The sequence below is a fragment of the Phycodurus eques genome, chromosome 11 (assembly GCF_024500275.1).
Source record: "Phycodurus eques isolate BA_2022a chromosome 11, UOR_Pequ_1.1, whole genome shotgun sequence".
NCBI classification, from domain to species: domain Eukaryota; kingdom Metazoa; phylum Chordata; class Actinopteri; order Syngnathiformes; family Syngnathidae; genus Phycodurus; species Phycodurus eques.
In genome coordinates this window covers 10386555-10652154 of record NC_084535.1, presented here as the reverse complement: position 1 = coordinate 10652154, position 265600 = coordinate 10386555, and the positions used below count along the sequence as shown (strand labels likewise).

General features: G+C 40.4%; 12 protein-coding genes and 1 long non-coding RNA gene across 17 annotated transcripts; 7 read left to right on the top strand and 6 right to left on the bottom strand.

The window, feature by feature from the left end:
- Positions 1–26770: 26770 nt before the first annotated feature.
- rps24 (ribosomal protein S24) lies at positions 26771–31567 on the bottom strand. Its single transcript, XM_061690831.1, has 6 exons — positions 31543–31567; positions 30687–30790; positions 30054–30119; positions 29757–29966; positions 28488–28601; positions 26771–26853 (listed from the first exon to the last, which is right to left on the bottom strand). Exons 1-6 carry the CDS (start codon positions 31565–31567, stop codon positions 26851–26853), a joined length of 522 nt encoding a protein of 173 aa, XP_061546815.1. The 3' UTR covers positions 26771–26850.
- A 668-nt stretch (positions 31568–32235) lies between these two features.
- On the bottom strand, positions 32236–39996 carry eif4ebp2 (eukaryotic translation initiation factor 4E binding protein 2). The gene is made up of 3 exons (XM_061690698.1): positions 39678–39996; positions 35714–35893; positions 32236–34272 (listed from the first exon to the last, which is right to left on the bottom strand). The coding sequence occupies exons 1-3, from the start codon at positions 39808–39810 to the stop codon at positions 34241–34243; spliced, it is 345 nt and encodes a 114-aa protein (XP_061546682.1). The 5' UTR covers positions 39811–39996; the 3' UTR covers positions 32236–34240.
- A 772-nt stretch (positions 39997–40768) lies between these two features.
- Positions 40769–46095, top strand: ppa1b (inorganic pyrophosphatase 1b). Its single transcript, XM_061690696.1, has 11 exons — positions 40769–40986; positions 41579–41643; positions 42731–42784; positions 43503–43622; positions 43691–43777; positions 43858–43984; positions 44066–44193; positions 45184–45269; positions 45358–45433; positions 45507–45546; positions 45636–46095. Exons 1-11 carry the CDS (start codon positions 40926–40928, stop codon positions 45665–45667), a joined length of 876 nt encoding a protein of 291 aa, XP_061546680.1. The 5' UTR covers positions 40769–40925; the 3' UTR covers positions 45668–46095.
- Positions 46096–46673: 578 nt separating this feature from the next.
- sar1ab (secretion associated, Ras related GTPase 1Ab) lies at positions 46674–53849 on the top strand. The gene is made up of 7 exons (XM_061690697.1): positions 46674–46779; positions 47691–47761; positions 47953–48072; positions 51733–51798; positions 51887–51990; positions 52081–52212; positions 52927–53849. Exons 2-7 carry the CDS (start codon positions 47704–47706, stop codon positions 53041–53043), a joined length of 597 nt encoding a protein of 198 aa, XP_061546681.1. The 5' UTR covers positions 46674–46779; positions 47691–47703; the 3' UTR covers positions 53044–53849.
- LOC133410014 (uncharacterized) lies at positions 52098–55931 on the bottom strand. The gene is made up of 3 exons (XR_009769481.1): positions 55778–55931; positions 55020–55120; positions 52098–52204 (listed from the first exon to the last, which is right to left on the bottom strand). It is a non-coding gene; the product is annotated as an uncharacterized LOC133410014 (long non-coding RNA).
- tysnd1 (trypsin like peroxisomal matrix peptidase 1) lies at positions 55576–62795 on the top strand. Of its 2 annotated transcripts, XM_061690694.1 has the most exons (4): positions 55576–56779; positions 58716–58846; positions 59324–59509; positions 61127–62795. In XM_061690694.1, the coding sequence occupies exons 1-4, from the start codon at positions 55737–55739 to the stop codon at positions 61327–61329; spliced, it is 1563 nt and encodes a 520-aa protein (XP_061546678.1). In that variant the 5' UTR covers positions 55576–55736; the 3' UTR covers positions 61330–62795. The 2 variants fall into 2 exon arrangements, with proteins under 2 accessions (XP_061546678.1, XP_061546679.1); XM_061690695.1 differs by lacking the exon at positions 59324–59509.
- A 933-nt stretch (positions 62796–63728) lies between these two features.
- Positions 63729–101486, bottom strand: spock2 (SPARC (osteonectin), cwcv and kazal like domains proteoglycan 2). The gene is made up of 10 exons (XM_061690019.1): positions 101111–101486; positions 80452–80497; positions 74669–74783; positions 74455–74560; positions 72612–72723; positions 72402–72536; positions 70210–70428; positions 68863–68925; positions 66778–66909; positions 63729–64579 (listed from the first exon to the last, which is right to left on the bottom strand). Exons 1-10 carry the CDS (start codon positions 101309–101311, stop codon positions 64434–64436), a joined length of 1275 nt encoding a protein of 424 aa, XP_061546003.1. The 5' UTR covers positions 101312–101486; the 3' UTR covers positions 63729–64433.
- Positions 101487–113956: 12470 nt separating this feature from the next.
- LOC133409796 (DNA damage-inducible transcript 4 protein-like) lies at positions 113957–116016 on the top strand. The gene is made up of 2 exons (XM_061690273.1): positions 113957–114252; positions 115288–116016. Exons 1-2 carry the CDS (start codon positions 114102–114104, stop codon positions 115785–115787), a joined length of 651 nt encoding a protein of 216 aa, XP_061546257.1. The 5' UTR covers positions 113957–114101; the 3' UTR covers positions 115788–116016.
- Positions 116017–117158: 1142 nt separating this feature from the next.
- Positions 117159–123469, bottom strand: dnajb12a (DnaJ heat shock protein family (Hsp40) member B12a). The gene is made up of 9 exons (XM_061689830.1): positions 123307–123469; positions 122984–123161; positions 122225–122370; positions 121970–122140; positions 121796–121875; positions 120545–120654; positions 120284–120456; positions 120062–120204; positions 117159–117784 (listed from the first exon to the last, which is right to left on the bottom strand). The coding sequence occupies exons 1-8, from the start codon at positions 123437–123439 to the stop codon at positions 120083–120085; spliced, it is 1113 nt and encodes a 370-aa protein (XP_061545814.1). The 5' UTR covers positions 123440–123469; the 3' UTR covers positions 117159–117784; positions 120062–120082.
- Positions 123470–123547: 78 nt separating this feature from the next.
- Positions 123548–126916, top strand: trmt2b (tRNA methyltransferase 2 homolog B). Its single transcript, XM_061689829.1, has 2 exons — positions 123548–124544; positions 125261–126916. The coding sequence occupies exons 1-2, from the start codon at positions 123726–123728 to the stop codon at positions 125861–125863; spliced, it is 1422 nt and encodes a 473-aa protein (XP_061545813.1). The 5' UTR covers positions 123548–123725; the 3' UTR covers positions 125864–126916.
- A 2876-nt stretch (positions 126917–129792) lies between these two features.
- LOC133409593 (inactive phospholipase D5-like) lies at positions 129793–161514 on the bottom strand. 4 transcript variants are annotated; one of them, XM_061689826.1, is made up of 10 exons: positions 161131–161514; positions 141455–141591; positions 136259–136445; positions 134874–134982; positions 133971–134098; positions 133101–133298; positions 132208–132344; positions 131949–132114; positions 131777–131867; positions 129793–131468 (listed from the first exon to the last, which is right to left on the bottom strand). In XM_061689826.1, the coding sequence occupies exons 1-10, from the start codon at positions 161293–161295 to the stop codon at positions 131062–131064; spliced, it is 1725 nt and encodes a 574-aa protein (XP_061545810.1). In that variant the 5' UTR covers positions 161296–161514; the 3' UTR covers positions 129793–131061. The 4 variants fall into 4 exon arrangements, with proteins under 4 accessions (XP_061545810.1, XP_061545811.1, XP_061545812.1 ...); XM_061689827.1 differs by lacking the exon at positions 161131–161514 and adding an exon at positions 155200–155406; XM_061689828.1 differs by lacking the exon at positions 161131–161514 and adding an exon at positions 146806–146855.
- A 7212-nt stretch (positions 161515–168726) lies between these two features.
- On the top strand, positions 168727–171238 carry LOC133409851 (SLC35A4 upstream open reading frame protein-like). Its single transcript, XM_061690380.1, has 3 exons — positions 168727–168796; positions 169232–169330; positions 170386–171238. The coding sequence occupies exons 1-3, from the start codon at positions 168782–168784 to the stop codon at positions 170578–170580; spliced, it is 309 nt and encodes a 102-aa protein (XP_061546364.1). The 5' UTR covers positions 168727–168781; the 3' UTR covers positions 170581–171238.
- A 791-nt stretch (positions 171239–172029) lies between these two features.
- Positions 172030–227528, top strand: srbd1 (S1 RNA binding domain 1). The gene is made up of 21 exons (XM_061690087.1): positions 172030–172104; positions 172352–172420; positions 173313–173568; positions 173635–173847; positions 174089–174255; positions 176483–176600; positions 176676–176814; positions 177025–177121; positions 177188–177371; positions 186581–186684; positions 186779–186886; positions 186959–187116; positions 187980–188070; positions 188178–188285; positions 206339–206430; positions 210904–210986; positions 219362–219468; positions 219837–220001; positions 220993–221136; positions 225922–226106; positions 227131–227528. The coding sequence occupies exons 2-21, from the start codon at positions 172356–172358 to the stop codon at positions 227421–227423; spliced, it is 2877 nt and encodes a 958-aa protein (XP_061546071.1). The 5' UTR covers positions 172030–172104; positions 172352–172355; the 3' UTR covers positions 227424–227528.
- Positions 227529–265600: the final 38072 nt, after the last annotated feature.

The window sequence follows — 265600 nt, the reverse complement described above, 5'->3', positions numbered from 1 at the left end:
AGCCTATCCCAGTTAACTTTCGGCGAAAGGCGATCACAGGCCAGCATTTATAGTTCATGTAATTCGCTAGTTTCAAGGCAAATTTAGCTTCATTTTGATCAATCAGACTCAATTCACTGGAAATATACTTTTATTTTCATCTGTTCAAAACATTACATTCATAATTCTAGTTTGTCGATAATTGATTCATTAAAACAAACGGACGGCGATCGGCTATCCTCTTCTCTGCGTTGTGTCGATTGTCTCTTAATACAAAAAGAATGGCGGCTGCGTGGTCTAATGTGGAAGAACATGTTTTGTACGACAGTTCTGGCGGCAAATGTAAATGCTTGTAATAAACATGGAGTTATAATACATGTTTTTATTGGTTGTTTGACTGCCATACTTTAAGAGTACATGCAGGAGAACATCAATGTTGTAACTCAAAGTCATGGAAAAGTGGAGCTATGGGACTTTCATTGGATAGGGACAAGATGTAGCCTCCAGTAAACCCCCCCTGAAACGCATCTTTTTAAGGTTGTCTGCATATTTTCCACAAGATGCCACCAAAACACCCTGCTCCTCCTAAGGAGCCATGTTAGTGGAGATGTTGCTAGTGTTGACTTGACAACGAACAGTAGGATGATGGAAGATTCCAGTCGAGCGCCGAGGTGGGGTAGAAAGTGGCAAAATGTCTTCACGTGAAATCGTTCCGTGGCGCAAAAATGGTTGGGGAGTCTGGGACCGTTATACTGTTCAGGGTGTACCCCGCCTCCTGCCCGATGACAGCTGGGATAGGCTCCAGCACGCCCGCGACCCTAGTGAGGAGAAGCGGCTCAGAAAATGGATGGATGGATGGATGGATAGACTTCGACTCAACTTTCATCAAAACAGCATCAACTTCCAAAAAATCTTTTGTCGTTCAACACCTAGTCAATGCCAACCATGTCTTTCTTGTATTAAGGAGTTCAGGGTCTCTTGGTATGACACACATACACTTGAGTGTGCACACAATTAAGACAACGGCTCCCCTGCACCAGCTTGCGTGGTGTGAGTGAAAGCCACACCAGAAACACCCATAAACTGACACTTTGTAACGCATTCTGTAAAAGGCCGTTGTTCCGTCACCTCTGTTTTTGTTAGCATCCCACGGGAGCTCAAGCTTCTTCTTCCTTTCACTTTTGTATCGCCCTTGTCATGACATAAAAAGGTACATGATAAATAGGAGCTGTGCCACGGTCATATCTGTTATGTTTTTTTTGTTTGGTTTTTATTCATTTCTCAAACTATTCCAGCACAAGGATGGGGGATTCTCTGTCAGAGTGGACACAATATACACATGGATGATTGATATTTTTTCAGCTAAAAGGATCTGTGTGGCGCTGAATACAGAACATTATATTATGATGCTCCTCGTGTCTGTTTGCCGATACGACCTTGCCTGTCAGAGACTCCTAAGTGGCATAATTGCTGGTACAACCTTCAGGAGGTTGCGCATGCTTGTCCCCCATTAGATTGAAGCGGCTCTGGACAGTTCGCATTAATGGTAGGCTACATTCCTTCCTTTCTGATGCCGCCATTTCTCTTCTTTATGAGATGTGTCACATTCATTCCCCCTTGCTTGCCTGCAGCAAGTGAAGTCCTGTGAAACTAGCCATCAATGTTTACCTCTCAGGACGTAGGACAGATGGGTTTTCGTTTACTACAAGTCGACAAGGTTATGATTTTAGCGCTGCTTGTTAGTTTGCATGATTATGCAACCACGACTCCATATCCAGAGGGGTAAGACATGGACCAAGGAGGACGTTTTCCACAGATCCAGAGGGATGTGATGGATTTGCCAGCACATCTTTCATTTTCTATCCAAACTAGTGAGAATAATAATCTTGCAAACAACTCTGGCCACCCAGTTCATCATCCGCTACAAACTCATCCTACTAATCATTCAATATTTCCATGCTCAGTGACCTCTTTACCCCATTGACAGGTGACATCCTTAACCAATGGTCTGGTCAGGATGGGTATTGAGTCACAGGTATCGAGTCACAGTCACGGTCACGGTCAAACTGTGATCCTGCAGTGTTGCTGCCTCCACCATTTGGAACGCTCTCTTTTCTGAAATATACAACAATGGTATTTAGTGCAGTTTTGTTGTTCCTTCTGCTTTTGTATAGTGTTTCATGAAAAGTACAATATAAATCACAATCATTATCGGGAATGAATAATGCATGAATCTTAATGACAGAATGAAGGGAACTGCTAGAAGTAGGTGTAATATTTAGCGTTTCACACAGAGACACCCCAAAATTTTGTTGAACCCCCCCCCCCAAAAAAAAAATGTAAAAAGTGGGGAAGAGTTTTTAACTCATACGGGGTGTACACATGAATATAAAACAATCAAATATAAAAGAGAAAGAATGGCGGTAACTGAGCATGTCTTCTCGCTCGTAACTTTTTAATGTCGTATGTGGGCACCATCCTAAATCCCACTGTATAAGTGTAATGGCCTGATAGATTCATAACAGTGACTTGGATCAACCACAAGACAAATGCAAATTACGGTGGATGGCATCACTGCTGTGGTACCTATCAAGAAAAGGTAGAGGCAACACAAAGGCACGATGGCTCACTGACCGGTCTAATAGTTGCTGCAGTAATCCGTCCCACTTCTGTGAACAGGCCTCCATCTGTCACTGGAAAGCTGCAGCGTTCCCTCCAGGTGGGAGTGTACTGTAGCAGGGCAAAGGATGCCCTCCTCTGCAGTCCCCAAAGCGTTCGAACCCATGCCAGGTAGCAGGATCGCACACCGACCTAATGTATTCACTCTAATTAAACTGTGCCAAGCACCACAAGTGCCCAGCCTCTAAAGTAGAAAGACCAACTGTTTGTATCAGAGGACGGCAACACTGTATTCCGACCCCCCGGTACCATCTGGATCACCTGGAACTGAGGGGAACCACAGAGTGGCTGAATTTTTCTTCTTAATTAGATGGTAGGCGCTGGCTGGAAATGAGGGGGAAGAGCTGAAGGATCACATTCAGTAAAGCATTTCAACATCCTGAATCCCTAGATAGCAATCACATCTGTTACCACCATTTCCACCTTGTGAATTTAAATTTTTAAAGGAAAAAATTTGCTTTTACAAGCCGGGAAGGGAAAGGATACCCCACCACCACCAATAAATGATCCAATTAAGCCATGATTCAGTCAAACAGGTTTAGGATGTTTGGCTTTCGATGGCCATCTGAGCCATGGTAGGAATATATTCTGACATAAAACGAAGCCAATGTTTAACGCGTTATCTTCTTCTTGTTGATTTTGTCGTCAAGGAGGATGCGTTTCCAGGCAGCAGCTAAAACAATAAATGTGACTGCACCAGTGAGTGATTGAGAATGTTTGCTGATAGCAGTTGCACAAAAGTCCTTATATTTAAGTGTTAAGGAAGTTTAGAATTGTGACTGTTTGCGTCGGTATCCATTTGGGTAATTATATAGTATCTCCCATTTTGTTTCTCACTGAAACTAAATAATCACACAATGTTTCTAAATGAGCTTTTTTGCCAGTGCAATATTCAATATTTGTTGTTACATTAAGTCTACTTGTATATAGATGTCTACTTTGGATTTCCTAGGGAAATTACTACTTAAAAAACGATTTAATTGAATTTACTATAATATAAATACATATTTATTTTATTTCTGAAACTATATTATTGTAGTTATTATTATTTTGCAAGTATGTACCAGCATTTCTGAGCTTAGAAAAATTGCTAAAAATGTAACTTTTCAGAGAGAATTACTTTCATAGTTCACATGGTCATTCATAATTTGTTTTTGTTTTTTTTACTATATTTTAATTACAATGTGCCGGGAAACGAGTGGTTAGCACATCTGCCTCACAGTTCTGGGGACCGGTGTTCAAATCACGGCCCCCCCCCCGCATGTGTGGAGTTTGCATGTTCACCCCGTGCCTGCGTGGGTTTTCTACGGGCACTCCGGTTTCCTCCCACATCCCAAAAACATGCGTGGTAGGTTGATTGATGACTCTAAATTGTCCGTAGGTGTGAATGTGAGTGCGAATGGTCGTTTGTTTATATGTGCCATGCGATTGGCTGACTGACTGACTGGCAGTTCAGGGTGTACCCCGCCTCTCGCCCGAAGATAGCTGGGATAGGCTCCAGCGCGCCAGTGACCCTTGTGAGGATAAGCGGTAAAGAAAATGGATGGATAATTACAATGTTTTCATAATCAAAGATTTTTGTTTTTCTTCACGTTTTACAGCTCATTATTTCCTACTCATTATTCTGCACTTGCCATATACACACTGCTCTGACTTGGATATCCCGTTGACGTGCCTGCAAGCACTGTCTTGCCACATTATCGAGGCTGACCCACAAGCTCTTCCCTGCCAATTTGCATAAATCACAGTCTACATCTGACAGTTACTAGGCAGCCGTGGCAAGAGATGCCCTGAGCCTGTGCAGAAACAAGGCCACCAACTCAGAAAAAAGGGAAGCTCGCATGCCAGAGTGACAAATGTGAGCGGCTCTCTGCTTTGGCTCCTCATGTGGTAAGAGAGTGCGTGCGTGTGTGTGTGTGTGTGCGTACGTGTGCATATCAGACATGCAAACACCAAATGCATGAAAATGGTGACAAGGAAAAAAAAAAAAAAAAAAACCTTTGTAGGGAGGGTCTGGGGGGATCCCTCGGGCCCCCGCAGCTAATTGTTTTTATTTTAACATAAATTAAGCAATCTGGAAGACTCTGAAGAGTACAATAAGGTTAAATAAACACATTTTCTTCACGCAGGAAAACATTTATTTACACCGCTCAAGTACATGTTGATGTACAAATTGAACATTAAAATTAAATTTGCCTCATTTTTTTGGCTTTTTTTGTTCTGGCCTCCAACTTGAGCCACACCCATCTCCACCTGCATCTGGTGCCTGCTTCAAGCTGTGCCACATGAATAGCATCCTCCTCTTTAAGCACTCTCTCTGGAAAATAATTGACTACAATCATTGTCTGTTTCAAATAATTTTTCACTATACCAACTTCAAAGTCTAATCCCAACTGCATCCTCCAGGAAAACATTAAGTACAGTATTTTTCTGTTTTTATTGGCCATTTCTGAATTATGAAGTTCGTTCATTCTGTGTTGTGACATAATCCCTAACATCGCTCAGTCGCTTAATACATTTAACATTAACATCCGTAAACTAATTATATAATTGTAGCCGCGTTTCCTAATTAATGCAAGATGTACTAGCGGATCGGCTCTTGTTGCCGATGTTACGTGTGCTTCGCGGTTCCGCTGGGACCACAACCAGGGCCACGACCCACAGCACCTCAATGCGAAAATACAAAAGACCAGTGCAACAAATACAACGATCTGATGAGCAAGAATGTTGCTTCAACGTAAGAGTAGCAATCGAGGATGTCCGCTCCAGAGGTGGGTAGATTAGCCAAACATTGTACTCAAGTAAGAGTACTGTTACTGGTACTACTAATGTGACTCAAGTAAAAGTAAAAAGTAGTCCACCAAAAAAATACTTGCGTAAGAGTAAAAAGTAGGCAGTTAAATAATTACTCAGGTACTGAGTAAATAGCATAAACAATTTGAAAAAAATAATAATAAACAACAAAAACATTTTCAACTTACTGCACGGTGTTTTCTCAAGTTATAAGTGAGCTGAAATATCCACGTTTGGGCAGACAGTGCCAGACAAATACTACGATACATGAAAGCTGTTGTTTTTGTTCATCTAAATGTAGTAAACAAGAGTAGCGCGCCGTTGCCTTCATGGTATTGACGACCCTCCCAAAATGGTGGCCATTTAGGCAAGACGATCAGCCGGACTGGCTTATCTAGTGTTGATACCTATGCCCAGGAAGCCCAATACAAGACGTTGTGTGAGGTCATGTGACTTTCTTGTGTCGTTTGATTGGTGAACTAGACTTAAACGTCACTATCGCTAAATTAGATTGGGGCAAACAGCGCCCAATACGGAAGTCGGAGTCGTAGTCTTGCGCACGAAATAGTTGATAAATAATACAATAAAAAACAATAATTGAGAAATAAAAGTAGCGAGAGACATTTAGATCATTGTAACGGAGTAAAAGTACCGTTACTTCTTAGCAGCAGAAGCGGCAGAAGTGTTTTTTCTGGTCTCGTCAACTCCTGTGACTTTTCCAAAGCAGGTCCCGACCGCCTATGACGACAGCGACGGCGACCCAAGGGAAAAACTCATCGGAGCTATACAATTCACGTAAATGGCTTATTTTGAGTTCAAAATGACAAATTTCACCGAAAGGCAACTGATTTGCATGTATGGCATATGTATGTATATATTAGGGGTTGAGTCGCAGTTTAGGGACGAAAGATTTTTTGCAGTCGACTATGTGATGAAAGTCAAGGTGAAGCCAATTAATTGATGACGTCATTGATATTTTTTTCAGCACGATAGTACAGTGCTCCCCAACCTTTTTTGAGCCACGGACCGATTTCGCATAAAGAAATATCGTGACGGACTGGCATAGAAATAAAGAAAAACAAATCATTAAAAATACAAGTCACCATTAAGCCGAATGGAGTTGTTGGAATTAAATAGGAGTCCTCCGCATGTTTCTCTTCGTCAAGCCGGCGGGTCTCATTTTGTGTTCCATAGCATAGTGTGTCATAAGAGGATTAATTATTTCCCTATAGTCAGTCAAGGAAAAGTAGTCAATTAACCATCCCTATTAGTATTGGTATTTACATTTCTGCAAACAAGCAGCAAAAATAACAGAAGGTCAATCTAGAAACAAAGGAATTGCTAACTTCCTTAGCATGAGCTAACCAAAACACTTACCTATGGTCAGAACCAGTGCATATGGACGTAATGACATGGCTGTAGATGAAATTAGCTTCTTCTGTAGGCTGACTGGTCTGGACTTAATTTTCATTCACCTTGACTTAAGAAATAATGAAGAGAAAAAAATTTAAATTAATAAGGGAAATTCTAAACCTACACAATGTCTGTCTTCTTCTTCTTCCCCTTTTCCTTTCGGCTTGTCCCTTTAGGGGTCGCCATCCTTTTCCATGTAAGCCTATCTCCTGCATCCTCCTCTCGAACACCAACTGCCCTCATGTCTTCCCTCACAACATCCATCAACCTTCTCTTTGGTCTTCCTCGAGCTCTCTTGCCTGGGAGCTCCATCATCATCGTTCTACCAATATACTCACTAGTTCTCCTCTGGACGTGTCCAAACCATCGAAGTCTGCTCTCTCTAACTATGTCATCAAAACATCGAACCTTGGCTGTCCCTCTTATGAGCTCATTTCTAATTTTATCCAACCTGGTCACTCCGAGAGCGAACCTCAACATCTTCATTTCCGCCACCTCCAACGCTGCTTCCTGTTGTCTCTTCAGTGCCACTGTCTCTAATCCGTACATCATGGCTGGCCTCACCACTGTTTTATAAACTTTTCCCTTCATCCTAGCAGAGACCATATAAGACACTTCAGACCTTCATTGACCCGTTCTAACCTTGATCTTCCCTTCCTGACCACACTCACCATTGCTCTGGACGGTTGACCCCAAGTATTTAAAGTCCTCCACCCTTGCTATCTCTTCTCCTTGTAGCCCCACTCTTCCCCCACCACCCCTCTTATTCATGTACATATATTCTGTTTTACTTCGACTAATCTTCATTCCACTGCTTTCCAGTGCATGCCTCCATCTTTCTAACTGTTCCTCCACCTGCTCCCTGCTTTCACTGCAGATCACAATGTCATCTGCAAACATCATGGTCCAAGGGGATTCCAGTCTAACCTCATCTGTCAGCCTATCCATCACCACTGCAAACAGGAAGGGGCTCAGGGCTGATCCCTGATGCAGTCCCACCTCCACCATAAATTCGTCTGTCACACCGACAGCACACCTCAACGCTGTTCTGCTGCCTTCGTACATGTCCTGTATTATTCTAACATACTTCTCTCCCACTCCAGACTTCCGCATGCAGTACCACAGTTCCTCTATGGGTACTCTGTCATAGGCTTTCTCTAGATCTACAAAGACACAATGTAGCTCCTTCTGACCTTCTCTGTACTTTTCCATCAACATCCTCAAGGCAAATAATGCATCTGTGGTACTCTTTCTAGGCATGAAACCATACTGTTGCTCGCAAATACTCACTTCTGTCCTGAGTCTATCCTCCACTACTCTTTCCCATAACTTCATTGTGTGGCTCATCAACTTTATTCCTCTATAGTACCCACAGGTCTGCACATCACCCTTGTTCTTAAAAATAGGCACCAGCACACTTTTCCTCCATTCCTCAGGCATCTTGTCATGTGCTAGAATTCTATTGAACAAACTGGTTAAAAACACCACAGCCACCTCTCCTAGATGATTCCATACCTCCACAGGAATGTCATCAGGACCGACTGCCTTTCCATTTTTCGTCCTCTTTAATGCCTTTCTAACTTCCCCCTTACTAATCATTGCCACTTCCTGGTCCACCACACTTGCCTCTTCTACTCTCCCTTCTCTCTCATTAACTCCTTCAAGTATTCTTTCCATCTAGCTAGCACACTGCTGGCACCAGTCAACATATGTTCATCTCTATCCTTAATCACCCTAACCTGCTGCACATCCTTCCCATCTCTATCCCTCTGTCTGGCCAACCTGCATAGATCCTTTTGTCCTTCTTTAGTGTCCAACCTGACATACATGTCATCATATGCCTCTTGTTTGGCCTTTGCCACCTCTACCTTTGCCCTGTGTCGCATCTCAATGTATTCCTTTCGCCTCTCCTCGGTCCTCTCAGTGTCCCACTTCTTCTTAGCTAACCTTTTTCCTTGTATGATTTCTTGTACTGTGAGGTTCCACCACCAAGTCTCCTTCTCTCCTTTCCTGCCAGAAGATACACCAAGTACTCTCCTGCCTTCCTCTCTGATCACCTTGGCTGCAGTAATCCAGCCTTCTGGAAGCTCCTCCCGTCCACCGAGAGCCTGTCTCACCTCTTCCCGAAAAGCTGCACAACACTCGTCCTGTCTCACCTTCCACCACATGGTTCTCTGCTCAGCCTTTGTCTTCCTCCCCCACCACCAGAGTCATCTTACACACCACCATCCTATGCTGTCTAGCCACACTCTCCCCTACAACAACCTTACAGTCGGTAATCACCTTCAGATTACATCGTCTGCACAAGATGTAATCCACCTGCGTGCTTCTACCTCCCCTCTTCCTGCCTCTTCTGGAAAAAAGTGTTCACTACAGCCATTTGCATCCTTTTTGCAAAGTCTACCACCATCTATCCCTCCAAGTTCCTTTCCTGGATGCCGTACTTACCCATCACTTCTTCATCACCCCTATTTCCTTCACCAACATATCCATTACAATCTGCACCAATCACAACTCTCTCTGTCTGGGATGCTCAGAACTACTTCGTCTAGCTCCTTCCAGAATTTCTCTTTCACCTCTAGGTCACATCCTACCTGTGGGGCATAGCCGCTAATCACATTATACATAACACCCCAATTTCAAGTTTCAGCCTCATCACTCGATCTGATACTTTTTTCACCTCCAAAACATTCTTAGCCAACTCTTCTTTTAAAATAACACCGACTCCATTTCTCTTCCCATCTACACCATGGTAAAATAATTTAAACCCTGCCCCTAAACTTCAAGCCTTACTGCCTTTCCACCTCGTCTCCTGGACACACACATTCAAAGTCCCCACATTCAATTCTAGGCTCTGTGCTTTCCTCTTCTCTTTCTGCTAAAGAACCCGCTTTCCACCTCTTCTTCTTCTTCTTCGACTTTGACTTCGACTCACAGTAGCTGAATTTCCAACGGCATCCTGCAGGTTGACGGCGCCGGTGGCGGATGTTGTTAACCTGGGCCACGACCGATCCGGTATGGAATTCTTTGGATGAACACTCATATTTGTTTGGTAAAGTTTTAAGCCGGATGCCCTTCCTGACGCAACCCTCTGCATTTATCCAGGCTTGGGACCGGCCTACGGTTTGCGTTGGCTTGTGCCCCCCATAGGGCTGCATTAAACCTACACAATGTCTGTCATTTCTCTAACTACAGAGAGGGGGCTAATATGTGGTGACAGAAAAATGACATTAAATGACTGGAGATGTGGAATAGGGAGTCATCAACTCATTATGACATCATCAATGTTGAATATCATCAAAATTGGGTAAACCCTGAACCAACCATAAAAGCAAATTTGGGTTGATCATAAACAGGATGTTGCACACAAACAAATAAACCCACATCAATGAACATGGATATGCTGCATCGGACTGTGCAAAATGTAAACTGTGCTGTTTAAATTGCAGACAGAGTAGTCATTTGACATAATAGTAAATTGTATGGTGTCTTTGTTTACTATTAAATCTACAAAGCCACATTCATATGCATGTATATGCATGCATGCGAATCAACCAGCTCGTGATTTATTTATTATTTTGCTAGCCCCTGCTCTCACTCATGCTGTTTTGTGGACAGAAGGTGCCTGAGCTCTTGTGTCACGCTGCGATAATAAAATTTACCCACCACTGACATTGCAGCTGTATGTACATCACCCTGTGGACCACCATTCTCACTGCAACACCTCAGCCCCTGGGTTACGTAACGGTAACATGCATAACGGTAGCATGTGGAAAGAGTGAGAAGCGGGGGATTAGGGGTAACACCTACAGTCCACCGTTGTAAATCTTTGCGCTCAGGATGAATGATTTTCTTCATTTTGATGCTATTGTTTTGGTGGCACCAGACACCCACAAATGTGTACACACAGCTGTGATATAGAGGAGGTGCACATAGTCCAACATTCCAACGGCAAGCAAAAGATTAGTCATCGCCTTGAAATGGCAGCTCACTCAGGATTCAGGTGGAAACTTTCAGTTGTGGTCTGCCAAAATTTTTCAAACAACAAAATGTTTGCCGTTTTTTGCAGGCCTCATGCATCGGTAGGTTTGTGAAAAACACCGTCTTGGCACAATATTAGAAAGGACGCCTGAGGGCGGTTCTTTGAAGCTAAACGCCACAGCCAGGCGGCCCCGTCAATGGCGTGCTACACTCGCTAACTCCATGATGATGATGCTGATGCTGGTCTTCAGCCAGGCTGCAGGGAACGCAAAGCAGCTCTTTCCCGCTTCCATTTCCAGTCAGAAGTGATGTTAAATCTTAATATCGTGGTCGCGGGCTTCAACAGCAGGGCCAACGAAAATCTAACGATCATTTGCTTAACAGAGCGTGGAACATTTGGCATGCAGCAACTCAAGTAGCTCATAATGCACTCATTTCAAATTAATATAACCAAAGTCACAGGCTAGCTGGTGTAACCCTTTAGAGTTAAGTTATATCACTGGTGTTGTGTTTAAAAAAAAACAAAATAAAAAATTAACCAAGCACCAATCACTTGAGTACATACCAGGAAAACTACAAGAGGTAGTCAAGTTTACGGTGGATTTTTAGTAGGATGGAGGATAATTTTCAGAAGGATGTGACTACTGAGCTTGGAGTGTTACAGACTGTCATCAGCAGGTGGCAACAGAGATACAGAGAGACTGGAAGAGTCACAGAAAGGCATAGAGAAACATATTTCATTTTCGGATTAAGCGATGAAAAATTCTCCTATATTAAATTAGTTGAAAAACCGACAATTTACCAAAAATAAATAAATAAAATTGAAACCCAGTGTTACCGTTCGCGTCTAAGCACTGAAAAATGTTTGTATTAAATATCGTTGGATGCGCAGATACACAACTTATTTACATTCAAAACAGCAATGGTGGAACACTACAGGGATACTTTTGATAACATTGATGACGTTGTGGATCCCATTGTTATTGTTGTTGGTTATTTGTCTGTGAAACTTTTAGAGGATATGAAAAATCACTTCCGTTGTCTAAATGTACCCATAGTTCATGTAATCATTATAAAACAGTTATTTTTCCCGAACATCTTACCTCAACACTGCCACTTATTTCTAGGATGAATTGTAAGGCATATTGATTTGTTAAAAAATAGACTGACTACCTGACACTTAATTGTGGCAAGTTGGGGCAGCGGCGTCTGCGACACCACACAGCAGAGAAACGACAAGGAGAGGCAGCAGGGGCACATGATAGAAATCACTCCAAAATGCATTATGCAGATTACGGGACCATAAATAAACATATTAAGTTCAGGACTAAATTGATACTCTGTTTTCAATATAAATACATTCATCAATCCATCCCTTTTCTGTACTGCTTATCCTGTTCAGGGTCGCAGGGAGCTAGAGCCTATCTCAGCTGACTTTGGGCGAGAGGACTGGTCAATGACAAGGCGCATATAAGTACAGAAAACCACGCACACTGACATTTACATATTACTGAGTGGGACTCGAACCCCTGCGATTGGCTGGCGACTAGTTCAGGGTGTACACCGCCTCTTGGCCGAAGATGGCTAGGATAGGCTCCAGCACGCCCGCGACCCTTGTGAGGATAAAGCGGTACAGAAGATGGATGGAACAGAACCCAGGCTGTATGCACAAAAGCCAGGCAAATTAACCATTCAACTGTCAGTGATTTTTGAGGTCATTCAAACTTTTTTTCAAACAATGCGGAATTTGCAAATTTTTCAAACAATGCGGAATTTGCAAAGAAGAAGCACAGTGGTACCTTGACTGATGAGTTTAATTTGTTCTCTGACGATACTTGTAAGTGAAATTACTCATCAGTCAAATCAACTTTCCCAATTGAAATGAATGGCAACGACATTTAATCATTCCAGCACCCCCCAACAGGCATGGAATCACACACATGCTACAGATGCCATTAGTTATTACCTTGGTGTTTTATTTCATGACACTGACGGAAGTTCTTCAATTAATTGCGCCTCGTTATGGACGATAATTGGAGTTGTATGAAGACGAACAGTGCTCCGTTGAGGCACGTATCGCTCACAAATACTTCAAAATGTGTAATTTTTTTTCAACTGTTATTACTGCTGTGTATTTGCAGCTATCACTCAACTAATTAAAGAATGTTTCCCTGGCAACTTTCCTGGACTGTTTTCTTCCTGATATCCATATTTCATAAGCACTTCTCACCATTACCGCCCGCCTCCTCATCCTCCCCCTCGCCAAGCTCTTTTTCGTGCCAGTGCAGTTGAGTGCACAACAGGGAGCAGCTTATATTCTCTGCTCTTCTTAATTATTAAAGCCATCCTCAACACGTAGTGGCCTAATCCATCCACACAACTTGAGACAGTGAGTGAAAAGTCTGAGGAATGGTTTGTTTGTACTTATCCACTTTCACCAGACGTAGCGGACAACAACTCGAGTGAGGTATTTATTTGTACAATTCAGTTTTATATTACTCATTGTATATTAAAATACATCATTAAATTACATTAATTTACCTTTCTGGTCATTCCACGTGTCAAAAGTACAAGGCAACAAAATGCAGATTGCATATAAACAGAAGTGAAAAATCAAGAAATAAAACTAAAAAGGATACAGTATACAGTACAGTATGTACAGCATGTAAGGCATGAGATGGTACGTAAATATATGTTAACATTACTGTCTATTTGACAATTAAGTGTTCTGTGAACGTGTTCTGTACTGCACTCAAATTTGTTATACATGATACAATTACCAATATAAAGACATGGTGTTCTTTAGTTTTTTTTTTGTTGTTGTTTTGTTTTTTTAATTGAACAATTCTTTTAAACAAAGTGGCTTCAAGCTGTTTATTCCCATTCCTAGTGGGACTTTACTCTCAAAGTAAACATAAAACAAAGATAATTACAAATCATGCATTTAAAACAACCACATACCGTAGTGAAGTCAGTTTAGCGTGATGCTAAGAAACGATGCAAAACGCTATACACGGGCTAAGTACAATAATTTTGAGTGGTATTTTCATTATGAAAAAAGAGGTGCAACGATGAATCGATCAATCAACAACTAATCGATTATCATGTTAATCAATAATGATTCTTGATAAATCGATTATTTGGTTAGAGACCATGTTAAACTTAAAATTGTCCAAATCCTCGTAATTTCATCTTCTCAACAGTAAATATTGATAATTATATTCATCATAATAATAAAATAGATGAAAAATATAAAAATATCTGTTTAATCAAAATAAGACATTTGCGAACATCTTCTTTAACTTTGGAAAACAATTATTAAAATGTCCGCCTATTTTCTGACGTTACAGACCAAACTGGTAACTGAATCATAATCAATTTATGTTTCTGCACTTTCAATTTGCAATAATGTCCTGTTTTTAAATAACATGATGGAAATTAAAAATAATAATAATGCGATTCATTGATTAATTATCAATAGATTAATAGATTATTAAAATAATCATGAGTTGCAACCTTAAAAAATACATTACAATAAATATTCTTTTTGAAGGGGAGGCTGGAACAGAAGTGGAAGTGTTTTGAGTTATGAGCATGATCACGGAACGAATTGAATTCGTATCTCAAGGCCCCACTGAATTTAAGACGGTGGTCTTACATTATATGATAAGTTGGAATTGGCGAGATTTAGATTTTCTAAATAATTGTACATTGTTATTTTATAGTTGCCTGAAATAGAGCCAACCCCAAATGTCAAAATGCAAGCATTGACTTCATTGGTGGCACTAGGACCCATCCATCCATCTTCTATACCGCATATGCTGGACTGGTCTCCAGTCACTCACGGGGAACATACGGAGACAGGCAAACATTCACACCCACATTTACACCGTCACTGAGTGACGCTGAACCCACGCTGCCCGCACGGCAGTCAGGCGATTGAACCACTTCACTGCTTAGTGACCTCCTGATGCTTCAAATAATTCTAATTCTGATTTTTAACAAGAAACAAACATCCATCCATCCATCCATTTTCAACACCGCTTATCCTGGTTAGGGTCGCGGGGCGCTGGAGCCTATCCCAGCTGACTTCAGGCGAAAGGCGGACTACACCCTATGTAGTACATATTACATTTAATATTTACTACATGGCACAAATGTGGAAAAAATTCTGACTCTTTTTCACATTTGCATTTAAATATCTTACTATTACATGTGCCGAAGATGCAATACTATTTAAAAATCATAGTAACATGTATGCTGTTTACAAATGCCCTGATGCAAATTTACTGAACATGTCAAAATCATTAAGTCAGTAGTGCAGGCACTTGAAGGGGTGGGGGTAACTCTGCCTGATGGGGTCCTCAGCATGGCCTCTGACTTTGGTAAGGTCAGAGCCTATTGATTTTGTACAGCGCTCAATGAGACAGCAGGCAGCGCGGTGCAAATATGCCACTCCAGAGCCAGGCTTCGGCTTTGTTCCGCTGCATATTCATTACATGGAGGTGGAGGTGAAAAAGCAGGATTTCTATATGACTGGCTTTCCATCGAGCATTGTCGCCCTCATACAAGCACTCACCTTGAATAAAGGAGCAGCTCAGGGCATCCATTGCGGCATCACAGTGACGCACACGCGGGGTGCTCCGGCCTTGGTGTGATCTGCAAGTGGGAGGGAAAGTAGAGTAGGGAGTCTTTAATGTGCATCTACTATACAACATATCCTTTTAATCAGAATCCCTCCACCCACCCGGCGGCAGTTTGGGATGAGAGTGACAGCGAGCCAGCACAAAGCTAATTCCGCCCTAGTCATATCTGATCGTCTCTTAGCTGGCAAACGAGCGGCAGTAATGACGCTCGCCCGATGGCCCGTTGCACATTTGCGGGACTAATGTTTGATTGAAATCAATCTGTGTTAAAATGCTGGTTGGGGTTTAGTGAGGGGATTTGGCTCTGGAGATACTAGTTTTGTCCACCGGATGTTTAAATGGAAGGACATCTCTTTGGGACTCTAAACGAGAGTCTGCTTGTCATCTGATGTCCAAAAAATAATATTTTGGTTTGATGTCCCACATAACAATATTTAACATCATGCGTTCTATTTCCTCACATAGTGGCTAGGGGGCGTTAATTTACATGAGCTGCAGAAAATACAAGGTATTTATAGTATTAGGTGTATGGGCATAATTTTACAAATGCATTTTACAATAACATTATATACAAGCATATTTTTTAATCAATCATCAGATATTGGCTGGGGGAGTATATTTACTCAACTGCAAAAAAGTACTATGCATTTCTTAGCGGTATTTATTTGAATCAAACATCAAATATTACCTTGGGGGGGCCTTTATTTATTCAACTGTAGAAAGTACAACAGATTTATTAGGGTAAGGCCTTTATTGTATAGAAGCATTTTATAATAATGATATTGAATAACAGCATTTTTTTAATATATCAATCATTATGTAGTGACCATAAGTGTTTTTATTTTATTTATTTTTTTACTCAACTGCAGAAAGTAGCAGGTATTTAATAGGGGGAAGGCCTATATTGTACTATGTATTTAATACGTTTAATCATTATTTCGAGAAATACTGATACTTAATGTCACTGATGGTATAGTGGTACACTTGCCTGACTTTGGTGCAGGCAGTGTGTTATTATTTATTCAGTTTTGTATTACAACCTCAGTCACCCACTGAAGGGTAGACTGTCTCATTATTCCAGATCCTTTGTCATTAAACTTCACTGTTAACGTCAGCTTTACAGATGCCATGTCTGCTCTACAAGTGGTGAGTGTTGTGATAAAGATGTCTACTGTGTCACATGGTCACATCAGCTGTCATAGTCGAGGTAATTAGAGCAGCCCATCTACTGGATGGGGATGAATTATGGTCAACAACAGCCCTTATTTATTTGGGGAAACTGAATGCATCTGAGTTTAAGACAAAACACCAAGGGGGTCACTAGGTTTTATGGATAGGGGGTGTTTAAGCCCTCAGGGGATGCACAGAATTTGATCGAATGTAGCGCACGAGCACATTTTACAAACAGCTAACAAAGACTGAGAAATTGCTTTTGTACAGTTTTGTATTTATTTTAAAACAGTACAATACTGGTTCAAAGTTTCCATTAGATTCGTTATTTCAGTGTGTTTTTAATACAGTACACAAACACAAAATTAGTACTATTATCCACTGATGACAACTATGCAGTGAATGAGCTCAACTCCTGTTTCTTGGTATGAATACATCCATAAGGTTCATTCTAACCTCTGTCATCTCTATGTAAACAGCCAGGAACTTCACAATACAGGGCTGACTAAAAGCAGTGTGAGGAAACGAACGAAGGCTGGACAAAGTTTTTCAAGAAAGTTAAGTCTTCATCACTGCTGTTACTGTGAGTAACAATTAGTTAGCTGTGGCCCCCAGCTATCAGCAGATAGTCCCGTGGTACTACTGACTAGCTTGTTAATTTCAGTGGACCCCCACATACTTGCGTCACCCACGGTTTCACGTATCTATGGCTTTTTTTCTTGATTTATTTATTTTTTTGGTCTAAATTTTGTCCGGTTCAAAAATTTGGGTTAACAAAAAAAAAAAAAATAAATAAAAAAAAAAAAGTTTTGTAAACAATCACATCATTTAGGGGGGCTTAAGAACATTTTAGGGGGTCTGAAGCCATCCTAAAATAGGCCTAACGACACCACTACTAAACGCCATTAAAATACTCATATTTTAAATCGTCTTACAATATTCTCATTAACAAATTACACGAGAAAAAGACCAAATCATGCTGACATTATTCTCTGGTGTTGCTTTTTAACATTTATCTGCATATAGCGGTGGAGGAAGAGTCAATCTGACGTGAAAGGCATGTAAAATTGAGTATTTATGCAATATTATAATACTGCTTGATTGAAGAAAAGCTTGAAACATAAAACATTTCTTGATTTCTAGATTACAACATTAGCTAGTAATGAGATAATCACTCAAACCATCTACAGTGCAGTATTACATTTTCACTATCTAAGTGTGAGATTGGCCAGTAAATGATGAGTTCCACACTAAAACAGGAAGCATCGGTTATTCACACTAATTTGGCTTTCATCCTGCTATATGGACTTAACATGAAAGCGTCTAACACCAACATAAATTATACATCTCACCAGCGCCGGACGATATTTTTCGGATTCTAAGCGGAAATATGAGCAAATCTTCCTTTTCATTCACACCAGTCGTGTTTAATGAATCACTGGGAGATTGCTCTCTCTGCTGCCATTAATCACAGCTTCTCTGCTGCTGATTGAAGAGGCTAATATGAACAGGAATACCAATGAGCGCAGGGGGGGGAGAATGTGCACACTCACTCAAAAATGGCAGAATAACTCAAGTGTCGGATTTGCGGCGAGCAAGCCAAACCTGATCTCGTCCCGTCTTTTTTTCACGACGAATAAAGTTAATCACAATTTGGTCGGCATGGTCTGTGATAGGCAGAGACTCCATCAAACTGCCGTGCTCCCACACAAGGGGCAATTTGGTGTCAGGCTGCAATTGAAATAGAATGTAAATGAGTCATGATGATACTTTTGGAAGTGGCATCATGCAAAGTCAAATCCAAAATAAGAATTTACTCGGCTGATTGAAGAAACATGGGTAGGACTCTTCACTGAAGGGGGCATTTTGTTCATGAAATTGAATCGGTTCAAGAGTCTTTGTGGCTTGGCAATATCCTTTTTTTTTTTTTTTTCTTAAAGAGAACATTAGAAAATGAAACTGTGCTCATTGAAAACCTAATTTATTCCAGTTCCTAATAGTTTGGAATGCAGTCTCATTCCAATATTAGGCGTACAAAAGATATGATTGGGAAACCTGAAGCTTCCGGAGCGAAAGCATTAACAACCTTGTCTGTATGTTCATAGAATATAATATTTTTAACCTGGTAGCACAGTAAACATGCTTTGTCCTCCTTTCCAAACATGCATTTTAGGTTCACTGAAGACACTGAAGTTGCCCATAGGTGTGAATGTGACTGGTTTGTTTATCTCCATGTGCCTGGTGAGTGGTTGATGACCAGTCCAGGGTACCACCTCTCACCCAAAGTCATTTGGTGACCCTAATATGAAGGATAGAAAACAGATGGCTGGGAGGAAAAAAGTCAGAACATTTGTTTTAATTATATTATTTTGATGCACAATGTATCCAAACTTCTGTCCATGTTTATTATCGTGTGTCTTTAGTTTGCAGTGGTGTAAAATTGCTGAATTAGGTAACCAAAATATGATAAACAATCAAAATTGAGTATCATTGCCTTTGTACACACAACTTCTGATACATCTCAGGTATGCTAGTGTACCTAATCAGTTGTCCACTGACTCATTTTTGGTTGTACAGGATGCTACCATTAGCTTAGCAGTGTGGGGGAAACACCATACTTCTCTGAAATAACATCTATGAACACATTCTTTCATTTCATGTGAAAATACAAACGTGAATAGGCAGCACTTACGTTTTAGCATCGTTAGCCGACAGGTGCCTAATGCGTCACATAGCGTCGAAACTTGATGACATACCATGGAGTGATACGTTGTACTTTTTAAAAATAAAATAAAAAAACAATGAATATTTTTTTTTTTCCCCGTCAGTGAATCGAACGCCGTTGCGGCGGGCCTCGTCAGATTCTTTAGCTTAAAAACTCCCTAAACAGAATCCCTTTCATTCTTTTTGGCAGTCGCTCTAAACAACTGACGTACTGTAATACCACTTTTTGTCCACCATATGGTGCTCTACGATCCCTGGCGCTATTTTTCTCGGCGCTGCTTTGTTTTCGGAAAAGGAGAAAGTGTTTATCTTACATAATTTTTTTTATATTTTTGAAATTTGGATTGGTGCTGTATATGTATAATATTTATTTCAAAGATTAAATAAATTAGTAATCTATTATTTGTTGATTAAAGTTGCATCTTTTTTTGTAAGTACGTCAGTAAATTTTATTTATATAGCACTTTTCACAGAGAGGACATTAAATAGTATATTTTTAATCAATCATCAAATATTGGCTGAAGGAATTTATTTACTCAACTGCAGAGAGTACCAGGGCATTTATTAGGGGGCAAGGGCTTTAGTGTACAGTTGCGTTTTATATATATATATATATATATATATATATATATATATATATATATATATATATATATATATATATATATATATACATGTGTGTGCGTGTGTGCGCGCGTGTGTGTGTGCGTGTGTTAGTGTGTGTGTGTGTGTGTGTGTGCGTGTAGCACTTTTCACAGAAAGTTACTCACAAAGTGCTTCACATTGTTAAAGTACAGTTATACATTTATAAAATGTAGAATCACCACATTTAAAAATTAAATCGAGTATTACTGGAATCCCTGCCTCAACATATCTTTTCTAAACTGCTTCTTAAAAATGTCCACTAAAGCGCAAAAGGAAGTACATTCTACAATTTGGTTTAATTTAAAAATGTAAATTAAACATTTGTATGCTTTATACTGATTAAAACAAATGTTAACTCATTTACTGTGATCAAATGATTAAATTATTGTATCTGTGCGCACTGTCTATCTATTTAAAGGTTCCATATTTTGCTATTTAGACCTTCATAGAGTGACTCTCTAACATGGACTTAATTTAAAAGTATCAATTTCATTTAAAAAAAAAAACACCTCGGTGTTGTCATACGAGTGTCCAGCTACTTCTGTTTGACCCAGTTTTGTACCTGCTTTGTCCATGTTTGGCTAAGACCCCCCCCCCCCCCCTTTCCTGTGATTGTTTGCCTCCATGTAAAAGATCCACTTGTGAGAGCACACGCATTTTTCATGTTGACAGCACTGGCTCGGGAGCCGAGAGGTAGGCGGAGATCTTCGCTAGTTACGTAGATAAGCTCGAGAAATTCGAATGACCTGATTTCAGGCCTCTCGGCAGAAATATATCTGGATCTCAGAAATACGTGGAAGATTTCAATTCATATTTCACATGTTTACTGAGGCACTATAGAGACAAAATTACATCCCAAATACTACAAAAAGTTGGTTTGGCAAAATACGGCAACTTTTTACTGTGGCTTAGCACACGCAGCATTACATCATACTGTCACTGACATATGCTGTCCTTTTTCATTTCAGAGTCACAACCCCCCTTTCTCTATAACCTCCCCTTCACAATGTTTTCCTCCATGCTAACACTAATTCATTTCTGGGGAAAGCTGTTTTAGTGCAATCCATGATAAAAACCATGACGTGCGTGCAGCATTTCTGCATGTGAGCCGTCTAGGTTTGTCCACTTTAAGAAATGGCTCAAAAATGTCATGTAAACAAAGCAACATCAGGCCTCCTGATGCAAAAAAACTGAGAATTAGGATTCATGAAACACAGTTTGCCCTGTTGGAAGCATTTGATGCTGTATATGGGCACCTAGCAACCAGCAGATGGGAGTGAACGTCATGCAGACTCTGCCAAAGCTGATGGGACATGACAGGACTGCAAAAGATTTCTTTTTTTTTTTAGATATATACAGCAGTGATGATGATTCCCCCGCTGAGGCCAACACAGGAGAGACGGGCATCTCGTTAAGATGCATAGGATCCTTAAGCTCCAGCTCCTTGTAAAAACTCTTGGTGCGCCCACTTTAAATGCAGTAAGTAGCTGTCAAAGAAAAGCAGACAAAAAAGAAATGCAAAATAGCTGGAGCCTATCCCAGCTGACTTTGGGCAAGAGGCGGGGTACACCTTGAAGTGGTCGCCAGTCAGTTGCAGGGTATACAGTATATAGAGAAGATGGCGCCAAAGCAATACTGTTACATGAAACACGTTTTTGGCCAGTGCAAAAATTCCTCTAACATATGATAGATACAGTAACTTGTCATTGAGTCTTGGAACACGTCATGCATGTCCGTTTGACCGCTGGCATTTTGTGTTTTTCTTGAAAATGATGGCAGAGTTCAATTTTTTGAAATCCAACTTTAGGGACATTCACATTTAGATCTACCACTGTAAATACAAATCCTAGCACAGTCAGCCTTTGTCTAAAGGTCTTTTTTGAAATACATCTGCAAGGACGCGCTGGCAAAAGCGGAAGCGGTGAGTCATTGGTTGCCAGGTCACTTATCCACAATAACACAACTCATGTGTGCACAGAGAGACGGGCCAATAAAAGTGCACTTGTTGTGGGGGTGTAAACACTTGTCCCGAGCAAAGAATGCTTTTGTCAACTCAAAACAGGAAGGAACATATTTAATGTAGGCCCTGAAGCAAGTCATGGAGCTTTATCAGGGCTTTATTTGGCACAGAGGAGGCTCTCTTGGGACACTCCTGATGCTGACACTGCAGCTACTGCATAGAACGGCGTAAAATTGCCTGTAAACTCAGGCAGCAAAGGCGGCGTGCACTTCATTTTCTTATATTCCTTATATTACGCAAAATTGGCTTTTTAATTTATTGTATACAAATAGTTGCGTCTCTGGAGTGCCAGTCCACCCATCAACTGTGAAATTAAACAACCAAGTTAATCATTTCATTTGCCTATTTCTAAAACTGTGTCTGCAAGCGTGGCGTTCGCCATTTGTTTTGTAACATTGGGGCTAGTTTACTTATTAGCCACCCCCACAGCAAGTGTTTCTGCCCATGACTTACAAGCTCGGTTGGGTGAAGATCCAGAGCCACTTACTTACAGTATATACAGTAACTTCGAAACACTCACATCCGCTACAGATGTGACGCCCCTGCTGTCATGTCAAAGCCAAAAGGTAAGTAGAGCTGCATTGAGTTTTGTTGTTGTTGTTGTTGAGTCATGTGCCCATTTGCCACTTACACACAATGTAGTGTATAACCTGCGATCTCCATGAAGAAAAAAAATTATTCTGTCTTTACAGCAGGTAGCTTTCATTCCACACTCTGGGCTTTGCTTCCATAAGCTCCTGCCCGTTCAATCCCCTCGTGCCACTAGCGGTCGTCATGGTAACAAAAGCCTTACTCATCATTGGTTCCCCAGTAAAGGGTGCATCGCTTATTTTCATGAGACAGGACCGCCCCCCAAAACAGGCTAAGGTCTGGGTGACTGTTTATTAAAAACATACAGCTTCGACACAATTAAATAGAATGTAAAGAATTAAACAGTTTTTGCCACACCTTTTGCTTCAATTCAATGGACATTGTGCTGCTCCTTCTGGTGTGTGTGTCTTGTCCAGCAGGGAGCAGAATAGAAAAACATTCAGACACACGAAGAAGACAGTCACCCCTGCTCAGTAAACGGACTATAAGTCGTAATTCACAGAAGATAAAGTTTGAGAGTAAACTTCAACTGGGAGTGGCAACAAACATTAAAGCCTCTGTCTTGAAGAATTGTTAACTAGCTGTCAAACGTCTGTTTGTTATGAAGTGAGTTAAGTTCACTCCCATTAGACAGTGCTTGTATCTCAATTTTTTGCTCGCAAATCCAAGCAAAAAAATCAGCTGAACGACAGCTTGTGTCTTAAGAAACTGCTAAGTCCGGTCACTCGTATTTTAAGGGAGCACTTTATCTCACCTTTAAGATGTGACTCAAGACACAAGACAGATGTTGCCGTATCAGTCCCTCATTGGCATAACTGGTATGTCATGGATTGGTGAGATATACTTATATTTGTGTTTGTTGATATACCCATGCACAACATACACACAGTGAAGTGTATGAAGCAATGCCTCCATGAGTAAAAATGCTTTTATTGTCTTTATGGACGCACAATATTATTCCTGTCTCTGGCATCTGCTCCGGCCTGTTTAAAATACCTAGCTCCACCCCTCGTTGTCATAGTAACAAAAGCTGGATTCACCATTGGCCCAGCAGTATATTATATAGGGTGGGATAAGGGAGGACTGATTTCAGCAAGACAAGAAATAAGATGTGAGAAGTCTTCTATGATTCTTGATCCTTTGGCTATTTAGATGACAGCATGTCAGACATGTTATCAAGGCACTTGGGAGGTGTTTTAAATTGTTAAAAAATATGCATCATAAGTCTCCTTTTAAATGGATCACCCAACACTCCTAATTGTCTTTGTCCCTTTACACATACGTATTACATCAGTCACCCACTCGTTCTCTTTCAATGAAAACACAGGAGAGCAGACTCATTCCACTCGCCCACCCTGACAAACGAGGAAGAGGAGATAAGAATGATGAGTAAGAGACATGGTAAAACTAAAAAGAGAGCCAAAGACAGGGAAAGGCAAGGGACTCCTGGGACGAACTGCAAGGGCTGCGGCGAGAGGAGCTTAATTTCCCAGCACCATCTGTTACCAGTGCCTGGCTTTTGAAAGCTCCACTTGTGACAAACCTCCCACAACCGCACACCAGTGGGGCCCCACTCACCCCCCACTTCAGCTGAGATGAATGAATCCACCTGCCTCTTTTTTAGGTCATTATAAATTCTGTTTAGGAACAAATGGCAGGTAAATTGTGTTTTTTTTCCTTCCCTCTAATATATCCACTCTTTGCTTCATAATCAATGGGGGATGTTGATAGTGTAACCTTACCTTATGTGGTGCTGGCCTGCAAAATTATCTTTGATAAACAGTCTTTGTTTAATCTCAGCCGTCTGGCATCGATTGAAGACAAGCCCAGAGGGAGTAGCGGGTGTATATTTATACTGTACATACATGGGGCCTCCTTTCTACTGGGGGGAGTTGGGGACCCCCAACACTGAAGAGTCTCCAAGGAAGCGCCTTTCCTCATTTTCCAGCACATATGGGATTCCAAAACAGAACGTGTGGCCTACATTTAGGACCTGAGGAGAAGCATGATGTGTGTCAAAATAGCAGGGGCGAAATTTTGAATGTAGTCAAACGACTTTGGAAGGACACGCTTTGGACAAAAGTGTTGGGACACCCATGTGATGGTGTTAAGATGGAAAGTAAAGGCCACTTTGAGGTATCTCCCAATACTTTTGATCATGTTATAGAGAAAGATATATATATATATATATATATATATATATATATATATATATATATATATACACACACTGTGTGGGAAATCATTGCGATTTTCTGCTTAAGTTGTAAGTTTGCTCACTTTCTCTTGTTTTGATGGTTCGTTTATGCACAACTTGGCCAGAATTCAGGCTCCCATAGATTGGCTGGTGCAATACTCCGGATCTCAAGTCATGAATACTGTATATTGTGCTAAGAAAGGCATAACTACAGTTGTGCCCACAAGGTTAAAAGTATTTGAGCCCATACAACAGTAGTTCTCGAAGTATGATACGAGTACCAGTAGTGGTATGCAGGCTTCCTCTTATTTTCTTTTAATTCAGTACAGTACATTTAAGTACAATTCAGTTGGATTTAACTTTTAAGTCCAATCCATTTGCATTTAAATATTTTAGGAATAAAACCTTAGGCAGGTTTTCAATATTTTTGAGCACTTGGACCTATTTCAATACTGTATTTTGATGTTGATCATTATGGCAGTACTTGGAGAGCCAAGTATGTTTTGAGGAGGTGTTCAAAGTTTGAGAACCACTGCCCTACAAGTCAGCCAGAATTTTGGCTCCCGCACGTTTTGCTGGTGTCCAAATGGCTGTCCAATACTCCTAATCACAATTTGTCATGTGTATAAAGCACTTTTATTTTTTAATGCATTTTGACTGATATTCTGTGAAGAACGACACAAATTGGACTCAATTCCTTTGTGAAATTACAAATTCAGCAGGGGATCAAATAATGATTTCCCTATCTGCATGCACACATATTAGAGCTGTAGTAATTACTAATATTTCTTTATATTTCATGCCAACTACCTCCACAAGAGCAAATCTTCAGTGGCTTTGACAAGAAACCCTGAATGAGATGTCATAAAGCAGCGGGTGGGTGGCAGTGCGGACCCACAGGAGAGAGCCATTCCCTGGCATTTTCATAGCTTTATTTTAACATTCTCTTGGGGTGTATTTCTATGCTAATTTACCAAGAAGGTCACGGTGCAGAAGCAGCAGTCTACTGTTCCAAATTGTGTTTAGAAATGAGAAAAGGTAAAGTGTGCACGTAAAAGGTTGAGCCTGATGGTGTATTTTTGCAAAGTATTCATCTGGGGTTTTGACTACATTAATTGGTGATTAGAAAATCAGTGGAGGAAATACTTGCGGGTGGTCAAGGGAGTCACCGTGTGGCCATGTAAGGTATTGCAGGTACTACTGTAGCCATGATCGTTGTTAGAGGTACTTGGTTTACGTCGGAGCTCTAATACGATGACGACATAACCCAGTCATAGCAACTACCTGTACGGAAACTATATACGGTGACAGTATGTAGTATTATATATTATTTTACGTATAGCTTGTACTATGAATATTGTTAAATACTGTTGCTATAATACTGAAATAGAGATAAGGAGCATACAAGTTTATAGGCTACTTCTTCCTACTCTTCAAATTGAAATGTGGGAAACGTTTGTGTTGAATACTCTTTAACACGTTTTTAATTTCCTGGCATGTTAATTTTTTGTATGTTAATGTATTACCTAAGTATTGTACTTGTTTATCCTTATACATGTTCACCCCCTCCCAAAATACATAAATAAATAAACTGTACGGTCGGGACACACCTTGGCTAATGTAGTAACAAAGTCATAATTACAGTAAATGTGAATTAAAAGCATTTCTAGGCCATAAATGTAATATCAAACAGAAAAGAGCAAATACGATGCTAGTTGAGTGTGCCTTCTTGTGCTATGTGACATTCTTGCGCTATGTGACATTCTTGCATCAAGTTAGTTCATTGCATGCCGTTCATAACCTTGAACGCTCAAAAGTCGGTACCATTGTAAACCAAGGACCCCCGTAATACTATCGCTATGTGAGAGAACAGACAGGTTTTAGGTTAAGTCACTCGGGCAAACAGTATACAAGAAAACACGCCAAGCAAAATGATGTTTTCTCCAAACTTTTATTTGAGAACAATATACAAGAACATCTTGAGCATGAGGACCATCCCTGGCTGTCTGGGCTCACTAGGGGAAGGAAGAGAGGGAGAAAACAATTACTCCACATTTGACATACATGTCATTTGTATTAGGCTATAGATTTGAGTTAAATTCCAAACTGAAAATAACAGTATGATGTTTAAAAATAAAAACATTGCTACACCTGTAACAAGTGTTTCATTGCGGTGAGGAAAAAAAAAATAGGCTTTGCGTCAAAAACAAACTAAATACGCTTGTGCTCCATTTCATTAACTCGGGCACTAAAGCGTATTAAGCAAGTGTCTGTTAACATATAAGCTATCGTGAGTAGGCTCCAATAGAGCAACAACAAAGGCCTGAGGAGAGAAGGAGAACCTATTACAGAGGTTTTGAAACAACACAAGTAGGGGAAACACTAGAATCTATTGGGGGGAACGTGGGTGTGGCATGCGTGGCACAAGTCCAGTCTAGGACTTTTGGATGTGCAACACAGCGGCACTCCATGCTTGCATATTATACCTTGACACCTCATTTCTGCATAAGTATTCCGCAGGAGGCAAAGTCAGGAACAGAAGATGGAACAGAAACACGTTAACACATTGAAAGTTGAGGCAGAATGTCTTTGTTGGGTTTAAAAGGAAGCTACTAGTGTTGACAAGCCATATGCGTTGCATCTGTAGGAGATGCAGCTAGGATTAAATCGGGTTGTTATTCAAACAGTCAACATGTCATTGATCCACAGTGAGAGCTTTAGGTTTGTGCCACTGACAAGTTTGTAAGTTGACTTATTGCACAAACCCCTGGTCTGATACATGTCCTCTTTAGCTGAGTCACTCCTCACATTATCAGACTTGAAAAATGTAGCCCAATTCACTTTAGTTTTTCAAGATAGTAGTAGAAAGAATATAATCTATTGTAACAAATGAAAGCCTTAAAAACAGTTGACCCACATGCAAATTTAAGCCCCTTTTCCGTGCTGTCGCAATGTACAAACGACACAGAACTGGGGTTTTTGTTGTGTTTAAAGCAGCTGTTGAAGTCTGATAATTATTTTATATGTCACACCACACGCTGGCACTGATATCATGTGTTTAATTATTGCAGGATGCCCTGTCATTGCGTGAAAGCGCTATATCCCACTTTGTTGAGTACTGCGTAAAAGGCACAACCAGATAAATGCCTGCTCTTTAGCAGGATCTCTGTAAATGAGGCTGGTATATTTGTTAAATTATATTTCAGCAAGTAGATTGGGAAGGGTGCTTTTTCATTATTTGTTCATTATCACCCTTGGTAAGGATTTTCATATTCGTATTACACATTTGTGAATAACAAAATGCATCCTATGCATTAAGGCAGTTGCTTTATGAGGCTTCTGATAAGTGAAATTGTTTGTGGCTGTTATTTTCTGGGTGGGGCAAATTGTATTAAAAACAATTGTCCATGTGGACGTCAGCTATTAGGAGGGTAGGTGAGGCGGTAAGGGGAGGGGTAAGCTATCTGCACACGGGAGTTAGGCTGCTCGTGAACATTTACCTTCTATGGTTTCCGAAGAACATTTGACAAGGTTGGAAGAATGACAAGATGAAGTTAACAGAAACAGCAATGGCTATGTGCAATTAATTCAATTGTGCATCATCTGAACTGAACTTTCCTGCATTATATACTACTCAACATTGCCGTACCTTTTTACTGGCAGCTCCCACAGAGGACTTCTTGGTACCTCGTACTTTCTTCATTCTGTTCTTGCGTTCCTTACGCTGCTTCCTGGAGGTCTTCTTTTTCTCATAGAGACCGTGCTGAGGAATGGACATTTTGAATTATTTTCATGTTCAAAACCAACTGAAGAACATGTTCATTAGCTCTCATAAAGGCCTCCTCACACTGCACCTTGTGTGTGTGGCCTTCAGCGTGGGGTAGGACGCAAGACGTCACAGGAATGACAGTGGCCCCGTGCCAATATTTGGCACTGGTTGCTAAGCTACTGTACAGGTAGTAGCCTGGTGGCTTTTCCCACTGGTTTGGATGTAAAGTAGTTAGAATGGAAAGCCCTGACCTGGATTATAATGAGGAGGAGGAGGAGATGTGATAAAAGCGAAGCACGTGTTGCCATTTACTATAAGCTAACATTTTTAATGTGAAACTCATACGTTTCTACCACTTTTAACCAACCTGGTACATTAAAAGTAGTGGCGATCTCCATCCATTGCTGTACCTTCTTTACCATGTCACGGTACATAATTTGTCTTGTGTCCCAAAGCACGGGACACTAGGACACCGCATTTATTATTTTCTCCATTTTCTGTGTCATTTACTGTACAACTCAGCCAAAATCTCTTGCTATTGTCACTCTGAAATTACTCGCCATCACCTCAACCAAAAACTCAACTAGATGGCAAAGAAATGTGATAACAATAGTACAGGAAATTACAATATGAGCAATATTGATTTAACATCAATTACATTGCACATTGTACACTACACAACCTTTCAAACATGACATATCAGTCAGCACACACTTTTCTGATAGCACTATATAATGTATCTATCAGGTGTCTTTAAAGTTTTCAGAGTTTCAAGTCCTTTCTTTTTGACGGTTAGAAATTAAACAACGTAACACCTGTAGAGTTATGGTTGCAGCAGTGAAAGCCTGAAACAAATGTACTTAACATTAAGTCCTACGTGAAAAAATATTTTTAAATTTGGAGAGGCCAAATAGGAAACCAACATTTTTACCATTTGACGCACAGTCTGTTTGATAGAATGACAAAGCTTACGATAATGCATTTGAACAACTTTGTCCAAATCTACAGACACATCAGCTATCCTAATTAGTAGCATGTGACACCAAATATGGTGGGGAAGTCATTAAAACAATGGCAACAGCCGTGTGTCTAAACAAGCTCGAGTCTTGACAAATCTCTAACACATATCAACAATCTTTCCAAACTCACCCTGGCCAGTCTGTGCTTGGGCTCGTTCTTCTTTGCGTAATCTAGGGAGTCGTAGACCATGGCGAAGCCAGTTGTCTTGCCACCGCCAAACTGAGTCCTGAAGCCGAAGACGAACACGACGTCGGGGGTGGTCTTGTACATCTTGGCGAGCTTCTCCCGGATTTCAGTCTTTGGGACTGTGGCCTTTCCGGGGTGCAGAACATCGACGACCTGGAAGACAAGGATGGGCAATGAACACACATGAAATGGGTATAAAACATTTGACTAACTGAAGCACTTAACGTTATCCAACCTTACCATTTGCTTCCTCTGAAGCAGCCGGTTCGTCATAAACTTGCGGGTCCTAACTGTAACTGTGTCGTTCTATACAGAGGAAGACAACATGGAAATCAGCTACATTCAAGCAAGTATTGACAGTCACACGCTAGCACCGCAGGTTGCTTATGTATCCAAATTTTGGAAAGCTGCATTTCATTGAACATTCTCGGCCATATACAGACAATGTAATTACAGCACTAAGCAACTCAACACTGTAAATGCATAAACCACGGGACTCATTACACAGCGAAGATGCTTATGTTAGCCTCCGAGAGGAGCCTTAAAATCTTATCTAAGTGAAAAAATTAATGTCTTATGATAACTTGATGGATACCAGTGGTGAGGTGAAATATAATTGGGTTGTGTAATGCCAAACAATCCCCCAAAATTATTTTCAATCTGCACGGCGTCCTTATTGACTGGTGACATGTAGCTTAGCATTTAGAAAGCGCCGTTTAAGTTCCACTAGAACGAACACAAAAACATCGATATCGGTGACTTTTTCCAGACTGTGACATGAACTATCACTAAGCCTTGACAAAACTGGTGACAATACGATGATGGCCTCGATGATGAATGGATTTTTGTTGTACATTGGCCCTTCACACTCACCATTTTGGTGGCGGCCTCGCTCAGGGACGTAGAAAAGGAGGAAGGACCAGTAGGCGACCGGATTAATGCCTGTCCGTAAATGGCTGCGCACCTACTGGATTTGCCTGATGTAAAAAAAAAAAGAAAAAACACACACAAAAAAACCGCCCACATTCTGTCGAAAACAGGAATAACCGTGTTTCCATTTTAAATACAAAATATAGAGAATAAAACCTGATCATTTACATTTCCTGTGAGGAAAACATAATGTATGATTATTAAACAATAATACCTTTGACAAGGACTGTTTAATTTGAAATTGAGTAAAACGAAAATATATATTTACTCTTCAGTCTGAAAATAGCTCATATAATCAAATATATTTATTTCAAATTACTGTATGGCAAATCGCAAGGTGCCGTTTTCCAGTCGTCCACTGAGTGACAGCAATATCAACTGACGTCAATATGCATCAATTGTGTGGAAACACTTAAAGCCAGATTTGTGGTTTGAAACTGTGAGAAATCCCAATTAAGCCTCCTTACCGTGCTTAATGACTATATAAAGTACTTGACGTGATGTTCCTGCTGTACAGGCCAGGGTCAAGCTAGTGGTTTTGTGTGAATAATACCCTTTAGCCACAGCCAAATCACAGATGCATGCGGAGACAAACCAAAGTATAACACAAAGTATAATCAGTACATTATTGTACGATGAAATAGAAAACCTTCGTAGACTGTGACATTGTAGGTTCAAAGCAAACATGGTTTTATACATATATAGGCCTACTATCAAGATTAGTTCCTATAATGTGTTTACATTGCATTTACACTACATCCTGTTGACAGGAACTTTTGTTTTTGCGTTGTCCCCATACTTGTGGGTGTTTTCTCTGGGTCCATAGGCTTCCTCCCACCTTCCAAACATATCCATGTTATGTTAATAGAAGATTCTAGAATGAAATCTGTAAAATTACAAAACCTATTAAAAAAACTAATACAAAACAAAAAAAACTAGAAAACTGTACTTACATAGTTCAATTCAAATCTATTGCATGTAAAAAATGTAATTTAAAAATGTTTTACCTAAATGCTTAAAAACAAACAGTATGTACTTGGACAGTAATTATTTTGCAAACCACCATACTTTGCCCACCAAAGGTCTATTTTTGTCAGGGGCCCACACCGTAGTTATGACTTCCCTCGGAGGGCCGCTACGACTGTGAACTGTTTTGGCAAATATTTTTCTGACATAAATTTTCCAACACAACCCATATAAATGAAAGATTACCTCATATACTGTAATTACATACAGTATACGGAACACATTGATGAATAACCAGTTTTGAAATCAGAAGCCTATAAAAACATGTTTCTCAACTATTACATTTCTTTTCAAAGGGGGATTGGTAACAAAACAATGCTTGCAAATATCTCAATGGTATTACACCAGAAGACAATGAGCAATTTTGATTTGCTTTCGCAGGCCACATAAAATGATGTGGCGGGCCGGATCTGGCCCCCGGGCCACCAGTTTGACACCTGTGGTCTCGAGCAATACCTTCCTAAACATTACCACCAACAAAATGGATGTAAAATAAAGAACACAATCGCATTTTCCTTGTTAAGGAACTTTTATTGATCTTGTAGCAAGAGCGTTCACTGGAATTTTGACTTTCATGAAAAATAGTTATCTCAAATCAAACTTGTTCCAAATATTTTCTTGTTGTTTTAAAATCACACAATTTTTAAGCGCTCATTGTCCAATCAAACCGATTTTAATGACCTTTGCACTCAAGAATTTTGTTAGACAAAATTAATAATGAATCAATTTGCAATGGAAAATGGATATTTGAGGTGTATCATAACCGTATATTGACCCAAATGACTGTGATGTGATGTTTCCTGTCACTCTTTCAAACTCCACCTCAACAAACAAGCGCAAAAAAAATCCATTTTCTTCAGTTGCTGAATACAATGTCCGTTTATACAGTTGGGGGGGCAAAAACATCTGTTTTGCAGTAGTAGAAAATGATGACTCCTGCAGATTTATGTACTGCATTGCATTTAAGTAAGGCGTGGGTACACTTGTATTAACCAAAAAAAAAAAAAAAAAAGGTCATTACAGTAGAATGGATTAAAGACACTGGGGACAGTTTTGCAGATTATGGAATGGCACCATCAAAACTCAGAGACACTTTTGACCAAGCTGAAGGTTTGCTTAACCTCCAGTCAAACAAGACCATTAATACAGAAAACGGTATCTTTGAAAAAAAATAAAAATTAAATGCATACACCATATCTGGATCATTTCAAGTTTCCCCCAAATAATCTACATTGGTCTTGAACAATTTCCACATTAGGTCAGAATATTTAAGTCAAGTATCACCTCCCTTCTTGCATCAGGGTTACAAAATGTGGGAAATTTTCAAATAAGGACACTTTCATTGGGATGTAATGTGAATTTACAGGGATAACCTGGATATGGATTTAATTTATGCAACATTCTTGTTTTTTGTTTTTCAATGATATAACCAGATGAAAAAATATAAAAATTATTTATTTTCATGCATGTCTCCATGTGACAAAACTAAATGTTCATTGCCTACATTTTTTCCCACTACCGATTTCCAGTTAATTCCTATTAATTGTCATTACAATTTTTTTTCAAGTGTCCAAGTTTGAGAATTTCCTTTCTCAAGGAAGGAAAAACTCTGTGAGAATTTCCCACCTCTTTTTCAACATAAAGCGCTTGTCAACCATAAAGGCCTGTCCATACTATTTCGCCTGGAGAAACAAATATATTATGTAATTTGTACTTGCCAGAGAACACAATTGATAATTTCCAAATTTTCCAAAATAGTGATAATCCACACAGAATGGTCAGAATTATCACACAGAAAGGCCAACATTTAATTTTATGGCCTCCAATTACAGTATAAAATACTTTTATTTCAATGTCATTTTTTTAAATTGCAGCGGTTTGGATTGATATATTGAAAAATCTGTACATGCGTAAATAGACCAAACTGCACATTGTGGAGATTTTCAAATAGTTCCTAATCCAAAAATAAAATAAAACAAATAATTATATATATATATATATATATATATATATATATTAAATAAGTCTATAATGAAGTTCAAAGCATTAAGGCTAAAATAAAAAACACAGCCGTGTCCTCTTGAGATAAGTCAGGTGTGCTCTGTTAATGAGCTCACTGCCATTCATGTGTGTGTGGATGCATAATCATCCCGCCAGCTCCCTTTGTTGTATGGCTGAATTGTACAGCAGCTATGGAATTCTATTCAAATTAACCCAGTTTCCAGAGTGGGCCCCCCGCCGTACCAGACAGTATGCACTGTATCTCTCAGATTTTTATATACACACACACGCGCGCACACACACACATGACATCCAGCAGCAGCAGCGAGGTGGAGAGCGAAAGAAGATGGCTGCCATGAGGGCTCAACAACACATTTGTTTCTATAAGCCAAGCCACTGACATGACAGGGCATGCCAGGTCATTTACTTGTTTGTTTGTTTGTTTGTTTTTGTGTGCTGGTGCCAGTCTTTCAGATGTCCATTTCAAACTGAGCGTCGTCACCTTAAACACAAACAAAAGCAAAGTATTAAGACACACAATTGTAGAATTCGTTAAAAAATACCTACATTCGTTAAAAAATGAATACCCCCCCCCCCCCCCCCGGTTATATCAAAGTTCATCTTTCGTGCCCCCACTACATTGCAGATTTTTTTTAAGGAAAATGTTTTTTTTTTTTTTTTTTTTTTTTATAGGGTTGCACAGTACTGAACAGCCAAGTCCTAATTGAGAGTTGCGTGCTACAATATAGCGCCAGGTTGTGCCACAACATGCCGGGCAACACTGAGGTCTACCGGAAGACATCCAGCGTAATAGTAACAGTGGTAGTAATAATAGTCTGGGGTCTGCTTAAGGTTTCTTCCCAAGAGGGAGTTTTTCCTAGCCTCCATTGCCTAGTGCTTGCTCATGTGGGGTTCAGCTGATCTTTTTTTTAATAAGTGAGGCCTGTGGTTTTAGACCTGTTCTATGTGTAAAGTGCTTTGAGATGACTTATGTTGTGATTTGGCGCTATATAAATAAAATTGAATTGAATTTAAACTGAATCGTTATACTTTAATAAGTGTGTTCTAATAAGTTTAATTAACTGTGTTTAAAGTGTGTGGGAGGGGTAAAACGATCAAATATTTAAAAGTTTTTATATGCTCTCTATAGCGCAGCTTTTCACCTACAGTGGGTGGTTCTGGAACATATCCACTGCAACAATGTGGGAGGCAATTTTTGCAATCGTAGTAAACAATATTAACAGTGTATGTCAATGTATGTCAGCTAAACTGGAATTTTAACAAAATAAAAAGGACTGTTATGGTGAAATAGAGCAAAACGTTAAAAGCCGACACAAACTGGGCAGAATATGAGCATGGCTTCGGTCGATATGGCTTTTTTTGTTAAGCAAATGTGCATGACTATATCATTTTTTTCCTGATGGGAAAAGGGAGGTTTTTATTTGTCAAAGTGGATGTCGCTCGGGGCAGTACGGTGTTGAGTGGTTAGAACAGCTGCCTCACAATTCTGAGGCGCTTGAGCCTTCTGGAGTTAAGTTTGCATGTTTAGAATACATTGACTGTTATGGAAAAATGCAAACAAGAATCAAGTATTACTGTGTGGAATAGGAGCTTGGATCAGTAGGTGCTGCTGTTTCAATTAACAACAGTGGACATTTCCGCGTACTCTGAGTTCCTCCCAAATTCCCCCAAAATTCCATGTTTGGCTCACTGAAGACTACATTTGTAGATGTGAATGGTTGTTTATCTATATGCGCTGTGCGATTGGCCGGCGTCCAGTCCAGGGTGTATGCCACCCCTCGCTCAAAGTCAGCCGGGATAGGCGACAGTTAACCTGTGAAATTCAGGAGGACAAGGGCTATAGAAAAGCATTGACGGATGACGCACCCAACAACAGTCACTATTTGTTGTAATTATCAGGTTGAGTAGAAGCTGGTTGTTACCGGTCGTAGGCTTTCCGTCGTGATTGTTGACGTGGTTGTTGGCTTCATTCTTCCGGTTCTCATGTGGCGTGTTTTGGCTGGTCACGCCAGGGATAACAGGCAGGTGAGCGGGCGGGGTCTGGGCAATGGGTGAATTACGCATGTCCAGCAAGAACTTGCGGTCGTAGATGATCCGCGTTCCTGCAACAGGATACACAGGATGGGTATTGCATGGACATGTATTGTATTTATATTTTCCATCACAGGACATACAAGGTTTAGGACAGGACAGGTGTAGGTGCCTCAGGCCCTAGCCACACGTCTACTCTGTAAAAAAAATAAAAATAATAAAGCGCAGATCAACTTCTGGCTAGGAGACAACATGGCTAGCAATATCCTTTCAGATAGTGCCAAAGCAATAATAAATTCTATTTTGTGTTTTTATAGCATAATAATTCAGACTATTCAAACTGTTAAGGCCTTTTCACACCGCACTTTCTCAATGTGAAAGGACGGCACGTCACAGCGACGACCACAGCGCCCCGGTGCAGCGTGCCCAAATTCGGAAGCGTTGGCGTAGACGCCTACCGGGAAGTAACAGGTAAGTTTTCCCGCTGGAGAAGTAGACCACACCTCAGCAACTTCGGCAAGATGTATCTGTCTTTTCTGTAAAAGAAAGCCCGTTGCTCATTTTAAGAAGGTGGAGGAGGAGACAAGCTGCAGGGGGGGAAAAAAGGAAATGGGTGAACCCTATAGTAATGGCTCGTCGGGACCTCAGAGAGTTTAGGCTTGTTCATTTCCCTAGTACAAGGACGTCCAAAAAAAAACAAAATAAATAAATAAATAAATTCACACAGAAATCACTCTGTCAGCTTGTCTCCCATTTGAGGACCATTCTGACATCACCACGATATCGCTTTTGATATAACTTTTTTTCCATTCAAGGCCGCTCCGCAGCCGCCCTATATTGTCGCCCCCGCGAGACCGTAAACGCACTGTTGCCCCCTCAGCACAAACACAATGAAAGGGAAAGTCGTGGGCCTCAATTGAATGGCCAAGTGCAGTGTGAAAAGGCCTTTATTGTTGCAGTTGTCTGCATCGTAGATTTCCTAAGAAGAAAAACTGTTGCACTTTCCTAAAAAGCAAAGATTTAAGATGTTTCACATTATTGAATATTTAGTAATTTTGGGAGGGTAAACTATTTGGCGGGCAGCATGGTGTACGTACCTAGCATGTCTGCTTCACAGTTTTGTGATCAAGATTTGGAATCTCAGCTCTGGGCTTCCTGTATGGAGTGCTTGTGTATTTTTTAGGTGTACATAGGTGTGAATTGGCAAATGAATGGTTGTTTGTCTATATGTGCCATGTGATTGAATGGCGACCAGTCTATGGTGTACCCTGCCTCTCCCCCAAAGTATGCTGGGAAAGGCTCCAGCTCACCTGCAGCCCTAAGGAGGACAAGCACTATAGAAAATGGATGGATGGACATTTTTTTGTTTGAGAATGTTTTTTTGGATGGCGGTTAATGTTTCAATTTAAGCTAAGCAGTTTTACATTCTGCAGTCTGACCTGAACCATGACCTTAAAACCAGTGTACATACTGTTACCTCCGTCCTAACAATTAAAGCTCACTTTGGAAGCCACTCAACCTCCCTATTGTGAGTTGATAACTCCAGTATATTAAAAGAGCAGGCTTCTTGTTAAACACATTCATAAGTATTTGGGTCAGTGCTCTCAGAGACAACTTAAGGTAGCGTCCACACAAAGAAGCTCTCCCAATGGACTGGCAGCAAAAGCATTTATTTTCGTCAATAAAATAAAATTTGCTGACCCGGAACTATGATAACATCAGAGTGTTTACCACTGTCAAACCAATCAGATTCAAAGATGATTTTCACAGTGGGCACTTTGACCTTGTACAGCAGGAACGTTACGATTTTATCAGGGCTCTGTTCCAGCAAATGCTTCAATCCAGTGCAGCTAGGACGAACAAAGTGTTCTGCAAAATCATTTTTATTACAGCTATGATAATGCTTTCAAGAATTATGACTCACTGTACTTCTGTATTCAATAATTCTGGCTCTGCAGTTAGTCTTACCTTCTAGTCTGGCTCTACTGAAGAAGAAAATAGCCTAACACAAGTAAAGAACTAATGTATCCAAAACGCTTATAAACAACGACAGTGGCCAACAACATTTTGTAAACAAAGGACTTTTATTTGGGTATTCCATGACTGGTGTAGTGCATTTAAGTCAAGTTGTTTGACAAGAAGGAGTAGAGAGTTAAGATGTAGACTGCTACGTTAGCTTCACGCACTAGCGAGCTAGCTGCCATAAGCTTGCCACTTGTTAGCTAAGGGTCAGTGACATGACATTGTGGTTGATTTCATTTGAAAGTTAATACATTTAAAATGTAAATAATAAATGAAAACATATGTTCTTAAATAAACTGAACAGTTGTGGTACATTCTCCAGACTACTGTGCAGGATGCGTGTTCAGTTCTCACTTAGTGATGATGTAAATGTGAGTGTAAATGGCTGTCTATCTCTACATGCCCCATGATTGACTGGAGACCAATCCAGGGTGTATTCTGCCTTTCACCCTAAATCGCTTGGGATAGGCTTGTTTGTTGATGTGCCGTGAGATTTTTCAATTGTAAAATATGTTCCTTGGCTCCATATAGGTTGGAAATCACTGCTCTAGTCAGATTGTGTATTCTAATCGGTCAGGTCAAACCAACGTTACAACATGACAGAAATAATGGGTGCTAACTTACTATAATTAAATTATTTTATTGGAATTAAATTAGTTCACCCACACTGAAACTTTACAGCATGATTCGACAGAACGGCGGCATGTTTACGTACAACCATTAGCGCTAGCACTAGCTTGCTAGGCTACATAGCGTTTTTGTTGCCTGCTTGCGAGCCATATCGTATTAAAAGTAGGTGAACATACCTCAAGCAAGTCCTCGCCTGTCCTGAGCACCGGTGACCACCAACACGTTTCCCCCCCATTTTGTCCCCATATTACAGTCGGCGCGATCCACTCTTGTCATCGCCACGGTAACGAGTGTATCCGGCACGCATTTGAGTTGACAAGATAAAGCCCAATGATTGTAAAAAAATGGATTCGGTGGTATCGGAATACAAGATTTTCTTGCAGTAGTCTGACATAGTGCAATCGTGAAAGCGCAAGCTTGTCTTCTAGTCTGATCTGGGCATTACATGTTGTCTGTCCCACACCGCCACCATGTTTTTTTAATAACTTTATTGGCCATCAGATATTTACAGTACTACGTCAAAATACACGCGACAAGGCTAAAAATAAACTAGCTTTTGGATTCAAATATACTGTGCACGATGGCGACGCGGAGTCTATGTCTTTTGCGGAGCCGATCAATGACGGGATATTGAGGAGACACGTTTTCAGTACATTGACTCCGTCTGCGTTTGGCATTTCGGCGCACTTGAGGCGTTTTCGGGACACTCTGTCTGCGTGACGCAGCAATCACATTGTGAAGACTTGGGATTTGGTCGCCTCTTATCCTTTTGTTTGGAGGACTGCATTGTATCATGCTGGAATGTGTGCTTGCCTTATTTATCTACACAAGTGGGCACCAGTGTACTGCACGGTCTAAGACATTAAAGTTGATATTGTGCGGGGGTGTTACTAGTGTTTGTGACCATAATACAACAAACGCATCTTGCTAAAGATTCCTGAGGGTTGGCTGGGTAACCAAAAACCAAAACAACAACAACAAAACTGGGTGATTTGATAACCACCTCAAATTTAACAATTCCTGCTCTGCAAAGTAGCCAATCACAGAGCAGCAACAAGGAGGAGGCGGGGCTAACATTGTTTTTGTTTTGAACGGTATGACAAGGTGAAGACCACAATGACAGAAGACGCAGGTGTGTGCACCTCAGCACTACTTTCCAATGTTTTTGGTTAAAACAAGAAAAAATAATGAGAGCTTTTTTACCTCCGGGAGTGGTAGAGAATAAAGTGCCTCCAGGGGTGGTACAGTAGTCATGAGGTAGCTGCGTTGAGTCGTTGATCAACACCGTCCTGGTCGGGATGGCCCTGCTCTCGCTAAACTGACGACTGTTCGACATTTTTCGGCGCCGCTTCTTTGACAAATTCGGCCTCTAAGGTAATTCGGGGTGCTTATCTCCCGACGGACAGTGTAAATCAGGGCCGTTCCCCGCTCTCTTGTGTCTTTCCAAGGGCTTTCTGTCGCTCCTCACGTCCTCCCAGCCGTCAGCGCCGTTCCCTCCCTCAGCAAGGCAGGAAGCAGGGCGAGCAGCGGGCGGAAATGACGTCAGAGATGCGCCCACGATGGAAAGAAAATATATATATTTAAATATTGCCCTGTGATGAGAGTACTGCATGTAAACATACAATAATAACAACAAAAATAAATGATTGCTTGAATACGAAAAATGTAAAATTAAAGACCTAAAATGGAGGATATATGATAGTATCGTAAAACAGGAGAAAATAATGAAGACACTTATTAATAGAAGACATAAATACTCTATTTAACGCAGAAGAAGCAACGTTGAAATTTGATAAACATAATATTGAAAAGTGTAAATGTTCAGTAACTCTTGTCAGGCATTATTGTACGTTGTATCGTGGCAGGGTGGTTTGTTACTTGTGTGTTTTTTCACATTGAGGAGCTTTTGTTTAAGTGTTTTATTCATAAGGGTTTTTGTGTGGAAAGACAAAACATAGTTACTTCCTCTTACACGTAATTTGAACTACAGACAGACAGAGAGACTGACAGACTATAAAAAGCTGACGAGAACATCTGCACTCTATTTGGGGTTAATCAGAGGCACTTTCAATTGTGGCATGTGTGATCTGAACAGCCACATTATAGGAGGGTGTGCACACTTATGCAACCATATAATCTCAGTTGTCAGTTTTCTCAGTTTTTTTTAAATTAAGTTCTACAAGTTATAGGTCTCATTATTAGTGGAAAATGCTTTGAAATGATTCATCTTCGTCTCATGTTTGTATATCACAAAAACCTGACAGTCCTTTAACATCTCTGTTTGACCCAACGTTTATTTTTCCAGTTCTGCTCTCTCAACTCGGGATTGTCCTGCATTACCTGAACGTCCCATCGGCATTGCGCGCATGCGCATTGCCCTTCCGCCTGCCTTGACCGCCTTGACTTGACTCCTCTTCCGCCGCCATCCCTCATCCGAACGTGCACATAATCATGAGCTTCACCGTGGAAAAGAGGGGCCTTGCCAACTCCCTGAGCTACCGCTTGTTCTTCAGTGAGTACAACATACGTTGACTTTTTTTTTTTTTTTTTTTTTTAATCTGGGCAGAATGAAATGGTTTGTTGTCCTTTTGAAAGAACTGCGCGACTGCGAGTGAAAGGCTGTCGGTAACCTCCCACGTGTCACTTATTCATTGAATGTCGCCACAAGCTTTCTTCATTTTGGTGAAAGTTTTCCTTTCGCACACATTCTTTCTTTTTGGGGGGAATATTCTCGTTGGGTTTGGCCAATATAATAATTTTATACTCAATTATGTTAAACCGGTTTGTCAGGTTACTGACATCTCAAGTGGAAGGCAGCAAATCTTGGGGGTCGTAAATTTAATCTTATGTTGCGATCGCAGGGGAAAATTTCAGGGTGGTTCCGTACGTCATCACGTCCGGATAACACCCTCTGATTAAAGGACGTTTGTAGAGTCCATTGTCTCCTCAAGTCGCTACAGTGAACAATTCATTTGTGGGTGTGTTTGTCTCAGCGGTCCAGTGCTGTCATAGAATAGCTATTATTAAACAGTGCTTTAAACACAGTATTTCCTGTCTTAAATGCGTTGACACCAATGGGGGTTTCTGATCTCATTGTCTTGCAGAGAATTCGGAGGGGAAGTACATCTCACCATTCCATGACATACCAATATATGCCAATGAGGGACAGGTAAGGCAATGCCTCTCATGTCATAAAGTCACATTTTAAAGGGGACATTGTGCATTTATGACATGTTAGTCAGACATGCAAGTGGCTTAACATGTTTGTCATGTGCCTTCATTAAAATACCACAAGGATCAAGAATTGCAGGACACTTTAAACTGCCCTTTTTGTATCTTGCTGAAATTAGCCTGTTTTGAGGGGACAGTCCTGTCTCGCGCAAGCGAGGCACTATTCACCCCGCGCCATATGCTGCTGGGTCAATGGCAAGTACGGCTTTCATTTCCATGACAACTTGGGGCGGAGCTAGCGGGTGGCTGCACGTTAGGCTCGGAGTCTAAAAAAACAAAAAACGGGTGGTTGTATTTTCCATCATGGAGGCAGCACTTCAACCCCAAGCAGCTGAATTGTCTATTAGTATGCAGATCCGTGCATGTGCACATTGCCAAACACAAATATGACCCGCCCCATCATGTCAACTTGACAATTATGTGCCGTTTATTGTAAGATAACGCTAATCAGTGCATCTAACAAAAATCAATGCAACTCCTCTTACCTGTTGGATTTGACATGATAGTGTTTCAGATAGTGTACAGCGGTCATGGTTTGAAAATGGCGGAACTTCATGGTCTTGGGTGAAGAAACTCTGTGTTGGGGCGGTTATAATGTAAATTAGAGAACTGAATTGTGATATTGCATTTCACAGAATTCAGAAGAGCTCGCTCGCTGACACGTTTTCATTTTCAGAAATTGGCAGATGACTAAAGATTTTCTTCGTTGTTAAAATTCACACATGATGGGTAGGCAGGCACTCCAGAGACCCAACTATTTGTATACGAGCAATCACAAAGTAACTTTTCTACGTTACGTCCCTTTAAAGTCATTTTAATGTTAAAAGGTTGTCATGCAGAGTTGGCCACCTATTGCATTAGGTAATGTTTTCCAGAACAAGTGAGGTCAGAGTCTATTGAGCCTCGATATCATCTCTTAGGGCTGTAAGAGTCTGTGTAAATGTCTGTACGGTCATACAATTGTGCATAGAAAAAGTAACTAGGAATGAAAATGAATCCACACATTGAAATGTAATCTTTTCCAGGACATCTTTCACATGGTGGTAGAAGTACCAAGATGGACAAATGCAAAGATGGAGGTAAGAAATGTCACCATTCTGGTTTTGTGTTGTAATTAACCCGTATAGCAATTATTAACAAGCAGTAGGTGCCCTATATAACCAATAAACAAATAAATGTCAAAATCAGTATGAATATGGTTCAAACAACAAGGGGAGAAGGGACGTTTATTTTATTCAATGTTAATTTTCTTGTGATGGAACTTGGAACAGTTGGGTACATTTGTACAGCAGCAAACAACACTACAATATTGGTTCCAATAAGTTTGTACTACCGTTATTTAAGACGCATGTCAGATTATTTGGGTAGTATTAGTTAGGGATGAACAGGTACCGATACTAGCGCGGGTATCAGTGCCAATACTGTACATCTGTATAGTACTCTGTACTCGTAATATACTGCATTCCAATACTCCTGTACCACATGACCAGCCTGACACATACCTTTTGGGTAGGAGCTATGTCAGCCATGGAGATTTTTAAGGACAGGAATGACAACACTTTTAGGTGACTGCAAATTATGCAGTGCAAAATAGATAATTAGCCGGCCAAACTGTCAAACTTTATTTCCTAACTTTCACAGCTAAACTTCCCATAGAACATTTAAGAAAAATTCCTGTAAAGTTACTGGAAATGTGCTGGACCCCCTTTGCAAGTGTTGTTGTAAGTCATCATTGTAGCTCACATAGTTTGACTGTGAGCAAATAGACCACTTACAGCTTTGCTATTCTCTTTGCAGATCGCCACAAAGGATCTCTTGAACCCAATAAAACAAGACGTGAAGAAGGGCAAGCTGCGCTACGTCGCTAATGTTTTCCCCCATAAAGGCTACATGTGGAACTATGGAGCCATTCCTCAGGTCAGCACGTTTTCACCAAACACATCATTTTTAAAAACATTTTGTTGATTTGTCTCGTGCTGTTTTAGACCTGGGAAGATCCAGCGCACAAAGACGGAGACACCGGCTGCTCCGGGGACAACGACCCCATTGACGTCTGTGAAATCGGATCCAAGGTATATACAATAAAAGGTCTGTTTTTTTCTATTGCCTATCGGTTGCATCACATTGACAAGTGTGTACACGTGCTGGTTAGGTGTGTTCTCGCGGCGAGGTGATCACAGTGAAGGTTCTCGGGATCCTGGCTATGATCGACGAGGGCGAGACTGACTGGAAAGTGATTGCAATCAACATTGAGGACCCTGAAGCCAATGAGCTCAACAGTAAGTACGACTCGTTATTGACTTTTTTTTTTTTTTAATCCTCTTTTCTTGCATTTTGATCTTATTTGTCCTCGACTTCAGACATCACTGATGTTCAGAGATTGAAGCCCGGCTATCTGCAGGCCACGGTAGACTGGTTCAAGAAGTACAAAGTGCCCGATGGGAAGCCAGAGAACAAATTTGCTTTCAATGAGGAGTTCAAGGACAAGGTGGTATTATTATTATTATTATTTTTTTTTTTTAAACACAATTTATCGCCTGATGTGTCACTTGAACAACCCCCCACACACCCGGTAGTAACTGCAATTACCTCAGTTCTTAGACGCTGTTGCTCAGACATTTGTGTTAACTGCGGTGCCCATTTGAGCTCCATAGCAAAGCAAAAAGCACCTAACAAGCCATGCAACCAGTCTCTGGGTCCAGTAACTTTATGGTGGAGTCCTACCACATGGAAAATAATGCAAATCTATTAATAATATTCATCCATCCATTTTCTGTACCGCTTTATCCTCACAAGAGGTGCTTTGGCCTATCCCAGCTATCTTCGGGCGAGAGGCGGGGTAAACCCTATAATATTGTTTATTGTAATTCTGAAAACTTGCCCGTGAAAACAATGGCCTCCCCTAATACAAGGGTCCTCCACATAATGAACTACTTTGCACAGTGGTGTAATATGTGATCACGTGGCACACAAAAACAATCTCCGTTACTGCCAGATTTGCGGTTTTTCATTTGATAGTTGCACATTTATGTGCTAGAAGAGTTGTGGTTTTCATACAAATATTTACTGTTATTATGACTAAACTACTGCGTTAGAGTAGGTTGGTGATAGACTAAAGCGCTTTCCAACTTACGTATACATTCTAGTTAAGTCGCCGCCAAAGGAACCGAACTTTGTCGTAAACAAAGGGCCCCCCTGTAGATGCTGTCCCTTTTGCGTAAATAAATGCACTATATGAGGCAACAAAGTATGGCTTGGCATATTTTTGAAATGGTCAAAATAGTCCCAAAAAAAGTCTTGTAAATTTACTACATGAATTGGTTATTTGGTTTCAATGCGGGCCATTAAAAAAAGGTACATTTTACCTTTATTTGGGTCTTTTTAAGCTTATGAAAATGTCACCAACAATCAAAATATAGAATTTTTGTATTCCAGTCAACTAAACGACTAAACTGTGTATACTGTGTTATGTTCTCAGGACTTTGCCATTAAAATTATCAAGCGCACTCACAACTTCTGGAAAGCTCTGATTTGCCAACAGACCGACGGTGGTGAACTGAACTGGTAGATAATTTTGATATTATTATATAATATCATATAAACATACTGCCTGCTCATGTTTTATATATATATTATATTTTACAAATTGCAGCAGAAACACGTCCATCTCGTCCAGTGACAGCCCTTTCTGCTGCTCGGTGGACGAGGCTAAAACTGCTGTCGGTGATGTAAGTAAAAGATTTAAGAATAAAAATGCAGTATTGTGTCCATATCATCAGATGTTTTGTTCTGTATTTTTAGGCATGTCCTTGTGAAAAGGTGGAGCCCATCCCATCATCAGGTAGTGTATTGATAACGACGTTTGGGTTCAGTTAATTGATTTTCCTGACTGACTGTGTGGTTTGAATATGCTGTTTCTTCTATTGGCAGTCGATAAATGGTTTTACTACGACAAGAAGTAATCTACAAGCTTACTGCATGGGAGAACAAAGTGGACATTTCATCTCTCATAGGCTTCCTTGAAGACGATAGGAACTTTTGTAGCAGTGGAACGAGACATTGCAGGTTTTGTAAGGTGTCTGTCTTCCTTATGGAATTGTGAGATAGTGGGTCGAGATTGTAGTGATATGGAAAAAAAATGCATTTAATTCTTCCCTTATTTATCAAAAGCTTTCCCTACACATGAGGTGGAGGTTTAAAACTGACACAGGTGCAACGCCTATTAATATGTGTGCCATGTAAGCTACACTGAATTGCTTTAATAAAGCTACGCTAGTAAATGATTAATGACGTGGGATGATTCCCCACCCCTCCCCTCCACGCAAATACATGATTGTGGTGGCGTTGTATTGGTGCCATCCAGTGTTCACTATTAAAAAAAAAAAAAAAATACACTCGCTTAAGTGTGAATTCATTGTTTTTTGTTTTTGTTTTACATTTTCCAATAATTTGGACCTGTTACGTGGCTGAATAAGGTAGGCAAAATATTATAAACCTTAAAACTGCATTGGTGCGATCCTGAATACTGAAAATTATAACAAATATGTATTGATTGGTGCTATTATTATAAGTCAACGGCATTTATTATTATTTTGTTTACAATTACACGTATTCATGTCTCCTTTTAGTACATCATTGGAATTAAAAAGGATCAATGTTAAAGAAAATAATTACGTATATATATTACAAACTGTAAATATTATTGCTAACCGTGCATTTAAAATCTGCCCCAGACTGTTTTTTGATGTTACGTGTTATGTTTTTTACCACAGTGGCATCCTGTATGGTGAAAGTTTCCTAAAAAACTTTATTTCGTCAAGCAATTTACTATTACGTCAAACAATAACCCATTACGTGAGAGCGATAACATTTACAATAGAATAAGACGCAGTCCAATACAATTCCGAATTTTCGATATCCCAATTGTATATTTGTATTTTTAATCAAGTCAGTTAGCATCATGAGTTAGCAGCCAACAGCCGCCAAGCGATGACGTACATCCGGTTAGATGTCAAACTTGCGAAGTGCCTGACAGTTGAAGAGGACGGTGGGATCATAAACCGATCGGAACAAGGTGGTTGTTCATTAACTTTAACTCGCTATCTTCAGTAATCGTGATTGTGTATTTTTTTGCGGCCAGACTCGAACTTGACTTTATCTTTCTAGACTTTTCTGCGAGCTTGTTTACTTAAAAGGTTATTTTTGTTTACTTTGGGGCGGCTAAACGTTGTTACCTGTCTTCTCGCGATTACTTCAAACTGGCTGTCTTTCCGGAGTAACAAACAAACAAAAAAACCTGCTTACGTTGATCTCAATGTAGTTCACTTGTCAGTGTACACAAAACGAACAAAGCCCTATAATAGTACAGTATACGAGTGTATTTTAACGTTAAGCTATATGGAATTTGGTGAAATTTAAAACAAAATTGGGTCATTTAGGGACGTTTTCCTCATAGTAGGTGTGTTATGCAGTGCATGAAGCCCATCGTGTTGCCTATACAGAGTGACAGCTGTGTATGTGAGTACATGTGCGTGTGACAGAAAAGTGTTGAGCTCAAGTGTCCTTGCCACAACTTGTCATAATAAAAATAGTCTGAGGAAGATCATCATATGTCTGACTGAGACGGTAAAATAACGAAAAGTGGTTGTTACTCTACTTTCAAGATGGTGTGATTATCAACTCAAAATTATTTATAGAGCTGCAGTTGTAACAAAGTGCTGTACATAAGGTCAAACATAAAACAAAGAACGAAATTAAAAAAAAAAGACTACGAATAATAATCAGTAAAAGTACAAAATCTTTCTTCTTTCCTCTCTTCTTTCTTATCGCTTATGCATACCAGCAGAATTATTCAGGCTCAAGAAGAAAGCGTCCTATGTGGAGATTTTGCAATTCAGTCGGCAATAGTTGAGTCATGGAATCAATCAATCTCTCTCACTCTCTCTTTCACGAAGTTTGTTTAATTCATGCTTATCTGCATTACAGGCAGTCCAGCACCATGTCTTTTATTTTTGACTGGCTCTATAGAGGCTTCAACAGCGTCCTGCAACTGTTAGGTATTGTACAAAAATGAGTAATATTGTCAATAATGCCATTCTATACTGTAGAAACATCCGTTCTGTTCAAATTTCGAGGCAATTTTCCCCTTTGGATAAAATGGAAAGAGAACAAATTTGTTCTCATGCTATCATAAAACTTTTCCTAACAATACACATGAATACAAACTGTGTCTATCCACGGTGTGCAGGATTGTACAAGAAGTCTGGCAAGTTGGTGTTCCTTGGATTGGACAACGCTGGCAAAACGACATTACTGCACATGCTCAGAGACGACAGGCTGGGCCAGCACGTACCAACGCTGCACCCAAGTATCTATCTGTCTGTCTGTCATCCATCTATCCAAGATCTTTCCGTCTATATATTATTTTTGTTGTTGTTGTTGTTCTTGTACTGCCATAAAGAAGGAATATGGCCCTAATCTGCCACGCTGGCCCAATGCGTGTTGGCAGATTGCCCAAACTTAGTCCCATAGTTTTACCTGCAGTTAAGCCCCTAAGCGACGACAACGCGTTTGGCATTCGTAGTCCAAGTTTCACCACCGTAAGTGACCCTAAATGCCCAAGTTATACAAAGACTACATGTAACCCAAAGGAACATGGCACGCCAAGTGTTGAAAATAAGCATTCGCGACAAGAAAAGATGCAGTTGAATAAGACAGGAGACTCGAGTTACCGATGTCATTCAAAAAAATAAAAAGCCTTAAATGGAAATGGGCTGGCTACGTTGCCCGAAGAGCTGACAAAAGGCCACAGAAACTATCAATTGGATATCACTGGACACAAAGCGACCATGGCGAAGACCTAAAAGTAGATGGATGGATGAAATCATTAAACACACCGGAATACACTGGCCACAAATTGCAAAATGTCGTAGTGGTTGGAAACGTAACGAAGAGGCCTTAATCCTGCAGTGGATAGATAATGGCTGATGATGATCCATTTATTCTTAACCTGGGTTCTATCTATCCCTAGGGGTTCGCTGAATCAGTCTCACGGGTTCAGGTCAAGACACACTCGTCTGTTCTGTTCACCCCACTCATATGATTCGAGATGTCATACTCCGATCATTGGCTGCAGCTGGTCACGCCACATTGCTGGCCATAGTATTTGGTGTCACCAAATCATAGCGTCTTATTACTAAGAAAGCCTTTGGGATACTCATACTGTATCTTTGCAAGCAAACCTTTTCATGGATGGTAGACAAAAACAAGAATAAGGAACAGAATTTGTTTCAAAACTGTAAAAGTAAAAACTGATATTTGCCACGGTCAAACCACACATTTCTGAACTTCTCTCTGGAAGGCAGAAGCAAAAGTCACATTGATTTGCAGTACATTGTTTGGATGTGTTTTTTTTGTTTAATTCATATTTTGTTGGATCTGTTTTTAAACAAGCCTTTTGTATACAACTGATGAATGGTTCTTTTTGTGCACTAATCTACATACTTAAAGCTCAAAGTTTGTATGTCCGTTATCAAAGAACCGCCCACGCGCACGCCCCCGAACACTCCTGCACGTTCTCGCACGCCTCTGCACGCTCTGGCACGTTTTGCACGTTCCTGCATGACTTCAAGGTTTCAACGCCCTCTTTAAATGCCAAACTAATAATACATAGCATGACAGGTAATTCTTACTATTACATGCGACCAAGGACATGCAAAAACATGCAGAAACATGTAATATAAGTGGAGGCTTATAGCAAAACCTGCAAAAACGTGCCAGAACGTGCAAGAAAATGTTTTTGCGCTAGAAAGTTCTTTGAAAACGGACACACAAACTTTGAGCTTTAAGTATATAGATAGATGTTGCCTAACGTGATTGAAGCTATTATAATCACAGGTCCTTCTAAAGGTGAGACAGAATTTCTACCCCGAATACCACTTTATAATGATTTACCAGTTCAATTCAGAAGGCTTCAGTTTCCAATATCAATTTGTTTTGCAAACGGAATACACTGGCAACAAGTCACAAGGTCAGTCTCTGAAAGTTGCTAGATTGGATTTGCGTTCTCCATGTTTTTCTTATAGGCAGTTTTATGTTGGTTGCTCAAGGGCTGGCAGATCTAATGATTTGTGTATACTGGCAGAGAATAAGATCACAAAAAATATTGTCTATCCTGAAGCATTGCAAAAAAAAAAAAACTTGAACTGTTTGATGTGTACAATATTATTGCATGTGAACTATTTATGAGGTTTGGAGTACTGGGCTTTCCGCAGGAACCAGAGTGTTAAGGCGCCCGGAGGGCGACTAACCCGCTAATACAACCCCAATTCCAATGAAGCTGGGACGTTTTGTTAAACATGAATAAAAACATAATACAATTATTTGCAAATCATGTTCAACCTATATTTAATTGAATACACTACTAGATATTTAATGTTCAAACTGACAGACTTTATTGTTTTTAGCAAATAATCATTAACTTAGAATTTTATGGCTGCCACACATTCCAAAAATGCTGGGACAGGTGGCAAAAAAGACTGAGGAAGTTGAGGAATGCTCATCAAACACCTGTTTGGAACATCCCACAGGTGAAAAGGCTAATTGGGAACAGGTGGGTGCCATGGTTGGGTATAAAAGGAGCTTCCCTGAATTGCTCAGTCATTCACAAATAAAGATGGGGCAAGGTTCACATCTTTGTGAACAAATGCGTGAGTAAATAGTCAAACAGTTTAAGGACAATGTTCCTCAACATGCAATTGCAAGAAATTTAGGGATTTCATCATCTACGGTCCATAATATCATCAAAAGGTTCAGAGAAGCTGGATAAATCACTGCATGTAAGCGGCAAGGCCAAAAACCAACATTGAATATCCGTGACCTTCGATCCCTCAGGCGGCACTGCATCAAAAAACGACATCAATGTGTGAAGGCTATCACCACATGGGCTCAGGAACACTTCAGAAAACCAATGTCAGTAAATACAGTTCGGCGCTACAACCATAAGTGCAACGTGAAACTCTACGATGCAAAGCAAAAGCAATTTTATCAACAACACCCAGAAACGCCGCCAGCTTCTCTGGGCCCGAGCTCATTTAAGATGGACTGATGCAAAGTGGAAAAGTGTTCTGTGGTCCGACGAGTCCACATTTCAAATTGTGGACGGCGTGTCCTCCGGGCCAAAGAAGAAAAGAACCATCCGGACTGTTATGGACGCAAAGTTAAGGGTACGGGGCTGTGTTAGTGCCAATGGCATGGGTAACTTACACATCTGTGAAGGCACCATTAATGCTGAAAGGTACATACAGGTTTTGGAGAAACATATGCTGCCATCCAAGCAACAGCCTTTTCATGGACGCCCCTGCTTATTTCAGCAAGACAATGCCAAACCACATGCTGCACGTGTTACAACAGCGTGGCTTCGTAGTATAAGAGTGCGGGTACTAGACTGCCCTGCCTGCAGTCCAGACCTGTCTCCCATTGAAAATGTGTGGCGCATTATGAAGCGTAAGATACAACAACGGAGACCCCGGACTGTTGAACAGCTGAAGCTGTACATCAAGCAAGAATGGGAAACAATTCCACCTACAAAGCTTCAACAATTAGTGTCCTCAGTTCCCAAACGTTTATTGAATGTTGTTAAAAGAAAAGGTGATGTAACACAGTGGTAAACATGACCCTGTTCCAGCTTTTTTGGAACGTGTTGCAGCCATAAAATTCTGAGATCATGATTATTTTCTAAAAACAATAAAGTTTATCAGTTTGAACATTAAATATCTTGTCTTTGTAGTGTATTCAATTAAATATAGGTTGAACATGATTTGCAAATCATTGTATTCTGTTTTTATTTATGTTTAACACAACTTCATTGGAATTGGGATTGTAATATTTTACCAATTACATAGGATTTGGTAAATGCACATATGAAACTTTCAGGGTTCTGTACCTCAAAGAAAGAACCACTGATCTAATCCATCCATCCATCCTGTATATCAATCATCTCATGCCACTGCTTTATGTCTGTCCTCAGCATCTGAGGAGCTGACCATCGCTGGAATGACATTTACCACATTTGACTTGGGCGGTCACACACAAGGTAAGGAGAAAAGTGATCCTGTTTGTCAACTGGCAACCTTGGACTAACCACATTGTTTTTATTTTTTTTATTTTTAAATCTGTCTCAGCACGACGCATCTGGAAGAACTACCTCCCAGCCATAAACGGTATCGTTTACATGGTGGACTGTGCTGATCATGAGCGACTAGCAGAGGCTAAAGTAGAGCTGGATGTGAGCTTGAATCTGACCTTTCTCCCCTTTTACATCACACATTTATAATCATATACTGTATAAACATGACTTTTCTTCTTCTGTGTTCAGGCGCTTTTGACAGATGACACCATCTCAAATGTGCCGGTTCTCATCCTGGGAAACAAAATCGATCGTCCGGAGGCCGTCAGCGAGGATGCGCTTCGTGGGATATTCGGTCTGCACGGACACACAACTGGCAAGGTGACCAACACGTGACATTAACATCCAGCAAAGATCTTTTTTTTTTTTTTTACCTTTTAGTTATACAGGTAAGGAAATTGAGAACACATTCTCATTTGCAATGCCAACTCAGCAGCAGACTAGCATCAATATGCATATAATAGCATTAGCATAGATTTCATTTTAGTTTTTAATCTTCTGTTCTGTAGCCACTTCGACACTGACACTTCAGTTCAGCCTTTTTTACATGTCTCATGTATGAATGGCACCGACGCCAAAGACACTATAAAGACAATTTTCTGCCTTTGTAGTAGTAGTATCATCAAAGCAGTAACATAGGCGGGACGCCAACTGTGTGTAAGGGAATTCCGCATTGCTGGGACAGGAGTGGTAAATTTAACGCCTGACATGCACATCTCTTGTTGCTATTAAAAAAAGGTCCAACTTCTTTCTCTATACAGTGGTTTGGGAATTTATTTATCTAATTGCGCCGCCTGTGCCTTTTACACAGAACCCAGCGATGCAGGGTATTGCGCTTACACACGTCGATATGACACCGCCGCAATCAGATTCTTAGTGTATTTCCTCAAATCGTGGCTATCCATCTAATGCCATGCTGGGTTCTGTGTAAAAGGCACAGGCGGCACAATTACCGATCTGATGCTGCAGTTACATGGGCTCTGTACTTAAAGGAGGCTTGTGTATATGTACACAGTAGATGTGTTTCTTTTTTAGGGCAAAGTGTCACTGAAGGAGCTGAATTTGAGGCCAATGGAGATTTTTATGTGCAGCGTGCTGAAGAGACAAGGATACGGAGAAGGATTCCGCTGGCTGTCCCAATATATAGACTGATTCGAAGCAAATTGATCCAAATTTCAATGCTGATTTATAAAACAACACGACCTGCAATTGGAGAGAGATTTTATTTATATACCTGTATGATTTGGACCGTGCTAACTGGGAATACATTTCAGGATGTGGACAATATATTCTTTCATCATGCAACAGCAAGTCAATGGTAACCTATTGAGTGAAGCCAAGGATCCTCATGCTGTGTCCCCCCCCCACTTTTGGGTGCCATAGAGAAAGTGTCATCAACAAGCGAGTCAGCTTCTGACCCGCTGCTTATTTTTAGCGGCTGGTGTTGACTTACAGCAAAGGTCGGTTTGTTTAAAGTTTTGCAGACCGTGTGAAGACACACACTGGTGCCATTGAAACACGTTGAACGGTGTATCCAATTACTCACTTGTAATGTATGCAAGGTTTTGGGGGGTTATTTTGAAAACTGGTTTTACCACGAATAGTGTAAAGTGCTTTAATTTACTCTCATTTTTTGCTGTGAGATTCACGACAGCACAGTGTTATATAGTTGAAGTTTACAATGAAGTTGGTATATATGATGTGGATAATTCCTACAAGACTGGAGTACTTTGTGATTATTAGCTGCTCACCACATGCAGTGATATTATGAGAGTACTTCCATGGTGGTGCTTACAATTAGGCTATAAAATATATATATTTGTGAAAGTAATGGTTGATGTGTTTTTAAATATTATTTGTACATAAGTATTTATATATTCACATTATGCTCTGAAGCTGTTACAAAAGATGGGTAAAATTGTTATTGATGCTGGGTCAGAATAAACACTTTCTACAAACTTTTTGCTGCTTTTTCATGATTTATTAAATTTGTTTTTAAATCAAATCTTAGCATTATAGTTATATAGGCCCCAAAACTACACTTTAAATTATCATAGTAGTATTAGTATTTTGGAGTGAGTATACTTATACTTTTAAAATATATAATACATAAAATATACAATATTTTAGTTTTTGTTTTGTTAAATTGATATGTTCGTGGCACGGTGGCCGACTGGTTAGAGCGTCAGCCTCACAGTTCTGAGGACCCGGCTTCAATCCCCGGCCCCGCCTGTGTGGAGTTTGCATGTTCTCCCCGTGCCTGCGTGGGTTTTCTCCGGGCACTCCAGTTTCCTCCCACATCCTAAAAACATACATTAATTGGAGACTCTAAATTGCCCGTAGGCATAACTGTGAGTGCGAATGGTTGTTTGTTTCTATGTGCCCTGCGATTGGCTGGCAACCAGTTCAGGGTGTACCCCGCCTCCTGCCCGATGACAGCTGAGATAGGATCCAGCATGCCCGCGACCCTAGTGAGGAGAAGCGGCTCAGAAAATGGATGGATGGATGGATGATATGTTCGTATACATTTAGGGTAAGGTAATTTAATTTGACATGTTTCTGTATGGGCGGCACGGTAGCCGACTGGTTAGAGCGTCTGGCTCACAGTTCTGAGGACTGGGGTTCACTGAGAACCCCCCCCCCCCCCCCCACCGTGTGGAGATTGCATGTTCTCCACGTGCCTGTGTGGGTTTTCTCCGGGCACTCCAGTTTCCTCCCACATCCCAAAAACATGCATGATAGGTTAATTGACAACTCTAAATTGCCCGTAGGTGTGAATGTGAGTGCAAATGGTTGTTTGTTTATATGTGCCCTGCGGTTGGCAGTTCAGGGTGTACCCCGCCTCCTACCCGATGATAGCTGGGATAGGCTCCAGCACGCCCGCGACCCTAGTGAGGAGAAGTGGCTCAGAAGATGGATGGATGTTTCTCTATGACGAATAGTCAAGAAAAGAAAATTCACAAGAGTTTTTCGCTAATCACAATTGGACGGAAAGTGTCAGCACTTTCTGCGCGCAGTTAGACGAGTCCTTAGTCAACGGTCAATTGTATCTCTCCTACAAACTACATTTTAAATCACATAATAAAACATATATCATTTTAAAATATTTTTTAAATGTATACATTTACCTCATGGGGCGATTTCCTCATTCCAGCCAATCACAACAACCGGTAAGCGTCGTAGTTGTCCTTATCACGAGCCAATCAGACCGTCTGTCAATTTTTGCTCCCTACAAAGAGCATTTTAATAACGTTAGTATTATATTGTAGAGAATATATATATATGTAATTTAAAATATGATTTAAATGTATACATTATAATAATTCGTTATTTTTAAAAATAATAAATGTAAAGAAAATGCACTGGAAAACCCGCCTTCTAGATTCCCATCGGCCGGTAAGTGTCGTCTTTTCCAGAGAGCCAATCAGATGAGACCACAGTCAGTCTATTTTATATGCCCTAGTAACTACAATTTAAATCATCACAGCATTAGTGTATTATAGTGTAGCATATATATCATTTACATTAACCTCACAAGGTAATTTTCATATTTCGTTCTATGAAAATGCACCGGAAAACCCACCTTCTTTGAACCGTCATCATTTCCCAGAAGCAACAAGCCGAGAGCAGGAAGTTGTCGCGGGGGAAAAAAAAAAAAGGCTTTTTTTTTTTTTTTTACATTCAGGTTGAAATTGTTCATGACGAGTCTTTTTTTAACATCTCAGTGCGGTGGTTGTGTTGCCACCGCTGCGTGTTTTATTTAAACGTCACATTTCAACTTCTCTCTATGTAAACATTGTTAAGGGCCGACATGGGCAAAGTTCACCTGGTCGGCTAACACCATCATGGAGGTAAACGACGTGGCGAGGTGCTGCTGTGTTGTTACCTTGACTGAGGCTTTTTCTGCTCGCGTGCTCGTAAGCTTTAGCGGCGTTGTTATCTATCCCAGCACCGGAGTGGTGATAAGCACCGGCCTGCCGTTTTTTCGTTTCATTACAGACGAAAAGTCCACTGATGCTAGCGAGCGTCGCTTCCTTTTACGTCACAACTTCCGCGACAACCTTAAAATTGGCGTCAGCTTTCCTTCCCGGGGTCACGTTGAGGCCAATGCATGCGGAGTTGGTGAAATTCGCTCACCCAGTAGAAGCTACAGGGCACAGGAGCATGAAGCCGAGTTGCTGATGCTGGTCAACTGTGAGGAGTTCAAACAGACTTTCCAGGCACTTTTCCATCAGGCTGACCAGTGGCGTTTCCACGGCGACGAGGATGATGACCTGATCCGCGATGCCGACTACCTCAGCTGGTTTGCTGTGCTCAAGGCGAGTGCGCCGCACCCGGGCGCTGTCTCCTGGCGGAGGAGCTCGTCTCTTCAGAAAGGCTCCCCGGTAGTCGCCTGCGGCTCGCCGTTCGGTTCCCTCTGCTCGGACCTCTTCAACGGCACCGTGAGCAGGGGCGTCATCAGTAACCTGGCGGGTGAGCACAACGCCATCATCCTCACAGACGCCCGCTGCTTGCCCGGCACGGAGGGCGGCGGCCTGTTTGTGATGGAAGATGATCGCCTGCACCTGGCCGGGGTGATCGTGTCGCCGTTCGGCTGGAAGGCCAACGAGTGGATTGGACTCACGCTCGTCTGTTCCGTCCACTTGATCCTCAGGAACGTTGTCCAGTGTGCTGACATTGGGGATCCGCTCCGAGATGTCTGGCTTCACCCCACAGAGGTCTTCACGACCCAAAAGTCCAATGTGGGCGAGTACCCGATTGTGTGCTTGGTGGACAGCGGACATCAGTGGGGTTCAGGGGTCCTCGTGACCTCGGAGCTGGTTTTAACCTGCCGACACGTTGTCAATGGGAAGTCCACGGTCGCTCTCAAGTTCTACCACAAAGACAGGTGCAGCTAACCATATACAGTATAACAGGAGATCAAGCCATGCCTCGAATAGTGAAAAATCATGAATAATTGTTGCCCCCCCGCCCCCAATATGTTTATAATTGCTTTTATTAATACTGTATCTTGTATTTGATGAAAAACACCTTGTGGCATCTTGGTGCCAAGGAAGTATGGTGAAGTGAGGAGAGGAGCTTCTATTAGGCCGGCTAAAGCTGTCTAATCCAAAAGTGGTGCTTTGCTACCATCTTGTGGCTTCAATAGGCAATTATGAACCTTTTTTGGAAGGTGTCAGTTCCTGTTGTTTACGACAGGGTTCGGTCCCTGTTTAGCTATTTGCACGGGAATAGTGTAGTTTAAATTGTAAATATTTCACAAACTATGATCCCAAAACACGTAAGTTTACAGTAAACCCCCCTCTATTGCGGGGGTTACTTCCCCCCCGCCGCGGTAAGTGAAAATCTGCAAAATAGTATACCGTTTTTAAATACACCTGGTTGGCATGTTTTCATAACATTTATGGTGCCTAGAATTTATTTCTGTCTTAAAACAATACAAACACATTAAGTCAAGTTTATTTGCATAACACTTAATAACGAAAGAGTCTCAAAGGCCTTCACAGGCCCGCAGTTGACATAGATTGACAAGATCTCCTAATCTAAACAGCCCAATTGGACAAGGCAAGACTCAGAGCCCATTTGGGGAGAAAATAAGAAACCTTGAGAAAGAAGAACACACACACAAAAAAAAGTGAAATAGTGCAAAAACTGAACCGGGATATGGTGCGTGTTCACTTATTTCAAACTCATCTCAAGACTTTCACTCACAACATAAAATGGCTTACAGATGGTATGTATGATAATAAGAAAATTGCGCTGGAAGTGCACATATACATTCACATTCAGTGAAAATTTCTCCGTAACTTCCGCAAACAACCCAGGCTAAACTTAGCTCCTCCCATACGAAATTCATCTCTCAGGTGAGAAATATCACTTCAGCATACAGTGGAACACTTGCATGGAGCTGCTGTAGACCACACCTCACGCTCAAACACTTACACACAGACTAACCAGCCAACCTGACTCCAGCTCCTGAGTGTCACTAGGCCACACCCCTTAAGGGCACATATCCAACACAGGAATACTACAGTACATACAGTAAGTACACTTAATAAAACCAGGTTATTGCTTTACAGTCACTTTAATTATTTTTTTAATACAATTAAGTGCTATTTTTATTTATTAAAAATATAACTACAAAATTGTGGTATTTTGGGGGGCCTGGAACAGATTAATGGCCTGGAACAGATTAATTTCAATGGGCAAAATTGATTTGATATACAAAAATATTGGAGTTACGAGCATGGTCACGGAACCAATTAAACTCTTAAGTCAAGGTACCGCAGTATTTCCATGACATCAGGTCCTATTGAGACAGGGCTTTGGCAGCATCTTAGGGTGTTTCAGAAAGAGCAGAAACCTTTTCAGTGAATAGCTGGGGATAGGTTCTACAGAAAAACAACGGAAATGCATGTAGCATGCACGAATTTGTGAATAGTGAACCAAGAAAATGCGGGGGATTTCTGGATCTCCAATATCCAGATGGCAAATGGCGAATGGTAAATGGACTGCACTTATATAGCACTTTATCTACACTATCACTGTGCCCAAAGCACTTTACAAAGCCTCACATTCACTCACTCACACACACACATTCATACACCAATGGGAGACTGCTGCCATGCAAGGCCCTGCCAGGCTCACTGGGAGCAGGCTTCAGTGTCTTGCCCAAGGACACTTCAACATGTGGACAGTTGTAGCTGGGATTCGAAGGGTCACTGGACGACCTGCGCTACCTACTGAGCCACAGAGGAAACCAAGAGGAGGAAACAAGTCCCAAATGCTGAATCTCTTATGTTGAATATTTTCATATGTTTCAGAGTCCTCGACAGCGTGGGCAACGTCCTCTTCTCCACTAAAGCGTCGTCACCCTACGATGTCGCTGTGGTGCGGCCCAGGGAATCCATCTTGGATGTCGTCGTCCCTCGAATGGCTCACGAGTTCAACACAGGTTTGTCAGTTTATTGGATACATAAGCAATTATAGGCAATGCGGAGTTATTGTTTGAGTTCAGGTGAATACAATAGGTGAAAATCTGTGATATAGAGAAACCAAAAAGAGGTTTATATTGTTTTACTGCTCCCACACACTTTAATTTGAACTTATTAAAGTATACTTTTTAAACACACTGTACATGTATTTTCAAACCCCACCAAAAAATTGCAAGCATAAAATAAAATACTGTACTTCTTTTTAGTTTCTGTGTACTTGCGTGTCCCTGAAGAAGTGGTGTGTGATTGGCAAGTTTGCATGTGAGTGTCTGGGGGGGACCTGTGGCTGACAGCAGCGCCTGCGTGCATGTATGCATTGCTTTCATTTTAATGTTTGCCAAGCTTTCAATAAATAGCTGAAAAGTGCATTAGTTACTGTGCCCAGACTTCAGGGACAGCCTGTGATGAATAATTAATATTTTGGTCTCTACCCGTAGGTGAATGTGTGTTGGTGGTGGGCTATGGCGGGCTGGGCCGCCGGTGCGGCCCGTCACTGACCTGCGGTGTCCTCTCTAAAGCCATCAGTCTCCACCGTCAGACCATAATGTTTCAGACCACTTGCGCAGTTCAGGCAGGGGCCAGCGGGGGTGCTGTGGTGCGAGCATCAACAGGAGAGCTGCTAGGTGATAACCCGACTAGAAAACTGCAAAAGTACACTCACAGATACTTGTCTAAAAACAGAATTATTGATTCAACTCCTTCAGTGAAAGTAAAACTACAGACTGAAATGTACTTAAGGACAAAAGTAAAAATACATTTTTACTGTCGATCATATACAATACCCCTTTGAGAACTTGGCATCACAGGAAAAAAACAAATTGCACCCAATAGTTTCCCTCTTTTATTATCTTGCATAGTGCTCGTACTGAGAAGAAGAGTAAAAAAAGAAAAACAAATCACTGGACGCTATCAAGACAATGTGTTCCCATATCTTTGCTAATGTTGTGAATTGACAAAAAGAAAATGCTAAATTAGCTAATGATAATGGCAGGATAAAAAATACACATTACTTCGATGCTTTCTTCAGATTAGATGGAGAATTTTTGAGAAGCAGCTGGCGGGTTTTAGGCTGGCACACGACAACGCATTCGGCATGGATCATTCTCGGAGCCGAGAACGTCAAACAATTCTCTTAAGGCCATGGACGGGGAATATTTTTCTTCTCCGAATCTGTTGGTGTTGTCGTTAATGCTCTCACCACGGACCTCCATGTCACTGCTGTTCCTGTTTTTTCTACCTTATAAGTCCCCAAGATCTCAAAGCAATCAATCAAGATCTAAACCACAGTTAACTTAAATGTTCTTTATTCACGTCGTATTTTAGGTCGTGTCGACATCCGTGGAGATTAAAAAAGTAATTAGTCTATTTGGTAGAGAAGGTTTGAGAGTACAGCTGTCTATTTTGAAGTAGGAATAAAAGTAAAATTGTCAGGAACATACTCAAATAAAGTAGAAATACAGTTAACCCTCGCTCTTCATGGGGGCTAGGGACTGAGCCCTGTCACGAATGGCAATAATCTCTTAACTGACACAGAAAGGAGTTTGTAATTGTGCCAAAAGATGGTGGCAAAGCACTTAGAATGGCGAGGACCATAAAGCCTCAACTTCATGCATCTAGCATGTACACAATCATGAACCCATGTTACATAAGCGACTATTTTATTCAGTAGTTAGTTATTTAACACAAACAAACCAACTTCACATGATGAGCCATCAAGTATTAGCCACTAACGTGGCAAACAAATAGGCGCACTATCACTTTATGTGGTATTAAGTCATTAAACTCACCTTTTGGAATTTACAAACAATAATACATGTTGGGGAATATAGCCAAATAGTAATGACAACGTAGACTACACCGGATTTTTGAAATTGCTGTGGGAGAGAAGCGGAAACATACTTTCACTTTTGGTGAGGTGCATTCAAGGACCGCCAACAAAATAGGACAACTCAAACGCAGACCGATAATAAAAAAAAAAACGCAGACCAATAATAAAAGAAAATGATTAACCCTAAAAACAACACCAAGATTCCATTAGATGGGTCAAAGGAATAATTTGATTGATTGATTTTTGATACAAAAACAACAAATAAATGAGTTTTTTAGTGACTAACTGATGATAGGTTCCAAAAGAAAACTCAGCGAATGCCGAGTCATGAAAATGCGGGGTTCCCTCTACCTGAAAAATGTACTTAAGTACAAAGTATTTGTAATAATTTGAGCATGGCTTAAAATTGCAGGGATCGTATCCAGCAACACAAGGGATTTGTCCACCAAGGTAACCTACCCCCACCTCAACTTCTGCGTTCCAGTGAGCGTGCTGCAGGGACCGCTGCACCGCTTTAGTCGGCTTGGGGACGTGACGGCGTTTGACGCGCTGGATGCCGCAGAGGAACAAGTGAAAAGGGTGTGGAGGCTACAAGATACACAAAGCAAACTGTAGGTGCAATGTGACAATAGCCACAGAGCCAGAACGACAATGTGACATATGAACACTGGAATGGGCCTGGTTTGGTACAAAATAAGTGATACAACGAACTCCACATAAATTACATTCACGAGCAGAAGACAAGTTTAACACTTCCACAGTATTCTAGCAATACCGATAAAATACCACTAGGTGACAATATCGCTCTGCAAGCACCTTCCTCCTTTAGTGTCTTCAAAGGGTGAGTATTTTATTTGTATCTTTAGTAGTCAAGGTCTCGTTGGGTACCTTGAATGGCGGTTAAGATTGTGACTAAAAGGGGACATGTTATGGAAAACTGACTTTTGTTTCTACAGTATATATAAAAAAAACTCAGAGGAACAAAAAGAAAAGATAAACAACCTAGAAAATATTTTTTTGTTAGCTAATTTCTAAAAATGTCTGAGCCTTGCTGAGTTGTGATGGTACAAGTTGGCTCATTTACATAATTGCTGCCCCATACTGAGTTTCTCCACCCATGACTTGGAAGCTTGACTCGGCAAAGATCTGCCATTTTCAAACCACGGATGGACTGAATGGAAAAATTATGTCAAAGCCAAAAGATAAGCAGAGCTGCAATGTTAGGACAGATTAGCATTTAGCGTCTGATAAACGGCACATACTTAAATGTTTGATGAAACGGGGGGTATTTATGCTTGGCCATGTGTCCGCTTTATGCGCCACACGCACCTATCGGCTACACTAATTGACTAGTAATTTGGCGGCTTGGGATGAAGTGCTGCATCCAGGAGTGAACATTCAAATTATGTACATTTTTCGCTTTATACTCAGATGTTTGAGAACAAGAAGCCACTCGCCTCGTTGCAACAAGGTAGCGCCGCCCCCGGTCGTCCGGGTTATGAAAGCCCATTGGCCCCGTAGTACACATGGGCCGGGTGAGCAGTAGCTCATTTATATGAGACAGAACCGCCCACTCAAAACTAAATGATTTCAAGTTGATGTGTGCCATAATCTTGTGTTTTTGACAGACATTTTAAATTGTGAAAAAATGGCAAATATGTCTTCTTTAAAACATTGGCTGTACAAATCAAGTGATTTAAAATAAAAGCTACTCGTGTATCAATCAGCATGTAACATTTTGCTATATTATGTGCAATATTGTAACAGCAATTTTCTTATTTTTTTGACAGTCCATGGCACTGTAGCTTATAAATAAGTGTTTGGAAACTTGTTTGCTCAACCATATGTTTGAATTTTCCCTGTCGTTCCTTTTCCGCCAGGCTGGAAACATGTCAGCATATGAAAGTGTTCAAGTAATAATTGGCTGACAGGTTGCACAGAATGATTGGTCCCATTGGGTAACAGAGACTCAGACATCTGCTAGAGGGGATCGTTCGCTCCTAGCACAACACACTTGGTTTTCACCCACGTATGATCCGTGTGTTACACTTTTTGTATACCGTCGGATTCAACAGTTCTAAATAGAGTTTACGTCAGCATACAGACTGAATAGGGACCCAACACGAGCGTCACGTTGCATGTCGTTGCTTTACAAGGAAAAGCATGCATCTCCAGTTCTGACTAATTTTTATCCAAAAGACCCCCAAAAATATTTGCGTTTTTTTTTAGGGGGGATGAAAACACAAAAACTGACAATTTTGCGTGAACTGGTTCACATTAAAAAGTGCTTGTTTTTATGTAACATCTAAAAGTGATTTATGGGTTGAAGCTGTATTAATTTTGCAAAATGGAAAAAAAATCGTAATTATAGTAACAAAACATTTTAAACAAGGAAAAAGTCATGCATTGCAATATGACGAGTAAAAAGTCCTAACCACATAATCAGAATTAAAAAGTCATTACCAGAAAAATCATTTTATGATAGGTCATAGTACTGCGAGTAAAAGCTTTCATTTTATGAGAATAAAGACAACATTACGAGAATAAATGATATAATTCAGTTGGAAAATTAAGAGAAAACAAATCACCATTTTATGACAATATTGTAGTATGAGAAAAAGTAGTCATTTTCTGAAAATAGTTGTAAATTAAGAGAAAAAGGAATATTACAAGACTCACAGTATTACAAGAATAACAGAATATTATGAGAAATAACTCATGACAGAGAAGTCGTAATATTACAAGAAAAACGTAATCATATGAGAATAAAGTCAATAATAGCAGAAATTCTGACTCGGCAAATAGTCGTAATATTAGACGAAGTCTCCGTTTTATGACAACAATGCTGTCATATTACAAGAATATTTTATGAAAATTGTCATAAAAAGATTTTTTTTTTTTCGACATCGTCATAAGATGAGGGGAAAAGTCGTCATTTTCCGATATAAAAGCTGTAATATTATTATTTTTTTTATTATACTTTTTTTCTTGCAATATTAGTTTAATACAATTAAAACTTATTTGTTTCCTTTTTAGTGTGTCCTTCCACGAGCAGGGAGTGAATACGTACACCACACACACGATAGTGAGACAAAGACTCCAATGTACGGTGGCCAGCTGGGACCACACACACTCACGTTTATTGAATGCTTATTATTTCCTTTTTTAATAAACACAACACGCGACCCACTCGACAATACGATGTACACTTGTCGCCTAAGCGAAGAGGGGCCCACGCCGGAGCGCGCGGCGACCTCTCATCTGGTACACAACGTGACTTGACGTTATTTACAAGCTGCGGACTGACGTGTTAAGAATGAGACCGCACTACTGTCACATATGAGCTGAAGCGCATGAGATGAGGACAGTAAAGTCACAGTCAATGTCCTCTGTATACTTTCCACTTAAAAAAAACCCAAAACGTTTCTAATCTAATGAAAGCAACAGGAGATGGTCAGCCATTTTAATATACCGGAAAGCTGCTGAAAGTCTCCTAGAAATAAAACGTACGTACAAGAGAATAGAACAAAGATTCACAAATATGAGGGACAAGCTGTTTGACTGCACACCCCACAATTACTGCTCGTGATATGTTTCCCTTTTCAATGTCCACCTTGGGAGTTTACGCCTCTGTTTGTTGTTTGTGTGTGTTTGGGACATGGAGATGCCGTTGGAAAAAGACACAGAGAGTGAGGCTGCAGGGACAAACGCTCGACTCTTTACCAAATGTAGCCCTCGTCATCCGCCTCTCCCGCCTCGCCCTCTTCCTCCTCAGCCTCCTCGGCGGTCTCCTCGCCACCTTTCTCTTCCTCGTCCTCCCAGCCCACGCCGCTGCCAAAGTCGCCCGAGTATGCGGGTTCGTCGTCTACATATGTGGGGGGGGGGGGGGGGGGGGGAAGTTGTTGTAGAGTGGTACCTTGACTTACAAGTATTTAGAGTTACAAGCCATTGCTCGATCATTATTTTCTTTTTCTTTTTTTTCCCTTTTAGTTACGAGCAAAAATTCGACTTATGCATGAGCCTCAGATGCAGCGAACTTTTAGTTACCTGCAGTGAGTTTTTTGGTGCAGGTATTTTGCTAAATTTCTTCTTTCTTACCATGGAGTCAGGTCAAGTCAGGAAGCAGATGATGTCTATTGAATTAAAGCTCTAAATCATAGAAGCAAGATGTGCGTGTCAATGACTTGGCCAAACAGTACAACTGTAGTACTTGTACGATATTTATTATATTGTAGCAGAAGGACTCGATAAAGCCTATAATGGCAGCCAAATGCTTTAAAATAATTTCTAAGCTGCAGATCTCTGCCCATGAAAAAAATGGAAAATCTGAAAGTGTGGTGAAAAAAAACAAACAAAAACACGGTGAATAAGATTAAGTTCAGTAAAAGTTAAGTGAAAAAAAACATGGAGCAATTAAGAAAAAAACTTTACATTATATTTTATGTTATCATTGTATGTTTTTATACAGTACAATACTCTGCTTTTTTTTTTTTAATTGAAAAACGCATGACAAAAAAATGGTGTGATTTGGGGTGTAGTATGGATTAATGGCATTTCCATTCATTTAAAAAAGTAAAGTTGATGTGAGATAAGCGCATGGCCACAGAACAAATAAAATTTGTAAGTTACCACTCTACTATCTATACCATATGCGTTTGATGCAGTCGATACACCTACACATTTTAATTAGGTTCAAGAGCTAGTTTCAAAGAGTCTGCCTTTAAGAAAATAATGCCTTGAGAATTATTCATTTAACCATGTTAATTAATGTGCTTGAATGTTGTATTGAAGTGTTTCTAGATTTGTTACCTAATTATGCCCCAATTGCATATTTAACTGTGCTCTGGGCGGTGTGATTCAAAGGCACAAGTAAAGTTGACGCTGTGCAATGAAAATTTTGTAGTTCCAAATTTTGTGAGGTTTTACTTTTTATATGAGAAACAATATGGGGGTGGGATTTGTAGTATATAAAATGGATGGCTGCAAGTTTTTATCCTAAATATAATATATATGTATATATATGATGTTTTGCTTGGGAAAAAAAACGTTTTTTGTTGGCTAGGTTTTTTTTTTTTTAAATCAGTGTTAGGTTTTTAGTCTGAAAAACTGCAGTTTGAGGGGAAAAATGTTATGGGGGAAATATAAAATTTATTGTTGGCAGTATCTGTTTGTACTGTTCGTATCAGGGAAACAGTTTATGTTTGTTTTTTGTTTTTTTGGGTGAGGCACGGTGGGGAAAGTGGCAAGCATATTCGCCTCACAGTTGTGAGGTTGGCGGTTTGAATCCAGGCTCTGGCCTTCCTGTGTGGAGTTTGCATGTTCTCCCTGTGCTTGTGTGGGTTTCCCAAAGACATCCATGTTTGGTTCATTGAAGAATACTGTTGAATTTCCCATCGGTGTGAATGTGATTGTGAATGGTTGTTTGTCGGTGTGCACACTAGTATTGACGGTGAGCAGTCCGGGATGTACTTCTTTCTCCTCTCCTAATGAGGACAAGCACTATAGAAAATGGGTGGATAATAATAATAAAATTACAATATTTTCTTAATATACAATTATCTTATTGTGTGAACATTATCTTTAAAGGCAGATTTTATTATTTAGATCTTGTATCGGAGTTTATTAGATTGTGCAAGTGAGTGTATATTATACCACTGCATCTCAGCATTGTCCTTCAGTTAACTTTGAACAAGTCCACACTTTCCTAATTGGAACTAGTGGAATGGAAGCAGAAACAATGGTGAAATAAGGGCAGGAGTTTGACTTTGTGCTATTTTTTTTACTTCCTGATTCCTGTCGCAGAAACAATTCTTATCGGGAGGAGGTTCTGTCTGAGTAGCCCTCATTTATCTTGAAAAGACTTCTCGCAGGGACAAGACACGCTTTGGAATGCAAATGACAGCTTGGTGCATGAATGTGCTCTTTGCAGCGAGGGGAACGTTGCTTGACATAAAAGATACCTTGTACAGGGTGGATTGCAGGGAGGGGTTAATCCACACCGGATGCGGAGGGGTTAGGCGGCGGGGCACATAAGTGGATTTGCGGGGGGCAAAGAGAACTCACCGCAATCTGGTTTTCCACGAATCCTCGACCCGGCTACTTCGCCGCCGTACTGGTCCACGCACCAGCACTCGCCCCTGTCACACTGCAGCTTCCTGTAGAAGCCATCCTCATCGCAGTATGGGATGAAGCGACCTGGCGAGCACACACACGAATACACACAGACACACACAAGTATGAGCTAAGAGCAGCCTTGCTTCATGCCTCACCGCACTCGACTCCCAGTATAATGTATTCAGCATATGTCGCAACCAGTTCCATAATCCATGAATATCAATTTTGTTTACAGAACATGTCAAATCAGCATGGTGGAGAATATTGGGAAGGTGTGTGCGTCTGTGTGTTTGTGCGTGTGTAAATAAAACAAGCCCGTCACTTGTGACGTGAAATTTCACACACAAGTCCAGCTCAATATCCTCTATCCTCTTTGAACAATGGATTTTCACCAGATGGTGAAACTGTTACTAATGTTGAAAGTTACAATGTTACATAGGCCAAAGCTCCTCACACATGATTTGAAAGCTCTTACACAAGTCCAGGTCAATATCCTCTACTAAAAGTAGTAGAGGATATTTGGACCGTAGAGTTTCACCAGATGGTCTTAAAAAGCATGTCCAAGCTTCTCAGTCATAACTTGAAATGTCTCACATAGGTCTAGCTCTATATCCTCTACAAAAAAATATTTGGACCATAAATTTTCACAAAATGGTCGAGCACATATTAATCTTGGACGTAACCAAGTTCCACAGGTCAAGGCCCTCACTCGTGACTCCAAATTTCTCATACTAGTCCAGCTCAATAGCCTCCACTAAAATTAGTTGGACCATAGATTTTCACCAGTTGGTGGAGCTCTTATGAAACTTGATAGTGATAAAGTATATGACAAGCTGAGCTCCTCACTCATGACGTGAAATTTGTCACACAAGTTCAGCTCAAATGATTCTGCAAAAAGTATTTAATGAGATGGTTGTGTTATTATTAAGCTTGAAAGTTAGAAAGCATGATAGGCCAAGTCCTGACTAGTGTCTTGAAATTTCACACACTAGTCCAGCTCAATATCCCTCACAGAAATTCTTTTGACCATGGATTTTCACCTGATGGTGGTGCTGTTATGAAACTTAAACATTACAAACCATTACAGGCCAAGCCCCTAGCTTCTGACTTAAAATTTCTCATACCAACACCAATCCAGCTCTATATTCTCAACAAACTTTAATTTTCATGAGATAGTGAAACCGTTATTCAGCTTGAAAGTTGCAAAGTCCGACAGGCCAAGCCCCTCACACGTGACTTGAAATTTCTCACACAATTCCGGGTCAATATCTTCAAGTCTTCGGGCCATTGAGTTTCACCAGATGGTGCAGCGCTGATTAAGCTTGGAATTTACCAAGTGTGACAGGCAAAGATCCTCGCTCATGACTTGAAATTTCTCACACCATTCCAGCTCAGTAACCTCTATAAAAAAATCTTTGGATCGTAGATTTTCACCAGATGGTGAAACTGTTAAACTTGAAACTAAAAAGTATGACCAGCCAAGCTCTTCTCACATGACAGGAAATTTCTCTCACAATTCCATTCCTAACACAGAGTAGCTAACGATCGTGTTTTTATTGTTATAGGGTGTATTCTTTCAAAGTAATGATAGTGAATCTGCTAGACTATTGAATGATTAAATTGATTACATTTTTGAACATAATAATGTAACAAATCGGCGGAATACAATTAAGAGGCCATGAGATAAAAGCGTCCCTGCAGTATTTCAAAGGCGCATCTGCAAGTCAGGCTGGGATTGTGCCCTCGGTGTCCTTGCAGAGTCCTGACTCAGAGCCCAGTCAGCCAGCCAAAATCTGCAGTGCGCACGAGTCCAAATATACACACACTCGTTTACCCAGTTATACACTTATTTACACACACACACACACACACTTTGGTCTTTTTTTCCTCGCAGTCTGCCTGTATCAAATTCTAATCCATAAACCCAATCACCACCAAATCCCCGCCTCCTGTTAGGGATCTGTTTGAGTCAAATCCTGATCCAATAAAGACAGATCCAAAAAGGATTCAAACGATTCTTACGAGAATACTTACCAAACTTTCTTTTGCCGCCATCTAACACTTGGATCCTCTCCAGCTCGGCCAGGCAGGGTGGTTCTGAGGAGATGAAAATTGGGAACATTCATGGAAAATATGACTTAGGTTTCAGCATATAAGGAGCGTAAACTAAACTTGCCACCATGTGTGGAAGTGCTTTGATAACTTTCCTGTAAGTATACATTTAATTTACTTGATTGGGCTATTAACTATTGGTCAGTGTCAGTGTGGCAGTGTCCCACCAAATGGGATGCTGTTTTGCTGTCCCTAATACGGAATATATAATATATTTTTATAATGAATACAGAGTAGTCATTATCCATTTTCTATAGGGTATGTACTCACAAGGGAGATGTCTATCCCAACTGACTTTAGGTGAGAGGCGGGGTACATCCTGGACTGATCGCTAGCAAATCGCAGACCACATATAGACAAACTGATATTTGAACCCAAACCCTCTCGACGCCGAGGCAGACGTGCTAACCACTACGCACGTCACCATGCTGCCCAGAGAATAGTCATTCAACTGGAAATTTTGGAAGGCGGCGACAAAGCGAAATAAAATTAGATGGGGAAAAAATCCTAATCCATGGTGTAATATTTTCATGTTTGTGAAACTTACACTAAACGATAACTTGACAAAATCATCAACAGTCCTAACGTAGGTACGGCTTTTATTCAACCTTGCAGCAATATTAATTTTCCTCTGCATGTTCTATTGGGGCGGCACGGTGGACGACTGGTTAGAGCGTCAGCCTCACAGTTCTGAGGACCCGGGTTCAATCCCCGGCCCCGCCTGTGCGGAGTTTGCATGTTCTCCCCGTGCCTGCGTGGGTTTTCTCCGGGCACTCCGGTTTCCTCCCACATCCCAAAAACATGCATGGATTGGAGACTCTAAATTGCCCGTAGGCATGACTGTGAGTGCGAATGGTTGTTTGTTCCTATGTGCCCTGCGATTGGCTGGCAACCAGTTCAGGGTGAACCCCGCCTCCTGCCCGATGACAGCTGGGATAGGCTCCAGCACACCCGCGACCCTAGTGAGGAGAAGCGGCTCAGAAAATGGATGGATGGATGGATGGATGTTCTATTGGATTTTGCCCTCAACCGCCGGGAAGCTTGGCTGATGGGGGATATCGGAGAGCTGAGGGAGAATGAGGCTGTCAACAAGCCGCAGCAATGTTCTCATTGCCTGGCGATAGCCATTTCAATCCGGGAGGAGATAAATGGCGACAGACACGAGGTAACTACATACTCAAGAGGCGACCCTCCTTTCTTTCTTTCTATCCCGATGGCGGCCTTGATATTAGAGAGCATGGCCGTGGCAGTTCAATGTGTTCCACTCACTCTCTCTCCAGAAGCACAGGCACCACTCGGCCGTGGACACTTTGCCGTCCTTGTAGGAGTCACACGAGTTGAAGAAGGGACGGATGCAGATCTCGTACTTGTCTAGGTTGATGGCGGCCAGCTCGGCCTGGTCCAGGTACAGGTCGTTGTTGGTGTCCAGCTTGGAGAACATCCAACCTACGGAGTCCTTACAGCTGGCCACCAGGCTCCTGTCCAGCACTAAGAATTCACAAAGAAAAACATTTATTTTTAGTACGAGGCAGCCAGACCAATGGTAAAATAAAAACATGTTAAATAACATTTTTTAAATTTTTTCTGTCTCTGTCTGTCTTTCTATCTGATATTATCTCCCAGAAATTTTCTTGTGAAAATTCAGTGCCCAAAGCAAGTGTAACTTAGTAGCATGAAATTTGGTAGACACGTCTATCATGGGTAGATCCACAAAAAAAGTCTCAAGAAGCCATATTTGAAGAGCCACAGAAATGGTAGGATTTTGCCCAGGAGAAATGTTCGAGCATTTTCTTTTCCCTAATGAACCAAACCTAAATGTTATCTGAGACAGATGTGTGATGCTAAACTACAAAAAAAAGTGTGTGTGTGTATACATACATATATACAGTGGGTACGGAATGTTTTCAGACCCCCTTAAATTTTTCACTTTTTGTTATATTGCAGCCATTTGTTAAAATCATTTAAGTTATTTTTTTCCTCATTAATGTACACACAGCACCCCATATTGACAGAAAAAAACGTAATTGTTGAAATTGTTGCTGATTTATTAAAAAAGGAAAACTGAAATATCACACAGCCATAAGTATTCAGACCCTTTGCTGTGACACTCATATATTTAACTCGTGTGCTGTCCATTTCTTCTGATCATCCTTAAAATGGTTCTACACCTTCATTGGATTCCAGCTGTGTTTGATTATACTGATTGAACTTGATTAGGAAAGCCACACCCCTGTATATAAGACCTTACAGCTCAGTGCATGTCAGAGCAAATGAGAATCATGAGGTCAAAGGAACTGCCTGAAGAGCTCAGAGACAGAATTGTGGCAAGGCAGAGATCTGGCCAAGGTTACAAAAAAAATTCTGGTGCACTTAAGGTTCCTAAGAGCACAGTGGCCTCCATTATCCTGAAATGGAAGACGAGACTTCCTCGAGCTGGCCGTCCGGCCAAACTGAGCTATTGGGGGAGAAGAGCATTGGTGAGAGAGGTAAAGAAGAACCCAAAGATCACTGTGGCTGAGCTCCAGAAATGCAGTCGGCAGATGGGAGAAAGTTCTAGAAAGTCAACCATCACTGCAGCCCTCCACCAGTCGGAGCTTTATGGCAGAGTGGCCCGACGGAAGCCTCTCCTCAGTGCAAGACACATCAATGCCCGCATGTAGTTTGCTAAAAAAAAAACACCTGAAGGACTCCAAGATGGTGAGAAATAAGATTCTCTGGTCTGATGAGACATAAATTGTTGGACTTAATTCTAAGTGGCATGTGTGGAGAAAACCAGGCACTGCTCATCACCTGACCAATACAGTCCCAACAGTGAAGCATGGTGGTGGCAGCAGCATGCTGTGGGTGTCTTTTTCAGCTGGAGGGACAGGACATTTCAATCACCCTGTATATCGTCATTGCGTGTGACTGGAGCATGTAGCCATGTTTGATGGTTTGCCATATAACACAAAACTTTAATAACTCAACTCCACAAGGTCTCAAGCATCTTGTGTGTGATGAAGGTCTCTCCCTGAAGAGACTCAATAACTCTCCCGACACTCGGTTTCCTTCACATTAGTCCGAGGTCTGGTACATCTACCAACTTTGTCAGGGGTGTTTGGACCTATTCATCACTGTTTGCAACTTTAAATGAAGTCTGGTGTTTGAGGTGAGTCATCCAACGCCGCTCCCATCCATACACTGACGAAAACCTAAATTCAAATTTAGGTTCAAATTCACCAAAATTGTATTTGACCAACAGTCTATCTGTGCTGGCAGTTTAACGTGGTCTGAGCTGGCGTAAGTTCAGACCGACTTTCTGTCTTGGATAAATTGTTGTTTGGGAAAGCCTTCAAAGGGAGGATTTATCTGGCCTAAGAAGGATCTATCTGGCCAAACAAAGCAATTTCAAGACTGTCTTCACATTGCATGCCCAGACCCAAAATAGCAGTAGTAGTAGTAATAGTAGTAGTTGCTCCAACCGGTTGCAGTGTTGGCTGTGGTGCTTTTGGCCCCAGGCTTGCTGTTATTGTTCTGCTTGGCGTTGCTCTGAAGGAGTTGGAACCAGTCCCGAAGACGCTCGCCTAGATCAGCCAGATCCTGTCCGGTGCAACTCTCTGCGGGGAGGTCTATATTTGTAACACCTTCTTACAGTCATGTTTACATTACATTTACACTCAGCTGCATCTTACCACGTTTACTCTCCTGCTTGGCGGCGGGAACGGCGGTTGAACACGGACACAGACCCGAGCACTTGAGGGTCAGCTCCTTCCCCGTGAGACACGCCTGCTGCTCCAGCTTGCACTGCAACACAAACACACACATTAACACACACATTCCTGCGACCAGGACACGTGAAGGTGAAGTCAAATGACTTATTGCAGGGACGCGGATCAAATATTCATGAAGGGAGAGACTGTACTCCTTCGTTCCTGTGTGCGACTTGCACAAGGTCAGCAATGGCGATGTAAAAGACAAAGTATAAATCAATAAAACACCCCTTTCAAGCCCATATTGGTCTTTCTAATTCCATACTCTGTCCCCCACCATGAGTGTCCCCACAGTGCAATGAGTGTGATGCATGCCTGACAGTGTCTTGGCACTGGCCAAATTGGAGTTATAGTTTCCCCCAGAGGTCCGTTATGACTGTGAAATCACATTAATAAATAATCCCCTCATCATAGTATTACATATCGTCGCTGTCGGGCGGAATTTCCAAAATCATTACTTTTCAGAAAAAAACAAACGTCTTCCTGCTTGAGTCCACATCAAAGTCTGCGCTCACGCCAACCCCCCAGTCCACCCCCCCTTCAGAAAAAGTATTAAACCTCAAAAGCAAACGACTGTAGTTACTTCATCCTCCCAAACTCTTTCTCAATAGAGCCATCAGTGATGTAATAAATACGCTAACTGAGCAGTTTGATAGGCAGAAATGAATCTGCACGCATTTACTTCGTGACTGACCAGTTCCTTCTGCACCGAAGCATTACAGTCATCTATTTTTAACAAAACAAGCTTACTCAAATGTATCTAACATAACTATTTTCACTCGTTATTGTCTAAAAACATCCAGACTTTCAATTTTGAGGCGACATAATGGCGCACGGCACCCGCAGAGTGAGGGAAGAGGCAACGTTTTACAACACTTCTCAGACAGTTCAAGTATTCAAGAGAGGTTATACTATACTGCATATGTTCTCAAGCTTTTTTCGACACGTTTAATTGGTTAATAATGCATAAAAGTAGCTGACGAGGTGGTAGGTCTGTACCTATAGTATGGATTTGTGGAAAAATGAAATTGACTGTACAGTATTTGGACATACAAAGTTTCAGTCTAACAGCGGTGATATGTACAACAAATTGATGGATAACTCGTTTTGAAATCAGAAGTCAAGAAAAGTAATTTATTCACAACTATTGTTCAATTTGTTAGTAAGAAGAAAATGCTCTAGACAATTTGTGATTTTGCACCATATTTTTTTTTTTAGCCAGAAACATGAAGTAGACCCACATGATTTGTTTTACAGGGCCACATTAAATGATTTGGGGCAGATCTGGCCTTGAGTTTGACACCTATGGTTTAGAGAATCCACTGCATAATAACAAGTGCCAACATATTTAATTAACTAAGGTCACCTGTCTACTCATGAATTAATTACTACTTTTTTAATTAAAGTCAATTGAACGAGTGAATAAATCAATGGACACTCATCTTGACACCAAAGAGAATATATGTTTTCCCATTGACTTAAATGAGACTCAATATTGTGGTAAATAAAGCAAAAATTGAACATTTTAGCGCTGCACATGTCTGGAAAATCTATTGCTTTCTAGGGCAATTGGCTTTAAAACTTTAAAGGGCAAGGAAGTCAAAATTTAGGCCATGTGCCTCACAAAAAGAATCACCCAATCAACATTGAAATCCAAAAGACAACAACACTACAGCATGACTGACCTGGAAACCACCAATCACTGTCACTATTGCGTGTGTGTGTGTGTGTGTGTGCGTGTGTATAATGTCACGTGTCAGGATACCCTTGAGGCGTAGTTGTGTCCGTCAGATCCGCACACAGGGCCGGTGGAGGAGATGGGACATGGCTGACAGTTGCCATCAGAGGACCTGAGAGCAGGCTGCTTGAGTCTACAGGAAAAAAAAGCAGCCCTGAGCTACTGACTTACGGCCTTGTTGTTACTCTGTGGTGTCTTTCGGAATGCGTCCTGTAGATTTTCAGGATTCACACATACTCACCTGTGCTCAAGCTTCTTGCGGTTGATGCACACAGCTCTCTGGTAGCCCTGGGCCATACACACCTTGTGCCTGCTGCACTTAACCTTTTGACAGGGGTCCTTGGTGGTGTCCACGTCTATGAAAACAATAAGATGTGTTCTGCGGTGTTTCTGCTTCATCCTCAATGTCCTTTGTGTCACAAATTTACACTACATGGACAAAAGTAGCAGGATGTATTGTACATATTAATTAGGGGGATGAGACTATTTCTGGTCTAGCACGACTGTGCTCCAAGGTCTATAAAAGGCAGAGGTGGGTTACAATGCTACATTTACTGTGTTACTCCATGGTTATGTTTAGATAGAATAGCAACAAATCAAAAAGGCAGACAAATTCAGTTTATTATAGGCTGCGTAAAAGGGGTTTCTGGCATTACAAGTTTTACCCAAAGTAGAAAATGGATGCGTTGATCTAAAATTCCATTCCGTCCTCATGATTTTTATCCAGAATCGTGACTTGGAAAAAGGCAGGAAAATGGTGGCATTTACACATTTCATAGAGACCTCTGATATTAACTCAGAAGGCAGAACATTGCTAGGTAGGCAGTGCTGTTCATAATATGTAATATGTAATATGAAAAAAGGCAGATGCCACCTTCTGCACACAGTGTACTGTGGTGCGTAGACTTACGAGTTTAATTTGGTCCATGACCATGCTTGTAACTCAAAACACTCCTCTCTCAAATCATCTTTACCTTTTGGAATGAACGAAAATGCCATTAATCTGTTCCAGCACCCCATAAAATGCCAACCCCCAAAATTTTAATGTGAATTCTAATAATAAAAAAAAAAAAACAGCAAGCTACAGTATTGTGCTTTATGAAAACATTCATATCAAAATCAAATAAAATGTAAGGAATTTAAACAGTTTTAAGCATCATGGCTTCATGCATTAATTGTGTGGCTTCTTCTGGTGTGTGCAACTCAATATAATATATTATGGACATACTACTCCATCAAATGCAGTAATATTTGCCGTTTTTCACAGAGGATAAAGATGATATGCCTGTGAGTATTGTTATAGTTTGTCTACATTTTCTACATTTTACTGCACCGTTTGTGTTGAAATAGCCGTTGCTTAACAGGTTATAATGCCGTGACGTTGATGCTATTTGTTAAGACGTGTATGGTGTTTTGCGTTGTGTGTTAGCATTAAGCTATCTGACTTTCCTAAGGCAAGGTTATGCAGTTATTTTAAATACATGTAATTGTCTTTGTTTTATGTTAAGTTTTCGATTAAACTTCAACTGAGAGTGGCAATAAACAGCTAGATTTTTTTAAAATTGTTGATTATCTGCCCAACTGCTGCTTGTTGTGAAATTCGTTGCCACCATAGCTAGCGCTCGCAACTCAATTTTTTGCTTGCAACTAAAGACAAAAAAATTGGCCTAGTGATGGGTTGTATCTAAAAAAACTCATAAATCTGGTGACTTTTAAGTCAAGGTACCACAGGCAGAGGCAGAAAATTGACAGTCGACTTCGGACCCCCATTCCGTTTTCGTGACGTTTATCTAGAACAGCGACATGGGGAAGAAAAAGCGGAAAATACTGGCTATTGCAAGCTAGTGTCTCAACTGAGCCCATAACAAGTCTGACTATTAGCGTTTCTTCCACAAATTCAACTATTTTAGCATCCATGCCGTGATAAATTTCAAAATGAAAACATTGGAAAATAAATATGTCTGTGCTTGCCAACTGCTGTGTTGTGAGCGTACAGGCAGCATAAGGTATCTGCTTGAGCCTCACGTTAACTTAACAGGCTTCCGCGGATTAAAGCAGCAATGGGCGATGATGATGTTTCCATAGCAACAGGCTCTTGGCGGTCCTGGGAGTCATTCCTGGGTTGACTGTGATTTGTGGCTCAATCTGGTTTGTTTGCGAGAACTCTCGCTGCGCAATCATGTCAGCGTGGCCGTTTTCGAGCCTTTGTCTTCATTTCGTGACGACGCCCTCATCGATTCTGCTTCCTGTGCCGTCCTACCTAACCTAACCTAACCTAACCTAACCTCTACTATGCTATTAACCTAATGCGCAAATTGATAGAAAGCCTTTAATTAGGTGTTTTGGTACAATACAATGCTGATTTAAATGAGGTTTAGCCATGCAGATTGGTCCTCATCACGGACCTTCTTATCATCTGTGCACACTCTAACATAATCACGCTTATCTCGGAGGTGACGCCGAATTGCCTGCACTTGTAAGGATGTGGACGCATTTGTCACACACTCTCACTTATTACGATCAAAGTTCATGGTTGCCAAGGTAACTGCGCTTGTAGTATCTGACATTTTAAATGTCATCAGCATCCTTCTCCAACTCATCTATCTATCCACCCAACTAAAGATATGCATCTCAATGTATAACAATGTACAACAGGAGTGGGAAGAAGTAGAACACTTAATACCACAACTCGTCCAGTTAGAGTCAACTCGTTAGCTTCGTTATTAGCATAAGGTTATGCTGCACAATAATTCCTATTGTAATAAAATGTTATTAATAACAGCCTGTATGCTGTCTTACATGTTCTAAATAGTTAAATGAAAAAAAATGTATTCAAACTTAAAGTTTGTTTATTTATTTCATTTAACAACTTAATTTAAACAAATTAAATAAATGTTTATTTAATTTGGTTAAATTAAGTTGAGTAAATTAAGTATATATATATACAATATTCAGTCTATTACAAATCAAATATACAAAATAATTTCAACAAAATTATAAAACTACAAATGCTGTGTGGAGTAGAAGATCACAAAATATGTCAGTGGGCACCCTCCAATTGTTTATAACCCTATACAGGTGCATCTAAATAAATTAGAATATTGTACAGAAATTCATTTAATTCAGTAGTTCAATTCCAAAAGTGAAATGCAAATTATACAGAATTAACACAACGCAAAACAATTTTCAGAAGGCCAATTTGTAACCTAATTCCCATATAGAAAAGAAATATTTTAATTGTTTCTTATGTAATATTAAAATGTAAGATTTCATTGCCAAAATTGTAAAAAAAAAAAAAGGAAAACATGAAACATTTCAACATGTCTGTTATGAATCTATGAGTTTCACTTTTTCACACTTTTTTTTTTTTTTGTTCTATACCACCGCAAAAGACAGCCCCAATAATAAACATAATGTTGAATTTTCACCCAATAATCTGATAGTGTCCGTTAAACCAATGAATGAAAAAGTTGACCCCGCAGGCCTTGTCTTATCTCCTGGTGTCGACCACTGAAATGAGGTCATTGATTGATTGCAGCGTTCAAGATGACCTCTCGTTTTGAGATAACATTCATCCATCCATTTTCCGTTGGGGTTATAAAAAAAAAAAAACGTTCAAACATTCGAGTGCACGTGCCTGCAATTGTGAGCGTGTGTGCGGTTGTTTGTTCTTACAAATCCAAATTATTGCTCTCCCGCAGCACTGACCAGAGCAACGCAATTCAATCAGAGCGGAGAGCCACTGGCTGCATTGATGAATTGACTAGAGAAAGCCAGTGCAAATTATGCTGACCTCTCCCTCCCTCTCTCAGCACTAAGGTCGCCTCAAGTGGAGGTAGCTACTGCAGTGCCTCAAAGCAAGTTTCCATACTCTCCGTGTGTGTGTATGTGTGTAAAAAGTGTCGACAAAGTTCTACACGTCCGTCTTCTGGTCAAACCAGGTCAAAAATGCTCAGTGGAGGAAAAAGAAGGACTCCAGAGTCTTGTCCGGTCATTGTGGTGATTTTGTGACAACTTAGGTGACTTTGTTGTTGTTGTTCTCTATTAGAAAGCCTTGGCTCATGATGTGTTTCAGGACTGATTTTAAGGTTTTTATGTTAATTTATAAAAGCTTCTTTATAAATCTTGGCCATTTTTCACTAGCTGATCTGCTTATCAACCACCGTAGACCCTCATGTCAGCCATATAACCTCACAGTGCTATCAAACCAAACCTAATAATAATAATAATAATAAAAGAAAAATAGAGAAAAATATGTTTCCTCCAACTGCGTGTCATGTGACTGCTTTTTCCAGTGACTAGTGCTAGTTCTGGTGGCACGGTGGTCGACTGGTTAGAGTGTCTGCCTCACAGTTCTGAGGACCGGGGTTCAATCCCGGCCCCGCCTGTGTGGAGTTTGCATGTTCTCCCCTGCGTGGGTTTTCTCCGGGCACTCCGGTTTCCTCACACATCCCAAAAACATGCACGGTAGGTTAATTGAAGACTCTAAATTGCCCGTAGCTGTGAATGTGAGTGCGAAAGGTTGTTTGTGTATGTGTGCCTGCGATTGGCTGGCAACCCGTTCAGGGTGTGCGCCACCTCCCGCCCGATGATAGCTGGGATAGGCTCCACCACTCGCACGACCCTAGTGAGGAGAAGCGGCTCAGAATATTTATTGATGGATAGTCCTAGTTCTGTCCAACTACATGAGAAGAGCAGACCGGAGGAGAGACGCAGTGCAGTTAATGCACTTTTGAAGACTACATCCTAAAATTAATTAAAGTGTGGCACGGAAGAAAACACAGGCTGTTTCTGTGCTGCTGTTTAGGTTCGCAACAGAGCTCAAGTGGCTCTCCGCAGTTCACAAACTCTTCTTTGATGAAGTTTTAGTGGGCAATTTTCATCTCACCAAAGCGGGCGGCAGTTGTGGATGACAGTGACTTCCATTAAATTAAGTCCTACTAATTGTCACCCGTGTCTCGCATATCTTTTCTGCTGTGCTTTTACTTGTCCGTCCGGTCTTCTACTTTAAGGTATAATTAGTCCTTCATTAAGCCTTCAGACACCGCGCTAATGGACTCTGCCATTCATACGACTTCATTTAAGCTGAAAATCGAGCAGTAAGCGGTGAGGACACCACTGTGGTGTCATAACTTAGGTCGCTACAGGCTCGATAATGCTGAGCTGTGAGCAAAGGACATTCTAGAAACCCAGTCTTTACGAGTTGTAGGTTACAAAAAAATTACATGCAAAAAAAAAAAAAAAAAAGAAAAAGAAATAGAAAAGATGGGTTGAAGCAGGGGCAATGTTGAGCATCTCCTTGGGGAGGCGCTTTAGATCTGCTGGAGCAGATCAAACAGAATGCAACAGTCACTCAACCTAATTTTTTCTGCTGCGAGAGGAGACAGCAGTGGTTGACCCCACACAAACAAACACACACACACACACACGCACACACACACACACACACACACACACACACAAGGCTGCGCAATACAATACACAAGTGACGCGTGTGGGTCTGGTTCAACTGAGGGTCATGGATTCTGCCATACGACATTCTATTTCGATCAAGTTATTGAGATTCTTGTTATTATGAGTGTATCATGTCACATTTGGATGTAATATCAGCCAGTTGAAACAGCATTTGTTACAGCATGTAAATGTAAATTAGCACCTTCAATTGCTTACTGTCTCCAATAGGGCTCGCCAAAATATTCGATTTGATTATTAAGAATGCTGTCGATTGTGCGGAGTAGATTGTCGATTAATCGCGTCATGAAGAAAATGAGGCAAAATAATCAAATTTCTTGAGATGGTGAATTTTGGGTTTTCATTAGCTGTAAGCTATAATCATCAGAATAATGAAATACTTCACTTGAATTGAACAACTAAAATAAATGGGGTTTTCCAGGATATTCTATTTTAATTGAGATGCACCTGTATACATGTATGTTAAACAATGTTCATGTTTTTTAAACAAACCATAGTATTAATAATTTCTACATTTCAACAGATGATGAAAGAAGAGAAAAGAAGACTCACTGTCACTTGAGCCTTGACTCTCATCCCAGTTGCGCACATAATCATCCTGTACAAAGAAATACAAAAGAATCAGTGAGACGCTGAAGAACTGCAGACAATGAATGCACGTTTTAAGTAAGAAGTGCTATTAGCATCTCATGCTGATTATAATGTGTGCATTTTGTCTTGAAAGCATGATGATGAGCACGGCGAGACCTGTACGTAAAATGAGTACATCTGTATGGAAATGAGTCTGACTAATGTCTCGCTGTTTACCTGTACACCAGACATATGGCGCAGAGGGCCTGCTGCTATTCAAGTGCTTTGCAGTGCTTGGAATTTGAATATGAAGTCGAGGCCATGCATCGATAAAGACATACAGTACACACTGTGAATATACAGTATATTAACACTTATAAGAACTGACCTCCACTTCCTGAGGAAATGACAGCAAAAGGAGAGAAAAACTGGGAATTAGTGAAAAATAACCACTGCACATCATACATACTGATGTTTTAAAGCTACAAATAGATGCATTTGCTTCAGAAATTACCTTCTAAGACTATATATTAATTATGCAGCAAAACTCTTTTACATATTTTTGATGGCTTTAATACAAGAGCTGGATCAAAAAGAAATCCTGCCTTTACCAAGGTAGCACTCACTCAGGGTTTAAGGTCCATATGATTTTAACACAAAAGTATTGGGAAAAATTGATGTCAAGTTTTTTAAGCAGTTTTTTGGGAATGCTCACAGGTATTAACAAAATATACTGTATATTAAATCTTGTGTATAGACAGCACGGTGGACGACTGGTTAGAGCGTCTGCTTCACGGTTCTGAGGACTGGGGTTCAAATCCCGGCCCCGCCTGTGTGGAGTTTGCATGTTCTCCTCGTGCCTGGGTGGGTTTTCTGCGGGCACTCAGGTTTCCTCCCACATCCCAAATACATGCGTGGTAGGTTAATTGAAGACTCTAAATTGCCCTTAAGTGTGAATGTGTGTGCGAATGGTTGTTTGTTTATGTGTGCCCTGTGATTGGCCGGCGTCCAGTTTAGAGTGTACCCCGCCTCCTGCCCAAAGTTTGCTGGGATATGCTCCAGCACTCCCGCGACCCTTGTGAGGATAAGCGGCGAAGAAAATGGATGGATGGATATTATGTATATAAAATATGTTTACTATTATGGTTGTAGAGGTAGGAAAAGCTGTTGTTTACCGCATATCTTGCATTGATTTCATTGTAGGGTGCAGTTGTACCGATGAAGTGTCTGGTTAAAGTAGCTACAGTTTAAAGACCCACTACCACAAACACTATTTTATTTTATTTATTTTTTTACTGTAAAAAAAGGTTTGCAGAGCTATAGAGTATGAAAAAATCAATTGAAAAATCTTCTTATGATTCAGTATGATTCAGTTTTCAACTTTTTTTTGTCTAAATTTTGTCGTATTTTTCATATATTCGCTCCATTTTCATACCCCCCCCCAAAAAAACGTGACTTGACCATTTAGTTTGTCAGAATCGATGCATGCTCATCCAAAGCATTTCGTAAGTTGTGTCAAAAGGGTTCAACAGATGGTAAGGCAAGCTTTTATTAACAACTCAAGGCAATAACCCTCCTGGTCTGATCGGAAACAGGAAAACTCAACGTAACATATCCTGTCAAAAGTCAGACCTTCAAAATAAAAGCACACAGCACACATTTACTTTGGCCACATGGTGGCTTTTTTTTTAGCAGTTGCACTCAGTAAACCAGCAAAAAAAACAATTGAGTGTAACTTGACTTCTGAGTTAAATTTGCTCCGTGACCACACTTGTAAATCAACACATTGGCATGTGTTAATACTGTTTGTGCTCAGATAAGTTGTTGAAATGTTTATAACTACCACGATAGCGATGTTGGTTTCATTGTCAATGGCGTTTTCATCATGTGTTAGCATTAAGCTAGTGGGCTTTTGTAAGGCGAAGTAAGGCGATTTGTTGAATAAGGCAACTTGTAATTCTATATGTTTTATGTTTAGTTTGACAGTAAACTTCAACGAGGAGTGGCAATAGCTTGAACTTGGCCTCTTTTTTGAAGAATTGTTGCTTTTAAAGTTCGCTGCCACCATTTATTGCTCGTATCTCAAACTTTTGCTCACAAGTCAAAGCAAAGTATTGGCCGAGCGACAACTCGTATCCTTAAAAACTCCCAAGTAAGTCAAGGTACCGCTGTACAAAAAAAACATTTTTTTTAGTTGTGGCTGAATAAACTGTATACCACATAAAAACACTCAACTCTTGTTCAATTTCATAATTCTGGATGAAATATCTCACTGATAATATCTCATATTTCAATAGTCCTCGACAAGCAGCCCGGATACAAATCTTCTTGAGCCTATTCATAAGATATTTATCATGCCTCTGTGAGACTTTATCACAGCTTTAAACATTCGCCGCACTGCAAGAAGGTGCCAAAAATCTCCGAGAAGTTCTTCTTTGACATCCGCAGTGTAATCGTACGCAAGTAAATATTTTCATCACTGTCAAAACCCTCCACTTGAGCAGCAAAACATTTCCCGCCCGCGCGGCTTGCCCGTCTACATCGTCATTGACAACAAGATTCCTTGCCAGGAAGCCAACATGTGCCTGTGGAATGAACTTGATACTCCATTTGGGTGGTGAGTAATTGTCGGGCTTTTGTAGTTTATAGTTTGCAACCTAACCATTAATCCCGTGTTTACCGCATCTCCTCAATTGATGACTCACGACCTGAATTATTCAGTAAACCCTATTTGTGCTCCTGCCAAGACTAGTGAGGAAAATGCCCCGCTGCACGGACACGACTGGAAATCAATGACTTCAGAAGGTGCGTGTGTGTGTGCAGAGGGAGAAACACTCCAATCCAAGTGAGTCTGTTGAAATGCAGGGTTATGGCATACTGCATTCTAAAGGACCTGACTTGTTATGCTAATATTTCTATACTACTGCAATAAACACCAAGTCTTTGTTTATTAGTATTATGATTATTATATAACATATTTATTCATTGTGTATACAAAATACTGTACATATTGTAGCGTCTGTAGCTCCTTCCAGTGTGCGCAGCTTGGCCATCAGGCAGCAATATAATAAAGTCATGCAGACAAACTAAGAGTTTGACTTAACTACTGCAAGTCACTCAGTAATCTGCAGGACTATTAGTCGTTTTCGCAGAAGATAAAGAATATGCCTGTGAGATTATTGTTATATTGTCTGTCTATATGTGTTGCAACACCATTTCAGAATCAGAATCAGAATCAGAATCATCTTTATTTGCCAAGTATGTCCAAAACACACAAGGAATTTGTCTCCGGTAGTTGGAGCCGCTCTAGTACAACAAACAGTCAATTTACAGAACACTTTGGGGACATAAAGACATTGACAAAAAACAATTGTGCAAAAAGATGCAGAGTCCTCTAGCACTTAGAGCAGTTCGAACGACTAATATTGCAATAGTCCGGTGCAATGACCATTGTGCAAAGGGCGCTGAGACTTCAAGGAGTGTACGCGGTTTAAAGTGACGAGTAGTGCGATCATCTGGGACAATGTCGGTTGTGCAAATGTTACAGATACTCCTCAATCAGTGTGCAAATGGAGCAGATGCTACTCTGGCATGAGTGGCCAGTATATGCAAATAGTGCAGCATGGCGAGACAACTACAGTGAGTGCACAAGTATTAAATAATTGGCCCCACAGAAATGTGACAACGAACTCAAGTCAAAAAATTGCCAGCTTGTTGTAATGGAATTATAGGTTAGGTGTTTAAGAAGTTGATCGCAAGAGGGAAGAAGCTGTTGGAATGTCTACTAGTTCTAGTTTGCGTTGATCGGTAGCGCCTACCTGAGGGAAGGAGCTGGAAGAGCTGGTGACCGGGGTGCAGACGGTCCGAGAGGATTTTGCACGCCCTTGTCTTAGTTCTGGCAGCGTGCAAGTCCTCAATGGTGGGTAGGGGGGTACCGACAATCCTTTCAGCAGTTTTGATTGTCCGTTGCAGTCGGAGTTTGTCCTTTTTTGTAGCAGCACCAAACCAGACTGTGATGGAAGAACACAGGACCGATTCGATGACCGCTGTGTAGAACTGTCTCAGCAGCTCCGGTGGCAGGCCGTGCTTTCTCAGAAGCCGCAGGAAGTACATCCTCTGCTGGGCCTTTTTGAGGACGGAGTTGATGTTGTTCGCCCACTTCAGGTCCTGAGAGATTGTAATTCCCAGGAACTTGAAGGTCTCGACGGTTGACACAAGGCAGCTGGACAACGTGAGGGGCAGCTGTGGCGAAGGATGCCTCCTGAAGTCCACGATCATCTCTACCGTCTTGAGCGTGTTCAGCTCCAGGTTGTGTCGCCCGCACCACAGCTCCAGCCGCTCCGCTTCCTGTCGATATGCAGACTCGTCACCGTCCTTGATGAGGCCGATGACAGTGGTGTCATCTGCAAACTTCAGGAGCTTGACAGTCGGGTTCGCTGAGGTGCAGTCGTTCGTGTAGAGAGAGAAGAGCAGCGGAGAGAGGACACAACCTTGGGGCGCCCCAGTGCTGATGCTGCGTGTGGATGAGGTGGCCTCCCCCAGCCTGACCTGCTGTGTCCTTTGTGTTCAAATATCAGTTCTTTAAAGCGTTCTAACTACATAGCATCAAACTGCTTGATGGCTCTTCTTGAAGGTTTGTCTATGATTTGTTCACTATGCCAAACTGCTGCTTGTTGTGAAGTGATCTGAGTTGAGCTCTCTGCCACCAAACAGCACTCGTATCTCAAATTTTTGCATGCAAGTCAAAGAAAAAAAATATCGTCTTGTATCTCGAAAAGCTCGTAAGTCGGGTCACCACTGTACTTGGAGCAAAGTTTTCAAAACAAGCTGAGCAAATGAGCCACATGCTGTTTCACCATGTCTAGAGTCTAAAGCCATGACTACGTGATCACATGTAGCAGCCTGTTCTGGTAAATTTCCATTACAACACTGTATGATTTTGGTCGTCTCAGAGGAAGGAAAGCAATGATTAAAAAGACGGTGCTCGTACATCTCGCAAGCAAGAGTGAAACAAAGACGAAAGACGAGCTGTGACAGCTATCAAGCGGTGTCAGAAATGTAGAGAAATCATTTCACACAGTGAGTCTGCCTCCCGGTCGGACCAATTGGAAGACATAGTGAAACACGGTTAAATCCTCAGCCTTAAATTCAAAAGAGAAAATGTCCACATGGGAGTCATCCATGTGGACAGACTTGCTGTGGTCATGTAATCTGGCGAAAGATAATGCCAATTGTGTGTGTAAACGTAACGTGACTCACCTCCGGCTCTTATTGCAACCCTGGCATACCAAGGTGAACGTGACCACACTTTCCTAAGCACCAGTATCGCAATCGCTGGATTTTCACTCACTGTTTCCATGACAACAATGTGAGGTGGACGCCCACTGTCATTTAGATTATTCTGCAATTGACTCTGTTGCGATTCTGTCTGTTGCATCACGCAATGTGGACATTTCACACTTCTAAACAATTCCCAAGCGTCTTATCATATCTTTGATATGCTTTTGTCAAAATATCCCAAGGATCAAGAATCGTAGTACACTGCAAGCAAGTAAGCGACTCTATACTCCGCCTCATATACAGCTAACATGACGAGTGGGACGGAGCGGGACCTTTGACACTACAGGGGCTTCGCGTGCTGGCTCTCCTCATCTCCCTGGCTGGGCGGGATCTCTTGAGTTGCCGCTGGGTGCAACCAAAACTCAACGCAGCTCTGCTTACCTTTTGGCTTTGACATAATAGCAGGATCGTCACACCCGTGGAGGTGTTTCCGCATGACAGTGTTTCAAACAATGGAGGCCGGACACTTGAAAAAGACTCATTCTTTGCCCAGCCTAGCTGATCAAGTCATGGGCGTAGGAACTTGGTGTGGGATGAAAATTCAAGCCATTCTCTCTGCTCTCAGATCCTGGGGGCGTCACCGCTGAATGTGCTAAAATGACGGCCCACTCAACTGTCAATCAAATACCACTTTCACAAACTGGAAGAATCTTATGCCTACACATAAATACATGTTTGAGCTGTAAAAATATATCCTCTTAAAGCCTTCCGTCACTGGAATAGTGACAACGAGGCGCTCTAAAGTGGCCACGCCAGGGGAGTAGCCGAACAGAAGATGCATTTTTTAGGTGTAGGCATAGCTAGCTAGCTATCTACAAGTCGCAATTGTGCCGGATAACTGCGAAACTGAACAAAAACGTTCAAGTGCTTATATATTGGGGCAGGGGTGACTCATGCCAGACTCCAAAGTGCATCACGTGGTGCCTTTTTAGCCACGCCCAAAAATCCCAAAAACTGTTTAACACTATGTCCCCCCAATTGAGTTCTTAGTCTTTGCACGTTTTCAGCAATGTATTTTGAAACAAATCTCTGAATTCACTTTAAAGCCCAGACACTCCAGAGACCCCACTATTTGTATACAAACAATTTGTATACAAAATGTCAATTTTGCTAAATATGTCCCCTTTAGCCAAATCAATTCTGAGAAATGTGAACTCAACCTAAAATACATCTCACAAACCCACATTGTGATCAAAGAGTGAGTTGAGGGGGAAAATAACTGACATATCCAGGACAGAATCGCTGTGATCTACCTTGCTCCTGTTAAACAGAGCATGGAAGTTCTCTCTCCGCATCCCAACATGGCCACCTGATTGACAGCTTCCTGTCCCTCTTATATATAAGCCGCGGAGCCTGCTGTCCCCTTGTAGAATTGAGCACAAGTCAAGAGGAACTGTGTCAAAGAAAGAGCTTTCGACAACTGCTGGGTGGCTGGCATAAAAGAAAAGGGTTTGAAAGAATGTGCGAGTACTTGCGTCTGTCAGGATGCGCCGGTGACTGACAGGTGCTTCTCGGCAAATGTCGGCTGTCGGACGCACTCGGCATCAACTCTCCCGGGGGGGCCACTCGCTGTGACAGCACGACTGCCTCGTCACAAAAGGACGCCGTAATAACATTCAGACTCTGACCTTTAATCACGTATGATACTGTATCTGCATTCATCACCTACAAACGCAGAGCAACAAGACGCACTGGAACGCCTAATGTCACTTGTCAGCCATTTTCCGGCACAGATAAATACTTTTCTTGTGACACAATTTTAGGTGATCAAGATACTTTCAGAAGAAAGGAGCGAGGCAAAAGTCATAATTGGGCAATTTTGGATTTTGAATTGAAGGTAAAATAGCCCAATGTAGGGCTGACAGATACAGTATAGTCTAAAAAACAACAACCTTGCATTTATAATTCATACAGAGTAAGAATTCATTAGTGAAATTACTGTATGGAGCTCAACCATACTTCCCTATACTATCCACTATATATTCCCTATACTTATCCCTATAGCTTATGCAGGTTTTTGAGTATTTTTCTGTAATGGGTGCGTTTGATTTTGTTCCTCCTGGTTTTCTCCATCCTTTCTCTGATGTGTGTGGCTGTGAGCCACAAGTAAACAGCAATGTAGCTTAAACATTTAATATTTTTTACAATGGATATAATCAATCACATATACCCTTTGTTTCTATGGGGTTTAGTAAATGGCAGTTGAAAGATGCTGCTATGTCGCTTACCGGTTTGTATCTATCCCCCAATCACTATATACAGTCGTTGCCTTGAAATACGAGTGTCTTGACATATGAGTTTTTTGAGATATGACCTGGTCCTAGGACGTTTTTTTTTTTGTCTTGTGATATGAGTAAAAATTAAGATTCTTGTGGACTTCAGACCGCCACAGTTAGATGCTAAACATAAAATAGTACGGTATATGTATACTACTGACCCTAATCATAAATGCTTTAAAACTACATGCATCATGTCCCTGTTTTTCAAATATTGCTTATGTATTTTGTACCCTTTCTACTAAATTCCCACATTGAAACCGCAAAATGTGACATTTTAAACATCTAAGACTCAAAATTAGATCAAATATAATAGTCCTCTAGAATTTCTGAATTTAAAACAGTGAGGGTCTGATTTGTCACCTTTGCTGCAGAACGAAGCTCCGCACAGAAAGTGGCCTGTTTTCCCCCCTGTAACATCCCTGGAGAGCTCATCAAGGATGGACCACATGCCCTCCACCTTCTGCTGTTCACTCAAGTCCCCTCATCCTCTGTCACCTCACAACAGGTAAAAGAAAAAGGCCAAAAACAAATGCAAAAACCTTTTTTCCTTGTTATAGTACATAGTTCGCTTTTTCATACATCAATATTTTAGTTATTTATTAACTTCTTACATCCGGTGTGGGGAAAAAAAACAAGATTTTTCTGCATACTCACGTTCACTTTTTTTATTTTATTTTTTCTTATCTGCAGTAATCTCAAAGAAGCACTGTTCCGATTTAAACTACGCCAGATAGCGCTGTAGTACACGAATCCAATCTGAAGAAATGCAGTGAAACATCGAATGTCGCTTTCATACATTGATCATTTCCACCTTCCTTCAGGATCACACTGTTGCCGCCAGCGTCAGTTTAAAGATCGCACGAGACACCTGAGACGAAACAAAACCCTGCAACAACTTTGACATGCTATGCTTACAATTGTTATTATTCTCACTGGACTACAATGCATGAGAAGCAAGTCTGTTTAGTACATGGATTGGGTAGCTTTTTGTTTTGTTTTGTTTGGCTGGAAACCACAACCAGATTAATGAACAAAGCTGTGATCTAGAATTACAGGAATAAAATGTGCCTGCCCAGAAATGACTCAAAAGTGATACAGTATATGGGATCATTTCACCACTTGGGGTCAGTGAAAAGTTTGACTTTTTACAAGCCTGCTGGGTTTTGTATTGATTTTCTTTGTGTTTTTTTTAGTCATACATCGTATCTGCAAGAGTGTATTTCATCTCTGGCAGCAACAATTTTCAATCACAGCTTTGTTCTTATTTGAACTTTCAACAATTGATGTATACTTGTTTTTGTTGTTCAGTTCAAACCTTGCTTTGTGTAATGGTTGCACTTATTTGTCCAACAAAAGGAGAAAGTAAAGGAAAGGAAATAAATACATTCTTCAGATTTACAGCTGTAGCTTTCATACTACAAATTATTCAACAAATAAAAGGATGATGACTACAGAGGAAGAACTGTAATATAGTATTTGATACAGCATCATGCTTAGAATAATTTTACACAATGGACTAATTGAGATATGGAGATGAATGTATATAAAAAAAAATCTTTTTTTTTCAAATATGTTTACCACTGCACATAAATGGACTGACCGGTTTACCGACTGCACACCAATCACCAAACAGAATCACCGACCGGCAGCACACCGGCCAACTAATCGACCGACCGACCGACAGCGCACTGGACAGAATGACTGGCCAACCAACAGATCAAATGGCTACAAGAGACCTGCAGCCTGAATAACCAAATCACCAACCAACCAAGAGACATGACAAAGGGACTGACCAACCACCAAACTAACCAAATGACTGATCAAGAGACCACCCGACTAAAGGAGGAACCAACTGACTCTCCCTTGGCGGACCAACCAAAGCAAATTACCACTCAGCATACTGTATCATTCAAACGACCAGCGAGACACCACCTGATTCAATGACTGACCAACAAACCAATTGTCTGACAAACTAACCAACCAACTGACAGACAGAGAGTCTCTCTGACAGACTAACCAAACAAAAAAACGAACCAACAAACCACCTGAATGGACTGAAATGCCCAAACCATCAAACCAACAAGTGACCACCTGACCAAATAACCAAACAGCCAACCCAAGAGATCACTTGACTATATGACGATCGACTGACTGCCAACTGACGTACCAATAAACCAATTAACTACCAATCATCCAACAAATTGACCGACCACCAACGGACCACCTAACACATTTACCAATTGCCAAACTAAACGGTCAGCCAAGCAACCAATTGACTGAAAGATCAGCCTATGTACCAGCCAATCAAGCAGCTTCCACTACTATATACTGTACCTAACAACCATCTCTCTGACAACATTCGATCTTTACAGGCTTGCGCTACGAACTTTCACAGCTGCAAAGCGTGGTAAAGGATCCTACTTATTACCTATACAGTAAATAAATCTGTCATTGTGGACCAGAGAACCTGGTACAAAACGGTAAGAACCTTCACTTGTTGGCTCGATGCGAGTTGCAAGAAGGAGGACAGTTGTTTGTTGGTTGTTGACAGTTTAATGTTTAATAACATTACCATAAAAATTGGGTTTAATGCTGTTCCAACAAAACGTAAGGACCCGTGCTGTCATTTGCAACTCTTTTTTCTCCAAGTTCAAAAGGAAAAGCTGCATAGGCTCAAGAACAAGAAAACACATCATGTTGTTAAAAACAAGGTCTATTCATTTGCTGTGGATTTTCACTCGACGAATCCCTTAAATGGGCTATTATGGAGTGTATTTCTTGACAGTAAGTGGCCTGTTTGCAGCATGTTGCAGTATTCAGGTGTCCTAGAAGCAGAAGCAGGTCATTTGGGAGACGTCAAGCGTGAGAAGTGCTCATAGGCAGAGCTTTCTGGCACCTGTGAGGTATGACTGAGAACAAAACGAATGCTATAAAAGACTTCTTTTTTTTTCACTCTGAGGCTATTAGCCGCTTTTATTTGGAGGCTATAGCAGCTAAATGAATTTGATATTTATTCCTGTTTGTTATTGATTTGCAAATTCACACCCTGTTCTTCTGCAGCACCTGCGTCCTTCAGATGTGGACTAACACTGCAGCATGAAGACAGGCATTCATTTTCCCCTCTGCCTCAATTACAGCCCACATACAGCTTTGGTGGGAAGCCAGAAACATCTCACAACACACCAGCAGTCGCCCCCTGCCTAGCCCAAAACCCCAAAATATCCATGTCTCCTAGATGGATAAAGGTGGCGGCTTCATCGACATACTTCTAGACTTTCTGCAGTCTCACGCCTAATCTGGGCTATGATAAGGAGCAAGCAGCATGACGAGCTTGACTAATGGCTTTATGATGAGCTCCTATCGTCATTCACATCTGCATCAGCACAGCAGGGAGCCTTACGCATGAATCGGCGAGCTGCAAAGCTACATTCAGACCCACTTCTGGAAAGACTCACTGCTCATATTCCGTGTCTACGATGAAGGTACAGTGGTGCCTTGAGTTTACTATCAAACTAAACGAAAAACAAAGGGAATTAGATGTTGTCGATTTAAAACAGCTACATAGTTTAGCCTTTAGTCTGCTAGTTAAATGCTAATAGGAAACGCCATAGGCATGGGCTAGCTAGAATAGAGTAGTAGTATCGTTACAATGTTATAAGCCTTTAAGCAACGCATATTTGAACACAACCGGTGCACCAACACGTCGACAGACAATATAACATTACTCACAGTCATATATTATTTATTCTCCGCGAAGAACGCCTTATATTAGTGCCGTACAGAGAAGCGGAGAGCAACTGAGACGTCTCCACATACAGTATTTGTATCTGTCTCTTATTCTACCCCGAGGTGGCCAAGGCGGGCACACCAGAAGGGGCAGCACAATGGCCATTTATTTGGTGCAGTGTGTGCATCTTGGCCACCTGTGAGCATCATAATACTGACATGCGGCTATACGGTCACAAATCCTCAGTAAGCTGCAGTCAGGGGCGGAGCTACGTGGTGTCCAGGTGTGAGACTGAAATTGGGCTACCCTGCTGGCACCTGCGACCACCTGAGACTGAGAGAAGGCCAGCCGGCTGGTGCTCCCACCCCTCGTGTTTTTTAAGGGAGGAAAGGTTCTATCAACGTCCCCCAAATAGAAGTACTGATTCAACGCCGTAGGTAAAAGAAGATACAGAATTTTACATGTACTTAAATACAAAAGTGAAAAATAAAAAATAATTTTTACAATGAATTATATGTACAACACCCGCTTTGATAATTTGGGAGAATGAAAAAAAATAATGCACACAGAATAGTTTCCCTCTTTGATTAACTTCTCCCTGGTTCACGTTCCTCAATGTCACTGCTGTCCATGATTTTTACACGTTGTAAATCCAATTAAGATCTAATCTGTGGTTGACTTTACCACTTTACATTTTTTTATAACTTTTTTTATAGCATGTCGTCATCTGCGGATATTTAAAAAGGCAAAAGCTCTATTTTGACAAGCTAAGGAGTAAAAAGTACAGATAGCCATGAAAAAAAGTAAGTTTATTTGTAATTCATACTTTTGACCACTGTCAAAAAGATTGAGTAATTTTCCCTCTCAGAGATTACCATAACAGTCCAGTTGCGATCAATTCAATGCTCTCAGAATGAAATGACCTGGATGAATGACAATATTTACAGGCATTGAGTAATTTTGTTTTACTTGAGACTTATTAGTCCTATTATAGAGTGGTTTACTTATTTTTTCACAGTTATATGACAGATAATGTTGAAAGTTAAAGGTTTTATGATGATCACAGTTTGATACTGATATATCGTGGATCCCCGCATACTCGCGGTTCGGCACCTGGGTATTCACCTATTCACGGATTTGTTTAAAAAAAAAATGTATTTACTTTTTTTTTCAATTACTTTTTTTGTTTTTTTCTTTTTTTGGGGGGTGGGGGGGACCAATCCCAAAAACGATTGTTGGCAGGTTATCCCCGCTTTAAAAAAAAAAATGCATATTTTTTCAATACAATCATAATGGGTGTTAATTATCAGTGGATTTTCTGATTTTTCTCTATCCCCCAATAGCGGAGGTGGACCGTAGTAATACATTAATTTCGACTGTACTAACAAATTCAATTATTTCTATTTCCAATGGGAAAACTGATTATAAATCATATTGCGTTAGTCCCATACCATATCCCCCATACCATATACTTAATATAAGTCACTGATGCTGTAGTGGTGCACTCGCCTGACTGGTGCGGGCAGCGTGGGATCAGTTCCCACTCAGTGATGGTGTGAATGTGAGTGCGAATGGTTGTCCGTGTCCATATGTGCCCTGCAACTGACTGGCGACCAGTTCAGGGTGTAGTCCGCCTTTCGCCCGAAGTCAGCTGGGATTGGCTCCAGCACCCCGCGACCCTAACCAGGATAAGCGGTGTTGAAAATGAATGGATGGATATACTTAATATGAAGCACGAAAGGGGTCGCAAGGGTAAACACCCTCTCAACTGTTCTCTCAAGTGATTGTGGATGTGGTGGAAGCAAGGTTCTTCCCCAAGTGTCTCTCTGCATATTTAATGTGCCTGTGTGGATGATGGGGTCTGAGTGCGATTGGTGTAAAATTGAGCTATTAACTAGCAGGTGCAGATCGGACCGTGTGGTCCTAGGCTGCAGAAATGGAAGAGAGGTGTGTTCGTTTCAGATAAGGTTTTAGCAGGCACACGCTGCACACCAAGTAAGGAGAGTGAAAATAAAGGGGAGGGGGAGAACTATGCGAAAATGGCATCATCAGTACACGCTGACATGCATGATGGATGCCAGTAATCAACAGTTTCATACTGAGAAAACTTGCATTGCTGAGCCCTATTTGTCATCTAGTTCTTATCATATCTGCGTCCCAAATCAGCAGAACTTTGGGCCAATTTCATGCTTCGGTGATATCATGGACAACATCATTTTCACAAGGGAAATGGAGCAAATGTATGTATTGAGTTTACTTTTAATTTAGTGCCATACAGTATGTGCTACAAGTAAAACAAACTGGTATATGCCCAAGCCTCACAGAGATAATCACATTTTCTCTTATGAGAGGCGTGAAATAAGCCTTATGTGCTTAAAAAGGGAACTACAGTATGCATAAATATGTAAAACTACAAATGTTCCTTTAGTTCCATGATACAGTATGACCACTAACCATTTTAGCCAGTCTTCAGAACCAGCTTCCATTATTTAGCACTTCAAGATTGCACAACTGCACTTTTAGCCCAAGGAGCCCATTTGTAACATACTATAATGGCAGCAGAACCATGCCAAAGGTAATGGTAAGGAAAGGTTAACAACAAAAAAGTCATCATTAAATTTAAACAAGGAAAAGTATATTATAAACAGATATGAGATTACCATTCTAATCATAACCATACATGCCTCAGAAAATTTTATGTTTTTGTTTAGTAACCATCAAGAAACCAAGAAAACAACCTTGAAAAAAAATCCTTCAGGGGATGTACTGTATGTGTAATATCCATCCATCCATCCATCCATTTTCTGAGCCGCTTCTCCTCACTAGGGTCGCAGGCGTGCTGGAGCCTATCCCAGCTATCATCGGGCAGGAGGCGGGGTACACCCTGAACTGGTTGCCAGCCAATCGCAGGGCACATACAAACAAACAACCATTTGCACTCACAGTCACACCTATGGGCAATTTTAGAGTCTCCAATTAATGCATGTTTTTGGGATGTGGGAGGAAACCGGAGTGCGGAGAAAACCCACGCAGGCACGGGGAGAACATGCAAACTCCACACAGGCGGGACCGGGGATTGAACCCGGGTCCTCAGAACTGTGAGGCTGACGCTCTAACTAGTCGTCCACCGTGCCGCTTATGTGTAATACATTTTATTAATTTTACGATATTCATCAGGGCAATCTCTCTCTATTTTACTTCAACAGAGGAATTCATGTTGAGTTCTGGGGTTACTTTGGTACATCTGGCACACTCATGGCAGTTATTGGCCAAACGTGGCCAGGATAGGAATATTTTGAGGTTTAACTGCACAACCTTATGAAGCAAATCACTGCAATCAAACAATTTCTGTAACTCTAAACTCATTCACTGGCGTGGATGTTTATGTTGGGCAACTGGATATCCAACCGTTTACTGCCATCGACGTATATATTCGTCAAGTATGTTTTTCAAAGGCTAGGGGTGAAAGAGGGTCTCGCCCAGCTTATTTATGAAATTGAGATTTGTAAACTACTGTAATGACTAACAGATCCCTGTAGATGGCGTAGATGGTATTTGAGATTTCATCGTACCCTACATGTTGCAGCAAAGTAACCGGTGAACATGAGCAAACCTCCTCCGTGTCACTACATTGTTCTTTTCAGTGTACAGTGTGTAACATGGAGGAGAATTGGTTATGTTCTGGGGCTGCTTTTCTGTATCCGGCACACATATTGTCATTTCCATCTTAAAAGATGTTTATTTGACAAGTAAAAACATTATTTCAACTCAGAATTTGGCCAGGAAATACATATTTTGGGCTTAACTGAACAACCTTATGAAGCAATCAAATGATTTACTGTATATAACTCTGGATAGTTTGAGATTTAATCGTACGGTGCACACACTCTGTGTCGGATGCAGGAAAGCAGCCCCAGAACATAAACAAGCCTCCTCTGTGTTTCACAGGAGCTATGGCGTTCTTTTTTGTTTACAGTGTGAGACATAGAGCTTTCGTTATGTTCTGGCATTACTTTAATTCTTGCCATGGTCATTGAACAAATAATAAGAATTTAAATTCAAAATATGGCCAGGCTATGACGCATTTTGTATGTAACACACACGTGTGAGAAAACAGAACACACCTTGTCAACAAAATCTCTATTTAAAAAAAAACTTTTGTTACAGCAAGGTTCAAAATATTTCATAAGATTCTGTCAGAGTTCTCTCTGTGCATTCCCCATCTGCTTCTTCCCGGTTCCCAGCGTTTCTTCGCTCGGGTGGATTTGGTGCATTAGTGGAATGAAACGTTGAGTGCACCTGTCAGATTAAAGGATTGACTTCTATTATTTGTTGACTGAAACTGTTAAATATAATCCGCTTGTCTTCCTGTGAAATAGATTGAATTGGAGTGTGGATGTATTGGAAGTGAAAGAGGCCTGTTATCCCCACTCTGCTCTCACCGGGAATACATATTAAATATTTACAGTATTCACTCTGCTGCTTGTGTAATGTCCGTTGCACTTGCGAGGGGGATATGTGCATTTTAGTGTGTTTATGGAAGAAGAAGTAGGATGTGGAGGATGAGGAGAGCTCCTCTTTTATGTGCTATAGCTTTGATTATTGCTTTCCACTGTTGGATTAATATTCAGCATGCCTCTCTCGGAGGGCTGTGCGAGTCAACATCAATTTGTGTAATCGGAATACCTATGATGACTGCGATGAGTGCATGTAATTCCCACAGACCGACGCTTACTCATTGTCGAGTTCAGAAGGAGCATCCTGGGCTGATTGCATATTATACGTATGATTATATAAAGCGTGTCGCGGCGCCTCTGGTGAATCAAGAGGAGCGCGTGGCGAACAATTCCCAGCAAAGGATGCTTTTCATGTGGCCTGGAGCTGGCCCAGGGAGCAGGATAGAGTCATCAAACTCCCAGTGAAGCTTGCTGCATTTTGACACCATAATACGCGCGCACACACACACACACACACACACACACAGATTGGTGTTGCTACGGCAGCAAGCTGAAATCAAAGTGGTTTCCATTGGCGGGCCTTCCCCAGCCCCCCACCACCCCCAATCCTCTGGGAAGCTCAGTGGCTCTCTTCTATGATACTTCTCCTGTCATCCTGATCAGCTGCAGAGACACCACCAATACTTGCCTTTAACGCACACACACACACGCGCGCGCAAATGTGATCCCACACACACACACACAGTTAACCACCGCTGGGAGCGATGATCACAAGAGAAGCAACAATGAGCGAGTGTGTGCTTCACTGCAATTTTGATGATAAATAAAGACAAAAATACGATGCGTGACAGCTTTATATCCTCACGCTTTCATCTTTATGTATAATTGCTCTACATATACAGTACAACCTTATTATAGTACTTGCACAATATAATGAGATCAAGACGAGAGCTGTACAGAAAAATCCTGCTGCATCGTGTACGTTTGCTTTTTCAATACTTTTTCCCATGTCAGTGTGTGAATGGCACAGACACGAAATGTGGTTGAACGAACTCCATCCATCCATTTCCTATTGCACTTGTCCTCATTAGGCGCCACGGTTGAGCTGGAGCCTATCTCAGCTGCCCTTGGGTGAGAGGCAGATACAGAAAAATAGCCATTCACAATCACACCCATGGGCAATTTAGTCTTCAATGAACTATAATGCATGTTTTTGAAATAAGGGAGGAAACCCACAAAAACACAGGGAGAACATGCAAACTCCACACTGGAAGGAAGATTCAAACGCAGAACCTCTAAACTGTGAGACAGACATGCTAACCACTATTCCAATATTCCGGTTTAAGAAAAGGTAATAGCGGAAAGCCAGCACAGGGGTGTAAAGGCAGAATGTAAATTTACCGGATCAAGCTGCTATACACGTGGTCAGATGTCTATACTGGTGAAGCAGCATGTTGTCTATTTGCCAAAGTTATTTTTGGACTACCCGCAACCAGAGGTAGGGGACTCGAATCACATGACTTAACTCGAGTCAGACTCGAATCGCCAATTTTAGGATTTTAGGACTTTGTGTGGCTAAAGCATATGGGTGATTCGACATGACTGACTTGGTATTCGTCAGACTAGAATTGACTGCATGACTTGACAAGTGTTACTTGTTTACATTTTAAAATCGAGCTAGTGTGCCATTTGTTTTGTGTTTGAAAGAAAAGTTACCTTTTGTGTAGTGCGCAGTAACCTGGCAACCTACCAGTATGAAATTATGTGGAGTGCAGAGGCCACCTCATGTAGCAAGTACATCATATTGCCAAAAATATTCACTTACCTGCCTTGACTCACATATGATTTTAAGTAATATCCCATCCTAAATCTGTATGATTTAATATGATGTTGGTCTACCCTTTGCACCTGTAACTCTTGTGGGAAGGCTTTCACAACAAGGTTAAAGAGTGAGTCTATGGGAATTTTTGTCCATTGTTCCAGGAGCATATTTGTGATGTCACACACTGATGTTGGACGAGACGGCCTGGCTCACTGTCCACTTGAAATTAACCGGAAGGTGTTCTATCGCGTTGAGGGCAGGACTCTGCGCAGGCCAATCATGTTCATCCTTAAAGACATGGATGAGAGAATTTGATGTGGCTGAACTTGACTGTCCTGAACAATCCTGACCTCAACCGTATAAAACACTTCTGGAGGAATTAGAGCGGCGATTGAGAGCGCGTAACCTCACAAATGCGCTTCATAGATTCCCATTAACACACTCCTAAACCTTGTGGAAAGCCTTTCCAGAAGAGTTTAACATGTTATAACTGCAGAGGGTGGACCGATGTCATATTAAAATTAAGTTTGAGATGTCACCTAAATTCTTATTGAGTCAAGGCAGGTGAGCGAATACTTTTGGCATTATAGTGTATCTTAGAGCAAGCACCAAAGATGATTATACTTTTATACTTTATAGTTATACTTTTGATAAATTCAGAGAAAAGAGTAGCTATATGCAAGGTTTGCACCTCAAATATAAGTGACAATAATTATAACAACTAACTTCATTTGTCACTATAAAACCCATTGAGACAAGTACGTTTCGATAAGTTTAGCTAACCAACTTTCATGTCATCTATGCGTCCAATTAAGAAGACGATAAAGTAACAGACAATACGGAAACTGTTTTGGGACCATTAAAAATGTGACTTGAGTGTGTTGGTAAAGCTAACTCACTCAAGTACAGATACTTTACTGAGTGAAAAGTGGCTAATTTGCGAATATATGTTGTAACTGAGCATGACTGTATGACTGAACTTATGACATGCCTAACGCAAGTTAGGACTTGACTTGCTCTGGGCGAAGGGCAGACTCCACCCTGGACTGGGCGCCAGTCAATCACAGGGCACTTATGGAGACAGACAATCTTTCACACTCACATTCATACTGTCACTGATTCAGAACTGAACCCACTCGAAACTTGATAAACTCCCGACGACCAGAACTACAGAGGTACAAAAAAAGCTTATAACTATAGGGCTGGGCAGACATTAGACACTGTCCTTACCTCCTATTTTTCCATTCAGAGTCAGTTACTCTCGGCTGTAATGCAGTTCCAGTTAAGTTTACTGTATCACCTAAGCACTTATTCTATAGTCTAAGTTTTGCTGCTCTACATTTCATGTTAGTTTAGCAGCTAGCATGCTAAAGTATTCTCCCTGTTAACTCTTCTTCTTCCATGTGTTGCATGCACCTACTCCTGATCCTCCTTCAGAGATAACGATACTTGTCAGAAGTGTATCTTACTTTTCACCGTGGAGGTGACGATTAGTGACTTGGAGGAGCCACGGTAGGACACCGTTTAGCCACGATAGCTAGCCAGACGCAGCCCAAGCAGCCATGAAAGCAGAGAAGGTGGGCGACTGTTAGACGTTGACGCACCCTTGGTTAAAAATTGACTATCAACAAACGTTATCGCGATTGCTCGGTAGAGTCCAAATTTATTCCGTCTACCGGTTATACCATGATTTATATTCCGACAGGTGGACCCGGGCAGTGTTGCAGGTGCACTGACTCTACACCGTTGTAAACTACAAACACAATAATAAACTCTGTGTTCAAATAATACTCTAAATTAGCAAGATACGGCTCTTGTATTGGATCTCAATGGCAATAATGTAGTGTATGTGTTCGGAAGGGGTTGGTGCGACGGTCAATAAAAGATGTGCAGAATTCCGAGAGAGGCTTGGACATGTTGGAGAAAAAGTTCACGACAGTGATTTATAACCCTGCAATAATACCATTTCATTACCAACCAAAGTACTGTTCCATGGGACATACTGTTGTTGCCTTCAAGTCAAACTAATCCCCTTCCTATTTTCACATGCGGGCACCTTATCCTCTGGGACATGCGTGGATGATGCTGGATGGGATTACCAATGACAAGCGGTTTCTCCGCATCCCGAGAAGGTATTTTATTGTCCTCATGTAGATCATCAAGCAATAGAGTGACGCTCATATTTCAAATCCTATAACCATATCTCTCACGAGCTGCAGGACGCACCCTGGCTCAATTAAAACGCAATTAGCTGCTTTCATATGGGACCTAATCCAACTGCGCTAATGTACAAATGCTATTGAGGGTCATTTGTAATCATTTTTTGCAGAACATCCATACATTCACAGAGACGTCTAATGCATCATGAGCACCATCCTGCAGGCGTCGGTTGATCACTCCCTGCAGCCTCGCTTGAGCCCGCTCCGTGGGGGGAATACGCACATCAATCCGTCTCCACCTCGTCGCTGCACTTGCTTAATTCTCTTGTTTAGGAAATCTCCCGAGACACGTCGGAGGAAGGAAGCGGTATATCGCCCACATTAGACGGATGTGCACCCCGTTAATTGTTTGTTATTATCTGAAGTGAAGATAGGAGAAGAAGCGATGCGGATCCATTTTTGCCTCTTATGAAGCGTCACATGGGGGGGGGGGGGGGGGGGGGGGGGGATCATATTAAGTGTGCTATTAAACTAAAACATGATGTTAAGCAGCATGGTAAGACGAGTTTGCCTTTTTAATTCAATCCAAATAGGTCATAAAATAATACACATTTCAAGGAATAATATAAAAACGAGCAGAATCCTCATTATTATGAAATTATAGCCGCTTTTCTGTATAATATTGAATTTGTGAAAGCTACATATGTTTGAATTCTTCATAGTACACATTGCATCCTAATTGTTTTCTAATAAACAAGTTTTGGCAAGTTGCATTGCTAATAAAGTGTATGGGTAGGCTACATTAAAAATAATAATAATTAAAAAAATAAATGTCGCATTATAGCGCACGCACTTACGTCTCTGAAGCGGTTCCAGTGCTTGATTTTGCGGCTGTACTGGGAAATGGTGGACAGCCACTGCTCGTCCTCCATAAAATTGCCCGTCTTTTCCGCCTCCTTCACGCTCCGCACTTCGGTTGCGGCGGCGGCGGCGGCGGCCTGGAAGCTGCTGGAGCCGAGCAGCACCAGCACCAGCGGCGGGACCGCGAGGCACAACATATCCGCCCTGTGGAGCACGCTGAGTCGGTCAAAGAAGGAGAAGAAGCAAAACGCACGTTCTCGGCTCTCCTCTTCTCGGAGCAAGATGAAGACGAGGAGGAGGAAGAGGAGGATGCTGAGGCTGGAATGAAAAAAGTGATTAGCTTCGAGGATGCTCTTCTTCTGTGCGGGGAGGGAGAGAAGGGAGGGGAGGAGGGCGGGGGGTCTAGCCTAGATTGGAGGGAATGTAAATCCGCTACGGCTAATCTATAAATACAAAGGCTCCTCAATTTACGACGGAGGCAACGTAACCCAAATCAGCCAGTCAGAACACGAAACGTTAATGCACTAGTAAAGTTGTAATTCCAGTACAACTTTTTATGAAAAACAACCATATATTATGAAATATAAGACATCACATAAAATGTGTATATATATATATATATATATATATATATATATATATATATATATATATATATTCTTTTTTTGTGTGAATTGAGTAAAATTTGTTAATTTCTGGTTCAGTTGACGCTATTTCTAGTTGGAATATTATAAATTAATCTGTATTAAACCACTGTTTCTTAAACTTTTTACATCAAGTACCACCTCAAAAAATACTCCAAGTAGCCCCCAAAATGACCAACATTAATACAGTAGCGTAGTAGGCCCATAATAACAATTAATGTTAATAAAAAACGAGGAAGGTGTTATTTTTTAAGTATATTTAATATTATTGTCAGCCACTGTAACATTGTGCTGTTTGAGCATTAACATTGCAATTATATATAGAAAAATAAATACTTAAACGATTCAATTAAAATGTATTGCACATAAAAGATGAATAAAAATTGTACCTATACACTGTTAAAATTAATTTGGGTTTTTTGTTACCGCAACTCCATCCATCCATCCATTTTCTGAGCTGCTTCTCCTCACTTGGGTCGCGGGCGTGCCAGAGCCTATCCCATCTATCATCGGCCAGGAGGCGGGGTACACCCTGAACGGGTTGCCAGCCAATCGCAGGGCACATACAAACAAACAACCATTCGCACTCACATTCACACCTACGGGCAATTTAGAGTTGTCAATTAACCTACCATGCATGTTTTTGGGATGTGGGAGGAAACCGGAGTGCCTGGAGAAAACCCACGCAGGCACAGGGAGAAGATGCAAACTCCCTGGTCCTCAGAACTGTGAGGCAGACGCTCTAACCAGGCAGACGCTCTAACCAGTCATCCACCGTGCTGCCGCTACTGCAACTAATTTTTCTGAATCAGTCCAACTAAAAGTACCGAAATCATTGGGTCAACTTGAAATATAAAATTTAATTATTGTCAACTCATCAGTTAAATCAGAGCAGTCCAAGTAACTCAGATTAACAAATTGACTCGATTAAATATGAGTAGCCCCTGCAAAACTGCCCGGGACAACCCACACAAGCCCACAAGTCAAGACCGGTCAAGACTGCCCCCTGGTCCGTGTGGAAAGGACGCCATTTTAAAAAAAAAAAAAAATTATTTTATTTTTTTTACAAGGAGGCCCAGACATTGCATCATGAGTCAACATAAGGAGGTAAGAAAATATTTGTGTAAGTTATAAAGGTACAGTTCGCCATTCTATGCAATGTTAAAATGGTTTCCAAACCAGGTTCCTTCAGCTAGCTATTATCCTCTGTATGATTAACTAAATACTACCCTTGTTAGCTCGCTATACGTTATATAGCCTATTAGCTAACTATCTGAATTCAGCAAGGGCATTTTTATATCAGGATTTTCCCACCTATCTAAGGCAATTTTGGTCTGAAAACAAACAAACAAAACAAAACAGGTAAATACTGGATATGGTTCTCCATACATAGACATTACATGCATTGTACGATTCAGATACTTCTAAAAAAAAAGTTCACCATTTGTGGAGTGCAGCTGTTCAAAGCACCTCTAAATTTGCAACTGTTATGTTTTTAATGACATTTTCATTGTTTAATGAATTTATAGTTTTGTGATCAAATGTTATTTGTAAAAAAAAAAAAGAAAAAAAGTAATTTCTTTATGTATTCCACTCAGTCATTTTAGAAAATAAGTGATTTAGTTTACCTGACAAATAATGTGCTTTGGAGGTATTGATCAAACTTAAGATTGTTAGTGTGGTCAACTTCGACTTAAAAAGTAACCTGGCTGCCTTAAAAGTTTATGTTGATTCAAGTCATGGGCTTAGTTGGAACAACTTATGTTTCCTTGTTTGAGAAAAAAATGTAGAAATACATGTTTATTGGTTGAACTTGTAATGCAATGTCACCTCAACTAGGCATTTAGTTCCTACAACTTAAATGTTCTTCAAATTCCTTGTTAATAGAACTTAAAACATCAAGTTGATCTAACTGTTTATCACTTTCATATTCATCAATTCAACTTATTGTTGTAAGTGGCATCAATTTACATGGATGTGTAAAGAACTAGAAATCCTTAGCCAAGCCAAGTTACTTGTTTTTTTAAGTTGAGCCAACAAATTCGTTTTTTACAGTCTAGAGGAAGCCTGCATACCGACAGTGGTACGAGTACCACACTTTTTCGAATCACTGTATTAAGCAAATTTGCCAATGTAATTTAGAAATAATCCAACATTTATTGAAAAGGTCTTTCAAAGAGGATTTTTTTTTGTCCGATCAGATTTCAGCCTCTACGTGTTCCTATGTCAATGTAATCTTCCCAGGGCTTTCAGAATCTGCAGTGCTGGCCAGTGCAACTCAAACTACAGAATGTTAACAATGGGACTGTTCTTAAACCAATCTTATCTCGGAGTACGTCAGCAATGTGGGGTCTCACACTTTTTAAATCGATATAAGCGTCCCTCCCACTTAATAATGCAATCCCATCAATGACTGCAATGTGGGATTCAACAAAGCTCATCTGTTTTAAAGCAGCAGAATACTGCTCTGCAAGTATGCTAATGCAGACATTCTGACAGCTTCATGAAAACTAATGCCCATGTGCAAATTTACACATTTTACACTCACACCAAGGTCCAATTACTTGTTGTCACGTTGCACTATTTCGTATTCTCAGTATACGTGAGGCAGCTGGATGACCATCTCGCCTGATAAGGAGAAAACTTTAAAGTAGCTGCACATATGCTTCCATTATGTATGTGATGGTCTACGTACCCGGGGAGGTTGGGAGCAAACACGGCTGACGGTATTCAAGCCTCGAGTCACATCCTGTAAAATGACAGACCCACAGGACGGGGGAGGGGGACCTTCAGGTATTCCTTGTATGAGGTACTGGAAAGATGGGCTCCTCTGTCTGAGATGTATGCAGATTGCAGAGACTTGCGTTATATCACAGCAACAAGCCATCAAGCACAAGCCAAGCATTGTAAAACATACTGTAGCTTTTGTCTGTTAACATGAGATTGTGACAGGTCACTCAATCTCCTGATATGGGGCTGAATAGCAAAGGGAAATGACAGTAGTATAATATGCATAGCCATCAATTCTCTCTGTATCATGTAAAATTGCAAAAACACAATTATTTAACGTCAATCAGAAACAAGCTAATTTGACGGTGTTTTGTTTGTTACACTTTTAAAGTGGAACTAAACAGGTGCAATAAATGTCATATACATTTGACACACCACAGAGAAGAGTAATGTTAACAAGCCTGCCAAATTTGAATGAATTTAAAAAAAACGGCTAAGTATACAAAGTCAGGCTTCAAAATTTGAATAATAACGGCCACCTATCAGCTCTCAGACACTGTGGGCGTGTCAAATGGATGCACCAAAAGGAATCAAACATACTGAGGGGGTGATAGCTTATACGATGAAAAATCACATTAGAAGGCTCAACTTCAAAATTTAATGGTTATTGTGGACTATAACCATAAAAATAAGCACACAAGTCAGTTAGCCTAGTTGTTAGTGACATAATGTCACAGCTGAACACAGCACCTGATGAAGCGGCACTGCCCCATTCACTAGTATCAAGTTACCCACGAAGCCGTGTTGTCTCTGGAATCAGGAAAGTTCAAACGGTGAAAAAGATGCTTAAACTGTATCTCAACAGTTCAGCACTATATTGTTATGTCTTTGCATATGTTTTTAGCACTTCAAACATATTTAATGTATTTAGAAACAAAACACGGATTTCTGCTAGTGCCACTTTAAACTGCTGGTTATCATAAACTAGAGGATCATTCCACCAATAGGTCTTTATGTGCAACTATAGGTCTGTGTTTCTTTACCTTTTAATGTATCATCATGGTGCCATTTTGGTACTGGATTTAATTTTAATTATAAAGATTGAAATACACAGTCCTTAGCACATGCATCCTACATTGTTAAATCATTTTGATAATTATTGTTAGAAATCAGTAATGTGATTAGTGTCTTCACATAAATTTTTTTTTTTCCCTGAAATTTATATCGAACTGGTAGGCCTTTTCATGAATCTGTACCCGAACAGCTCTCCGTTTCAAAAGGTTCTACCCTGTACTATATTATACTGCTACTATAAATTTGAATTAAACAGCACAAAAAGGTCTATCTACCAACCTACGTACTGTACCTTGTTAGCTAGCCTATTTTAGGCTTGCCTAGCTCAGCCTAGCCTAGCTTAACCTAGCCTATTTTTGCATTAGGGTATCATATTTTATCTGAGCTTATCGTAGGCTGGGATAGGTGAAGTTAGCCTAGGTGGAGATAGGCTAGCTCCTATCCCTTCAGAATTCTGATTCTGAACTGATTAAAAATCAGCAAGGCTTACTGTTGAGATTCTTTATTAAATCATTCTACTATTTAATTAGTAGGAGAGATAGAATAGTTAACTCACAGGGCTCAAGCCACCTATCTATATGCTAGCTCCTAGCTAGCCTCGCAAGCTGATTAGCAAGCCAACTGTGATTCTCTGTCTAAAATAGCAGATCAGCATTACAATTAGAATTTGTATTGTCATTGCACAACGGCAATAATAAGTTGGAGAAATAACTTAGATTACTCACACACAGACCAAAATATATTAACAAAAATGACCAGACTGTTAAGAAAAAAATAGAAAAGATGGAACTCAATTTTATGCAAAAAGAAAAACACGCAGAGTAAATGAGCTGATTGACAACAGGTGTCCACTGAGGCTAATGAGTTGGTCACTTGTCCTTGGAGAGAAAAATGGCAGCTTCTGATTGGATAGGAGCAAAGAGTGGGTGTGCCTTCAGTAGGAGAAGGAATTTGGATCCATGTTGTGTTTGTCTGTGTTCCACTTCTTGAAAACGCACTTTAACAATATAATATAATATATCCATCCATTTTCTGAGCCGCTTCTCCTCACTAGGGTCGCAGGCGTGCTGGAGCCTATCCCAGCTGTCATCGGGCAGGAGGCGGGGTACACCCTGAACTGGTTGCCAGCCAATCGCAGGGCACATACAAACAAACAACATTCGCACTCACATTCACACCTACGGGCAATTTAGAGTCCCCAATTAATGAATGTTTTTGGGATGTGGGAGGAAACCGGAGTGCCCGGAGAAAACCCACACAGGCACGGGGAGAACATGCAAACTCCACACAGGTGGGGCCGGGGATTGAACGCGGGTCCTCAGAACTGTGAGGCTGACGCTCTAACCAGTCGGCCACCATGCCACATAATATAATATAATATAATATAATATAATATAATATAATATAATATAATATAATATAATATAATATAATATAATATAATATAATATAATATAATATAATATAATATAATATAATATAATATAATATAATATAATATAATATAATATAATATAATATAATATAATATAATATAATATAATATAATATAATATAATATAATATAATATAATGGCACGTTGGACAACTGGTTAGAGCGTCTGCCTCGCAGTTCTGAGGACCGGGATTCAATCCCCGGCCCCGCCTGTGTGGAGTTTGCATGTTCTCCGTGCCTGTGTGGGTTTTCTCCGGGCACTCCGGTTTCCTCCCACATCCCAAAAACATGCATGGTAGGTTAATATATTTGATCTCGATCTGAGCCCAACTGCACATGTGAAAACAAAATAATTATGTTTTATTTCATGAGTCAAACTTTTTTTGATCCAGAATTGATCACAATTGCAGTTTGAAACAAAAATTATTTTACATTTTTTTCTTTCTTGGGCTCAACCAAATTTAACACCGATCTGATCCCAACTGCACATTTGGAAGCAAATTAATTTATATGTATATATTTTTTTAAAGGCTTTTTAATTAACAGTCACTTGTACTGTATTAGATTTTGTGCTCATTTGTTGTATTTATTTTAGGGGGGAAACGACTATGCAAACATATATAGTTTAAGATAATACAGAATCAAAGCAGTATGCAGTTTAAATCATGAAGAATATTTTAAAATAGCATTTTAGTATGATATTAGAAAAATAAATTACAGGTTTAATGGAGTTTGCATGACACATGCTCAGGCTGCACACCTCTTAATTCAGCCACAAACAGCCTCCCCAAGTTGAAGTCAAATCAGGAAAAAACGTCATCTTGACAGGGGGGCTAAATATTTGATGGCACGCCGCTAAAATGAGCAATCGCTTCATTCGGGGACGAGACACGGTGAGCCGACATAAATAATAATGATGAGCATCTCCTTTATCTGTTGGTAGTCCTTCGCGTTCACTTCATCATGTCGCTATCAACTGCATGTGGCCCCCTACGTCCCCTGCGTCTATCATTTCACAACCGGCAATGACATCTGATCAATACACACAATAATTGTCATTCTTGGGCACGGTGCAACTGAGTGGAATGTGCCAGAAGTCTGGCTCATTGCGGAATGTCATGTCACACAACGTGCACACAGACAGGAGGAACAGAGGGGGAAGGCAATTCTTTTTTAAATATGGAAATGTAAATATTGCATATCTACAGTACATCCTAAAAATGCTAAATCAGCCACAATGATGTTTATAACACTCCTTTATTTGTGACCTCATTTAGTGCTTTCCCCGAAAGGTTCAAGGACTCCTTTCACAAAAGATAAACAGTGGTGCTTTGAGATAAGAGCTCAATTCATTCCGTGACCACGCTCGTAACTCAAAACTCTCATATCTCAAATCATCGTTTCCCACTGAATTGAAGTGAAATGCCATTAATCCATTCCAACCTACAAAACAACTATATTTTTCATGACAAAAATATCACTTTATAATTGTAATTCTATAGTTTTGTTATGAAAACATACAGTAATTACATAATTACATAGAACTAAAAAGACAAACAGTTTTTGTCTCACACTGCATCAAAAGAATGGTCATCGTGCTGCTCCTTCTGTTGTGCCCGCCTTGGCCACATGGGGGCAGTATAATACAGACAAAACAGGTATACTGCACTCAGCTCCTTAGACACTAATATCAGTTGTTCTTTGCATGGGACAAATAATTTAGTTTAGTTTGACATTAAACTTCAACTGGGAGTCTCAATAAACAAGTAAAGTCTCTTTTTTGAAGAATTGTTTTGGCAAAGCAAGAAATCGTCTGATAAACAACTTCTATCTCCAAAAACTTGTAAGTCTGGTCACTCATATCTCAAGGTATCACTGTGTATGCCGCGGGCCATTAAAAAAAATGGACGACGGGCTACAAATGGCCTATAGGCTGTAGTTTGGACACCCCTAACATAAACAATACATGCAGTAATTGCTTGGATTGGTTTTATTGTGTTTAACAAAGTCAAGTCAAAGAATTTCAAAGTGGCCTTTATATCCTTTAATATTTGTGTACACAGTGCCCGGAGAAAAAGTTTGGACACTCCTGCAAACATTATAATTAACCAATTTCGGGGCAACATTAATGCTCATAATGTAATGCTTACATTATGCTCATAATGCTCAGTGGACCATCTTAAAGAATGAAGCGAGCCTTACTGTCTATACTTTGTGATCTGAAGTTTCCCATGATTTGAGTTAATCTCATAACACTTTCCCACAGAATGAAACAAACAGGCAAGGCCCGAGGCTCACTTTTAACCCGAGTTACATACATAGTGCATGTGTAAGGAGTTCACACCATGCGAAAAAGAAGTGCAACTGTCAGCACAACTCATCCAGGACTGAGAGCAAGCGGGTCTTTTTGTGCTTCCTCCAGCAATAAATCACAAGCTGAACGCGTCGCAGTCGCACCTCCGGGGTGGGTTGACTTGGAAACAAATTGACACACACGTGAATGTGATGATGCTGAGACACAGCGGGAGTGATGACAGATGAATGAGTGGACACTGAAGGTGACACAGAACTTTATGTCATCAGTTTTGGTGGAGTCAAAAGTATGAATGTGGGAGGAGACCATGCAGAACCGTCACTCACGACTGTGATACAAATACTTTGCTGTGAGTAAAAGTGCGGCTTTTTGGAGTAAAGTTTACAAGTAATATGAGAAATGTAATGAATATGTTCCTAGGTCAATCTGTCACCATTATTAAAGCTTTATTAACTGTACAGGCAACGTTTTAAGAAATATTTCAACATTACAATGTCATCTAAGTGTCAAAGTAAGCTTAGCAATGAATGGCATGTTTTTCACATCAACTTATCAAGTCAATTCATACTACTTCCAGGCTCCATCTTTTTATACTGTGTCATACAGGTTTAAATATAAGTTAAATACTAGCAGGAACAATAAAAACAATAGAATTGGCCCAACTTTATCCGTGAATAACAAAGACAAAATGACGCAAACACACTTTACACCACAGGTGTCAAACTGGTGGCCCGAGGGTGAGATCCGGCGCGCCACATAATTTTATGTGGCCCGCGAAAGCAAATAAAAATTGCTCATTGTGTTCTGCTGTAATAACATTGAGATATTTGCAAGCATTTTTTTGTTACCAATCCCCCTTTGAAAACACACGTAATAGTGGAAAAACATGTTTTTATAGGCTTCTGATTTTAAAACTGGTTATTCATGAATGTGTTGTGTATATCCATCCATCCATCTTCTTTACCGCTTCTCCTCACTAGGGTCGTGGACTGCTGGAGCCTACGCCAGCTATCTTCGGGCGGGAGGCGGGCTACAACCTGAACCGGTCGCCAGCCAATCGCAGTGTGTTGTGTATACTGTATGCAATTACAGGTGGTAATCTTTTGTTTATTTGGGTTCACAGTCGTAGCGGGCCTTCGAGGGAAGTCATAACTATGATGTGGCCCGTGACAAAAATGAGTTTCACAACCCTGCTTTACACGTTACACGAGTTTCCTCTCAAAACGCCAGCTTCATCGTGTCATTCCTAGAGGAAATGAAAGTGAGGAATCAAGAAATCAGCCTTCCAATCTTCCTTGCAGCCTCTCTCAGATTACCAACCTCTGAGCGTGAGCCCATAAGTCGTGTTCCTTCATTGTGATCATAAAGTATAGAAGCTTTTTCATGTCAGAGTTAAGTCCTCGTTGAAGTGGGAAAACACAGTGGGACTACAATGACATAAAGTATCAAGCTTATGTGTCAGAGTTAAGCCCTAAAGAGGTGTGTTCACTTTGACGCGCCATCATCTTGTTAACATGATTTTAATTGGAACAATAATAAGTATACACATACATACATAAAGTACATACAGTACAGTACATATACACTGAGAGGAAAAAGTATGTGACACCTTTGAAATCTCTTAAATTTGTGCATAAATTAGTCATCAAATGTAGTCTGATCTTCATCTTCACCTTCAGCGAGATTCATGGGATGTCTGGTGTGAATAGCTGTTGCAGTGATCATGTACATTATCCCTCTTGCAGTAATCCCTCATAAACTTTAAACAGTGATATTGTAATGAGGTGAGTTTTATTATTTGTTGCAGAGAGTTCCAGTCGTTTGGGGCATAAAATAGATGTCCACCAAAAGTAGTGCGGCCTTCTGAGAACAAAGAGGTTAATAAAACTGATGGAAACATTGCCTTTGTGTATAGATAAACATGTTTTATAACTGCAACAGTTTGACTCTGAAACACCTGATTCCATAAAGTTGCAGATTAGTATAAGTACTTAAATTAAATGCAACTTGCTACGTGTACTCAGCGGTGTGAGGCAGACGTGCTGACTACTAGTTCACCATGCTGCTGTATTGGAATCATAATCATAGAGCATCTCCAGGATGATTCCACTTTCAGTGCTAGAAGGCAGCAACGTGGTCGCTATGTTGACAGGACGGCATCGCAACCACCATAACCTGGGACTTCTAAACCCCCCAACTCAATGCATGTGTGGCCTTATTGCATCACGGGTGCCACGTCGAGGTGGGAAGCAGAATGGAAAGGAGCAAACAGAGCACGGCGCACACCGTGTTTTACAATTCAAACGGGCCTCGGAGAGCTGTTAAATTGCTCCGCCTCAGGCTAGCCACTTCATGCATAATGAATATAAAAAGCAAATGGATGGCTGAGGATGTTTTTTTTTACCACTCCAATTTTGTCTATAATGCACACTACTAATTAAATGGAGTTTATTTCAAAGGAAACAGGGCACTTAAGTAACTCTTTTAACACAAAAACTTGAATCGAAATGATGTTTTACGTGTTACTTTATACAATAACAGTGCTATAATAAGGTTCTTCAAATAGGGTGAGAGAACAGCTTTAATAATATTGCAAATATTCCCCATACGCAAATAATGTACATTCGTAATTATTGTGAAATATTAAAATTTCAAGTTACTGTTTTTTCCTGCAGTTGAACGAAGGAACAAAGAAAACCAACCTCTCAATAACAAGCTCCTCATATCATGAAAGCAGTGCAGTGAGGCCCCCATGTGGAACGTCGGCTTGTTACACTCTGAACAGGAGAACAAGAACCAGAAGGAAGAAAAATATGACTTAGCAGAACATAGCATAAAATAGCCTAACTAAATAAGATTTTTTTTTTAAAATGTATGTCAACTTGCTACATAAAATCTAATTCAGCTGATTAAATATAATCGGCAATCCCTAATGGGAAAAGATGAAAATCACAAAAACAACAGCAATATTTAAAGTAATGCTTTGATATTTGAACAATGTAATAACTGTTAGTTTGATCAAAATACAAAAATGAGCCGTAGCGTGCAGAGAAAATGCCATTTAAGTATGCATACATGATATAAAATAATTCTAAAATACTAACTAATGCAATTTTGTGTCACAGCTTATTAACTTGACAATCGTAAATATTACACATTAGAGCAGTGGTCCAATATATATATATATATATATACTTTTTTTTTTTTTTTTTACACCAATTACCAATTTTTTGCCAACATTAATATACAGTCATATGTTAGGCACACATGTCCAACGAAAAAGAAGCAGAGGTTTTATTCCTAATTATATACCTGTATGTATTTATTATTATAAGCCACTGTAACATTATGCACAGCTTGAACATTACCACTGTGCTGAAATAAAGAAAAAAAAAATTTAAATAATGATTCAATTACAATGTATTGTCCATAGCTAAACAATAATTGTTAATACATGTTTCAAAACAAGCAGTTCTTGATGATTAAATACAAATGAATTGTACTGTACTGTAAAGGTAAATACAACTGAACTGTACTTAAAAAAATGTACCGCACTGAATTAAAAAAAAAAAAGAGACTACTGTATGCAGTTATGAACTTGATTCTAAATGTTTGATATTTCATGTTTTAAATGTCATTTTTATTTGTATTTAATTTGGCCACTCTTTTGCGTACTACGAGTGGTACTCAGTTAGAAAATTATTCCATGAATATACTGTTTTAATTTTGCAGGATTTGCAAGTTGACCCCAAAACCGAAAATGCCATTAGAGTATGCATACATGTATGAAGAATATACAACTAAATATAGGCAAAGAAATTGGTACAATAAATGTATAAGAATATATTTTAAACTAATGTAATCATGATGCATGCAAAAAAAAAAAAAAAAAAAAGTAATACTAAGCATGAAATCAGCAAATAACACAAAATAGGAAGTGATCTGATGATGACGAATAGCATTTTGCACCATTGGAACCTTTTTCATATGCAAGCTGGGTACTGAATGACGTCTTTGCAACCAAAAAAAAAAAGAAAAAAGAAAAAGAAATGATGCAACACATGACGAGGGGAGGTATGACGATAAAAGTGTATTATACGAACATTTAGTAGCTTTTCTCATAGTATTCTGTGCGAAAGCTTCCCACAAACAAAAGTTCTGTGCAACAGTTAACTTTTAAAAATGCTCTTGATACAAAATGATCTGATCCCCTCACGCCAACACATGCCCGTTAGACATTGGAGAGTGTTTGTGATTCATCGTCACTGCTGCTTCCGACCGTTTCGTTGCAAATTCGCAGCCTACGTGCAAAACGTGAGGCTCGTGTGACGCCTGCTGTTGACCTCTCCCCCTTTCTCAAAAGGGGAAAAACAGGTTTTGTTGTAGTTTTTTGCTGGGATAGTTTGTGCATTTAAAAAAGTCTGGCTTGTTGTAAAACTATAGTAAATGAACGGAATGATGTGTTATTAAAAAGTAGAGTTCGAAGAATGGAAAAGTTTAGATGTGGTGGTGGTGGTGGTGGGGAGGGGTCGCTGAAATGTTACCAGGCAGGGTAGAAGGCAGAGGACGTGAGGTGTCTCCTGATTGGTGGAGAAATCCAATGGGCGGAGCTTCTCCGCTGGCCTATTTAACGCTTTGTTCCATTGTTGCTCCATGTGTTTCCCAACTGGGTCCTACTCGGAGAGGGAGGCTGACAGTGGAACGTAGTTCGAGAGACACCTTTTGGCACTTAACTCGGCCTTTTTTTTTTTTTTTTAATAAAAAAACATTTTATTTTTTTTAGTTTTACAATGTCTTGCGGTCATTCCCTGGACGGGAGCTTCCCACCTTCCCCGGCCGAGGACGGCGGCGGCTCCAAGCGTCTGTCCTGGGGCAGCCTGCTGCAGAGGATCGCCGAGCTCAAGGTGCTCAATCACAGGCAGTGCAACGACAGTGACACCGGTGAGTGCTGCAGCAAACACTTTTGTCTCAGGACACTCTTCTTCCAAGGGGATTTGACATTACACTAGTTTAAAAATCTCTATATATTAAGTGCTATGTAACATCACTAAAGGCTTGAAGATGGATGCTTTGCCTTTGTGATTCCTGCACAAACACAAAGCATTTTTAACTTGAATGAATTTTTTTTTTATAAAGAAAACAAAACAATTGCATTTTATTTGTTGAACACAGAAATAAGAAAAAAACAAAAAAACTAGTCAATGTTGCTTCAACTAAATATGTTTGTGTAGAACTGCTATAGTGTGTAAGTATGTAGAACTATATTTCTATTAAATGCAGTGCAACATCACAATAGACACGAGGGTGCCTTTATGATTCCCGCACAAACAGAAAGCATTTTGACTTAATATTTTAGCTAAAGTGGGTCAGAAAATGGATAGATGGATAAAATGTAAAAAAAATAAAAGAAATACAATAATATTGTATTCATTGACCTTATATATATTGTTAAATGCAATGCAACATCACAAGACACCAGGGTGCCTTTGTGATTCTGCAAACTCAAAGCATTACTTTAATAAAAAATATAGTACAAGGATAGGTCATGTATAAGGAATGGCAAAAAAGTGAAATAAAATGACGCAAATGAAAACAACTGAAATAAAATATAATTTAAAAAAAGTCAAAGAAAAGAAAATATAAAAATAAAATAGATGAAAAAGGGAAATAAAATTATAAATGTGAAATGAAACGTGCTACACAATTGCATTTTGTTGAGCACAATTAATGCTTACGAATGTAATTGTGTGCAACATTTTGACATTTTGTTTTTCATGCGTGTATTGTGGGAGGTTAGCACAGCTGCCTCACAGTTCTGAGGTTGGGGGTTTGAATCCAGGCCTTCCAGTGTTGGATTTGCATATTCCAAAAATATGCATTTTAGGTTCATTGAACATTATAAATTGTCCTTGCGTGTGAATGGTTGTTTGTCTTTGTGTTCTCATCTTTTTAATGACTCACCATCCTTTCTTTCAGGTTCCGTAGCAGATTCAGAGAGCAGCTTCTTCTGTTACCCCTCCGAGGAGACCCTGGCCGCAGAGCTGGTGGCCACCATAGAAGAATCCCTCCACGGGGCAGCGCACCTCCTGGGTTGCTCCCGTCTCCTCGTACCCGACTCCCTTCTGGACCACGTAGGCCAGGAGCTGGTCCACTTGGCGGTCAGCGAGCCGTGCGGCCTGCGGGGAGCGCTCATCGACCTGTGCGTGGACAGGGGCGAGCTGGGCTCCCCGTGCAGCGTGGACGAGATCGCCGTGGACTCTGCCCTGGTGCCCACCTTCCACGTGACCCTTGTGCTGAGGGCCGAGTCGGGCGGACTGTGGCCCAAGGTCCGGAGGCTCTTTAAAAGTAGCCGGTCCGAGCAGACGTGCGAGACACCTACGAGGCAACAACACTCTCTAAGACTGAGTTCCGGCTTCAGGGCCATGAAGAGGAAGTTGTACTGTTCGGGTGAGCTGCTTATTGAAGAGTGCTCCTGAACCAAACACTCCTTGACTAAAAAGTCAAATGAACAAGTGACACTAAGTGCACAATGCCTAAAATAACTTGTACTTCGACAGCAGCTTCTCACCTGGTTGCAGGGTGATTATTATTTTTTTTTTTAAATTTCAGATTAGTTTTAAAGTCACTCAAAAGGACTAGTTTGGTACTTGATTGTCAACTGTTACATGCTTTTGTACTGAAGACAAATAAATTATTTTCGATGAATTTTGTCTTGTGTGGTGATTGGGATGAGTTAATGAGTGCTCGGGATGACTTGGCTATTCAATTTCTTTAGATTCCAAAAAGTTGCTTTCAGTGTTTAATTCATTTATGTTTAAGGCAGGTTTGGGCAAATAGGTCACATATCTTTAAAACAGACAGATGGGCCCGGCCATACGTAGAAGATTAAAAAACTAAAAGTATGAATTTTTTTTTTATTTTTTATTCCTCACTTTTTTCTGTACAGCTTATCCTCACTATTCATCACTGAATAATTATGAGATTAATTAAAAAAAAAAAGTAACTAACCATTTTTAGGGAGAAAATGAATGCAACAAATATTACACATTTACAGGAGTATTACCACATTTGAGTGGGGTACACATTGTCATTTCAACAATACTTCAATTTTGCCATAGCTTTCGTCCCTTAAAGGTCACCGTCCGTACACAGGGAGCTTCAGTGGCTGAGCTAACAATCTCTAGCAAACTTGCTTTTAACACACTAAACATTGTTTTACCTGTGTTTCACACCTAAATACTGCACCAGAAAATTAACATCGTAATAAACTCAATTCAAACAAGCAACCAGGATGCCAAAGCGAGCAGATGACTGACAGCTATGTGACAACACATCAACTATTGCCGGGCATTCTGGGCCTTAAAGTATCAGCGGTGTGTAGGATATCGTCGTTTACTGACAGGTTGCTAAAAGTAATTGGATAGTTAAAAATATTTGCTATGAAAACACAAGTTTATCACACTATCTGATTCTTATTGGTAAAACAAGTTTTAGAAATATGATTCATAAAGTTAAACATTTTAATTTAATAATTAAAATGTATTATCATTCTACAATAACACCTTTTTTTTTTTTTACTACAGGGGTGTTGTGATTTCAAAAAGGGTCCAACTCCAAACACCCTCATAGTCAGCCCTTAAGTCATCTTAATGTAACTCACAATTGTTGGGCCCTTTCAATGAGTAGCCACATACAACCATGTCATGAGAATGCCTCCATTTGTGGTATGGTTTCATGATTGAGTTGTGAATTTAGTTTTGATGTATTTTTAAATTAATTTTGTAATTTTTTCTTGAATACCTGTAGCAAGTGAGCAACTTTTTGTTTAACTGACCAAACATATGAAATGACGATTCCAGACAAAATTTATTTCAAAAAGAAAACCATTATACAACTTTTATCTTGTTAATTTAATAAATAAGGTTCATCTGTGCAATAATTTCTCAATTATCTTGATCCAACGGGCTACGAGAAAAGTTACTTAATAACATTATTAATAAATGGTATTACTTTTGATAAATTCTGAACTGTTAAAGTCTAGTCAATATTTACACTGGAAAGAACTATATTTATTATATTTAAAAAAAAAAAAAAAAAGTGGCTCAGAAGTGTCAATGAGAAGGCCGGGGTTCTTTTTTATAAAAAAAAAAAACAAAAAACAAAAACAAAGGCGGGGGGTGGGAGAGAGAAAATCGAAATCTTAGCAGCTTCATTCACTGTTCGAAATGGACGATCCAAGGACGCTCGCCACTCGGAAGACGCGCGAGAGAGAAGAAAACGGCCAAAGCTTCTTGCTTGTCGTACGGCAAGTCGGTCTACAGGAAGCTGCAGAGTGGTTCCTGGATGAGGCCTGCGGCCCACAGTGCGTAAGGCCTGTTTGATTCTCTTGGGTTTGCTGCACAAATACACTCTAATTTGGGGGAGTGTGAGGCTCCGGACGCAGTCCTCCAAAACAGTTGAAGTACCAAAGAACCTAAAGAAAGAGAAGAACAATTGCAGTAAAGTAAGTAAAGTATCCCCAAAACACATTTATCATCATCATGTAGGTGTCTCAATTCTTGTGTCCAGGGTTGATTTAAAAAAAAAAAAGAAAAAAAAAAAAAAAACAACAATAAAAACAAATTCAAATCAGAGTTAAAAAAAAAAATCTCTTTAATTTAAATATGACTTATTTACATGAATTGTGTTAATTTAGTGCATTTAAAAATTCAAGCTATACACATGTAATCCTGATCATGAAGCGCTCCTTCTGACCCAGTTTTTAAAAGTGTCGTAAACCTACACCCAGTTTTGTGCTTAACTTCAACCTAGGTCAAAAGTGTTGTTGCTCACTTCAGTGAGACATTAACACCGACTTGGATGGTGGTCAAGGAAACCGCTTTTATTTCACTGGGCAAAGTTCTACAGTCACATGGCGGAGCAAGTGTTCCAACTCCTTCTGTTGTTGCACTAAAGTGCGTCAGTGGAAATCCGAGTAGGACACTGTGGACTATTAAACAGAAACGAGAATGCCATGGCTTTCAAAACACAACAGCACCCGTTAATACAAAAAACAACAACTTTTTTTCTCTCCCCACAGAAACGGCACATATTACACATATTGTGCTACACTTGATGACGTGTATGACTTCGCCTGAAGGAAGCAGTAGTGCAACAGATAGTTGATTGATGTTAAGTAGACAGTCAGCAAACAAAATTTAAAGCAAACCCCAGCAGTTTTGCTTACACAGAGCTTCACACCAAGGCTCTTCTCCCCAGATTGTTCAGTTTGGCCGGACGGCCAGCTCTGAGAAGGGTTCTGGTTGTCCCAAACGTCTTCCATTTCCGGATTATGGAGGCCACTGTGCTTTTAGGAACCTCAAGTGCAGCATAATTTTTTTTGTAACCATGGCCAGATCTGTGCCTTGCCACAATTCTGTCTCTGAGCTTTTCAGGCAGTTCTTTTGACCTCATGATTCTTAGTTGCTCTGACATGCACTGTGAGCTGTAAGGTCTTATACAGACAGGTGTGTGGCTTTCATAATCAAGTCCAATCAGTATAATCAAACAGAGCTGGACTTCAATGAAGGTGTAGAACCATCTCAAGGATTATCAGAAGAAATGGAGTTAAATATATGAGTGTCACAGGAAAGGGTCTGAATAGTTATGGCTGTGTGATATTTCAGTTTTTCGTTTTTAATAAATCTGGAAAGATTTCAACAATTATTTTTTTTCTGTCAATATGGGGTGCCTTGTGTACAATAATGAGGAACAAATAAACAAATGATTTTAGCAAATGGCTGCAATGTAACAGAGTGAAAAAATTAAGGGGGTCTGAATACTTTCCGTAACCACTGTATAATAAGCTTTAAGGAAGTGTTATAGACACTGCAAATTCAGGGAGCACAGAATGTAAACAAATACAGTGAACCCCGGCCTATTCACATTAATTCCTATTCACAAACTTACCTCTTCGCGGTCCTCTGCGTATTTTCATGCTCTATCTGGAACACCCTAAGATGTCACAACAACAGCGCCAAAGCCCTGGCTGGTTATTGGCAAAGTAGGAATTGGTGTCAAGAAAGAATGTTGAAGTGATACATCTCCACTATTCCAAGATCTTTTTTATGTTGGGGAGGAGCTATGTTTAGTCTAGGTTGATAGCAGATGTTCCAGTCTTCACAGCATGTGTATGTTTTTGCTCTGAAAATTATTATATGACAATTGCTATTTTTACAGGTTGCTAAGGCATGCACACTTCTGATGCATTTTACTAAAATCTAACAATCTGTAAGCCATTCATTTTTTTTATGAATTTGAAATGATAAAGTATTCTAGGATCATATTTGATTGCATATTTACGGTTTAAAGTATTAGTAAAGGCCATTGCAAACATTTGCAGCAGGGCGTCAATTGTGTTTTGTTCGCAGCAGGGAACGTCCTGTATTACTGTAGGCTAGAAAACAAAAATGGTCAACCTTACCGTAACAAATAAGTGTAAACAGCAAAAAGTCACACAGAAGCGAAAACACTCCTTGTGCCACCACAAAATATACACCCAAAAAATAAAAAATTGTTTTCGTCATGAAGATCTCAATAACGAGCCGAATAATTCAATGTGCGCAGATTTGATTTGAAAATGTAAATGGTTAACACTTCAACTTGGTGCTCATTGTTAAAGCTGGGGGAAAAAGGTCGAGGTGCATAGTCCAAACTTAACGTTAAAACAGTCAAATTAGCAACACGGAGATTGAGGTTCATGTTAACGCACCCGTAATTGTTCGAACAGCCTCTAACCATCCAGTATGACCTGAATCTCAGATAACCGGTTGCAGCTGGGAGTCCCCATCCTCTGTGCCCTTTGGTACAACTCAGAGTCCCCGAAATAGCGAGCACGGTACATTAGGCCTTCCTCTGAAAGCACAGAAAAAGTGTGAGCTTAAAATCCTTCTTCAAATTCAATTAATAAGTGTGGGAGGTTGAGTGCACCCACTCTGCTGCTTCTCTTTCCAGCAGTTGTTCCTGAGGTTGGAGATGTAGTCCTCCTCCGCCGTTCTCTCCACATTCTTCAGATTGGCTCCCGTGAACTCATCGTTAAAACGCTCGCCCACGTAGAAAGGCACCTTCAGGTGGGACGTATGCCTTTTGTGAATGTACCCGGCCGACCTGTCGGGACGGACCACACGTCATAGTTATTACATGAGTTGAGGGGCGTTTCAAATCGAAAAGAGCCGGCTCGAGGTGATCCACTTACGGGCGGTAGCTAAGGCTGTAGGGAGGCTGCGTGACCATTAGCTGGCTGAGCGCCGACACAAGGATGAGGATAAGGATGGGCATCAACTGGACAAAGAGAGCCAGACCTCCCTGCTCAGAAAGAGATACAACAAAACCATTTGAGTGCAGGAAATAAGAATGTGTATATATATATATATATATATATATATATATATATATGCCTGGGAGTATTGTTATATTACCTGTCTGTATGTGTTACGACAGAGTTTGTGTATAAATATTGGTTATTTAAAGGTAAAGCCCACCCGTGCTTTAATGCTAATTCTAGCTAGCCCGTCAATTGGGGTTTCCATTGAGCGTTAAGATGGCGATTTCTTTACATATATTTACATATACATTGTGTGTAATTCTTTTTGTTGAGTGTTCAGTTTAAGAGTAAACTTCACCTGGGGTGAACAGTTTAAAGCACGCTCATGGAGGGCAGAGACTGTGTTTGTGTGTGTGTCACACGCACACACAAACACAAACATCCAGAGTCTGCGAGTCACTTATATTATACCGGAACTAAAAAAAACAACCAAAAGGTTCAATATAAAACAAAACTGTTGGTGTTCCATTTGGCAAGATCTGACATTTTAAATAATACAAAGGTACAAAGAACATGTTAAAACCGGGTGGCACGGTGGGCGACTGGTTAGAGCGTCTGCCTCACAGTTCTGAGGACTGGGGTTCAATCCCGGCCCCGCCTGTGTGGAGTTTGCATGTTCTCCCCGTGCCTGCATGGGTTTTCTCCGGGCACTCCGGTTTCCTCCCACATCCCAAAATCATGCATGGTAGGTTAAGTGACAACTCTAAATTGCCCGTAGGTATGACTGTGAGTGCGAATGATTGTTTGTTTGTATGTGCCCTGCGATTGGCTGGCAACCAGTTCAGGGTGGGATGGGCTCCAGCATGCCCGCGACCCTTGTGAGGATAAGCGGTACAGAAAATGGATGGATGGATGTTAAAACCGATATTTTTCAGCAGAAAATCACATTGACCCTGATTTACGATCACCCGATTGGATCGAGACATCCCTAGTTACATCTTTACCTATTCTAATGTCTTTAATTCCTCTTCAAATACCCAATAGAACTATTACACATATTGCTGGTGTCGGGCGGAATCCTCGCATCGACAAAACCATCATCAGTTTTGAGCATTAGGGTGAATGTGATAAAGGTGAAGTGAAATAAATAAATGTAGCGGGAAAATGTAGCGGGAAACTTACATCTCTTTGCTGCTCTCGTCTTTCTTGCCTGTTGTGATGCGCAAAGTGCATTCTTCCGTTTCTGTAAACATGTACATTACCTAAAAGAAAGGTGAGAATACATAAGTGTAAAAAAAGAGCGGATTGATAGATTGGACCTGTAGTTTTAGCTAGATAGTGCAACTTTTTACTGACTGGATGGGAAGCCTCCACCAAAGAACATGTTGAAGAGGTCCTCAGGTGAAATATCGGCTTCAAAGTCACGATGCTGTCGTTGTCTGCCGGGGTGCGACCTCTCCTCCCCGTACTGGTCGTACTGCCGCCGCTTCTCAACGTTGCTCAGCACAGCGTAGGCGTTACCGATGGCTGAAAGACGGCGGCAGATCAGCATCAATGACAATGTCAACGAGAGCACATACTTCTTTTATCCCATTGTTGCCGTTCTTGTACCTTTAAATGCATCAGTGGCTCCCGGTGCATGGTTTTTATCAGGGTGGAACTTCAAAGCCAGCTTCCGGTATGCTTTTTTGAGATCTTCATCAGAGGCAGTCTTTTCTACTCCCAGGATTTGGTAGTAATCTTTGCAGCCCTTAATCCTGCAGGGTTAAACCAAACATGGTGAGCACATTTGGGGGAAACAACACATCAACATTCGCTGAGGGGATAGGGACCAAACCCTTCTGAGAGTAATTCACGCTCCCCCTAAAAATGTTTAAACTGTATACATGGGCCCCGTGTCCCCAATCTCTCGCTAAAATATCCCGGTGGCCACAAATCCCAAGGACGACAGGAGCTTGGTGTGCACTTGGATGGCTTCGGTGACACCCTTAGTACGTTTAATGTGTAGTTTCACTGTTCTACCATAAGGTTTTGCGTGTACACGTCCCCACGGAGAAATCAGACTTGATAAATCCCATACTTTGCATATTAAAGCATATTAATTGAACATGCTTAGTATTACACTTAAAGTGGTGTAAAACTATTCCGCATCATGCATAGACTAACATTTTGACCCCCCCCCCCCCCAAAAAAAAATAATTTAAAAAAGAAGATTATGGAATCCACTTGAGTGATGCAATGTAGTTTTGACAGTGTCCATCTCAGCATTGACATCTTTGTCAAGGCACATTTGCATTGCATGTGCACGTAATAAGCTGTGTAGTGAAACTGCTAACATAGTTGAACAAGCAGTTGAGTAAGCATACTGACTTCCTGACCGCCTCCATCTGCTCAGCGGTGTAAGGTTTTGACGAATCTGCGGGGCCCTGTGCAGACGTTTCTGTGTTCTCTCTGTGATGACGGTGCCTCATGGAGGATCGTTCTCCGTTAACAGGTCCGCCATTCTGGTCCGGAGGCTTCCCATTCTGCGCTAGCGTGTCCAGTAAGCCTGTTCGGCGAGAAAACGACCGTCAGCAGACTCTCACTATGCTAATGAGCTCCAATCATATTATGCTAACGGTTAGCATTACAACTGGTAAGCGGTAGTTCGCCGTTTGATATTAAGCCAAAATACACCCGTTTATTCGACTTACTTTGGGCTTGGTCCGTAGGAAACAAACGCTGGGCCTTCTCTAGAAACTTCCTAGCTTTGTCCGACTGGTTGTTGCTGACTGCATTCAGTGCTATTTTGATGCAACGCTCTGCTTCGTCCTTGTTTGAGTCCATTGCGACACGGCGGAAATATTTATTTGCCCCAAGTCTGGACGCAGAATGATGACGCCACGCAAAGGCAAAAAAAAAAACAACTAAAAAAATCCATACGTCACAACAGTGGGACCCCTACCGGTTTTCGCCATTTGCCCCATGTTACCCGAGAGACGTTTAAAAGTGGCAGAAACGCACCAACCGCCATTTAAAGAAGATGAAGAAGATAGTCTTTTAAACAGGTGTATTTGCGTTTGAATTGCGTTAATTTTGTGACCTAGCAACTGTGCCATCTTTAAAAGCCAATATGGCTTGCTGTCGGTCATTCATTTGTATTCGAGGGTTTCTTCTTGTGCGTCCTCGGTGGGAGAACTGTCTGTCTTTTTCATCTAAAGAAACTATAGCTGCAGTTCAGGGAACGCTCCATCCACAGAAGAACCGTCAGAGGAAGAGACATAAGAAGCCTAACTGGACAGGTGATCTGTCCTGGGAGGAGAGGCTGGCCTCTGTGGTCACCCCCCTGTGGAGGCTCAGTTATGATGAGCAACTTGAAGTCAAGCAAAAACACCAGGTGAGGATACTGGAGCGGCTTTGTGGTGGAGGGAAGATCACGTTTCCTGTCCTGCCTATCCTGCCTTCCCCCGTTAGGGACGGTTACCGCAACAAGTCAACATTTTCCGTAAACAAAGGAGTGGACGGAAACCCGAAGACAGTTGGGTTTTACGTTGGCAAAGGCAAGGATGGAAACATTGTTTGTGTCAATGGAGACCACCTGCCCAACATACCGGAGAAGCACAAACAGGTGGCCAGATGCTACCAGGAATTCATCCACCGCTCTTCCCTGGAGCCTTGCCTCCTCTTCCACGAGGGGGGGCACTGGAGAGAGGTCACGGTGAGGACCAACACAGCAGGCCACACCATGGCTGTCGTCTATTTCCACCCACAACAGCTCACCTGGGAGGAGTTGGCGGTTCACAAGTCGGACTTGACTGAGTTCTTTACACGGGGCGCGGGGTCGGCTTGTGAGCTGGACTCACTCTACTTCCAGGAGAGCGCCATGACCCGCTGCTCGCATGAAAACTCGCCCTACCAGCTCCTGTACGGCCAGACACACATTCATGAGCAGGTAATGAAAACAAGACCAGAAAATGTGAAGTGTAACGTATGAATGGGTATTAGACTATGTTGTAGAATGTTGAGTTCGTGTGCAATGGGTAAAAGAAGTAGGCGATCTGATTTAGACAAAAACCTCAACTATATTTATTTACTATAAGAGGACTCAGAGAGAAACAAGTTATTAGAGCGTGCTGTAAAAAAAACATATATCTGTTCTCTGCCCCACATCTAAAAATAAATTAGAAGTCCCCTCCCTCATCAAGATACCAAGAAGAGCAAAACTAATTATTCTCAGAAACCTGATAAGACCACCCACTTGGGCTCTTTGCTACCTTGATACAAGGACATGGTTTGCACCTACAAGCAAGGTAAAGGTTGCAGTTCTATATCTGAGGGACGGGTGGAAAAACGTTTACCATTATGTGACTGTCTAGTTACAAAAAAACATCACATGGCAACAAATGTTCCATTACAACTATAAGAAAAATTAATAATGTATTTCTTTTTTTATCGGATGTGAGCGAGTCTCTCTAAATATTCTGAAGTTCTGTTTCGATGCCACTGAGGAGAATAATGCTGCCTGGAACAAATCCTTAACACAGGTTTCTATGGCCCACAACTGATGTTCAGTCACACAACACACAGACTGGCTAATGGTTAGCCAGTCACAAAAAGTCACGAGAACTACACCCATCCTTTTCTTGACTGCTTTGCCTTCACTGACAGATGCTGGGCTTCAGCTTCCGCATCTCTCCCGACGCCTTCTTCCAGGTGAACCAGGCCGCCGCTCAGGTGCTATACAGCGCGGTACGGGACTTGTGCGTCCCCAATTCTGAGGACAGAACAGGGACTCTCCTCGATGTGTGCTGCGGGACAGGCGCTATGGGCATTACGGCGTCCCCCAGAGTACAGCGACTTGTCGGCGTTGAGCTCATAGAGCAGGCGGTGGAAGACGCGAGATACAACGCGGCCCTCAATAAGCTTGACAAGTGCGAGTTCATCGCTGGAAAGGCAGAGGCCGTCCTCCCTGGCCTCGTGTCCCGATTGGCCTCTGGGGACGGTCGTCTCACAGCCTTGGTGAACCCCTCCCGCGCCGGCCTCCATCACAAAGTGATCCAGGCCTTACGCAACAGGCCCGCTATCCACCGTGTGGTCTATGTGTCCTGTAAGCCAGACGGGGAGGCCTTGAGGAACTTCAGGGAGCTTTGTTGCGCTCCTGACCCAAAGAGGAATCTCACAGGGGATGCTTTTTCTCCGAGTCTGGCTGTGCCTGTGGACATGTTCCCACATACTGAACACTGTGAACTTGTGATTCTCTTTGAGAGGTAACAAATGGCATATTTCATACTTTGGAATCAGAACTACTGCCTTAGTGACAGCCCCATGTCATATACCAAGTCAATAGTATTGGAACAACTGGCCGTGAAAACTAAATTACGTTCATTCACTACTGTGGAGCTATAACAGCTTCCACTCTTTTGTAGTCCTTTATGTGCCTCTGGTGTTATTTTGTTTTACGTCATGCTATGCTGTCAGATAGTATTTCTCGTGATGATGGATAAAATGCTAAGTAATAGTTGTTGTGCTAACATATAGCAAGATAGCAGCAACTTTCAAAAGCACATGGGGCAGATCATTGTGCCCTGTAGTTGTCCAGAAGAGCGGGGCACTATGAGTGTGGTGGTCATTACCCAACTGATGCACCCTTAAGGTCAGGGCTTCCAGGTTCTTCTACACCAAACTCGTCCAAACGTGCCTTTATGAAGCTTGCTTTCGGTTATGCAGTTTCCACTGTGGATCATCAAGTTGCTGTACAACATTTCTACACTAGATGACGCCATTATAACACCTTTAGAGTCGTTTCTACCAAAGAGCCCCAAGCAAATCCCCCGTCACCATTTCAGTCCAGTCCATTCCAGTTCAGTCAAGACATAATTTATCTTTGTTTGTCTTTGACTCAAGTCCAGTCGTCGTTTTGTGTGTTTATGTGTGTGTGTGTGTGTGTGTGTGCATATATACACACACATATATAGACATTGCCATAAAGCAACTATCTTACTTCTATAGTGAACTAAAATGTTATATAATATAATAACTTAGTATAAATATACATTAATATAATTTGAATATATTAACGTAATAACTGTATATTGTTAACTCCAAACTTTGAGTTTTTATTTTTCTAAAGCTAATTCTAAAAAGCCCTGCGATTGGCTGGCAACCAGTTCAGGGTGTACCCCGCCTCCTGCCCGATGACAGCTGGGATAGGCTCCAGCACGCCCGCGACCCTAGTGAGGAGAAGCGGCTCAGAAAATGGATGGATAATTCTAAAAACTATAATGTGGGATTTTTCAGCTTTTTTTTGGGTCATTGATAAATACTGAAAAGGATTGTTTTTATTTCGTTTTCATTTTAAATTTATACACAATATACTGTTTGTATTTTATTTATTCATCGTTTTTTTGTGAAATAAAAAATAACGTAAGGTTTTATTTCAATGATGAGTGATACTGGTATGAGTGCCACTCTCAATTTTGATAAATTAGGTAGCTAAAGTATTTGCACAAATGTAAATGACCCAGAAATAATTAAAAACATTTTGTCTTAAACCAACAAAAAATACTTTTTGAAAAACTGAGTTTTTGAATAGCACTTCTTCTTTTGAACAACAAATAACTTGGCTTGTGGATTAATATATACTATTGGATCCTCTTTCTTGAACAAACATATTGCCACTAAATAATAACAATATCCTCCAATGTTTTTAATTGGCCAATGACAATATTAAAATAAAAAAAATACACAATGGTATCAATATATAATGTAAATATTAATAGAAAAAAAAGCAAACTGTTCCATTTCTTATGTCTAACATTGTACTGCAATTCTTTCTCCAACTGCACATAAATTCCCTGTTACAGTCTAACCTGCAAGTTCCCAATTGCATCCTATTCATTCTACTAAATTATCATAATGTGTTCTCATTGTCGTTATTTCCCATGCAAAAATTAGCATATTCAAACAAAGGACTCCAAAACAAAGAGTGCACTTTTTCTTTATTAACCGTAAAAATGCAGCAATCAGTCATATACAGTAATCCAGTGTATGTGTGCATTAACAAAGGTATTAAAATAAATAGGCATTCCTCCTGTATTTTAAAGGTATACACTGTTGTATTATGACTTGTACAGTGCACAAGTGAAGGCAGGGCATGCGAGGCAGCAGTCATGCTGAAAAAACATTTCAACAGCGTAAAGGTAGGCGATGTTTAAAAAGCTAAAACGTCGTATCTGGAATTTAAAAACTGTAAAACACAGCAAAAAAAAAACAGACTTATCGTCCCTTTAAGTGTAATCGGCATCATTTCCATTTATATATATTTTGCAGCAATGTTTATTCTAAATTACTGAAAAACAGACCAGCTGTCAGATTACTATATGAGGCATGAGACGATTGCGAGATTAGTCATTCGAACTGCTCCAAGTGCTAGAGGACTCTGCATCTTTTTGCACAATTGTCAAAATAATAATAATAATAAAATTGTACCGGCATTACCAGATAACTAGCAACCCTTTATGGCTCAGTACTGTTTTTCCCAATGTCTTTATGTCTCAAAAGTGTTCTCTGTCAATTGACTGTCTGTTGTCGTACTAGAGCGGCTCCAACTACCGGAGACAAATTCCTTGTGTGTTTTTTGGACATACTTGGCAAATAAAGATGATTCTGATGTTGTATATATTATATTTAATGTGATACTGATAAAATTCTACTTAATCAGCAGAAATAAACATCATGTGTGAAAATGATTTAACATGTAAAATAATTTTAAATTATTACTATTTTGTAACCATGCTTTTATATCATCTATGTTTTTTTCCTCTACGTTTGAAAACAAAATTCGGCAGTTATCATAGTGGCCACTAGATAGCGCTAGTAAATATTTCTGAATAATGCCTGTTAAATGTCAATTTACAGTGGTACCTTGACTTGAACCTCGCTTTATGATTAAATCTGTTTACAAACAAATGTTTTTCTGACAAATATTGCTTGGATTCACGAACAAAGCTTCCTGACATTCATGCAGTCTGCCGTGGCGGCTGTCAACTTTTAAAGGGTCATTTTAACGTCAGTTAATTTTTGTCGACGCAGTTGGATGAATGTTTGTAGTCTTAAATGTCATTGGGCCCTGGATGCAAAGACTCAGCACGGTCATAAGAATACAACTAAGCTATGAATAGGTCATCTTATCCTTTTTCACGGTGAGTCCTCAAAACCACCATGACACTGATGTCAAGCTCCTTTAGATGCCGTGGGCAAAAAACCTTGGCAATTTAGCGTCTCCCATTTGTCAGGATACCTGCTTTCGATCGGGGTTCATTTAGGTTTGGATACACACATTTGCCAAAATTGGTGGGTTTTAGGGTGTGTTGAGTCACCCCATAAAGTGATTCATTCGTTTGAACTAAGAATAATATGCACAGAGATTCCAAGAAGGCCTCATTGAGACAAATATAGCGCTTTTCAGGACACCTAAATACTAAAGGCTACTTACAGCAACTACTTAAAGCTACATAAACATGTCCCCACGAGTCCTTTCTTTCTTTGCATAGGCATGCAAACATTTTCGTCGCCATAGAATATTACAGTCAACTGACAATTGCACTTCCCCATTGGGAAAAAAAAAGTGTAGATGCAGACAAACGCTGTTGCTATACAGAACTGTCAAATTAAAAATAATTAATTGAGGACTATAAGACCTGTGTAATACATCACAGCATATCACCACAATCCTCAGATACCATGCAAATATGTTGCCTATGAAACTAATAAGTGTTTGGAGGTAATGCCTCGGCTTTGATCTTCTGGAGGAAAATGTCCCATCATTCCGGAACTGCTTAGACTAGTTTTGGACAAATAATAGTGCTGGATTTACACTGCAAATCCAGGCTATCAATTGCGATTTAATGCCTAAAACCAATTCTTTTTTTTTTTTTTTTTCTTTATATTTTTTGGGGGGGGGCTGTCTATTTTCATGTACATTTCAAGTGTTCAGTTTACATTGACGGAACATGTGAAAAAAAACCTGCGTGAGCCGAAACCCAAATTGCATGTAATCACCATGCATTGCCTACACAGAAGTAAACCATAATGCATAAATAATACAAAAACCTCCACACTCATCCACATTTGGAAGAGATCTGATTGTGATCTAAAAAATCCGATTCTATGCGTTATTCCCCCCACCCCCCCTCCCCCATGTACGCTGCCATGACGCATATCCCAATTGTGCCGCTTGAGGGAAAAAATGGAAATTGTGTCACTTGAACAATCATCCATTCATCATCCATCCATCGATTTTTTTTTTTCCATATCACTTGCCCTCATTAAGGTCCTGGGTGAGCTGGAGCCTATCTCAGCAGTACATCTTGGTGTGGTCACCAGTCAATTGCAGGGAACACAAACAAACAACCATTCACACTCACATTCACACCCATGGACCATTTAGTGCACAGGTGTCAAACTCAAGCCCCTCTTGGCGAATTCATCTATTTTACCTTATTTTTAAACATATCCTCCATTATTTATATTTTTGTGCTCTTTCTGCAATGCCTTCAAATGCCAGAATATGGTGTCAAATCCAGCTAATAGGAAAGTAGTAATTGGTGTCAAGGAAATATCTTGAAGTGACACATCTCAGCTGTTCATGATCTTTGTATATCAGTGAAAGGCCCCCTCAAAATGTTTATAATTGTTGATATATTTAGTGTAAACTGTAACCACACCACAAACTGTGATCCCAAAACACTGAAATATCATTTCAAATTCATCTTACATTATTTTCTTTGACATCCAAAGAACTCTAGCAGTTGCATTCACGTCGACATACTTCTTTACCGATTTACTTTAGCGCCATCTTGTGGCATCTTACAAAAAAAGCACAAAAATAACCCAAAAACTACAAATGTCTTTCAGTGAATAACCAAGAATGGGTTTAAAAAAACACAAATAGGTGAAATTCACGAATAGTGCACTGAAAGCAACCATAACTACGATATGGCCAATGATAAAAGTACGTTTTACATCCCTGATTTAGGGTCATCAATGAACCCAACAAGCATGTTTTTGGAATGTGGGAGGAAACCAGAGTACCTGGATAAAACCAAGTACGAGGAAAACATGGAAACTCCACATAAGGAGGCCGGAGCTGAGATTTTAAGAGAGAACTGTGACGGAGTAGTGCTTACAACTTGGCTATTCCTGGTGGTCGCTTGAACCTTTCAGTGTAAATCCAGCCGAGTTTATCTGTCCAGAGACAAGTAGCACGAGAGAAGCTTCCTTCCTGAGTTCATCCACATATCTAGCCAACAAAAGGTCTCTACAAACTAGCTATTCTTAGCCTGAAAGTGTTCTACAAAAATGCTACAAAAGAGCCAGTGATTCCAGTGAAAGAGGCGGTTTTCCCCAAATGTGGGAGGCAGGGGTTCCTTTGGGTCATCCCATACAGTCCTTTTGATTTGTGGCTGTGATTATTCAAGACGACTGACTTTCTGGTCTCCAACTGACACCAGTCCATTGGTCTCACTCTGGACACCATCGCGGCGCCTTGCTTTGCCACGCTGTCTGTCGTCTTTGGGATTGTTTCTCATGGGTGCCGGAGTGTTATCCCGCTGACCCACCCTGACGGGCACCGGCCCGCCGTCCCACTGGGTGTCTTTGGCCGGTACCACTCTGTTCATCTGGTGCTTGCTGCAGATTGGGATCTTGTTGGCCTGAAGGGAGCGGGTGTAGCTGGAAAACCAGTCCCTCTCGAAGGCGGCCCGGAACTGCTCCACCACCGTGGTGTTCTTATCCTCCTGGGCGCCTTCGGTTAGACTGATAACCAGGCCTACGCCCGCGTTGTAGGTGAACTCATTCCCCACCCAGTCCAGGTTACCTGTCAGGACAAAAACAACCATTGTCTGTTGTACTAGAGCGGCTCCAACTACCGGAGGCAAATTCCTTGTGTGTTTTGGACATACTTGGCAAAATAAAGATGATTCTGATTCTGATTTTTTGCTCCACAACAAAGAGCATGCCCTGCAACTTTAGTGCACAACTGTGAGGATAGAGTCAGGGTTCGTTTAGCATACAGCCATCCCCCGCTGTACCGTGGTTCAACAATCGCGGTCCTGCTATATCGCAGATTTTTCTGCTATATCCATTTTTTAGAGTAAAAACAAGTGTAATAGTCAATGTACAAACCTAAATAAATGGCTCTGTCCGTCACCATGAACCTGTTGTGGTTTATCCCTTGGAGATTGCCATCCCTCTGCAGTCTGGGGTTGAAGAACTTCTGCATGTACACACACACATGTACATATTGTTGCCTTTATAATGGGTGTAATGGTTTGAATCATTCATGGTTTGTCCTCACAGCTTCCAGTGAGCAGTTGGTCTGTTCCATGCACAGACTCCTCAGAGACCACACAAAGTTGAAAGTCAGCGGATGAGTGTTTTCCCAGCAACTTATCAGCAGACGTACGCGCACTCTCCTCAGGATCAGAGCTTCCCGGATAAAGCCGTCGATACGAGACCAGTACCTTGGATCATGAACACACGCATAGGATTTATGTTGATAAGGGGGGTGGGGCCACCCGCGATTTACTGTAGATAGCAAATGGTACTGAGCTGACCTGTAAGCACTGGTGTTGAGTAGGGGCAAGTAGTCTGTGATGGAGATGTACACGAAGTGACGGGCATCCTTTATGACCCGTGAAATGGCTTCCAAGTCACTGCTTCGGTCTTTGGGGATGAAAATGTCCGGGGAGGTCTGTGCACAGAACAAACATGTCAACTCATGGAAATAAAGTTAAACATCAACAAGTTGGCAACTACATGAATGTGCGGTAATTGTGAGGAGAATAACATCGTCACTGTGATCCTGAGCTGCTGTGATCATAGCTGCTCCCAGCGAATGGGCCCCATGCATTGTTTTATCCTCCATCTCATCTAATCTCATCCACCATGCCATTCTCCATTTGATCTCATTCTCACCCCATCCTCCATCTCCTCTAACCTCATCCTACATTCCAGCCTCAATCTTATCTCATTTTATCCTTTATCCCACTCTCAATCTTATCCCATCCCTCTTTCATTTTATCTCACCCCATCTGCAATCTCATTATAGCCTCTTTCCCATCCTCCATCTCATCTCATCCCATCTTCCATTTTATCTCATCCTTCACCCCTTCCTTCATCCAATTCTCCATCTATCATCTTGTCCTCCTTTTCATCCTCTTTGTTTTATTTCTCATCTCATCCAATTGGATCTTTCATCTCATCTCACCCGCCATCTAATCTCATCCCATCCTTGATGCCATCTTCCATTTCATTTAGTCTCAACTTCGATGTCATTTTATTTGATCTCACCCTCCATCCTATCTCGTCAGTCATCACCAATCATCCTGTCTAATCTCAATCTCATCCTCAATCTCAAATTCATCTCATCCATATTGTTTTATCCTCTCTCCCATCCTCCTTCTCATCTCCAATCTCATCCTCAATCTCCTCTGCAGTCGTCACTTACAGAGATATATGCTTGGGCCTTGGTGCTGTTTAGGGTGAGCTCCAGAGGCGACTCCTTGTTGAAGAAGGCAAAGAGGCGTTTTGACCAGAAGGAGGGGATGAAGTCCTTGTACTGGAGCCCCCAGTAGACATTGAACACCCTGTGGAGGTCCAGAGCCAGACAGCTGCAGTTGTACACCAACACACCCAGCTCCTTCTTCTGGTGAGCACACACACAATCCATGCTTTTGTCTAAATTATCACTACAGCTGTGCCCTGCGACTGACTGGCGACCAGTTCAGGGTGTGGTCTGCCTTTCGCCCGAAGTCAGCTGGGATAGGCTCCAGCGTCCCGCGACCCTAACCAGGATAAGCGGTGTTGAAAATGGTTGGATTATCACTACAGCAGTGCATGGTTCTCAAACTGAGTTCCATGTCAGGGAGCTGTAGCTTGGGGATCAGCAAAATAATTTGAAATCTAGCGCAAACGCTACCCTAATAAGGATAACCAGTGTAAAAAAATGAATGGATTTTGACTTAATCTTGGAAAAATACAAGTTTATTCTTGTAAAATAAAAAATTTTGAATCCTGAAAAAATATATTTGTGTTATTGTAAAGATTATGACTTTTTTTTCTTGAAAAATACGGCTATTCTCATGAATGTTTTCTCTAGACAATATGAATTTGTTATTGTAACTTTTCGATTTTTTTCTAAAAAATAGGCAACTTTATTTCCTATGACATTTAGGAGTACACATGGTAATTATGTTCAATTGGCTTTAGGATTATGAGGATGTCCTTGGAAAAGTTTGTCCTATATACTGGAAGGGGCCCCTGAACCTAAAACGTTTGAGAACCCCTGTGCAAAAGAGTATGTGTGTATATTAGATACTGTGGCCAGGGATCTCCAGTCCATGCTGCCGCTGCCGATATAGAAGTGTCTCCTGTCCACCACCCAGAAGGACGAGTGGAGGCGACCTTTTGTCAGCGCCGTCATGTTCACATAGTGCACCTCTGCGCCTGCAAACACAGAAGAAGTTGATGTGTCAAGTTATATGAATGTGGACCGAGCCTTAGCGTGAATAACGAAAAACCATGCGCAATTAACGTCTGGGCTAAAAGAGAGAAAATTGCTTGTATAAATAGTTTAAACCCTAAATATATCACAAACCATGATCCCAAATCACTTTACAATCATTTCAAACTCATCTTATAACATTACTCTTAATAATAAATGGGACTTTCCACTAACATTCTAGGTTGATCTCAGCTCCCAACCAATATCGAAAGCTCGTCTCTCAGTCGAGATTAATCACTTTAGTCTTCTTCTTTGACACAAATCACTACCTTCCTATTTGCCAGGGCTTTGGTGCCATCTTGTGGCATCTAAGAGCATTACAAAAGGAATCTTTCAGTAAATAACTAAGGTTAAAAAATGTGAATACAGTGCTCCCCTGCATATTCATGATTCATTACTCGTCAAATCACCTATTCACATATGATTATTTTTTGGAACCCATCCTAAAAATTTGCCTTTTCCATGTTTTTGTGCACTTTATGAAACATCCTAAGCTGCCACAAGATAGTGCCTAAGCCCTATTTTATGGAAAAGTAGTGCTTTGATGCCATCTTGTGGTATTGAGAGGCAATTGTAAACCTTTTAAGGTCAAATTTTCGCTAGTCACAGAAGGGCTTGGTCCCTATTATTATTGTGAATAGTGGACGGGAAATTGGCGGTGGATAACGCGAGTACAAATGAGCCAAGATGGCTACTCCAGAGAACTTGAATGCTGACCATGTCTGGCGAGTGTCTTAAGCTCCACCGAGTCCACAATACCGCTGGAGATCTTTAGCTGAATTTTCCTGGACTTCAGTGCCAGCAGCTTGGAGAGCAGAATTCTACCCTGTGAGGTAGACACATAAATGCACCAAAATATACTGGACCTGGTTCCTTATAGATTTAAGCAGGGTACACGGATACTGATTTTTAAAACGAGAGAGACCCCAGACGTGATGAGGTAAAAAAAAATCTTAAAACCCTCATCGCGTGTGGTGTAATCTGTCTATTGTAGTACCAAAACTGACCTGTGAGTGGTAGAAATAGAAAAACCTTCGCTAATTGTTAGCTTGTCTCGTAACCACATTGTGGTTGCAAGCTCATTTTTATTGTTGTGAATGTTTTGTGAGGCACATTATTAAACACACAACACAACCAGTTGCTCTTTTATTTGTGTCTGGCAACAGCATCAGCTTGACGCTTCCTGGTCGGCTACCGTTCCAATTCACAGAAGTCTGTGGCTTTGAGCCACTCGGTGTTGACCACACACGAGGATTTGCCGTCGTAAATATTGAACAGGTTTAACATTTATGTCGGCCCCGACTATTTTCTGAGAGAAATCGGGCATGAAAAAAAAAATTCACTCTTAACACCCCCCCACACCACAGAATAATCGTTCAACTAGAATAATCTTCCGAGATTTCCAATGATCGGGCCTTTGCTGCCTTTGAGTGGAATGGAGGGAAGATCCTCAAATTTGACCTGTTTGTTGGAATGTATGTTGGCTTTTCATGAATTTTGCAACCCTAATTAGTTAATGCATCTAATTAATCAGCAAAGTATTTGCTGATGCTCACAAACACAATGAGACACACACACACATCAATGCAGCAGTGTTGCTACAGGATAAAAGACCATTAGCTTTTCTTATACTGAAACCTCTGAGGAGGAGCCATTACCTCCTAATGAACAGGCTCCAGTTGTTATTAGTCCTGAATCTGATACACTGTCCTGTATGTGTGTATATGTGTTTTGGAACCTTTTACGCCAAGTCAATAACAGTTAGTCAGATCCCAAACCTGAAATGAGTAGCTCATTTAATGCAGCCAAAACAACAATAACAACAATACAACAGCTGTTGCAACTTCTTCTCGTGAGGAAAATTTAGTTGGAAATTGTCCAAAATGTTAAACACATACAACAGTTTTGTTGGAAATTGTAAAAACTGTTGAGCACCAAGGGGAATCTAGGTGGAAATTGTGCAAAATATTAACCACAAGGAACCAGTCAGTTAGAAATTGTACAAAACGTTCAGCAAAAATGAGTGGATTCATTTGAAAACTGTACAATAAGTAAAGCACAATATGATTTTCAGTGGACCATTTCTAATTCGCCATTTGTACCTGTCTGGCTGCAGGATGGAAGTTGGACTCGTATTCGGTGGAGTTGAGGAGCCACAGCGGGGAAACGATCTCCACCACGCGGATGGCCCGATCCAGTAGGCCGAAGAGCCCTGATGACAGCGGTAGGTGGGACGCGGTGCTGTTCGAAAAGGAGACATCTTCCGGAATGTTCTCCACCAGAACAACTCTGAGGAAAAGAACCATGAAAGATGTATTACCAATGGAAACTAATACAAGGTAATTTTCTGTCCTAGTCGTAATGATTTAGCCGTAATACAATGGTATGTGTCTCCTGTCGTCAATGGTGGCAATTACCTGACTAATTGGCTGTCAAATGATGGCCAGCTTAATGAGGAACATCAACTTCACTTATCTTCCACCAGGAAACATTATTACACATCATCACATATTGTTGGGTCTATGTGAGTCTAATTGAAGGTTATTGTGCTCGCGTCAGCAGTGGATGTGATTACACCACATCAGGAAAAAATGAAGTACAAGGTGCAGGATAAAACAACAACAAAACAGAACCAGCGCCAACTCGATACTATAGCACAAGCCTAGATGATGTTACATAAAAGGTGCACAGACCATTAAATAAGTAAAATGATTGATTACGTGCATTTAAACCAATGGGAGACAAGGAGGATTCAGTGAGACATGCAGATTGTTATGGTGGCCCAGCAGGAGGAAGAAAATGATGATACAGTACAGTCGCAGCTAATTGAGCTCACACAGGGTAATGTGGATGAGTTGTGATACATTCATGTCACAAAAGCGACAAGTCTATAATCATACAATACTTTTGACACAGTAAACATGAAACTAGAGTTAGAGAGTAGTGGTAGAGATATTTTGGCAGCACCTCCACGCCACTCTTGTCCTGTAGATTAAGGATGTGTGAGAATTTTCTTGAAAGATTACACAAAAACGTTAACTGTGAGTGAAAAATCTCCTTGCGAGTTGTAGAAAATGTTAAGGACGAGGGAGAAAATTTACCAAAATGTTAAGGATGAGAGACAATGCACTTGAAAATTATGAAAAAAAAAAAAAAAAAAAAAAAAAAAAAAAAAAAAAAAAACATTATGTTGATCACGAGAGAATTTTCTTGTAAATTCAAAATCTTAAGCAAGGGAAAATTTACTTGAATACTATAGAATATCTTAAAACAGAGTAAATGTCCTTGAAAATTATACGTTTACATGCGATAATTTAGTTAGAAATTGTACAATATGTTCAATATGAGAAGAAATTTACTTGAAAATTGTACAAAATATTCCGGACAAGTGAAAATGTTGTTCTAAATTATACAAAATACGTATCTTATTGATAAATCATTATTTAAAACATTCTGAATCCACATCAATTGATTGGTTCATAACATCCAGGGTTGCTCAACAAAGCGATCATGTTACATTAATAAGGTCAGCTCAAATGACACAGATTACTGTCTTTTAAATGGCATTGACACTATGAGGCAATACAAATTCAAGCAAGGGATACAATTTTTGGCACGTTGAGATCTCAAATAATGTTACTGTTGCAAATGGATTTGACCAAGCCAGAGAATTAAATTAGACTCTGGCAGACCCCCCTCTGTAATAATATCAAACATATACGAGCACAAGCGTGCCCAGCCGGCGCTCGTTCACTGAAGGGCACTTTGGCCCCGGTGCGTTTCATTTACTGGCATGGCTTTGATTTGCAGGCACTTGCCAGCTCTCTCTTTGAAATTCCTGGCTTGCTCAGATTTTGGGACGCAGCCAAAGGTCAGATGGCGTATGAGCCTCATGATGGCCACACACCGAATTCACAAAATCAGTAGCGGAAATGTTCACCCTTCCTCAGGATGTTATTCCTTTGGATGAATATTAGATTATTTCAAGTGCTCTGACTTCCTCTTAGCTTTAGAAAAGAACACTGCAACAACTATGAAACAGGGAGGAGGCTTGGTTATGTTCTGGAGCTGCTTTTGCTGCATTGGCCTTGAGAGTCTTCAATCTGTGCAGCGAATTCCCAACACTAGCAAGACATTCTGGAGGGAAATGTGCTGCCAAGTGTCAGTAGAGAGGTAGGTAGGTCAGTTTATCAGGCTAGGTGGGTTGTTCGGGTGGTTCAGGTAGGTTGGTAGGTAGGTAGGTAAGCAGGTAGGTCGTCAGTCGGTCTGGTAGGTGGGTGTGTCAGGTGAATAGGAAGGTAGGTCGGGTTGTTGGGTCTGATGGGTTGTTACGTAGGTAGTTCAGTAGGTATGTAGATGGGTAGTTTGATAGATAGGTAGGTAGTTTGGTAAGTAACTTGGGAGGTTAGGTAGGGGGACAGGTGGGTGGGTAGGTTGGCAGGTAGGAGGCAGTTCGGTAGATAGTTACTGTCGGTAGGTCATGTAGGTGAGGCGAGTGGGTGATGTACAAAGGTCAGGTTGTTGGGTCTTGTGGGTTGGTTGGTAGTTTGGGAAGTGGATATTATGGTAGGTAGGTAGGGTGGGTTGATAAGTAAGAGGGAGATTAATTGGTAGGTTAGGTATGGGAGACAAGTTGGTGGATGGGTAGATAGGTGGGGTTGTTGGGGCGAGTAGGTAGTTTGGTCGGTAGATAGGTAGTTTGCTAAGCAGGTTAGGTAGGTCTATGGGTCGGTACGTAATCCGGTTGTAATTTATCAAATTATTTTATTTAAAAAAAAAAAAAAAAAGTTAAAAAAATTTAATGTCTACTCAATGCAGTGTACTTTTTGTGTACAAAATTTCTATGAGAACAGGGTTAACAAGGATGTTTTTGGCATTTTGATGTCACACATACAGTCATCACGGACAAGCACGCAGTGTTCCCAAAATTGATGCATTCTATCTCTTATCTTTATAAGGTCTATTGACAGAATCACAAGCTGCACTCGGCGGACCGCTTGAGCCAGGAAATGGAACGTCTGCACTCCGCGGTGGTGTTGACGAGGTGCTAAAAGCATCATGAAATTTGGGCCTCCATCTAGCCTTTTTGCACAGCAGCCTGGAGGTCAATTGTAACCTGCTTACGAGCCGCCCGACACCAGGAAATTACGAAAGGCCGTCTCGTAAACTCAAACTGTGCATAAACCATCGAGCAATACACAGTAAGAAAATACAGTCGTGTTGTTCTGCAGAGGAGGTGAATAGGAACAGAAAGGTCTATTAGGGCCTGAAAACAAAAACACATATTGTATAATTTCAAGAATAACGTCAAATAATTGCAAAAATAAAGTCATACTTCATTCTTGAAGTAAGTCGCCTTGTAATTGCGGTGGAATTAGTGTGGAAATACGCCATTTGGAAGAAAAAAAAATACATCAATTTCAGGTGACAAAACTGGGCAAGAATTGTTTGTTAGCGCTCCTGTTTATGGAGAATGACGTAAAATGTTCGCATTTGATGGCCAATTTGGTGCAGTTTCGTAGAAATTGAATAGTTTTAGTGTATGTTCTAGCTCAGCTCATTTTGCAAGAAAAACAATATTTTCATGTGAGGGTGCAAAATTGGACAGTTTGCTTCTCTATTCGTTTGTTGGCTACCAGGTCAATCTCTGGTTCACTGAGAATGATGTAAAATTTTAGCATTAGACGGCCATTTAAAGTAAGTCCCGCTTCATAGAAATCCGTTGTGTAGTTTCGGTGTAATGCTGCTAACAAACCAAGAGCAATTTAGAAAAAGAAATTCCACTTAGACTTGTAAAGTGCGGCCCACCGTAAACAAAAAAAAAATAGTCCACCTTAACATGTATGGTCTAACTCAGCTCTTTTTTTTTTTTTTTACAAAAAGAACACAATAATTCCATGTGCGGTAACAAAATCGGGCATTTTGTTTGTCCATTCATTTTTGGGTTAGCAGGCTACTCAGATTGCCATTTTAGTCCAGTTTCATGGAAATCAGTTGTGTAGTTTTGGCATAATCGATCTATCCATCCATTTCCTGTACCGCTTATCCTCACCATGGTCACGGGTGGGCTGGAGCCTATCCCAGCTATCTTCGGGAGAGAGGTGGGGTACACCCTGTACTGGTCGCCAGCCAATCACAGGGCACATATAAACGAAAAACCATTCGCACTCACAGTCACACCTACGGGCAATTTAGATCCACGCAGGCACGGGGAAAACATGCAAACTCCATACAGGCGGGGCCGGGATTTGAACCCCGGTCCTCAGAACTGTGAGACAGATGTGCTAACCAGTCGTCCACCGTGCCGCTTTGGAATAATCCTATTAACATAAAAATAGCGACAAAAAAATTAATAAAAATACCACTGACTTGTAAAGTCCATAAAACAAAAAAACAACAAAACAGTCCACCTTTAACTTTGACAAATCGTATGGTCCAGCTCAGCTCTTTTTGGGTCTGAGAGCAAAGAGAAGGACAGGCCAGCACGAGCACTGAGTGCCTCTTAGCGGGCCGATTTGAGGAATGAGGGAGGAGATGGGCGGGGATGCAAGGAAAGCAGATAAAGGACGTAATTGAGGCGGGATGCTTGATGTCAGCATAGTAGTCTAATGGAGGGAATGGGACTGCTGGATCAGCCAAACCATTGCTGATCATACACCTTTCTGCTCCTCAGTCGTGATGGTGAAGATGGTGGAGCATCTAGCCACTTCCTAGTGGATGGAAATTGACGTAAGACGTGGGAGCGCACCATTTGTTTTTAAGGCATGGGAATGGTCCCGTTGTGACACAAACAGCAAAATTGGGCCCTTTGTTTGTTGGTTTCTCGGTTACGCTTGCACTTTCCTGATTGGTGAAGCTATTGTTCACAACCGATTTGTAATGGTTTTTCCATTCCTTTGCTAGAAGGCCACTTCTACGTAACTATTAACAAACAAACAGCAATTAAAACAAGTTCTCCCCATTTAATTCGTACTACTTTAATCCAGATTCACACAAATATTTGATTTCTTCTTCCACCTGTCTACAGTTGTTCCGTTTTTTTTTAGCGAAATCTTGCTAACGAACTAACAGCGATTAAAATGCATTCTCGACTTTTAAAACCCCAACATTTATTCAGATTCATATCCAAATTTCATTGCTTCTCCAGCCTCTCTACAAAGATTGGTAGAAATCGGCTGCACTGTTTTTAGCGTAATCCTGCTAACAAGCAAACAGTGATTATAACAACCAATTGCTTTTTTATGCTTGGCAGAGGTAAATCAAAATGTCCAAGAGCAAAACACAGGTCCACCTCCCACCTGCAGTCCCGGCTGCAGTTGTCCTCTGAGATGCCGTCTTCGTCCTCACCCCAAATGTCCACCGCCGAGAAGATGAGCGCCACCAGCACGGCGAAGCAGCACAGCAGGGCAAAGACCATGATGCACTTCTGCTGAGACTAAAACAAGAGAAAGCACTGATTTTACACGCCACCTTTGTCAATGGAAGAAAAAAAAAGGCCAAAATGACCGAATCTTGAATCCATTAGTTAGACTCCAGTAGCGCATTTCATTTGGACTCTATTGCTAATCGATGAAATTATTTAATGCTCAATTGGCCCTGCAGAGGGACACCAAATGTTGTGACCAGCGAGGTCAAACTGTACACTGTGTAACAGTGTCAGCAGACACTGGGGCGGGCCATGCATGGGGATCAACAGACCATGTACTCAACAATATTTGCACTGTTCCCAGCTACTGCTGGTCCCAAGCCTGATTATAAATAGGTGGGTCGTGTCAGGAAGGGCATCTGATGAAAAAAAAAAAAACAACAAAAAAAAACTGTGCCAAACAAATCATGCGAGTGACTTGCTATAGTGACACCTGACAGGGAAAAGCCGAAAGTCACTTTTTTATGTACTCAACAATATTAGTTTTGCAGCAGCAATGCTGAATTGAAAAATGAGCTGACCATTCAATTTGCACTGCTCCCCACTGTGTTTGTGACATTATTTGGAAAGAAAAATCTCTAAAATGTCCTGAGGCGTTCCCAGAAACATCGCTTGTATAGGTTTCGCTTTGGAAATATTAAATGTGGGACACATTCCATAGAGGAAATAATATTAAGTGGAGATTTATTCAATGTGCATTCTATACAAATCTAATTATGCACATTTAGTTGTGTTATAATTCAGTACATGCATCCTCTGAGTTTAAAAATGAATGATTTTTTTTTTTTTTTTCTAAATTTGAAATTGTTTCTCAATATATACCCTGCAATTGGCTGGCGACTAGTTCAGGCTGTGCCCCACCTCTCGCCCAGTGTCAGCTGGGATAGGCTCCAGCACCCCTGCGATGCTAGTGAGGATGCTTTTACAATTCTACATTAAAATCCCCATTTTTCAAATTGTTTTTTTCAAATTACATTTAATTTTGATGTTCTTGGGTGACCTGAAATTTATAGATATTAATTCCTGTAAATTCCCCTTATGTTCGCATCGATTGACGTATATTGCATTTTTGTATAGTTTTGAATATTGAGTGTTTTTATAATATAGATTTAATTATGGTATTAAGTCGGGGAACTCCCCACTAAAGGCACAGGTACCAAATGCATTGATTGCATTTGTTTTACTGTAAAGCTCATGTATTTGGTACAAGCAAATTATGACTTATGAAAAGACTCAAAAAAATACAAATAAAATAATAAACAATACTCAATGAACACAACTTAAGTTATGCAGCAGCTATTGTAAATAGCCCCCAAATGTCCTTTTAAAAGCGCACACACACAGTGTCAGAGAAGGTGGTTGTTAACATGCTGGCAGCCATTTTGGAAGCTTTTATTACTGAAGCTGTCAGCTCGTCTCCTAGCAAATCAGACCTGCTTGTTGTGACCTGTTTGACCTTTTTCGCCAGCCATCTGCAAGCTTCCCGTCGACAAGCACAACAACCTTGCTCGCGAATTGCTTTGAAAACAAAGTTAAGTGAAGAAATAATGCATAGCTTCACATTAAAGCCTGATAAATGTGTCAAAGGTCCAATTATAGTGCAGTGCTGCTCAGGGGGGTTGGATAAGTTTGCAGCACAACACAACTCCAAACAACAATGTGCTGCTTTTAATGAGGCTCATTTGTCTAAGCTTGCGGTGAGAACAGAACATCACCTCAAGGACTCCTTGCCTCCTTTTTTGGAAGTTTGAACAACACAAAGCATGAAAAAATAGTAAACGGGTTAGCTTGTCACCTCAAAGGACCGTTACAGTCAACAATTAAAGATGTGATATCACAAAAAAATTTTTTTTTAGTCAAACTACAACTGTTTTCGGCTGAGTTTGCAAAAGTCAGTCTTTGCCCTAATTTGACATAGTCCAATTAAAGCTGAAAGCAACGATGAAGGGGCCCTCGCCCCCTCTCCCCTTTTGCATGTCGAATCAACCAAATGATGAAATTTTGCTGCCATTCCATGCCCATATTCGATGGCGTAGGCCAGTGTTTCCCAACCTTTATTGAGACAAGGAGCATATTTTATAGTAGAAAAATCTCATGGCACGCTACCGAACCAAAATGTCATCAAGGCCCTGTAAAGTGAAAATAAATGTCTTCTGAATTTGACGCACCACAAAAGAGTGATGTTAACAACTATTCCAAATTTAAATGATTAAATATATCACCAAGTACAATATATAATATGAGCCTTCAAAATGGTGAAAAATCAAGCTGTTCGCTGTTGGCCTGTCCATTGAATGCGCTGAAACCATACCCTATTCAACTGTTAACTGTCAGTCAAATACCAGTACCACAACCTATAAAAAAATGCTACTTAATCTAGCAACTTTCTTATGCCTATACATCCCTCTGTTTGAGCCACAAAAATATATCAACTCAGGCCTCCGTTGGCTGGCGCTCTGCAGCGGCCACGCCAGCACGAAGCCGCTGTCCACACACTGGCTTTCACATCATACCCACCCACTCCGCGCTCTTCTGTCTTACTCTGCATGACGTGCATGCACTCGCAGCCGGCAACGAGGCGCTCAGCAATTGTCTTCCTCAGTGATTATCTTCAAACGTGTGTAACCTTTTTAGAAACAAATGTCTGAACTCAATTTCAGACATTAGGTTTTGTGATAACTTTTTTTACCTGATGGACTTTTATCTTGTTGCTGAGGGATGTGTATGTGTATGCACACATACACACACACAGAATAACTTGAATCCCATAGATGCACAATGAGTGACAGGAAAACAGCATCGCAGAATGCTGTCAAGTACGTAATTTGCTGACGAGACAAGTTTGTATGCATGTGTTCTTATATGAGCGTGTGTGTCGGGAATGCAGTTCACTTCCAATAAATTGCCGTCTCTGTACAGTTGAGTCATGTTTTATTAACTGTTGTCCGTCTTGACACTTTGTTTAGCATTTCAACTGATGCCTGCGTCTCGTCTCCGATGTTCCTTTCTCTCCCGTGTCTACCTTAAATCATACAAATGTGAAATATAAGCAGCATATTCATCTTTTCTGGATGTACCTAATTATATTGGTTCCTGAGAGATAAATGTTCCTTTGATTGAATCGGCATTGTGATTTTTGTGACGCATCTGTGATTAGCTTGATGCTCTTCAGACTCTCTCTGGTACTGCTGCTGAGGAAATGAAATGTGTGTATCTGCATTACTCAGCTGTTGAAAGGCTGAGCAGGCACTTGGGTGATGGACACACAAACAAAAGCAGACTGACACAGTGAAAGTCGAGCAAAGGATGGAAAGAACTCATGTTTGCTCTTTCGGGCAGTATGAAATGGTCACCTGTAGAAAGCTCAACTACCATATTTCTGTTTATGCTTTGTTTGTCCTATTGCTATATACGGACTTTACACATGAGGGTTAGGGTTACTTAATATGTTTAGGATTGGGTTACTGGTTAGGATTAGGCTTAGGACAAGGGTTAAAGTTGGTTTACTTGATTTGGGCCATCCCTGAAGAGGGCTAGTGTAAGTGTTGGGCTATTTAAAAAAGTAATGAGTCACAGTTATTACTTAATTTACCCTCAAAGCACAGTCATTTGATTCGTAACTAAAATACCCCTTTATAAATGTACTGTAATTAGTTACAAGGGAAACTAATTATGGCGGCACGGTGCACGACTGGTTAGAGCGTCTGCCTCACAGTTCTGAGGACCGGGGTTGAATCCCCGGCCCCGCCTGTGTGGAGTTTGCATGTTCTCCCCGTGCCTGTGTGGGTTTTCTCTGGACACTCCGGTTTCCTCCCACATCCCAAAAACATGCATGATAGGTTAATCGAAGACTCTAAATTGCCCGTAGGTGTGAATGTGAGTGTGAATGATTGTTTGTTTCTATGTGCCCTGCGATTGGCTGGCAACCAGTCCAGGGTGTACCCCGCCTCCTGCCCGATGATAGCTGGGATAGGCTCCAGCACTCCCGCGACCCTTGTAAGGATAAGCGGCTCAGAAAATGGATGGATGGATGGATACTAATTATTGCGTTAAATTTTTTTTAAAACCTTCAATTATGGCAAAAATTTCAATCTTGGTTTCATCAGACCATAACAATTTTTTTCCACATGTGTTTGGAAGGTTTTGTTATAATCTGATGAAACCAAGGTTGAACTTTTTGGCTATAATTCCAAAAGGTTTGTTTTTGAGCAAACACAACACTGCTTATCGCCAAAAGAATACCATACCTACAGAGAAGGATGGTGGTGGCAGCATCATGCTTTGGACTTTTCGATCTGCTGCGGCATTAGTTAAGGTGGACGGAATTTTGATTAGTTCCAAAATGCAGTCAGTATTAGCACAAAACCTTCAACCTTCTGCTACAAAGAAACAACAACAAAATGTCAGGAAAAGCCTACTGGAACATCTGAACTTTATTTGGGGTTAATCAGAGGCACTTTAAATGATGGCAGGTGTGTGCTGACTTCCATTTAACATGAGTTTGAAGGTGATTTATTTGATTTGGGCTGTCCCTTGTAAACCAGACTGCTCTCAGTATGAATGTTTTTATTTGAATGTTGTGCTCAAACAACAATCTGTCAGTCGAGCTCAGTAGAGTTATCTAATCATGTTCTTCTCCGATAGTCAGAAGAGGCGTCAAAGTGTTCTGGCCTTCCTCAAGCACATATGCTTTATGAGAGGAAGTGGCCATATGTTTACAAAGATGTTCAGTGGTCAGAGGAGTCAGAGTGAGACAGTGTTTACAAAGCAGCTGACGATGAATATCTGAAAGCGTCTGGACCGCGGCCTGTTTTCCACCGCTGCTTAATGTGATAATTTTGCCGTCTTGTTAGCGTGACACAGTGACCGCATGCACATACAGTAAAAGCCAGAAATCATTGACTTAGTTCTTGGAGCTTGCTTTAAACCAGACCTGTTTGGTAATTTCATATTTCCTTCCATGATAACACAGATGTGTCTGAGCATCTCCGCTATGTTTCTATGTTTTAACAATCAATTTAAAATGAACTGCGCCAGGTCAATTCAAAGCCAGGATACAGAGCAGTTCACAGTCGAAAGGGTCAGGCTTTGAAGATAAGGAATTGGGTCTTGGGCCAAAGTGATGCAATGCTTAGTAATCCACAGGTAGCAAGTCAGGAAATGCTCAGATTTCACTGTTGTCTTAATCCACGATTCACAGAGAGCAAAAACAGGGAAACTCACATAAACTTGTCTTGGCCGAACTCCCGGTTGTGGATGGACAGCAGAGGGGATTCACAGGGTAGCGATGTTTTCTGCGATTTCTGTGACTGTTGGACACTGATTGCATAATCAGCAAAGCCTGAAATAGGGGGTGTATCACTGTGGCTAGGAGAATGTGATTGGCTGGCAGATTGGTTGTCTGTCATGACAAAAATGGCAAACTGTGACAAATGGGCGCGAGCAAGCTTCGGATATGCTGCCGCTCAAGTGAAGTGAAAAAAAAAATGGAGCAGTTAAGGAACTGTAATATCCTTGCATGTGTGCAAGGAGAGCCACAGTCACCGATGCACTTCCAACTGTTTAGTGAAAATGACACACAAACACTGAACTAATCAGGCAACTCAACCCCAGGGTCTGTTGTCACTCACTAAGCCACGCCCCTTATGTACAGTAATTACACTTTATGAAACTATTTTATTTCTGTTTGTTCTCTTTAATTGTGTTTTTTTAAACACAATACAGTGCTATTTTTCTTGACTAAAACCCCCAAAACGTTGTGGGTTTTGGGGGGCTGGAATGATTGATGTTCTTTCAATTCAATTCAATTTAATGGGGAAAATTATTAATTCAACTCATAAGTCAAGGTATTATATATTATATTATATATTATACAATATTATATATTGCCATTGGCTAAAATAGTCTTGCAGGTGTGGGTTTCTGCGCCACCTGCTGCTTTGGCATGCACTTGGCATCTTTCAAAAGTTCCACCGGGATGAGTCCACCTAGCAGAGTTCTCTTAAGCCCCTCAAACCTACACAGGGTTTGACATCCTCATTTTTCTCGCTGCACTGGCTCCTGATGGACTCCTTCCATCTCTCCATCCCTACCTTTCACCCTTTCAGTAATGCCTCCACTTGAGCACACCCAGCGCTTCGGAGACGGTCCCCTCTTTGTCACATTAGGCTGTCGGCGCGGAGGTTGAGTGAGTTCATGTGGTTGTTGCGTGTGAGAGGAATTTGTTTGTTATGGCGGTGAAAAGTGTAATTTACGATTTCAATTCCAGCCCCGCCAGTTGCGGGACAGTCAATTTGGTGGCAAGAGAGATTAATGTAGACAGCGGTGACGACTGTGACTGATCGAGTGGCAGACGCTGTTGTTACTGGGTCAGCTTGAATTCGAGTGACAAGCAGGCTACAAATCAGCAGAAACAGGTAAGGCCTTCCGGGGAGTTGTTTTGTAAAAGTAAAATGTCACCAACTGGGTCGGTTAGGTACTTTATTAATCCTCAAAAGGAAATTCAGGTTTGCATTGGCAGCAATGATGACTACAGCAAGCCAAGCAAGTATTAGCAATCGTCACTGAGGAAATATAGTGGTGTCTTGAGATACGAGTGATTCGACTTATGACTTTCTTCAAGATACTGGCTGTCGTTCGACTGTTTTCTTTTTTGCTTTGACGTGCGTGCGCAAACATGATACAAGTACTATATGGTGGCAGGGAACTCAGCACACTTAACAACAAGCAGCATTTTTGGCAAATAGTGAACAATTTATCCCCTAAATTTCTTCAAGCAGTTTAATGCCACTCCCAGTTGAAGTTTACTGTCAAACTAAACATAAAACAAAAAGAATGATGTACTTAAAACAACTTCATAGCTTAGCCTCAGTCAGCTAGCTTCATGCTAATGTTAACTCGCATCTACGATGCGGTCCTTTAACACTTTAAGCAACAGGTTGAACACAAACGGTGCAGCAAAAACATGAAGACAGACAATAAGATGACTCACAGTCCTGTTCTTTATCCACTGAGTAGAACAATTAATATTAGTGCCTTACTGATGAGCTGAGCGAGGGATTGAATCGTCTCAATGAAGCGATATGAATCCCACTTGAGTTCTAGGCAGGATGTACGCGGGCGTGCAGTATTGTAAAATCATAGTTTAATCATCAAAACAAATGTTTAATCATCAAAACAAATGACTCTCCAAAATGTAATCTTCTACAAAAGTTTCTTTGCCCATGATTTGGAAGCTCGGCTGGGCAAAGAGCTGCCATTTTTAAGCAATTCCACACAGCCAAAAGGCACCGGTGTCAAACTCAAGGCCCAGGGGCCAGATCTGTCCAGCCACATTATTTATGTACTAAAGCAAATTGTGTCGTTCTGTGTCTTGCTATACAGAAATTGCAATTTTACGGTAACTCTGGTACTGCTGCTTTACGGTAACGGATTTTAGAATAATCTATTTTCACTTCAGTCCCTTCTTAACTGATTTCAAATAAAATTTGTTGTTAAAAATACATAACAATCAAATGCATGGGCAATTATATAAATAATATGATGAGGTATTGTATTTATGGTTTTCACAGTCATAACAGCCCTCTGAGGGATGTGGCCCGCAATGAAAATGAGTTTGACACCCCTGTATAAGGTAAGCAGAGCTGCATAGAGTTTTGTTGGATTCACAGATTACTGTTAGTTAACGGAGAAGGATTGTGTTTGACGATTTGCCTGAAAAAAACCAAACACTTTTAATAGCTTTATCCAGATTCTCACCTAAATCCAATTGTTCTCAATGATCAAAACTACCTCACAGTTTTAAACTTGGCGGAGGTAATCACCAAGACTTTACAGAGCAACATGCACCCCCGACCCAGTGAAGGCTCAATTCCCAGTTTAATTTCACCACACTTCCTGGAGGCTACAAATGGAAGCGCTCTCAAGTGACGTGAATTTTGGCCTCTTTCGGCTCCTTTCCATCAGCGCCTGCCCTCGTTTTCCCTCCCCCCCTATTGATCTCACCGGGGCTCTCTCCAAACAAAATCAATATGTCAATGATAGTGCCATTAAAAAAACATGAGAGCCGTGTCAACCGCGATGAGGCCCGAGCCCATTGTAAACCCACCCAGTCACCCGAGGAGGACCGAAAGATTCATTTCATCTTTCATCTACGAAATACAAGGCCGACCCATTTTTCAGATTATTGCATTAACCGCAGTGACTTGTAATTTGTTAAAAATAAAGCATAGACCTTATCTTCAGAACCTAAAGGTGGGGCCTTTGAGAATACTACACTCCGAGCAGGGTCTTTTTTGTCGCTCGATAAATAACCCAGGAACTTAATTTGGAAAAAACCTCTCGTCGTCCAAATACGCAAGAGTCCTCCAATAGTTCCTGTGATGGAAATACTGCTTGATACGAAAGCTCAGGAGAAACGGGAAGGTGACCACCAGTGAGGTGATATGAGGGAGTAATGCTTTATTTCAAAGTGAAATGTCAGAATTGGGCACAATGGCGTGCAGGGATGTGGGTGCGCCGGGGCAATGGCCCCAGGCATCCAGGTAAGGGGGATATCCAAATAAGTAACACATTTCCACGCCCTCAACCTGCCCGGTGATAAATGTTTTCCAATCAGGAAAACTGCGCCCCGTCGACGAATGATTTCCAAAGTGTTGTTTGCCCCATCACCACAACACTAATTGGGCACAATTGGGCTTGATTAGCTCTTTTTGCGCCATGATGTCATGTGTCTTTTCAGATGTGAATGGCGACCAGTTAAATTTTTAAGTTAAATTAGGTGTTTAAAAAAAAAAAAAAAAAAAAAAAAAAAAGAATTGTTAATCTACATAAAGCTGGCCTATACTATAAGATTGCCAATACCCTGAAACTGAGCTGTGTATCTCGCCTCCCGCCCAAAATCAGCCGGCATAGGCTCCAACTCACAGGGCAAAGGCTATCGTAAAAGGATGGCTGCAACAATACAAACCTCCTGATGACTGTCACATTTAGATTCCACCATTAATGTAGCGGCAAAACTCCCACAGTGCTCTTGTGTTACGGAAGAGCAGATGATTTTGCCAACTCCTGCATTTTTACCAACGTTTGCATCAATGCCAGCTGGTGGATCACATTGCCTCATTACCTCCACTCCTCCATTATACTGATTGTGTGTGTGTGTGTGTGTGTGCGTGCGTGCGTGTGTGTGTGTGTATGTATGCGTGAGTGAGTGAGTGACTGTGTGAGTGATTGAGTTTGTGCTTGTGTATGTGTGACTGTATGTGTAAGTGTGTGCATACATGTGAGTGTGTGTGTGCGCGTGTGTTTGTGAATGTGGGAGTGTGATTGTAAAAAAAATATTTTTAATTGGTTGCATACAAATACTGTAGTTGGTTCCCTGGGATGTCTGCGAATCCTTCAAGTGTGAAATTAAAAAAACAAGTAAAGGCTTTTATTCACCTATTTCTGAAAAGGTTTCTGTGAGCAAGCCTGAATTTTGCCAAAATGTGATGACACAATTCATTTAATATACATAATACAACCACTAGCCTGAGTCGCTGCGCCAATGACTTGGCAGCCACGCTGGGTGAAGATCTGCCACTTTCAAGCCACAGCCAGAATGAAACACTCATGTCAAAGGCAAAAGCTAAAAAGAGCTTCTGATAAGCGACACATACTTGATTGCTCAGTGAAGTTGTCGATGTTGTGTTTGGCAAGGTGTCCGCTGAATGCACCACATGCATGGATCCACATACCAATTGACAAGTGTATGAAGTGTAGTGTTTAAAGTTTTGTAAGCACAAGTGAAAATGCTTTGATTGTCTTTACAAGCTTTTGTCCCCCACACCGTTGGCTCCACTTCTGCAAGTAGAAGCCGGTTGCCTCGTCACAACGCTCTCGGTCTATCATGGTCATTGGATGAACAGTATATGGGGCGGGGTTAACAGTCTCGCATGAAACAAGGCCGACTTGACACAGACATTTCAATTAAAAAAAAAAAAAAAAAAGTCTTCGTTAAACTACTAGTGCAGATGCTCAGATTTTAACCTTTTTATGAAATGAGCGCCATGTCGGGGAAAAAAAGCGAGGAGAAGGTCAGCATGAATCACTTCAATTGCTCGACTGGTGATGTTGTGAAGCAAAAGCAAAGCTGAGCGAAAGGTGACAGCAAATGTTTTAATGATGAGGCCAATTGGTGAAGATGCAAAAAGGAAATGCAAGGTATACTTAAATACAATACAGGGACAAACGTGGGGATGTTCAATACCACTTTTGTTTTTAGACTGATACCAATGCAAGTATTTACTCTTGAGTACTCATCGATACCGAGTACCGATACTATGAGTAATTTTGATACATAAAATTTCAATTAACACAATGACAGATGATTATGGACAAAGACCTTCCTTTATTTATGACACACGGTTTCGCCGATGTGTCAAACGGCCACAATATAGCGCTAACTACTGGCAAGGAGGACTTAGTGGGTGTCAAGATTTTTATTTATTTATTTTATTTTTTTGCTTTAAGTATCGGTGGCTGGTATCGGCAGCCTTCAGGAGTACCCAATACCTTGAAATAAGGCCGGGATTGGACCAATACTGATACCTGGTATCAGTACTTGACCATCCCTAGACAAACTCATTGAATGAAAATGGCACCTACAGGAAGTGCATAGGGAAGTGTATGCAGTTGCCCAAAATCAATAGACAATGAAGATTTAAGAATCGGTGGCACGGAAAATTCAGTCTTCAGTGAAGCCAACAAGCATTTTCTTGGAATGTGGAAGGAGGCTGGAGTACACGGAGAAAAACCCACACAAGCACTGGGAGAACATGCAAACACCACACAGGACAGTTAGTGTTGGGATTCAAACCCGGAACCTTAGAACTGTGAGGCAGACCTTATAACCATTATTTCACAGTGCTGTCTGATGTGAAACATAAATATGCAAATACTGTACGTTCTTATGTGGTTGACTGAAAAATGGTAGTTCGTTCCCGCCTTGCTTGAATTGATTTATGACCCTGTTTATCTGTGTGCGTGTGTGTGTGCGTGTTGCAGACGCATCCAGAAATATGTCAAGACAAGCAATTTTCTCCACTCTTCTAGTGGTGTCTATATATTTGATTTGTGACCCCCAACTATTTCATGCCAGCAGTGCAGTGGTGGGGGTTCCACTGAGTTCCTCCAACACTCACACGAGAAGCAGCTCATTAAGTCGCACGTACACAACATCAGCAATCAGAGTTGATCATGTAATTACATTATAATGTAGGAAAGGTGACACATAATGATTCTGTAAATGTATGAATATTACAAATGAGGTAGCTCATTACCTTTTTTAAAATAGTGCAAACTCGCAAATGCGGGCATCTTTCTGTAAGTGGGTAACACACCCGAAGACTTATTTGGGGCATGGCGTCTATTAGAGGGACGGGGGTTTTCCAGTAAGTCGATATGAATAATTTTGGGCTCTTCCCATTTGAGCACTTCAATGTAAACAAGCCTTCTGTAGGCTTTGATCTTTAATATATTTTTATTTATTTTTTGGAGCCAGTCGTGTCGTTGCCATGGACACTGTTTCAGGTGTTTCAGTCTCCGCTCACTTCACTCTGCCAACTCCTGCATCTGTGTGTGTGTGCACGACTGAGCAATATCAAGAGTGTGTGAGTGAGCAGAATTACAAAAGGATCTTTTCCCCTCTCCTTTCCCGACTCGCTCATCACCATCGCTATGACGACACTCCCGGCAGACGGATGCCGTGAGCGGAGCGGGTCACACTTGTGACGGAACCACATGACTTTTTTTTTTAGTGTCAAGGAGGGCTGGAGTGGGGTGTGGCCAGGTTTGAAATGACACACAGGGGCACAGAGGGAGACAGATGGACAAGGTAACAAGGAGAAAGTACAGCGTGAGAAGCGATAGGGAAAAGGAAAGATGTTTTGTAATCGTCGCTCATTAAATCTGAACGTAATCACGTTACTTTGGACTCGTCTCTGAAATCAGTAAAAGTTACTTGCTTTAACAATAGTGATGTAACGCCTAAAAAGTAGTCGTCTGCGATGTTGTGATCGGAGGCGGTGCCGTACAGGGGAAAAAATAACATTTACCTCTCACATCTACAAAAATCTCTCACACACTCAAAAAACTCAAACGCCCAAGAACCTCCTCTCAAACACACCAAAGCAGCTCTCACTGACACCAAAAAAACGTTCAAAACCCACTAAGGGCCCCCTCCACACACACGCAACAAAAATTTCATATTTAATTTCTCTCTCTCTCTCTGTCTCTCTCACTCTCTCTCGCTCGAACAGATTATTATTATTTCAACAGGGAAAATGTATTTGATATATCAGTAAATTGAGTTACAAGCTCGATCACTGAACGAATTAAACTCAGTAATCAGTAATTCTCATTTTGGTCATGCATTGCCTGAAAGGCAACACTGTTTTTGAACAGGAAACAGGGTAAAACTATGTTGTTTTGAGATTTTAGACCCTAAAAACGGGTGAAAAAGTGGATGTATTTTAAAATGTCGGTGGGTGAGTACAACCATCCATCCATTTTCTGTGCCGCTTCTCCTCACTAGGTTACGCGGGCGTGCTGGTGCCTATCCCAGCTATCATCGGGCAGGAGACGGGGTACACCCTGAACTGGTTGCCAGCCAATCGCAGGGCACATACAAACAAACAACCATTCACACTCACATTCACACCTACGGGAAATTTAGAGTTGTCAATTAACCTACCTTGCATGTTTTTGGGATGTGGGAGGAAACCGCAGTGCCCGGAGAAAACCCATGCAGGCACGGGGAGAACATGCAAACTCCACACAGGCAGGGCCAGGGATTGAACCCCGGTCCTCAGAACTGTGAGGCAGACGCTCTAACCAGTCGTCCACAGTGCCGCCTGGGTGAGTACAATTTGGGATAATTGTTGCCTGCCTATTACAGCGTTTTCAGTGTTTTGTTTATTTTTTTCTTCTCCATCTGAACTTAACTGCAAAACGTAAAAGACCAACCTCTCCCGTTTTAATTGGTTGTTCTTATTTAAACAGCACTAGTACTTGGTTTGAATTCAAATCAGGAAATTCATGCTTATGCCCCTCCCAATTTAAAACCATCATATCTTGGCAGTTTGTGGCATCCCACAGGGCTCAATTCTAAGACCCCATTGGCTTTATTTGACCACATTTCAAATTCATCACAATTCATTTTTGACTCTGGCAGTATCAAGGACTGTCCATCACATGGTCATCTTTAAGGACATTATAATATTAGCTACACCTGCACATTCTAATAAACGACAGCCAATTGCGAGGAAAGCATGTTTAATGGAATTAAACAATGGATAAACATTGTTTTCCCACCACCAGACATTTCCCTTCATTTCTTAGAGAATTATACATGAATCTTACTGTCAAATTCAGCCATAAACAGTAAGCGGGTATCTATGAGGAATCTACAATCTTTCAATCTTTCTTTCTAAGGTTGCCAGTCACTTAGTAACGTGCCTTACTGCCACCTACAGGACTGGAGGCAGCAATTAAACCGTGCTGTACTGTATTGTATATCATGCACATGCATCAAAGAAGCACATATGTTCACAGAAGTCATTTCTAGTCATTAGAACTCACCTTCATGATGCATCCCTCGCTTGGAGCTGATAAAGAGAAAGAGTATCTCTATCTATCTATCTATCTATCTATCTATCTATCTATCTATCTATCTATCTATCTATCTATCTGCATCTCTACTTTCTGCATTTCTTCTTTCCTAGCTCTACTCCTTGTGTCTCTGTCCGCGCATCGTGTGTTCGTCCACCTCTTTCTAACTCTCCCGCTTCCTCCTCCCATCCTTCCTCCTTCCATCCATCCATCCCTCCCTCCCTCCCTCCTCCTCTCACTCTCTCTCTCTCTCCCCTCTCGCTGTAATAGAGAGCTCACGTTTCTCTTACTTCTCCCTTATGGACACTGAAAGTGGGAGGGAAAGGGAGAATAAATAGAAGGTCCAGCTCTTGCTTCCCTTTTGTCTCCTCTCATTGTATCCTTATGTGATGGTGCATGTGTGTGTGTGTGTGTGATGCTGAGTTGCCCTGCCCTCACACACAAACACACACACACACACGCACGGACCCACACATGCACACACACACACAAACACACACATGTAGGATATTGCTTACAAGTGCTGCCAAATGGTGCAACATTTGGAATATTTAGCATTATCAAACCTTTGTTGTTTGTGCTTATTTGTTAACGTCAGCAAATATGCATACACACACACTTTAAGATATCCTATTTCCTTCCGCTCTTCTTTAAAGATGGTGAAAGCTGCGGTGTGGTATTTGAGACTCTTTTTTAATGCGTCCACATTGACATTCAGTTCCTGTGGAGCTGAATTGACATTCAGCTCCACAGGCCGTACAGAGACAAAGAAGCACCTGTAGGGGGCACTTGTAAAAAATACAAAAAAACAAAAAAAACAGATGGGATTGAAATTTAACAGATTTTCAACACTTTTATGGAAACGTGAAACCCGGTTGGATGGAATGAAATCATTAAGATTTAAGTATTTTTAAAGATGTTTTTTTTTCTCGACAAAATACAACTAGTGTTTGTGGAAAATTACAATAAAACTCCTGATACAATTACTTTTTTAGGTATAAAAACGTTTTATTTTATAACATTTTGCAAGATTATGAATATTTTTTATGAAAAAATATGTACTGTACTGTAATATGTATGTATATTTTTTTTCTCAGAAAAAATAGGACTTTATTCTCAATATTATGACTTTTCTGTCAGCAAATACCACTTTTCTCGAAATATTATTTCTCGAAAATATACATCTTTGTTCTATTATGATAAGCTTGTAATATAACACAAAAAAAATTTGAGTAAAATATGACGTTCTCACAAAATTAAAACTTTTTTAATAAGGAAAATACAACTTTACTCTGGTAATGTTACAAATTTTTTTCCTCGGTAGAAATACAACTTTATTCTCAAAGTTTGCTTGTTCTCAAACTATTTACTATTTGTATAAAATATTACAACCTTTATTCGGAACAAATTTAATTCACGTAAGATTCCAACCAAGTAATTCTGGTAGTGTTATATATATATACATATACTGTACATAAGACATAAACATATACAGCTATTTGCAGGTTTTGTTTTGTCTGTTTATTCTCACTAACCCCAAGTTGCCTATGTATTTCAGTTGACAGTAAGAAAACCAGAAACAATGTAAAGACTGCTAGTCCATCTCCAATCTCCCACAAAAGTGGGAGCAAGTGACTCACAGGAGTTTTTTTTCCCCCTTCTCGCTAAACTGTATAAAAATGGCTATAAATCAAAAATAGGTGCCCGTATACAATGCAATTTTTCACAATGGTTTCTTGAAGCTTGGTACACACACACATACCAAAGTTTTAAATCTTAAACGGATTTTAAAATGTGAGCAATCCCAGACATGATGAAGAAAAAAAGTCACCATACAGTATGTGTGTGGTGTACTGGAAATGTCACTCTTAACACGCCCCAGAGCACAAGATAATCTCGTGGTATAATCTTTTACAGACATCAGATGATTGGGCCTTTGCTGATTTTGATCACAAAGGATGGCAAATGTTCAAATTTGGCCTGATTTTTGGCATGTGTGTACGCCGCTTTAAATATTGACCAGATTTAACATTTACAATCATCAGCCCAATTGTATCCGAAGCAGATCAAGGAGGAAAAATAAAACACCCCACACCACATGGTAATCAGTCAGGATAATCTTTGAGAGACATTCGATAATCAGCCGTTTGCTGCCTTTGATCGCAAGGGAGGAGAATTGCTCAAATTTGGCCTAATTAACAGTACTGTGTTGTAAGGTGACTCAACCACAGCAGAATAAAGCATCCCGGCATTCTTTAATATGCAGCAACCACCTGGCAGGTTCGCGATATCATAAAATTAGATGCGTTCTCTCCGAGAGGAGATGAAAGTGATTCAAGAATTGTGTCCTTGTGCCCAAAGTCTGCAGCTGAGAATATTTCCGATCTTTATCTGAAAATACGTATGATATTGCACTCCTTTTACTGGCTACGTGGTTTGACATAATGTTTCTTGCAGTACATAGTGAGACTGCAGAGTGAACTTTCTGAGCAATCGATACAAAACATGTTGACGAGTCGAGATGCAAGAGAGGGATGAAGGGAGGGATGAATTAATTGGGTTATGAAATGCCCATTCTGTGTGCCTCAGCCCAACAGGAAATGCTGCAAGGTTGATATTTACGATGCAATTTGGATATCACAGTGGAACGAACCTCCCTTAGCTTGTCTAATTTTTGAATTTTACTCAATTTTCATCTTATGCTTTTTAGTAGTTTTCTTTATGGCTATTTTTGTGACACTCATTCCAATATAATAGATTTCAACAAGGGTTTGCTAGTGTTGTCTTGTCCAAATACTTTTGGCTAACGGGAATTTGAACCATGAAACCATAAGACATCAGCTCAGTGAGGTTTTTCTACGCCTTTTTCTGGTTTTCTAGGGATGACAAAAGGAGCAGCTTCAATAAGGGGGTGTTCAGTTGTTGTCCTAATATTTTTTTGATTATTAGATTAGATTAGATTAGATTAGATTAGATTAGATTAGATTAGATTAGATTGTAAACAAACAACCCCAAAAATGCAACAGAGCTAGTTGTATTTCTAACATTTGGCGATTGCGCCCTCTACTGGATTTGTGGTCGTAAATCTCCATTTTGTCAGTACAGGTACACAATAAATCTTATTTACTCAAGTTTAACTGCCAGGTTTTATACGCATCTCATTTAGATGTGCAATAGAGGGAGACAAAATTGTTGTCTTCACTAAAAATAATGAGCTACTGTGGTGTAATGACAATATAAACATGAATCCTCATCTTAACATGGACTTTAAGCCAAATGAGCATTTTTACTTGTCTACTGTTAATGACATTGTGAATAAAGACAAATGTTTGTGCGTGCGTGTGTGTGTGTGTGTGTGAATGTGCGTCTGCGTGCTCTTACAACATAAAATGTCAACACTTAGCAACCATTTTCATGATATTACATGAAGATGAAATGTGTTTCTCAAGCAGTTTTGTGTGGATGGGGCATCAAGCAGTGTGTAGTGAAGGCTAATTCCTCATGACAACTTTGTGGGAGAGCCTCAGCTCCCTTCCAGCATCAAATATTCAACACACGGCCTCCATTTCACATCTATTCCATACCTCCAGGCAATCTGTGCAGTCCCGGTATTGTTTACCTGCAATGAACAATGCTCAGTGGACCTGTTATGTTGCGGATAAATTGACCTATTTTAAAGTTAAGCAAGTTGAAATGGTCTTTCCTGGGTTCGAATCTCAGCTGTAGTCTTCCTGTTTGTTGAGTTTCCATGTTCTAGCCATGCTTGCGTGTTTTTTCTACTTTACCGTCAAACTGAACATTAAACAAAAGGAATTACACGTTGTGTATTTAAAACATCATCATGGCTTTGTCCAGCAAAGGTCCGCTTAGCTTAAGCCTAACCCGCAATGAAAAACAAGATAGATGCGCTAAAAAAAATAGCATTGATCTTGCGGCCCGCGGTGTCATGATCCTCTAAGCAACGGATATTTAAGCACAAATGGTGAAACAACAAGTGTTGACTGATAAGAAACAATACTCACAGGCATATATATTCTTTATCGCTGCAAAGAATGACTGATGTTACTGCAGCTTACTGAGGAATGACCGTCATCAGACCAGAAGCAGCAGCATAATGTCCATTGACTTGAAGCAAAAAATATGGCTGTGTTTGATTCTTTACGTTCTATTTCATTGTCATTACGGTATGTTTTTTTTTTAAATGAAGTATACTATAACAGTTTTCTTTTTAAAAAACACATTACACATTTTCTTTTTGTTTTTCTAGGGAACAGATCAATGACATTTCCATTCAATTCGAAGGGGAAAGTTGATTTGAGATATGAGTGTTTTGAGTTCTGCGCGTGGTCACAGAACTAAACTTGTATCTCAAGCCACAATTATACTGTAACTTAATTAACAAAACATTTAATTCGATAAATTAATAATAATGAATGCATATATTTTAACAAACCAATTTTGGGAAAAATAATTCTAAGTTAATGCAACAAATATTTTTTATTTCAAAAACATAATTCATGCTCATTTTAAAAGTGTATTTAATAATTAATTCAATGATTATTTGTGCACCAATTATTAATAGTATTAAAAATGTATTTGTAAAAATCTTCATTTTACTCGTATTTGTTATTTTATTATTTACAATAAAGCCAGTCACTGATGGTGTAGTGGTACACTCGCCTGACTTTGGTCCGTGGGTTCAGTCCGCACTCAGTGACAGTGTGAATGTGAGTGTGAATGGTTGTCTATATGTGCCCTGCGACTGACCGGCGACCAGTTCAGGGTGTAGTCCGCCTTTCGCCCGAAGTCAGCTGGGATAGGCTCCAATTTGTTTGTGTTTTCCCCTCGCTCTTCCACCTTCCCCCCGTGACGTGCGAGCACTTGCGGCCAACAACGAGGCGCTCTAAAGCCGGCAGCCCCGGTCCACATGCTGGCTGTCAAGTCGGACTTCCCACCCGTCATCACACTTCCGCCTTTCTTTACGTGACGTGCGCGCGCACTCACGATCGAGAATGAGGCGCCTCGCCAGCCCAAAGCCCCGGTCCAAACACTGGCAAATCGGACTTAAATAAATAAAAATCTCCCCTCCTCACACTTCTGCCTTTCTCTATGTGACGCGCGCGCACTCGCAGCTGATAATGCCAGGCAGACTATCTGAAGGGAAGATATTTTCAGGGTGCAGGCATAGCTAGTTAACTTTATATCGTAACTGTGCCTGTTAACTGCTTATACAAACGAAGGTTCTCAAGTTCTTATAAGTAGGTGAAGGGGCGACTCATGCCAAATCCAAAGTGCGTCACGCAAAAAATCTCAGGAAAACTTAAATGGTTGACAAACACTTTAATGCTACAGTATATCTCCACAACTGAGCACTACATACTGTAGTCCTCAGTCTTTTCACCCTTTCAGCTGTTATCTTCAAGCATGTACTGTATATGCGTTTAGGAACAAGTCTCAGAATTCACTTTAGAGGGTCTTTAAGAGACTGTTTTAAATTGTGAAGAAGAAATAATTGTCTTCTTTACCCAAGTTCTCTTAATCATTATGAATGGGACACAGGTAGTCTTATCTGTATATCCAGAATAATAATTTTTCTTAATTGGGAAAACCTTGTAATAATGGCACATATTAAAGCTAACAAACAGACAAAACCAAAATAGTCTGTACATCCATCCATCCATCCATCCATCCATTTTCTGAGCCGCTTCTCCTCACTAGGGTCGCGGGCGTGCTGGAGCCCATCCCAGCTATCATCGGGCAGGAGACGGGGTACACCCTGAACTGGTTGCCAGCCAATCGCAGAGCACATCCAAACATACATATCACATTCAAATCCACTAATTACATATCGACACTATTGATTCTTATAGTATCCCTTGGGCTCCATTGTCCCGCACTTACATGTTCCAGTTTGTCCCTCCTGCGGAGCCACACGCTGGCCGAGTAGTCCTGCTGCTGCACGGCTGAAATGATGCTGCTGGCTGGGATCCCGGCGGCCGGAATCCCTAACCCGAACCCCTTCAGGTCCTGGCTGACTGCCGGCCCTCTGGGACCTCGTAGGTCCATGCTTGTAATTGCTGGTGTGCCTTCCTGATCTCACCAGAGATTCCTGATGTCGGGGGTTACCTTCAGCATGGAAGCTCGTTTGCTTTCCTTTGTGTCATGGTGCACAAAAGGTGGTCCCTCCGAACAAGTGTGAATTCCAAGTCTGCTTAGTAGTCAGGTCTGGACTATAGGCTGAGCTGGACTTTGTTTCGCTAAGCACAACATCGGGCATTGTGATGAAGTTCCAGTGAGGCATCCCTAGTGGGAGGGGCGGAGAGAGCGAAAGAGAGAGAGAGAGATGGCCCACCCTGATGTGCAGAAGTCTTAAATAATTTAGAAATATTTGACAATATTGATGTGTACTATTTTTTACATTTAAGAAGAAGTCTTTTAATTTATTTAATTTATCATATTGCTTTCTGGCAAGCACTTAGTGAAATATTTGACAATATTTGGGAAATAGCAGTATTTTGTAATGGTTAAAAATAATATTACATTTATAATACTAGAAAATGTTTCCATATATATTCTCCCCAAAAGTTTGCATAATAATTAGGTTCCCCAAATAAATGTAAATCATAAATATTTATAAATATTTCAGTTGTGAATTATGTAATAATTCAGCTGCTATATAAAGTATAATAGTTTTCAGTAATACTTTTTGGGAACATTATTTACTCACCCAAAAAAAAAAAAAAAAAAAAAAAACTAAACAAAAAAAAAGCCTCAAAACTAAAAATACAAATCTTTGTTTGAGATTATTTATAATACTTGTCGATTTAAATCTTCTCTTTTGATGTATTGATTTGCTTTATTCTACCATTTTCTAGAAAGTATCCATTGAAATATTTGGATATACTATATTTGGGAAATTATCAATCAGTATTTTTAAGAATGTCATAATTAGTATTTAATTTTTAAATATTATTTAAATGATACTTTAGTCATATCTTTTAAGAAATGCATTTAATTAATTAGGCTTTCTTGAAATCATTGCTTGAAATATTTCAATTAATTTTTAGAAATAATGATGACATTTAAAATATTTTAAACATTTTATATTTTAGTTTATTACAGTCCTTTCTGAAAGCATTTATGGAAATGGACAGAAAATTACTGTAATGTTTTTTTCAAATGTTATATAATTTGTTCTCCATTACTTTTGTACTACTTTATTTAAATATACAGTATTTAAGTCTTCTTCTGGAGTTCTGTATCAATATAGCTTCATATTATACCTCCATGTTTTTATTTATTTTTTCAGCATAATTATAATTAACTTCAAGATCAAATCCAGTAAAGGTTTCAACACAACGTGGCTCATGCCGAATTCATTTTAACTTATTCTGGTTCCTTATAAAGTACTAATTTCTCAAGTTAATTTAAAATTGTATGCTGTTTTCCTCTCTTTTGTGAATCACACACACAACTCACACATGACAGCAGAGTGGTCCAATGAGGGTGCAGTGGTTTCTTTACCTCCACTTGTCCTCCTGATATGCCAAAAAGAGAAGCACCAGAGCGTAGCGAGCCTTCTCAGTGATCATTATCTCGTCAGTGTGAAAATACTTCTTCTTTTAAATCACAGCTGCACACTGCCGTTGAACGTGAACACCCAAATGGGAGATGTTTCCACTGTCTGTATTGTATGCTTATAAGGAGAAAGTTCCAAATTGCTGAGGTTGCAATAAGCCTCATGTTAGGTGTGACCTGTTTAAAGTTCAAAACTCATGAAAAGGGATTTTAAAAATGGGGGGAAAAGAACTTCTTCTGCTGGCCTTGTTCTTTTCCTCTTTTTTATACAATGGTGCCTTGAGATACGAGTGACTCCACTCAACTCACTTCACAACAAGCAGCAGTTTGGCAGATACAATATGTGAACTATTGTTCAAAAAGAGGCTTCAATCAATTTCAAACAATTCCCAGTTGAAGTTTACTGTTGAACTGAACATAAAGAGAATTACACCTTATGTTTTTAAAACAACCACATAGCTTAGCCTTTCAGTTTACTATCTTAATGCTAATGCTAAATAGGATCTATGTTGTGGCGCTTGAATCCTTTGAATACCAAAGGTGCAGCAACTCACGCAGGTAGACAATAAAACAATATATTCGTTATCCTCTGCATAGAACGTAGTACTGTCGTGCTGATGAGCTGAGAGACGAGTTCAGATGTCAATAAACAGTTGATCCATCTGTCCTTTTTATACTGCGCTCAGGTGGCCAAAGCAGGTACACTTGAAGGATCAGAATATGGCCATTCAATTAATGCAATGTACAAAAACTTTTTTATTTCTATTTAATGCTCATGTCATTCATATATATTTTCATGAAGTACAGTATTACAGAGTGCTATTTTTCCTTCACTAAAATACACATTACAGCAGTTTTTGTCATTTTTCGGGGGGAAGGCTGGAACAGATAAATGGCATTTCCATTCACTTCAATGGGAAAAGATTATTTGTGATACTCTACACGTTTTTTTGTGTCACGGGTTTGGTCACGGAACAATCTCAAGGCACCAGTGTTTATATTTTTAAGAATATTTTAGAATGTAAATACATGGTACATTAAATATATTGACCTGGGGGCAGAAATGTATAATTTACAGTATCCACTAGTTTCCAATTTTCACTTGAAAAAAAGATCTGTTTTATAAAAAAATGGAGTTGCACTAAATATTGACTGGTTATTTATGGTGTTATGTTAATTTTGTGGTTAAATATGCAGCGGGTCACAATGACCCAAAGAAACCAAAGAAACAAACGTAATTGGAGGGTTAAGGCAATGGATTGTTTTTGTGTCCATACATACCAGTATATGAGAAAGGGAGGTTTGCTTGCAGGGACACATTGATAAATAATTGGCAGCAGAGAAGCAACGGGACTTCCATTTTAATTGTCCATATCCATCAGCAATACAGTAGAACCTGCATGAATGATACCAACGGTTTGATAATGACATCAAGCACATGAGATTTAATATTGTCTATGCAATGTCTGCAATCTGCTGATACAGGCGCTAAAAGACACAATATGTAAATACACAGCATAAGATTTTAGCTGCTTACATACAAACACCCATCAAGTGTGAAGTTAAACAACAACTAAGTCAATTATTTGTGTGCTGCTTTTCCCAAAAATCTGTTTGTGAACAATTCAGTCTGAATTTTGCCCAATTGTGGTATAACAGGCGGAACAGTGGACTACTGGTTAGCACATCTGCCTCACAGTTCTGAGGACCGGGATTCAAATCCTGGCCCCGCCTGTGTGGAGTTTGCATGTTCTCCCCGTGCCTGCGTGGGTTTTCTCCGGGCACTCCGGTTTCGTCCCACATCTCAAAAAGCACTCTAAATTGCCTGTAGGTGTGAATGTGTGCGCGAATGGTTGTTTGTTTATATGTGCCCTGCGATTGGCTGGCGACCAGTTCAGGGTGTACCCCGTCTCTCGCCCGAAGATAGCTGGGATAGGCTCCAACACACCCACGACCCTTGTGAGGATGAAGCGGTACAGAAAATGTATGGATGGGTGTGGTATAAAACTGGGGTTCATTAAAATAATCATGCTTCACACAGTTTCCATTGCACATGACTTGAAAGCTTTTTTCAAGTGACGGCCAGACTACACTGTCATGTCAAAGCCAAAAAGTAAGCAGAGCTGCATTGAGTTTTGTTGGATGCACAGATTAGCATCTGGCTACCAGCATTAGATTCTGATAAGCGGCCCATACTTGACTGCTCGGTGTCGGCATGATTGTGGAGGTGTTGTCATTGATGTTCCTATACACCATATCCGCGGATCACACTGCTTGAAAAGTGTCTGAAGTCCAACATATGTAGTGCTGCTTCCATGAGTGAAACTTCTTCTATTGCCTTTATGGACACTCAATCTGTTTCCACAGTCTGTACTCCGCTTCCATAAGTAGAAACTTACCTTGTTCAACTGCCTAGCTCCGCCCCTGATCAACATAGTAACAAAAGCCGTGTGTGTCCACGGCATGTTCCACATGCACGGTTCACCACACTAATTGATAAGTATAACTCTTGGTAATGAAGTGCTGCCTTCTAGAGGGAAAATACAGTTTGCACTCGCTCTTTAGCTTGCGGCTCAACAAGTACAACCGCCCCTAAGTGTAATTCGGCTGCTTGGTAATGAAGTGCTGCCTACTTGAATGAAAATACAATCCATGTCATTATGGGTGATCGCTTGTTTTCTTTATACTCAGTCTAGTAAGTCTTGCAACCCTTTAGTACTGTCCCTGGTTGTCATCGTAGAAAAACCCACACTCGGCATTGGCCTCAGAGGAGATGTCAAATAAATGTTATTCACACACTTGGGAACTGTTAAACTGTGAACAGAAAAATGCATTTTTAGTCTCTTTTTACAGTACAATTGTGGTTCTAGTTTGTATTGCACTGTCATACAAAGCTAAACTGTTTCTATTATTTTGTCCCCTAGCAACCACAATAAGAAACTTTATGTTGAATCAAAACTGGGCATTATTATATTTGTAGAAGCAGATGTTATTTAACCAAGATACATATGCCTTTATAGATTTTAGAAAAATCTGTCATATCTACCCCTAAAATTATAATAATAAAAAGAAAAATCCAATATATGCCAGGCCTTCGTCCGTTTCGAGGACTCTATAGCTTCCTCAGAATCAATAGTCTAATTCATATAATGCATTTTCCATCCAAACAATGCTCAGTCATATGTTAGGGAGCCTGACTCTCATCCACTTTACAAAGTTGGGGAAGATGATCGATCCAATCAGATCAAAGCTTATTTACATGTCGTATATTAATGAGAAATCTGCCCGTTTCAACTGCCAGGCAAAAAAACCCACATCTAGAATAGCTTGAAAAATTATATTCTGGGCATTTCCAACCCAAATTATATGGCAAAACCAAAAAAGAAATGAAAAAATGATGGAAAGGGACCTACAAAAACAAAACAAAACTAAAGATGATACAACTACTGTATTCAATCAAGTCACTATAGTTCCATAATGGGATTCCACCTGGCACCAACACAAGGCACATTGTGGAGTGACTTCATGTCCTTACTGCTAATCCTTCACCACAACATATACTGTAAAACATCAATTTCCAATAGATACAGAAGAAAATAGATAAAATCTGAATAGGCTAATTAGCAGCAAGAGATGAGAGACAACTTACCTCCATCGCTCGCTGCTCCCGACTCCTCACAGCTTTCAGTACAGAGGAGAGTGTGTCCTTGTGTTGGACATGCTCTAAATACTTTACAGCTTTGTGATAACCTTCAATCAAGAGGTTAATGGACATCCTGATGAGGATTAAAGACTTAAGTGCCAGACAGAATCATTACTGCAAACTCATCTTCTTAAATGATTACGTACACATAGTCACTGTTAGGAACATTACTTTAGACAGGTAGAGATTTGAACCTGGGTCCTCTCGACCGTGAGGCAGACGTGCTAATCACGAGTCTGCTCTGCTGACCCATTATGTTTCATTCTCCGCTAAATGTCTTTTTCCATGTGAAGACCCTCCTTATGTTTGTTTCAGCATAAATATCCATGGGTCAATGTGACCCTTTGGCCCAAGAAAGAAAGAAAATTACAGTGTTCCCCGACTGAGCCCTGCCAGGAATAGTGAACAATTGACGCACCTCTAAAAAGGTTTAGAATTGTCTATAGATGCCACAAGATGGCATCAAAGCACTACATGAAGCTCCTCCTCAACATTGGGTGGCACGGTGGTCGACTGGTTAGAGTGTCTGCCTCACAGTTGTTCATTGGCACTTCGTTTGCAATATCATTGCAGAATTGTTCAAAATGGCCATTTAGTTCTCACTAGGCCAAGTGTGTCAAAAAATTTTTTGTCAGGGGCCACATTGTAGTTAGGACTTCCCTCTGAGGGACGTTATGACTGTGAACCCATATCAATGAATAATCCATCCATTCGTCCATTTTCTGTACCGACTGGTTAACACATCTCTCTCACAGTTCTGAGGACCGGGGTTCAATCCCCGTTCCCGCCCGTGTGGAGTTTGCATGTTCTCCCCGTGCCTGCGTGGGTTTTCTCCGGGCACTGCGGTTTCCTCCCACATCCCGAAAACATGCATGGTAGGTTAATTGACAACTCTTAATTGCCCGTAGGTGTGAATGTGAGTGCTAATGGTTGTTTGTTTGTATGTGCCCTGCGATTGGCTGGCAACCAGTTCAGGGTGTACCCTGCCTCCTGGCCGATGATAGCTGGGATAGGCTCCAGCATGCCCGCGAGGAGAAGCGGCTCAGAAAATGGATGGATAGTTCCTTGGCACCAAGAGGCCACAAGAAGGTGCCAAAGCAATACTTTGACTGTATATTATCCAGGGCTTTGGCCAGAGCACCAAAACAGCAAAAATGTGAGTTGTACAGCAAATAACAGAGAATAGGTTCCCCAAAAATCTGCAAATATTCTGGGGAACACTGTGCACATTTCTGACAACCTTTTAGCGCCATCTGTGGCTGCCGTATACCATGTAAAAGTTGGTGTTTTCAAATTCAAATTAAAACAAATTAAATAACAAAACGAATACAAGCAGAAAACATTTTATCATTTAAAAAGTATTATTATTATTTTTTTTTTTACATTTTCAACCCCCACCAACACCTCCTACATTTTTCAACTTTAAACCATGTCACTCAGACCCACAAGATAAAGGGAGGGTTTTGCTCAGTATTGTAGAACTAAGACGTATCTGTTCCGATGAATGGATCTGTCACTGAGTGCGTGATGCCTCTGCACAATTCTTCTCACTGTGTCTCATTATTTGCGCTCACTCATGCAGAGCTTCAGAGCTCGCACAAGAGGCCCAATTTAATTAGACGCCTTTCCTCCTGGCGGCCTTTCACTTGCAGAAAGTGGAAGTGAAGCTTTAAAAGAGACTATGCATTTTATTCACAATTTAAATCAGTTCCCATGTATCTTAACATGTAAGTGACATGCTTTTGTCAAAATACCCCAAGGATAACAAAATTACAGCTCTTAACACACCCCATTTCTTGTCTATCTGACTATTACTAAATTGTCTGTCAGCTTTAGCGACACAAAGCATGCAGATGCACAACAATTTGACTACCTCCTTATGTTTTAGGTAAAGAGACCATCAAATATTTTATATTCAGACCTCAAAACAAGAGTTGGACGTATGTAATTATGCTCACAAAACATGTAATATCAATTATTACTGTGTTGCCCGTAGGTGTGAATGTGAGTGTGAATGGTTGTTTGTTTGTATGTGCCCTGAGATTGGCTGGCAACCAGTTCAAGGTGTACCCCGTCTCCTGCCCGATGATAGCTGAGATGGGCTCCAGCACGCCCGCGACCCTAGTGAGGAGAAGCTGCTCAGAAAATGGATGGATGGATGGATGTTTGGAAAAATGTAAATTCATGACATACAAATAACCCTAGGGGGCAGTGTGCTGCTCCACAGCGACTGTAAATGAAAGAAGTAGAGCGCCACTCACCCAAGCAAATATGGTGAATGACAAGGTAGGTAACTTTCAATACTACTTATTTGGTCATATTTATCGATATTAAATGATTTAAAAAAAAAACTCACGTTACATTTAAAGTCAACCAAATAACAGTAGAATTTGCTGCTGGCGTTTAGCAAGCTGGTTCACGATGTGGCGCAGCCTCGTTAGCTACGTGAGCTAACGTACAGTCCATACACATCTGTTCGACTTTAGGAAACGAATGAACTAAATGTTGGGCTAAATTTGCAGTATTGTTAAACTACTCAAATTAGGTCTGCTAAGCACAGCCACGTTAATGCTGTGAGGAGGAAAGACAGATTTTTTTTTTTTTTACATGATATATTTCTGTTGTAAGCCAGTTAATTAATATTTTACCTTGCAATGACTGTCTTCCTGCTGTTCATATGTGCTTATATTTGTGTGTTGTGTTTGTGTACTCTCTTTATAGAGCACTCTGGGCCAGCTGAAGGACCTGGTGGAGCTGAAGGATCAGCTAGAGGACATCCAGAAACGTATGGAAGATGAGATCCAGGCTGGGGTTCCTGCTGTAAGTCCCCCACACAGACTCTAAAGATCAGGAGTTCTCAAACGTTTTGGGTGCAGGGAATACAGGGCGGACATTTTCCAAGGACACCTTCATAATCCTAACCCCCAATTAAACATAATCATGTGCACCCCTGAAAGCCATGAGCATTAATTATATTTTCCAGCCGAATATATATATATATATATATATATATATATATATATATATATATATGTGTGTGTGTGTGTGTGTGTGTGTGTGTGTGTGTGAGTGAGTGAGTGAGTGAGTGTGTGAGTAGCATACAGCAGTGCCTTGAATTAAAAGTTCAATTTGTTCCATGACTATGCTCATACCGCCAAAAAAGTCGTATCTCAAATAATCTAAATGAAGCAAGCCTCGATACGCGCTTTGTGGAAACGCCCCCTCCATTACTGGACACACGCCTCGAAGACTCGGCACATCTCGTAACATCACTAGGAAATACCATTATTCCGTTCCAGTCCTACATTGTGCAATTTTGGTGTGTGTGCTTTGGCCAGCAAGGGCGACGATTATACAGACACAAATGAAGAAGACTTTCACAACTAAGTGCGGTAATGTTACTCATTTGTTTTTGCAAAGGATAGAGAATACATGCCTGTGAGTATTCCTATATTGTCTGTCTACATGCGTTGCTTCCGTTTGTGTGAAAATCACCTTAAACGGTTATAACACTACAACATTGCCTTTCGTTAGCCCGTCTATGGTGTTTTGAATTGTGTGCTAGCATCAAGCTAAGGACTTTTTATAAGAGTTTTTTTAAATTATTTTTTTATTATTATTATTTTTTTTAAAACACATGCTAAACTGCTGCTTGTTTTAAAGTGAGTTGACTTGAGTTGACTGCCACCATACAGTGATCGGTTCTCTAATTTCTGGTCGCAAGTCAAAGCAAAAAAAGCGCTCGAGCGACGGCTCGTATCTTAGGAAAGTCATAAGTCGGCTCAAGGTACCACTGTATACATAAACATCTACATACATATTTCATGTGACTGATAATCATCTGACTGCCCTCCTTGTCTTTGTATCATACTCAGGGGGGCAGTCTACTGGCTTCTCCCTTCCTGAAGGGTTTCCTGGCCGGCTATGTGGTGGCCAGGTTCCGCTCGTCTGCGCTGCTGGGCGCAATCGTGGGGACGTGCACGGGCGTCTACGCGGCACAGAACTATAAGATTCCCAATGTGGAGAACACAGTTAAGGACTACATCAGCAGTCTGAAAGGAGGACGCTGATGAGAGATAATGTTACGGTTGTCTGCTATTTCTTCTTGTGTGTGTGTTCTGCCTCCTGTCGTCAACAATAGCAACCCTTATTAGGATGCACTATTGTGGGACGGTATCAAACTTTATTGGTCTGGCAATTGCTTGTTTAATTATTCAGGTATGTGTGTGTTTACAAGTGTACGTTCTAGGTCAACTTTTTGAAGAAACACTTGTGTAGTCATTTTTGTGTCTGTAAAAATGGCCTTAAAATGTGTATACGAATTATGAGTGTTTACATTATGTAATCTGACACTGCCAAAGTTAAAAATGTTGCTGAAAAAAAATGCACAAAAGTATAATTATAAGTGCCTTCTCTGGTGTGCTGTGCAATAGCCTTCCTTTGTGGGATTTGTTTTCTCATTTTAATATGCTGGAATCGTCAAATACTGCACTCTTTCTTTGCCATTTTGACTGGAGAGTGCCGTAGAAATGTTAGTGACTAGACCTCAGAATTATTCTGTTGCTGCTTTTTTATTTTGCAGGCTCGCATTCACATATAGAAATATTTCTATAGTTTTGTGAATTACCCTCTGGATCAATATATCTAAATATTTTTTTGTAGAAAATGGTAAGCGGGTTGACTGCACTGTATCTCACTCTATTAATAGTCAATTAAACGGGTAGTATCAAGATCCTAACATTGTGTTATTGCTTAATTTGGTTTGTTTGTTTGTCTGGCCAACTTAGAACTATTACACTGTAATCATGAGGACTACCGGTAAGTAGGCATATGGATTAAAACAAATACAGTCACAGCAATATATTCAACATTTTGAAATTACAACACATTTGACAGATAAAGGTTGTCACTGGACTTAATTTTTTTTTTAAAAACACTTCATACATAGCCCAAATCCATTAATAAAATTATTGTATTAACTAATATTTACCCTGGAATGTTTAATCTTCAAAAAAGGTATTTATAAAAGATAGTTTACACTTATTGATGCTGGTACAAGTATTATGTACTATACACTTGTTATACCATCACAATCAGAATCATCTTTATTTGCCAAGTATGTCCAAAACACACAAGGAATTTGTCTCCGGTAGTTGGAGCCGCTCTAGTACAACAGACAGTCAATTTACAGAACACTTTGGAGACATAAAGACATTGACAAAAAACAATTGTGCAAAAAGATGCAGAGTCCTCTAGCACTTAGAGCAGTTCGAATGACTAATATTGCATAGTCCGGTGCAATGTGCAAAGGGCCATATTTACACCTCCTTTGCACTAATTGCCCAAACGTGACTGTAAAATATGCGACTATATTCACACACATACTGTACATTTAATGATTTTAAATCCTCAAGTCTACTGTAATTGTCCGTGTGTTGCTATTTCCCTCAGTGCCTCTAGGAGGCGACAGCGTGCATATTAAACCGACCACGCTAACTATTTTGCTGATGAGAAGAAGTCGGGACATAGTTTGAGTTTCTCTTCAACCGGTCGAATTTCCTGGCTTCAAACGTGAATTATCAGCGAAATAAAGGGTAACGCTTCTTCTCTCGTCTATGAACGTAGCGTCGGGCGAAAACGTCGAGTCCAAGTCGTAGTTTGCCGTCATGACAGCGAGATAGTGACGCGCCAAATTTGAAATGAGCTCGCCTGTTGTTTGACTAGCGAAGGATAGCAACCTAGCCTTAAACAAGCTAAGAGAATAAACGACGACTTTAACTCCGATCTGTATTTAGCATGTCGTTCACTGGCACAATATCATAAGTCTTTATATTTAATCAGAGAGATGAGTCGAAGAGCAAGAACCACTGTCAAGGTGGACTACGTGGATTTGATTTCGGACGAAGACAGGTGAGCATTTATGATTTTTATGTTTCGCATTATTTGCTACTGCTACTACTATTTTGTGCTGTGTTGCCCTAATTTTCGAGTTTTTAAGTACTAAGGTTTACCATCTCTTCGCCAGTTAAGTGTTCTGCACAAGGAGTCAGTCTCGTTGCAGTGGTGTTCCCCAACCTTTATCGAGCCAAGCCAAGGCACGTAATTACAGTGAGAAAATCTCACGGAACACCACCAAACTAAGGTGTTCAAAGTGTATATACTGAAATAATGATCATGTCGTCTAAATATATCCACAAATTTACTTTGGTGTGAAACCTTTGCTTTTTTTTTTTTTTTTTTTTCCCGATCTGGGATCCTGATTCCAAACAAGGTTTGAAACTGTTATTTTCTTTTCATTACCTTCTATCAACCACAGAAATAATGACAATACATTTTTCTTATTTAAAAATAAGAAAATACAGGCTCCCTCTTTTAATAATGTCCCTGTCGTCTAAACCTATTTAATTCTTAATAAATTACCTTTTTAAATGTTAAAAATTGATGACAATGAAATTAATGAATGAAAATGATTGCTTGGCTGTTTTTTGCTGGCTTTTGTCGAAGAGTAATGTCCAGCAGGAGTTATACAGCAATATTAACAATGATAATAACAATATTTGTGGCTTGGAAGTAAATACCTCAGGTCAGAAGTTTCCAACATGTTACTAAATCACTGCTTTTGGAATGTATGAATGGGCACCATTTCTTTTCAAACGTTCAGCGTGCTTTACTCCGCGATTGCCGTCCATCCGGCTCCTTTCTTGTCTTACGGAAAACCAGCTGGGGATTCTCTACACAGTTACAACATAATATCAAGTCGTAGATACAGTAAATTGATTTTTTTATTTACTTCCTACAATAGTCATGATGACAATGAAGAAGAATGGAAGCCACCTGAGACAAAGCCTGTCCCAAGTGCCTCAGCTGCAGGTGATAAGAAACCCTCCAAGAGACCCTCCAAACCCAGAGTGCCTAAAAATGAGAGTGCCAAGAGGGCCACAAAAGCCCCCAAAGCTGGGCTGAAGCAGGAAAAGCCTGAAAACAAAGTGAATGTACAAGCCGCAGATGTAGAACCAGAATCAACAATGGGTGGACCAAGTGTCAGGACAAAAGAGGAGGTATGATCAAGCTGAAAACACATCGTGCTGTTAAAATGCTCATTGTGTATCTGCTTTCCTTTGCAGAGGAAGTCATTTACGGTCACAAAATCAGATAGATGGGACCAGGAAGGCCCGTCATTTGCCGGCTTGACCGCAAAGAAAGAAGAAGAGGACAACTTCGCCTTTGACGAGCCTGCACTGAAGAAACAAAAGACGGGCTGCCAGTCGTCTGTCCCATCAAAATCGTCTCAAGTGTTGGTGAAAGGAGAGCTCAATATGAACTGGGACCTGATGGAGGTATTTTGTCTGAATGTGTGCCTGTTTTAAAGTAAATATACTGTTTTTCTTTTCAGAAATAGGCAGCTAACAAATTTATTTACAGTAATTTACACTTCATGGGTGGTCAGCCACTCCAGAGACCCAATTATGTTTATACAAGCTATTAAAAACACAATTTTACATAGCCCTTTAATGCTGATAGGAAAATGTTGATGTACTATACACTAACACATCATGACATCAACGTGTGTCCGCTCAGGTGCTTTCAACCCAGACGTGCGTGGTGCGCTGGGTGTGCGCCAATGTTGTCACGTTGCTGCGCGAGGAGAACACTGTGCCCTTCATGGTGCGCTACCGCAAGGAGATGATCAATCACATGGATGCCGACGCTGTCCGGGATGTCCAGCTGGTGTACGAAGAGCTATGGTGAGTAGTGTAAACAACCTCCTCAGTGGTTTTGCATCCACATCCCTCATTCATCCATTTTCAGAATTTCTCCAGAAGAAGTTACATCCTGATCTAATGACATCTCATGGCGGTGGAAGCGTCAAACAAACATGGGGTTGTCCATGTTAAATTTGATTCGCTGCCAAGTACGGTTTATCTGTTATAAAACAGGTATTTTATATAAATGCATACATATTTTGTGATGTTACCAATATATTGTCAGCCAACCAAATTTAATTGGAACACCAGTGCTCATTTCAAAATTTCTTGACCGAGGCCGTTATGTGGATTTCTTTCCAGGCTGCATATTTTATCTTTGTCTGTAGGTGGAGCCAAATAACCATCTTTTAGAGCTGGCTGTGTTAGTATTAGTATTTAAGGAGTCACAGCAGCAATATTCACTGAAAAATGTGCACACATATTATGTGCATTCTGATTTACATAAAGGACAATATACAAGAGTCAACAAAAGACAGAAATCTGTACAAAACCAGCATTGATACTTGACAATCCTGAGGGAAATTCAAGTTTAGAGAGAGGTCACATTTTGAAAGAAATTTTATAGTTATTTTTATCCACAACCGGAGCCGAAGACGTTAAATGTTTCCATATGTACAATATAGCATGGCAGATTCAATATTTTATAATATTACAGATGTGCAGCCTTGTCGCATTGCATACAGTCAGTTGCGCATATGTGGGTATATTTGTTTGCACATTTTCAAGAAATGTTCAGCTCACACACAGTGGAGAGTTGAATAGTGCATGGTATGAAAGATGCCCTTAAATGTTGTTTATGACTTTTATGAGGAGAGACAGACAGAAAAAGAGAGAGGGTTTCTAGAGAGAGACAGAAAGATTAACATTGTACAGTAAAGGAACAAAATGTGAAACAAAAGTGGTTTTCTTTTGTGTAAACAGGAACACATTTAAAATGAAACAATTTGCAGACTAATAGCAGTAAGATTCTCAAATAAACAAAAAAATACAGTAAAATAAACATTGAATATTTATTTATATAGGTGAAGTTTTATGTTACAGTTTCCATCTTTTCTCATGAGGAATGTGCAACATCAATAGTTTGTTATTTTTAGGAAACGAGTGTCCAGAAAAGGCCCCTCTGACAGCTACTTCAGTTTGACCTGGTTTTGTGTCTACTTTGTCCATATTTGGCAAAGACTGCATGCACCCTTTCCTCTGACTGGTTGCCTCCGTGTCGAAGAGCCACTTGTGAGAGCACACATTTGTTATGTTGACAGCGCTGGCTCGGAGTGGAAAGGGAAGGCGGAGCTCTTTGCTAGTGACATAGATAAGGTTGAGAAATTCGAATGAGCTGATATCACCTGATATGACCTGATATCAGGCGCCTGAGTAGAAAAACATCAGGAATTCAGGAATGCGTGGACAATTTCAATTCATATTTCACGTTTACCGAGGCAGTATAGGGACAATATTATATCCTAAATACTACAAAAAGTTGGTTTAAATATTCGTCGTTCGAACTGCTCTAAGTGCTAGAGGACTCTGCATCTTTTTGCACAATTGTTTTTTGTCAATGTCTTTATGTCCCCAAAGTGTTCTGTAAATTGACTGTTTGTTGTACTAGAGCGGCTCCAACTACCGGAGACAAATTCCTTGTGTGTTTTGGACATACTTGGCAAATAAAGATGATTCTGATTCTGATAAAAATAAAAAATGTACCGGCATTACCAGATAAATAGAAACCCTTTACTGCTGTTTTTTTTTTTTTTTTTTTTTGGTCAATGTCTTTCTGTCTCCAAAGTGTTGTGTAAATTGACTGTCTGTTGTCGTACTAGAGCAGCTCCAACTACCGGAGACAAATTCCTTGTGTGTTTTTTGTACATACTTGGCAAATAAAGATGATTCTGATTCTGAGTTGGCAAAATATGTTCTCTTTAACAAGTTTGATGTAACACCAAAAGCATATCGCCAGGCAGAGGAAGAACTGTACTGTATTTGTTTACGGAGTAGAGTGCGAAGCGATTATGCTACTTGTACTTAATCAAATATATTCTGTGTGAGAACTCTGTATGCCCTCCTCCATATAGAATATTTTGTACCAAAAAAAATGGAAATATGAATATAGGCAACCGCGCTATAGAGACAATTGCAATTGTGAGCTTAATGACTACTTTTTTTGTTACAATATTATGAGTCATATTAACTAATGTGTATCTTGTTGTAGTGCTTTGGGAAAGAAGACCCAGTCTGTGGTTAACAGTCTGAAGAAAGACGGCATTTTGACTGCTGAACTTGAAAAAAACCTGAGGAGCTGCCGGTCTGCTGATGAACTGGATCATGTGGTCAGAAAATAATTTTTTAAAGAATAAAATGAATGGTAAACCAAAGCGCACAGTTAAACTGTCTTGTTTTTGCAGTACACTCCTTTCAAGAAAGGATGCAAGGTGACTAAAGTCCGCAAGGCAAAAGCGCTGGGCCTCGAGGCAGCCGCCACTGCCCTGATGGAAGCGCCGCACACACTGGATTTAAGGACATGGGTTAAACCCGAAACAGAAGGTATGACACAAACGTATCACAAATATGAATAATTCATAAGTTAGTCTTGCAATTGCGGTGTTTATTATTATTTGACACACACTAATGTGCTGTGGCACATAGCTTGGAAATCAGATGGGTGACATCCAATTGCCAAACTTTTTTGCCTGCGCCATTCCATGCAGAGCATGGCATCAAAGTTACTTTTACATTTGTTTCCGTGTGCGACAGGTCTCTCGTCTGTCGAAGAGGTGTCAACAGGCGTGCTCCATATTCTGGCCTACATGATCGCCAAAGACCCCGACACCCTCACCTATGTGAAAACATTGTGAGAGCACATCCACTCACATGTAAGCCCTCTTTCCTCTTTTTAAATATCGCACTCCACTTGTAGGTGTGAGAATGACAACGTGACCCTCCACTCGTCTGTGACCAAGACCGCGATCAAGGAGAAAGAGCAGGAGAAGTCGCAGCCGAGCGACAAGCCGGCTGCTCAGAAAAACAAAAAGCAGGATGTCGACAAGTTCCACCTCTACTTCGACTTCACCAGCACCGTCCAGCGCATCCAGCCTCATCAGGTACACAACCTCCCTTCCTTCAATTGAGTCTTCATTCCGAAGGCAACTGAAACCAAAGAAAGTTGTGTTGACAATTAAATATCACAAGGCTTAACACTCTTATGTTGTGGGTTAAAATGACCAGTTAATGTGATAACCCATGAACATTGTTTGTACACAAGAGGTGTGTTAACTAATTCCAGCCATAATTTTATAAAATGCCACAAGGTGACCTCATTGCTCTGCCAATACCTCCTATTCCCCTCTTTGACGGGTTAGCGATTTTCTCTTTATTTTAGTTTGATTATACAGTGGTGCCTTGAGACACAAGTTTAATTTGTTCTGTGACCAGGCTCGTAATTCTAAACTCTTATCGCAATTCATCTTCTCCCTTTGAAATTAATGGAAAGGCCATTAATCCGTTCCAGTCTTCCCCTCAAAACAACAAAAAATGGTGAAATGTTTAATTAAGAAAAATAGCACTCCATAATTTTGTACTTTATAAAAACTTGCAGTAATGACATAATTAAAGGGACAAGATGGACTTTTTTTTAACTGCTAGAAATATTTGAATAGACTCATTTCAGTCCCTGCCCTCGCCATCAAAGCCATCACTTTCAAGGGTTAAAAGCTTATTTTGTTATTTAATGAGTTGTAAAGCATATGGGCTCCTTTTGGTTAAGTTGTTTTTGTGTAAAGCAGTAAACGGTGTCAATCCAAAGTGAGCCTTATCTTTGAAGGCTCTGATTCGATTAGATGTGCAGGAAGTGTTTTGACTTTTTCGTCACATACAGTCGTAGCAACACAAGCCATCTGTTTGTGTCCCGTGCTTGCCGCTGACGAACACGAAACCATGTCAGTCGCGGTTAGCCTCGTTACCCTCTCTGTACCCCTCCCTTTTATTCCTCCCCCGTGCCCCACCACCCCCAGTGACTGGTGGGTTAGTCAGAGTTGGTCCCGGGCCTCATGTGTCACCACGACTCCCGTCACCCGCTCCCGCCTCTGTGCCGCACCACCACTCTCTGGAAAGCGGGCTCTGCCCTACAGTCTTTAAATAACACACACATAGACACATACACACATGCGCACACATCCAGCAAGTCCCCCCCGTTCTCTCCTCTTAACATATGTGACATGTCCCCCGCCGACATGCCATTGGATTAGAGCGCCTGACTGACAGGCGTTCTCCAGCCGTGACAGCACTTGCCGCCCTGAGCACCAAGAGAGAGGAGGAAGGAAGGATGGAAGGGAAGGAGGGAGGGAATGAGTGAAGGACGAGAGCACAGATGGAGTGTTTGTCATTTATCCCTCCCTCAGCGCCTCTTCTCTCCAACCGTCTTAATTCGATGACTCGCTTTTGTCACAGAGCGTTAATCCACAGTGACCCTGCTAGCTGTCGGACTGCGGCAAAAATGAACCTTGCCGTCAAGTCGGCACGGGGTGGGGAGGGGGCAGCAGGTGGGAGACAGAAGGCATGTGTGTGTGTGAGAGTGCACACTTGGCCGTGCTTTATCACATTTTGTTGCAAGTCCACCGCCTCCACTATGTTGCAAGGAATGAATGGGGCGCTTTACAAGTGACACAGACTGTCACTGTAGAATATTGGAGTTGCTCCTATATTAGTTGATAAACGCAATCTTCAACAGCAATAAATTGAGATATTGGCTCAATATTGCAGGTTACATTTAGATTTATTAAGAACTTACTCATTTTCAATGCTTTGCTTTACATTTGATAATTTGTATTATTTGATCTGTAATGTAATTCACAGGCGGCACGGTGGGCGACTAGTTAGCACATCTGCCTCACAGTTCTGAGGACCCGGGTTCAAATCCGGCTTCGCCTGTGTGGAGTTTGCATGTTCTCCCCGTGCCTGCGTTGGTTTTCTCTCGTTACTCCGGTTTCCTCCCACATCCCAAAAACATGCATGCTAGATTAATTGAAGACACTAAATTGCCCGTAGGTGTGAATGTGAGTGTGAATGGTTGTTTGTTTATATGTGCCCTGCGATTAGCTGGCCACCAGTTCAGGGTGTACCCCGCCTCTCGCCCACAGTCAGATGGGAAAGTCTCCAGCACGCCCGCGACCCTACTGAGGATAAGCGATTCGGAAAATGGATGTTTAGATGGATGGATGTAATTCACATTACAGGAACTTTCATTATATATTCGTATGTGTAATTCACATATGAATTGCAGTGGTACCTTGATTTAGGAGTTGAATCTGTTCTCCCCTCAGCTCATAAGTAATTTTTACTGTTGTATCTCAAATTAATTTTCCCCATTGAAATTAATTGAAAAGCCATTAATTCTCTCCACCCCTACCCAAAAAAACAACCAATTTTTTGTTAAGTTTTTAAATGAGAAAAATATAGCATTGTAGAATAAAAAAAAAAACATAATTTAAGAGATTGTAAAGAGAAAGTGGTTTTATGTATTCCCAGAGGAAGAGCGGACCTGTTGTTTGTGTTAGCTAAATTATATTGAAATTGAACTGCGTTTTTTGTTTTGTTGTCTTTTGTATCCTAATCTGAGGACGCAATTATTTTTTAAATTGTTCAATGAATCTGTATATTTGTTTGCAATATCAGATGAAGAAAGTGTATTTGTTCAAGTACAAGCCATTTTATTTGGCTCAGTTTTTGTGCAGTGCTTGGCTGCAACGCAACAGGACACTCTTTGTTTGATGTATTTGTGGATGTCTGCCTACTGCGTCTTTTAAGTGGGCTGGGCACCTTTAATGGTGCATGACACCAAATCAGTAAATAATCTATCTACTGTAAAGTGTAATAACTGTACATGCCTTAGTTTAATAATCTTCACAGTTTTTGCCACACTTTCCTCACTTTAATTAAAATGCTATTAATGTGTACCAACCCTCCCCAAAAAACAAACACTTTTTCCCTCCCCATGTTTTTTAATAGAAAACTAAGACTTTGTTGTACTGTATAAGAAATACAGTAATAAAACATTGTTAGGATACAAACTAGTTTACATTTCTTTCCCACTACTAAACCTTCACTTAATCGTCTTCACTTTTTGGATGCCTTTTTCGCCACGCTTTTGTCACTATTATCTGCAGGCCATTTCAATAAAAACCTGTCCAAGCACCAGCGGCGTATCTGAAGCCCGTTTGTACCTAAAATCTTTGGCTCGCAACACAAAGAAAGAAAAACGACCAAGCGATGGCTCGTAATTTGGAAAATGTGTAAATTGGACAGGTACCACTGTATATTAGGGCCACACTGAATAGAAAATACCAGAATACATTTGTAATTGTGGGGAAAAAGTGTTTTTGCATCAGGAGTATCATAATGTAAAATTAAGAATATTTTGTAGGAATAAAGTTTTAATTTTGCAAGGGTACTCGCATGGTCATAGCTTTATGAGAAAAACTGTGACGTGATGAGAGCAGGTTGTAATGTTGCCAGAAAAACATTTTAGGAGGATCGGTGTAATTTTGCAAAAGACGTAATATTGCGAGAGAAATGTATTAATTCATAATCGGTCACTCAGTATAAATGTAATTTTACATGAAATGTGATAATCGTGTAATTTGTGAGAAAAAGTTGTAATTTTGCAAGAATAAGGATCTTATTTTTCAAAATAGAAATTGATATTCCAAGAATAAAGCTGTAATATTAACAAAGCTACTCACAAAAATAAAGTCTTACCTTTTACAAGAAAAACTATTATAATTTTATTTTAATATTGTAAATAATAAATAAAAACAAACTGCTCAATAATCATGTCATGAAGTGAGGGGAAAAAAATTATTTTACAAGCTTTGAGAAAATAAGTCAATATGACAAAAGATTAGAAAATTTGCAAGGATAGTGAGAAATTTGTGATAATGTTACTAGAGTACAATCATAATTCCTTGAAGAAAATGTGAAGTTTTAAGATCAAAAGAATATTGTGTGAATAAAGTTTGTTCATTTTACACCAATAAAATTGTAATCATTCAAAAACATTGTCAAACAAAAAAATGATTTGTGATATTTTTTTGGAGGCTTCAATTTTCAAGTAATTTTATGATCACTCCTAGATTAGCTGTAGAACACCATTGACTCCCACTTGAAGACTGAACAGTTTGGTAATTGAATCAATAAGAAACTGTTGAGAACTCGTGCACCCCGTGTGTCCTGAAGCATAATTCTTTTGACGTACGTCGAGACGCCAAAATGGGACTTAATCCCATCAGATTTTATTTTAAGGCCTTCTTATGAAGAGTACGCGTTTAGCTCATAGCTATAAACCAGCCGGTACGCTTATGTGTACGCCAGGACAGATTTGTGGGCTGCGGTGCCACTTGCTCTGCGATTTATCGGCAGCTAAGCGCAGCGGTCGGGGCTCGCCTGCAGAGGGGTAGGGATAAATGGAGCTGCTTCATCAATTAAACACTCCTCTTTGATGGACAGGTGGAACAAGTATGTTTTGCTCTGTCTTTCACATACAAGCAACACTTATGCTTGCCTCCTAATAAGGATAATTCCATGTGAAATCAACCAGGAGTTTTCCCTTCACAAAATATCTTCATGGCCCAAGTCCTTTATATACTGTACTATTTGTTATACAGTGGGTACGGAAAGTATTCAGACCCCCTTAAATGTTTCAGTCTTTGTTATATTGCAGCCATTTCCTAAAATCATTTAAGTAAATTTTTTTCCTCATTAATGTACACACAGCTCCCATATTGAGAGAAAAAACAAACGGAATTGTTGACATTTTTGCAGATTTATTAAAAAAGAAAAACTGAACTATCACACAGCCATAAGTCTTCAGACCCTTTGCTGTGACACTCATATATTTAACTCGGGTGCTGTCCATTTCTTCTGATCATCCCTGAGATGGTTCTACACCTTCATTGGAGTTCAGCTGTGTTTTATTATATTGATTGGACTTGATTAGGAAAGCCACACACCTGTCTATATAAGACCTGACAGCTCACAGTGCATGTCAGAGCAAATGAGAATCACGAGGTCAAAGGAACTACCTGAAGAGCTCAGAGACAGAATTGTGGCAAGGCACAGATCTGGCCAAGTTTACAAAAAACATTCTGCTGCACATAAGGTTCCTAAGAACAAAGTGGCTTCCATAATCCTGAAATGGAAGACGTTTGGGATCATCGGAGCCCTTCCTAGAGCTGGCTGTCCGGCCAAACTGAGCAATTGGGGAGAAGAGTCTTTGTGAGAGAGATACAGAAGAACCCAAAGATCACTGTGGCTGAGCTCCAGAGATGCAGTCGGGAGATGGGCGAACGTTCTAGAAAGTCAACCATCACAACAGCCCTCTACCTGTCGGGGCTTTATGGCAGAGTGGCCCGACGGACGTCTCTCCTCAGTGCAAGACACATTAAAGCCTGCATGGAGTTTGCTAAAAAAACACCTGAAGGACTCCATGATGGTGAGAAATAAAATTCTCTGGTCTGATGAGACCAAGATAGAACTTTTTGGCCTTAATTCTAAGCGGTATGTGTGGAGTAAACCAGGCACTGCTCATCACCTGTCCAATACAATACAAACATTCACAACCCAACCTGACAGAATTGGCGAGGATCTGCAAGGAAGAATGGCAGAGGATCCCCTAATCCAGGGGTGAAAAACTTGTTGCATCATTCCCAAAAAGACTCATGGCTGTATTAGCTCAAAAGGCTGCTTCTTCTAAATACTGAGCAAAGTTTCTGAATACTTATGGCTGTGTAATATCTCAGATTTTCTGAGAGCTGAAGGGAAACATGCACTACATGCTCATTCTCACTCTTGCTGTCCATATTCGTGTTTATTTTTAAGGCGGAACATGAGCTTCTTAGAGGGAAAGTCAGGGCCATGTTTGTGTAAAGATGAGCGGGGCGTCGATGGGGCCGTGTTCCCTCGTAACGACTTAATTCCCACTCGTGCTTACAGAATCAATGTACAATGTATCCAGAATTTCACTGTCTAAAAAAATATGAATTGACTGTAGTTTACGTTGCAAATGTAGTCTTGTTGTGTATCAAAAATATAATTTACAGTTTTTTGTTTTTTTTTTACCCTACTGCGCTGGCATGAGGAATCTTTTTTCATGGAAATAGTTTTTGTTAAATATTTCAAAATTTAAATGTATTCATTTGTTGTTGTTTTTTGAAAATTCGTATTGTATGAATGTTATCTGTGGTTGGCTGGCAGCCAGTTCAGGGTGTACCCCACCTCTCGCCCGAAGTCGGCTGGGATAGGCGCCAGCATACCCATGAGCCTAGTGAGGATAAGTGGCTCAGAAAATGGATGGATGAATGGTTATAATTTTACGAATTTAATTGTAACATCACAAGAATCCCTGTATAATATTGCAGAAAAAAAAGTTTTTCAAGAAATGTTTCAAGTATTTTTTTTTCTTTTTAAACTTGATATTCTAATTAAATATTTTTGCTGTTTCAAAAATGAGTTTATAGCATGATGATTATAGCATGATCTGTTATTTCATTTAATACATTTAAAAAAAAAAAAAAACACATTTCCTCACAATTACTTTTTGTACAAAATCCAACTACATTCCTCCATGGATAAGCTGCTCCATACATGAAAAATATACATCATATTTGGCATAAATCTGGACTTCATTGACCTTAAATGCCTTAGAGTTTGGAATCAGCCTAATGTCCCAGTTGTGTCATCCAGGTCAGTGTGTGTATGCATGGTGTGGATAGATGTGTTGATGACAGTATTCCTCTAAAGGAAGACGCAGAGAGACAAGGAGACAGATAGCGAGAGGACAGCGGTTGGCCGGCTGCCCTCCCTGCAGGGGGTTTCTACTGCTGCCAGATGGATGATGATGGTGGTCTGTCTGTCTACTCTTGTCAGGCATTGGCCGGTACCTCGCTACCTGTCACTCTCGGCCCGACTTAATGCGCAAACACACACTTCTCGCTCTGTCTCGCATCACCCTTCCTCTCGGATCACCCGTTGTCTCCGGCTAGTGACCCAACCCGAGGAGAAAGTGAGGAACATGCCGGCTGGGCTATGAAGTTTGGCGACATTTTGTTGTGAAACATTTGGGCCTCGCACTCGTTTAGTTTTCGTGGATTGTTTTGGGGAATATACATTCAATTTAGTTATCTAAAGGCACTTTACATACAGAGCTGGTCTACAACCACGGTCCTACACATTAAGAGACCAACTCAACCCTGCGTGAGCAAGTACCAGGCAACGAAGGTGAAGAAAACTCCCTCTTAGGAAGAAACCAAAAAACAGACTCATTTACTCTGGGGCGGCCGTCTGCCTCGAATGTATAACAGCTTAACTAATGCAATGATCATAAAAAAAAAAACGTACATTAAAAAAACAAAACAAGAAAATGTACTAAGCTTAAGAGTAGCCGGCAACTACATTTGGTGTATCGCTACCAGGCTACACCCTTAGTGTACCCCTGTACTCCAGAAATGACAGTTTGGTACTTACCTTGGTTTTTGTAAAGGACCCTAAGGACCCCTTGTATTCAATCAAAAGAGTCAATCAGGCAAACATTCTGAAACCCCCCAATTCCAATGAAGATGTTGTGTTAAACATAAATAAAAACAGAATACAATGATTTGCAAGTCATGTTTGAAAAGAAAAGGTGATATAACACACTGGTAAACATGACCCTCTCCCAGCTTTTTTGGAACGTGTTGAAGCCATAAAATTCTAAGTTAATGATTACTTGCTAAAACAATAAAGTTGATCAGTTTGATCATTAAATATATTGTCTTTGTAGTGTATTCAATTAAATATAGGTTGATTTGCAAATCATTTTATTCTGTTTTTATTTATGTTTAACACAACGTCCCAACTTCATTGGAATTGGGGTTGTAGTTTGGCAAAGTTTTCCAGATTTTTAAAAATGATGGAGCACATATTTAGCTTGGGCTATGTTCATTTAACTACTTTAACCTCTTGGGCTTTTGCAGATGTTGGGCGTCTGTCGGGAGGTGTGCGTTTTGATGAATATCATTTGAGAAATGTCATTGCAGTCAAAGCGTCCGCCCGCAGCGGAAACATGCCATCCTGGGAGAAATCTAAATTTCATCCTAATTCGAGTAAGCTCGCCCCTGACATGCCATTAGCGGTGTTTTTCATGTTGCTGTTGTCGCTTTTGTGCGAGGGTGCCGCTGAGCTCTAATGGTTGTGGCACGGCGCGTGCGTGGGTGGCGGGGGCAGGCCTGGCGGTCCTCGCCGCTGACGGTGGCACAGTGGTGGCATTTGTCAGCTTGCTTTTTCCACTTGGGCTCCAGATTGACGTCTTGTTTCTTGTGCCTTGTGCTGTGGCAGGCTAAAGGTTCCCTACTGAAAAGGTCAGACACTTACTACTGTTTGCTTAACAGCATGTAACAGTTCCTCTGAATGGGGGGCAATACACAGCACAACAGGCCTGGCCACAGGACACACTCGGAGGCTCAGCACTCTCATGTGTGTATGTGGAGAGAAAATATTTTTTTTTTTTGTGGATGTGTATACAAATTAGGTTGTCATAATTTAATTACCTCAGCCAAGGAGGGGACGTGACCCTTTCCTACGATGTAGTTTAAAAAGGAGAACAGTGCCTAATGTAGAGTATTTCTCATGCAAGACAACATGCCATTGAAGTTTTAGCTGCTATGGGTATAAAGGCCACCATCACCCCCTGACTTCAACCGTATTGAGAATCAGTGGCGCATCAGCATGACGAAGCTCTAGGCAGAATACTGCCAAACCGCAACAATAATTATGTATTTAGAAAAAAAAAATCATCATTTGGAAAACTTTAAGTCACATTAGTGACATTAGTATATTGGAAAATGAACAAAACCAGCAAATGCTTAATCTGGAACAGTGTGAAGGGAGATAAACTCATGGCTGGCCACCATTATCCCCAGACCTCAACCCTATTGAGAACCTGTGGAGTGTTCTTATAAAACAATAATAATGTAGAATTTTTTAAGTAATTTGTAACACTGTATTTTGAATAGTTTTGCAAATATGTCGTTGTTTGGCTTTGTTTAATAAAATCCTGATTAGTATAGAAGATCAAAACATTGTATTCACTGTAAATCACATTGACTATTTAAAAAAAAAATAGAGGAACAAAATTATTCTGATTTTTGAAGGAATTTTAATCTTTGCCCTTCACAATAACATAATTTATCCACACTAGATAAATGAAACACACCATTGCATTGGTTCCTTCCCACTGTTTATTATAATGCATTAACCAGATCTTTTTTGATATGCTGCACAGACGTTGGCCATCAACCGAGGGGAGAGTCTGAAGATTCTGACAGTGAAGGTGAACATTCCTGACAGGGTGAAGAAGATGTTCGCATGGTGGTGTGTCAACAACAGGTCATAACACACACACTGACTAGCGTGCACACAGACACACACGCACACATGCTATAGTGTGTGTGAGATAAACAAAACTTTTGTTCCAATGCAGGTGGAAACCAAAGACATACACTCGGGAAGAGCATCAAGCGCTCATCAAGGATTCAGTAGAGGACTCTTATAAAAGGCTCATTGTTCCCTTTCTCACCCGAATGTACAGGTTTGTCAAAATCATTTAATTGTAGCCTCACCCTCAATTTGCATCTTATTTTTCCACCTTCCTCCTTTTTAGAACAAACCTTACCAAAACAGCTGAGAAGGAATCAGTCGCCATGTTTGTGCGAAACCTCCGACAGCGCTTGTTGGTGTGTCCAGTCCGGGGCTGTGCCATGATGGGGGTGGACCCCGGCTTCAGGCATGGCTGCAAGCTGGCAATCCTCTCCCCAACTGGTAAGCAAACATAACATAATATTGCTTTGAAATCTGATGTTAAACAGTATTCTGTATGACTAAAGTTAAATATAGTCTATTATTACCAGTTATTTCCCTACCCTACATCAGGGTTGGGTAATTTATGGCCTGGCAGAGCACTTGATCTGTCCTGCTGTGATCATCCCATATTGACGCCATGCTTTGGCCACTTTAGCTGGCATAAGCAAGAAAGCTTTGCTATTAAGCTTGTCTGTCTAGTTCAGAGAGGGCCTCCATTCATCCTGTCTTCTGTAAAACTTACCCTCACAAGGATTGCGGGTGAGCTGTAGCCTATCTCATGGGGCTTTGGGTGAGAGGTGGGGTACGCTCTGTAATGGTTGCCAGCCAATCACATTGCAAATATAGAAAACCAACCATTCACATTCAAATTTTTTGTCTATGAAAAACAGAGGCCTTAGCCTTGATGGACACTTTGTATAATGTCATTTTTTTGTCTGTGAAAAATAAATGCCTTACTCTAACGGAATGCTTGGTACTCTTGTCATTTTTTATCGGTGAAAAATATATGCGTGTTCACCTAACTCATTTTTTGTTGCTGAAACATAAACTCGTCACCCTTAATAAACGCTTGGTACTTTTAACTGTAATTTCTTCTTGCTGAAAAATAAATACCTGACCATAAATGCTTTGTAATCTGTTACTGTATTTCTGTGAGAGAAAATGATACCTTATCCTTAATAAACACTTGGTATTCGAACTCTAATTCTTTGGTCTGTGAAAACATTGGCAAGTGACAAATATGCATGTGGATAAATGCACTGTGATGGGTCACCTAGAATAAAATCTCTCCCAGCTCACATTTGTATCTCTCCTGCTCCCAGGTCAAATCCTCCACACTGACGTTGTGTACCTGCACGGATCCCGCAATCATAGAGAAGCGGAAAAACTGCGACACCTTATGATCAAATACAGGTACTGCCACAGTTTATACTCACTACATTATTGCTAGCAGGATATTTTTACTTATTTAGTTCTGTAGGTTACTCACTGTCACTCTCCCGTCTGCTTGTCAACACTAGCTGCAGCAGGGTCATCATCGGCAATGGGACGGCATGTCGTGAGACAGAGTCCTTCTTCGCTGACCTCATCGCCAAGTGCTATTTTCATCCCCTGGACGTGTCGTACTGGTAAGATCTCAACGTCCACCGCACGCACAATTGGAGTTCAGTCACCCTTGATGCTGAAAATTGTCAGCTGGGTTGAGGTTTTCTAGTACATTTCGATGCATAAAGAGCCGTGACTAAACATCACACGCTTTGCTGATGCTCACTTCTTTATCTCTTGTACAGTTTGAATGTCCCTCAGGGTACACAACGGGGTAAATTTCATCAAAACCATTTCTAATATGTCTCAAATAGCTTCATATCGCCAGTGAAAACAGGTTTTCTCTTTCATTCGAAACTTCAATCTAATTGTGATCAAGCCAGGTATAAAAAGGACAAGGACCTCTCTTACACTTAACCAGCCCAGACACCTACGAAATCGAGCTGTATCAAAGATTTTGTCTTTACTGTGCATTCTACTTTTGTATTTTGTTTTCCAATATCTTTTTTTACTTTAACGTATTTTCCCAAGCAATGGCCATCCTGCCAATAGATGCTGTGCCCCGATCTTTGTACAATTAAGAGAAATAAATGCCTCCCTCAAATACACACTGTTGTAGCAAAAGCAGCTAACTCAAGCATTCGCTGTTGAGTCCATTTTGGACTCTGTTGCTAACCAAAACAGCAGCACCAAAGCACATGTGGCCAGTTACATGTTGTAAATGATTTCCTCGTGCAGTATTGAAGAGGATTTTATCCATTTAATGCGTTTGTACAAATAAGCGCTTCCCCTCTATGCAGCGCGTCCCCCCCACCAGAGGTTGCTGCCAGTACAGTATTTTGTCTCGATACATGAAATATTAAATTATATACTAAACACCTCTGAATATGATGCAGTGCAGAGTTAACAATCACCATGAATAAACACACTTCTCTGACACTGTCAATCAAAAGTGATAAGTGTACCTAATGTCTGGATGTTAAGTAATGATTTAGTTGTTAGAATAAAATGTTAATGTGTGGATAGGAATGGTTGTGTGGGCAGAGGAATGAGATGATAATGTAGAATGTAGAAAAAACATAAAATGGAGGCAAAAGAGAGCAAAGGGGCTGGGGTGCACAGGCAAATAGGAATGCGTCCCCCTTACCCTAGTGAATATTGTCATTAAAACCATCTGGACTTTGTTTCACTTTGGGCCAATTAAGGGGACGCTTTGGGGTGAGCGTTGTGTCTGTAACCGGGCCCGGTCCACACTTGGGCGTATAACACCGCAGGAGCTCACGCCAAGCATAACAACCTAGCGCCCTCGCCGGGCTCGCTCTCACTCTGTTTGTTGACTCGAGGTTAGCGTCAGGACCGCAGCCTCGGACCACGTAAGCGGGAATGTGTATCATCCCGAGTTCATTGGCGGCAACACCTTTGCTGTAATAGCTCTCGTTTTCATCTTCTTTTAAAGATAGCTTTGCTTTATGTTTTCAAGAGGAGACGTGGTGAAAGCGAGGCGTTATTACATGAACGGGCTTCTTTTTACGAAACATATTTTTCGGTTGAGTAGCTCCAGATATAATGTTTCTCTTGTTCATTCTTTTAATGGCGCCATTTAGGCTTTCAGTGCCCCTTAAAAGAAAGTTTGAAATTTTTTTTAATGTGGTTCTGGTTTTACTATTCATATTACCCCATATTAAAAACAATATTTTTACAACACATGATATAACATTTCTGCATGTGCATGAGCACATTCATTAAATCTTTCTTTTGATAATCCATAAATCCTCCCCTGAAGTACATTAGTAAAAAAATGGAAAATAAAAATAAATAAATAAATAAAAATCTAATCATATGATGAACACAATTAATCTATTTGTGATTTTATGGTCTTGAGTTGATAATTCAAAGCACAATAGTTGTCTTGATCATAACTACAGTAGTTCTTGAAATATAGTAGTGTAGAATTATGTAGCATTTTGCATATGTCGTCTCCATGCAAATTACAGTGGAACTTTGGTTCACAAATGCCCCATTCTTGAACAAATCGCCTTACGACAAGATTTTCAAACAAATATTAGTACTTCAGTTCTCAAACTAGAAGTCCCCCACTCCATCACTGGGGTTCGGTTCCATACCCCTCCTGCAATGAGTGAAATCCGTGATATAGAAATACCCTATTTAAATATACCCTAGGATAGCAATTACAGCACATGTAAGGTCTTTAAACACATTTTTAAAACAAAACAACTACATTCAAACATGTAATATATTGAGGGCAAGCAAAAGCAATGGATAAAATAAAAACAATTTATGAACAGTAAAAAAAAAAAAAAAAAATAGAGTAACAACTGTAATAACACTTACAAAAAAATATGCGATCTAGGAGGACCGCAAAGCTTGAACCACGATGTAATGGGAGATAACTGTCCTTAGATTTTAAAAATAATTTACACTGTAAATCTTCTAATATTTATGAAATAATTAGTGTAATTTATTAATCACTTATCAGCTATTGATGAACTTTTTATCTCATTTACAGTAATAATACTTACTATAAATATAATGAAAGCCAATATTCTATTTTTTTATTCAACACTAATTAATTGTATAAGTATTTTAGCAGGCGGCATGGTCGCCGACTGGTTAGAGCGTCTGCCTCACAGTTCTGAGGACCGGGGTTCAATCCCCGGCCCTGCCTGTGTGGAGTTTGCATCTTCTCCCCGTGCCTGCGTGGGGTTTCTCCGGGCACTCCGGTTTCCTCCCACATCCCAAAAACATGCATTAATTGGAGACTCTAAATTGCCCGTAGGTGTGACTGTGAGTGCGAATGGTTGTTTGTTTCTATGTGCCCTGCGATTGGCTGGCAACCAGTTCAGGGTGTACCCCGCCTCCTGCCCGATGACAGCTGGGATAGGCTCAAACACGCCCGCGACCCTAGTGAGGAGAAGCGGCTCAGAAAATGGATGGATGGATGGATGGATGGATGGAAGTATTTTAGCATCACCACATCTACCGGAAATAACATTTTAAATAATATAATGGATGATTACTAGAAAATTAAATAAAATATTTTAATTCTTAGTTAATTACAAAAATAAGTACATACATAATATTTTACCTCCTCCACACGTCTGCTACATTATCAGCCAAAGCACTGTTGCCGTAAAGCAAAGAAAATACAGTGACGTAATTTTAGGTGACTCACAAAAGACTTACAGTAGGTGTGCTTAAGACGCCTGTCTTTCTACTTTGCTCCTTACATATATATGTAGCATTTTGAATATGTAGTCTCCAACATATATAAAATTTTTCCATGTAGTATTTAGTAAGGGTAGAACCAGTATGCCAGTATGTGTCACCGTCCTTAATTCAGGAACCCATTAATGTATCCAGCTGGTTGGGCTGCCACTTTGGACCAACATACAGTTCGTCAATGGAGGATGATGATTGGGGCCCACGGCTCCACTGCGCTAACTACAAGGGTCTTCCTCCCCTGCTGACTGACCCACAGCCGAACCTGACCGTCCTCATTACAATGGCGGCGAGTGTGATGTCAATGACATAAATTATCCCTGTATGTACTGTATTTAAGATGAACAGCATGACATCTTGGGTATTGCCAGGACCGCCTTCATTATAATTAAGTCACCCCATTTCGGGAACATTTTGTGACTTGGCCGCAGCATTGGGTACACTCGTACAATCCAGAAAAAATGTATTAGTATATTTTTTGAAAACCGTATTTTGGTGAGAGGAATTTAGTGATGGAAAACTATTGTGATTGTGATTATGAGAGGAACCTCCAAAGTCGAACACTGTCTGTTCCCTAATCCTAGTGGACGCTATAAACCATATACTTTACGCTCTCTAAGTTGTATTTTTATATATTAAATGTCATACAAAATAATGAAATATAAAAGGTGTATATCAGTAAATTAGAATATGGTAGAAAATCCCAAGTTTACGTCATTTCCATGTTAAAAATTATTTTGTATTTTTTATTTTTCAATTTTTATTCAGTATTCTATTTTCTTGAGATGGTGAATCAAAATTATGAAAAATAAATAAAATACTTTACTGTGTGTAGTGAAAATATATGAATTTCCCTTTAATTGAACTACTGAAATAAGCCAATTTTTCAATCATATTCTATTCTATTGAGATGCATCTGTATTCAGTGAACCCACAACTATTTGACTCATTAATCCTCTTCAAATCCAAACTCAAGACACACCTATTCCAGACTGCTTACTCACTTTAACATTTTCCATATCATTTGCCATTTTATTAGATTTTTTGTTTTTGTTTGTTTGTTTGTTCTGTTGTTTTAATTGTATTGCTTGATTTATTTTAAATATGTTTGTACAGTGACCTTGAGTGGCTTGAATGCTGCCTTTAAAGAAAATTATTATTATCTAGCAATGCATGAGCATAATCATGAACCCACGTTACATAAACACAAACAAACCACCCTCACATGAGGCTTAACAGTAGTATAAGCTAGCATACTAGCCTGAATAACACAACAGACTTGACATCACACGTCGGGCAAACAAATACTGTACGTGCACGAGCACTTTACACAAATGGTATTAGGCAGGAAAATTGTAAGGGTAAAGTAGACACGGGCTACTTGTAACTGCATCAGGAGAAAAGCACAAGAATACTTTCAGTTTCACTTTTGACTGTGCGTGAGGTGCATTCAAGGACTGCCATGACATCTCAAACGCAGACACTGTCGATGAAGTAAACCTAACCACAACACCAAGATTCCTCGAGATGGGGCCAAAGTAATACTTTTATTGTTTTGGCCTGAGGTCCCCCCCAAAAATGCACATTTGCGAATTCCGAACTGTGAATATGGTAGGGTCACTGTATAGTTAGTTAACCACTGTATAATAAGTAAACCAAAATATAGTCAAACTACTCAACCCTTTCTTCATAATCATCAACATCCAGTGTGATGCTGTATAATTGTGTAGTTAACAGTGTGTAACTAATGTATGATCAGGGTTCTGTGGTTGTCATCACAGTTTTCCTCTGTGGCATGGCGAGTTATTGTCCTTCAAAAACCTAAAAAACCCAAAGAAAAAGACACTCAGCTCACTGAGCTGAAGTCTCACAACATCACTGTATTTATTAATTTTTTTATTTTTATTAATTTTTTTTTACTTTTGAGGTGTACAGTATTTTTGGTTGTAACTCCAAATTGTGCCGTCATGTTTGGGGAATTCGAGGTTCCATTGTGTTACTGTAGTTTCGACTTCGACTACGCAGGATGACCTTATCGTCAGGAGTGTTATGGGATATATTTTACTACAGTGGATATAACAAGTCGGCGGCACGGTGGCTGACTGGTTAGAGCGTCAGCCTCACAGTTCTGAGGACCCGGGTTCAATCCCTGGGCCCGCCTGTGTGGAGTTTGCATGTTCTCCTCGTGCCTGTGTGGGTTTTCTCCGGGCACTCCGGTTTCCTCCCACATCCCAAAAACATGCATTAATTGGAGACTCTAAATTGCCCGTAGGCATGACTGTGAGTGCGAATGGTTGTTTGTTTCTATGTGCCCTGCGATTGGCTGGCAACCAGTTCAGGGTGTACCCCGCCTCCTGCCCGATGACAGCTGGGATAGGCTCCAGCACGCCGGCGACCCTAGTGAGGAGAAGCGGCTCAGATAATGGATGGATGGATGGATATAACAAGTCTACACACCCTTGTTTAAATGCCAGGTTTTTGTGATTTTTTTTTTTAAAAATAATTTAATTTAATTTTATTTATTTTTTTTAAAGACCATCACTTTTGCCACCATTAATGTGATCAATAACCTGTGTAACTGAATTGTAAAACTACCAGGGAAAGCATACGAGAAGAGCTGAATTTTATTTGGGGTAAATCAAAGGCATTTTAAATGGTGGCAGGTGTGTGCTTACTTCCATTTAGCATGAGTTTGAATGTGCAACTTTCCCAGTTATAAGTGAGTGTGCACAGTTGTGCAACCACATTATCTCAGTTTATTTTTACTTCGCCTCTCAAAAAGATTTTTTTTCCCCAATTGAGTTTTACAGGTTTTAGGTCACATTAATGGGAGACACAGTTTTGTGATGATTTATCTTTTTGGTCTAATTTTTTTTATATGACAAAAAACCTGGCCTATGAACAGCGGTGTGCTTACATTTTATATTCACTGGACATGGCTGGAGATGCAGGCATGATGAGATGAGATGTGATGCGCTACAAGACAGGCCTTGCCATGGCACTTAGTTTGTCGAAAGGCCACAGCCTAATTTGCGCCGTCTGTTTCCCGTCTCCCAGTGAGGCTTCCGTGTGTCTTCTACCCCTCCTCTGCTCTTGTCCACCCTTTATCTTCTGCACCCGCCTGTCTCTCCTTCTGACCTTCTGCCTCAGTGCTCTGCTGGAATGACGGCTAGGAATCGCAGCCCCCCCCCCCGGCTATCCTTAACTTGAATTTGCATGCGTTTGGGTGCTTTTCAAGGCCTTTAAAATCAATTCCTCATAGGCTTGCAGGCACGTTGATACAAATGTACAGTTTTTGGGGGAGCTTTTGTAAGTACAAAATACATTTTATTCAGTTTCTAGTATTACATATTCACACCCTGTACATTTTGTTGGTACATCACAGTGAAATTACCAGATCCATCTTAACTCTTAATTGAAAATACAACCCCACCAAAACGATGCACTGAATAGCTTATTCCAGTGTTCTTTATCAATAGATGAAGTGCATGCTGGCATTCAGCATTGTGTAATTGGAGTTTATGTGGAAAAGAGTCTGTTAAGTTTAGAAAGTCACACATTTGACATTTTCCCCCCAACTTTTAATTTGAACTGAACTACCTTTATTAGTGAATGCCCCTGTCATAGACACGTCACAATTAGACAGTTGACTATGCGCTCTACGTGACATTCTTCTACTTTTGTTATGCATGTTAACTTATTCTTACTTTAACCATATTCCAATGTGCAGCCAGTCTAGAGATGCGTGTTTCACCTTTGTCGCTTTGTTGCAATATTCTCCACGTTTGATTCTATGGTTCTTCGCCAGATGCTTCATCCACTTAATGCAAATAAACGCCACACTCAAATAGACAATGTTATGTGCTAGTGATGAAGTCAATAAAAGTATTTTCAAAAATATTGGATTAGCCCTGGATACCACAGTGCTCAGCACATCAGGTGTGCTTTGGGGTTCGAATTTCGGCTCAGGTCTTCTTGTGTGGAGTTTCCCCCCCGTGCTTGCGTCCAAAAACATGCAGTTAAATACATGTATAGGTATATCATTTATTTATACAAATATGATGTAATATACTGCATGTAAAGATGAATGAAGCCTAAACATGATGAAATATTGTAATTTTTGGTGACTGTGGAAACATTTTGTGTTTTAAAAAAAAAAAAAAAAAAAAAATTTTTACAAATTTGATTCGTTTGAAAGTTCTACGATTGCTTTGTCACAGCCCCCTTTGCCATCCACCCAGTCGGGAGGAAGTGCTTAAACTTGTTTTGCTGAATGCTGAATTAGGTTGCACATATACCGGATGGAAGACTATGTGTGAGCCCTGTGATTGGCTAGCGACCAATCCAGGGTGTACCCCGCCTCTCACCCAAAGTATAGTAACAGACACCTCCCACCACCTATTTAAATACCCCTGGCCACTGTATGAGGAAATATGGTATGTTATTCTTTTTGACCAGATTACACCCCTAAAATAATCACATTACCGTATTTTCACGACCATAAGGCGCACTGAAAAGTCATAAATTTTCTCCCAAATGGACAGGGCGCCTTATAATGCGGCAGGCCTTATGTCTGCGCCGACTTCCAAAATCTATAAATGTTGTTGTGTGATGAACGCTCCGCTTGACTGACTGGGAGCATTTCCTGCCGACACGCTGCATATACAGAGGAAAAGCGGACTTGGCTGAGGACAGCATCTGGACATAAAGGGGGAAGGTTGGGCGTGAAGGAGGACGCTAAAGGCATGCCCCCAGTAGGTATATAGTGCCGGCCAAGCCAGCCTCCACTCGTACAGTAGCGATAAAGCCAGCCACCCCTAATTTTGTTCATACTAGGCATTACGGTAATAAGTCGCCAACTCGCGACGAAAGCCACCTTCAAAATAAAAGCTTCCCAATAATACGGACGTCAATGCTCTTCGGTTAAGGAATGCAACCAGCAAGGTTAATTTGAATCTTGAGATACATTAAAAAATGTAGTTTATTTGAGACCTTGGGAAAAATAAATGGTAAATGGGACTGCACTTATATAGCACTTTAACTACATCATCACAGTGCCCAAAGCTGGCTACTTTGCTGGTAGCATTCCTTAACCGAAGAGCACCGACGTCCGTTTTATTGGAAAGCTTTTATTTTGAAGGTGGCTTACGCCGCGAGTTGGCGATCTATTACCGTAATGCCTAGTATGAATGAAATTAGGGGCAGCTGGCTTGACTGCTACTTTATAAGTGGAGGCTGGCTTGACCGCAGTCGAAAACTGCACCTACGAAGAGACACGCTTACGAAGCACAGTTTAAACTGCAAGCGATCAGTTACGTGGAGGAACATGGGAATCGAGCAGCCACGAGAGAATTCAAGATCAACGAATCCATGGTTCGCAAGTGAAGGAAGCAGGAAAACGAGCTTCGCCAATTCAAGAAGACGAAGCTGAGTTTTCGCGGGAAAAAAAAGAAAAACAAAACGCGGTAACAAGGCGAGGTGGCCCGAGTTGGAAGACCAACTCGAGCAATGGATTAATGAACTCCAACCGCTGGACATCGGTGTAAACAGGGCGTTCAAATTGAAGTTGCAAGAGGCGTGGGAGTGATGGATGACAGATGGTGAACACAGCTTTACTAAGACTAGGAGGCAGCGCCGGGGGAGTTATGCCACAATTTGTGAATGGATTGTGGATGCTTGGGCTAACGTGTCTGCTTGCACTGTTGTTCGAGCTTTCGTAAAAGCCGGCATCATTTCTGATGATGCTCAGTCTCGCCGCAGGGCAACGAGACTGCTAAAACCTGGCGTGTTTGATTGAGAACTTGCCCAGCTGTTCGTTTCGGATACAGAACATGAGGACTTTGATGAATTTGTGGATGAGGATTGATAAAAAAAAATAATGTGAGTACATTGTTAAATACTTCAATAAAGTACAACCGAACTCAGTTTTGCTCCCGCTGCCTTTTTAAAAACATTGTTTTAGCGTGCATGCCTGCTACAGTTTTAAGCTAGCATATGTTTTACCATGCCTGCGCCCAATAATGCGGTGCGCCTTATGTATGTGTTAAATACAGAAATGGACCCCGTAACTGAGACTGCTCCTTTTAATACGGTGCACCCTATGGTTGTGAAAATACGGTACTTTAAACGTGTTGGTTAAAGAACTACATTTCTAGACCCCCTGTTAGGTTTATAGCATCTTTATATTACATAATTAGACTTGAGCAAGTTCCTGCGGAATGAGCGGCATCCCGCAGGACATTATTCGGCGTGGAGTATCATCAATCTGACAACGTCTGTCTGTGCCTGAGATGGTCCCCCACACACCCAATCCACAATAGGTTTCTGGCCATACAGTGGGGGCCCCATAATGTGACAGCCGCCTCCTGGAAAATCGCTACAAAAAAAGATTTAGTTTAAGTGTAGATTTCGTCTTTTTTTAATTGAACATTTATGCACACATTACAGAACAATTAGTCAAGTACAGAACAATATGGGACAAGGGGCAATTACAGAACAAACAGAATATGACAACAAAACTGGATACGAATTAATGGTAGGAATGGGGATCAGGTAGTGTTGTAATGGGTAATGTTATCTTTTGTGGTAAATGTCAGTTTTTTTTCAAAATGTTCAGTTAGGAAGTTGTACCAATTTTGTAGTGGAAAGTATGTTGATGGACCCAATTTCCTCAAAAGTTTTATAATTCTTCTCCTAAATTGCATTTTTCAAGCTATGAGCATTTGTCTTCCATTTCATCACCTTTTTCTTTTTCAATAGCGTGTGATTGTCGTGTGCATGACGAATGGCAAGTTGACAGTGTCTGGCCGTAACAAGATGACGCTAATGATATCGGAGGGCAAGAGTATTGGGAGGGGTGGGTAAGGTTAGAAAGATCTTTGGGCAGTGGTGATGATATACGCACATCGCACACAAACACGAGAGCTTCAGGCTGATAAAATGACCCATTTCTTGACCACTTGCTCTGTTGCTGCTAAAGGAAAATGACCCTGTAAATTTGACCACACACTTTGAAAGGTGCCAGTTCAAATAAGTATAAACGTCCACGAATCAGGCAAATCATTGTAAATGCGCCTTCTGAAACTGATCCAACGAGATGTCTTTGATCTACTCCGATGTTTTGTGGATTGGTTACGTTGGAGTCTACTGTAGTCATGCCTTTGCCCCAAGTAGTGCCCTGGTTTCAGAAGTGGCAGACCATCTCTCTTTCAAGTAGTAGTCATTATTCTGTCCTTGATTGGCTCAGTTGTCCCAGAGCGACGCATGGATGTCTTCATGATTCGCCCTTGACCGCATCCCCCCCGGAGCGCAATCCCGTGGGGGATGAGATCATTTTTACTGGCTCGCAGGACACTGTAAGGCAACTGTTTTCATGACAGCGTGTATCCTCTGTCAAGTCCTGTGTCGGGGCTCGCTAGTAGGGGCCAGGTCGAGTGAGTGACTGACACACAGTGGCAGCACCAGTGTGGACTGATTGGACGAACAAGAGTGCCTAAATTAAATAGATAAACACATAAATAAATAAATAAATAAATGTGTCATGAAGTATTTATTTCAGTATTTATTTGTTCAATTCAATATTTATTTCAATGTGTATTTAATTATTTCATTATTCAATTATTTCACTCATACAAGGAAGAAGTGGGACACTGAGAGGACTGAGGAGAGGAGAAAGGAATACATTGAGATGCGTCGTCGGACAAAGGTAGAGGTGGCAAAGGCCAAACAAGAGCCATATGATGACATGTATGCCAGGTTGGACACTAAAGAAGGAGAAAATGATCTCAACAGGTTGGCCAAACATAGGGATAGAGATGGGAAGGATGTGCAGCAGGTTAGGGTGATTAAGGATAGAGATGGCAATATGTTGACTGGTGCCAGTAGTGTGCTAGATGATGGAAAGAATACTTTGAGGAGTTGATGAATGAGGAAAATGAGAGAGAAGGGAGAGTAGAAGAGGCAAGTGTGGTGGACCAGGAAGTAGCAATGATTAGTAACGGGGAAGTTAGAAAGGCATTAAAGAGGATGAAAAATGGAAAGGCAGTTGGTCCTGATGACATTCCTATAGAGGTATGGAAGCATCTCGGAGAGGTGGCTGTGGAGTTTTTGACACTACCACTTGGTTGCAGTAGGTTCCATTTCTGTTTCTATGGTTACACTTTTCCTCGTTGCCCTCACAAAAAACATGTTGAAACTATTTTTTCTGATTATGAATATTAAACATTCTTTCAGCAGAGTTTTCTAGTTTCTATGCATGTGGGTTTTTTGTGTGTTGTATGACCTCAGTATGTTTACATTAGCAGGTTGTCGATACTTCTTATCATGCAGCCTCTTCCAATAACAACATGTACTTTCCCATCAGGCCTCACTGGTGGTCAACCTCTGTCCCATCTCCTTCCTTCAGGGCCGCACTGTTTGTGTGATGAGTCCCAGTGACATGCCATGTTTATTTGGGGTTCGGTGTGTGTGTCTGTGTGTGTGCATGCGTGTGTCTGTGTGTGTGCATGCGTGCGTGCGTGAGTGTGCATGCGTATGTGTGACACGGGCTTTAGCTGCAGTACAATTGACATGAGTGTCTGCGAGGCTTTGCTCTTTTCAGATGTGCCTCACACTGGCAGACGGGGTTTGTGCGTGTGTGTGCGCGTGCGGCCCTCCCTGCCTGCCTCCTAGCATCTTTGCTGGAGACTGACGGCCCTTGACACCTGCCATTTGGACGCTTTTCTCTGTGAAAAATGTCATCGTCTTCAAGGCCGACGTATGTATTTTTGTGTGAGTGTGAGGGAGAAAGGAGACATCCCTCAAATGTGTGTCCCTGAGGTGAAGCTTTGCAGCTGACTGAACAATGGAACTGAGCTGTTTGAGCAGCCGGGACAGAGCAGCTTGTATGTGTGTGTGTTTGTTTGTTTGTGTGTTCGTTACATGAAGACATTTTGGAGTGTTAATTTGTGACCTAACAGCTCCTCCTAGGCTCTAACTTGATGTCAATCCAAGTCACACGAGCTTGTGAGTCAACTAAAAAGCCATTTAGGTGTTCTGCCTATGACCATTTACAACTTTTAGTACATTTTCATTAATGTGCCTACTCTGTGTTACTTACTATTTTATTCTTTCCTTCTTTTTTCTTTCTCTTTTATTTGTTATAGAGGGACAATGTACGTTGATAAACATTTAAACAAACATGTAAATGCACTCAATTATAGCCAAAGGGCTACTTTCCATTGGTAGACACCCTGCCAGAAGGAGCATAGCAATCTGACCCCCCCCTAATTCACTCAAAATTAATTTAAAATGATTATTAAAGTCATTACGCGAGCTTTTTTTGATATATACTGTTGCATCTCAATAGAATACAGTACATAAGCTTATTTCAGCAAGGTAGTTCAATTCAAAAAGTGCAACTCATACTATATAGATTAGACAGGAAACTTCTCAGAAGACTATGATGTGATTATGTAATACTTTTTTGAGATGAGAAATGTATTTATTTATTTTCATTTTAGCTCCACTCTATAATCCTCAAAATTATCAAAAATAAAATCATGAATTCCTTATCTCTGTGTAGTGAAGCTATAAAGTATGAGTTTTAATTTATTTGGACTGCTTAAATAATTTAAAAAAAAAACTTTTGTAGTGACTTTTTGCTGCGTTTTGGAGACTCGCAGAGACTGAGACTTCCTCCAGAGCAGCTGTTCACCGTTCCGCATCCAGACTGCGTCCTCCTGTGCTCCCTTCCAAGATTTGATTGCAATTTCCCGAGTGGAGGCACCACTTCATCACCAAGCCGCTGAATTACACTTTGTCAATTAGTGTAACGAGTCTGTGACATGGTGCTTGCAGCAGACACATCGCCAAACCCCAATGTCAACAACACACTGGCAAGGCCAAAGCAAATTTATTCATGGAGCACACTGTATAAAAACAAAGTACATAAAAATAAAAGCTTAAACATTTAAAAATAAAGGGACTCAAATAACTAAAAACGTTTAGAGATCATTTGTAATGTTAAAAGATAATTTATACATTTACATACCTACACACATTTATTAAAATGTTTAAAGATAATTTACAAATGAAAATTCTCTAAAATGCTCAATCATGAGCATGAGGAAAAAAAGAATAGTTTTTAACCTGGACCTAAAATCATTGACACTTGGGGCTGACTTGACTTCTGTTGGCAACTCATTCCATTTGTGTGCAGCATAACAGCTAAACTCTGCTTCACCATCTTTGCTTTGGACTCTGTGCTCCACTATCTGACCTGAGTCTGTAGATCTCAGAGCCCTACTGGGTTTTTATTCCCCATTAGCATTTCTTTAATGTATTCATGACATAATCCATTTAGTGATTTATAGACCGGTAGCACTTTAAAGTCTATTCTATAGCTGACTGGGAGCTAGTGTAGAGACTTTAGAATTGGTGTAATATGCTCTGATCATCTTTGTTCTGGTCAGAACCCGAGCCGCAGCGTTCTGAATGAGCTTCAGCTGTTTAATGCTCTTTTGGGGGAGGCCAGTCAGAAGACCGTTACAATAGTCAATAAATGCCTTTATCTCAAGTAGAATTGACTATTAGCATTAGTTTCTCCTTGTCTGCTTGGAAAATGCATATGAATATGTTTTTCAGCTGGCAGAAACGTGTTTTAGTAATTAATTTGATATGTATGCCAAAAGTCAGTTTGGAATCTATCACCACACCAAGGTTTGGGACATGGTCTTTGATTTTTAAAGGGAGTGACTCTTGATATTTACTAACAGCCATCCTCTTTTCTTTACTTCCAGAAACAATTACCTCAGTTTTTTGTTGTGATTTAATTGAAGGAAGTTTAGGTTCATCCAGTTATTTACAATATGTTTTAGACAGTGAGACACCACCTCAAATGAACTGTAGTCATTGGACAATAACTTAAGTGACTGAATGTGTGGCTATCCTCCCCCTCCTCCTTTCTGTCAACTTTTCATCCTCTGTATCAGATGAGTTGGTGATATTATTGCCCCCTCGTCTTTTCTGACTGATCTGATGGGCTGTTTATAATTTACAGTAAGGCTGTGTATGTGTTTGCTTGGAGGCTGTAATGAAGTATCAAAGTGTATATCTCTCTCTGCATATTTGGACAGCATGGGGGGGTCAGTCATTTTGTGTGACAGGCCCAAGGGTGTGTGTGTGTGAGACAAAGCCCACCACTCACATAAAGAAGGCCATGTGGAGCCAAGCTTGTGACTTTGCCCCAGGAAGGGACTGCTGCACTGGCAGCCCTGTGTTTCTTCCGTGTGTTTACAGTTGACGGGCGGTGCGAAAAATGATGACTCCCCCATCCACCGCCGCTATCCCACAGGTCCTCCAAGTCATCGCTTTACAAGCAGAGGCAACTCATGACTTTGTGTGACCGACGTAGGCCTTAGAGCTGGCTACTAGACAACCTTCTGCTGCCTGCCAGGCCGAGGCCGAGGCCCTGGCCATGACGGCGGCCAGTGATGCCATGGACAATGAGGGCTCAGAGCTGTATCTGTGACTGTGCCGTTACCAGCAGCCTCCCAGGTGGCCTTAATTCACTTAGACATGATCAGCGCACTCTTACGCTTATGCTTTGTGGTGTCTTTTCACCCTTTGCACATTTGTGTTCCTTGTTCATGCTAGAGTTTGGCGGTAATGCAGTTAATGAAGTTCAGCCTACTTTCGGTCACACGCGGGCCTCCCTGTTTCTGTTTACAGGGGGTCATTGTTTCGCAACCGAGTTCCGTTCCTATTGGGGCCGTACTTGATCACTAACCTACACGAATGCAGTAGTAAAATCAGGATTTGTTAAATATTTGAAAAACACTACTAGGCCATAAATATAAAACAATCAAATGGAAAAACATTAAATACAGCAATAACAAAGTAAGTACAGTAGTAACTGAATGTGCCTTTTTGTGCCATGTGACCACATATTTTGACACGACTCTGCAAACTACTTGCTTGCTGTTTTTAACCTCAAAAGGTCGTATGTTTGTACCGTCGTAAATGGAGGACCCTGTGTACTAGGTTAGATTCAGGCCGAACGCCATAAAACTTAACAGTTGGGGGGTGGGGTGACATGTCATGTAATTTTCAGGAGAAAATATATATGTTGGTTAAACCAACTGCTACTCTAGTAAGCTTTTAATCGTAATTTTTTGAAATTAGCTATTTTGATTGTATGTGTTAAATACAGTCTTTAAGTCAAATAGAAGTGCCAAGGAATTATCATCTTGTAGCATCTATAGGGCTCGGTCCCTATCCCCTGTGAATTCTGCAAATAGCAGTATTATGTTAGCATCTCAAGCTAGTCACTAGCTAGCGGGTGAGCTGCCATTATGCTTGTTACTCTTTATCCAACGGTAGTGTTATGTGTGCATTTACATTAGTGGTTGATCATGTGGTGTGACAATAATAAAAAAAAGTTTCGTTTTTTAAATTTATTTTATTTTTTATATATTTACACAAGAGGGCAGTGTAAGTGAAAACAGTTTTGCTTCTTGTGCTCGTGGCTAGATAACCCAATTTAGCTGCTATATGCTTGTCACTAATTATCAAAAGGTAAAGTGTTACATGTGTGTTATGTTTAAATGTTGTGTCATGGTTAATTGTTAAAAGCCGAGATGTGTGACATCTTACTCTTTTACCTTCCATCTTGGTGGGTTAATGACCAGGTCCAATTTGACCCCTTTGAAGGTCATGTGCCACAGCTCGTTAGCGGTGTCACCATGGCGATATGTCAGCTGTCAGCACGATGGATGGAGAGCTGACAAAAAGAACAGTGGGGTAGAGCGGGAGGCATGAGGGGGCTGGTAGTTATAACAAATAGGAGAGAGATGAGTTCCCTTTTAAATTGCAGGCCTGTGGGAGGGAATAATAATTGTGTGTGTGTCTGTGTGACTGCGAGTGAGTCAAAAAAGGCCTCATTCTAAATTGTGCGACACTGAAGAGGCACTGACCTCATCATCATATTAGACAGTCCCCAGGATACACACACACCCTTTCCTCTTTTGCCTTAACCATCTGAAGGACTGAACGACATGACAGCTGAAGTTGTACGTTACAGGCTTTTTTTGTGTTTGTGTGCCGATGGATGACTATTGACCCTTGAGCCTAAAAACAAAAATTCAAAAGTTTCTAAATTATAATCAAAACTGAATCAATATTATGCTGTAATTTTATTAAAATAAATCTACAGGTATATAATGAAATGATTTGTTAAATGTTGTTCTTTTAGTGAAAGTAGTTATTAAAATACAAAATGCTGTTGCACAAATTCTTAAAATCTTTTAAATCAACACTTTTTATGATTATAAAGGATTATTAAGAAGAATATATTTTTTATGAATGTCTTCCCCAAACATGCCACCCTTAACTCTGGAGATCTTCTTCAGCTGGTAGAAGGCTGTTTTAGTGATTGATTTGCTATAACTTCTGAAAGTCAGATTGGAATCTATACCAAGGTTTTGGACTTGGTCTTTGGTTTTTAAAAAGAGTGAGAGATCTTAGATGGTCTGTCACTTATAGTTATCGACTGTATGCCCTCATCAATTGAATGTGTAATCGGGAACATCACTCAGATGTTCGACGACCATTACTCAGTTATTTCCTGCTGCTTCATGCTTAGGTCATTGAATCGATCTGAACTGGACAAGACAACCAGAACAGAGAATGAAATGACTTGAATGATGAATGAGAATAGTCACAGGCCTGCTGCTTCATGATAATCACAACACTTTAGTAAAGCCCAGTGGATTTTGTATTTATTTCCTACATGTTTAATGTTATAATTAATGTGTAATTTGTTTTATTGTGACTTTGATAGTAATTTAAATGCGTGTAGTATTTCTCACCTTTAATTAATTAATTATTCGTATGTTAAAATAATACATAATAAATATTTCATATTAAAATTTGACATGACTTAGGAACGACTGGCAATTATTTTGTACACAGTTTAATTAAATATGTACTTTTTGTGTTGATATTTGTATTTTTAAAAAGAGCGTTTTGTATTCCAAATATTTGCAAGTCAAACAAACAAAAAATGTGACTTTGCAGTGTAGCCCAGCGTCCTCTAGATGCCAGTAGTGTCACACGAACAAAGGTGCCACGGTAGGGGCAGGGAAATGTGTGTTTTCTTTGTTTTTATTATTATTATTTTTTTTTTAAAGGGCTTGTTTATCTAGCAGCCAGACTCGGCATGCAGTGCCAACAAATGTGATTAGTCAGCACCGCAAATAAAATACATAAGAGGCATGAGAATTGTGTCGTAAATGTTACGGTAATTGTGTAAGTGTTTTGTCCTTAAATTTATGAATTGATGCTATTTTTTAATTTTAAGTTTTTCTCATTAAAAAATAAATGTATACAAAAATAAAAATTCGTCCAGTAAAACTATGAATTTATTTTCATAAAATCACAACCCTGTTCTCATAAAATTACAATCCTTGTTGTATGAATACTATATACTATAAAAAATTATTTATCTTAAAATTTCAACTTTTTTTTCTTGTAATATTATGAGCTTATTTTGCTAAAAAAAAATCCACTTCAATCTTGTATCCTTACACATATTTTCCTCACATAGTCACAGCATTTCCCATGCAAATGTATGGATTTATAATCATCATTTTTTAGCAAAATTACAAATGTATTCTTAAATGCAAAAGGCTATGCCAATGCATGTGGTTACTTAACATGTAACTCAATAAGAATCCCTAAGTCATTCTACTGTAATTGTGCTGTTAATGTTAAGGTAATTTGCAACGTTTTGTTCTGAATGGCAGAATTTAGAGTCAAATGATGAACTGTTAAGACCTGCCACCATTATGTGGTCTTTCCTCACCCACACCCCTCCATAATGTCACCTTTTTGACTACACTTCTTTAACCCCCACCAGTATCACCAACGAGGCCGGAGCATCTATCTACAGCGTGAGCCCTGAGGCAGTTAAAGAGATGCCCGATTTGGACCCTAACCTCAGAAGTGCAGGTAATCCTGACCCCCTAGCTGCCATGTTGGATGATGAGTGGTCATGGTATTTTGATGATATTTCCACTCTAGCAGAACTATTGCCACTTTACGGGTGAATATCTGGCTTTGCCATTAGATCCCCTTATGTCTCTGCGGCGTTCCTTCACATATTCCATCACTGAACACACAGCGGCAACACTGAAACACTATTGCTGAGAACAAATGTTTTCCGCAGACTTCCTCTATAAAAACCTTAAATCAAGCGAGACTGAATTATTCCTCGCCCGTTTCCTGTGATCAGCAGTGCTTTTTTATTTTTTGTAGCAATTCCCAGCATTTTGGACGGCTTGGCGGGGTCACTCTGCTATTCTTTGAAGTGGCCACGAAGGGGTGATGTGCATGGAGCTTCCATCACTCCCACCCGTCGTTGTGCGATAAAGGACACCTATGGCGGTATAAGACGATATTTTAACTAGTCAGCAGGACCACTGTTTTTGTGTTCAGTCTCTCCTCCTCAAAGGGGTAGACACACACACTGATCTTTTATATCTTAACCATTTATTTTAACTGTGAGAGACTCCACACATGACGAGAAAAAATCGGCAAGTGTATGCTTGATGCTTTTATAGTATGGTGTACTTGTGTGATGACGAGAAGTCTGGCACAGTACTGACCTATGAGAGGCAGCATGGGAAGGCAGAGCATCCAGACTGCTGGAAAATAAAAAGGAGTAGTAGTAGTGGAAGACAGAAGAATATGTCTTAGCTTTTGTGGTAACTACATTGTGCTTGCCAACTCTTCCTTTTATAATTTTTGTTGTCGCAAATGACTTATGAGTCATGTTATACAAGCACTCCACACAACCAGTTGCTCCTCTATAACAGCGCCAGCTTCAGCGAACGTCATGATTTGCTCGACAAAATCACAGAGTAGCTCGGCCCAAGTCAGTGTTGACATATGGATTTGCCAATCATAAATACTGAACAGTTTTAACATTTGCCAAGGGATAATCTTTATCTTTGCTTACTTAATTGTGAGGAGAGAAAAATGCTCAAATTTGGCCTGAATATCTATCTATATATATGTTTGTACTGCACTTGACATTTGTTATTTGTCAACCCAGACTATTTTCTGAGCAGATCAGGCAGAAATAAATCACTCGTAACACACTCCACACCACAGAATAATTGCTCAGGATAATCTTTTTGAGACATCCAACAATTCGGCCTTTGCTGACTGATCAGAAGGGAGGGAAATTGCCCAATATTTGGCCTGATTGTCTGCATTGTTGCACCCCGCTTTATATATTCAACAGGTTTAACATTTGCCATTAAGGAGGAAAATTCACTTCCCACACCACCACAGGATAAAGGCCTTTTCACACTATTTGACGAACCTATTCATTGTCAATGTGCTGAGATTGTGCGAGGATGGAATGCTGTGTCGCGGCAAATGCCAACGTTACACATCATGCGGCGACGCGCCCTCAAATTTAATAATGTTCAATTTGAGAGTGGCACCGTCGTGATGTCAGAAGAGCACATCCAATAGGAGAGGGGCTCGCAGAGCAGATTTCAGAGCGCTAACAGCAATAGACCAACCAGCGGGAAAAGCCTCCCTGTTAATTCGTGGTTGGCCAACTACTAAAGTACCGTACTTCCAAATATGGGAAAGCTTGGGGTTTTGTCGTCCTTGCGCGCTGCACCGCAGCAAAAACCAAGTGCAGTGTGAAAAGGCCTTAATCGCTTAGGATAATCTTTTCGAGACATCCGACAATAAGACCTTGCTTTATCGAAAGGGGAGCAAAATAAATTTGACCCAAGTGTCAGTATTTTTGTACCCCGCTTTAAATATTGGAACAGTTTTAACATTTACAATTGTCAGCCCTGGCAATTTTCAGAGTGGACCGAGAAGGGAAACTCACTCCTGACAAACCCCATACCACAGAATAATCGTTAAGAATAATCTTTTAAAGACATCTGTTAATCAGGCCTTTGCTGACTTATCCATAAAGGGGAAACATTCTCAAATTACAAAAGGAAATACACGGTCTCCCTAGTGTTACACCTGGTTACCTAGGTGACAGATGAAGCTAATCCACCCTACGTTACCAATGTATTAGCTGATCAATCACAACTACCCAGCAAAACAATCTCACTTTTCTTCGAGGACCTCGACACACGTGGCCTTCTCTTATTTCTCTTTTTTTCCCCCTTAGTGCTTTAAGTAACACTAAACTGTAGTGCTCATAAACTTTTAATAAGTGGTGGGGAGTTAAGATGGACGGCGGAGCAAAGAGTACAGGAGGGTTTGGTGGGTGCACCGAGCAAGGGCAGGTTTGAAACTCCATCCCTGTCTAAATATTTTCTCAGGCTGCAACCTCCCACCGCAGCAACAGAGGAGAGAGAGAGAGAGAGAGAGAGAGAGAGAGAGAGAGAGAGAGAGAGGGGAACTATTGATTCCAGACATACTCCCTCTACTCTATAGCCACCCCCCCTTGTCTTCTTCCAGGGACATCCGAGTCAGATGTCCCATACTCGACACTCATCAATGGCAGCTAAACTCTAAAACAGTGGTCCCCAACCACCGGTCCACGGACCGCTACCGGGCCGCCGTGAAAGAATGACCAATTTATATAATTTCTTTTGGATTGCAATTTGCGTGTCAATGTGTCTTATTTTGGAAATTGACCAGATCTTCTCCGCCGCAACAGCTGGACGTCTCAATTGACACAGAGACTGCACAGAACGCTTCCGTTTTTCCAGTCCCATCCGGCTCGAATGCTTCTGTTTCCGGTCCGAGCGGGCTGGCTAGCGGGGGCAGAGCTCAAAGAACAAAATCATTTCATAAACTAATTCAGCTCATTACGTTTACGAAAAACATTTGTTCTTTTGAACGAAACAACTCTATATTGAGAGTCCTACTTAAAATACGGGTTTATCGCAACAGTTAACTCTCACGCACTAAGTTCGCTCTGATACAGACACAGTCAGAACTACTTTTACAGAGTTAAAAGTCTACTCTCATTGAGGAGCTAGGGAACTGCAGTCTAGACTGGCTGCCTACAATAACTCTGAGCCCCACACCTGCATCGCGCCCACAGTGGATGCACCATGAATGGCAAAGGAGGAAGCAGAAACGATGCAAGCGTGTGTGTGTATATACATACATATACATATTTATATATATATATATATATATATATATATATATATATATATAGATAGATATAGATATATACACATACATATATACATATATATATATATATATATATATACACACATATATATATATATATATATATATAAAAACATACATATATATATATATATATATACATATAAATATATATATACATATACATATATATATAATTTTTTTTTTTTTTTGTATGTTCATTAAAATAACTTAGTAGTCGTCGTCAAATTACAAATGTGTTCTCATAAAATCAGAACCTTTTCTAGTAAAATTACAAATTTATTCTCAAAGTTACAACCTTTTGTCTCGTAAAATTAAGTTTATTCTCATAAAACAATTTAAATTGAAAATGTATTCTCATTGTTTTTATTCTTGTAATTCTATGACTTTTCAGTGTGAACTTAATACTCCTTCATAACACAGACATGGACAACCAAAAATTGTAATGACATAAGCATTTACATAATATGAGTGATATAGCCACAATAGTGTATTGATTATACCCAAAGGTGCCAAATACAAATTCCTTGTGTGTTTTGGACATACTTGGCAAATAAAGATGATTCTGATTCTGATATCTCATTAGTTTGGCTCTACTGTATATGCATAGTAGTTGTCCAATTTTAACTGTGTGGCTATTGGAACAGCACATAACAACTCCTGACAGGTTCGGCCGTGGTTGTCCAGTGCTTCTGTGTTCAAATGCACCACAAAATTAAATGGGCATTTTTCTTAAACTAATAAATGAATGGTTGGTTGTGTGAGGTTGTGTTTTTAACATTCCATTCATGTATTGGTACTTGTGTCCAGGGTTATGATGTCATATATTGCAGTGCGTGTGTGTGCATTAGTCAATAAGTAAGGTTGTTTGTGATTGTTTTCATTTGTATCCCTGTCACATGGCCTTTGCCAGCAAAGTCACGGAAAAATATATTTTCTCGGTTAACTAATGCCTTAAGGCACACAATACTACTAATTGTGTGCACGTGCCTAGCTAAATTAGTGACTCTAAAGGTGTGTGTCTCAACATCTACCAAGAGTCTAAATGACAGATGCAAGGGCTCTAATTTAAAGCCAGCTTTAATTATTATCGGGTTGCCGGAATGACAATTGGATTTGGCCTCCCCCTCAGGCTTGTCCCGTAATAAGAAAATGCAAATAACATTTGCATTTTCAGTAATTATATATAATGCAGCTGTGAATATTCAATAAACTGGTTCCGATAGTTCACGGCCTTCTATTGAGTCTCCAGTAACTCCCTCCTGACTACTTGTCTGTGTTTGTGAACAGTGTCCATTGGAAGACGGGTCCAGGATCCATTGGCCGAGCTTGTGAAGATCGATCCAAAACACATAGGCATTGGAACATACCAGGTAAGAGGCTTCATAGGTACTCCTAGTATTTCAGGGAAAAGACAAATAGTAATAATGGGGTTTGGACACGAGGGAAGAGATAGAAGAAGAGGCACCCGGGGTTGTAATCAAGTCAGTGGAGGCCTGTGTAAACAGATGACGGTAACGGTGACCGGTAACTCAATTAATGACCCAGAGTGACGTGTGTTTTTGCTTGTGTGCTTGCTACGTGTCGTCCATATGTGCCAGAGTGTGTGTGCATAACTCTACACTGTAATGTACATCTCTGTGTGACAGCATGAGAACGTTGTCGCTATACATAAAGGTTGGATGGATTATCCAGTTTTGAGAGAGGCATTTTAATTTTATAATCACAAATATTAGAGAAATGTTCCCTGGATTCAGGTATGACCGATAGACCGTGATAACATTCCAGACAATTAGTATTGCCATGTCATATTTTAATTATCATTAATGCAGTATTTAGTTTGTAGAAAAACCATGGAAGACAAAGATGAAAACGTGACAATTTGACAGCGAAAAAAGTTATATAATCAATTATGTTACTATAGTATATGTGTCGATATTGCAATATTTCTCTCACTGTGTTTCATCCAATATTTTTCTTTTTTGAAATAATACATTTGTTTTTATTAATATTTGTGTTCTAATATTGTATTTCTTGTGTAATATAACTACTGTGTTTAGGAGCTCGTTTACATGAGTTTTAAACTACAAACGGAGATGAACACAGGGCTGGTGTTGCATGTGGGACACTCAAGAAAACGAGATGGCTCACACAACTCCAAATCTCTCCCAAAATACACAGAAAGTCCTAAATATACACTTTTGGATAAGACCAGGAGGTCAAGTAGTCAGTAAACGTGCGTACTGTACTTTCAGTCATTTCTACAGCTCTAGTTTGAGCAGGGTTCGTATTGACAACATTGCCATCTCTACTTGAAATAAAACGTGCCTGTTTGTTCTCGTTTAATAACATAGTTACAAATTTATTCTCATAAAATTACAACTTTTCTCCTAAAATAAATAAAAGAAAATTTCTCTGGGTTTAATCAGTGTTAGCAAAACATATGATTTGGTACCTTGGTTTTAAGATCACTGTTCACTTTTGATAGAGTAATGGAAGACGGTGTAAAACTGCCTATATTTCATGTAAACATGAGCAGATTGACATGCTGCCTAATGCATATCGCTAGCAATGGCGTCCACGAGAGAGAAATAGAGCTGCGCTGTATTTGTTTACAATCTGTCCCATACCTAATATATTGGCATGTGGGAACTGTGTATGTACCATAAGATCAGAACATTAATGCATGTACCGTTACACCCCTAATTAGTAGTACAAATACAGTAGTAGTTACACCAAAACAAGATATTCTGGTTGACAAATGAGTGAACCGCTTGTCATTTCCCCTGGTGATCAAAGAGAAGGGGCCCATATTGAAACGGGAGGCTTAAGAAAGGACAGCAGATTGTGAAAGAAGAATCGCAGGAACACTGAAGGGTTAGTGCAGAATGAAATTTGAAAGAAGGGTGTAGGCCATATTGTGTAAGTGCCTGTGTGTTCAAGTGTGTGTGTTGAGTTTGTCAGGTCACAGGCCCTGCGTCTCTCATCACATGACTCTCCAGGGGTGCCGGGGGTGGGGGGATCAGATCATGTGACTAGGTCAACAAATGATAATATAACCGGGTAAATAAACCCCGGGTGCTGACAGATACGAGACGGGACATCCCTCCGACCTGCGAGCTCTCCAGAATTTTTATTTTTTGTGTGTATGTGAAAGCGCCATATACTGTAGGTTTGTATAAGTTATATTTGTTAATCCTCCTGCATTTGTGATTCATGACATTGTGAGATTTTTGAAAGATTATTGCCTGTGAAGCCATAAAAGCACTTGGGCATGTGTAACTCTAGCCAGCTGGCACAGCGGGGTCGCTCTTTCGCTCTCCCGTCACTCGGACCAGTGAGTGACAGCTCTGAGAGAATGGAGGAAATGAGCTGAGGGCTAAAAAAGTGGAGGATCATGAAAATCAGTTTGGACTTAACCATTGCGGTGGGAACACCGATTTTAATGCAGCACAGGCTAAATACCTTTTAAAACATGGTCAGAGATAGCGGAATAGAGTTTTTTTTTTTTTTTTTTAAAGTACAGTATTATGATTTTATACTTTAATTGGTCAGAACCTTGATTTTAAGTTATACACGTATTGGGTGCAGTCTTTGGATCACTTCTTCATCTCTCAATCACCTGTAGTTAACACACACACACTGCTGAGTAAGAAAACATTGCCTGCTTGCCGGATATTAAGCCAACTCTCTCACTCTTGCCCTCATTTATTTTTACCGCCCTGAGTCTATGCAATGTGGGATCCCCCCAATGTGGTGTAGATACTGTGGAATCGGTGCTGTAACAGTAGATCAGGTACTCAGCCACCTGTGCCTTTTATACACAACCCAGAGAAATGAGATGGATGGATGGGTGGATTGATAGAGGGACAGATATGATGGATAGATAGCTAGATAGATAGATACCTTACACACAGGACTGCGAGTTGTTAAAAACAGCTTAAAATGCGCAGTGTGTAAGGCGCTAGTGCTGTCTTTCCAGAACAGCACTGTGGAAAAAAATTTTTTACAGGCAGTTTAAAAAAAAGGGCTTGTAAGTCCTCATGCTTGTTCTGATATAAAAAAATTAATTAATAAATAAATAAAAAATATATATATGTTACATAGTGGGTGGGGATCTTGGATTTGCACTGTGAGGTTAATCGAATAACTACTTCTTCAGGCAGTGTATTGGCGCTGTTGCAGTTGGTCTTCATCTAGCTCAAGTAAAGTCATGTTACATATGAAGGTTCCCGGTCAAAGGGCAGGTGTTTGTGTGTGCATGTGCGTACCTGAGCATGCCGTCACTCACTCTTGAATGATTTTGCCCACGGGGCAAGATGAGAGAACACTTTAACGAGTAAGAAGACTAAAGAATTGACAACAGAGAGATGGTTCTGAGGCGTGGGGAAAAAAAATTACTTTTATCAATGATAGAAACTTGCTGTTTACATGATTTCTTACTGTCATGTGAACGATTGCATGACAAGAGGTGGAGAGATTATTCAAGCTTGTTATTTTAACTGGTAAATAGTTACACTTAATTCCTTACTCATTTCAAGGCGCAGATTGCTGACTGTTACTTAAGCGAGTCAACACTCATGGGTGAGCTTAAACATGTAAAATAGAAGAAAAGCCAAAAAAAGGCAACAGCTACTAATTGGCCATCATTTCTTCCTCCCACCAGTTAGAGAAGCACATTTTTGCCGACAAAATTACCATGGTTTGCAGTGTTTACCTCACAGGGGTACCAAAAGCAGCCTCAAGCAACAAAAACTTTCATTAAAAAAAAAAACAAATAGTAGAATGGCTTCAGCATTTGTTGTTGTACGCTACATTTAAACAAAGAGCCCAGAGGTGACAGAATATGCTTGCATTTAGCCTCCTTCACCTGGCCTAATTCTGCAAAGTATTTTAAATGTACTCTCAGACGTTTATAATTATACAAATGCAGCTACATGAGTATAGAAACTACAATGCTTACCATTTGGCCTCTACAACATTGATTGTTGTCAGGGCTTTTAGAGTTTGTGGCCAGTTTGGCTCCAGCCATATTCCAGTGGCCAAATTCATCCTTCATGAATGGTGTTTTGGTCTCCTGTCATCATTTTCCGTCATCACCTCAAATCTCAGTGTTTACTTTCTATACTTTTTGCTTTGTCTTTCTCCCCTCATACATTTATCATTTGGGGCTATAGATTATGTATTTATCTCGTCTTTCACTGGAAAAGCTTGATTTGGTGTGCGATACTGTGCTTACTCACCCCTCGCCATCTGATGTGGTAACTCTGTGGCATTTATTCATTCAAGGTGCAGACAGAAGGTCTGCCCTATCGTCTTTGGTATTGGTTGGCTGGCTTCAGCTAGTTTCTTGCCAATTTAAACAAGGTTTAGGATCCAGCCCAAAGGCCTCTGGATGGTTTTGAGGTTTAATACCACAGAATGGGGCATTTATCTGTTGAATTGATGGCATTTGTGGCATTTATTATCCATCCATTTTTCTGTACCACTTAATCTGTTCGTGGTCTTTGATTGGCGCTTGGGTATTGAGTGGGAGTTGTTCCCGCGCCATGCGCACCATGACACTACCAATGGCCTGGCATATTAGTAGTCGTTCTGTTTATTTATTATTATTATGTTCCATTATATACCAAGGTTATTTTAAGTCTGACCCAATTTGGACATTTTGCCCCTCATTGGGACCCAAACATAGTATACCGTGTGGGGCCTTGAGAAACAAGTCATCCGACTTTAGTTTTGAGATACAAGCCCTCTTTCGCATGATTTATTTGCTTTGACTTGCAAGCAAAAACTTGCTCACTTCACAACAAGCAGCAGTTTGTAAGATACTAAACAATTCTTCAGAAAAGTGGCTTCAAGTGTGTATTGCCACACTGTTAGTTTACTGTCAAACTAAACATCAAACAAAGAGAATTACTCGTTATGCATTTAAAACAACCACATACACTATTGCCAAAAGTATTTGCTCACCTGACTTGACTCGCATATGATCTGAAGTGACGTCCCATTCTTAATCAATAGGGTTTAATATGACATCGTTCCACCTTTTACAGCTATAACGGCTTTAATTCTTCTGAAAAGGCTTTCCATAAGGTTCAGGAGTGTATGTAGGGAATTTTTGACCAGTCTCACAGAAGCGCATTTGTGAGGTCACTCAATGATGTTGGACGTGAAGGCCTGGCTAATTCATCCCAAAGGTGTTCTATTAGGTAGGTGTCAGGACTCCGTACAGGCCAGTCAAGTTCATCCACACCAAACTCTCCATGTCTATATGGACCTTGCTTTGTGCATTGGTGCAGAGCCATGTTGGAACAGGAAGAGGCCAGCTCCAAACTGATCCCACAAAGTTGGGAGCATGGAATTATCCAATAGCTAATGGCATGCTAAAGCAGCGTTCCTTTCACTGCAACTAAGGAGCCAATATTTTAGATAATTTCATGCTCCCAACTTTGTGGGAGCAGTTCTTCCATTTCATTTCCATTCACAAGAGCCGGCCTTCTCGTCCAACATGGAAGAATGGTAAAAAAATTCCCATAAACGCACTCCTAAACATTGTGGACAGCCTTCCCAGATGAGTTGAAGCTGTTGTAGCTGCAAAGGGTGGACCGATGTCATATTGAACCCTATGGATTGCAAATGGGATGTTACTTAAGTTCATATGTGACTCAAGGCAGGTGAGCGAATACGTTTGGCAATATAGTGTAACTTTGCTTTTCAGTCCGCCAGTATAATGCTAACACATAGTAGGAAATGCCGGAGACGGGCTGACAAATAGCAGATGTTTTGCAGTGTTATATACTCTATAAGCAACTGATATTTCAATATAAAGGGTGGAGCAATACTTGTAGACAGATAATATAACCATACTCAAAGGAATATATTCTTCATCCTCTGAGAAGTACAACTAACTACTGCCTTACTGAGCAGCTGAGACCGTCTCCATGTACAGTACTGTATTAACGTTTATATTATACACCACTGCCTTCAGGTGGCCAAGGCACGCACACCAGAAGGAGCAGCACAATGTCCATTGAGTTGAAGCAAAAAATGTGGCAAAAACTGTTTCATTTTCTTTGCATTCTATTCAATTATGTCATTACTGCATGTTTTTTAAAAATAATATACAATAGTATAGAGTGTTATTTCCTTATTAAAACAAATTATAAAAATTCTTGTTGGATTTTTTTGGGGAGGAGTCTGGAATGGTTTAATGGCATTTGCATTTCACTAGGGAACAACGATTTCAGATACTAGTGTTTTGAGTTATAGGCCTGGTCACAGAAGGGCTTAAACAAGTTTCTCAAGGCACTGCTGTCTAAGCTATCACTAGATCAAAGATAAAAATATGCTGTAAAAACTTGTGTACTATTTTTACTAATATTTACAGTAGGTATGATTCTTGATGAACCATACCAAGACTCACAAATACAGTAAATCTAGATTTTTTTTTCTACCCATTATCTGATGTTATCTACTACACTATGTACAAGTTAAGATGTAAGAAAGGAAGTACAACTTCCAAGACAATGAGAGAAAAGTGTAAATTATTTGTAGTAAAGAAAGAAAGGAGGAGATGAGTAGGAAACTGCTTCAATAGATTTAGTGATGCAGTGATCCGTGGGTGTGTTTATAGTCTACTGTAAATCGTAGAGAGCCATGAGGGCTTCCACTGTCTTGGATGTCATGACATAGACACTGAATGGGTTTAATAGGGCAGAACTTTCCTGTTTTCTTCACTTTTAGTTTTAATTCTCCTCCACTCCAACTTTGGCATATTTCACCTTGCTGCCAGAGATGCACTCAACTGTAAAGCCTGAGTCTTGGATTTAAGTTTCTTTTCAGCGTTCAGGCAGCAATTTCCAACCACTGCCAAATGCAGGCTGAGGTGCTTTTGAGGTAGCTGTGGATCAAAGGTCATATTGTTACGGATTTAAAAACAAAACAAAAAAATGTTTACTTCTTGTCAGTCGATGATGGCCTCTGGTGGTGAAGTTATGTGACTGGTTTTGCCTACAAGTGTTTGCCTACGCTTCCGCCCCTCAAGGGTCCAAAAAGGAATCACATACTGCAGGTTTAAGTCGAGTTTCAGTCAAGTCGGAAATTGAAATAATTTATTTCAAGGTGTCATGGGAAGTGTGCTATTATTCACCTACTCAAAGGTTCCATTAAGAATGTGAGACCAATTTGGCGTTGACTGCAGGTGGAGGCCCATGCCGACTCAATAACCTTCACCTTTTCTCGTGTGAAAACATTCTTCCCTGGTGTAATATTACAGGTGATTTCCTCATCAACACTCCTAACTCACTCGTCTCCAACCTCATTGTGTATCCACCCTGAGCCATAAATCATTCATTTTCTCGTTCATGGGAATGTCATGTCATTTCAAGGTTGAATTTTGTTTTTGTCTTTTTGTTGTTGTCTTCAAAATGCCTCTGGCTTTGGGGTCTCATGATTCTTCTTAAAGACCCTGTTAAGTTATTTTGCACGTTTTCAGCACTTATCTTCAAACATATGGTATTTGAAAACAAATCACTGAAGACTCTGAACACGTTTGTATTAAATTGTTGAGATATAGCTTATATTTCAGTTGTCTGGATTTTTTTGGGCATGGCTAAAACCAAGCCCAGTACACATTTGGCCCTCCCCCACGATATACTGTAACTACTGTGCGCCTTCATTCCATCAGTGGCTATCCAGCACAATTGCCAGTTATTTAATATTAATAACTTTGCCCATTTCTACCACTACAGCATGTAGTTATGGGCCCATGTCACTGGCGAAGACCAACATTGAATGCCCGTGACCTTCCATCCCTCAGGTAGCAGGTCATTTAAATAGACACATTGCTCCATCTTGTGATCGGATCGGTGATTGGTTATCGTTTTTTTAAACTCTGTGATCGGCCCCGAAAATCCTGATTGTGTAAAGACTAGTGTTTATGTTTTCCATAACGTCCCAACTTCATTGGAATTGGGGTTTGTAAATGATATGAGTGGAAAAGCAGCCTTCCAAGTATTCATGTATTTGATATCACCACAACATCTTGTACCTGTCAACGGTCTCGTTCTCTGTCCTGATTACTTGTTGGCTTGTTGTTATCTGTTTACATGAAAGTGTTTATTGTAAGCTTGATCGAGTTACGGGTCAACTAGGCTCAGTCACGTTCACCGTCGGTAACAGTAGTTCAGTTGTCAGCTAATCGTCCAGCAGTTGCCTCGGTATCAGTGTCCACCTCCTTGAATTTTGGCGTTGGTGCTTGGCGGTCGTCAAACTTGATACAATCTCTCCTATCTTTCTTCCCCTCTCTTGCTTCGGTATCTGCCTTAATAGGGAAAACATTCCAAGCCTTTTTGGAAGATATTCCCCAGTTGTTGTTGGGTTTGTGGCTGATACGTGTGCTGAGATGAGGAGTTCATTGAGAGGATCTTTATCTGTCGCCAAGCTAAACATCGACTGTCTTTGCACCCTCTCTGGGTTCATTCCATCTGTCAATCAGCTCTCTTTTTACTGTAGTTGTCAGTCAAATGTCGCTCGGTGTGTCTCAGAATTTGTTTTGGCTCGGCTGCCGTTAATCTCTTTTTCAGGATGAAATTTAATAATCCTCCCAGGGGATGTCTTACCAACAAAGTTTCAGATGCGCATCAAAAATGCTTAACGAAAAAGTGTTTTGGATTACTGTAATTGTACTTACTTTCTTTTTGTATCACTTCACCTGATAACATTTCATCGTTTTCGTGTGTGTTTTCAGCATGACGTTTCATCCGGAGCTCTGAAGGCAGCTCTTGATGGCGTGGTTCAGGAGTGCGTGAGCTTCGTCGGGGTCGACATCAACATCTGCTCAGAGACTCTGATGAGGTAGCTGGACACACTAAAACTAAAGTCATACAAATCCGCATAGAAAGGCTACAGTCCTGCACATTGGGACGTGCGGTTCAATATAGAAACAAACAGCACAAAATGAGCTGGCAGGCATCAGGTCATCTGTTTACCCGCCTGCGCAGCCAGAAGTCGCTCTATGCATGCATATAAACTATCGCAGACGTGTTGATGACTGAGGTATTATGTGGAGTGTTGACACAGTGGTGTGTGTCACGGCGCTCCAAATCACCTCTCTTTATTGCTTGGACAATTCCCTTCCAAGTTGGCCTATGTGCATATTTTGTGTTACCTCAGTCAAATCAGAATTCTACGAATTCAAGTATCTTTTTGTTGTTGTCTCGTAGGCACATTGCAGGCTTAAATACTGGCAGGGCACGCAGTATTGCCGAGTGGAGAGAGCAGAACGGTCCCTTCTTCAACAGGGAGCAGCTCAAGCTGGTCAAAGGCATGGGACCTAAGAGCTACCAGCAGTGCGCCGGCTTCATCAGAATCAACCAAACTATCCAACGGTACAGTTTTTTTTGTTTCTTCTTTCCCAGAGTTCTCGGTGCCATGAGGCACATTAGGCCGCAGTTGCGATTTCTGTAATCCGTAGTTTTTACGGGAGCAGGTGAGCAGGGAGCCCAACCCCAGCACCTGGTATTCCTAGGTGGTCTCACATCCAAGTACTAGCCAGAACAACCCTGCTTAGCTTCCAAGATCGGACGAGATCGGGCATCCTCAGGGCAGTTCCCGGGGTTAAAGGTACAGGTTACTAGAGATAAAGTACTAATGCCACATTGTAGTGATACACTGTTTTTTACCTTGATAACTGTTTTGTTCTGTGTCAACAACCCTATCAAAAGTTAACATAACTGTTCACCTATTGCATATTATAACCTAGGTATCATAAAAATGGCCATCAAGGTGGAAAAGTGGTTAGCATGTCTGCCTCAGTGCTGAGGTTCGGCCTTCGAATCTCGACTTTCCTGTGTAGGGTTTGCATGTTCTTCCTGCACTTGTGTTGGTTTTGTCTGGGTTCTCTGGCTACCGCTCACATTTTAAAAGCATGCATGTTCGGTTCGGAAAAAAAAGGGCATGCCCAAAAATCAACAATAAAAGCAACATTTTCACTTATGGAGGTAGCACTTCATTTACATGTCTACAGTATGTGGCCATGGACACATCACCAAACGCAAGTTAAAACAATATTAATAATATATAAAAACGTGTACTCGACAACAGACCGTGATGAAGGTGCGCATATTATTGTTGACCAGTTTTTGACTTGGTCATATTGTACTGAGCAGCTTGGACAAGAAAGTCATATGTTGAACGATGGAGAGACCAACCTGACTAGGCTAAAATCTTTTAGAGGTGTATTTTTCCTGACAACTTTGGCGGAATTCTGACTTCTACGACCCTCAGGGGCATTCCTATTCGGAGGTTCCATTGCACAGTAGTGGTATACAGTATGTGTGCGTTCTAATTAAATTTCATGCATTTTTCATGTCACAACAGTGCCAAGTGTCCACCTCCTCCAGCAATGCCACCTAAACCAGCTGCCAAGAAAGTCAAAGGAAAGGCCAATGCTGCTGTACCAACACATTTCAACCCTCTGGACCAGACCTGCATCCACCCAGAGTCCTATGATGTGGCACAGAGGTAAATCATGCACACACAATGACACACCCACACATTTGGGCACCAGTCTTCCCTGAAGCATGTTTGGGCTAAGATGGAGTCGATTTGGATGTCTTCTCATATGGTGCTGCTTATTCTAGTGCGGGAATTCTTGATTAGATTTTCGCAGAGGTTCTCCGCTGTGTGTCTTTGTCAGCGTCTGTCCTTGTGCGAGAAATGATTGTTAGCAGGGCTGATACCCATATCCAAAGCACAATGAACAACACGTTTCGTGTGTGTGTGCGTGTGTGTGTGCGTGCGTGTGTGTCTGTGCATGTGTGTGTATGCGTGTATGTGTGTGGTAGCCCTCTGCTACAGCTGTAATCACTCAACTGTGTTTAGTCTACATGCGTTCTGACACTAGAGGCTCCGATGTGCCTTTTTAATGGTCTCAGTTCTAGGTGGTAGCTAAGGGTCTATCTGCGTTTTTGTGAACATTCGCTCATATTGCAACTCTAGTTAGGTTGGTTGTAGGATTAATTCAAGTCCCTCACCACGTCTTCTTTCTTACTATTGGGGGAATCTGTTTTAGATACCTAAACACATTTTTGCAATATTATTAAACAAGATTGTGTATTTATCATTTTATCACCAATAAATAATCAAGTTTGAATAAAATACTAGTGATTTCTTGTGTATACTACGCTCTCGAGTATAATGCGCAACCCCAAAATCAACTCAAAAAATCAGGAAAACCATTCTTCCAATGTATAATGCGCACCGATTAGTTTGTATCCATTGATATATTAATCTGCAATAAATGTTAAAGATAATGCCCTCCTATTTTGTTTTCTAATTAAGTCTGATCAGTATTATTATTAATACTAAGGTTTGCTTGTTCTCTAGTAATGTGTTACAATGACGCAACCTCGTGTGTAGGGGAATTGTTTTTCACCTCGCACGTGACCATTGACACTGCCAGCTTTAACATCATACTGAAAGCTAGAGAGGTCATGTGTACAGATAACACATTCACTCCTGGTGCAAGATAATAACAGAAATAATAACAAAAATAGTTAAGACACAACAAAAGCTACAGAGGGGGAATAAACACACATAAGCTTGATTAACATTCACATTATTACAACTATTTATGGGATTAGGGGACAAACTGATTTAAAACAGTGTTTTAATAACTATACTACGGTGCTAGGCACGCTGGGAAATCCTCTGACAGCAAACTGACATGATGACGTCAACAATGACGTCGGGCCGGCTAATCTGTCAATGTTCACGTGCGAGATGGAAAATACCTCCGTAAAGCCGCAGTGTTAAAACTAAACAGTACGGTGCGCCACAGTAATACATACATTACTAAAGAAATAGTAAACCTTGGTATTAAAAATAATACTGCTGTGTCAAAACTATACACTAAGGTGCATCATGGCCTCAATACTCACACACAATAAAGGAGTAGATGCATGAAAACACTTAAACGTAACCTTAAATATGATGTACTTATAAACTTAATAACTATAACTATATAATAAATAACTTATAAATAACGAGATTCAAAACTAATTGATGGCTTTTCTAAAACACTTATCTAATCATCGTCTTCATTTCACTGTGAAGGATTTTTTTTTACTATACTTATGTAAAAGGCGCACTGTTGACTTTTGAAGGTTTTTTTGGGGGGGGAGCACTATACACGAGAAATTACGGTACATATTACGATGTCATGTTAGACAAAAAATTAAAGCACTGTTAAGAAGGAATGAGGTGAAAAGGCAAGATCGAAGACAATTTTTGTGGATCTATTAAGGCGAGTAGCTCCCTGGTATGTAAAGATGGACGCCAGCAACATTGTGGAGTGTCCACAGAGGCGGTTCCTCTGTAGGTGCGGATGTTTTGGTGAGCAACAGAGTTCAATGGGGCTCAGCTGTCCGTGTGAACATGATATAGTTATAATAGAGTGGTACCTCAGCTCTTTTTGAGCTATAAGCCGTCACTATGGTAATTTTGTTGTTGTTGTCGTTTTATTTTTTAAAATTTTTTTTAAAGAGCAAAAATAGAGTTTGAGCTGGGTATTGTGGTAGTGAACATCACAACGAGAAAAGAACCAATTGACCAAAAAAGACCAATTGCTTACTTTAAGCTGTTTATTTCCACTCCATGTTGAAGTATGCTGTAAAACAACATAAAACAAAGAGAATTACATGTTCTGTATTTAAGCAAAACAGATGACTGTAATTTTGTTTTATGAAAGTCTGCTAGCTTAATGGTAACACAGAATGCAAATCTAGATCAAATAAGATCATTTTGAGATGTTCAATTTCGAGCGTGGTCACAGAACAAAATAAACTCGTAAGTTAAGGCACTGTACATGTCTTTTTTCTTTTTTTCTGAGAGGATATAGGAGGCATTTACAGTATTTGAGGCAGGTCTTTATTTGTGCTAAGGGCTTAGTCAAGGTTACCAACGGCCCGCAATAAAATAGTTTGCACAGTGGCTCAAGAATTCCCAAATACAATACATTATATAAAACTGACAGGGAGGGAGGATAGCAGAGGATTGCAATGTGTGTGTGTCTGTGTGAGGTGTGTAAGGAATATCACGTTTATCACATTAGAGAAACTGGATCCCCCATTACTGCTCATGGCCCACGCATTGCCCCCCTCCTGGTAACTGTATACAACACATGCACAGGCATGAACGTGGAGGGGCGTACATAATTTTGTCTAGCCTCCTGTAACTTGCATTTTCTCACAAAATGTACAATTATTTTAGCTGTGATCAGTGATTTGGACCACCAAGCTGCTACCCCTAAAATGCCAGTATGCAATGGAATGAAGATTTGTAAAAAAATAGGAAGTCTTTATTCCTTTGCCTCTTGACTGTTGGCCTCACAGCTGTCTTGCACATATTTGTACACAAGCCGTGTCCCCTTACATCCGCAATGTCCCCGCCACTGCCAAATAAGCATTTCCGAACAGCATTTTCTATGAATCAGTTTGTGTGTGTGTGTGTGTGTGTGTGTGTGTGTGTGTGTGTGTGTGTGTGTGTGTGTGTGTGTGTGTGCGCGTGTGTGCGCCCACCTGTTCAGTCCCATCACTGTGGCGAGTGGGTGGGACAGCTGGGGAGTCTGCTTGGCGTCAGGCTACCAGCGAACGACATCCATCACAGACACCACCCAGCTGGTCCATGCACACAGGCTAATGCATTCACATCTATCACCATCTGTGGAAAGGTTCTACTGTAAATAACATATTCACTACAAGTGCACACACACACACACACACACACACGTTTTTCCATAATCTTTATTTGCCACTCTGGTTCTCATGCCAGTTTGAGTTGGTGCAGAATATAGTAATGTCAGGTTTGGGTCAGGTTTTGATGCGTGTCAACAGCTCAAAAAAATGACCTTTTTCCTGGCATCCTATAAACACACAAGTGGAGACAAGGTGTCACAGCCATTATAGCCCACTGGGAAAGATTTACCAGATTTTTTAATTTTTATAAGGCAACACAATAGATGTTTTATTTAGCATAGGTGCATTTTTGCAACATAGGCAGTGCTCAGTTTTTGTGTAATTACTGAAACGCCCCTGTAATTTTTTTCCTTCTCCTTTTTACTCCTTACTGAGGCTAACAATAGCTTTCACAGTCTTCTTCTGCTTTGCCCCACTTTTCTGCTTTGCTTGCTTTTCACCTTACATCTGACCATGCCATTACAAAAATTTACTGGGAGTCCTTGGTTTGGTATGGTCCCAACATAGGGAATTTTTGTTTTATATTTCTGGCCTATAAATGTTTGTCATACAAATCCATCCATCCATTTTCAACACCGCTTACCCTGGTTAGGGTCGTGGGGCACTGGAGCATATCGCAGCTGACTTCGGGCGAAAGGCGGACTATACCCTGAACTGGTCACCAGTCAATCGCAGGGCACATATAGACTCGGACAACCATTCGCACTCACATTCACACCGTCACTGAGTGGGAACTGAACCCACGCTGCCTGCACCAAAGTCCGGCGAGTGTACCACTACACCATCAGTGACTGTCATACAAATATTTTATGTAATTATGACTTTAAGACTGCAGGAGTGTAGGTTAGTGATTGACTACCATCATAGGAACAGAACTCCGTCGTAAATCGAGAACCTCCTGTATTAATAAAATGTCAGTTGACACCTATTACGTGTTTGACCAGGACTTTAAAAAATTGGCAGTCTGCATGTCCCCCTTTGCTGTGGGTTGTATTTTTACTTATGTCTGGCTTATACAACAGTAGTGCCATTACAGTTAATTATTAGTTTTTACACAAATGTCAATGTCGGTTGGAAACAATATAAGTGTTTGGACAGGATTAAAAATAAATAAATCAATCTGGGCGGCACGGTGCTGACTGGTAAGCACATCCGCCTCACAGTTCTGAGGACCCGGGTTCAAGTCCGGCCTCGCCTGTGTGGAGTTTGCATGTTCTCCCTGTTTTCTCCGGTTACTCCGGTTTCCTTCCTCATCCCAAAAACATGCATGGTAGGTTAATTGAAAACTCTGAATTGCCTGTAGGTGTGAATGTGAGTGTGAAATCTGCAGTCTGCATGTATTTTCCACTTTTCTGGGCCTTGCGTTTCTCCTCAAGTCTCAGAATACAATGTGACAGTGTCAGTGGCTGAATTTTCGATCACTGTTCATGCAAACATTGGGCTGTCCACATATCAATCATTACAGCAGCATTACTGACTGGTTTTGATGTAACTCATAAAAGTAGCTTGCTCAACACAACTCATTAATTGTATGTACAATCCTCATCTCCAGGTTTCTTTTCCTCATTGGTGGGAGTGCCAGCCAGATCGGGAGTGAGCATCTCAAACAGAGTGTGGACCGGAAAGTTGGCAGCAGCAGTATCGACGAGCTATCCAGAACAGTGGGCACCACACCGGAGACCCTCAAGCTCATCATCGATGGCCTCACCCAGCCCCCTGGCTTTGACATACGGCAAGGTAAGTCCATCTCAGTCACACACAAAGAACCTAAGGTGTTCTTAAAATTTTAACATAATGTTAAAAATAAGTCATGTGTTTAAATTACACATTTATGAGTAGTATGTGATTAAAAATGTGCCCTAAAATAAAAATTAAAAAAACACACCGGTCCTTCGTCCCCTTTAAACTTAAGTTAAAGTGTACTCATTGTGGTTGCAGTTCGCCTAGCCTATAATACTTCCCATAAACTTGGTAAAGGTATATTCTTAATATATTATGTTATGAATGCAATGTGCATTCTTTTTGAGACATAATGCTTTACCGACATAGAGCTCATTCAAAAGAAAACCTATGATAGAAACTTGTGCAACATCAAAAAAATATTTTATGCACTTAATTTATAATTATGTAATTAATGTTCAACTATCTTCCAATATTTCTTGTCCATCTATTAGTATTAGTCGTCAAATTCTAATATCTTGCAATTATCTGTAATGGAATGAAAAAGTGTCACATTTGTGTGATACTTTATGGGTTTATCCAAATATAGTTTTCAAACTAAATGAATAGATGTGGCTTAAAAAAACTTAGAACAGTGGAGGTCTGATTTCCAGGTCACTTTAAAGTAAAAACCCTTTCCAAACCTTCATTGCCAGAATCTCAAAATTGAAGGTTCTTTGTTATATCAAGTATCTTGGGTTGCAGAGCAGTACCACATCATGCTCAGCTGAGTAAACAGATGGACGGAGGCTACCAATGTTGTTAGGGATAAATTGGCCCTGACTATTTCCTTGCATTCATTGTTTGTTTTAAAAACGACAGAAAGGAAGAAAGATATCTCATGGAAAGGCTTGGCAAAAATGTGGAAGTATGCAAAGACGAGTATTTGGTTACTTTCCGAAATTTTATCCCTCAGTCATTTCAGGTCCTGCCCCTTATTTCTCCCTGCATCCCTTTCCCCTGACCACCCCCCCCCCCCCCCCCCAAAAAAAAAAAACGAAACAATTGATTTTATATGATCTTCTCTCTTTGCCATCCCCAGATTTTGGGCAGGAGGACTTTAAGCGGGGCATTGTATCCATTCAGGACCTACAGGTGGGCACAGTCCTGACGGGCCGGGTGGAAAACACGTGTCTATTTGGGGCTTTCGTTGACATCGGCGTGGGCCGCTCAGGGCTCATCCATAAGAGCAAAATTACATTGGACAAATTGCCCATTAGCCAGCGCCGCCGCAGCCTGGCGTTAGGACCCGGGGAGAGGGTGGAGGTGCGGGTGTTAAACGTGGACGCTCAGAGGGGACGCATTAGCCTGGACCTGATTAGGGTGCTGCACTGACTTTATGTACCTTTTTTAAATCAGGTTTCCTGAAAGAGTTTGTTCCGCTAATCAATAAAAGAGACTCTTGTTTGAATGCTCATTGCGCTCTTCCACTTTTTCCTCTCAATTTGTGTAAAGCCAAACCTCCAAACTGGCATGGGTTACAAACAGGCAATGTGGATTGATAGAAATCATTACAAGATGTCCGCAGGAGAAGAAGAAAAAAAAAATATATTATATCATTATCCTTAAAAAAAGATTAAGGATTCCACAGAAATAGTTAACATTGCTATGTTGTGTTTGTGAGGAAAAAATAGTAATAATAGTAGTGTGCAAAATATTATTGCAAAATAAAAGGAGGCCACCACCATCACTAACGGGCAATAAGGAAATGAACAGACGGATGAAGATTTGTTTTTTGTATAAATGCCCCAATACTGTAATTTTGTTGTTGTTATTGAAAGAAAAAAAAAACAACCACAACCAAAAAAAAAAACACCTTTTAAAAGTCTTAAATGCTGCAGGAAGAACATCATTGTATTTTATATGGACAACTTTGAAAAAGAAAAATGAGATTATTTGGAATTTGTCAGCGAAGTATTATAGCAAAAACCTCTTGGAATATTAATTCTAAAAATAAAATTAAAAAAAGACAAAGACAAATGTGTAATTATTCAGCAAAATATTATTACATAATTTCTTAAAATACTCTATAATAATAATAGATTACGACCATATTGCTCACTGCTCGTAGTTGAATTATTGAATGTTTTAATGAATTCTACTTTATTCCTACAGGGCATAACAAGTATTACATTTGGCTTTTTTAAATCACCAGACACAACTGCATTAAAGAACATACTGGAATTTTTCTAAAGGCTTTATATATATAATTCAGATTTCACATGATTTTTCTAAAGACTTTATATATATAATATACTTCAGATTTCACACTATATTCATGAAAAATTAGGACAATTTTTGAAAAATCTACTGGTTCTTATTATTATACCGCTATTTGTGTGTTAATTGTTTTGAGGCTATTTATAACAGTTGCTCAGGTTTTGGGCCAAATCTCACGCTCTCACAGGGGCATATATGGCCCACGGGCCGTAAAATGACCTCCCCTGCTTTGAAACAACACGAAGAAGAGACAGAGCGTGTGTCGGAGGGGTGGAGGGGTGTTGGGTAGAATCGGTGAGTGTGTCTGTTTTGTAGCCTGAAGGCTTTTTCAGCTTGGTCCCAGACATCATTATCCCAGGACACACATACACACACACATGCACACCCACACACACACACACACACACACACACACACTCTAATCAGCTGCTTTAAAATTAATCCCAGACTCCCAGTTCACATTATCTAATTTGTTTGTTTTTATAAAACCCACAGTAAATAGCAGATAGCAAAATATAATACAGGTTCTGAGAAAGCCTAGGATCCCCCGTGCTAAACTTGAGACCGAATGTGGAATACCTAATCATCGTAAAGGGCTGGCTGCCGCCTCCCTTTGGGCCACCAATAGAATACATTTTCCGCACACAAACACAAAGAAATATTTGATCAAGGTTAATCTGAGGCGGCACTTTGCTCAGGAGATGATCTGGGAACGATAATATGCAATCATTTTTTCCTTATAGTGTATTACTTTTTCATGTTTTGACGCTAACTTCCTTTGTCGTTTAGTTATGTTGTTTTGTTTGCGGAAACCTCTTGGTTCACTCAGTTCCGGGGCCAAACATGCCATTTGCACAATTGGACGCAGCATCATTCCTGCCTTTGATTTTCCTCCCTGTCTTAAACATGGGCACTCAGACGGGACAAGCAATCTGGCGGTCAGTTAGTCGCTGCCCGCTCTTTTGCTTGATGCAGCGATTGCAATACAGAGTGAGCTCAGGTGCAACTTGAGGTTTTGGAGACTGTGAGACACCCATTAAGCAACCTTTTTGGATTATTTATTGTTTGTGGCCATGCAGGGGCTGTCTTCCGTCGTTTTCCAAAATCTTTTAGTTTCATCCCCTTAAGAGGGTGCCCAACCTTTTTTGCACCATGGACTGATTTCATGTAAAGCAGTATTTGGACAGACCAGCACAGAATCAAATAAAATAAATTATTACAAATACAAATCATCATTATGGTGAATGTAATTGTAATTACTGGGAGCCTTGAACTTGTTTCTCTTCAATGAGCCAGTCCCATTTTTGGGTAATTGAAGACAGTGACACCCGATGTGTGTTATGTCCAGTCTACTCCGTAATTTTGTTTGGGTTAACATCAAAGCAGAAAATCCCTTTTCACAAAGCTATGATGTTGAAATGGAAATGGAATGGAAGGTTTTTAGTGCCTTTTTTGTTTGTTTTGAAGGCTTTACTGCCTCATTTGCGAAGCTGCCGCCGTGCCGCCACATATTATGCAGAGAAAGCCTGCTGCGCCATTTGTTTTGTTTGTTGCTAACTTTTGCTTACATGCGCGCTTTGTCTTTTACTTCTGTAACACGTGACCGAGATGAACGGTTTGACATGTACAAAGGCACAGGCACCTAATTTTCAAGATAAAACCTCTTTCAGACTCTGATGATCATTAAAATAGATCGTGTTAAGGAGGCTAGATAATTAATTAACATAAGGGGTGGCAGTAAATTTGTTTTACTTCTGACCACTCCTTTTTGGATATATAGAATTAAACTGTACTATATGCATGTTTTAATTTTTCATGTTTCTTTGCAAGTATATCTGTTTGTCCAATATTGTACTTGTTTCCTTATTTTGTTTGTACAGGTTTGAAATAAAAAAAATTAAAAAAAAATTTAAATAATTTTGTTCAGTTTCTCTGTAGGCTGGTACTTAATGTCCCATGGACCAAGGCTGGTCCGTGGCTCGGTGGTTGGGGACCACTCCTCTAAGAGACTTACCACCTGTGAAAGAGAAACAGACGAATAAAAGATGCAGCTGAGCGCGTCCCAACGATAACAAACGTCAAACGGGCAGATTTGATGAATGCTTTTTCCAGAGTTTGTCACGAAAAGGTGAATCGAAACACTTTTCTGATACAAGACGCTGTATCTGTATCCCAACATTCTATTATGTGCTACTGCTCAGTCCAGAAGAAATATTTAAATACGGTGGTGGTATAAGTAATGACTTCTTATTCGTTATAGCCTCATTTCCTAAACTTAAAACTTTAAAACCTTCTGGCAACATGTGATCTTAGTAAGGGTACGTGTATTGGTACAGTGACCACATGTTGCTCCGTAAACAAACGAAGTGCAGCTCAGTTTCTGGCTAGTGAATGTCATGGGTAGTGTTATGCTGTTGGCAAGATGTCAAAGTGAACTACTTTGAAATCGCGTCAAACCAATATGATTATCAGTGGATCTCAATTGCAAGTCAACATCATCGCAACTCTTCATGTACTCGCTGTACTGCATTCAAGCAAACCAACACACTGCAACTTCTCAGGGCGCTCGAAAGGCCATTGTGTAAAACACAAGTTTTCCGTGTAAGAGGATCTCACTCTAGACAAAAATGGCTCTGTATAATGGAAAGAAAACATTCTGTTTATGAACGTCTAAATCAAACACAATGGTGCAACAATGGAGTTGAAATAACTATGCAGTGAGGGATGATCACTTTCTTCAATGATGCAGAAAATGGGAGCAAGAGGTGAAAGTTGTGAGCACACTTTTCAAAATGGAGCCATCAACCAAAGTAATGGGACATAATCGCCTAATAACAAAGTAATGGGAAGTGTAAACTTGGGAAAACGAATTTTTAATAACTGATGTTGGACCTGACATACCGCCATTTCTGTTCTAGCTCATCCCCAAAGGCGTTTGACAGGCTTCTTCCACATTAGACTGTGATGGAAAAGGGCCTTCCCCAAACTGTTCCCATAAAGTTGGAAGCATACAATTGCCCAAGCCGTGGTTTCGCAGAGTTATTAAGAGATGTCTTGGTTGGAAATCCTGATTGTAACTCAAAAAGGAACAAAAAAACGAGGACGCAAAACAGGAGTAAGCAGTGTCGCGGCCCCGTGAAACTGTGAGTATGTGCGCCCTGGCACGTGTAAGGTGGTGTGTGGGCGTCGGCAGGGAAAGCTCATAAAAGCCACGATCACACTGATGAGGTCACGGGGAGTGAAACTGGAGAAAGCCTTTCATTTCCTGCCTCATTCCGTCTATCTTTCCTCCTTCCTTGTCCTCTCTCTCTCTCTCTCTCCCTCTGTCTTTTAAATTTCACTCTGCACCAGGAAACGACAGCAAAAGATTCTGTGGTTTACTAAGTGGCTCTACCAATATGTTCAGAGTAAACAAACTAGAAGATAATGACAGTTACATTGACGGGCATCAGTAAGTAAAACATCCGACCTTGTACAGACATTTTGAAGGGCTGTATTGTAAAATAATGTGACTTTTTAGTTACACATGCGTTTAATTTTGGAGGAATCCAGCTGATTTCAACAATGTTCATCTATTATAAACATAATAGACCAACAAAAAAACATGTGGCATGTGGGGATTAGCGACCAGGACTCGCAGCGACTAGCACCAAAATTCAAGATTAATAGATCCTCCCTTAAAATTGCAATGCAACGCTGCGATCTTCAGAAACCTGTTAAGGCCTCTTTATACTCACGCGGCCGCAACGCCCGCATTGCATCACGTGACCGACGAATTGGCCCACGCGGGGCCCTCTGAGTAGCTTGACGCGCACACAGCAAAAATTGTTGCTGCCCATAGAATGCCGCGGAGATCATCTCTTGATTGGTCCGTTTTAGGCACATGCTCTGATGATGTAACCAGTGTTCCTCCCGGTTCCACAACCTACGCCGCCGCCTTCTCGATCTATTTTGCAGCATAATTAAATGCATCATCTGGTCACCTTGGTCCAGTTGTTCTAGCAGACTCTGTTCCATGGTCGCCATTGTTGTTGCTTTGTTCCTTGTTACGGAAAAGAAAGTAAAAACGACTCCCGGAAATGGCCACAAAATGCAGAGGAAAGGCCACCCTGTGGCGTCCTAGCCAATACCAGACATAGCGACACCCCCGCTTGGAGGAGAACTGCAGTACACTTTCAAAACAGCACGCGTGGGTTGCGCTCGAGTATAAAGGCAAACTGCGTGCGGGATAGCCACAGTGACGTCAGCGCAGTCACCGTCTGCGCAAGTATAAAGAAGCCTTTAGTCATTACAGAGGTTTACAAACCTTAATTACACAGACAAGTTGGGCGAGACCCTCTTCCACGCCTACCTGTTGAAAAACGCACTTGACGTGTATATGCTTTGGTGGCAGTAAAGTGTTGGATTCCAGCTAACCAATATAAACGTCCACGGTAGTAAATGAGTTAATAAGATAACTGCTATAGAAATCGATGGGTGATTGGATGTTTTGAGAGAGGATATCGTTTGACTTCTTCTGTCGACCTACGTATCTGCGGCCTGTCTAGGTGGTTAATTAACAAGTCGAACAATCCTAAATGGTGGTATGGCACGGATCACTTGTTTTGATAGCCTTTTTGCCTGGCAGTCAGCACTGCATTGTGGAAATGTGGATTAGGTAGGGCAGGATTTGTCGGTCTGCACTTTAGATGTGAACTTTTTTTTGGCTGTTCATCCCCTAGTAAGTCGATATTATTTCCTCGTCCTATTTCCTTCAGAAGTGACATGAAAAAGGTCTCCTGCTCGACTCCCATCATTTCACACACATTACAGTACATGTTTCCCTCCAGAGTGGCCCAGTGAGATCCCTTCAGGGACAGCGAGGCCTCTTCCTGTTCAGGGTCGTGACCGCGGTTGGTGGCTCGTCTTGATTGACAGCCCGGTGTTTGGGTTAGACTGCCTCCTCTGGGGACTTGCCGCCAGGCAGTTGCTTGAAACACATCCAACATGCAGCAAGACTTGCCGAGAATTCTACCACACCACGCCGAGATGTTGTCACACTCACGCACACACACACACGTAAAATGGATGAACATATTTCACATGCATATCTCATGTTTATCCCACGGGGCACCCAGTCTAAGAGCGCAGCAACATCGTGTTGGGCGGAAGGAAGGAAGTCTGAGCTTTGGGAGAATTCACTTGCACTTCGATGCCGCTAAGCGATGAAACAATACAGAAAGCTCCATATTATGATCCCCTCTAGGTTACGTTCCTTTTTCTAAAAATACATTTCAGATCTGTATTGTGTGCTTTAGTGTGGCTGTAGAATTTCTGCTGACTTTGCTTAGAATAACCAGAGGTGGCAAAAGTACTCACACACGTATCTGTACAGTGAAGTATGGATATGTAAAAGTAGAAGTACTAATTCAGCTTAGGTAAAACTGAAGAAGTACACTCTCTAATGTACTTCAGTACAAAATTGTTTTGTTTTTTTGCTGTCAATTTATTTACAGTACAATGCCCATTTTAAGGACCAGGTAAAATGAAAAAAAAAAAAAAATGCATTCAAAATAGTTTCAATCTTTCTTTAATTTACATAGTTTTCATGAAAAAAAAAATCATGTTACAGGTCACATGTTTTTTAAGAGTTAGCTGCTGGTGTTGGCTTTTATGCTATCAAAACGTGTCCACATAGCTTTGCTAACATTGTGAATGGAGTAACAAAAAATGCTAAATTATCTCGAGATAACTACAGAAAAAAAATACACCATACTTGTATGTGTTATTTCAGTATACGCAGAGAATTTTTGACTGCCAGAAGCTGATTGTCTTTAGGCTGGCACAAGACACAATGCATTTGTCACAAATCATTCTTGTAGCTGACGACAGCCAACAATTCTGCTGCTGTGCAAATGTTGTGCGGAACGTTTTTTTTTTTTTTTATAAAAGTGGTTTTCACCCAAGCCACTACTAGAGGAGATGATACAATGCTGACGAAGCCTATCGGCTCCTCTAACATCTTGCTGTATTTTTCAGGATTTTATCTTTTATATTTTCTGACAACCAGTGACACTTTCCTGGCGTGCCGAAAATGACGTACTGGACATGATGCATTTTACCTAGCAATGGACCCTTGTCTCACGCTTGTAAAAAGCTAACTAAGCATATTATTTTGTGTTTATGTAGCAGAAAATTATCAGACAATAATTACCTCTTCCGAAGAAAGAAAATATTTTTCCCTACCGGCTGTCTTTCAAAACAGACTAAAAATGTAGACTCACATCGTGGGGAGGGAGGGTCGAGGCATGGCATATGTCATATGAAAGCGACGACTCTGTTGGTGTATTGCAGAATTACAGCATAGTGGGAGACAGAAGCTAAGCACTGCAGCTTTAATCCAGTATTTGCGCATCCTACTTTAGCATTCGGCCATACAGGTAAAAGCACCATCTCCTCACTCAGGTGAATGGGACAGGGGACGGTTTCAAAGCACCCGTAGGAATGTTAAATGTTTACAATGTCTTTTTTTAAACACAAAATGTCACCACAGAGCCACCAAAGATGACAATGGACACTGTAGGCTGAGTTCATGTTTACATGTATCATATCACATTTGTATAAATAAAGGATATTCATGTATTTAACTTGTGTTCAAAGACACCAGCCAGAAAGAAAGCAAAATTTTAGCAAGTTCAGCTTCAAACAATCATGTCATCAATCCTTGTTATGCTCATGAGCATAACATACACAGAAGTCAGCTATCCTGTATTCCGTGTTGGTTACTTGACATTCCGCAAGTAGCGGATTAAGGTCATAGATGGGGAATATCTTGTGTCGTCGTTTATGTTTGCTGGTTCACGTTCCTGGACGTTCCCCATCCCTCACCCCAGTGTTCATAATGTAGACTGGGAATAGTAATGGTAAAAAAAACACAACAACAAAACATTGACTGAGATTGCGATATCTGAAAGTAACTCTTGCTTGTTTCCACCTCTACTGCACAATACATTTTGACAATTTGTTATTTCTAGTTGCCAACATGACAATTACGCAAGAAATATTTTGGTGTCAGTGATTGCGCTTTTACAACCGCTAGTATTATAGCAGCATTCGTAGGCCGCGCGGAACACGCCCCGCCCCGCCCCCTTAGGGCAAAGACGGGGGTTAGCCAGCTTTGGTACTTGTTTGTTTAGCTGTGTGTTTCACCAAGCTCTTAATACCGAGGTGTAATAGCACTTTGAGTAGCATTAAACACACGCGGGAGCAATTTCGCAACTTACCTACACGCGAGAACTCAGGACAACCAAAGTTACACTTGGTTTGGATGTATTCTCAACCCAGATCTGAAATCTTATAGGGAGTGAAGAATTTTAATCAAGGTAATGTGATTTAGCAAATTCCCAGAGGCTGGAATGGGAGAATAAAATGTTTCAAAACAGAAATGTGGAAAGTTAAGGTTTACAGTACTTTAGTGCACTAAAATACAGGACAGTAATATGTGAACATTTCTTGCTGCCATACAAGTGTGAAACTTGGCTGCTAATGTTTGTGAATTCACTAGGGGTGTAACGTAATATTTGGTAAGGCACACTGCCGTAAACAAATACACGGCAGGCTCAGCCTCTGACGTGCGTGTGTGTGTGTGTCTACATTATTGCATCAGACTGAAAAAGGACTGTTACCAATGACGGATATTACTTGTCATAATAACATAAAGATGATGACATGACTACTTGTCCAATTAGGACAACTGTTTGGAACTGATCTACTCTTCATTAATTGGGATCTTCACAGTAAATCTTCATAATCACATTTATTTTTGCACTCATAAAAACTATCTATAATATGTATTGTACAGATACTTGCACAATGGAATGCTTTGTTCTGTTACTTACACCTGCTGAACTATTTTAGTTGTGTCAAATGTCCATTTAAACTATAGACGGATGATAAAAAGCTCCTTCTGGCAAATTGGCTTTGCAATTCAACAAAACCTACAACTTGTGTTGGCTGCGTTCGTATTTTCTTTTCTCGTACATATTGAAATAATGATCCTTTTCAGATTTTTGCTGCTTTCTTGTCCCAACCAGAGTCTGTTTTAAACATTAGAAGTTGTGACTGATGTTTTTTGCTGGTTGGCCATTAATAATACAAATCTTGTCTGGGCCAGTTCACGTCCAATACAAATGGAGACATGGAAAAGTGTGTCAATTCTTTTTTGTCTTCAAGTTGTCCTGAAAACTGGATGAGCCAATTAGACAAAATAAAGATTTATTCACAAGAATGTGATGGGTGTCATCCTTTTTCTTGTTGCAAACTACCTTACCTGCCCTGCGTGCTCTTGGGGAAACCCTGCCTATTATATATTTGGCACCGGGTCCCGGGGGAATTTACTTCCTCCCTGTGACCAATGTGTTGCACGTCACGGCACCCAATCCATTGCTAACTCGATACATGTGGCCATTTTGCTAGCTCGCCACTTTGCAGAGCTCCACTCCATGGTCACATGATACTCTAGAGCAGTGGTTCTCAAACTGGGGTTCCCTGGGGTCCGCAAAATAATTTGCAATAAATTATGTATCATGTAAAAAAGTGCATACATACATACTGTATGGGGACTGGTGCGCCAATAGAACAAACTCACTAAACCAATTACTCCTCCCTAACTTAGCTTTAAACCAATTAACAGCTCTGATACAGTATGATTGTGATGTATCATCACATAAATCTGACTTGAGAGAATACAGTGGAACATTGATTTTGGTGGAGTATGCATTCCACTAAGTCTCACTAAAACCATCCATCCATCCATTTTCCATACCGCTTATCCTTACTAGAGTCACGGGTGTGCTAGAGCGTACCCCAGCTATCTTCGGGCGAGTAGCGGGGTACTGAACTGGTCGCCATCCAATCACAGGGCACATATAAACAAACAACCATTCACACTCACATTCACACCTACGGGCAATTTAAAGCCTTCAATTAACCTACCATGCATGTTTTTGGGATGTGGGAGCAAACCGGAGTACCCGGAGAAAACCTAAACTCCGCAAAAGGCGAGGCCGGATTTGAACTCTCAGAACTGTGAGGCAGATGTACTAACCAGTCGTCCACCCTGCCGCTGACTAAAACCAAATCAAACAAAATCCAAAGCAATATTTCCCATAGGAAATAATGTAAATCCTATTTATCCCTTTCAGACACTCATAACAAAAAATGCATTTTACATAGAATAACTATAACATTAGATAAATTGGGGATGCTAGGAAATGAGTGGCTGAGTCCTGCAGACAGGTAGATGAGTTTGGTACAGACCATTTTCAAACTGAAGAAAACCGAGTGGGTTTATGAAAACCTGGACAGAATCTTGGCGGAGAAAAAAAAAAAAAAAAAAAGTCAAAACCAAATCTTATGAATGGCGAGGTCTACGAAAACTGAGGTTCCACTGTATAGTCCTTTTTTAAAAGAAAGAATAAAGGCGTCTTTTCCAGAATAAAACATCTAATATTACAATCAAACTTTCATAATATCTATATAATAATATCATATCATAATATCAAACTATCATAATCTTACGATCTCATCTTGGAAAGTACAATTTATTTCTTGAAAAATCGGACTTAATTCTCAAAAAATTACTTCTTTCTCGAAAAAATATATGAATTTGTTTTCGACTTTTTTCCCGAACAGGCAACTTTTAAATTCCTGTGGCATTTAGTGATACACATTGTCACATTGGTGTTTGGATTATAAGGGCGTCCTTGGAAAAACAATTCTCACCTGTGAGGTTTCCCTGGACCATAGAAGGTTGAGAACCCCAATCGAGTCTTCAGACAGTTGGCGACTATTTTGTAACAGAGTTAAATGTATGTATGTGTGATGCATTCTGTTGAATGGCACTGATCCTTTTTGACAGCTCACAACATTTGTTTTATGGACAGTCGACTTGGCTTCAGGTTGCACATGATGTATCCAGACAGGAGCACTTTCTGCTACAGCTAATACTTTGAGCATATGCCATAGTGTGTACATAGTGAAAAGATGTGTTTGTTTAGAGCACTTCCAGGATTTTTATAAGTGACATAAATCAGTGCGAGCAGTGTTTTCGACGGACAAGTTGGCTGTGACTCAAAGTGTTAGCCATGACGCCACAAAGTTTGCTGTTTTTTTTTTTTTTCTTCATTTTTTTACACCTAATTACCTCTCTTCTCACTCCCTCGCTGGTGTTGTTGTTTCCAGTCGCATTTGCATAAACTGTGTCTGACTGCCGCCTTCAAACCTTATAACAGAGTGTCGCTTCGCCCACAATTTCCAAAGTAAACAGCCTTACGATAACAGTGGAACAGTGGTAAAAGTTCTCGGGCTGCCGCCGTAGACAGCTGCGGGTCTTAGGAGAGAACAGAATTGAGTAATGCGGCCTGTGTGGTGCTGGAGTGGCGACAGGACAAGAAGAAAGACAGAGCATGAATGAACAAAGCTGGGCACACTACGAAGTGTTGCTTTTAAAGGAGACGTGTTTATTTATTTATTTATTTTTACAATTTAAAACCAGGTGTCTTAAATAAATGTATATAACTTGTCAGAATACATCAGGGATCAAGAATTAAATCACACGTTTCAGCTTCTTTTTTTGGACACTTTGTGAAAGTAACCTGTTTTGAGGAGACAGTCCCTTCATCTGTTGGCTGTGCAAACAATAGAACAGCTTTTGTCACCACGATGACAGGGCAGAGCTAGAGAGTGACTACTTTGTAATCTGTGCTAAACACTGCAGCTTTGCTTACCTTTTGGATTTGACATAAGTGTTTCTGTGTAGTCCGCCCGCTGCTCTAAAATTATGGATCTTCGCCCAGTCTAGCTGCCAAGTCATGTGAGGAAAATCTGTGTGAGGGCGTTTTTTTTTTTTTTTTTGTAACTTAAGTGAATTGTAATATCTCAATTCAGAAGGGTTTGTTCACACACATTTTCAGAAATAGTCTATTACAGAAAGATTTTATTGGTTGTTTAAATTCATACTTGTATGGATATATATATGTATGTGTGTGTGTGTGTATATATGTGTGTATATATATATGTGTGTATATATATATATGTGTGTATATATATATATATATATATATATATATATCCATCCATCCATTTTCAACACCGCTTATCCTGGTTAGGGTCGCGGGGCGCTGGAGCCTATCCCAGCTGACTTCGGGCGAAAGGCGGACTACACCCTGAACTGGTCGCCAGTCAGTCACAGGGCACATATAGACACGGACAACCATTCACACTCACATTCACACCGTCACTGAGTGGGAACTGATCCCACGCTGCCCGCACCAAAGTCAGGCGAGTGCGCCACTACACCATCAGTTTTTTATATATATATATATATATATATATATATATATATATATATATATATATATATATATATATATATATATATATATATATATATATATATATATATATATATATATATATATATATATATATATATATATAAAGTTACAAATGAGAACTTTAAATGTGTCTTGATAAGTTTAGTGTGTTTTAATAAGTTTAAACGTCACCGATTTTCGCCTGTCGCCGATCTTGAGCGTATCCCCCACGATAAACGGGTTCCTGTACTTGTAGTTATGTCACCATTATGTCATCTAAGGTTAAACCAGATTTGTTTGGATCGATTTTTGGCCGCAACCAAGAGTACGTTTGAAACCCTTGCTGGATTACTGTGCTCACACTGTTCCCAATAAACCTCACTTTAGAGATACCGTAAACAAACTAGATTTTCATTTCAAGCAGACTGAAACGACAAATGCAAGACTTAAAGGAAGGGGATGGTTAGCGTTTGAGACATTCGTCATTGCCAGGCTTCCTGTTCGTCTCCATCAAAATGCCCACTTTCCGTAGTAGATAATTGAACTCGCCGACTAATTGTGACGGCAGCGGAATAAAATGAAAGTGGTCAGACGTGATGGGTCAGGCGCTCCGCGACTAATATTTACCCAAATACCATGGGAAATGAACATCCTGGAGTGTCCATTTACAAATGTTTTCAGACCTCATTTTGTGGCAGTTATATTTTAGATCTAGATCCCAGTCTGGCTTCTTCTCCTGCTAAAAACTTGCCAGGATTAACTGAAGAATGGAACTGCCTTTTCCATACTCCAGCCACTCATAGACGACAAGAACAACACTTAGAAGGACGTATTGATGTCTAGACATGGGCAGTTCTAATAGTAAAAGTGCAGATGCAAACATTGCTAATTCATGTCCATCCATCCATCCATTTTCTGTACCGCTTATCCTCGATGTGATAGTTATATTTAGATGTCTTGAAATTATAATACAATATTAAAATGATATCCCCACGTTACTCTGGATAAAATCAGTCATAAATTGATCAAAGGAGCAACAAATTGTCCATAAAGCCATGGTTTCGTAAAATGTTGTAAACAATTATATGTAAAGTTTAGTAACATTAATTTGGCCGCCATTTTTAAATTAGCTTTTGTATTGATTTTCATTTATTGAAGAGAAAAGGACATTAAAAAAAATATTACAGATTCTAATATTTTGTACAAATTCTTTTATATATATATTTTTTTCACCTGAGAAAGGAAGTGTCGCTGTAATAGACACCCTCTTTAACCCAGGGGCACTTTCCATACACTCACAAATACAGATACAAATCCTTCTCTCTCAAGCATGCTTGCTATTGTTGCGAGAATTCGGACCAGTGACTACATTTTGTCTTGCTTCATTTGTGGCTTTATGACTTACACACTTTAGTTACCTAGAATATTGGCAAGATTTGAAGCATCACTATAAACTGCCCCCCCCCCCCCCCCCCCCCCCTATATGGGTTCATCATTTTATGGGGTTTTACAGAATACTTACTGTCATGCCCTTGGATGTGGAAAAGGAGTGCCACAGTTGTGTATACACTTACCAGCTGTTTATTGTATTGCAATACGTGGCGCTATTACCCCTAATCGGAAGCCATTGTGGCAATCCAAAGCCTGAAGAAAATCATTTGTGGAATAGGTGCAGTCAAAAACATTGATCAAGGAAAAGGGGGAATTAAAGGGAACTTGTTGAAGAAATGTTTCTTCTAATATCGTATAAAAATGAAACAAAGCTAAAAATAATAATAATAATTTAAAAAATCCCCTCCACACTGCCTGTAGTTTAAAAGTAAACATTTCAGACACCTAAATACAGATTATTGTAACTGTCGCCAATACTTTTTTTGTTGTTTTGTTCTTATATAGGTTTAGCAGGCCTTTTTTTGTGTGCAAGTTTTATGATTTTAATTGTAAAACTAGGTCTCGGTCTAAGTAGGAAGAATCAAACAAACATTGCTATCTTAAATCTTTTCCTGTTAGGTAATTGCAACATCAATAGTCGGAGGAAATCTGAATACAACCTCTCGTGATTAGTGACATCCTCTTCTTGACTCTTCCTTCTAAATGTTATTTACCCTAGTCTTACTTTCAAGTACGAATAAACTTTCACTTTCCTGTGCTCACCTGAGCAAAAAAAAACAAAAAAAAAACAAAAAAAAAAAGGACCTGGAAACAACATGCTCAATCTCAGTGATGAGTGACGGCTTGTGGCCTCAGGGCAAGCCCCCCGGACAGCTCACGTTTCTCTTGCTACGCCCATTCCTCTACCGCCAGCCACTTCTAACACACGCACAGACACACACACACACACACACGTGCAAAGTTGGGCGCAGGTATGCATCATCCATCCATCCATCCATTTTCTGAGCCGCTTCTCCTCACTAGGGTCGCGGGAGTGCTGGAGCCTATCCCAGCTGTCATCGGGCAGGAGGCGGGGTACACCCTGAACTGGTTGCCAGCCAATCGCAGGGCACATAGACACAAACAACCATTCGCACTCACAGTCATGCCTACGGGCAATTTAGAGTCTCCAATTAATGCATGTTTTTGGGATGTGGGAGGAAACCGGAGTGCCCGGAGAAAACCCACGCAGGCACGGGGAGAACATGCAAACTCCGCACAGGCGGAGACGGGGATTGATCCCCGCACCTCAGAACTGTGAGGCTGACGCTCGAACCAGTCGGCCACCGTGCCGCCAGGTATGCATCAGTAACAGAAAAATATCAACCAAAAAAAATAAAATAGGGTAAAAATGAAGGAAAATGAACACTAAAGCAAATCTTAGTTGTGTGGGTAAGCGCTTGTGTTTGTGTGTGCACGCGTGTGGGGTTTCCCAGAATTGCATCGGTGGTGTCACTTTTCCTGCTCATGTGGGTGGCGATCACATTACCTTCTTGTTAGCGCCGCACATGCCGTTCTTGTGTTTCTGCTCTTATTTGCATTCATTTGTCATTAATTGGGTTTAACCTGTGGGGGTGGGCTTGCGATTTAACTCTGCATCTATTTCCACAAAATTATATTTAAGTGCTTTGTGTGTGTGTGTGTGTGTGTTTAAGCACTATTAAAGCCAGTGTCCAATGACAACGTCCCTCTGCATCACGATAGCTGTCGTCGTGGTGGGGAAATGCGAACTCCCTGGCACTGTGGGTCTTTATTTTTACAGTCGCATCCTCTCTTCCATTGTTCGCAGCCTCGATCTTATAGTGCTATGTTACCAACTGTTAGTATGTTAGCATTTTTTTCAACTAAAAAATAGAAGAAAAATAAAACCCAACTACAGAGCAAAATGTAAAATCATTATCAATCTACTCTACCCAGTTTGCTACCTTGCTAGAGTATATGTTAGCATTCCAATTATTAGCATGTTGGAATTTTTTAAAATTCTCATGAGAAACATTTCCTGACTGAGGGGCGTGACAAAAATCCTTATGGGTCTGCTTTTGCTACCTATGTTGCTATTTTGCTATATGTCAGCATACCAACTGATTGCATGTTAGCATTATATCAGCTCTTATTAGACATATTACCCAATTCTAGTGCAAGATCAACTCTCATTAGAAATCATACATAATCACAGCGCAAGATGTAAAATCCTTATTGATCTGCATTTGGACTGTCTCTACCGAGGTTGCTATCCCGTTTTATGTTAGGATGCCAGCTGTTAGCATTTTAGGATTCTATCAATTCCCATTAGAAATAGTACCCACTGATGCAATGATGTCAAATCCTTATCGTTTTGAATTATTGCTTTCTGTTCTGAGATCTCTGTCATGTTCTGTTGGTCTACTAACTGTTAGCATGTTACCAACTCATTAGAAATAGTACTTGACATTGGGGTAAGTCCTTATCCATACGCCTCAGCACATGCTACCCAGGTTGCTATTTGTTAATGTATTACACCAACTGTTCAGGATGTTAGGATTTGAGCTATTGTCATTCGCGATAGTACCCGACAAGGCCTTGATATGATATCCTTTTGGAGCTGCCTTAGCGCTTCTGTACGCGGGTTGGTAGCTTGCTCCTATAGTTTTGCTGCTCTTCGCATTTTATCAACTCATTAGGAATCATACTTAGCCATGGGGCAAGACATAAAATCCTTAGTGCTCTGCCTTGCTGCTCTCTGCCTAAGTTGCCATCTTGCTATATATTAACATACGTACTGTTCACATGTAAGCTTTAATCAACTCCTATTAATTGTACCCATCTAAAGGGCAAGATATGAAATCCATTTCAATCTGCCTTCACACTCTCTTCCCCAGTTGCTATCCTGCTGTATGTTAGCATACCAACTATTAGCCTGTTAGCATTTGATGGACTTATTAGGGAAGTACTAAAGGTGCAACTCCATAGTAGTCTGCTTTAGTGCTCTATATCCACGTTGCTATCTTGCCATATTGTTATACAGTCTATGACTGTATGGTAGCATACCAACTGATACCATGTTAGTATTTGATCACATTTCAGGACAAAATGTACCTGACGTCAGGGAAAGAAGTAGAGTCTTGATTTACCCACCTTAGTGCTTTCTATACTCAGGTTGCTACCAGGCTATATGTTAGCCTACCAGCTTTTAGCATGTTAGCATTTGAAAAATTGTCATTAGATATAGTGCCCAATCACAGAGAAATATAGAAAACCCATATTGTTGTCTTAGAGCTTTCTGATTTACGGTTGCTCTGTTGCCATTTGTTAGGATACTAACTGTTTGCATGTCAGCATTTGATAATCTCGTCTACCTAATTTTTAATCAAATAGAACCTACTAGAACTAAGGAATCAGACCACCACTTTCAAAGGCATCATCTGCCATCTACTCCCCAGTGAGGGAGCCCTAAATGTGGCTACTCGGTCTACTCACTCCCCAGGCTCTGGCTCTACCTTCCTCATTCTGGTTCCGGGAGGCTTGTTGAGGGAACTCTGTTACCCCCAAACAAGAGACCTTTCATGGTGTTGGGTCACGGGGTTTAAGCCCTGACCAGAGGGACCGACCTGACCTGTCTCAATTTGCATTTGAAAGGGACTCCCAGAATTCTCCCACTCAGTGCTCTTTAATTATTAAGCACAGATAGACAGAATAAATTGTGAGAGGTCTCTGCAAGGGTGGTGTGCATAAAAAGTTGTCAGGACAGGACCGTCCTGGCATGGTCTTGTCGAATGAACTCTCCATGACTTTAGAGCGATTATGTCACTGCTCAAATTATAGCAAGTGCTAACACACCCGGCTAGAATTTAGGTAACAACCAGGAAATGTAATTGATCTTGTACACAACACAACAGAGAAAGAGGCCTTGTGGGCCGGTGAAGCAGTCACACTAATTTGTCTCATTACCTCAGTGACAGTTGACAGTTCTTGTTATATTGTCAACTGTTAGTACAGTATGTTAGCATTTGATCAATTCTCATTCGAACAAATCACTGACTACAGGAATTGTGAACAATCTTTATCCATTTGCCTTAGTACTATAAGGGTTAGGGGGGCATTACTTTTTTACACAGGGCCAGGTAACTGTGAATAGTTTTTTTCCCCCTTAATAAATGAAATCACCATTTAAAAACATAATTTTAAGTTTACTTGGGTTATATTTGTCTGATATTTACATTTGTTTGATGATCTTAAACATTAAAGTGGGGAAACTATGCAACAATATAAGAATTTGAGAAGGGAGCCAATACGTTTTCACAGCACTATATCCACCATTAAGCTCATACGGGCCCAAATTCCAAAATGTTTTCTAAGCTGACAGCACGTATATCCTCTTTTTCCCATGTTGCCACCATGTGCCCAGCTGTTCACACATCTAATCTCCTCTGACTTAAACCACTTCATCATGCTAAGTCTGCCACTTTAACACGCATTCTTACACACACACACACATGCACACACAGTTTTTGCATTATCTGCAGAACTCTCTCCCTCTGTCTCTCTCTCTCTCTCTCTCTCTCTCACACACACACACACACACACACACTACTACTACTACTACTACAACTACTACTCAACTGTATAAGAGGTTATTATGAAAGACCGTTTTCTCCCTACATTCCATGTCATCCAAAACCTGTTGTTCACCATTTTAGTGTGGGAGCTGTCCATCCATCGTATGCGTGCATGCATCCGTGTATGTGTGTGTCGCCCCATATAATCTGGCACTCGAGGCTTTGAGCGAACGTGTCTGGACCTTTGCTCACTTGTTGTGTTGCATTCATGTGTCAGTAGGCCCGGGTGAACGGTGACAAGTTGTCGTGTGATCGGCCAAGCTAACTGGTAACATTATCAGTTGCAGGAAGTCGTGTTGTGTTCGAATAAATACTGGGAAACACCAAAAGTTGTGGTTTTAGTTTTAATCCTGCAAAAAAGGGAAGAAATTGTACATTGACGTTTTTACAAAAAAGATGCAGGCTGCTCATTATCTTATTTTTATGAATACAGGTAAATTGCAATACATTTGAATATCATGGAAAACTTAATTTATTCAGTTGTTTGTTCAATTCAAAAAGTAAAACTTTCTTATATAGATTCACAACTATTTCAGGATTTTATTATTTTCTAAGTGTGATGATTATACTATAGCTCACAGCTAAAGAAAACCCACAATTCCCTATCAAAGCGAAGTGGAAAAAAGTGGTGCAATTAAGGTACTGTAATGCCCTCACATGTGGGTAAGGAGAGTCATAGTCACTGATGCACCTTCTGGCATTTTTTTGAATGTGAGAAACAGTCAAACACACAAATACAACATGAGAACACTCGCAAGGAGCGGCTGTAGGCCACAACTCACATCCAAATGCTCACAAGCAAACTAACAGGCCGACCTGACTCATGACGCCACTCACAAGGCCACGGCCCTTAAATGCACACACCCAACACACGACTACTACAGAATTTAGAGTAATTACACTTCGGAAAACCAGTTTATTTCTTTACATTCTCTTTTATTATGTGTTATTATGTTTATGTACAATACAGTGCTATTTTTCTCTATTAAAAACATGATAAAAAATTCTGGTGGTTTTTGGTGGGGCTGGAATAGATTAAGATATTCATTCATTCATTTTCCACACCGCTTATCCTCAGTGTCCCACATCTCTGGGCGAGATGTGGGGCACACCTTGAACTGGTCGCCAGCCAATCGCAGGCATAGATGAAGATATGCGTTTATTTATTCCACAATGGGGAAATTCACATTCATTCAGTTTAATAGCATTGCAATTACTTTTAATGAGAAATATTTATTTGATATACATGTAAATTGAGTTAAGACCTTGGTTACGGAACCAATTAAAGTCATAACTCATGGTACCACTGTACATAGTTTTGTGATATTTTTTTGGGTGGTGTGCCGTGAGATTTTCCCAATCTAAAATATGTGTCCTGGCTTAATAGTGGAATTGGGAAAGAATGCATTAAATTGTGCGGGTGTACCTCATAGTCTAACATTATAATTATGACATTAAAAAGATAAATAGTAATACCAGAAGTGAATAAGTTGACAAGAATGCCCATCGGGCACAAAATGATCAGGAGTCCAAGCATTTTGACATTTTTTTACCTAAAACTGTCACCTGCAGCCTCCTTCGCAATGCATCTGTATGCCTGCTGGCTTGTCGCACAAAGACACACACTCACACACATTCTCACACATTTAAACAGTAATGAACATCTCAGAAAAAGTGTGATGCATGACAAGAGGCATCTGTCCAAAATTGGGTGTCAGGTTGCGAAGCGGCTTATAGTGTTCCATATTTATGTGTGAACCATAAATGTGTCATATGTTTATTATTTTTGATTGACTGAGGCTAAAAGGGCATATGAAGGTGTGTTTGTGAAAGGAAACAATTGAGCGCTTTGTTTCAAATATTGTGCTTCACCTTGTTGCTGGAGGTCATGTAGAAAAGGTTATACTTGATATCGTATTGTTTTACACAGATTTTTCATTGTTTGTCATAAATAATGCCAATCAATTTTGTTTTTATGACGCTTTAGACAAAAAAAAGTACTTGATTTTAGTTGGTTGTGTTTCAATTAATATTTGTTTGTTTTAAATGATGTTTTAATATATTTGTTCACATTATAAAATATTTTTCCATGTTAAACCTCATACTGCAGTGGGCAGCTATTCAAAGGTTGTTTTCTTCTATATGCACGAGTGTGAATGGAAAACTTTAGCCTTAGCCACTACAGTAAGTAGGGCTAGGGTTAGGGCTTTTTTAAAATTATATATAGGAAAGCATATTTTGAATAGCTGTAATGACTGATGTATAACTTTGATATCGAGACTCAAGCACATTGAAGAAAGTACCTTTTGAAGCGCTTTCCACTGTAGTGACTGATGTGCGACTCTTCATTGAGACGCAAGCATATAGAGAAAACCTGATTTTGAATAGCTGTCCACAGTAGTGACTGATGTGCAACTTTGAAATCGAGACTCAAGCACATAAAAGATACCAGCTTTTGAAGAGGTCTCATTTGTAGAAACTAATGCACAACTTTGACTCATGCATAGAGCCAAAAAGTGCTTTTGAGTAGCTATCCAAACTGTCGTGACTGATGCGCACTTATTGTAGGAAGCTTTTATAAAGGAATATGCATATACTGTAGACGTAAACAGCATTAGAGTAGCTGTACACTGATGCTGAGATGAATGATTATAGAGAAAATTAGCATTTAAATACTGTGCACTGTAGTGACTGATGCACAAGTCTCCAACCTTTGTCACCTCACAGCCACCTTTTCCGTGTTCACTTAAAGCAGTTGTTTCCTCCAGTGCATCTACTCGCAGCGCAGTGAGTGTTTATTGTCTCCCCGATACTTGACACTTGTGGAATAACGAGCTTGTTATGTTGAGTGATCGGCTTTCACGCCACCTCAGCAGGCTCATGCGAGAGCAGGTGTGAACAGGTCAAAGTGTCAGCTCCGAGGTGACGGCGAGGTGAGAGACGCGCAAAGGCTGAGAAACCAGTGGAAGATGATGTTCCTTCACCTCGGGGCATTGTGTGTGTGTGTGTGTGTGTGTGTGTGCGTGTGTGTGTGTTTGTGTGTGCGCACGTACGTGCGTGTACGTGCATGCTTCAGGCAGAGCATTAGTAATAGGATATGTCTGCTGTAGAATGCTGGAAACTTGTACCTCCTTATCTAGAGGGCAAGTGAGTCTGAGTGTGTCGTTTTTCTCATACATACCTGATGTGGTTGATAACCGTTTGTGTGTGCATGCGTGTTTGTCACTTTTCTGTGGATTCCCCACCTCAAGGAGCCAAAATCTCAGAGCCAAACAGCTAGATAGTATACGTTGTTGGTACAACACGTCATGTTTAGTTTTATAATCAGGTGTATAAACAGGCATGTTTTTGGAGCATTACGCTGGTGAAAGGAGTAATATTATTTTAATATTTGACGTCAATTTCATGTTGTGCCATCATTTGTATTATTTTAATGTTTGAATTATTTCAGAATGAAACTCCATTTACCTTTTGATAAAATAGAAATAATAGTTATATAAAATAACTTTTACATAGTTATATGGTTATAAAATATGGTCCATAGAATATGGACTATATTTACAGTAAATTGTCCGTCTGTACACTTAAAACTCATTCACTGCCAGCCTTCCCAGTTAACATGGATATTTTACTTGTAAAGCCGTCAATGGCAGTGAATGTTAAAATCATGTATTCTGACTATCTCCAAAATTTCCCTTTTTTCTTTTTCACCAAAACACAAATAATTGTTCTATTTTGTTTTTATTTGACAAAATAAAAACACAAAATGAGTAGCAACAATGTATAAAAAATTTTTTTATTATTTTGTTTTTGTGTATTAAAAACAATAAAACATTTGCAGTGACAATATGTTACAAATACTGTATATATCTATTTTGTTTAATAATTATTCTTTGTGTATTAAAAATAAAATTTTGAGCAACAATATGTTACACATCTGTTTTAATTCTAGTTATTCATATAAAATTACACATTTTGGTGCACTAATATTACAAAATATATCCATCCATCCATTGCGGGAGTGCTTGAGCCTATCCCAGCTATCATCGGGCAGGAGGCGGGGTACACCCTGAACTGGTTGCCAGCCAATCGCAGGGCACACATAAACAAACAACCATTCGCACTCACATTCACACCTACGGGCAATTTAGAGTCTTCAATTAACCTACCATGCATGTTTTTGGGATGTGGGAGGAAACCGGAGTGCCCGGAGAAAACCCACGCAGGCACGGGGACAACATGCAAACTCCACACAGAACTCCTCAGAACTGTGATGCAGACGCTCTAACCAGTCTTCCACGGTGCCGCTACAAAATATATCTTATTTCTTATTGTCTTGACTTAAAACACAAATATTTATTTTTTTATTATTATTATTGAAAATAAAATAAAACATTTTTGGAGGAACAATATGTTACAAATATATTTTAATTATTTTGATTAATTTTTACTGTTATTTTTGGCATAAAAAATAAAATTGAGTGTTGGAGGAACAATGTATTACCATTATTTATTTTAATTTGTACAAAATAATATAGTAACATATGCCGTTTCGTCTCTTTTTACCCCCCTGGTTTTGTTTTATTCTTAAAACAAAGTTCTCCTAAAAAAAATGTCATTGTAAGGGTATGTAATGGAAAAAAAGCGGATTTTTACTTTAAGAACATTATCACTTTTTTTTTTTTATTTCTGTACTAGTAACCAATACGGTATTGGAAAGTTCCTTGAAACACTGAATCTCAACCACTTCTTCTTTCCTCCTGTTATGAACCCACCATCTAAGTTGCTTCACCCTCCTGTTTTCAGGTTATACTTCATTCTCGCTTGTTTATCGATCGTCAAAGTCGTCCCCTTTTTGCCTCCCTTGCTACCCGATACAGCTGTCGGGAACGTCGGGACGACGGCGTGTCCGACCGAGTCGTGAGTCATGGTTCTATTTTGAAGCGCTCGCCTTATGAAGCGGCTTGCTCGTTTTGGGTTACTGGACAAACAAACTTTGGCCCAGCAGAAAATCCATTAGCCCTATCGATAAACACAGACACGCGCATTAATGCACAGGCCCGTGCACACACAGCGAATTTCAGACACTTTATGAGAAACATATGTATGAAAAGGTGAATGAAGTGAGTCGAACGTGCTTGACAGGCATGTAGGTCTGGGATCATTCTATTTGTGATGCTAATAAATACTGATTTTGACTTGCTGGAAAGGCTCAGACCAAGTCTATCCATCCATCCATTTTCTTGCGCTTATCTGAGGTCGGGTTGTGGGGGCAGTAGAGGGAAGCCCAGGCTTCCACCTCATCTGGCTCCTCTCAATGCGGAGGAGCAGCGGCTCTACTCTGAGCCCCTCCCGGATGACCGAGCTTCTCACCCTATCTCTAAGGGAGAGCTGTGCTTTTTTCTGGTCCCTCACCCTGGACCTGTTTGCTATAGGTGACCCTGCCAGGGGCATAAAGCCACAGACAATTTAGCTCCTAGGATCATTGGGACACAGAAACCCCTCCACCACGATGAGGTGACCACTCAAGGAGGGGCAGACCAAGTCTTAAGTGTCTCAATGTATTCCTTAGCTCGCTATTGTATTTTATGTATAACCAATTGCAATATGAAAACATATGTAAATTCTTAATAGTCAGTTATCAAACTATGTCAAAACCATTCAGAGAGTGTTCTTGGATCCTTAAAAAGTCTTGCATTCGATAGTCAAAGATAGATAGTTCGGTTGCAGGTCAAATAGACCTGTGTTGTTGTTGTTGTTTTTTTTTTTAAATAGAACAAAAAGAAAATCTCTTTTTTTAATTCATAAAAATGTTTCAATTTACCTTTATTGACTTGGCTGTGACACGGGGAAAAGGACAACAAAATGTTATGAATTTGTTATTAGCAATCGCTATGGTTCACCCTGTTTCATAATTGTATTGTATGTGGAAAGTTACAGTCGCAAAACAGTGATGCCGGTAACGCGTTACACCGTTACTCCAAAAATCCTCCATTTTGAGTAACTAGCAAAGTAATGAGTTATTTTTCCCGGCAGAGTAATTAGACTAAAGTTACTTCAATCCAACAATAGTTACTTTTGCATCATCAATATCTCTCACCAAACAGTAATTTGTAGCTCGTGAATCAGACAAAGAGCAGTCCAAATGTGTGAAAGCATTTAACCGAAACCGCCCTTTTTTACAACGAATAGAAGAAAGCGATTGGGAAGTGATTGTTTATTACACACTGCACAGTGACGGTGCAGTACCATAAAAGTGCAAAGAAATGCACGATTTCAGTGTCGCCACACTAGTTTAGTTATTTTCCTTTGTAAAAAGTGTATTTTATCGTGGTTATGTTTTTATTTAAACATTAAGAATACAGTTTTACTGGCGTTTTAAACGCGCAATGCATTGTGGGTTAATTATTCATACCGAGTGTGCGATCATCAATCGGTCATAGAGGGTAAGGTCTGACTCACTGAAGGAGTGACAATACTTAGCTTAAATAATATTTACAATGAAAAGTGAGAACTCGCAACTTCGTCTGTGAGCTGGTTGAACGCGCTGCATGGTTGACGTCACGTAGTAAAAAACGTTTTCTTGCCTTTCGCATCAAAATTACTGTGGTGGGAGCAATGGTGTGTGTGTGTGTCACTCTTTCACGTTTACGTACACGCACGCACACACACACGGTTGCTTTCATGGACCACAATCAGCAGTGTACTCAGAATTGTGTGCTTGTTTATGTTTAGCAACTTACTATATTGTGTTGGATTGTCAAGTCTGCGCTAAGTTGCTGATTTAATGTGGCTTCAACTACACTAATATTTAAGTTACTTCTGTAACTTGTGTGGCGTACACTTGTGTGGCGTACATTACCAAGTAATGGGTACGATTAAGCTAATGCTTTTTGTACTGTGAATAAGTGATATTACTCCCACTTGGCAGCTGCTGAAAGTAATTAAAAAGTTACTTTTTTCTAACTTAGTTACTTTTGAAATCAAGTAATCAGTAAAGTAAAACTTTTTCAAAGTAACTGTGGCAACACTGCGCAAAAATTGTTAAAATATTGTGATTATGTTTAGCTCCTTGCATCACTTTCTGTTAAAAATATTCATATACCATGTAAATTCAAACTTTTTTTTTTTTTTAAAGGAAGAAAAATACGCAACATAAAAGCATGGTTAATCTTGCCAGTAACCGGCGTTCATAGTACGTAATCATTAACATGGCCATTAGTACCCTATAACCATATTAAATTTCATTAATCATGCTTTGGCAGGGTGGTAGTATTTGTAATTTAGTATTACACAGGTAGGCAAAGTCATGTTTTCTAAAAATAGGACCAAAAAGCTTTATTTATGAAAAATATAGGGCCCTAGTATAGAACTTTGTGGTACACCGCAGTGCAATTGATTCCTCCAGAGTTCCACTCCTAATGTCAAGAAAGCGAGAGAACCAGTGCAGTTTGAAAAATGTTGCGTGACAGGCACACACGGTGGCACCTTTCCACTGCCTCTTTTGCGCCACCGGCAGTCCCGATGGCCGCGCGTTAGCACCTCATCATTAGCAGTCCTCTCCACATCTTAGCGCGGGCTCCCCTCGACTTATCAGGTTTCGGCCCTCAGACGCGTGGCAACCCGAGACCGGCTGGCTCCAACCCCTAACACAATTTCTGCACAAGGCCTCTCAAAAACACATAGTTGGGATAAAAATACCTGGTGTAATTAAGGCCAGGGACGTTTTTGGACACAGGCGAGGGCATGTGACTGGTGTCGGCCAATTGAAGGAGCGCCGGGTGGGAGGTGATGAGTATTGGGTTACCTGTATGTGTGTTAAACTGTTATTTATATCTGGAGTGAAAGTGTCAAAGCAAGAAGGTCAGGACTTTTGGTTTGCGTCTCACTGGAGCACCTTGTTAAACGTGTGCTCAGGAGCGGAGTTATTGCATCTGTACATTTCTGCTAGAAAGGGACGCCTATGAATCTCCTAAATACAGGGCCTTCATCACACATAAAACGTTTGGTCAAGCTCTGACCTTGAGGAGTTGATATATTAGATGACAGAAACTTTGTAGGACCCCTGAAAATTGATTCTATAATGGCTGCCTCAAAACCAAAGTGGCAGGCTTTTTGTGTCTTTTCAGGCATTGTTTCTTTTTTTGTGAATCTACTATTGATATGGCGGCACGGTAGCCGACTGGTTAGAGCGTCAGCCTCACAGTTCTGAGGACAGGGGTTCAATCCCCGGCCCCGCCTGTGTGGAGTTTGCATGTTCTCCCCGTGCCTGCGTGGGTTTTCTCCGGGCACTCCGGTTTCCTCCCACATCCCGAAAACATGCATAAATTGGAGACTCTAAATTGCCCGTAGGTGTGTATGTGAGTGTGAATGGTTGGTTGTTTGTATGCGCCCTGCGATTGGCTGGCAACCAGTTCGGGGTGTACCCCGCCTCCTGCCCAATGATAGCTGGGATAGGCTCCAGCACGCCCGCGACCCTAGTGAGGAGAAGCGGCTCAGAAAATGGATGGATGGATACTATTGATACACAGGTCGACCAAATTTTACATTCTAAAGCAAAACTGTTTCCAAATTAGAATGGATGCTAGTGAGCCATGGTGGTCAAGACCAGACCACCGTAATTCAGAGCGATTTGTCTAAAGAACAACAGTCAAAGACAGACTGTTGTTCTTTGCTCTGTTTGTACTGTATGTGTTGCTGTTCCGTGAGTGTTCAGGTTGCAGTTGTTTGAAGGTTTATAATTACTATGTTAATTTCTGTCAGCCCTTCTATGGTGTTTCACTATGAAATTATATGGTTATGGCTCATATTTCAAAATTGATTGGTAAGATTTTATTAAACTTTTCTTCAGGCTAAATGGAAATATAAATGCAAACTTTTTGTATTGTTTATTAAGAGGTTAAAACATTAACCCATTAGTTGCAACCATTTCGGAATGGTCCTTTTAATTATGCAACACAACAGGTGCGCAGTGTGCTGGAACTGGCAAATGAGCACTGACTCGTCGGTGACTGAAGACAATGCAATGAGCGATGCGCTGTTACTATTTCGAGACACCGTTCACATTGGCAGTCAAGCCTTAGCGATGGAAGAGCCACATGTTGCTTTGTGATTCAGACATAAAAACTACTCTGCGGTGCAAAAAGTCTGGAATTGCATTCACAATCAGAAGAGATCAAAGCCAAAGTATTTGCATATTGCTGCCAAAAAAATGACACTGGAAAATAGTTAACATGCATTATGTTAGCCACAGTTCATCCTCAATCTCACATGACTATAATTATGCCTTAGTCCAGAGTGATCAGGCACAAAGTTGTGCTAGAAAGTGTTTTTATGGCCTGTAGGGAGAGAAAGCGAGGCTGCAGATGTACAAAAAGCAGACAAAGAAGGTGGGAGGACTAAACGTCTTTGACTGAAGAGCTAACGAGTGGGTGGACGACAAAGGCTCCCTCAGGAGTCGTCCTTGTCCACAACTCCTTGACAGTAGCGTGATCATATATAAACGCTCAGACGTTCCCCGAAGACGGAAACGCTCACCCTGTAGACTGCAGGTTCATAGGTTAATGTCAGTGGAAACCCCCATTGTGTGCTTATCATTACAGACATGAAAATTACAAGGAGAAATTCACATTATCTTTGCAAATACAACGGAACCTTAAAAGTTTGTATTTGTGTTCAAACTGCTAGCAAGATTTGAATGTAACCTCACTTCAGTAATCCCTCGCCCTCTGGGTTGTCCGACTAAAGCTACACTCCTCACTAATGTGCATGAGCGTGATTCTCAAACATGGCCATTCATAAAAGCATGCAATTATGAAAGTGCATAGTCCTGATAAATAGTCACAGAGAACGCATATCCAGCTTCAACAAAATAGCAACGCTAGCAATACTAAGCTACCATTAAAACTGTAAACCAGACGACATTAGCGACGGCTGCCACATTGGTAGCATGAGTTAATCGTAATGGAGTGTTATTTGTTTGTTATTTATTTGTTTAAAGGTTTATTTTAGAATCTACAATCAATTAAAAATAATTTTAAAAAGTGATGAACGTCCTTGTTGAGCAGAAATGTTGTGAATTCTGCATCGCTTTTGTATCCTTTCAGGTCCTTTGCTCTGCTTCTATTCGCTAGTCTCATGCCCAGTTGTTGGCAAACCAGGGATTGGCATTTTTTATTTTTTTTTCCCTGAAGTGGCCATGGTTTCAGCAAAGCTCCTGAAGCCCAAAGTAGCAGTTTTGTGCAAGGCTGCGAGGTTGTTCCTGCTATGAATGTGGCACGAATGCCAGTCACGCCTTATGTCTTTGGTTCGTTTACCTCAGGTTTGGTGGTTTCGTAAAAATCTAATTAATTTGGCCAGAGATGGATGATTATTATTGTTTTTTTTTTCATAAATCAGATCTTTGTACTCATGTATTTTTCTGAAAATTCCAAACTCCCCTTCTTTAAGGTCCAACACATACATTCATAGTAACGTGACAATTTTTTTTTCCCATTGGAAAAAATAGAGATAATCTCTTTCAGGGTTAAACTGTTTTCATGGTAAAACATTTTCAATGCCATACAAGTGTAAAATTATGTTAACACTGTCGTCTCGGGCGATTTTCCGTGACAAAATGTTATTTAAATTCTGAGTTGACATTATTTTTGATTCATCATCCCTATAAATTCATCATACTATTAAAATGACGTGCCATCCTTAACTCATTCACTGTCAGCCGTTTCCTGAGCAGGGATCCCCAAGACTGCCAGGCATTTTCGAGCAATTTCACTGATTTTCCAAGCCCCACAGAATATTATTTACTATGATGATGTAAACACCAAAACCACCAAATGAAAGATCAGAAAAAAAGTTTGTCTCTAGCTTATACCGTTCTTTAGTAATCAGCAGTCAAATCAAAATCATCTTTATTTGCCAAGTATGTCCAAAAAACACACAAGGAATTTGTCTCCGGTAGTTGGAGCCGCTCTTGTCCGACAACAGACAGTCAATTGACAGAGAACACTTTTGAGACATAAACACATTGAAAAAAAACAGTCACTGAGCAATAAATGGTTAATAGTTATCTGGTAATGCCGGTAAAAAAAATTTTGGGGACAATTGTGCAAAAGATGCAGAGTCCTCCAGCACTTAGAGCAGTTCGAATGACTAATATTGCAATAGTCCGGTGCAATGACCATTGTGTAAAGGGTGTCGAGACTTCAAACTGTATGCAGTTTAAAGTGACGATTAGCGCGATAATCTGGGACAATGTTGATTATGCAAATATTGAAGATACTCCTCAATCAGTGTGCAAATGGAGCAGATGCTACTCTGGCATGAGTGGCCAGTATTGGTCAACAACAGATATGCAAATAGTACAGCGTGGCGAGACTACGACAGTGAGTGCACGAGTAATGTATAATTACCGGGGTTCGTTCCCCGGCCTGGCCTGTGTGGAGTTTGCATGTTCTCCCCGTACCTGCGTGGGTTTTCTCCGGGTACTCCGGTTTCCTCCCACATCCCAAAGACATGCATGGTAGGTTAATTGAAGACTCTAAATTGCCCATAGGTGTGAATGTGAGCGCGAATAGTTGTTTGTTTATATGTGCCTTGCGATTGGCTGGCAACCAGTTCAAGATGTACCCCGCCTGCTGCCCAATGATTGTTGGGATGGGCTCCGGCACTCCCACGACTCTTGTGAGGAAAAGCGGCTCAGAAAATGAATGAATGAATTTCTAATCTGTTCTGCTGTATTGGTGAAAACAATGGGAAGAATATGCTCAGGATGCACAGTAACATTAAACTCCACGCAGTGCATCTTTAGCGAGACTATCGTGGGCTTTGAAAAAAATGTTGGTTCAGACTATCACCTTTCACTAGCTGTCCTTTATACAAGCACAAGGAGTCCCTTTATGGGCCTCGAGCAGACTTCAAATAAAATCCAATGGAGAGAGGCAGAGAGAGCAAGAGAACACGTTGATGAAGCGAAAGGAATAAGGCGGTGGGAGGAAACAATCGGACAGATGAATGAGCAGGCAGACAAATTAACAAGGGATGTGGGAAAATTCTACCCGTTTGCCCGACTTAAGTTGGCTGCGTCAATGCCTTTGGGTCAAACAATTGCTACTATGTCGATGAGATTTTAAAAAGTGACCGTGAAGTAGTCTGGAAATCAAGATGGGCTTTTTGGAATCGGACACGATGAATGAATGGAGAAACAGTTGAGTGAAATACAATAAAAGCCCTGCCGTCTTCATTCGATTTCCTGTGTCGAATACAGCAGAGACAAGAGTCCATCTGTTGCATTTTTAGGCTGAGAGATACAGTACAACGCATGGTTATTTTTCCAAGTGGCCGCCGGGCAGTGAGCTTTATCAAACCAAACAAATCACCAAACTGACGCCCGCTAATGCAGTCCACAGAAGCGTGGGATTTATTTTTCTTTCAGGGATATCAATGCAACGTAATAGAATGTTTTGGAACTTAATGCCTACCTCTGTACGAGTGTCAATGAATGACCTACCAGGGAGAGAAGTAACGGATAGGAGCTGTCACCTATCATGTTGGTATAGGAAGCCGTTATTACATGCACACTCGTGCCCTCATTCGTCGTCAATATTTATCATCGAAGTAAATTGGTAACATTTTTGGAGTTAATCGTCTCGTAATTTAAGTGAAAAAAAATTCGAGTGATTCCAATCACAACTGGAATGAATGACTTTGTAATTTGAGTGACTCATGTCATAATATAAGTGAATTATACCGTTTTTGGTGTCAATCGTGTCGTTATTGTACTATTTAGCATGATGTCATAATTAGTGATATGTATCGCATCGGATTGTGAATGGAGTGAATCTTATGATAGAGTAAATTTAATCATGTCATAATTGGATCGAACTGTATTAGAATTTGAGTGAATTGTATCAGAATTGGAGTGAATGGTAATTTGAGTGAATCACTTTATAATTAGTGATTTCGATTGACGTTTGAGAGAATCATGTCGTAATTGAAGTGAATCATACTGTTTTTGGAGTGAATCATATTGTAATTGAAGTCAGTGGTGTCATAATTGGAGTGAATTGTATCGTATGGGAATGTAAATGCAGCAAATCGGATGATAAGCAAAATAAATTGTATCAAATCGTAATTTAACTGAATTGTATCAGAATTGGAGTGAAATGTTCTGGAGTGAGTTGTGAATTGGAGCAAATAATATCACATTTGAGTGAATCATCTTAATTAGAGTGAATTCTTATTATTAATCAGTCATTTGTCTTGTAACTTGAGTGAATCTCTTTGGTATTGGAGTGAATTGGATTGACATTTGAGTGAATAATATAAGTTAATCCTAACATTTTTTAGGGAGTGAATTGTATTATAATTGAACTGTATAGTATCACAATTGGAGTGATACGTACCACAATGGAAGTGAATCATGTCCTATTGGTTAGTTGTTGCATGTCCTCACCGGGTGTTCCCCCCAGCCCCATCCACAAATAAGAACATGATTTGACTGTTGTAACCTTACTTGTGGTCAAATATCGAGACTGTCTAACTATTATTCAGCTGTGGTTCGCAGCCCTATTCCCCTTATTGGGTCTGTCCCCTAAAACCCTTTTCTGTCCAGCTGCATTTTCAATAAACATCAGAATAATTAAAAAATCAAAAAATAAGCAGAGGTAGTATTTCAAACTCCCTTGTTGCACAGTAAATCTGTTCTAGCACAAAACGCACACAGATCCACCATTCTACATGGCCATGCAGCTGAATAATGCAGGTTTAAAAAAAAAAAAAAAAAAAAAAGACTCATGTCATAATTGGAGTATTGCATCGGATTGTAAACGGAGTGAATCATATTTAAATTAGATTAAGCCAATTCACTCAGTCCAAATGTGGCATCTGCAAGACACTTTCATTCTGTAGCTTTCATCGCATTGAGTCAACCTCTGCCATTTTCTCTGTGAGTCATCCCAGTGCCTTGTGTGTGACGTTCGCTAGCTAAACTTATAAACACCAGCAGATCACAACCGTTTTAACATCATTCTTGTCTCCCAACTGGAAGGAGATGGATTAGGACAGGCGCTAACTTTCCAACCTGAAACGTTCATTTAATTTTGTATCCTCTGAGATAAATAAACCAGCTGCAGCACTTCTCTGGTTTTTAATGGGGGAGCTTTTGCAAATGTAAGGGCATCTGAAAAAACATGGGAACTTTTAAACCGTGCAAACAAACACACACTCACGTTCCAAGTGAGCGTGGCATTTGAGTCAACACAAAAACAAATACACACACATGCCTAAATGGCTAATGTCAATGTCAAGAGGGAAGTCTAAAGAAAATTCAGTCACACATAAATGCCCATGCAGGAAAAATAGACTCACGCCTGTCATGTCTGTTTCAACTGAGTCCAAAATACACACACACACACACACACACTTACGGCCACAACTCCCACTTTCCAATATAAAAGCTAAACATGAGGAATAGTCCTCTGCGCGAAAAGATGTATTTTTAGTTAAATTAAAACAACAGTTACGATAGGTGGTGTGTGACGTTTACTTTTTTGCGCATGATACCCAGAAAATGTGAATTATGTGTCCCTCGAGCTGGAACTAAATGAAAAATACAAGCATGTAACTTGCGCCATATCGGTTTGACTGTGCTTGATTTCAGAGGGGAACACAATCAGAATCAACCAGCAGGACTTGTGTCCATTGTATGCAAAAGACGTCCCGTTTTACAGAGGATCAAAATGATTGGCGTTCGTTTGTTTGTTAGGATGTTTGCGGGGCACTTCCCAGTTCGAGGGGGATGAGCTGAAAGACTGTACTATTTTCAAGTGAGGGGTGTGGTGGAGCAATTTTATCATTCCAAATAAAGCTAGACAAACAAGGGGATTTTGATGTAGAGATGTTAGGAAGAACTGACAGAACTCTACCATTTTAATTCCAAGGTGGGGCAAATCTGAAATATGAACAAATTATTTTGGCATCTTCATCAAGACCGTAACAAAAATTGCATTAGTTCTTCCTGATTCCATATGCCTCCTCTCTGCAAAGTTTTACGTAAATCAGCTGTGTAGTGAGTGAAGTCCCCGTGTTTTAATTCGACTCAGATAGAGTTTACCTGCTTTGGTGGGTGCTGCTGTTTTGGTTAGTAACAGAATATAATTTTTTTATGAGCTGTAGTTACCATTTTCTAATCCTGTTAACAAACCCACAACAAATGCACTTGGCAGAGGTTTAAAAAAATTAACATGGACTACATGTGTCATTCTTCCAGAGCGTTTCCTGGTTTGAGCAGGATGATATAAGATGATGGTACCGTACCATTTTCAGTTGAGAGGCACGGAACCTGATCAGTCGTAAATTAAATGGCAAATAATAATAATAATAATAATTTAAATCCAACAAAAGCAAGCGTGATGTGAGACATTAGGATAGAGGGCAAAGACTGTACCATTTATATTCTAGGGTGGGGAGAGATGTCATCATTGCACCTTTCTGCAGATCCTCACCAAAATAGTATCAGTTCTTTGTTGTTTTTTGTGTTACCCCCCTGTAAGGTTTTTCAGAAAGTGAGTGTGTTGTGAAGTCTCCATACTTTAATTCAAATGTGTTTATGTGCCTCGTGGGTGCTGCTGTTTTGGTTAGTAACAGAGTTCATATGAGCATCGGGTTCATCGTGACTTAAACACTTGACAAAAAAAAAAAAGCTAAGCAAAAGTTGTAAGATGTTAAGATGGAGAGGCAGGACTACCATTTTAATTCTAGGGAGGGGAGAAATCTTAAAATGACTCCTTTGTCCAGATCCTCACCAGAACTGTAGTTTTTTTCCCTTGTGTTAGCCCGCTGCAAAGTTGGAAATCAATTACGCTGTCCACACATAATAAAACATTATTGAAGTGCCTTGGTAGGTACTGCTTTTTGGGTTAGCAACACAGATCAATTGGGCGTCAATGAGCTGCCATTGCCTAATCCGTGACGAAAATTGTTTGAGCGAAACGAAAGAACAATTACTATTTAGAGGACTTAGACGTGTCATTCCTCCAATACCACAGGAGACGCTATAGATTCACCCTCAATCTATTTACTCCACCAAAAGCTCATTACGGCGCAACAGCAGTGCTAATTAGCCCATAAACTCGCACTTACTCCACAAGTACCACCATTTGTACAGTCATTATTGTCGCACACACACATACAGGGAGAGAGAGGTGCCTCATTTACTGTTGCGTTTGAAGGCAGGCTGTGGTATGTTCCTGTAGTTAACGCTAAATTGTAACGAGCACTACTGCTGCAATAAGACTCCTACAAGTCACATTATGCCCACATCTGATATGACTGCGTCTAGACAATCATCCGCTGCTGCCTTTTTATATGGTTATGTATACACACCATACACTTCCTCCGCTATATTCTGATTTTAAGCGATCGTTTTTTAATGGATTTTTACATTGTACTTACTGTAATGCCCTTGCATCTGGGAAAGAAGAGCCATCGTTGCTGATGCACTTTTTCGCTGTTTATTGAAAGTTGTAAGAACAGTAAAACACAATGAGCACACTCACACAGGAGCTGCTGTCAGCCACAGCTCAAACCCAGACACTCGCACGCAGATTCGTCAATGTCACACGCCACTAGGTCCCGCCTTTTAAAGGCACCTATCTAACACAGAGACATTAAAATACAGTGTTTTCTATACATTTTATATTTGCAATTTTTTGTTTTTGTGTTCAAATATGTTTACAATGTGCTAATGTATGTTTTAAGGAGTTTAAATATAAAATAAATATCTATATTGTGTCTATATGGGAGACTTTCACCTTATGTGTGTGGGTCTGGAACGTATCCACTTCGATAAATGGTGGTTCTCAACTGCTGTCACCTTGGGAGCCACATTTTCATATTGTCACTTTTATAGAAGTTAAGAACAATAAAGAAAATGCATTGTTAAAAAAATTGCCTTGCAAAACGTATGTAAAAATAATATCATGTTTTAAAAACATAATTGTGCTTACATGTTCAAAGTGCCTTTCAGAGCACCTTATTAAGAAACTGAGGATAAACATGACAACTCAATGTACATTGAATATGGTAAAATTGCACAAAATGCAGCTACAAAATTTCCCTTAACTCTTGGCACTGGTCTCGTCTTTTTAGGAAAGTCCTTTACCCAATGTATTGTGATGTTCCAAATGAAAGACAAATCCACCCTGGCACACACTGTAGGTATTTCACAGGGGTCCTATCTTTACGGCAGACTTCCGCTCCTACAGCAGCGACATAACCCGGTTTTTTATGTAAATTGAATACTAATATATACTAAAACAGTAGTGAAGTCATGATTAGAGTAAATACTAACTAAGCGTGACTTCTTGGTGTTATCTATTCTTACACCACTATGCAAACTAGTTCATTTCGCCCCATTCGTAACCTCGAAACATCTTATGTCGCTCCCATCGTAAACTCAGGACCAGCTATAATTTTCTAGTTCCTGTCCGCTACTCACCCATTGTGGGTCTGCATTATAGATTCGCGACCCACCAGTTGAGAATCACTGCTTTAAATGACATTTTGAGTTAACACTACCAATTATAGAATATGATTTACACCGTGGAGTGATTTGTGCTGTCTTAATATGAAGAGACTCACCTTCCAGGCACTTCCCAAAATTATAACCCCCTGTCATGTCATCAAAGAATGAGTCATTTTACTTTAGTTTTGTTCTATTTAGTTTAAATAACCTGTTTTTACACTTTCATGACCAGTGTCCGTTCTCAGTATGATGCACTGCAGTTGTAATCTTCAACCACACGTATAAGCTTATAGTTTAATTACTTCCTTTCTGACTGTGTCAGTCAAAATTAGACGTTATCTATCTTGTTAAAGGCTACAATTCAGCTCTTGTATTAGATGTCATTAGTTACCTCACTGTTTCTACTTCCATATTAACAGATCGGTGTCAGCTTTATTTATTTGCTCTGCATTATGTTCCCGTGCTTTTGTGTGTCACCCAACGCGAGTCTCGTGTTGCAGATGTGTTGTATGTGTGTGAAACAAGTGTGACAGACACACTACACAGGCCTTGTAAGATTAGTCACTTGGCCTGAACTGCACTCGGCAACAGCGTTGAAATCACAGGCAAACACACATAGACACACGTGTGGATGTGCACTTGCCTTGATTTCTGAGGCTTGTCTTTATTACCTGACAGTAGAAGATGTTTTACGTTGAAAGTTAATATATTTTTTAGTAAAAAGAGTTTTATATATTATTGAGATAAAATTCGGGATGTTAAAAGAGTGAAGTTATTTTAGTTTTTTGATAAATGGTCATAATATTATGAGAATAGTGCTATTTTTTTATATTTTTTAAAAAATAAGTGTAATAATTTGAGAATTTATCAATATTTTTTCAGGATAACGTTTTTTGAAATAAATAAGGAAATGTTTTTTTTTTCTGGTAAAAATGCAACTTTATTCTCACACGATAACAATTTTTTTAAACAACAACTCTTCACAAATTTACAACTGTAGTAAATCATATTTTTTTTTAGATAAATGATCATAATATTACGAGAACAGTCATATCTTAGTAGTCAAGTCGTATTTCCCCTGTATTTGTTTGGGGGGGGGGTGTATTAATGGTAATATTCTCAAGACAAAATACATAATCTCATGAAAATAAAGTTTTTTTTTATTTTCAAGAAAAATTGTATATTTTTTGAGAAAAGATAGTATTTTTTGTTGTATTTCTTTCAAGGAAACAAATCATATGAGAATAAATTTTAAAAAAAAATTCTTTCAAGAAAGACATGCCACTCAGTATTCTTGAGATAAGTCTTTTTGTTTTTGTTGTTTTGTTTTTTTTAACCTATGAGGACTTTTTAACTCAAACATGCAACTTCTTTTCTGGAAACGCTACTTTTTCTTGGAAACTGCAACTTTCTTCAAAAATTAAATTCTTGGGATATGTTTGGAGAAAAGTTTTTTTACAAGAATAAAGACAGATTTGTGCGAGAATACAAATCACATTTTTTCATGACAAATTCACATAGTCACAAGATCAAATTTGATACATTACTTGACTACAGTTGTACACTATGGAGAAAAAAGTATTTTCCTGAGAAATGTTGGGTTTTTTTGCCCCAGAAAAGTCGGAAAGCTACAAGAATAGTAATTTTTTAAAGAGAAAAATATTTTTTAGATAAATTGTTAAATTATGAGATTATAGTTATATTTTTATATTTTACTGCACTTTTTTGAGAAAAAAGTTAAAATGAAACAAGAAATAAGTGTTAAAAAAATATATTCCCCAGATAAAAATTATCATGTTATGAGACTAGAGCCCATGTTTTCGAGAATTAATTCGGATATTTTTTTGACCAAAAGGCATTTAGATGGTATGTAGAACCAAGGGGCACGCTGAGTACGTCATCACAGCATGTAACTAAAACGGACCAATCACGAGAGATGATCTCCGCAGCGTTCGACGTGCAACAACTATTTTTGCCGTGTGCGCGACAAGCTACGCAGAGGGGCCGCGCGGGCCAATTCGTCGGTCACGTGATGCAATGCGGGCGTTGTCGGCCGCGCAACCGCGGGAGTAAAAATAAGCCTTAATTGTTGAAGCTTTGTAGGTGGAATTCTTTCCCATTCTTGCATGATGTACAGCTTCAGCTGTTCAACAGTCCGTGGTCTCCGTTGTCGTATTTTACGTTTAATAATGCGCCACACATTTTCAATGGGAGACAGGTCTGGACTGCAGGCATACCAGTCTATTACCCGCACTCTTTTACTATTAAGCCACGCTGTTGTGACACGTGCAGAATGTGGTTTGGCATTGTCTTGCTGAAATAAGCAGGGGCGTCCATGAAAAAGACGTTGCTTGGATGGCAGCCTATGTTTCTCCAAAACCTTTCTGTACC

Bases quoted from the DNA above. Each gene is read 5' to 3' on its own strand.
- LOC133409851 (XM_061690380.1), top strand. The intron at 169,331-170,385 runs GTAAGTCCCCCA...TATCATACTCAG, and splicing joins TCCAGGCTGGGGTTCCTGCT to GGGGGCAGTCTACTGGCTTC.
- eif4ebp2 (XM_061690698.1), bottom strand. From the start codon at position 39,810: ATGTCGAACAGTCGTCAGTTTAGCGAGAGCAGGGCCATCCCGACCAGG. The intron at 35,894-39,677 runs GTAAAAAAGCTC...ATCCTGTTGCAG, and splicing joins ATTCTCTACCACTCCCGGAG to GAACGCGGATCATCTACGAC. The intron at 34,273-35,713 runs GTAACAACCAGC...TTTGTGTTTAAG, and splicing joins CGACGGAAAGCCTACGACCG to GTGACGACGCTCAGTTTGAA.
- rps24 (XM_061690831.1), bottom strand. From the start codon at position 31,567: ATGGACCCAGAGAAAACACCCACAA. The intron at 30,791-31,542 runs GTATGGGGACAA...TTTTTACATCAG, and splicing joins CCCAGAGAAAACACCCACAA to GCAAATCCAGTAGGTGCGCA. The intron at 28,602-29,756 runs GTGAGTTTGGAA...TCCATTCCTCAG, and splicing joins CCAAGCACAGACTGGCCAGG to CACGGTCTCTATGAGAAAAA.
- srbd1 (XM_061690087.1), top strand. From the start codon at position 172,356: ATGAGTCGAAGAGCAAGAACCACTGTCAAGGTGGACTACGTGGATTTG. The intron at 173,848-174,088 runs GTATTTTGTCTG...GTGTCCGCTCAG, and splicing joins TGAACTGGGACCTGATGGAG to GTGCTTTCAACCCAGACGTG. The intron at 176,601-176,675 runs GTCAGAAAATAA...TTGTTTTTGCAG, and splicing joins CTGATGAACTGGATCATGTG to TACACTCCTTTCAAGAAAGG.
- ppa1b (XM_061690696.1), top strand. From the start codon at position 40,926: ATGAGCTTCACCGTGGAAAAGAGGGGCCTTGCCAACTCCCTGAGCTAC. The intron at 42,785-43,502 runs GTAAGAAATGTC...TTCTCTTTGCAG, and splicing joins GGACAAATGCAAAGATGGAG to ATCGCCACAAAGGATCTCTT. The intron at 43,778-43,857 runs GTATATACAATA...CGTGCTGGTTAG, and splicing joins TCTGTGAAATCGGATCCAAG to GTGTGTTCTCGCGGCGAGGT.
- tysnd1 (XM_061690694.1), top strand. From the start codon at position 55,737: ATGGAGGTAAACGACGTGGCGAGGTGCTGCTGTGTTGTTACCTTGACT. The intron at 56,780-58,715 runs GTGCAGCTAACC...CATATGTTTCAG, and splicing joins AAGTTCTACCACAAAGACAG to AGTCCTCGACAGCGTGGGCA. The intron at 58,847-59,323 runs GTTTGTCAGTTT...CTCTACCCGTAG, and splicing joins GGCTCACGAGTTCAACACAG to GTGAATGTGTGTTGGTGGTG.
- sar1ab (XM_061690697.1), top strand. From the start codon at position 47,704: ATGTCTTTTATTTTTGACTGGCTCTATAGAGGCTTCAACAGCGTCCTG. The intron at 51,991-52,080 runs GTGAGCTTGAAT...TTCTGTGTTCAG, and splicing joins AGGCTAAAGTAGAGCTGGAT to GCGCTTTTGACAGATGACAC. The intron at 52,213-52,926 runs GTGACCAACACG...TTTCTTTTTTAG, and splicing joins ACGGACACACAACTGGCAAG to GGCAAAGTGTCACTGAAGGA.
- spock2 (XM_061690019.1), bottom strand. From the start codon at position 101,311: ATGTTGTGCCTCGCGGTCCCGCCGCTGGTGCTGGTGCTGCTCGGCTCC. The intron at 74,784-80,451 runs GTGAGTCTTCTT...TTGTTTTCATAG, and splicing joins GAGTCAAGGCTCAAGTGACA to ACGTGGACACCACCAAGGAC. The intron at 72,724-74,454 runs GTATCCTGACAC...TTTGTGTTGCAG, and splicing joins GACACAACTACGCCTCAAGG to TGCAAGCTGGAGCAGCAGGC.
- dnajb12a (XM_061689830.1), bottom strand. From the start codon at position 123,439: ATGGACTCAAACAAGGACGAAGCAGAGCGTTGCATCAAAATAGCACTG. The intron at 122,141-122,224 runs GTACAAGAACGG...GCCGTCTTTCAG, and splicing joins AGCCACTGATGCATTTAAAG to CCATCGGTAACGCCTACGCT. The intron at 120,205-120,283 runs GTGGGTGCACTC...CTGTGCTTTCAG, and splicing joins CTGGAAAGAGAAGCAGCAGA to AGGAAGGCCTAATGTACCGT.
- trmt2b (XM_061689829.1), top strand. From the start codon at position 123,726: ATGGCTTGCTGTCGGTCATTCATTTGTATTCGAGGGTTTCTTCTTGTG. The intron at 124,545-125,260 runs GTAATGAAAACA...CTTCACTGACAG, and splicing joins AGACACACATTCATGAGCAG to ATGCTGGGCTTCAGCTTCCG.
- LOC133409593 (XM_061689825.1), bottom strand. From the start codon at position 161,295: ATGGACCTACGAGGTCCCAGAGGGCCGGCAGTCAGCCAGGACCTGAAG. The intron at 133,299-133,970 runs GTATCTAATATA...TGTGCTCACCAG, and splicing joins ACTGGAGATCCCTGGCCACA to AAGAAGGAGCTGGGTGTGTT. The intron at 131,469-131,776 runs GTTTGTACATTG...TTGTCCTGACAG, and splicing joins GGACAGAGCCATTTATTTAG to GTAACCTGGACTGGGTGGGG.
- LOC133409796 (XM_061690273.1), top strand. From the start codon at position 114,102: ATGTCTTGCGGTCATTCCCTGGACGGGAGCTTCCCACCTTCCCCGGCC. The intron at 114,253-115,287 runs GTGAGTGCTGCA...CCTTTCTTTCAG, and splicing joins GTGCAACGACAGTGACACCG to GTTCCGTAGCAGATTCAGAG.